General features: G+C 44.9%; 6 protein-coding genes across 12 annotated transcripts; 2 read left to right on the plus strand and 4 right to left on the minus strand.

The window, feature by feature from the left end:
* Positions 1-16057: 16057 nt before the first annotated feature.
* On the minus strand, positions 16058-18413 carry LOC131260743 (ras-related protein Rab-4B). Its single transcript, XM_058262549.1, has 3 exons — positions 18164-18413; positions 17916-17996; positions 16058-17710 (listed from the first exon to the last, which is right to left on the minus strand). The coding sequence occupies exons 1-3, from the start codon at positions 18177-18179 to the stop codon at positions 17133-17135; spliced, it is 675 nt and encodes a 224-aa protein (XP_058118532.1). The 5' UTR covers positions 18180-18413; the 3' UTR covers positions 16058-17132.
* Positions 18414-18901: 488 nt separating this feature from the next.
* On the plus strand, positions 18902-20629 carry LOC131272525 (N-sulphoglucosamine sulphohydrolase). Its single transcript, XM_058274282.1, has 2 exons — positions 18902-19051; positions 19115-20629. Exons 1-2 carry the CDS (start codon positions 18970-18972, stop codon positions 20542-20544), a joined length of 1512 nt encoding a protein of 503 aa, XP_058130265.1. The 5' UTR covers positions 18902-18969; the 3' UTR covers positions 20545-20629.
* A 4211-nt stretch (positions 20630-24840) lies between these two features.
* Positions 24841-27795, plus strand: LOC131271404 (WASH complex subunit 2). The gene is made up of 2 exons (XM_058272820.1): positions 24841-24976; positions 25050-27795. The coding sequence occupies exons 1-2, from the start codon at positions 24950-24952 to the stop codon at positions 27774-27776; spliced, it is 2754 nt and encodes a 917-aa protein (XP_058128803.1). The 5' UTR covers positions 24841-24949; the 3' UTR covers positions 27777-27795.
* Positions 27796-27804: 9 nt separating this feature from the next.
* LOC131271405 (exocyst complex component 8) lies at positions 27805-30774 on the minus strand. Its single transcript, XM_058272821.1, has 5 exons — positions 30653-30774; positions 30415-30570; positions 29994-30327; positions 28595-29906; positions 27805-28072 (listed from the first exon to the last, which is right to left on the minus strand). The coding sequence occupies exons 1-5, from the start codon at positions 30705-30707 to the stop codon at positions 27887-27889; spliced, it is 2043 nt and encodes a 680-aa protein (XP_058128804.1). The 5' UTR covers positions 30708-30774; the 3' UTR covers positions 27805-27886.
* A 485-nt stretch (positions 30775-31259) lies between these two features.
* LOC131272346 (Kruppel-like factor 1) lies at positions 31260-32114 on the minus strand. Its single transcript, XM_058274057.1, has one exon. It carries the CDS (start codon positions 32112-32114, stop codon positions 31260-31262), a length of 855 nt encoding a protein of 284 aa, XP_058130040.1.
* Positions 32115-33786: 1672 nt separating this feature from the next.
* Positions 33787-196537, minus strand: LOC131260480 (protein groucho). Of its 7 annotated transcripts, XM_058262215.1 has the most exons (16): positions 196369-196537; positions 138570-138605; positions 102921-103012; positions 95596-95659; positions 77505-77549; positions 52012-52149; positions 50820-50852; positions 39048-39245; positions 38875-38976; positions 38219-38275; positions 37112-37291; positions 36790-37034; positions 36453-36702; positions 35919-36342; positions 35645-35844; positions 33787-35569 (listed from the first exon to the last, which is right to left on the minus strand). In XM_058262215.1, the coding sequence occupies exons 1-16, from the start codon at positions 196402-196404 to the stop codon at positions 35462-35464; spliced, it is 2208 nt and encodes a 735-aa protein (XP_058118198.1). In that variant the 5' UTR covers positions 196405-196537; the 3' UTR covers positions 33787-35461. The 7 variants fall into 7 exon arrangements, with proteins under 7 accessions (XP_058118198.1, XP_058118197.1, XP_058118196.1 ...); XM_058262214.1 differs by lacking the exon at positions 50820-50852; XM_058262213.1 differs by lacking the exon at positions 50820-50852 and having other exon boundaries at positions 35919-36339; positions 39048-39251.
* Between the last annotated feature and the right edge of the window lie 12699 nt (positions 196538-209236).

A 209236-nucleotide genomic window follows, 5' to 3' on the forward strand; every position in this document is an offset into this window, starting at 1 on the left:
TGACATCGGCGATCCCGAAACATCTGACCGGCCCTGTACGTCATCTGGATCCCGGGAACAACGGCACCTGAGCATCTGATCTGCACCGTGGCGCGATAAAGCTCTAAAATATACCAGAGCGTGTGCGTTTCTTTTTTTTTCTCGAGTGCTGGTAACAACCGACTCGCCGATGACTCCGGAGGGGAACAGTAGTGAACGCCAACCGCTTCAGGTCCCATTCGAGAGATAAACGGACGATGACGTGCCGGTTTTTTACGATGCTTGCTTTACGGTAAACTCAGCCAACCGCACGACGCGACGATGCGGCCACCCAAACGACAATGTCACCTGGGGTGGGCTCTGGCTCTGCTGGCGCCTGGTAGATTAGAATTTCGAAGCGAAAACCCAACGTACCACCCAAAACCATCATTACCCGCCCGGCGTGAGTAATCCCAGCCCTAATCTTCACTGCAGCATCCACGTACCACCGGCACCGACTTTTCCACCGACGTAGTACCACGAAGGTGGTCGGTTATCAGAACGAAGCGCTTACGCTGATGCTCCAACACTTGTGGGTCCGAGTGGCGCATGATGTCATCCTGCCGATCCATAAATCAGGTAGTTTTGTGTTTGTCGAAGTGCAATGCGATATCGCTCAACTGGGCGACCTGTTGCCCCCAGGAGGAACCCACTCGCCGTTTAGGGGACTCTCTTTCTGGACATTGTTAAAATGGATCGAACGTGCGGTGTCAGTGGAATATAGCGCAATTAAGCTATCGTCCGTACGCTTCGCGCCATCAGGTAGGGGATCAGCTAATGGATCCGAAGGCCGAGTCGCACGGGACGATGCGGACAACGTGGGCGATATAGCGTCTTCTCCAAGAGTTCCAAGAGCGCGTTCGTATGCTCCAAAGATTCATCTTTGCAGACCTTTTTTCTTTGGCGCTAAAGAGATTTTAATACATCCCAGTGTCATTCTACCTGTTCAGGGCTGTATAGGATGGAAGAAGAGAACGCGAGAGAGGGGAAGAACGGGACTGACTGCAGGCCAGTATTGACAGGTCTGTAAGCCGACGAACAAGTCTATGCACTCACGGCCTATCAGTCAACCTTCGGCAGTGTCAGAGCACTCGTCTCGGGTTTCACCGGTGTCACCGGGCTCGGTAATGGCGGCACCAAACGGCATCCAACCCAGCATGGTTGACAGCATCATTCTTTCCCCCCCCCCTTCCCCCTCACCCAGAAGCGTTTGTTCCGCGCTCCGGTCAATCGTCCGCCATTTATGCTCGAGAAAGCGCCGTTCGTCTGGCGCTCGTCTCGCCAACTGTCGTGTCGTACGGATATCTTCCAGGGCACGTTACGTTGTTATCGCCCCTGAAGCTTGGGGAGGACAGTTTGGAACGTTGTTCTTTAACTCCTCCTAGATCCAGCACCCCACTTCCAAGAACCTGACCCCTGGTAGAGTCCGAGAGGCCCGGAAACCTAGTCGCCAGCTTGGTGTCCGGTAACACTTGCACTCGGTATTGGAAGGACCCACCGTCTTCCGTGAAATCGGATACTTTTCCCTCTCTCTCTCTCTCGCGAGAAGGAGGGGTCACACGCATCCTCGAGCCACCTCAAGATCGACCGGTTTTGCTAAAAAGTCGCACTTTTTTTCCTACCGCCACCATTTTTTCCACCTCCTAGAGCTCTCCGGGGGTTACCCTCCCGCCACACCTCTGCAGCTCGATCTACCCGACACTTCTATCCCGAAGCGCACCCGTGCTATCTCTGCTACTTCTTGATCTGACTAATTGATTTATGACCGGGCCGCTATCGCCGGGGCCGCGAGAGGTTCAACGATGGCGTGCGGAGCAAAATTTTAGACCCGCAAGGAAAAGAAAACCAACAACACGAGAAGTTCACCGCAGCGAGCGAACCACACCGAAAAGAAAACATAAAGTTGAAGGTCATCTTTCTTTTGCCTAACGTACATATAACAGGGCAATTCAAGCACACACACACGCGGGATCGCACTCCGGGAGCACACTTCCGATGAAATGGTGCACCAACCCTGGGGTTTTCATTTTAGTTTTCGTTTTTGCACCTCCTAGAGATGAGTTCCGGGCATCCAAAACAGCTATCAGCCGCGCCGCGTGGACTTTATCGTCGGCATCGTGGAGATGGAAGAACCCGTTCTCGCGTTGTTGGCCACCCGGGACAGGGTTCGGAGAGCTGGAGTCCGCGTGCCGCGAAGGAGTTCCGTGGAAAAATGCGGGCAAATATTTTCTTTAATGTTCCCCCGAACGCCGCTCAATGGGGCTCCATTAACAAAATTAGTTTCGCAACGAGACCGGCACGCTTTGAGCATTGACCGCCCCGCGGTACCGGTGTACATTCCCGCACCGTGCGATCGATGTCGCGTGAATCGGAGCGTTACCTCCGGCCGGTCACTCGCGTTCCGGTGGGGCGATTTAGGTGACACGTACACACGAGGTTGTTTGGGGGTTTTGTTTTTATCTCCGGGTCGAAGTTTTCTTCCCGGAGGGAAATTTGGCAGCATTTTGCTCCTCTGCCCGGGGAGGGTGGGTGATTTATGGAGGGAAAACTATCTCCGCGAGGGGTAAAAGATAAATCACCGGAGGCTGGGATTAGCCGCACCCGAAACTAATGTGTCCGAATGATTTACTAACACGGACCCGAGGGAAATGCTGTCACTAGTGTGTCGCGCAAGCTTTTTGGCACAACTCAGCGGTCAGCAAAATCGACGCCGAGTCACATGAAGCGGAAACGAATGATAAAAAAAAGGAGTTGGAAAATGAAAACGATGCCGTTCAGGAAAGGAAAACGTTAGGCCCATTAGAAAATTGATTTATGATTTATGCCGGACGAAAATTTGTCCCCTGACGCAACACGTGCGGAATGTGTTATGATTTTTGTAGTCGATGGGTAATGAATTTGCTGGGAAAAAGTTGGGCCCATAAAACGGATCCATAAGTATTATAATTTATGCAATGTTTGTATAGAATTTTTTGGAAATTTCTCGATCTCGGATCAAAATTGAAGCTAAGTTATAAAACCTTCTTTTAAAGGTAAAAGTTAATGATGGTTAACCCTTTCAGGACCATAAGCTATTCAAGACTCAAATTGGCAATACAACACAATATGTTGGCTATTTGAGGTGTAAAATAAGAGAATATAACCAGAAAAACCTAGCAGTCTGTGTAGCTTTTTTATAATTTCATATCAAATATTGTTCCCTATGAACAACAAAAGTAAATAAATGACGAGTATAGTTATGACATCGGAAGTTCTTTCATTTGCTTTCCTATACAAATTACATATTAAAAATTCTTTTAAAAAACCTTAGCCATTTCTATAAAAAAATAATACATTCATCAAGTCTTATAAACTTTCCAAATACAAACTTCTTATTGTTGGTTGAACGCAGGAATGGTTTGGTTTTGGAGCAATTAATTTTGATAGTTCGTTTTTGTTCATTCGTTCAGAAAGACATTTGCCGCCTTTGACATAATGTTTTTTTATGTTTCGTTTCAAAAGTGTCATTTTGATAAAAGTTGAACAAAAAGTAACAAGTTTTGTAGATGGGAAAAATATTTCCCTTGGTCGTGAAAGGGTTAAATAAAACAAAAAGTTCTGTTTATTCATTCCAGATTACCTTTGACGAATTAGAAAAGTTGTTCAGTTTACGGAAAACAATTTCATTGATTGAGATGGTCTGAAAAAGTCTTATCTCGCTCTAACTAGGAAAAACAACAAAATTGAACATTGAAAAAACAATTTATCTTTCAAACTAATGCCCAACGGACGCAAATCGGCGGGAAAGCATGCAAAACGAGAATATTAACCGCGATCGGTCCGGGGATGGAAGACGAAAATAAATCCCATCCACGCTGTTCGAGCAGAATACTGTTAGATCGATCGATCGACGAAGATATTAATAGCGGCCAAACAAAACCAAAATTAAAAAAAAAAAAAGGAAAACCATCCCGAGCCGAAAGCGATCCATCGATCCTCCTCCCCCGCGGTGTCTAATTGCGTTCACTCGCGTTCAATTTTCGTTTCGTGCAGATGATAGACGGCAATGACCTACAGAGGGAAAGGCGAGCAAAAAAAAATCCACCACCGGGCGGCGTCGTTACCGTCTTCCGGAACCGGACCATGCCTTCGTCGTTCGACTCGTCTTATCACAAGGCAGCATCGGGCATTTTTCACCACCACAGCGACACAGGTTGCTTTTTGCCTTCGTATCTTCCAGTCATTTTTTGGCTCGGTTTTTTCTTGGTTTTCCGTGTGTGGGTGTTTTTTATATCTATTTTTCTTTCCCACCCCTTGAGGTCATAAGATAACGTGTCGCATAGTTTGAAGTCATGCCGAATTGCCGGAAAAAAAGGGGGGAGGTGTGGAGGGGGGAGGGGGACATGCCTGCACATAACCGGGCGTGTATCGGTAAACGGATGGTATTCCAAAAATTTACCGCACCGATAACGGAAGGCAACGGTTCGATCTTCGCAAAAGATATCCCCCCCAAAACACGTGTGAGGAGAAATATTTCTTTGAGCCAAAGAAGAACAAAACAAGGTACACTGTTGTTGAGAACCGCGAAAAAGGCTAGGCAGACGACTCGGATACGACGCTATCTTCTCGCGGTTAAGGTTGCTTCACACGTGCACTATCTTTTCTACCTCGCGCTCCCGAATGCTCTCAGCATCCCCAAGCGCGTCAGCAGACACAGTTGAATAAATAGAATAGGACGTGCATGTAAGTGCGGGCGGACATAGCGCCATCGTACCCGCACATACAACCCGGCTCAGATGGGTTTAATAATTTGCATACCGCAAACGCACGACATAGAACGTGGCGTGAGCAAATAGTGTATCATCCCAGAATGGCGGGTTTTGTCTTCCACCAGGAGGGAAAGACATAAACTGATTGTCGATTTAATGTAACATAACGATCTTAACTTTCTACCACTCTTTTATCGTTCTAATCGTTTCAAAAAGGTGCCCCTTACTGTTCAACGACAGGTTCAGTTTCTATGCAGCGGTCATCCGGAAAACCAACCGGGTTCCTGCATTCGCCTCGAAGGAGAAACCCAGCGCACGAACCGGGATCGGGTTGGATCCCGCGGGCCTGCGAAGAGAAACCCGTTAGCAGCGACGAAAGCAAACAGGCAAACCTAGCGGGCGGCCTTTCGCTCCGCTACAACAACGGTGGTGTGGTGTTGTAAAGTTTAGCCAAAAAACACAAACCCCTACGAAGACGACGACGGCGACGACGGCGAGCATGCCGCAAGGTATAATATTGCACACTTTCGTCCCCAGGTTTAGGCCCGGTTTTAGTTGCTTTGGCTTTTGTTTGTTGCATCTGTTTTTCCTCTTTTCTCTTTCCAAGTGAGCATGTTATCATGTTTCTTTTACAGTATCGCTTTTTTTTTGTTGTGCTTTTTACAGTTCCTCAGCTGCGGCGGCCATAACATCATAGGCTTAAAGGGGGGGGGCTAGGAGATTCTCCAGTTGAGTTGACTGACCAACGCCAACTGGACAAGTTAATAAAGTATAATTTCACAAAAAGGAACGCCACGCGGGCAGGCTTAATTGATGCCACCGAAAGTAGGTCTGGGGCTGGGCAGCGGTTTTTTGAGGAAAAACAGTTTGAACTAGTTTACAATCCCTCCCCTCCAATCCCTCATCCCCTGTATCAGCCAGTCACGGAACCACGACCAATAAATGGTACGCTCGAAATGGCAATAAAAACAAACAGAGAACCACCGCGTGTTCCTCATCGGTGTCGTTCCGGAAGCGAGCGCTTGTACAACGGATACAGAACCGGAGGCGGAGTAGAGGTTGTGGTTCGATTGCGATCGCGTTCGATTACATCCGATCCGTTTTTTTTCTAATGGCCGCCGGTGCTGATCACGAAACACTGTTGCAGTTTAATGTTTGAATGCAAAATGAGAAAAAAAAATACGCAGAGTGACGCAAAAAGAACTTAAAAAAACACACGCACACACAGCACGACATCAGTTACAATAACAACGATAAACAACAGCGTGACCATTCGCGATCGAAGGCTCTAGAAGAAGAAACAAAATCCCAAAAAGAAACTAGAAAGAACATTGGAGCCAGCATAAACATTCGCCGTTCGTCGTTTATCGCATCAAATTCGATCTGGTTAGATGGACGGAGTATCGAAATGGCATTAAATAAGAAAACAACAAGCTAGCGTTGTAATTTTATGGAAATGTATCAAAACAATATTTAAAAATAAATGATAAAAATCTAAAAATTATTTAAAAAAAAACTGGACCTGATACATTAAGAATTGTGCATTACACGTTTCAAGTGAATTGAAACGAACAGTTCTAACCCGCTGTGCTCCAAATTCTGCTAGTGCCGATTCGATAAATGTTCCCAATTTTCAACTTAACTTACTCACTCCGGATGGGAGCGATTCGTCATCGGACGGTACAAGAGTTGAAGAAGATCGAGCGGAGTCGGTACGGTACAAGCGGGTTTAATTAATTTATGATCTTCCTCATTGCAACCCGTTCTCATCCTCATAAGCTCCTTTCGCCAAGGGAAGGAAGTTAAATTGGACAGCTACGGGACGGAGCGAGACGAGGCACCTACCACCGATAGACATCTTCATCGATCGATCGGGACAGTCGGGATCGCCTGGGAACGGAAGTGTCAACGAACTGGCGAGCTGGGAATGTGGCGAGCAATCAAATCTCATTCGGCGAAATAAAAATGTCTCCTGCCCAGGGAGAAATAATTTAATTGATGTGGTTCCCAGCGACGACCAGAAACCGTTTTGACGGAACATTTTATCACTCCCGGGTTCTATGTTTCTCACGCATGATCAGAAATGATGCTTTGGGAAATAAGGCATACGAGGGTAAAAATAATGGCATGTTTCAAAATACGTCCAATTGAGAAAAACAAGGTCAAGATTAAGAACGCTGCAACAATCCCGATATTCGACATCTGTCTTCAAATTAAATAAAAAAATATTTTCCTTGTTACATCTTTCTGAGCTACTTTTTATACATGTCTGCAATATTCCCATTCACAACGGCAATGCCGTCCGATCACTTTTCACTTTGAAACCCGGCCCGACCACAAGACGTCCTGGCGTCATAAATCCATCACGAGCCTGTCATCAACCGAAGGTCGCGTGGTGCTAAGCAAAACACACAAAGAAAAGTGAGTGCACTAAATTAATTGTCTGCTCTCGAAAAGGAACTGGCGCACTATTTCTCCGCCTCGGCCGCCCCCCCGAAAGTGGAGCACTGGATTAAGAGAAAGGAAAAACAATGCCCACGTACTTAACGAACGCATCGGTGACGAATTGAAATCAAATAAAGTGCATCCCACGGAAAGGAGAAGAGAAAAAAAAAGAGAAGAAGCAAGCGAAAACATCGCGCTCCGACTATGACCTCCCCCCCCTCGACCTGGCATGGCGGGGTGGAAATTGAAAAACGTTCGAAAGTGGATTTTAAATTGATATTAATGGCTGTCCCACACACTGCTTTCACGGAGATCGGATCCTGCCGAACGGCTCAAGGAGCACGAGTGCGCATCCCATCGCGTTGGTGAGCAAACCCCCAGGGTGGGAAGACCACTCAGCTTCACTGAAGGCAGACAGATTGGAGTCACAGCCCGGCCAGTTGGGGCGAAAATGGCGAACAACAAAAAAAAGGTAATAATATTGTGAACCGATCCATCGAAGGCGCATCAAAATTAACCGCGGAAGACGATAGAACTAACCAAACGACGGTGCGATGCGGTGGATCTTCTTTGGCTCAAGAGCACGACCACCACGACGTGATCACCGTAAGTGCAAGTGCATACGCCGGCTGCATCTCTTCTAATGGACCACACCAAACCAAACACCAAGGCTGAAAGATGAGCATGCTGTTTAATTACAATTATCACTTCATTCGAGACGGAGCAAGGGTGCTTTGTATTTTAATTGCACTTCCCTTGTTCCCTGCGCCCTTGGTGCAACATTTTATGTGAGGAACAACACCACACTAACAAACAAACAAACGGTATCCAGACGGCGGTGCAGACAATTGAGATAAATGATTATAAAACAAACGAAAGTCGGTGGAAATGTTCTTTTCCACCCGGCTAGCACCGAAAGGATTTACCCAATATGCACGAAGGATGCACTCGAAGTGCAACATGTGTATGCGTTTTTGTTGCCCGTCCTACGGAATCGAGCGCACGCTAAACGAATGTGACATATCGAGCGTGTAATTGCAATTTATAAAACTGCAGCCAGTGTTGATTTCTTATGATTTATGGAGGAAGGGGCCTATAAAAGTATGACTGCCAGACCGCCGAGGACACTGGCCCGATCGACCGAGACTGTTGAACTTGGAGCGAAGAGCATTTATAACGTTGCGACACGTGCATTTTGCAGACATTGAAAAAATATACATTTATAAGATATGTTTTTTTCGGTTCATTCAAAGTGAACAAATTTGAAATGAAAAAAGGTTAATGTTTAAACTAAATGATTATCACTAAGAACATGCTTGATTACTATCAGGAACATATAAGGCAACATGCAAAGGGCGAATAAATCAATCAAAATCCCCAAAAAGTTACCCGAAGGAAGCAGGAACAATCCCCGTCCCCGGAAGGACGTCTTCCGCCAATCGCTGAGTCACGGACCATTTTCCGCCCGAGGGACGCCAAATTGGGAGTGAAGATTCTTGCGGCTTCCTCTTCGCTGAACAACTCACTCGGGTCTACTAGGTTTGCGCCTATCGGCGAAAGTGATTTGGTGACGATTGACATGGCGCCACGGGGCTGACCGGACACCACATTTATAGAATTCCCCCGCCGGTGCGTGACGTGCGTGGCGCACGACGATATCTTCACCCGACGAATGGTGAGATGACTACTACAAAAGAAAGGAAAAAAGTTGCCACAAAGTGCCGAAACGTTTTACTTCGGCAAATCGAAAGGTAAAGGGAATAAACGGCCGAGACGAGACCATTTCAGATTACAAGCACGCGTAACGAGCTGAAAGGAATGTCGTAAAACAAAAAACCTCCGTGTGGATGTTCTGGGATGCAGAAGGAGCAGGGGTCGAAAGAGATGGGGTGAAAGTTTTGGAAGAAAGCAAGAGTGAAAAGGGCAGATAAAATAATCAGATCAGAATGAAAAACAAAAACTAACAACGATACACACACGTGCGCACTCACACAAAATCATCGAAAAACGACCGGGAACAAATACACCGCTCGCAAGAATGAAGACGTTAAATAGAAGCCAAAAATGATTCCGCGATCGCGGGACGCGGGAGCACCGACCTCCAGGCATTTGCATCGAATCGGCCGTCCCTTTGTGCCCAATTCCCAGTTTCCAAAAAAGACCGAACCGAAAAAATAACAAGGAACACGTTTTCCAAGATAATATTCGTGCGCGATGCTGATTTGTTTATGTTGCTGTCGCGTTAATTTACGTGCGATGGCACAATGGTACGCTCGGTATGTGTGGCTGCGCCGTCTGTTGCGGAAGTGACGAAAGCCGATGATAATAAAAGTAAAGTAAAAGAAGCGAAACATTGGTAACGTAATTATTACGCTAGGAGCGCGCACCAGACGAGCAAACTAAAATTAAGTAACACCACAGGCCACCAGAGGGACAGCGCGAACCAACCCACGGGCGAAGGATGAGCGGGGGGCGGGGTATGTGCAGATTTTTGAATCTGGCAAAATTTAAATCCCCAACGGAGCTCGCGCACTAATCCCGAGCCAGGCCGCCGAAATCCTCGTTGCAATATTAATTACCCCTGTCGCCGTTGGTTTTTTTTAAACGTTTTGTTTTAAATCTTCGGCGCCACAGATGCTGTGCATCTTGGGTTTCGCTCAGCATGCGCCAGTAATAAAACGAAAGAAGAAGAAAAGACGACGACGTCTTAAACCGTACGATCTTAATTTCGCCAAGGAACCCTTTCACACTCAAGAACGATCCAGACGTACGACAGATATTTTTCAAATTAAATGCTAGAATATAAAATTAAAAGAAAAACGTAATCCTTTCCCATTTGTCAACGATATGTCCATTCAATGTTGCTGAAGTGAATTAATTATTAAATAAGCGATATAATAATGAAATTATAAAAAAATGACTACGCTTCAAAGGAAGTCTATAGAAATATTAACAAAAATTCCTGCGTACAAACAGAGCTCATTGGAAACATTAGCTTCAAAGATTTCTAGTTTATAATAAATTTTCAGTCTGCTCTATAATATTTCTAACAGTTTGACAATTTTACTGAATTAAATAAAACAACCAATAAAACAAAAACTGTTACTTATAACGAGAACTCATTTTAACTCTACAGATTTTTTTTAGGATGTATCACATTCACAACTCTTTTTCCATACTAATCAAATAATCAACTAAAATTTTATTCATTTCTATCTGTTTTACATGAAGAAATAAATTACAAAAATTGTCGTAGAATTACACTACGTAAAAAACGGATCTTCCCGTTTGCGTACTTTTGCTAGGAACTTACCGCTAGGGAGATCAGCTGTTCTCTTCCCGGCGATCGTCCGCTATCGTTTTGTCGTTCGTGCAAATTTTCGGCAACACGTTAGCAACATACAAAGAAACAATTCCGGCACAAGTTTCGGTACTACTACTGGCATCGTTTGTTTGCTTTTTTTATTTGCGCTTGCGTTTGCGTTTACATCTACGCCAACGTGGTCCGCTCCCCCCGGAAACTCCCCGCCCCGCGGCTGGATCGAGGGGGAGGTGAAAATTTGCACTCGTGGGAGAGAGATTTGATCGCTGCTCGCCAGCTTGGTGCTTCCTGCGAATGAGCGATTTCAGCCCGATCTGGTAGGCCGGCCAACCAAAACGATGCCCCAATTTCACAACTACCGCGCGAGATAGCGCGCAGCATTGCTTGGGAAATCGGCCGGGAAACCCAATATACACACCCGATCATCCAGGCCCCGAAAATCATTTGATTGACCAACCGGTGCTCAATCATCGAGAGTTGAAAGGGCCGACCTGAGAACCCACTTCAGGGCCCGGGCCTCGTTAGCCGTCACAGACGGACGCTAAACAAATCGCATCTGTTGGAGAGCATTTTCCAGCCCGATGGAGCCGCCTGGTGCGCGAGGGCCGTGGAAATGTTTTCCGCCCGATCAAACGAACGTTTCGATCCCGCTTCCGCCGGCCTGGGAGGTATCAACCAGCAGCTGACCGCAGGCGGGCCCTCGGTTTCGACCACCCAGAACCCGCGGGCCCGCTGGACACCAGGGAGGATGGGGAACGGATCGTGTGACGCAACGTGCGCATGGGAGGAGTTTTTTTCCCTCCCCGAGCCGGGGCGCGAATTGAGCCACTTTCGCGCGATCATATTTTTCTATTTTGATTCGGGAGAATTTACTGACCACCGAAACGGGAGTGGGGTTGTAGACAGAGGGGGGGATGCTACCCTCCGGTCTTCCATGAGATAAACAGTAACAGACCATTTCCCGTGACGCGAGAGTTCGCATCTGCCGCGGAAATGGACGTGCGGGAAAATTTCCCGTGAAATCGCTCCGAAGCTAAACACCAGAAGAAGTTTGAGAACGCATAACGAAAAGTCAAGGCAACGGCAAAAAAAATAATAGCCAAGAACAACAGAAAAAAAAGTATATATAACTCAAAAACTCATCCCAACATGCCACACTGGCAGACAGACAGGCGCAAAGCGTTGAAAGACGGATAAAAATACGACCCGCGGCGTGTTTTTAAATCGTAAATTTTACCAAAAAATCCTTCCCTTCGGAGACGGATAAAACAACAGCATGAAAACGCCAAAAAAAAACAGCAACTCGATGTGTAGAACAGCGAAAGCCAAGCCGAAACGAGACAAAAAAGAAACACATGAACGCGGCAAGGCACGCGATGCACGCCGATGTATTGCCCCGAATTGGCCCCCGCAAGCACTCCGAAACAGCTGGGAGAACAAAACCTCGGTTCGAGGTTAGGATAAAACCGCGAACAAATTAAAATTTCGCCTTGGGAAGGGATTGTGGAGCATGAATTGGTGGGTCCTTTCGGCAACGAAATGAAAAAAAAGAAAACAGAACAACATAAAAAAAACGAAAGGGACAATGAACCGTACCGGGCACGGTGGGTTTTTGATGGAGGAAACTAAATCTCGACAAACCGTTTGACCGTTAAATCCCGACAAACGGGTGGAGAAGAAAACAACAACAGGAAAAAAAACAAGATGGTTGGGCGAAGGACGCTATCGCCATTTGGCTGACATCTTTATAGTTTAGAGACTTACGACGAAGACGCCAGAGAGATTACCTAAGGATAAACGTTAGGCCCCACCCAAACTGATCGTAATTGTTTGAGCATGGGAACGTAATAAAAATTTAAAAGTTCACAATCCGCACTATTAACGGAAGCTACCAACGAAAGTAATTATTTCAAAAAGAGTTCCAACGATTATGATAATATTAGTTCTTCAATTTCCATCAAACCATAAAGTCGGTCGGGGACAATGCCATCCGTCGACGCTCGTCGACGAAAGTGACGCGGGTCAATTGAAAGTAATGACACAAACTACTTCTCACGCCCAACGTCCGCCAAACCAACGTCTTTGAGGCGTGAAGTCACGTGCACCTGTTCGAATTTCAAGGCAGCTGACGGCGCAAGGTATTGCGAGCCAATGTCATAACAAATTAGAGGAAGACATTTTCGCACCCGGTGCTGCACCGATGATTTTCGGGTGGTAGGAATTTCTGTTTTATTTCTCCACCGTTGTATACAAGGGTGGCATCGTCGGTGGAACACGTCGATAAAGTGAAGTACCTTCAGAAACAACAAACCACGATTATGGACAAACAAAAATCATGCGTGCGAAAGTAAGCAAAAAGTAAAGGGAAAAGGGGGTCGTCAATGAGGTACTGAGGGGTTAAACATTTAAAGAATCGTTGCCCCCTTTCGGCCGTCCGGCCACTCCCTCCGATATCGATGAGGGCTTCATTGATTAATCCAGCGGTGGGAGTTTATGCCCGCGTAAGCCTTTCTAAAATAGGGTCAGCTAAACGGTCAGGACATCGCTGGATGGACAAACGAAGGGGGGGTGGGCTCCGAAGGGAATACGGTTTCACTCGCGGAAATCCACATCGCACACACAATCTCCACAGGAGCCCAACGTGGGTCCCTCCACGGTGCGAATAGGGGAGGGACAACGGGGGGGAAAATCCGATGGCATCAGCAGTGCTGTCGCCAGCACCCTTCCCTGGCCGCGGGATATCAGTTTCTTTTTACACAAACGTCCGCCAACCAGGCAGCAAAGGTGGGAAAGTGCTGTTCTGGCATGTGTCGCGGCGCAAGGAAAGCGGTGGAACGGGCGCAAAAACCCACGATCGGAGCGGAGGATCGCGCCACGCCAAGGGTCTGGCTGGGCCGAGCTACTGAGGCCCCCCCAGCACCCCTCTGGAACGCGGCTGAAACCAAGTGCCGGAGTGTCCGAAAACAACAAACTGCCGACCTCAGCAGCAGTTGAGCAGCTCTTCAGGCGTATGTACGAATCACCAGGGTGGCGTGAACCATTTCCAAAAGGCAAGGTGGCTCCGGCAAACCGGTGGATCCTTTTACCTTGAAGTCTGCAGCCCTAGCATTCCTGACGCGCTTGCTAGTGCGGTCTTCGCCGAGGGTGCGATTAACGAGATTTTATTCGGATCAGCCCGCAGACGCTTATGCTAAACGAGTCGGATTCACCTGCTCGCTAGGAACATGAATAAAATATCTATCAAACGAGAACGTCGGTTCAAGAGGGATCGATAAACAATTCTAGCCGTGCGATCCATCCAGCTGATACGGGGAAACGGCAGAAAAACTGTCCACCAACCGACCGAGGGCCAACCCAGGCGAAGTGTTAACGATCGTCAGCTCCAAGCGAATGCCGCAGAATGAACCGGTTGGCCAAGCGCGCCCTGCAGTGCCTTACGGTCGCAGCCCGGTTGTGTTCGGAAAACTTAAAAGACAACCAACGCATGAGCGATGATACGCACCTCATCTACTCGTTGACGATGCTGGGACTGGTGTCCTGGCCGGGACAAAAACCAGTTTCGGACAAAGCGGAAGGTGAAATCGCAGCGAAAACGAAACCGGTGACATCGTTCTACATCTGACGCGTAATTCTTCTTCGGCCACCGATACGCCTGACGATCGACAAATCGCCATGCAGGATGAACTGATGGGGCCAGCAGCTACGACAAGCCTACTTGCGATCGCAAAACGATCCCGCCCCGGATTACAAAACCCACGTACGATCGAATGCTCCAAATTCTCATACGCAACCAGCCTCACACTTCATGCTTCAAGGGGGAAGTTAGCACTTACCTATCGGCTGTCGAGTGTTTCCTGCTCTGCTACTACGGCTCAGCTACACGTCTCGGCATCCACCGGTCGGCACACACTGTCAAAATAATTCACGCATTCGATAACGCCACCACTATATAGCACATACACCTGTTCGGTAGAGATGAACAACGGCAGCCACAACTGTTGGCGAAGAGTACACTACTATTTTTTTCCCGCACGCACTATGGCACGATCAGGTCAGGATCAATTTTTAATCAAACAAGATTCAACATATTTTTCTATCAAATTTGAACCGAATTCGGTTGAAGCACACGATCTTCAAATCGCCAATCGGACACCTTTCTATTGATTTTTCATTTTTTTTTTCGCCGATGGAACCGATGTAAACGAAGCAGACGTGGGGAACAGAAGACCGCACCGAGGACCCGAAATGCGATTTTTTCAGCGCGCACAATGATCTCTTCTCGTGCGAGCGCGAAACCTGACGCAAACGCGTCCAACCTTGGCAAGGCCGAGAGCACCGCCTTCGCACAAGGTGCACAGTCTTAAAGGGTTGGTGAAGGGAAGCGAGCTGGTGGACAACGGGGGAGCCCACAGCTCCAGACGGAAGCTCGCGCAACTCAATCACTCACGAGCAAGACGTTGCTAGGCAACCACTGTGGTTCGCTACCGAACCGAAGCATCAAGCGGCGGCAGACAGGATCGCGCGCGGAACGGAACGGAACCCGACTCCAGGCAGGACAGTTTCGCGGTGCCAAAAACCACCGGTGATCGATCCTCGCGACGGACACGTTGATGTACGCCAACGCACAACTGCACCGAGCGCAACCCGGGATCGCGTCGTTTTGGGGCGGTTTCTTCGGCGGACAGTCGATTCGATTCGATCAGCGAGCAAAAGCGCGCCAACATTCAAAAATTTCCCTACCAGGGGATATGCTGACGGGCGCCTAGCGTATTCGCCGAGCGGTGCCGAAGCGCGAGAATCTCAGTCCGGTCCGGTACGCGGCTGAAAATCAACTGAACAGGGAGCGCGAGCGTCGATGCCGGCTTGGTCTCCGCGGGCTGTAAATTTCGGGCCGTCAGTTCTCGCGACCGGTTTATACTTATACTTGTACTTGTGACCGTGCTCGATTCGAGGTGGCCACAGATGCTGTTGCCGGCGGAAAGCTTTTGCGAGCAGCTTTCTTTATCAATTCTATGTTTCGCACTCCTGTTCGATGTGGTTTCGAAAAATATGTAACTGTAAAATATCAAACATATAAATTAGTATCGAAAGGGGGTTGAAAAAGTTAACTTAATCGTCAATCATGTTGTTAGCATATTTCAAATCATTTTTAGGCACGTGGCGTACGAACCGTTGAAAACAAAATCACGCTCAATGCATACGTAAAATGTTTCGAGGGGGTCAATTTTTGAGATCATTAATGTCGGCAATGCGTTTGATAGATTATTGATCGTTGATTAAGAAAAATCATTGTCAAAACTGAGTTAAATCCAAAACAAAATTTAATTTAGAAACAACCATGGTGGCTTTAAGGGTTACATACAAATTTACTGCAGTTCACCGCGAGTTCCTATAAAAGTTTACTTTATGGCAGCATTGCTATAAGTTGGTCCAAGCATTGGTTTGTGTCGAGATACTGCTTAAGTGTTATTTAAAAAACTACGTTTCTCAACATTTTCATGCCACTTACGAGTAGGGATAGAATATTTTAGATATTTATTCGATTCAATTAAACACCGTCCACTTCTATCAAATATAAAGTTTCTAATGCACAGTAAAGTTTCGTTTTGTATTCTGGTTCTTATGGGTTTTTTTACAATTACGCCTAAGGGTATTAAGGTTGATTTTAGTTAAATCTGTACTCTTTTTCCACATCACATCCAACCACAGTCACATCACATTCCCTAAATGTTTCCTCTAATGGTGCCCATACACGACGGCACCGCTCGTAGTTCTTATGTCTAGAATAGTTCAATCTTTATAGCTTAACATTGAACAGTTAGAATGGTGTACAGAATGGAAAATAAAACGAAACAATGCACAAATCGAAAAACAAACAGTGTAGGTTTGATCATTGTATCTGGACAACATATCTGCAATGTGAAGAAAATCATCCCAATAGAAAAGAAGTAAATAATATCAAAGAGGGGAGAAATTTGAACAAAAATGCTTCCAGGTAAAAGTAATATCAAAAAGATTGTTTTTTAGATTAAAACTATTCAGAAACAGACTGTTGTTAAAGAAAAATGCAGGTACAAAATAACAAACTAAATGTGAAATGTGAAAAAAACATCATTGAAGGACACTAGGATGTTTGCATACAAGTGAAACCAAGAGCGCTTTTCGAGAGGGTTGCGAACTTAATTAAAAGGGTAAATGTAACACAGATTAACTCCCGCACAATCTAAAAGTGCACTTTCCTCCTATTTGATGTTTGTGCCAACAGCACCGAAAGTTTAGCTCTAATTTATTCACAATCCAATACTGAGTAACCTTTCAAGCCTCTGAACGAACAACGGTTTTCGTTTGTGTGGTTCGAAAAGTCATTTAGATTTAGCACAATTTTGAGATTCGATCCATGATGGGTTACTATCGTCCTGAGAGCACTTTTTATTGGTTTGCCTGATGCTGCTGCACGAATTATCCAAATGCGGATAGTGTGTAATGTTTTACTTGTTGTATTCAGCTTACCGCCACCATCACCTTTCCGCCAAAAGGGCAAGCATAATAAGAACAATGTAGTCCATAGCGTACACTTACGGTCTGCGTCCGAGCACCATCTACGAGCGACAGCTGCCACCACCACCGGCACAGTCCGGCCGCAGTCGGCTCCGCTGCGTTTGCCCACCGCCCAGCGTTCCCGATGCATTGCGCGCTGATGTGTCGCCGTACTGAATTCCGCTGCCGATACGCTCCGGGTCGAGCTCGCCCGTCTCGATCTTGGCGAGGATCGTTTTCGAGCACTTCAGGAATGCTTCCTCCACATTTTCGCCCGTCTTCGCACTCGTCTCCAGAAAGATAAGCTCGTTCTCTTGCGCAAAGTTGCTCGCCTCGAGGAACGTAACCTCACGCTCCTCCTCCAGGTCCTTCTTGTTGCCGACGAGTAGAATGCAGATGTTCTGGCTGGCCAAGGTTCGGGCATCGTTCAACCAGTTCCACAGCACGTTGAAGCTGTCTCGCGATGTTGTGTCGTACACCAGCAGGGCTCCGGCTGCACCGCGATAGTAGGAGCGCGTCACCGACCGGAAGCGTTCCTGCCCGGCCGTATCCCAGATCTGTAGCTTGATCGACTTTCCACCGACGTTAACGATCCGCGAGCCAAACTCTACACCGATTGTGTGCGAACTGTCCTCTTTGACTGCAACAGAAATTCAAGGCCATCGAAAATGAAAAAAAGTTAAAAACAAAACAAACATAGCGGGGTATGAACTTTCACATTTGACACACCATGTTTAATGATTTTGCAAGAACAACAACCTCCACCGCTTATGACTACGCAGTAGCGATTAAAACGTCTCGGTTCGCTGCCTGTTAGGGCCGACCTCGACGCGGTCTATACTTACATTTGTTTTCGATAAAATGATGCAGCAGGCAGGATTTGCCACTACCAGCACGGCCGATGATGAGAAACTTGAACAGATAATCTAGTATGCGGGTCCCGGATGCGAACGACATCGACACCAGCATCGAGGCAAACAAAGAGATTGCACGCGACGAATTCGGTAAAGAGGAAAATGGAAATTGAATATTAAACACCCACCATCTGATTCACCCACTGCCAATGCTGTACAATAAGGCACACGAAATTTACCGTACGACTCCGACATGTTTGGGATCCGACGTCGTCACTTTTTCGCGAACCTTCAGCAGCTTCTCCGAACCAACAAATAAACTCCGTACAGTGCGAAACCTAGAGATTACAACGCAATTAGAACGCGCCCCTATTCGAAAAGGTTATCAACGAAGGGAATTTCCGCCCGAGTCTTGAGCCACGAATAGACAGCAAAGTTTTCTCTATGTTTTCTGTGCTTCTGTGTCGGATCAGAAAATTCATGTTTTGACCAAAGTGGGTAAAAGACGAGGCGGGTTTATCCCACCTTGGTTTTGACGTTTGACACAAGCGCTGCTGCGTTACGGTACGTAACGCATACCATGCACCAAGAAACAGTGGGCTATGGATTCAATTGCTTGGAGCCATAGGTATTTTTTCCCAATAAAACCGCTTCTTTCCTTGCAAAACAAGTTTAAAAGGTAGATTTAAAGCAAGTAATTTACGCCACCAACTAATCTATTAAAAAATAACACGCAATTGAAATATTTTAATTTTTTTTAAAAGGATTTCTTGAAAGATCGTTGCACGTGTTGTGGATGGATTTGGCAGCATTTAAAACCAACTTACAAGTTCAATTTAATTCGAATTGGATAAGTAAAACTACCCGTTAAATGAAACACAAAACCTGATCGTTCTTTTTCATTGCATCCATATTTGCGCATTATCGCCATTGCGTACCGGACGAAGAACGGACAAAAACAAAGGAGAAAAGTGAAAGGTGAAACGCCGCGACCCGTTTAATGGAGTTTTAGTCATCGCGCCCGCAGTACGGTACAAAGTGTGAGATGGCGTGGCAAACGCTTGTGCTTCTGTGCCTGGCTATATTCCCCCTTAATTTGGATGCGAAAAATGTGTTATTTTTGCTTGGTAAACTGTACAAACAATCCGTAAAACTCGGAAAACTAATGTGAGTATTTTTGTGTTCCACAGCCGATGACGGAGGCTTCGAAATGGGGGCCTACAGGAACCGGATCGTACAGACTCCGTTTCTCGATGCGCTAGCAAAGGAAAGTCTTATTTTCAACAATGCCTACACATCGGTTAGCAGCTGTTCACCTTCCCGGGCATCTATACTGACCGGAATGCCCGAGCATCAGAATGGCCAGTACGGTCTGCACAATGGTGTGCATAATTTTAACTCATTCCCCAATGTAAAGAGCATTTCCTCGATCCTCGGAAAGGCTGGCGTTCGAACGGGGTTGATCGGGAAAAAGCATGTCGGTCCCATGGAAGCGTACCGATTCGATTACGAGCGAACCGAAGAGCAGTATCCGATCAATCAGGTTGGCCGAAACATCACGCAGATTAAACTGTTCGTGAGAGAATTTCTGCAGCAGAGCAAGCAAACGACGGCCAATGAATCGTTCTTCCTGATGGTTTCCTTTCACGACCCGCACCGGTGTGGCCACATAACGCCGCAGTTTGGAAGCTTTTGCGAACGCTGGGGATCGGGTGAAGAAGGAATGGGTTTGATTCCGGACTGGCATCCGATCTACTACGTATGGGATGAGATCGATCTTCCGTTTAACGTGCCAGATACACAGCCGGCCCGTTACGATTTGGCCGCACAGTACACGACCATTTCACGGCTGGACCAAGGTGTTGGGCTTGTGTTGAAGGAGCTACATGATGCGGGTCTGGACGAAGAAACGCTCGTCGTGTACACCTCCGACAATGGTCCGCCATTCCCAGCGGCTCGTACGAATCTGTACGATCCCGGTATGGCAGAACCAATGTTCATACGATCGCCAGAGACAGGCGCTCGCCGGAATGAGGTCACCTACTCGATGACAAGCCATCTCGATCTAGTGCCCACGATTCTCGAGTGGTTCAATCTATCCTACCCGCTACCGAACTCGCTGACGGGGCGCAGTTTACTACCCCTGCTGTTCAAGGAACCTTCGGGCCAATCGGACGATGCCGTGTTTGCCAGCCAGAGTTTTCACGAGATCACTATGACGTATCCGATGCGGGCGATCCGCACAAAGCGCTACAAACTGATACATAACATCAACTACCAGCTTCCGTTCCCGATCGATCAGGACTTTTATATGTCACCGACGTTCCAGGACATTCTCAACCGCACGCTCGCGAAACAGCCGATCCCGTGGTACAAGACACTTCGTTCGTATTACCAGCGGCCAGAGTGGGAGTTGTACGATCTGAAGATGGATCCTACCGAATCGAGAAATCTATTCGGTAAAAGCAGCACGAAGGAAACTTTTGGGCAGCTAAGGGACCGTCTGCAACGCTGGCTCGAAGCGACGAACGATCCATTCCGCTGTGCCCCAGATGGTGTCCTGCAGGATACCGGTGAATACCGGGATAATCCCACTTGCCTGCCTTTGGGCCATACATAATCACAACACGTGTGCGCAAGTAATAGTTATCGTAGCTTAGTCCAGAAAACGAATAAATAAAGTATATGTTCACAAGTTAGGAACACACAACAATTATGAGTATTCCACATGCAAGAATATTTCTTTAAATTCGATAGGGTAAAAGTACCCATTTTGGCCCACTTAGGGAAGGGTCACCACAAAATAAATTGTTGCATTAATTGTACCGATCATATCACGACAAACTGGGTATGATAATGTAGAGTAGCTATCTAAGCATGCATTAAAATTCATATTTTTTAGATTATTTCATGTTTTCGCTGAAAAATGATCAATTTCCGAACACACTTTTTGTCGCTATTTTGGCCCGCTTTGCTTCTATTTTGGCCCACCTGTGTACCAGTTTTGGCCCACCTGAAAAATGCTTATTTCATGCATTTTACGATTTGAATATTCTTTAAAATATTTTAGATACTGTTTTCTGCTTTTTTTTCGTAACATTAGAGAGTTTTAATGCTTAAATTTAGTTTTTAATGTTTCCCCAGTTTTGCATGAGTAATGGCGTCAGTGACGTATATGCTGTCAGCTACTGTCATAGATGCCATACTTACAGCATGATAGATTGTTCATGGATTTGCTCGGGTTTTGGCCACTGATTGACGAAAATTAGAATAAGTTTTTCGAAGTAAATACATTACGTATGTAGTAAATACAATACGCTCCATACTTTCTTTCCTTTCTATACACACATATTTTTCATCCCTTTAAATGTTACCGTTGCCCATTCCCAAAATAAAAAATGTTGTTGTAGTCTACTATAATTAAATTAAATTGTATTTCTTTGAAATTTCACTAGAATGTTTCATTTGGTTTGTTTTTAACTTATTGGCTTTTGCTTGCATCCTTTCTTCTCTTTTAGCAAGTTTTTCCGCTTCCCGGAGCACTTTTGCTTTTTGGCGTTGTTCCGCTTTGATTTGACGCTCCTGCGCCAGTCGTAGTTTTTCATTTTCTTTTTGTTTTATCTCTTCCAGCCTTTCGCTAGCCGATAAAACTGGAAAATTTCGCATTTTAAAATTTTTATGCTTATTGCTTCTGCTAGGTGCGGGAGGCAATGTAAAAACATCGTTCAATGACATATTTTCCTTGTTTTGCTCCGTTAAAAAATCCTCGTCGATCTGTTCAACCCGTAGCTGGTGATCTTCATAAGCTGGGGTCTGTTGATTGTATTCCTCCATTAAAAAATCCTCGTCCATCCGTTCAATCCGTAGCTGGTCCTCTTCGTAAGCTGGGGTCTGATCATTGTATTCCTCCGTTAAAAAATCCTCGTCGATCAGTTCAATCCGTTCAATCCGTAGCTGGTCCTCTTCGTAAGCTGGGGTCTGATCATTGTATTCCTCCGTTAAAAAATCCTCGTCGATCCGTTCAATCCGTTCAATCCGTAGCTGGTCCTCTTCGTAAGCTGGGGTCTGATCATTGTATTCCTCCGTTAAAAAATCCTCGTCGATCCGTTCAATCCGTTCAATCCGTAGCTGGTCCTCTTCGTAAGCTGGGGTCTGATCATTGTATTCCTCCGTTAAAAAATCCTCGTCGATCCGTTCAATCCGTTCAATCCGTAGCTGGTCCTCTTCGTAAGCTGGGGTCTGATCATTGTATTCCTCCGTTAAAAAATCCTCGTCGATCCGTTCAATCCGTAGCTGGTCCTCTTCGTAAGCTGGGCTCTGGTCACTGCATTGTTCAATCACCTCTTTGATTCGACCAATTACATAAAAGTCCTCTTCTGGCTCTTCTGTCCCAGGATTCCTCGATTTTTCATTAAATCTGGTTGTATTCCTGGCATTAATTGAAACATTTACATACGGTTCAATCAATTCCTTGTAGAAAAACTTGATGCACCTTTCATTACGCGATAACGTGGTAACATCTCCTTTGATTTTCCGCAGAGTTTCCTCACCAATCATGTCCAACGCGTGTACCAGTTTTGAAAATGGGATGGAAATGGTATCAACAGGTATATTATTTGAAGAATCCGATATCAAATTATGAGAAGGTGAAGATGGAAGAGTTTCTGTTGTGTTTCTTTTCGGATCCATTTGTTCATCGTCGATGGATAGCAATGGACTTTTGTTCAAACACTTCGAAAAATCGACATTATCGGGGCCAAAGGGATGAAGCCCACACGCACGAAATCCGTTTGTAACGCTAGTTGATCGTATGCCGTTTTTAATAGCTTCATTTAAAATTGCACCAAAATATTTGAGGGTAAAATTTTCACTAGGGTGGTTGTAACGCCAGTTTTCTAGAGCAGTTCGCCAAGCATCTTTCAAAGGTTTGAAAACGGCTACGTCAGCAGGTTGTGTGATGTGGGTAGTATTTGGATACAAGGATATTAATATGATGCCCAACGATTGGCAAAGATCAGCAACTTCTACAGACTTGTGGGAGACATGACCATCAACAAACAAAATTATCGGAAATTGCACACTTCGCTTTACTAAAGAAGGGTAGAACACTTTTTTAATGTATTCCCGAAAATTATGCGAGTCCATCCAGCCACGTTCACTTTGGCCAATACACCATGAGGACGGAAATCCTTGAATAACGTCTTTCCGGATGCGCTGCCCTGGCAGAATTACATGGGGATCTACAACAAACCCACTAGCAGCAAAAGAAAACATGACCGTTATATTTTGTTTTCCCGGGGCACTTTCTACCTCATACACGTTGCGTGATCCTTTCTGAGCAAGCACTTCTTTCGTTTTCGGATGTAGGAAAAAGGATGTTTCGTCACCGTTGAAAACTCTTGTTGGGTCATTCAAAATATCTAATAAATTATTATCGGTCAACCATTTCTCCACTGATATAAACCATCCTCTTATATCTGCTTCGCTTACACGGGCACTTGCAGATGAAACCGCCTCTGGTTTTCGAAATGAAATCTTGGGGTTCCTTCTCAAAAATGCTGTCAGCCATGCTCGTCCTAAAAAATAAATAATAGTTGCTGTTGCAATATGAACATTGCATACGAAATATGCATGTACCCACCTGGACGATCATTTTTAAACGGAGTCACCCTCGTATTTGCGCCTAAATATTCGGCAATCTTATTTAAAAGATGGCTCCGTGTGACCGGAAACCCTCGCTGCTGCATCTGGACTATCCAGTTAGCTATGTTGTCCTCTTCTTCTTGGGTCAGTATAGATTTTGGTCCCCGAATACTTCCTAACTGCCACTGAGAACTCAAACGATAGCGACAAGTAGACCGCGGTATTTTGAAACGCTGGCAGGCGTCGCGCAAACTCATTTCTTTGCTTTCTATGGCCTTAATACAGGCCATTAAGGCTTTCTCGTTGTAGCTTTTTCTTTTGGAATAGTTCATTGTAATTTTTTTCAAAATAACGTTCAGGCGTTTCAACAACGTTCTGTTTCGCTTCTCGATTTGCTACTGCCTGCACTTGGCAATTTGACCATAGTCACTTTATGTTTGGAGGTTTGTTACAATGACACTTTCTGTCCGCCATTTTAATCACCTATCCCTTTAACTATAAGACAAAAAATAAAAGCATTGAAACATGTTTCATAACTTTTCCTACAGACAGGCGTTAAAAGATAAAATATCCTTAATTTTGTGAGTGAAAAAATTGTCCTTCAAGTCTAAATCACCTGCTTGTACAGTTTTTTAAAGTGAGATATTCGTCAAGGGACAGTCAAAGATAAACAAAATGGCGGCTAGCGATAGCCCTTTACCGAACCAAACTAAACTATTCTTGGTCTACATGATGTCTGACAATCATCTGTCAGAATAATAAGTCACAGCAATTTCCTGTCAGTTCCAAACCAGATTTCCTTGCATCTATTTTGGCCCACTTTTGCATCGAAATTAAAATTATTTCTCGTGCTCTAAAAATTCAAGTAACGATTTGATAATTCCTAAAAACATTCAAAGCTTTAGAAAAACATTACTTCAGAATTTTTTACGCAGTGGTTGCTTATATCTCAAGGTGGGCGAACTATCTGCTGACAGCATGATTTTTTGAAAAAGCAACAGCTTCGTAGTTTTAAGCGATTTTCTCGAAAAATATTGATGCAATCACCCCCAAATTTGGTATTTAACAAGAATAAATTGACCTCAACACTAAAAAAAATGTTAGGGCGCATTTTTATTTGAAATCATTGAAATAATTGATCTCCTTTGTGAGTGGGCCAAAATTACATACATGGGCCAAAATACCCTCACTGGCCCTACATTTGCCTTTTCCAATGAAGTTAATAACGCGTTACATACGACCGTCAAAGCGTTACGCACGGGGGTAACGGCTGTCAGAAACACATGTGCATCTAGAAATGTAAACAAAACGAGTCGCAACGTGTTTTGCGGTGATTTTATGTGAGAAATCAGTAAATTTGTTCGATTTAGAGAAGCGAAAGCATGGATAAAAGAAAATTACGGCAGGAGGTATTAATTGTGTCATTTTCACGCTTGTTTCGGTTTGTTCGCTCGGTATTGTTACGAATTTCCCGTCTTTCAGGTACAAACACTCCGTTCGCTGGTGAAGAAGACGCGCATCAGTATCGTACGAAAACTGCTAAGAGATCGCAAACAGTGGTCCAGCCGGCTGACCGGGGGAAGCTTAAACGCACGTGCGAAAAAGAAACTTGAATCAGTGGTTGCTATTGCGGACCACATTCGGTCAGTGAAAACGAGCCAGCTGGTGAAAGATATTCTACGATACACTCCGTCCGCCAAAGGAGCACCAGTTGACCCGGGATCCATCGCTGACCGTGCCGTTTTGCGATTTCGGGCGGACAAAAAACTAGGTTGCCACTTGGCAACGCTCGAACGGCAATATGGCTTGGGGGACAAATCGGTCATTCTGCTGAACATCTCTAAAAAACGAAAAGCCGAGAAGAAGGCAAAGATAAGTAAGGGTAAAAAGACCAAGGACGAAAAAGAGCCCAAAAAGGCGAAGAAAAGTGAACCTAAAAAAGGAAAAGAAAAGAAAAAGAAACCCCCGAGTCGTGTAAACGAAAATGAGTCTGACGAAGATCAGCAGGATGATGAAAATGATTTTGATGTGTCTGTTAGTGAAGCAGAATCCAGCTCTAGTTCTGACTATGCCTATGGTGATGATGATGATGATGATGATGGGAGTGATATGTCTGAAAGCAATTCCTTAGATCCTCCAGTAAAGAGCATCCCAAAGCCAGCGAAACCAGCAGCGTTAAAGAAAGCTGATCTTCCGGAGCAACAGAACATAAAACAAAAGTCAAAGAAAATTTCAAATGATTACAAACTCCCCGAGGACGAAGATGATGAACTTGGTACGGAGTTTATTTCGGACAGTTTCTTTATCACAGAAACTGGCAGTAGCTATGTTGCTGTGGCACCGAAGTTAGCGAAAAAGGATGAAGACGAGGATGGCGGAGAGCAAGAAAACGAAGAAGATGAACAGCCATGGAAGTTCCCCTACAAGAGGAAAGTAAAAGAGGATCAATGGAAAGAGTATGAAGAAGAGGAACCGAGTTCGGGCAAACGATATCGCCAGGATCATATGCCCGCGGAGCCGGACGAAGATTTACATCCATCGTGGGCAGCAAAACAAAAGCAGAAGGGTATAAAACCGTTCGCGGGGAAAAAGGTTGTTTTCGGAGAGGAAGACAACCATTCTACGTCGAACGGAAACGCGTCCGAGGATCTCCACCCGTCGTGGGCTGCAAAACAGGCACAGAAAGGTATTAAACCGTTCGCTGGCAGAAAGATGGTCTTCGATGACGATGATGCACCAATCGCTCAACCAACAGCATCATCGAATGGCGATCTGCATCCCTCGTGGGCGGCGAAGCAAGCACAGAAGGGAATTAAACCATTCGCCGGAAAGAAGGTGTTGTTTGATGCCGATGATGAAAGTACCGACGTTCGATCATATTCCTACGCCAAACCGGAGAGCGATCTTCACCCGTCGTGGGCGGCGAAGCAGGCGCAGAAAGGAATCAAACCATTCGCGGGGAAAAAGGTGGTGTTTGGTGACAATGACGACGGGAGTACAGTGAGACCATCTTCTTCTATGCCTGAAAGTGATCTTCATCCTTCGTGGGCCGCCAAGCAGGCTCAGAAGGGAATCAAACCGTTTGCAGGGAAGAAGGTAGTGTTTGATGCCGATGATGAAAGTACCGACGTTCGATCTTATTCCAACGCCAAACGAGACAGCGACCTTCACCCGTCGTGGAGCACAGTGAGACCATCTTCTTCTATGCCGGAAAGTGATCTTCATCCCTCGTGGGCCGCCAAGCAGGCACAGAAGGGAATCAAACCGTTTGCAGGGAAGAAGGTGGTGTTTGATGCCGATGATGAAAGTACCGACGTTCGATCTTATTCCAACGCCAAACCAAACAGCGACCTTCACCCGTCGTGGAGTACAGTGAGACCATCTTCTTCTATGCCGGAAAGTGATCTTCATCCATCGTGGGCCGCCAAGCAGGCACAGAAGGGAATCAAACCGTTTGCAGGGAAGAAGGTAGTGTTTGATGCCGATGATGAAAGTACCGACGTTCGATCTTATTCCAACGCCAAACCAGAGAGCGATCTTCATCCGTCGTGGGCGGCGAAGCAGGCACAGAAAGGAATCAAACCATTCGCGGGGAAAAAGATGGTTTTTGGTGACAATGACGACGGGAGTACAGTGAGACCATCTTCTTCTATGCCTAAAAGTGATCTTCATCCATCGTGGGCCGCCAAGCAGGCACAGAAGGGAATCAAACCATTCGCGGGAAAGAAGGTGGTGTTCGATGCCGATAATGAAAGTAGCGACGTTCGATCCAATTCCTATGACAAACCAGAAAACGATCTTCATCCATCGTGGGCGGCGAAGCAGGCACAGAAAGGAATCAAACCATTCGCTGGAAAGAAGATCAGCTTTGGTGATGAACATGTCGAAAGAAGCAATTCCTACGGCGAAGCAAAACAAACGCCCGATCTTCATCCATCGTGGGCAGCAAAACAGGCACAAAAAGGTATCAAACAGTTCGCGGGGACAAAAATAAACTTTGATGAGGAAACCGGAGGCGACGGCACGAATGTTTCAGCGAAACCGAATTCGTTTGCAGACAAAAAACGTTTCTTCCAGCAGAATACGGATGGCGGTGCCAGTCGGTCAAAACCTACCACTTCCGATGTGCATCCATCGTGGGCAGCGAAACTGGCCCAGAAAGGAATCAAACCATTCGCCGGGAAAAAGATCAGTTTCGATGATGAATAAAAATCTAGCTGCAATTTTAGATCCATTTGTTAGTTGTGTGGTATGTTTCATTTATTTAACGTATTTAATGTATTATTCTTTACCGTCGATCAATGTGAAGGCGCCCATGTTTAGAGGACATCGGTTTGGTAGACGCTGCGGGGTTTGGGTTTGGGAGGAGCCGCCGCTGTCCTCAGCTGAGCGTGCAGCTCGGCTAAAAGTTCTGGCTTTTTGTCCGCAATCCTTTCGAATCGTCCCATCGCCGTCGGAAGCAGCACTTCGGCCATGTATGATTTATTTTTAGCCACAAAGTTCATCTGTGAGATTAGGGGATAAGCAATTTTTAACATGAGACAAGAACTTTACATTGAAATTGCATTACTTTTTAGAAAAATAGCTATTGATACGACTTCTTTCTAGAAGAGCTATGAAGTTTGGATCGATACTAAGATCTATATGAGAGTTTAAGTTAGTTAACTTGAGTTGATTTCAGCACATCACGAAAGCCATCAGATATTCGGACCCTCCTTCTTCCCCTGGCGGGTGAAGGAGGACGAGCGGGATTTAATCAAAGAGAAGACACGAGGTCTTCTCTAATCACCCATAGCTCATCACTTGACTTTTAGTAGAACCGTCAGTTGAACGGCCTACTGATGTGCAACTTTTCCCCTCCGAGCCCGGGGGCTTATATCTGCCGTACCAACGTGCTGCGCTAGCGATGTCTAAGCAACAGGCGTTACTCTTCATAACAAGAACCACATAAACAAACACAACCACAGCTGTCAAGTCCAACCACATGCGGTGCACCACGTTTGGTTTGTTTTTTTTGTTATACTTACATCGGCATTTAGAGAATTTGGTGGCTTGATGGAATGCTGGGACAGGAACAACTCCCGGATGAGCATCTCCGCGTCCCGTTGGAGGGAATCGTACTTCGCCAGGAAGGCGCAGCTTTCCGTCGTTTGAAGTAAATGACGGCAGAAGTTGACTGTCGCCTGGGTAAGATTGATCCACGTGTCTCCGGTGACGTACGCCCGGAAGTCGATCCCGAGGGTATCGAACTCCTTCAGCAGCGTACGGAGGCCCGTTTTCGTCTGCAGGTTGTACGGTTGCCAGGGGTCTTCGGTTCGCCCGATTGAATCCACCAAACGGTACCGTGCCTCGTCGAGCAGCTGCCCGAGAGTGCTTCGCAGCAGGCCCTCCATGTGGTAGGACAGATCGAGACCGATCTCGCGCAGTTTCAGACACGGTTCCCGCACACCCTCCACCACCTTCGCCACCATCTCCAGCTGGGTGTCCTTCGTGAGGTAGTGCTTGATGAGCTGCGAGGCAAAGTACTGCAGCTCCATGTTGCACCACACGATCAGGGCGCTCGTACACGCTGCCTTGGCGTTGAACGCACGCAGGAACTCGCTCGCGACCAGCGCGACATCGCAGAAGAACAGCTCCGAGACGGCCAAATTGTTGCGCCTAGCCTGTCGCTGGGACGTTCGGATCGCACTGGTGCAAACGCGCAGCAGAATACCGCAAGCTTCGCGCGATTTTTCCATCTCCACCAGAAGCTTCAGCGGTCTCCGGCTTGACCGAAGGGCCGCCTGTAGGCTGCGGCTCTGCGAGTTCGACAGCTCGTGCATCAGTACCGACGCTAGGGAAGCCTTCAGAGATTTCACCTTTTCCTTTACATCTGCTGCACCGTGGAAGGAACTATCTTGGGCGAGATGTTCGTCACACTTTTGCAACAGCGCCAGACTGTCCTCGAAGTGCCGTTGCGCTATTTCGGCCTGAATTTCTTCCGGTGCCGTCACGAGCCAATCCGGTGGCAAATTCTCCACGATGACGCGGCCCATTTCCGAGGCAGTTGGGCTGAGCGCGAGCAGTTCGCTGTCGGTAGATTTCTGCGGTGCGTCAAACTTAAGGCTCGTCGGAGGCTGCGGGGCGGGTGCCTTTTTCGGTTTCTTAACCTGGTGGAATTTAATCGCTAGTTCACACTTTTCCAGCCACTCCTGCTTGGCGGTCGGATTCATACACTGGAACATCCGGGCAGCGTCGCTCGTAATCATGTTGATTGCGTTCTTGTTCACTCCGTCCAGATCCTTGATGTTGATCACAGCGATGTTTTTCGTTTCGTACTCGGTTTGAAACTCCAGTTTTCTACAATGAAACAAGAATATGATGAAAAACAAAATCTTAGCATTGCTCAAAAGAGCAAGTAATCCGGCCAGAATCCGATTTACTTACTTTTCATTTTTCACTTTCGCCAGAACCAGTACTTCGTTGAACAGAAACAAGTGAATCCGACAGATCGGTCGGTAATCGTTTGAATCCAGCTCGATAAGGCCACCTTCGTGGATGAAAACCTTGTCATCCAAATTGCCCTTGTAGCCGATCAGGGATTCTTTTATCAGCTGGATCGCTTTCCGGTTCTGCTGCTCCTCGTTTACGTTCGGATCCAGGCTTTGTTCCTCGATGATGTTCTTCTGCTCGTCGAGCAACGATTCGTCCCGCAGTGTCGTTAGAAGATTACGTTGGTCGATCAGAATGTGCGAAAGTTGATACATTTCCGATTCCAGATCTTAAATTAAACGGTTGACTTGGTGTTATGGAAATCAAAATTAAGCGATGACAAGCGTACACGCCCACTTAAAAAAACGGTACATACGAGAGATCTCTTTGGCCGTTTCAATGAACTGCATATAATTTTCGTAGACATGTTTCTTCAACGTAGAAGATACGGTCTCGCTGAGCGATTGTATTTTCTGCTTGGTTTGCAATAGCTCTGGACCACCAACGCAGTCCTGGACGAGATTTTTCACATCTGAAACGGAAAAGTAGGGCACAGTGAAGGAAGTTTTTGTTTTCTGCAATTACAACCTGGCGAACTGCATTAAGCAACTCACATTTTTCTGCATTGAAATTATCCTTTTCAAACGTTGCCGTACTCGCCTCAGGCATTTTGATAGAGTTTAACAATTGATGCAGGAATCGAACAAATAATCGGAGCAAAGAAAGTGGAAATGAATAATTTTCTTGCGAATTGTTTTCGTAAACAAATAGGAGTTTTGTTATGACAGCAGAAGCGTTACGTAGCTGCAGGGCTGCAACATTACACTTTGTGAAAGAAACGTGACAGCTTACCTTTCTTCAAATTTTTTGAATCGGTTGTTTATGCTTGAGGACCATTTTTCCAAAATTACGCAAACATAACTATTTAAAAAAATCTCAATTATTCATAAAATTTGGGAAGGGTTCGTACAATGGAATAAATACCTGCTATAGCCAAGAAAGAAGACAATTGTTGGAACGAAAAGGGAAGGAAATTGTGAATTATGTAGATGGGATTGCATGGAAAACACTGATATGTTTGCAATATCATGATGATGAGTTCGGATAGTTCTTGCAATGCAACCATTAAATTCTAAGCACAATAGTTTAAATAATGAAACTTTGTGACAGACGGTGGGTTATTTATTCCAATTAAGGCTTTTCCACTTAAAATTAACACTATCATGTTGCTTTCACCGCATGCTTTGGTTTGCGGCCCGGTCGTCCTCTCGGTGGTTTCGTTCCATTCCATGCAATAGAACCTTTCGGGCTGCCAGCCGCGAGTGCCATTTTGCGCTCGTGCACCTTCCGATGCTTGGCCAAGTGGTCCGAGCGGGAAAAGCTCTTCGGACAGTAATCACAACGGTACGGTTTTACACCCGAGTGGGACCGGAAGTGGCGCGACAGTTCGTCCGACCGCGAGAACCGCCATTGGCAGTTGGGCCACTTGCAGTGATACGGCTTATCGCCCACGTGTCGTCGAAGATGCGCTTTCAGGTGCACCGGTTTGGCGTACACCTTGCGGCAGGTTTCGAACGGGCACACGTACGTCCCGGTCGAGTCGGGTTCTGTTTCACTCGCCTGCTGTGCAGTTCTGTGCTGCGTTCTTCGTGATATTCCTTCCGGGATGTTCGGGACCGATATGTTTTCGTGATCCACGTTCTGGCGAAGGAAAGCGTCACACGAATCATTGCACAAGTATGTTTTCTCTGGTAGCTGCAACTCGTTTTCCCATAGTTGACTGAAATCCACGCAGTTGTACTCGAGAATGAAATTTTCCACGTTCAGCTCAAGCTGAAGATCGTCCTCGTCTTCGAGCGTTTGAATGAGATTTTCTGAATCGGAAGGACTTTGGTCTTCTTCAGGAAAAAATGAATCAGGATGATTCGCTGATGGCACAACCGGTTCAATCGCAGGCAACGCCAAGTCGGACAACTCGTACACCAAACTCTCATCGTCCTGCAGCTCGGTGTAAAGGTGATAGAACCCGTTCGCGAGGAAATCTTCCGTCGAGTGATCGAATCCCTCAAATTCCATATCGACTACGATCCGTTCAGTACCGATCTTTACACTTAACTGAACGTAGCTCGAAAAACATGGAGAGGATCATCCACGGCACAAGCGAAAGTCCAGCGCGAAAGTTGATATGGCGTCAAACGTGGTCACCAGCTATCAATGGTGGCTCCGTTGCTTGCCTTCAATAGTCCCGGATGATGGTCCCCTTGTCCTCACGCGTTCCAGACAAGATAAACTGATAAAAAGCTGATCGGTAATGTCGCCTGGCGGTTGGTGAATGGAGGGAATGAGTTCTGGCCCTTCGCCGAACACGTCTGGCAGCGATACCGGGAATGAAGCCGGCACGAGCGGCTTCTGGCAAACGCATTAGTATCAAGTGTCATCGAAACCGTAATTTCCACTGCAAGGATGCAATCTTTCCCTCGAACCGGGTCATCCATCGAACAGAGGAAAGAGATCGACGATCAATGATGATCGTCGGTGGCAATACAGTGACAGAAAAACCCATGTCCATATCAGTTATTGGCCAACCGAGTAAGCTGTTTACGATAGAACAACGTCTCATCAATCAGACTGCCGGCTTCGATGAGACTTCGATGAGAGCGGCCGTTGTTACCAACCTATGGTGTGTCCATTTGACGTCCGCGAACCTATGCCGCAGCAGTCATCCACCAAAACCAGATGTCCCTAGCCATTTTTATCTGTGCCTTTTGCGTGGCCGTCGTTAACGATTAGTCTCTGGGGAGTCGGGTCGCCGTTCGTCATTTGTTGTTATGCTAACTCGGATCTGCTTGATTTGTTTTCAAGACTTTTTGACTTTTTTTTCTCGGTCCTTCCCAACATAAGCAGTATGAGAATTTCCAACACGGGGTTCTGCAAAATATCACTGATTAGAAAGGTTGTTAGGGAAGGAAAGGGGTTTGAAAATAGGGAAATTAACGGAGCAATTATGTCTCATGGTATAAGCGCAAAATTGGCCGTTGATCTGTTTCAATTTGTCTCATTTATAATTCTTATCATATCATCAAAATTTCACTAAAATCTTACCTTCCCATGCACATTTTTCACCGGAGAAATTGCCCGTTCCAGCCGATCCTTGCGTTCTTTCAAACCAATATCCAACAGGACCAACACGCTTGTTTGGTTTCATTTTCGATTTCTAAAAATATTCATTACGCTTTCCACTTTGAACTTCACTATCTGCCTTCACAATGCGCTTCTTACTACACCTTGTAGCTATCCTTAAACGCTATCTCATGCACATATTAACATTTGCGCTCTGCTTCGAAGCGAGTTTAAAGTAGAGTCTGTTTTAGTGTAACCGCAGCGATACGATGGTTTCGAATCGGTTGCTTTCGGACCCGACAGTATGTACTACGGCGAGTCCTGTTTTTCCCCACTCTTGACGTCAATCAAGTGCAATCAACTCTATGAATACTGTAGCCAACGCGCTTTTCACTTCGCCTAGCTTACTATCTCTTCGTTTCGGTTGAAATACGGTTTCGGGGCTTCTTGGTTTACGAGCTTATCACTTGCCTCCTGCCACATGGCATGTGTGTTTTAATCGGTAATTGATTGATGGTGTTTGAGACTTTGTGTTAAGAAAAAGTAACGATTAGCACATTCGCTTCTTTCGGTTGCCTTCGTAGACCAAATGCGTTTTTCGTACGGTAAGGAAAGAAAACGATAGTACAACATTTACAAAAAAGCCTTTGTTTTGCTTTATTTTTCTGCTTTTGGTTTAATTAGCACTAATGTATCAGTGTGGTTGCCTTTAAGCCACAGCCATCACTGATTTTTTTAAATTTCCATCTTCCTTTCAGTACTTCACACTTCGTCCAGCGTCCATCCAATGGTGTGGGGATTTGTCCCTCCGGACATGGAGGCTAATGAAATGCTTTCGAACGTCGAACGTTTGAAATTGATTTATCTGCATCCGACCCGACCCGAATCGGCTTCCATTTCTACAGCTATACACACACATAAACGAACTATGTGCAGGGTTCTACCGAAATCCGGTCTCGACCGGCCTTCCCCATATTCACTTGCTCCTTACTCATGTGCAATTCTTCAAATTCCGTTCCGTGTTGGCTGACGTTGTTGTACGTGTCCGGTAGATGCCTTTTGATCGTTTATCTTGTTGAAACCGCTGAGAATGCACTCCAAAGGGGCTCCCGAAATACTGTACACAGCTAGTTGGAGTAATATATATTCAAGTTATGCTTCCTCTCTACTAAGCAACTGATTTGTTTCGCTATGTGCAACATCACTTCATGTACAGCTCATTTTTACACGTTTTTTTATGTTTGTATTCATCGCCTCGATTTTATTTTTCACTCGCTTTTGACACTGTTGGGATGATGCTGGTTCTCTGTTCGGTAGCTTGCGCTTACAAATGCGGCCGGGAATCGGATAATCGAGGGTAGTTGTATGTTTTGCCATTTTAATTCATCATCAATTATATTAATATTAAAATTCAAATCCATCGCTCTCAACTGCTTGCAAAGTTTGGAAACGAGATTTTTGCCTAATGTTTGAATTATTTGATTTTTCCCCTTCTTTGCTTGCACTGCTGCAATGATGACGAAATCCATTTGGTTGCTCTGGTATGATCAACTTCACACCACATCTTTTAGTTTGTTCCATCCGTTCGCTTCATGTGTAAGTTTGCATTTGCATGCACTTTCTTTCTGTGTCAGCGTTGTCTATTGGTTGCTTACGATTCTAAACTTTGTATAGTATTTTACGTTAATTCATACTCGATTTTTTCTTTAGCTTACCGCGTTCTTAGTTACTCTTAAGTTACTTAATATTTACTTTGTGATTTTTCTCCCATTCATTTCACTGTTTACACACCCACATTTCTACGATCGATGTAACAATCATACGGGATTAGCAACGTCTTCCTCTATCGGTACAATTTTAGAAATCTAAAAAACAAATATTTAACTGAGATGGGCGACCCGGCGTGGGGGGCACCGTCCCGCTTCTCGTAGTGCCTGTTTTTCTCCTCTTCTACTCGCTTCTCAGATGCGTGTTTTATACATGCAGGATGTGAATGTTTCGCTCAATTTAACCTTCTTCACTCTAGTGCTTTTAAGTGGCTTTCGGGAGCTTGGTTTGCCCTCGCAGTAAAGCGATATTCAACACTTCGCCACTACGACACCTTTAAGTCACATCATGTGTTTCTGTTTGTTTGATTTTAAATAGCTGTCTGTCTGTTGTTTAACGACTTAGCACAATTACTCCAATGTTGCAAGCCACAGCGTAAAGTGAATCGAATTGAATCGTCCATTCCATACGTACGTGGGGTTGGATTTTATTGTGTGTGTTGGTGAAGCGTAAAGCGAAACGTATTTCCTTCACGCTTAATAAATAACCTCGTACACTGTTGCTTTCTTGTCACCCGAGCCGGTAACAATGTACTTATCATCCGTAGAAATATCACAACTAAGTACTGACGAGGTTTCCTTGGACTGCGGAAGGATAGGATAGAAGGATGAATTATTTAAACGAAAGGCCTTCGAATGCCGGAAATGAATCAATCTCACCTGAAATATGCTGGCCCCGTACGGCGTGCGCCACGCGTTCAGCAGGTTATCCTTGCCGGTAGAGACGAACCACTTGCCGCAGGCGGCAAATCGCAACGACAGGACGCAGCTTTCGTGCAGGTGCAGCTGATATTTGTCCTGTTTCGTCGCGTGCAACACTTCGACGTGAGAGTTCTCCATTCCGACTGCTAGCCAGTCACCTGTGGAGGAAGTTAGTCGTGCATTTAGTCTGGTACCAACATAGGGAATTAGTTTCTTTGTCGCCGAATCGTACCCGTTGGACAGTAACCGAGGGAAAAGATCTGTGAGCTGAAATCGTGCTGCTGTAGCTGGCGGCCTTCCCGAAGGTCCCACGATCGGACAGTGTTGTCCAGTCCGCCGGTCCACAAGCGTACCCCATCGGGGCTGATGTCGATGCAGGAGGCACCGTCCGTGTGACCCTGGAACTGCCGCACGAGCGTCTGATTGTGCAGGTCCCAGACGGCAATGTTGCCATCGCTACAGCACGAAAAGCACACCTTCGAGTCGGGGCTGATGGCGAGCGCGTAACAGGCCGGTGCGGCCGACGTTAGCTCCGCCTTTATCCGCGGCGTTGGACTCGCCAGATCCCAGATCGACAGGTTGGACGCTTCACCGCCGACGATGAGCGTACGGCCGTCCGGGAGCAGCTTCACCGACCGGATATAGTTGTCTCGCTGCTGCGAATTATAACCAACAAGCCATTAAAGGGACGTCCTGTTGTACTGCACTCCTGAGTTGGGGTGTGGGCTTTTGTCCCCCCCAGCAGCAGGGCCACCGATGCACTTACCAGACAGTCCAGCTGGCTGACGTGGTTCTTGTTGCCGGGTTGCGAAATGTCCCACACCTTCACGCAGCCCTTGCCGCCAGTGTAGACGTATTTGGTCGGGTTGGAGATGGTGACCGCGCACACCACCTCACCGTGCGAGAGTGTGTTGATTTGGCGGGCAAGCCTGGGAATTCCGGGACCAGTCAGGGCGTCCGCCGGAAACGGAACCGGCTGCGGGGCACCTTCGCCGTTCATATGGTACGAGTAGGCACTGTGGAGAAAGGGGACAATTGATCATACCGTTTCGTTTCCCATCCCAAGGGTACGTGTCGGTCGGTCGGTGCGACGGAATACTCACGGTTTACCGCTCGAAACGGGTAGCGCGATGCCGTTGGTCCGAACGTGGCCATGCGGATCGAAAGGCATCGGCGGGCGACCGTACGGATCGGGCGGTGGTCGTGCGTACGGATCCGATGGACGCTGATATGGCGAGGGAGGATAGCCGGCGGCTGGCGAAGGTACTACGGCTTTCGGTACACCGGGGGTGGACGAGTTGGGCGTGGGGACACGTGCCTTCGCTCCCGGGGTTCCCGGTTTATCGAGCTAAAATAGAATGCAAGCAATAAGGAAAGCGTTAATTACCGGGACTTCGGTCACCACCGATCGATCGATCCACTTACATCTTTCGTCTTGAGGCTGGGTGTTGACCGAGAAGAGCTGGACCCGGAACGGGACGGTGGCCGGTCGTTGGCACCTTTCAAACTGCTCGATCCTGCCTTGTCGCTTCCATTCAGCCCGATACTGTCTCGATCGCCACGATCCGACTGATGATCACCGTTCGCGCGGGGTGAGGGTGAGCCCTGTGAAGGAGAAACATTTGGTGAAACAAATTATAATCGAACGGTATTCAAAGGAAGAAAGATATTCAACCACAAGACACAACAAGCTATCAAGTGGCCAAGGAAAACGGAAAACAGAAATAAAAACCCACAACTCCAATTTACAACCATATCGAACAGAAACAATCAAACGTCTACGGGCGGAAACAATTAATGGTAACGGGTGGGATAGTATGTGTGTGTACGAGGCGTTAGACGGCAAACAATTGTTACAATATGCATTGTATGCAACTACACAGAAACTAACGATGAAGAGGTAGGACGCGCATGAAACAGAGTGGTCAATTTGCAATACTTGACAAACAATTTGTTGTATTGAAATCATGATTAATTAAATACAGAAAAACGAGGAAACTAACATAACAAAAAAAATAATTTGAACAAAAGTCCTAGTGATATGATACTAATGAACATGGTGGTACATATGATAAGTAGTAAAAAGGTGAAATTAAAAGTAAAACTAAAAACAACGTCAATGTAATGAAAGTGAAATTTAAACCTAGCATAAACAATACTCAATATGATATTGCTAAATGGTAAAAACTAATTTTAGGATATAAAAACCAACGTGATTGATAGGTAAGTGGAAGGACCACTGGTAACGGGTGGAGGGGGGTAGTGATGGTGACAGATAGAAAGTTGAGCAACCAGGACCAGTCTCTTGCTTTCTTTATTTCTCTCGTTCGATTTTCTGCTCTGTTCAACCAATCGCTCTACTTTTTTTTTTACGGTGTGAGTGAGTTACAGATTGTACAAATCTTTCGCAAACGCAAACTATATGTGTGATCGGATAATTTGGAAAGTTTAGAATTTGATACTTTGTACTTTAACGATCTTTAGTGCTTAAATACACGCGCACGCACACACACACACGCACTCGACCCTTACCGTTTCGTTCGCGACGTCCACCACTAAATCCTGATCACTTTTCTCACCATCACTTTCCTGCAAAACAATAGGGCAACTTTCAATTTGGAACTCAGATTTGGGTAACGATCTAAGGCCGGCTGGAAACACATAAGGGGCGGCACGAGGAGTAAATGGGGGGAGGGATGGGGAACAAGAAACGATAACACATAAGGGAACTAAGATTACGATATATTTTTTTGTCTGTTATGGATGTGTATTAATATTAGGAAGGGATTTAAAAAAAGACACATAAATTTAAAAAAAAAAACACAGACCCTAAATGATAACCTTCGGGACCTAACTAGAGTAAATAAAAAAATATCATTTTGTTTATGCCTCTAGCAAGTTCTAGCTTTGAATAGTACGAATGAGAACTGCCATTGACGTGCTTATATCCGGTTGATCCTGCCCGTAAACGTGAAGCGTCTATGTTCGAGGATTTGCTTGTGGAGTTTAAGTCACAAGAGCACCGCTTATGTAAAGATTTCAAGGGACTCAGGAAAGAAATGAAAATAAAACACACACAAAAAAACACACCCACAGACGGAAGTGCCCCGATTCGGGGGACCGATGGCAAACCCACCCCCATTCCAACTACAACGGTACTGGCACGCTTGAACCGGGCTGGGACTTACGTGGTTAAGTTTTTCCTCTTTCCGCCGCTTGGCCTCGCCGTCCAGCTCCAGCGGTGATCGTGGTCGGTACTTTTCCCGCTCGGCAGGTGACACGGAGTTGCGCTGCGAAGGGCACAGGGAAGGGGTGCTCGTGAGATATGGGGCGCGCTTTAGGCGTTCAAACGACGACTTACCATTCGCTCCTCGGCGGACGGGCCACCGAGCGGAACCTTCAGGTCCTCCCGGTGCAGATCGGGCGGAGCTTTCAGCAAGCTTTGGGGCGCTCCGTGCGGCAGTCCCATTGGGCCCCCGAACGCCGTCAGCGGGCCGGCGAGGGCCCCGAGGGCCGGCATGGGTTGCGGTGGTCCACCCGGGATCTGCTGGGCGTGAATCTGTTGCTGCAATCGGATTGCACGGACGGACCGGAACACGCGTGCCAGGAGCGGATGTTTATGGTGGGTGGACGAAAGAAGCAGAGAAAGAAGAGAGAGAGAGAGAAAGCGAGAAACCAATTAGTCCAACTCCAAATGGATAGTACGTGGATGTGTACGATTATGAAAAAGAGAGAGGGAGAGAGAGAGAGTGAGCTAGAATAAAAACAGGTTAAACCAACATGAACCAAAGGACAAGCCAAACATTGATGATGAACAGCGCATAGCAAACAACAGCATGGCGATGGCATGGAATGGCAGGGGAAAACACAAACGAGCTGCTAGGGGTAAGGGTTGTGTGGGGCAATGACTTCCGGAAGCCCTGTCGAGTGTCAATTAGGAGGAAGCATGCAAACTGTTGTAGCACAAGCACAGACACACGGAAGCGCACACCGAAACATACCGAGTGATCAGAGGAACAACAATCAACCACACATGCAAACACACATACAAAAACGGAAGTGGGTGGCGGGCGGAGTTCCTTTCCCCAGGCTCCGCGGTCGGTTCGAAGTAATTATAATATTTGAATGATTTAATTAAACTGTTATCATCATTATGCGCGCATTAACGTCGATCGCGGTCGTCGCCGGTATTTCCCCCGGTTGGTGTCATGTTTTGGGGTGGTTTGGGGGTGGTGGGTGGCGGGGGAGTTTAAATCAATATCGCATAAGTGCATCCGAGGGGAGGGACAGCTAAGTGGGTGATTGTGGCGGTGTTGTTTGGATAGAGGTGCCAGGTAACATATTCATTTGTTTAACACCCTCTCGGGGGGTGGTGAAAGAGGATCGGATCAACAGGACCAAAGAAAAAACCATGGGGAAAAAAAAGTTGAAAAGATGAAATGTAAACATGTTATGTAAAAATTGAGAAAAAAAAAGAATGTGAATTGACAAGTGTGACAAATATTTAATTTCCACAGACAAGCAAACGCACCGGCCGGCAGTAATTTTCACCCCTGCATGCAGTAAACATCATTGAACGATTTCCCACCAGCCGGTGGCGGCATGTAAATAATTTTCCCTTTGTGTGACAAATGTTCCGATTGCGACGCCGATGATGGTGATGGACATACCGGGCGAATTACATCGATCGAATGCATTTGCGGTGCATACAAATACACACCCAAGGAAAAATACGGGCAATTGCATTCCACGGTGGCAAATTTTCCCGACTCAGAACCCACCACCGTCCGCCCCCCACCCACCGAACCGGTCGATTTCGACAGTTGATTACGTTCGCGCGGTTTCGATAGTTCCAGCGGCAGTGCCGTGGTTTTCCCAGGTTGCTGCTCGTCCGGTGGGAAATCATGCGGTTGGGTCTCGGGTTTCGGCGGTTTCTCGGCTTTGGTGGTGCGTGGTTTGCATCGAACTAGTTTGTGACGAAGGGCACCGCGCACCCAAAAAAAAGGCAGAGCACCCGCAAAGGGGTGTTGTTTCGAATTTCGAACCGATCAAACTATACCTAATATCGATGATCGAACATCGCACGTGTGTGTGTGGGAGAGGAGGTGCCGAAGGGATGGAACAGTGTGTGGTTTCCGATCCTACTGGATTACCCCTCCGGCGAGTGTCCGTATTTCCCGGCGGTCAGGACGTTTCACGCTCGCACTGATTTAACCACATGATTTCAACGCCGTCGGTACATTGTTTTGAGGCTATGTGATATGTGTATGTATTGATTCGATTGCGGTTTTCCCCTCCCCGAAAGGGCGGCAGGTGAAACATTGATGCATGCAAATCCGATTTAAGTGGCGTCCTTTTTTCTTGCCCCAACTCAAACTACACGCGTCAATTGGTGTGTTGGTTGTTTTCATAGTATTTACGTCCATTTGTATCAGGCCCGAGAAAGTTTAATAGTTATAATAAGCTTTTCATACAGGATTGCAGACTTGATACAATTGTCAGAAAACAGTTCTGATAACTTGAAACAAAACAAAAATTAATAAAAGTGTTTATGGTACATTATTTTGGGCATAAAGTGGAAACAGATTTTTTTTCCCAAACGGGAAAATTACTAGTAAACATACTCTGAATAAGCGTGAAAAACCTGTTCTGATATTTAAAACAGTTAATAAAAGTGATTATGCTGGCGTAAAGGAAGTCGCAAGTCGCATTATTTTGCGCATAAAACGACTGAAAATGGCTTTTTCACCTAATATTAATAATTCTTTTCGAATAACACTGTAAAGTTTTAGGTAGTTTTTAACATTCTTAACTATTTACTGTGTTGTGTTGTATTGTCGACTTTGCATCTTCCTGTACCATCCTGAAAAGAATAACTTCTTCCATTATGAAGCTGCACTGCCGGCGAGTAACGTAATCCGCCTTCCATTTTAACTACCCCAAGCAGCGAGACATAATGCTGTAAGCATCGCGTTGCAGGAAGCGAACATTTCAAAGAAAGAAAAACTTCTAGAAAAACCCCTTTCCGTTGCACTGTAGGGTGAAATCACGCAATTAGGTGTTCGTACTGTTTTCGCTTTGTACTCGTTCCCCGCGTCGCACGTTCCGCCGTTCCCACCGAACCAACCGTTACATTCACAAAGTGTGTCGCACAAAAAGAGCAAACCGGTAATAAAGTTACTCGGTGTAAAGCGTCACCCGGTATGCGTGCACGGTGCATGTCCTTTTGCTTTGTGTTTTGGAGGAGAGTTTTGGTTCGCAACATCCTTCAACGCCTACTATGAAAACATTCAACGGAAGGAATGGGGGGGGGGGGGGGGGGGGGGGCCTCGGGGGTTTTCGCGTGAAAATTATCGTTCACCCAGGTTGTTCCAAGTGTTCCACCGACTGGCCGGTTCGGGAAGGGAGGGGACAGGGACGGGGTGGTATTTTCCGACATTCCACCACCGCCGAGCACGCTCGGGAACGTGAAGGAGTGAACCATTTCCGTCGTCGTCGGTGGTCGGCGTTTTTCAATGGTTAGCTAGTTGAAACGAGTTTTCACGCGAAGCGAAACAAAAGGACATGGATCGCACTTGGCATGAAAAGGACGATGGCAGCTGGGGAGGGGTTGGGTGGAGTGGGGGTCTACACCAGGAGTACCTGTCGTCGTTCCACTGCCACTCGACTATTCAAAACCCCGGCAAAGGCATGGCACGGGGCCCGGGTGATGAAAGACAAAAAGCCCCTCGACAGGGCTGGGAAATGCGGCGCAAGCTGGAAGGGCCCTTCTCGGGAAAGCATAATGAAATATGAACTCCGTATTGGACCGGAAGCGTGTTGCTGCCTACTGGTGCTGGTACTAGTACTACGCTGGTGCCGATGACGCGCCCGGTTGGTGCTTTGGACTGATTTTTACCCCGGAGGGGATTTTACCCACTGAGAGGCGAGAAGAGGAGGAGGGAGGGAGGAGTTGGGAATGGGTACGGGGCATAGGGCTGTGTGGAGTGAGTTTTAATTGGAAGGAGACCTTTCACGGAGAACCCACTTCTGGTGCGCGTCCTCGTTAAACCGGGAAGCGGGTAGCGGGGATGAGGAAGCGGTACCGTTTCCGTGGTGCCCGGGAGAGAAGGCAAACTTTTGCAGTCATTTACAAACGATTGCCCCCACCCCCCCGCTGCTTCCCGTTCCTTCCCTGTTCTGCGGAACCGAAATGCTTCAGCAGAGGTCAACCGAAGCTTTGTGGGTTGTTGTTTCCCCTCAGTTGTGTTCGAAAATACCACGCAAGAGAAATGGTGAACCAAAACCATAGAAGGGGGTGGAGAGTGAGAGAAAAGGAGCGGTGGGGAGGGTAATACGGCACTGCGGACCCGTGGGCAAAGAACCGAAGGGCGACGCTTCCGCCGAGGCGTTGGCGTTTATTTGCGTTTATGTAGCAGGAAATGGTTCAAATTAAAATGAATTACTGCCAGCGAAGCGGGTCGTCCTTCCTACATCCATCGTCGGGTATCGGACAGGGGGCCGGATAGCTGGTCCCGGAATGGTGGGGATGGTGCGAAGGAACCGTTCATGGCGACGGAGACGAAGGTTAGTGTACCGTGGACGAGTTCTTGCGAAGAGGAAAATAAATACGTCCATGGTGGGCGGTGAGCGATTGGTGTATATTTTTACATTTTATTTTCCCTCCTCTTCCCTCCCTTTCTCCCTTTGCCATGAACAAACGGGAAAAGTCAAACAAACAAAGTTTTTTCCTCAGTATCGTGTTTAAAATTAACGTTTTCTAAGAATTGCGTAGCGAACTTGATTTTCAAGGATAACGATAAAAAAGGGGAAAATATTGGAATCTGAACTTGAAAAACAATTACATAAATGGAAAAATAATTTACATCTTGGTCATATCTTTTCAAATCGCAACCGAGACAAGAGGACTGCCTTTCCACGTACACAAAGGGAAAAAGTCTAGTGAGCCCTTAACTCAACCCAAGACAGTCGTTACGCCTAGGAGAGGAAGTGCATTGCATTGAATGCTGCAAACAAATTGCTGGATTTTTTATTTTATCATACATTTCCATTTTGTGCATCTACAACTTTATTGTGTAAAACAATTTGTTTGTTTATCATATTTTTTTTACAACGTACGACTATTTTCCTAGCTTGAAAACCGGTATAGGTAACGGAAAATGGAGTTAACCATGACCCTTAAAATAAGACGATGAATTATGATTATATATAGAGCCTTCGAAAGAAACTCATAACGAAGAGGAAATGGTAACAATTAACTGAAGATAAACTGTGTCCATCCACTAAGCATCCTTATGGAATTTGTTTCTAAACGTATGCTCTGTTTTCACCTCAATTTAAAAACGAGAAACGAATTTTATCAAGAAGGCTTTGCCAAAAAAATAATTGAGACGTGCTACGACGGAGCTTTCCAGCAACGAATACTGATTGCTGTAGCGCTAGAAAGTGGCCGATCGTTACAAAGAAGGTAAGGAAAAGTGAAAAACCCCTGTAGCGCAGCGCGGCAAACGGTCCGGAATTTCCCACCATTACGTTTGTGTGCCGACACGTGAAAAACAGCAACACCACCAACCCGTGGGTGTTCCTGCGATAAATAATACCAGCTAGTGCAACAGCACCTTCACACAAAAGGCGCACACACACACACCACACGCGAACCGGAACACACGGTTGTGGATCAACTCCGGGAGCTCCAACCAAGGAGCAGGGGTGGTCGGCGGAAAGGGCACCGAAGCGAACCTGAAACCACACGGTGTGGAAAACATATTAGCAGTCGTTTACGCTTTTCTTTGCCCCATCCACCGGCCGCTCCTTATTGCTCTCCCCCCCCTCCGGTGGGATGGAAAAGCGCTTTACGTGCACCCATTCTGTTCGGTCGCTTTAGTTTGGCAAACAGTGCACAATTGGTCTTTTCCCAACAGTCCCGGCGTCCGGCGTTTTCCGCTCGTTCCACCGTCGACAGGAATTTTCCCGATTGCCGTGAACGAAACCGTTTCGAATGAAGTTGCCAAACCAGTGACCGGTTGGGCGAGCGGTTGGGTGGTGCCGTGGTACCGTTTTATAATGCCCTCGATTTGTGGCAAGCAAGCGGGGAGGAACTGGGGAGGGAGATATTTCACCTCCCACTACTGCACGTCTGCCAGGGGATTCCCTTTGGCCCGAGCCGGGTTTTTGAGTTCACTCGAACCGGGCACTAAATAGAATTGCCCCGAAGTGTATGTGTTTGTTTATGGATGCACTTCGCCTGAGGAGGGGGGGAGGAAGAAAATAAGGAGTAAGTGTTGAGGGAAAACCCACAAATCGTGTGACCTCCACCCACCCACCAAGCCTGCGTTCCAATGGCATCTCGAGTGAGACCCGCGTTTAGTCACTCCCGAACGGCAACGATAAACAACGATATTTTACAACAAACCGCCCCCCCGATTCGGGGGTGAACTGAACCCAAAAAGCCTCCGATATTCGTCCCCCGAATCGCTCTTTCAGCTGTCGAGGGTGTACCACCGGTTTTAGTGTCGGTAGAACGGTATCACACCGAAACGGAAACGGCCAGTGGAAAAAGTGGTTTTAATATTGGTTCAGCTTATCATCCTTTTGCGTGCTTGGGCCACCCGAATCGGTTCCGGGACGACCACGATCCATTGTCCAACGAGTGCTGTCCACCCATTTCCGGTAGCGTGTGTGTGTGTCTGTCACCCTGCAGTACACACTCGATGGGAGGATAAGCTCGGGTCGAATGTGTACTAACCCCCCGGACGCAACACTGTTTGTCGACTCCGAGTGGAAGAATGTGGACATTTTCTCTACCCCATTGTCCACCATTTAGCCCACCGCCCAAACACACACACACACATACACACGCGGTAAGGTTTTGTAACTAAAACCGTCCACTTCCCTCTTCCCTCTCGGTCACACCACTGCATCCGATTAACATCTAACTGCCATCTACCGCAACCTTTTCCCCGGTACATTTTTCGAGCACTACTTATCCGGTTCATTTGTAGACATGGCCCCGCTACAAACTACTCGCACCACCACCACCTTCCCCGGTGTTTGTTCGTATGTTTGTGTATGCGTGTGTGCAATGATGTGGGCAAAGTGAAACAAACTTTTCCTCTCGCCACCCCCGGGGCCCGTTGTTTCGTGCAACAACATAAACAGGAGAAAGTGGAAGTCTAGCAGGATATAGTCACGACCCGCACGATTACGAACACGTGGTGGGGGAGAGGGGGGAGGCTCTAGGGTGTATAGTTTAGCAGCGTTTTGAAGCAAGTCAACAGTTTTCCTCCTGCTATCGTTGTTACCTCTATTGGGTGCCTGTTTTTGTGGCGGTTAGTTGTGGTGTTTGTGGTGTTTCGAAATTATTTTGCTAGGAAGGATATACAAGAGCGCTTTCCCTGGTTGGGGTGGCCCCTTTTCTTTCTCACATATTGCAGGGAAATGGGGTCTGTTTCTCGCAGAAAACACGCAATGCATACACACACACACATACAAACCCACACGGCCAACAGACCAACCCAGGTTGAGTGAAATTAAATAGGATGATTATGTTAAAATGTGGTTATACGATTATAATTATGCTAGCAATTTAGTTTACGATCGGGCCACCCCAACAGGGGAAGATGGGAGGTCGACGCGACACTACCATAAACACATATACATACACACACATGCAACGCGAGGAAAAGGATGTTTTATGTTTCGGTATGGTTTGAGTTTCCCGTTTTTTGGAAGCTACCATCGAAGGAAAACTTGCACGTTTTCAACATGTAGGTTCCTGGGTGGGAAAAAGGGAACGTGGCACGTGAGTTTATACCAAAACCCAACCGCTTTTCACCACGTTTATCCCGGCAAAATACCCACCATACCTCAAGCAGCTAACTTTCCCAAAGAGCCGGGGAAAACGATTCAGCCGGAGGTAATAATTGAATGGTTTGGATTGGTGGGGAAAAACGTAAAGAAACACAGCAACGCCGCTAGCGTGGAACCTTTCATAAAAGCAAACGGGAACCGGGCGGCACAACGTTTCTTCACGAAAGGAGCTGGTGAAAAGTGGGGACTAGGTTAAAGTTTCACATAAATCCGCCCAGCCCTTTAACACGCTCGTAGGGTTTATTAATCTCCTTCCGGGTTGGTGTTATATATTGTTTGCCCACCCTAATCGATCCGATTTTCCTGTCGTTGGATTATTGTATGAAAAATTAAGAAGTATCACAAATCTAATTTCAACACAAATCAGACAGTATTGCTTTATCAGCGGTTGCATACAAACAGTTATAAACTTGATGCAAGATTACAGATGTGAAAACCAATGTTGTTCATAGAATGATACTATACTAAAAGGTAGGAATACAGAGTAACTATATTTTTCTCTTTGTAAGGTACAAGAGGTATGGAAAATACGAACCAACAAGAAACGATAAGCAATCGGCTGACCCAAATTGAGCGTTAAACACTATCTTCCGAAATATGGAGAAGAAAAAGCACTTCTAGCCCTTTTGCCCCTGGGCAAGAGAGAGAGAAAAAAGAGACACTCGGGCCCCTGAAGAAAACCGGTGCTAATACAACTAAACATATACACACACACACAAACCCACCCAGTGTGGGTGGCGGTTTCGGTTGCGAGAACAGATTAATCTATTTATTCATCGTGCGTGTTTCGGTGTCGTGATGGAAGTGGTGCGGAAGTCGTCCTTTTGTGAAGGGTGACTACTGCTAGCAACTCTCGGAGGGCTTCCCTTTTGTTGATGGCTAATGGTATGAGGAGCGAGGGGGGGGGGGGGGGAGTGTAAGTATGGGGTTCGTGGAAAAACGAAACGCTACATATTAACCCAATGAAATTAGTGTCATAAAATCGACCGGCAAGTGAAGGGCAGCTCCGGCGAAGCTCCATCACAAGAGGCGAATACGGCGGGGGGCCGGCGGACGGCCAGCAGAGGGACGAAAAATAGAGAAATAAATAGGAATGAATTCATTGCTCCATTTTCTTTCGTACCCGCATATCGTTATCAACCTTCGTCAACCGATCGTCGCCGCTTCGAGAGGGACCAACCGTTTTATTGTCACGTTCTGCGACGCAAACATAATCATACGGTCACCCCATGGCCACCTCCATCCCCTGTCCCGCGTTTCCACTACGACGTGGTGGTATGACAATGGTTTTATGTTTTCCCTTCGCTTCGCTACACATATCACCACAAGCTCGGAGCTCCATGCCATTATTTTATTTCCATTCCCGAAAAGAGAGAGAGGGGGCGCGGGCGTTCGAAGTGATTTCTTGAAAGGACGCCATTAGCCGCACCAGGCTTAGAGGAGTGTCCTTTTTCGGTGTGCCTTCGTTAGCCCATTTTTCGGGGGGGTTCGGGACTGCCCACACACGTTGGTTACGATGGAGATATTTGCACCGAAGAGGTCCTGATAAATAGGGCCCGAGCTCGGGAGCAATTTTGGGAACGATGCACACAAGAAACCCGTTCCACCGAACGCCCCGGCCGCCCTCCTCCAATCCGGTGGTTTGGGTATCAATGAAGCGTACAAATAGAAACACCCTTGACACAACCGCTCAAACACAAACGTGAGATGTCACGCGTCGGTCGGAGGCAGGCGGTTTGGGTGAAACATTCGCTCGGAAAACATAATCGTTCGGAATTGTGTGCTGACAGTATAAAGGATCGCTGCCAAGACTCTTTCCCCCCCGGGCGAAGAGAAACACAACCGACCGAGGGACCGTTCGCTGCGACCAGAGAAAATGGAACGACCGACTCGACGCAATCAGTCGAGAAAGAGAGACCGACACGACAGAAAGGACACTCGCCGGTCGACGGACGGGCAAATTGTTTTACCCCAAAGGCAGAAGCTGAAACCGTCGTCGGCAAAGAAACCGAGCGCTGGATGCAAGGATAATAGAGAAACTTATGGAACGTGATGATGTTGTTAATTAAATGTTGAATACGGAATGAATCTTTCGGGAGATAAGAAGATCGCTTAATGACTGACACGGCCCCGGGGAAGGGTGCTGACAGGGTATAGGAACCGGGAACGGGGACCGGTATGGAATGGTTAGGAAATTCCAATCCCCCTCCCCCACCCTCCCTCTCTGCCCGACCGCCAGGCGGGAAGAAACGCTGTGAGAACGGAAACGGGTGAGAAACCGGACACCGGAAAGTCCGGTCGGTCAAACGATGACCCATGGAGCGGACGGAGGCGTAGACAGTTTCCTGCTCAGTTTAGTCCTTGATCGATATAAATCACTTTCACTCTTCGCATCACCCGCACACAAACACACAGCCACCGTCGAACGGGCGTCAGAAGGACACGTCCCAGCCGAGCGCTTTCTCCGCAAGAATGTTAATGTCGGTTCCGGACTCTGGGGCGTGATTTTATCGATATATGTAGGCCAGGTGGGAGGAAACGAGGTTGAGGCAGCAGAGTTTCGTTCCCTTCAAGGGAAAGTAAATGCCCGAGGTTGCTATGTGGAACGAGTGGGTGTTGGGCATTGGAGTGGGGCGAAGATCTAATCAACTCGACAAATTCTATTCCAATAAATACTCAGGAAAGGGGGCCTCGGTAAGAAATGGACACTGCTTGCCGGGAAAAAGAAGAAGAAGGGAGGGTTTGTTGAGCGCGTGTTAGATGGACCAGTGAAACGTAAGGGATGGGCTCGAAAGGAATCTTAAAGAGAAAGTTAGCAAGTACGATGTCTTAAAGGTTCCATGTGTTTCGAATTACTTGTGAAAAGAATGGATATTAATGATTAAAGTTTTCTTAAACAAAGGAGAAATACTTTCTTATACGACCCCCATTTTTATCTTTTTATTATGGTTTAGTTATGTTTTACTCGTCACAAAATCTTGCGAAAAACATGCGCAAAAAAATAAAAACAACTTCATCACACTTAATTAGTTCCGCTGAAACCAAATTCATTCGCCGAACACGAATAATAATCGATAAGCTTGAGGCTGTGTTAAGCGGTTTTTCGAGCCGATCATCGGAACTACTCGGTCCGCTAATGACTTTATCGGAAAACGGTGGAAAACTGTACCCCCTGTGGCATCGGCTAGCTCATCGACCGGCCAAACCCACAAACCACCGGCTCAGGTGTGCGATGGTAAGCGTTCGCCCGAAAATTGCTTGCGCTCGGTTGTCCGTGCGAAATGTTTGCGCGGCTCAACGAAAGGCGATTAAGTTGATGAAGCATCCAGCGATCGGATGGTTTCCAAGCGTTGGGGACGGTAAAAACGGTAATCAAGGAGTTAATGCCACGTGTTGAACGTTTTTCGCCGGTTGGAAAACGTTCTGCGAAGGTGCATTTTACCTGTACAATTATATTATGTTTTCATACAGCAAAATTTTGTTCTAATTAAATTTTTGTTCGCAATTTTTGTTAATACTTCTTTAAAATGTTGGCACACATTATTATCATTTGAAAGACAATTTACTTTTGGTTTACTTTTTGGAAAAAGAGCTACATATTCATGCACTTATTGTACAATTTATCTAATACTATCAGATTCTGATATTGAGTAAATTGAAAAGCAGAACCAAATCATCGGTTGCACATCCTTCAGCATATTTAGATGACAAATATCAGGTAGATTATCAACTCTGAAAATCTGCTGCTAATAACATAGAGTTTACAAACATACAGGATGCTAAAAAGGGGTTCTAGTTTAAGGAACTTACGGAACAAAAGTAAAAATGAAATTAAGTTTTAACCAAATCAAATGAGATAAGATGAAAGCAGTTGGTTCAAAAACAATATTGTAAAACACGAATAAAAACGACATCAACAACAACAGCAAGTATAAAAAAAACTGGTGCATGGGAGGAAGGTCTTTTTTCCGCATTCAAAGCTGAGAAAGTACTCTGTGATTTCATGTGATTGGGTGATGAATGTGTTCACGCTGCTTTTAATATGAATGTGTTAAGTTTAGACTTAAACATATAAAACTGATATATGAACATGGTGTATTAAAAACATAAGTGATGGCAAAAAGTAATGGAATTATAAACGGTCGTGCGTTTCGAGCACCCGGACACAGAGCGTGTTTGGTAGTGCGTTGGCGGATTTAAGAATGTTTGATGTTTTTTCGGGTTGTTGTTTTGGAGGTGCGTTTAAAAGTAACACGAAACTTACTAAAAGTTGCTGAATTCCCTGTTGCTGATGTTGCTGCAGATTGGTAGGGCATCGAAGAGGAATTAGGATGGTCATATCGCACATTGCATTCGGTCGGGTTGGTTGGGGCAAAGTAATTTTGTTGTGAATGGTTTTTTTTTTGTATTTTCGTTTTATGCGGCCGGTTCGGTTCCGTGATGCGAATTTGCGACGGGTTTCATTTCGTAACCCACCGGGGACCGGATAGTTTTAATTTAGAGTTTTGTGAACATTTAGCAGCATTTGTTGCAGCGTTTGCAAGTAAAACGAGACAAAGAGAATGGGAAATAAAATTACTCTTTTTGGCACGGGCAGTGATGTCGGTAGCAAACTTATATGATTTGGTATTTGGCTTTGTTTGCAGGTTTATTATCGAAAAAAAAAACGGACAAAACGTAAACGTATAAATGTACATGGAATTTATTGTTGTTTTTCGGTGTTGATAACTAACTGATTAGAAACGATAAACAAGATAAACAAATGCAGAAGAAGCAGAACCTAATATTCAATCAATTAAGAAACTCGGCAACAAATCACGCTTCTACTAGTTCGAACTACTCTTCTGACGATCCAATTGTGACTGGAACTTAAAGAGAAAGTAAACGTTAAACGGAGGATAAAAAAAAGAAAACTATATAATTACCAAATCGACAGAAGGCAAAACAAAGGGATGTTCCAATGCATTCCATAATTTTGAGAAGGAGTAGTTGTATTTATTTCCCGATCGTACAATTTAATGCGCATAGAAGAATAGAATGAAAAACCAAATTCAACGCAAGTAATTGGCAAAGCTAAACTAATGCCACTTTCAACCTCCACACACGCTGGTGGTAATGATTCTAAAGAAAACGGAAAAGCCGCACAAACCAGAAAAGCCTTTTCGATTATGAATGATCAAAATCAAAAGGAAGAGAAATCAATGCACTATATAACTGGAGCACTCGGACACGGGGCCCTTTGGAAAATCTCAGCTAAACATGGGTAGGAAATCAAAACAAGCTTTCCAAACGCGCTCTGAACTTGGTTTCTCTCTTGAGACTCATCATCATATTTCGTCCCGTCCCCCCTCCTTCCCTGGCCGGAAATTGAGGGGACGCCCGTGTACATTGTTGGATGCGGTCGGGAGACAATTTGGTTCGTTCCATTCTATTAGCACCAATTATGAGCTACTTACACCAATGATTGCGTTCAGTTCTGGCATCGTGACCTGTTTCGCCCGTTCCACCGCCGAGGCGACCTGTTGCTGGTGCTCCGTCGCTAGAAATGGCAGCAACTGTCCGATGAGAGCGTTTAGTCGTTTCGCAATTTCGGTCTGGAAAAAAGTGGAAAAAGTAGATGGTATTAAAATTCACTCGTATCGTTATTGATAATGGAAAGAACTCTTTTTGGAAGTAATAATCATCGCGCGGGTAAATTAAGTAATTTATATGTTAGGTAAAAAAGTTCCTAAAATTATTAAAATACATTTTATTCTTTTAATTTTTGTCATTTTTATCTAAAAAAATTGGTAATCTTTTACAAATCTGTCAGGCTATCAGGATTATTTATTCGTCTTAACCCTGAAAAGAAGAAGCCCCAAAACAAAACAGACTCAACCAAAGGACATAATTGAAAACGAAAAAAAAAAAATCACTTTATAAATAGATCCCAAACACAGCGTTAAAAGAGGTAAGCAGTGCCGGACCGATCCTCTGCTACCAAATCTAAAATGTCCTTTATGCTAAAGCAAACCCTCCACCTCCCTTTTAAGGGGCCTTCGAAAGCGAAAGGTACGAATAATCTTTTGAATAAATTACTGCATCGTTTCACCTGACCGTGACAGGAGGATTTGTGCGGTAGAGCAGAGAGGAAAGCGGGGGGGGGGGGGGGGGGGGGGGGGAACGAAAAACAAACTTGCCAACCCACGCCCCCAACCGTATTCACAAGGATAAAGGAGTTTTCTTTGTCCTACTCCAATCCGTCCGCTCTCTTACCAATTGCCTTGTATGATAGATCTTTTTCTTTTCTTGCGGAATCCCCTCACGATCGCTTTCGGAGAAGTTTTGGGGATTTCTTTGCAGGGGTGAAAAAAAACTGATACCAACCCCAGTTCGTGCACCGGTAATATTAAACATCAGCAACCCACAGCCTCCCACACCCGCACTCCACGACTTCGCCCATCGGAAGGAAATAGCCGTACACGAGGGCGCAGGTTCGAGGGTGGATGGATTTTGGTCGCAAATTTACAAACAACCGTCGACCCGTAAACGAAACCGACCGGGAGGTACATAAACTATTTTTTGTGTGTGTGTGGCTGCCTTCATCTACACTCCCTCCTTCACACCAGGTGATTCTCCTGCTGCTCCCGGCAAGTGCTGAGTTCGATGGAGGCGCCCAGTAAGCCGTATAATGCAAAAGTTGCTGCCGTGGTATGCATTGCCCTCATCGGGAGTCGGGATTCTGGCTCGTAAAGAAGACTTATCCTCCAGTGCACCGCACGTACCCTCGACCAGTTCGTCCCAAAAAAAAAAGCAAATGGAAAGCAAAACCCCGAAAAAATGGGTTTCATAAGAAAAAGAGCTGTGAATAAAAGCAAATCCACCCCCTCCCTTGTTCGCGCTACCCGACGGAGCGGGTCGGAAATCGCACATATTTCCTACTAAAAAAAAAAAGAACTCCTTCCGGTGGACACCCTGCGGGAAGGAAAATGATAAATTTTTCCCCACCGCCTGTTTTTTTTTTGTGGACAAGCAATTTGGGTTGAACCGAAACGAACTGCAAAGGGAAGGAAGGCTGGGACGCGGAAAGCGGACGAACTCAAACCAACCGTCGGATGGAATGATGAAGGAGAGTTTCTCGCTCTCTCACTCTCTTTCTCTCTCGCTCTCTCTTATCTCTTTCAGTAGCCTCCGCCCGGTGGGTTGTGGTTCCAGGAAAACAGGCTACTTACGCCGGGGATGGGTGTTTCGGTAAAACCTATCGAATGTGTCTCAAATTCGGCCGGATTTGTGTGGGGTTTTGGGTTAAGCTGCTCGTAATGGTTGACAAGCGAATAGAGTTTGCTACTTCTTGTTGTTGTTGTTGGTGTTGGTAATGTCTCCTACGTTTCGATATTTTCCATGTTTGCCAAGATTCTTGTAGCATTAAAGTCCGCCACCTTATCATGAGATGCCCACTAGACACCCTGAAGGGAAAATAGTTTCAGAAAACGAACGGATCCCATTCTCCATCATCATCTTTTTCGGTCTCTTTCCACACGTAGCCCCCGTCCTCTCGTACCATTTCCATGCCAGAGAGCAGGAGGGGCGGCTTCGGGTAGCATGGTGAAACTTGTAGCAACAGCAAACAACTTTATAGCCCTCCGTAAAATCGATTTGCCTCTTATGTGCTGCTTCCTTCCACGGTTCTACTGTTCGGAGAGCTTGTTTTTTCTCTTCTTTTTGCCTACCGTAAAGAGGAAAGAAATCCCTTCTCCTTTGCAGGGGACAGAAAATTTGATCCAAGAGTTCAAAAAGAATCTATAACACGTTGCCACAAAGGATTTCTTCCCCCCCGTTTTTTTTCCTAGGAAATGGCTCAACCCAGCGGAACGGCGTGGGGAAAGAAGGAAGTGGAGACCTTATTGAAAAATAATAAAACGAACCAACGGAATTGTACACACACACACACACACACAGACAAGTACAACCAATCCAACAACCCCTCTTAGGGGGTGTATTTTGTTCGATTTTATTTTTTTCAATATCAAACGAATCAAGGGATCATCATTGGTCCTGGGGATTATTTGATTCCCGCCGTTCGGTCCCTTCGGATAGGTAGCAAAAAATAACTCTGCTCGATAGGTTTTCCTATTCTTTTACACTTCAATCTTGTTTTCGTTTCCGCTGTTTTTTTTTGGGATATGTCTTCGGGGGTGGCTTGAGTTATTCGAGCGCATCGATTTTTCTTTCAAGGTTTGTCACCAACCGAACCGTTGACAGCTGCTTTTGAGCGACCCGATTTGAGCAAACACTTACCCCGGGGGGGAGTTGAAACGAAGGTACAGTCGGAAAAATGGAACAACATAAAAAGTTGATCTATTCAGATAAAGACAGCTCGATGCTACCAACCAATCGAGGCAGAAGAGGTATTTAAAATATACGATTAAATCTCCCTTTACATATCCGGAGGGATGATTTGTATATAAGCTATTTAATCAAAAACGAAATTCGGTATGAAGTATGAAAGACCGTGTGGGTATATTTAGCTGAATATACAGAAACTGTAACGAAATCGGGCCCTACTATGCCACTAGTTAGTTATTAAAAAGTTTTTTCCCAAGGCAAACTTTGTTCTGCACAAGATTTAAAAATATCAAAGAAAAGAAAAATGATTGGCTGTTAGACTGAAATTTTAAAGGCATTCAAATGGTGTTGTTTTCACCACCTTTCGTATCATCACCCACGAACTACTACAGCATCAACTGACAGAATTGAGCCAACAAAGGTTTCCCTATTCTTCGGCGGATTGGTACATCTTTTGTCCCACCCATCATCACACGCAAGGCTCCTTTGTTGGAATTTTGATTTACCCGGGGTACGGCGACATCGTTTTATCCGTCATCCTCTTAATCAGCATCATTTTGCGCCAAAATGGGAGGAAGCGAAATGGGGACAGAGTTTTGGAGACCGAATGAACCTCCTCATCCCACCGCAAGGGAAAACCGGTGAGATGACTGTTCAAATGTGCGCTCCACACGATACTCCCTCTTCGCTGTATGTGTGCAGCACTCACGAACGGTGGATGAAACGTCTAAAACCTATTTCCCCAGTTCAGGCGGAAGGCAAAAAAAAAAAAGGAACAAGTAAGTGGATCTGTACCGGTGCCGATGGAAAAGAAAAACGGAACGAAACCTACCACCACCGAGTGGGAGGAAGTTGTTTATTGGGGCGAGCATTTTTCCCACAAGGATTTTCTTTGATTGAATTAGGCTTTATGACTTCCGTAGGGTGTGGGTGTGGGGGTTTGTGTGGGGAGAGAAGAAATGAATCAACGCTGAACGAAAAATCAACGATATCCATAACAGAGGAAAAAAGAAACAGGCAAAGAAAAACCCGTAAAAAAGGATCTCGCGACGTCATCGGACGACGACGGTGGGGGAAAAAAGTAGAAAACGTGCCGGGACGGAATGAAAATCAACCTACCCAAATCCTCCTCTACCTCATCAAACATTTTCGTGTTATGATGACTGATGAGTTTGGCAGGCGAAATGGGTGCCCTTTTTTTTCCAACCCGTATAACTTTCTTTCTTCTTTCCTACACCAAACGCGGGGGGAGAAAAAAAAAACAATCCAATGAAAGGATAGGTTTTCCCCCGAGGGTGGGGGTCCCTCCTTTTGCCACCGTAAATCCTGGCTCATCATCATTTCCAATAACGTACCAAACCGGGGCCATTATTGAAGCTACGCAAACAACAAGGACGAGGAAGAGTGAGCGACAAATGATTGAAGTTGATGAGTGTACGATACTTTATCGCATTCAAGCGCAAACACACGCACACGCACATACACAGAAGCGTTCAGTGGTGGTGTTGATGAATGGCTAAAGCCGTGAGGACGTGATAGGAAGGGAGCGCAAACGTGATGTATGATTTTTTCCCCGACCGTTTCCTTTTTGCAAACGATGGAGGCAACGAAGGATGTTCTCTCATCCCGCGAGACGGTTGCCCCCGTACGATATTTCTAAGCCGCGAGGCATTCGGAATCCGTAATTCATGATGAAGATGATTTAGTTCCCCCTTCATGGCACCTTTTTTTTTCGTCCATACCGGCAGGAGGTTGTTTGTTGGCTTGGGGAAAAGGAAATTCGCAAAACATCCTCTACCAGAGGGAAACCTTTGCCACTTGCCCGCGGCATTGTTGTTTTGTTGCTGGCAGATAGGCGAAAGGGAGATAATCTGTCGCCATTTTCATTTGCCCACACCAAAAACCCACCACGCGCCTTTTTTTCCGCGCGCACGTCCGGAGCAGTCATGATTATGATGGAATCATCTGCGAGGGTATTTTTTTCCTTTCCATGAACTGGCTGTTTTTTTCTTCTGCCAGTAATTTCGGTACTCTCGATTCGGCGTAACGCAAGGGAGAGGTTTTTGCTCCCACTCCCCAACCACCCACAAAAAGCTACCAGAAGAAGCGAAAGGAGCGGCGGAAGGGCAGCAGTAATAAACCGGAGTGAAACAAAGGCAAACATTAAATGTGTAACGGGGTGACCCGCGTGGAAGAAAATGAAAGCGCATCAAAACTCGCAAAGCCGCGGATGTGCAAATGACTGCTGGGGTGATGGGTTAGGGTCGGGGAGCTGGGTGGGGGGGGGGAGGGAGGCTGCCGTGATGAAAGACAATCATGGCGGGATTAAGTGATACGACGCTTGGGGGAGAGATGGGAGGGTGGACCTTTTATTTCCATCATCATATCAAGCGCATTTGATGAGTGTTTTCTGCGTTCGAGGGAAAACAGTTTGTTTGGGTTTTGAAGTGTTTTTTTTGTGATTAAAAAGGAGGTTAGAATGAAACAGTGGATAGTTTTTGGTTTAGAAGAATAATTTTTTTTGAAGAGAGATAATTGTTGACAATCAAATTTGAATAATAACTATGATATGAGCTTCCCTATGATTTCCCCCCCTAATTTTACTACACCAACTTTTATTCATTTGTTCAGAGCGAGGATCACACGTTAATCATTTCCCAGAGAGCTTTCCCGTAAACCCAGAAATCTTGATAGATTTGTCAATTTCAATTAAATTGAGCTACATATCAAACCTTCGTTCTTAAATCAACCAATTAGTTTCAAAAGGGCAAATGCATCTTGCATCGAATGGACTCAACAGAATTCAACGGACAGAAAATGTCATTCACCTCATGCAAGTATGTACTCTGAACCATATATTCGGAGCGTTTTTTCCCTTTTCCTATGTATGAGATTGCTTTTTGCTATAATTTCTTCCTTCTACCACGCTCTATGACCCTATCCAAAGTTTCACTACGGGACCTACCGTTATCGAACGACATCCGAACGACACCCAAAAGTAACGGACGGATCAAACCAAATGTCAGCAGCCTACTCGTGAAAGTACTATGGTCGGAAATTCCGCCAGACACCGAATATCTGCATCCTTTTCCAAATCGTGTGAGAATGTACCTTCCCGCGGACGGTGGACGAAATGAACAATGAACTAACCAACACGGTGGGCAAAAGCAAACCGGTAGCGTAAAAAGATTAGAGCCCTACCGGTCACCGAGGGCTGGACCGATTTGTTTTTATTCGTCGTCACCGTGAAAGGCCACCCTTTCTGTCTCTCTTTCTCTCTACGGTGGCACGGACGGAAGCCATCGGATCGCTATGGTCCTAGAACCCTTCAAACAAATGGCCATATGCACCGAGTATGGACAAGCGCCTGGACACATCCTGTCACACCACATCAGTTTCCATGGTGCACACCGAAAACCTGCATTTCGGCGTAGCAAAACGGGCTCGGTTATTTCCTTCCCGTTGTGATACCGAAGCTAAGCTGAAGCGATGGCCATCGTTTTCCTCCGTCACTCCCGTGCAGAGGTTGGTTTGGAAAGATGGTGCTGTCGAAATCGAAGAAGGAGGACAAAAAAGTGGAGTGCCCCCAACTTGTTCGTTGGCGAAGTGGCCAGAAATGGATGGAAAAGATCATGAAGTCCGAACGAACCCAGTCAGATCGTAGCAAAAGAAACACGGCAGCAAAAAAAAAAAAAGAGAGGAGCACAAGAATCTGAACGAACGTATGATGCCGCTTTGGTGAGCTTGATGCCAAGCGCAACAAACATTCCCGTGCATCCACACAAAACCCTGCTGGGGTAGAGTAAGTGGAAAGAGACGCCGACCGGTCAAGTCAAATGGTAGCACGTGTTCCCGGGCCGGTTCGGTGTGGTCGAATCGAGGCTTTGTGCCACGGCAACGGGGCTATAACATATCATAACACTTCCCATGAGCAAGTCGGCAACGTCCAAAGCCACGGAACACTCTCGTCGTACGTACCACCGTTTGATGTAGTGTGCACTTCTGGTGCTCCAAAAGCTTGCCGGGATCGAATCGATTGTCAAAAGGGAAGAAAGAGAAAAGAGCAAGCAGCGCATTCCCTGTGCCGGTGGTGGTTCACATGTTCTCTGTGTCCCGATGTCCATGTCGGCCGTGGTTTTGGCCCGTACGGCCAGGAGGAGAATGGATAACCATTTTCGATAACTTTTCCTTCTCTTTCCCGAGAGCAGCAGTTTTTCAGCATCCTCATCGGCATTATCACCGGCCCCGGTGCGGTATGTTGGCATATCACTTCCGACATAGGTTCGGTGTTAGGGTCTCCGGAATAAGCGGCCCCCGGACGCCGTTGGTCCAACCAGTTGGTGGGATGGAATATTTCATCTCTACCCGCGCGTACGACAACCCGTTCCGTAACCGAGGCAGTCCGGCTGAGGGAAGCAAAAGTTAGTCCTTTTTCGTGTTCGCTGACTGACAAGAAAGGAGGGTTTAGGCTGGGACCTTCCGGGCCAGAGAGGTTGCGGTTTTGTGGGACTTTTGGATTTAAATTTGGTTCGGCTTCAAATATTCACGCGACTAAATGTGGCGTTCCCGTTGGTCAGGGGAAGGGGGGTCTGAGCTGGCGGTGATTGAGTATTTGCTACGATTAGTTGCACTTAGTTCATTTGGGGATTTATTTCAACAGAACTGAGAAAGGCCGGAATATGTGTCAGTGATTAATGGTTAAATGGTGAATGTTTACGAGCTAATGAAGTAAAGGAAAAAAACTATTTTTTGTTTGTTTGTTGAAACTATCCACGATCTTTTTTACAAAAATAAAATACAATACAATTGACGTTCAACAAATCCACATTCCATATCTAACTTCTCCAAGTTTCAAACCGATATTCACCGTCACGGTATCAAACGACTCGTTTTCAATTTAGCTGCACGCGCTTGTTTATCGGAAATGGAATGAAAACTAAACACACACAAACAAAGACTTTAAAACTTTCGTTTACATTCGCGCGATAGTTTATCGCATTTGTTCAGTGTCAAATATTGAACAGCAGCCATACAAAAAAAATACAATTCCTTGGCGGAAATGTAGCGTTTCGAAACCAGAATAAAAACGAACAAAAACGTTAAGCTTCAAAAAGTTATGAATGCGTATGGATAACTTTTTCCGCCGCTGTTTTTGTTTTCGTATCATCCATGCCCGGCTTGTGTCGGTGTGGCTTATTTTTCCAAACATCTATTTGTTGTTGCCTGAACTACGGCCATGCCACACGGTGGTGAAGGGCCCGGCCACTCTCACTACCAGACACGGATTTGAAAACGGGATTTGGCTACTGTGCAAAATTGAATTCATACTCGGAGGCATGAGTACCACTCTTCTGCGTGCAGTTGATAAGCAGCAGCGAACTGAATCAATTAAGGTGCACTTGCGAACATCGAACCCAACCCGTGCCACCCTTTTTATTTTATCGGTATTGTTGCACTTTTTCGCAAAGCACAACCCTACGCTTTTCGTCGCAAATGGATGATTTTTGTTTCGATTTACAGATGAACACAGGTATGACGTACTATCGACCACTGATCGGGGAAAAAAGGCATACCATTATCTGCGCTGAAGAGTGGGTGAAAAATGAATTTTGACGTTCTGTTTGTTTATTTGTGCCGTCATGTTGAATTCATATGTTTTTTTTATGTTGCTTTTATCAGCACGTTACGATCAGCAACATAATTGTTTTTTATTCGCCGGACTAGCGCGGTTGATGATGATTATATTTATCTCCATTGGCTCCCAAACATTTCTACCTGCCTGGACTCCCAATGCATAGTTAATGTCTACCCGACAAAAAAGAAAATATAGAAAAAAAACAAAATAACACCTACGCACAGTTGAAATCCAATTGAATGTTTCGAAAGCGAAAATAATGGATGCCATTTGGAAAAAAACAATCGAGTTCGAAATGATAGCAAATTATTGCAGTAAAACATTCACTGCCAGCCTGGATGGGCTTTTGGGTCCGAGTAAGTGACGGAAAGAGTGAGTTAAAAGGGTGGAAAGACACAGCATAACAAAAAAAACGACACATAAACGAATATATTTTTGGTGGATACGGAAAACCCTTCCCACTTGGACGTCGTTGGTGATTATTCGAATGTGCAACGTTCAGCGTTGAGCAGATGAAACAAAAACAAATCGAGAAACACTGAACACGGACACGAAACAGGATGTGATGGACCAAATGGAGCGAATGGGGTGAATCATGGAAATGGTGGCATGTTTGAAAAAAATAAAAACACTCAACAAAAAAGCTCTCCACTTATTGGTACGCAAAATAAAACTGTAATGGCTGGGCGATCAGGAACAGGCACACCAAACTGACCGTAGGAGCGTAAATGGCACAAAAATAGCAAAAATGCGTGGTGCCAACAATAAATACTTCATCACATTCGTTCGCTTTGGTCCCGAACGGGATGGCGCTAAAAAGGGAAGCAAAAGTTGAAATAAATTCATACTATTCAAAAAACAAAAACCGTACGAAGCACAACAGAGCATATCAACGCATTTCATTATTATTATTCACACAGATTTATTGTGCATAATGTTTAATTGAAATATTTCTCTGCGGATTGCGAATACGAGCAAGTAGATAGAGATTAAGAAAGGGAATGGAAAACATTTTCGAGATTACTCGACAGCTTCGAAACCAAAAAGGAATATGATTGAGTAAAAAATGCAGTGTTTGTTTGTGTGGGAAAAACGCTGTTATACATAGGGTGGCTGAAATATTGCTTCAGTGGGAAAAAAGATGATATTAAATGGCTTATCGTTTCCGTACCTTACGTTTTAACATATAAAGAGTAAGAATTTCATCAAATGCTAGCAATTATTAAAATGTAAATTAACATCAAAATTTGTATAGATCATAAGCAAGGCATAGCAGAAAAGGTCATCCGACTGAGCCAAGTATTTAAACACTTGTTCAACGCCGCATCGAGTGATAGAAAGGGTGAGTGATCAAAACATAATTAAAATCATCATGTGAGAAATCAAACACAATCATGTCAACATGAGAGAGGAGGAAGAGTTAACCGGCATGAACGAAACACACCACGCACTTGCCCCCAACTGCACCACCACAAAGCACTAGTGAATAATTATAAATCAAATTGTTTTAATTGATACAACTATTTATGATAGGACCCAATTATCGGGTGGGAGGATAATTCGTATTTATCATTATACCTAGGCCAAGCGGAAACACTCCCGTCCATTCGTTCCCCAAACCCACAGCGACACTCACACAAACACAAACACATGCTGCACACGCTGCCGTATCATGGCGGGCATAATAATTATCTTTCGATCGCTGGGGTATCGCTTTCATATCCATCCAAAGTGGGAGTAATATAAACTGGGGGAAGCTTTTGAAATTAATTCAATTCAACGACCCAACAACTCTTGGGCGTCGGTGTGGATGGAGGCGCCTGGTGGCGCGTAGCAGATTGGCACAAAGGCACGAATGATGGCGTCAAAAATGCATCGGATCGGAGAGCTTAACGCGGGCAACGGAAGGCAGATACAGGTGGAAGTGTGGTAGGATATGGAATATAAATTGATCAATATTGTGTATCGCCATTTTCGATTGTCGATGTTTGGAGTGTTGGGTATTTGTTTCGTACATGTAAATGAATTTCCGAAACGTTTCGTGTATGCCCGATTACCTTTTGCTGGTTTGCTCTCCAAATGATTAAAACTTTATGTTAACCGATGGTTTGGTAAGCAATTATTTAATTAAAAATAATTCATCGTCAAATCCAAAATATTTTTTTTTAAGATATTGAACATCTTGTTTTCTGTAACAATCATTACGTCACGTCATTTTCATACCTTAACGGAAATATACTTTTTGATTTATCATCTTCAATTTGGCTAGGTATGAAAAGGTAAATGTATCAAACAAAAACAAAAACCACACACACACAGACACATCTCAAATCCACACAGTGAACATTGATCAATTTACGATGAAAGCCCATCGTGGTTGGCTTCCGGTAGCCTCACGCCGATGTACACTTTTAACATCCAGGCTACCACGGTTGCCTTCTCTGTCTCCCGCTCTGTCTCTCTCTCTCTGTATTATCACTCGGTTTGTTTTAATTAATTGGTAATTACACGTTATATTTAATGTTCAACATCATTCGAATGTGCGGCAGGGCGGATTGGGTGCGGCGGCGACGGCTACTTAACCCAAACACAAACAACAGCGAGATGAATGGGGCGGAAGATGAATCGGTAAACATAATATGCCAGCGAGGAGCACCTCCAACATGATGTTGGAGCGGAAAGGGGTGCGCGCGTGGAAACGCTGAAAATGAATTTCGCCCCCCGGGCGTTTCCGTTTCGTTCGACGGTGGGATGGGGAGTGAGATGATAGGGAAACAAATGGATAAAGAGAGAAAGAGACAAAGAGAGTGTGCAGTAGGTAAGGGCGAGCAAAAGAGCTACACTAGTGGCAACATAAGCCGCAAAGTTGTGGCAATCGGTTCGGTTTTGGCGGGCGCCACCAAACATTGGCTTATTGACTCGCATAATGAGCCCCATATTTACCTCTTAGCCCTCCTACCCACCCACGAGGGGCGTTTGTCGCGCGATCTGGCCCATTTCAATAATATCCGGCGAGCCGTTGCGTTCATTTCCGTTTGTCGAACAATTTGCAACACATGAGCTGGTTTATTGATGAAGATAATGATGCTCTTGTGGACGTATGGTGTGAGTGTGTGGTGGATGGAGGGGTGATTTTCATGACCCAACCAGCATCCCGTTACCCCACCGTTGCCATTCGCTTTTCCGCTGTGGCGTCGAGGACGTGTGGCAAACATGGGAGTATTAAATTGTACGCCACATTCCATCGGCGCTTCGGTTGGCAGCATCCTTTCCACCCACTGTCAACAATTTATACCCCCTTCCCACCCATACCACCACCGTGCGTGGGTCGCCCGGGGAATGGTGTTGTTGTTGTTATTTCATAAATAAATACATCATTATAAATGAAGTGTACTTCCACCACTTACCGGTGCGGCGGCATGTGCGTGTGCTATATTGAATAAATAAAGTGAATAACAAATAGCGGTGTGCACAACATTCACAAATTCATTCGTTTTCATCCGCGCTCTCCCTCACCCGTTCCATCACCCCTCTTGGTGGAGTATAAACGATACGAAATTGCATTCCGGCAGCGACAGGATTTTTCCCCTTTCCACTCGATCGCAAACCACAACAGTTCGGGTGGGGGGGGTGGGATGAAAAGCACTTTAACCATCACCACCACAGCAATCGGTTAATCGCCAAACTATTTATGGCGGCGGTGGTGTCGACGAGTGTTTGTGGGACGTGCGGTAATTTCATAAGGGCGTATAGGAGCTGCTTTACGGATCATTGAAGATCAAGAATGGATTGCTCATGCGATTTGCGTGTGTGTGTGTGTGTGTGTCGTACATAGAACGCTGGCGTTAATTTTTGTTTTCATTGAACAATTCGGCCCACACCATACCGGATTTCCATACAAATTAAAACCAACAAAGATGGTGGCCTCCCTCCTGACCAACCGACCCTCCCGTTCGTTCGAGTGATGGATTCAACAGGTTTAAGCTGGTGATTAGCTGCCACTTTCCAGCGCTAAATCCGCGCCCAAAACGAGCCGCAGGATTAGTAGGGTCGAGAATTAATAGGAGATTAAATTACACCACCACCTCTCGGGGTTGTTTGGGGAGGGTTTGTTTCCAAATCAATCGCTTCCATCGATTTTACTAACGCCTCATTAGGTAAATAATTAAATCCTGCGTTGGGATCGACATTGAGAAAAAAAATCATAGCGCCTTTCGTATTGTTCATCGACCGATATATTTTTTTCATATTGTTTGAATAGTATGAACATATTTGTAACATAAGAAATGACTATTCTTATCATAGCGCCTTTCGTATTGTTCATCGACCGATATATTTTTTTCATATTTGTTGTATAGAATGAACACATTTGTAACGTAAGCAATGATTATTTACGTGAGATAAAATAAAAATAAAAATTAAGATATGTAAAAGTGTTCTCCTCCTTGACGTAATCATCGTTTTTGGCAGTCCTTTTGTACAGGACAGGGTCCGGTCTCGGTTGGGATTCGAACCCATGCCGTTGACGGATATAAACATATATAATAGTAATTTTTACAGAAGCACCTTTATTTACCACGAGAGTTTCAAGAGATTGCAGTCTCATGAATTATGACTCATGAAAGCATTTTTGGGGGGTTTTACTTTTTGTTACGATAAAAATCCATTTCACCATATTATTCCTCCTTCGGCAAGCACCCGTTCCCGCTCGATTGAGGAGAAAAGGCCACCGCTACCAAGTCCCAAAAGGGCGTGAACATTATTAATTATAGATATCTAATTATCTTCTCCCGCCCCGTCCAATCTTTTCTATTTACCAAAGTTTACGCGGACTTGTTTTTCTACCTCCCACCCCCCTTTCGGACGGATTTACGGTGACTTTTTCCCGCTCATCAACAACAACCGACAACGGAGCCATCGGAATGGGGCAGGGAGGTAAGGCTGAAAACACTCCAAAGAATTCTCCAACCCTCAAACCATTGTACCACCCGCCTCCCACTATCACCAGTTGGTTCCAGTGGGATGCCGGCACCATGCCTTGTTTACAGGAGGCGACGCGAAGCCGGCGGGATGAGGGAAAACAAATTAAACTTTTCCTCGTTTTTCGCTCGCTCATTTAAGCAAAAGTGACAACGATCTCTCGGGGGAAAATTCCTCCCTCCACACGCCTCCTAACCGGAATACCAGCGTAGTCAGGGGGCAGGAGGGGCGTCGTTACAGCTGACTTATCCTACACGCCCGGGCGTGCTGCGTGTACGATGAGGGGAACAGTGAAGACAAGTGAAAGAATAAGCTGAACACCAAATAAACTCCATCCCCGAAGGATACCGGGGCATAGTCGGGAGGATGAAAAGGAAGGGAGAACGAGGGGGAGGGAACGGAAAAAGAAGGAAAGTCGGATTGCTTTGATCCTGCCCACGGATACCGCGTTCTGATGCTGGCCATATCCATTCCCCTCATGGGAAGGCACGGTCACAGGGTGTTTGTGAGCAAAACAGCAACAATGGCAACCGTTTGGGGAAATGAAATTAGATCCTGCTCCTGCTTCGCTTGTCTGATTCCCGCACGCCGTTATTTTTGCCCCTCCGCCGGCACCGAGGCACTCTTTTATGGATAAAGGAAACAGAAATTCTTTTCCTCCCCAAGGGAAAACTTTTAGCCAACATCAGACCGATTTCTGACTGAAGGACTGGTAAGGGCTTCTGATACGATGCGGAGTGCAGATGCATAAGTTCTACCTAATTTTATTAGAACACCCGGCGGAGTGGTATGGAGAGCAGTTTTGTGTTTTGTTGGTGAATTAATTATGGATCTGTTAATTTTCATTTTACTTACTTGGGGAATATGGGATAGTTTGAGTTGAAAATAAAAGTATAAAACGAAAAAAAGTTTATTTACCGGGGAAGTTAATCCATTAAAACCCAGTTATATAAAGTTAAATTCATCAAACTGAAAGTAAGTGTTTGAGTTAGTTATAGGAAAGATAAGGAGAAATTACATTTACTTATGATTCATTCTAACAATAGTTTTTTTTCAAAAACACATATGATCCTGATTTATGATGCAAAAAACAAATTAACCAACCGAGAAGAAAATTTTAACAAATTAAAAAAAGAAGGTATCCATTTCACAATTCAGTTTCCAACCACCATAATTCAAGTCGAGTGAACCTTCGCTAGCGACACTCAGTTCATCGTCATCCTTCTCACTAGTAGCTCACCTTCTCAACGTCATTGTGATAGCTTGCCCTACCGAATACCGGTGTAAGGACACGAGCACGAGAGAAGCGACCGACCACCAGTCCAACGGTTGAACAAACTCCACCAACCGTGTAGCTGGTTACGCAGTAGAACGGGGCCTCAATTTTTCCAACCATTTGCACGCTCCAATATGGAACCGCACCACCCCCAACCTCTCCATCTTTCGCCCATACAGTTTCTTTTTTTTTCTCCCCCGAAAACGCTACCGTTCCCTCGTGTACACTAGCCATGGCCATCGCTTTTGCTGGATTTCGACTCCCGATCCGGTGCATGGAGGACTACAACGTGTTTTCTTTTTCCTTTTTCTACATCACCCCCAAACCGCTCCCTTCCCCCTCCCCCCCCACGGGTTGGCTGGCAGGATAGTCACACTTCATGTTACCGTTGATGAAGGTGAGAAAAAGTGTACGAAAAGTTTTCCTGATGAAGTTTCCATCACTTTGCTCCGGGCCCCATTTCCGACCGAAAGCGCCCACCACCACCCGCCGCTTGGTGTGATCGTTGTCGTTCTAGATTGGGAGGGGGGGGGGGGGGGTTCAACGGTTCATATTTACAATCTGAGCGCAGGGGAAAAGGGGTGGGACGGAAACGGTAAGGGGTAGGGGCCGCACGAATACATCGAAATCGATGGTGGCGCGAAAAGGACGGCACAAAAACAACTCGGCTGAACAAGACCATTACGCCGTAGCGGGAAAAATCTCACCCAACACGATGCTCAATCGAGTGACAAAGACATGTTGAGGTGGAAAGCGGGCGCGGGCGGTAGGAGTGCTGTCCCTGCTCCCCCTTCCCCTTCACGCCAGCTTGGTTTAGCAGAGCCATTTCTCCTGCGGTGGTGGAGTTTTCCCCGACGGTTAGGAAATGGATCAAGAAAAAAAGGGCAGCAAAAATAAAACACAACGGTGGAGAAAAAATCCACCAGCAAGCGGGAGGAAAAGTGCGGTGGGTTTTGGTGAGTGTTTCCGTGCTGCTGCTGGAAACCAATTCGCACTCTCCCTACCCTCGCTTTCTCCATTTTCCGTCTCTGTGGCCAAGAAAAGTTAGCAAACAAGGCAACAGATGAAGACTTACGGAGTGTGTGTGTGTGTGTGTACGAAGGACCGTGGGTGAGTGGTGCGCTGGGCGGGTAGATTATTTTCCTTCCCTTCTCCCTCACCCCCACCCCGTCCACGTCACCTCACACCACACCCGTGTCGCTTGGTTGTGTGCACCTCAATTATCCGAACCACCCCCGGAGAAAAGCGGAAGCTACACAGTCCGTGTTTATTCCTGCGACCCGGGCCCGAAAGGTGATGGTTGGATAAACGTGATGGTTATTTGTACGACAGAACCAACGCCACCTTCACCACCATCACCAATCGTGCTTCCCTCCGTGCTAGTGCTAGTGAAATGAGAGGGAATGAGAGATTGAATCTCATGCTGGCGCAATATCAACGGAAGCGGTAAAATAAAAGCACACGCCTTGGTGCAAGCGGAGAAGGGGGCGGGAAAGCCACCCAGAAAGGACACAGAACGGGAAGGCAACGCGAATACCGTCACGTTAACGATTGCGCTGTTGGAAACGGACTCTGTGTGCAGAGCGGCGCAGTAGAAGGCGCAGATTGATCGTCAGGTTTTCCCGCACAATTTCAGTGCGCATTCAAACATAAGCCTGTTTAATTATTTTTAACAAAAAAAAAAAAATAGCATTCAACAACACAAAACGGATCGCGGGCAGGCGAAATTAACCGCTTTTATTGTAGTTAACATATTTATCAGTTTTGGTATCAACTCGTAATATTAAAAGTGATCTTGAAAATGTGTTAATGGGAGCTTCACAAGCGTACGCAAATGTGAAATTATATGTTGAATTTTTTTTATAAGATATAAGATAACGTGTAGATTTTTTCAAAACAGAAAAACACACCAATTCAAAACTTTCAAAGAATTTTATTAAAAACATATGACCTCGAAAACTCAAGGTTCGAACCACTGTGCGTTGGTTTTAAAAGGAAGCAAAGCATCGGCACAGAGTAGAATTCATTATGAAAAGCCACCCGAACCACTATCAAACCGCTTGGTGCTGCTTTCTCCTGCCATTCCCTTCGCGTCGTTCCCTTTTCACGGTCGTTACAACAACCACACCAACCCCCCCTCTCCTCCTGGTGGTAGTGTACAGGGAGGAAAATGAAATAAAACCAGCAACAAACAGACGAGCGCGTAGGGTACAAATCCAGGGGGAAAGGGGACCAGTGGGATGGTGGTATGGAAAACCCCGAAAATGGTAAAAGTGGAAACACGAAAACAAGGTGAGTACTTGGAGTGGGTTTTTCTTTGCGCCGCTTTTTTCACCTTCAAAAAGATTGTGCTTTTCACTCGCACCCACCTTTCCCGTTTCATTTGTCCTTTATTCTCCTTTATTTATTTTTTACGTCAGTATCCCTTGCTTCGGGCGTGTTTGTGTATGTGTGTGTGCATTGAAAGCGATGACGATCGTTGGGTGGAAAGGACGTCAACAAAAAAAAAACGCCCTGCTCACCCAATAGCGAACGATAAGCCGTCACAAACTCTTCTAACCTCGGTTTGGGGCGAGGACTTTTGTTTACGCTTTCCTCTGGTGCTGTTTCCTTTGCCATGCCGCACACTTTCCATTGATGGATGAGGGTGTGCGAGCAAATGTCGGTGGGATGATCGTCCCTAAAAGAGAAGGTAAATAACCGAGAGGAGCTAGTAGCACGAGGGAAGTGAAACAAATAACGCAAAGGGCACTCCTTTCGCTGCTCCCGAAGGCGGAAAAGTGTGGGCGCTGGTGGTTTGTTTTCTTTTATTCATCTCTAGATTTATTATCTCACCTAAATGGGGTGGCGTCCCCGGATTCAGCCGGTCCCACGTTGGTTGGGGAGTTGGGAAGGTTGTTTGGTGCTCCGTATCTTTTTTGGCCAGTGTATTTTGCAGCCCATTTTATTCCGAGAACACGTTTCCTCTGTGCTGGTGGTAATTTACTCCGGCTTCTTTTTCATTGCATTTCTATCACCTTTCGGCAGCTGAACAGCGTCACTCTGTGGCAGAAAACCGTGGCGACCGAAAGGATTAACCTCGCTGTGCCGTAGGGTTTGCTGCTGTCTGTTGGACATCGACAAAAATATGAAGAAGGACGTGAACAAATCATACCCGCGGCGGCAGCATACTTTTGCCCCCCGAAATGACGGATTGAAAGTGAATAGGCTGACGAAGAATTTTCAGCATAATACAACGTAGAAAACGATCACGACGACGAACGACAGTTTGAGGACGAACGCTTTTTCACGGACCTATGAACCTCGGCAATTTCGGAGGCAAATTGGTTGGCGCGTGGAGTGAGTTGTCTTGATGATAAATTTATTTACCGACTGGTCGTTTTTCTTCCTGCGCATTCTCTCCCCATTAGCAGTGTTTGACCTTCTTCGCAAGCCTTGCCTCAACGGACGCTCGCTCTGCAAACAAACCGACGCTATACACGGCCATTTTCGATACCCACAAAAAGGAGAGAAAGCAACCAACGGTCGCGTTGTACCCAATGGTAGATGGGAAAACATGCAGACCAAAACCCAACACACACACACACACCAGAAGCAAATACAAAGAACATCCACTTGGCAATGGCTTGATGGACGACGACGCTCCATAGGTTCCAGTGGCGAAGTCAGCTTCGAGAGCAACGGAAAGTGGGGGGATCTTGATGAGAAAATGAGGGGGGGAAACCAACAGAAAAAAAAAGCGTCGTCGTTTTTTCTCTTCCGTTGGACTGCTGGTGGCATAAATGGGATTTTCACCCAGCCCGACCCCGAACGCGGCAAAGGACCTTGGATGTGCGTGCGGAGGAAAATAAACAACAGCTCGATGGGACGAGGACGCAAGGACGAAAAAGTACCACTAGGACGAAAGCGAAAAAGTTGATTGAGATTAATTTATCTAACGAGCGAAAACACCATGAACACGAAACGACAGCGAGAGGCGGCCGGGCGCAGTGCGTTAGCGCTTCCCGGAATGATTGGGCGAGTGAATCGGGATTCACCGCCGGCGCTAAGTGGCGAGCTAGGCGATGGGCCAGGGGTAAGTTAATAGCATGGAAAAAAGAAACAAAACAGAAAAAAAATAAACAAGAGAATTCAAGTGATACGAAACGAGCCAGGGCAGCTAAATGGGCTCTGGTCACAGAAGAAAGAAACACAAGTCTGTTGATGTTTGCTAGCTTTCTTCCGTATAGAACTAATTTGTTGTGTTATTTTTATTTAAGGATTATTTGTCATAGTTGTGAGGAAGATTGAATATATATTTATAGTTCTCCATAATGATAATGCTAGTTAAAACTATACCTTATTTTAAAATTATAAATTAATACAAAAGTAAAGCTTATTATAAATTGGACTCGTTCTATGAGATTATGAAATTAGATTGTGTTTGGGGTTCTGGAAACAATGCAATAAACAAAATCAAAATCCTTTCATCTATTAATAAAAGTAAAATACAAATCACAACACATAAAAAAACGTTCAAGTAAACATGACAAGCTTTTACATTTGAAAAAGAAACTCTACAAAATGGCGAGAAAAGGAACACGCAAAAAGTGGCACAACCTGTTTACCGATAACAGAGTAAATGATTAGCAGCTTTACCAACATATTCAACAAGGCTTCCCAGTAGTTAAATTCGGTCCGGTTCTATTGGCTGCAAAAACGCAAACCATGTCAGGCAACACAGCTTCACATGGATTCCTATCCGAGACTGCAACCGAATGTTTCGGAATAAAAAAAGATTTCCACACTTTTATCTGTTGAGAGAGAAAAAAAAATAGAACGCTTCAGCTCTCCCGAGGCAAGGAAAAATAAATCGAAACACCCACACCCGACGGCAATAAGCGCGACGACAATGTTTTCCGACGTTTGTTGAATTTTCTCACTTCCTCACGGCATGCAGAAAGCGTCCTTCTTTCCTGCAGCATGCCACACTACACCATCGCTTAGCACACGTACACGTACCATCGCTATGTGTGTGTAAGCGTGGTGTAAGTGTGCCGCTTTCTTATCCGATCTAGGATACACTGGTTTCGCTTCGCTTTTATTTGAGGTTTTTTTTGCCTCCCCCCGTTTGGCTTACTTTTACTCCATGTCTATCTCTTCGGGGGGTTTACGCCAAAACAGAAGCAGCTCAGCATTCGGTGTGTGTGTGTGTGCGTGGCTTTTGGGGTGCAACGTCGCCCGGATGCCACCGGCGAACGGAACTGAGCATCGTTTCAAGAGTTTATTTTCCTCCCGTCTCGGATCGCCAACCCCTCTCCCCTCCGGGGAGGCAAAAAACTGTAAAAATCCTCGCCAAGGATATGATGAATGCGAAAGAATGATGCTGGGGAAACCCCCTACTCTACGGGATGGGTAAGAAAACGGGGGAAAGGGGGGAATTTGGAAGATTGGTGAACGGGAGTAAGGAAGCGAGAGCTTGCTTGGTTCAAAGAACCCTTGGGTGATTCCGTTACGTGTTTGTGCGCGTGTATGTGTAGCTCTGGTTGAAAAGTGGAAAATGGAAACCTTACGCCATCATAACCACCGCGCAGAGGGAGGAAGGGTGGGTCCAAGGGGACAGGAAGCGAAGTAAAATTTTCTTTCTTCTTTGCGATGGTTTTCCACGAACAACTTCCCTCGAGCGCTTTTCTCCCGCTCGAGATTTCCTTTCTGTCGTTTAGCTCACTCCATCATTCTTCGTTTCTTTTTTTTTTTCATTCCTCCTCTCCCAACACGCCCATGAGCAGTGTCTTCTTGTGTCATTTATTCAACAATTTTGCAGGCCCGCTCGGCCCGACCCCACAAGCCGGCGTCCTCCCCCTGGCTAGATGCGCGGGAAATTCCATCCCTGCCGGGAGAAGCTGTGTCCCCCGAGAGCACTTTCCACTTTTAACACTGGTAAGAGATCAGATTGCTTCGCAAAGTGCAGCTGAACGCGGGACGGGGTAGGGAAAACCGGGTTTGTAGCGGAAAACAGGGCGTGTTACAAAAGAAAAGCTGCTTTCCTTTCTCATCGCACACCTTTCGTTGGCGCGGTTGTAGGGGGTGGTGGTATTCTATTATAATATTGTCATCTTTTCTTTCTTCTCGTCGGGCGCGTTTTATTTTTCACTTCCCTTTTCCCTTTTCTCTCTGTCTCTCTCCCTCTCTTTCTCTTTGTCCTTGGGCCCTCGCCCTGCTTTTATCATTTTCACGCGACTTGTGACTTCTTTCATCTGCGAAAACACCACCCTCCGGTGGGGGTTGGGGGCGGGGGGGAGCTCAGCATAAAAATGCTCGCGCCGGAAAAATGACACCGACAAAAATGAGAATACCGTCCGGGATGATGGGTGGTGGGCGCACGGGGAGGATGGGATTTGGCTTGACTTCATGAGGGGATGAGCACACTTTCCGTGGCCCCTTTGGGATGCAAATTTGTTCGCTCGCACAACCACCACCCGTGTGCTCCGATCCTGTTTCTCTCTTTATTAATAAGTCCTCTTTTGCATGCTTCTCCTTCGGGCAAGATATCCTGCTGCTCTTTGCCGCACTGTCGCTTAATGCAACCACAACGAGGCGCGGGTGGAAAGCCGTTTCTTTTGTGGGTGGGTGGGGGGGTGGGGGGGGGGGTCGAGGGAAGAGGGCGACGAAATTGGTGGCTTCCATCGAGCGGAAAAGTTTTCCCGCCACCGTGGCCTCGGCACGGGCTGGAGGTTTTGGTAATCAGATTTATTTGAATAATTTCCTAGTGATTATACCTTTTAATTATGCCGCCAGTGAGGACGCACGCTGGATGTGGAGAAGGGGCTAGAACGGCAGGGGATATGCTGTCGTTTTTCTCATTTAAGGCTTCCTCCGGCCTTTGGAGGCAAGAATTATGTTTGTTTTTTTTCCCTCTCTTTACTTTTGTTTGTCTCGCAACGTTTTGGATCACCCTTTTAGTCGAGCCGGGTACGCTTTTCGCGCGGCTTCGGAGTGGGAAAGGATTTTCACTGAGTAATGAGTTTTTGTGCGCCATATCTTTGCTTTAACTTTTGCGCCTTAGTTTTTCAATTTGGCTCACCACTTTTTATGGGTGTGACTTTACGGGTGTGTGTGTGTATTTTTTTCTTCTTCGATCCTTTCCTTTCGTGTATCCTTTAACTGTTTTCTTTGTTCAACTTAGCAGGGCGACATGACCGTTTAGTGGCAGCAGGACAAGGGGAGTTTTGCCGTAATTGATTTTAATTGATTTATTGTGCGGGGATTGAATTCCAAATCTGTCCGCAGCAAGAAAAGTTTTTGATTGTACAAACGAATTTTTTGACACACATTTTTTGTGTAAGTATAGTAAATTCAACTAAAATAATTTCGTCAAAACACACTGAAGTTGTATGAAAAATAATTGAATGCATCTGATGTTAACATATTTTAAATGATTGCATAAAAGACGAAATAAAATCAAAAACATATTTTTGAATAGTTCAACTGAAATGACATTTCATTGAAAGTTTCTCATATCGATAAATGACATAAATGTAATGAAAGTTTTTGCAAAATTCTTCATCCTTGTGTGACACGCTTTCACTCGCTACCACTGTGTGGGTGTGTTTACTTTTGTAATATGAATGAATCAGCACAGAAGGGACATATTAACGTCGGAAGCGAGCAGGACGTGGACAAAGGAACGATGGTAGCCATTCCACCGCAACGAACACATTTGACACGAGCTAACTAGTAAATGAACAAACTAATCGAATTACCATTTAGTCTTGTTTCGGCAATGATTCCATCCGTCCGCTCGATCGTGTGCCGGTGGGGCGAGTTTTTCCCCCATCCCAGTAAACCACCCACCGTCCGGGCGGCGGCTTCTGTGACATCGTCTAATCTGATTCCATGTATAATATGATTATTATTGCTGTCTACAACAAACTGCCGCCATCCGACCCTCCGGCACTCTCCGCCAGCGTTTCTGTGCACAACCGAGTTGGAAAATGGTTTCAGCAAAACCCCGGGCGAAGTCGAAAGTCTCCCCTCAGTTAGTTGTTGTCAGCCAGCTTCGTCCACCTCCTCCGTTTCATCTGCTTTTCAATATTCACCCCGCAAGGCAAATTTTGAGTGGAGAAGCTGCGTGACTCACCCAGCAGGACGGCAGGAAGGAAAACCACTGGGAAAATACGCCACGCGGGTCGGCGAAGGGTAGTGGAAATGGAAATGGAAAAAAGCACACCAGAACGAATCACAGGCAAGAAGCTGCCGCAGCCACTGAAACACTCTTTCCACACATTTTGCCGGCTCGTCGCCTGCATAAAGGCATAAAACTTTGTCCAATTGCCGTCGGAATATTTGCCGTATAATGTTCGGCATTTAGGCAAGGGGGGGGGGGGGGGAGGGTGTTCTCGCCCTTCGTCACACAATGTTCATTCCATTTACCTTCCCCTTCTCTCCCACGCACGCACCGCATTCCGCACCCGGCTCAGATTTGTTGAAGTATCTGAAGTTTCTCCAGCCCGAAAACTGCTCCGAAAGACTTTGGTGGCCCGGGGAAGCTAGCCGGGAAATACTTTGCCCACGCAAGGGGGGGGTGGAAGCGTGACCGCCCGTTGGGCTGCGTCCTCTTCCGCACACCACCCGTTTCCGACCGGGAAAGGAAAGATGTAACAAGGGCGCCAAAACCGGAGCTGACATCTTTGGACCGGTACGGCGGGAAGGAATGACGGGGCGCGCCCCGTGTGTGTGGGGGAAACGGACGGTGTGTGGAGGGTTTTTGCGTTGAGCGGTTGACGACTTCCTTGAGTTGATTATTATTCCAGTTTACAACTTCGCTCGAACACGCCGCCTCGGCACGGGAACAATTCCCACCACGAACAAACGAACGAACGAGCGAGCGAACGAACGAAGGATGGCCTGAAATGGGTCGCCCTTCCGTGTGTTCCGAGGTTTTCTACGGAGGTGAAGAAGGTCCCCCCCCCCTCTCTTTTCTCTTCCCTCCATGACGTGTCCTTTTTCTCCCCGGGAACTTTCGAGCAACATTATTTTCTTTGTGCACATTACCGAACCCCTCTCGGATTCAGTCGGGCAGAATAGCAACATAAACATCCCTCTCTCTCTCTCTCTCTCTCTCTTCGCGCAGAGGAAGAAAGTAAGGCAATGAAATCAAGCACTTCCGCTTCCGTTCCGTTCCGTTTCGTTTGAAGGAAGGGAGTGGGTAGGAAAAGCGCCCTCAGCACTCACCCAAGAAGGTGGCTGTGTTTCTTCTGCGGGACGCAATTTTCGCAACAAACACTACCGACATTCCGTGTTTCCAAGGTGCTCGGCGGCTGAAGCCAACGGCTGGATGTCGAGGACTTTTTCCCTCCCGCGCAGGGAGTTGGAAGAGATGTGTGAGGCTCGGTGAAAACGAGACTGCTAAGAGAATTATAATCGAGTTAGTCGAGGCGAGGACCGTGGACTGCAAGGGCTGGGTGTGTATTGCCTCGTCTGGCCTCTTTCCTCTCGCCCCCTCCCGAAGACGGTTGCGTTTGCCGGAGAACCGTCCTTAACGAGCCCGTGTGCTGGTTGATATTGTTTGTTCGTTTGTTTATATTTGCATCCTCTCCCATTCTTTTGTTTTCACAGACTTTTGATGAAGAAATAGCAACCGACCGCGATGCAGATGTCTCTGTCTGTGTGGCTTGAGAGTGAGTTGATGTTATCCACCGTCGTGTGTTCCTTTTCCTTTTGACCCCATCACTCACCCGCGATGAGATGAGAATACCGTTTGAAAAGTGTCAACAATCAGAAATGGAATATTTTCGTAGGCAAAAGTGGATTGTTTCCAGCCGGGAAAAACCAGTTTCAACCCGAAATATTTTGAAGCGATTTAACAACGAACATGTGAATGGAAACGTTCCGCCATCCCCGAGCGAAAGCAACACGAGTACAATAAAATAAACATGATGGGGTCCCCTCACGTCGACCACACGACGGTTCCCGGAGGCACGGAAGGCACGAGGTGGTTGGGGTGCGATCCCACGAGATCGTAAATGTCATCAATGACGGCCCAAAGGTGCCTCCTACCCGCACGCTCGGTGGTGGCTCAATGTGATAATTTCATGCCCTTTCCTTCGTTCATGCTAGCACGTAACTACACTCCAATGGTGCCGTGAACGCCATCGTTCTCCTGCTAGCATATTCATCCGAAGGGCAGGATGGAAAATGATGCAACCGAACCCACCGAACAGGACCTAAGCCAATTTGTGCCGACCGGCGCGGGGGGTGAAATAATGAAAGCGAGTGAATATCTTTCGGTTCCTTGCTCCTTCGGGACGAGTTTACGATGTTTCGTCCTTCCACCTGCTAGCTCACCTTGCTGAATCGTGTCTCAGCGTCGGTGGAGGCAGCTGTTATTACTGTTATTTTAATTTAATAACCTAAGCTTGACTCATCGTCTATTCAACGCACTGGTCGTGGTGGTGACGGTGGTGGTGACGGTGGTGGTGAGCCGCTTAGCTTCTTGACTTTGTTTCTCATTTTCACTGTTTTGCCATATTTCTAAAAAACTGGTCTCATGAACTGGCCATAACGTTGCAATGCTTCTTTTTTGGGAAACATTTTCCTAAACTTCAGCTCAAAAGAGAGAGAGATTGACGCTTAAACTTTTGAGAAACGTCGATTTAAAATAAAATTCAATTTTTGTAAAAACTGAATGATTTGTCCAAAAATCATAGATTTAATAATAATAATAATATTAATAATAATAATTTCCGACTTACCTGTTTGTGCATTTCCACGTTTAATCCATAAGACATTTCATAATACTGCAAAGAAAAAGAATATACAAACAATTAAACGTTGAAAATATTTGTATTGTGTTGTGGTTTATTATTGGTTAAATAAGTTTATTAAAGGTTAAATTAAATCTAAAGGATCTTTTCTTGAAATAAGAAGCTCCAAATTGGGTACAACTAACGAGAATGATGGTTTTTGTTTGCCAACCAATCATTTTGATAACATTTTGTTTTTATATTTATTGCAACTTTTATTTATTATGGCATTTATACAATTGCTAAAAATTGCAAAAAGAAGTAGAAATGTGAAAAAATGTATCTTATAAAAAATAATTTGACTTACAAATGTTGTGATAATTTTATTCAATTGCTGGGTATGAAAACAAAACTGCAATATTCATTTACGTTCGATGGAGACGCCTGGTGCTTGGTAAAAAAGATACGAACTTGCAGTAAGAAACATCAATATTCAACGAGTATTTAACACGTTAAATTACCAACCCTACTGTAGGATTGGAAGAACTGGACGGCATTTGTGGTCAATAATTTTCCATGGCGGTATAAAATAAATCGATCAATTATTCATCGATTCGTGTGTCGGATAGATTGTTCGTCCATTTGACCACATGTCGCCACTCGTGGCTAAGGATGTGCAACGAAATGCCAACACGGGCTGTGTGAGTGTGTGTGCAATCCGTTTTGCCTCTGAGCGATCCTTGCATAAAAGCTGATAATGACTGTTATTTTTATCGAAATAGCATAAATTCGATCGCATTGGAAAGCGAACACGCAGACCGTGCTCTACCATTGAGCGGCTAATTGCATCTTTTCTACACCTGCCACTCCAGCTCCACTCCGCTCGTCATGGCCTCGTCCACTCTTCTTCTGTCTCAAGCAGACACCCTCGCCTGCAACGGGAACTAAATACGATGGGTCATTGGAAGCTGCATTTCTAACGTCCACTACCGCATAAAACATGGCGTCCCACGCCACGCAGATCCGCAGCAGCACCCAGTGCACTTGCATCGAAAACCGTCCGCAATGGGCCTGGACGAAAGGATGCACATTGCAAACCGGGTGCCTGCTCCTGGCGACACGAACCACCCACTCCCAGGCGGGCAGTCAGAGAAAATTGCATTTAATTTTCCAAATATTTTATTTATAGCCACCCCGTACCGCCTACCCTCTAGTGCGTGCGTGTGCGGTGCGGCAACAAACGGCAAGGTTATCCTGCGCCAACAGCAACAACTTCCGGTTTCCGGTCGAACGGCAGCGCGCCTCCACCGAACATACACACACACGGGCAATGCAAATGGAGGATAAACACCGGCGCACATCGAAGCTGAATTGAAAGCTGATAGTTCGGCCGTGTGCAGTCCCGATGGAGCTCCACTCCCGGGGAGGTTGGTGCGTGGAGGTTCCTGTGCTGCCGGGGGGCGATAGGTGAATGATGATAATAATTTCACAATCACTTCGCTACGATTTCCACTTCCGATGGTGGCAATCGAAGACCGTTCGGAACGGTTCCCGGGTAGAAAACGTTGCGGGTTCCGGTGGTGGTGTGTTTCTCGAATATTTCTCGAGTTAAATTTATTCCAATGGATTTATTTGCACCGGTTTGGGTAGGGTGCCGGTAGAGGATTGGTTTTCGGGAAGGTTCTGTGTCACGTTTGGGCGGACGAAATATGAAACATGAATGTTTCCGAATTTCGCCATCGACAGGCACGCGGATGCAGTCAAGTGTACGCTTGGAACGGTGTTGTGTGTGGGTTTTCATCAAACGAGCACGAGATCCGTCAGCAGTGTGGGAAGCGATCTTCGTACGTACACACACACACACACACACGCGCACTGGGTAAAATATCCCATTTCGAATGCAAAGTGCAAGGAAAACGTACATTCATCCCACCGATCGGAACGCCACCGGAAAAGATATCGATAAATTCGACATGTGAGGTCACACAACACAGCCGATTCCGGAGGAAAATGGGACGTTGTGGTGCAGGACACACGACTGCAGCATCAGCGAATGAAAGTACGAATTTTGATTCTCCGTTGAAGTGTATCCCCAGGATACTTTTCTCATCATCCTCAGCCGAAATATTGTGGTTTAACGTTTCGTTTTATTTTTTTTTTTCGTTTTGCTTCCTCATCTGCAGGATAAAGCATCGTTATTCGCTTTGCCCGAAATGGGAAAGGAGGAACTGTCCCAGGATCATATCCGTTTTATACCGGGCCGCGCACACACACTCGTGCACACGTACTTCTTCCGCATATCGTCCGAAATGTGGGCTTCAATAAATAATATTCAAAATTATTCATATTGCTCTGAATGCGAATTTGATTGGATTTGATTGTGCGGAGCTGAGGGATGCGCCACCCGTATACCGTGTGCTTGTACCGCTTTCACCATTTGCCTGTTACCACCTTTACCTCCAAACACCGCACTCGGAGTGCGGGGGGAGCGTTCTACAAGTATTGGTTATTATTTTACCGTAGCAAAATGCCAGAGAAAAAGGTGCACCGAGGTGCCGTTGCTGCGTACGGGCCCGGTTTGCTTTCTCCTCCACCTTTGAACGGCAACGACGAAAGCGAGTATTTACGCAGCTGCTGTTGCACCAAAAGCGTTGCAGTGAAACGAAGTTTCGTTGATTTTATTTATCACCAGCGAGGTATCCGTTTTACCTAGGTGCTTCAGATGCGTTGGCACCAAACAGGATATAAATAAAGCCTGTTTGACGTCACTGACGTTTTGGCGTTCCTTTTGGGTAGGTTTGTATCGAAGGCATTTTATTTTTTTGTCATCAGCTACGGATGGCATCAATTCGTCAGCGAACTGTGGAACTATCGCGTTACGAACACTCACAATGCACGATTTACAACTGAATGAAATCTGTGACTGGATTTTTTTTCCAAAAGACAAGCAACAAAGATACCTATAAAAAGAAAACAGTTTATCCAAGTATTTGCTCAACCTAAATTTCATCCTAGCTATCATCATGCTGTGTACAGAATAGAAAATATAACCAAAAATTATTTTTGAAACAAAGAAAAATTTTAAAACTGTGCACAGTTAGGCTTTGTAAATGATTATTAACATGAAAATTAAAATATTTTTGACGAATAGCATTTATTTATCACAAAGTAAAGAATTAAATAATCAAAAGTCTGGCGAACCTTTTAACAGCCGAAACAGAAAAGGGCATGGGACAACACAATGATAAATTTGTAGTCAGACCGTCATCATATTTCCCGTTTTTGTACGAGCGGTGCTGTCCAAGGAGATCGAAACATGCTGATAAATTTATAATTAATATTGTATAAATACGCACCGTTGACGATGCGGCTCGCTTCCGATCTGAGAATATAACCTAGTACGATGAGCCATCCCAATCCAACGGCAAAAACGAGCCCGCACACAACCGGCCGCGGGAAATCCTCCATGGAAAGCACTAGACAGCAGGCTCCGCTCCGTTTGAGGGTACTTCCGCTCCGGGATATTCGAGACGACCTCGACCCAAACCCAGCGCGAAGGAGCGTTGTACATAGTGTAATACGCGAGGACGCGCTTCTAGGTGGATTGCAGCCTCGAACTACATTTTCCATCGGAAAATCTCTCGCTCCACTTTTGCCCATCCGCCAACATCATCCCCAACCGGAATTTGTGCAATCCGTAATCTGGTGACCCGACCGTTTTCCCGTACCCTCGATGTTCAGCGCGCAAAAGTTTCGCGTACGGTGTGTGTACACGGTGCGGATCGTTTGCGTACACCCAATTCGACAAACATGGTACAAAAAAATACACACACACACGCATATAACAGAGCACCGAAAGAGGTTAGAGGTGGATGAAAATGTTTTCCCAGCGCCCCGAAACCCACAAAATCCTGGGTTTCCCACCCAGGCAGGGCGGGCGGGATGATATCATGATGGAGAAATATCTGTTTCGCCCTTGTGTGTCCTAACGAACCCAATCGTAACGCAACCGTGAATGGTGAGTGTATGGGTTATGGAGCCTTTCGTATGGAGCGACCCTTTTCAAATCGGCCGTTCCATCGGTGCCCGGGACACCGTTGACGTTGCGTACGATCGAAATGGAGTCGATGTCGGTGCCGGCGCTACAAAGGATACCCAACGAGCATCACGGTAGCAGCCCACAAACGACGCCCGGAATGAACTGGTTGACTGGTGGGGGAGAAGGGAGAGGACTCCGATGCAATAGACGCGCTATCCTTTCGATCTTCCCAACGCACTCACCGTGTCGTGTCGGGAAGCTCTTGTCCTTATCGTTGCATCCTCTTGTGCGTCAGTCCAAACATGCCTTCGAATAACGCTGCAGGAGAAAGGGGAGCCATGGGGGGGACAACGACGAGGGGGCCAAAAACATCAGCAGAAACATCAACAAACAAACAAATGGCGCTTGCTCCGTGGGCCTGTTTGATGCCTCCCCCCCTTCCAGCGGTTGGGAAATCGGGTTCGTTGGCGTTTTGGTTACGTACGCTGGAAAACTCATATTTTCAATGCGTTTGGTGGCTAGAACTGTCCATAAAAAACCCGGCCACCACTTGGAAGCAACTCACGGGAACCGAATTTTCATTTCATTTACCATTTCAATCTCTAACAAAAAAAAACCGGCCCTCGGATGGTGTGAACCGAAAGGTTTTGATATTTTCCGTACTGAAGGGTCGAAGGGTCTGACGCATCAGCCATAAGGATATTCTAGCTCTCCTTTTTTCCGGATTATTTTCTACACCATGCCCGGGGAGAGTGGTCTGAATGTTTGATTCCGCTGGTGGGCTTAGGGTGTTGGTGAGGTTCGATGCTGACGCTTGGAAGTGGATTGAACTGCACCGACAATGGTCCCACAACCCCGCATGCCCTACACGTGCGGCCGTAAGGCGGGGAGAAATTCGAGCAACTGGATACCATGGCATCGATCCGACAATTTCGAATCTCGTACTCGTGATAGCGCGCGAGTGCACAACCGTACGGAGGAGGGTTCACTTTTTGCGCTACTCTAATCTCTAACCCACCCGGAATGCCGCAGCGGGCCCGCCCGGGAGAAGAGGCTCATGGGAGCGGTTGGAAATTCCATCACGCCACGATAGCGCCACCATCGAGTGCAGGGATCTACCTCCGAAGGGTAGCAGATGTCGAAGTCGACGCAGCGCAACCATTCCCACGCAGGAACGACCACATCCAAGAAGTAGATCGTGTGATCCGTACACCGTGTGAAGCCGTGGCGGTTACGATGTTGCTGCGCACATTGGATACGCGGATGGAATTTTACCCTGCCACGGAACAGATAGCTCCCTCGTACGCCGAAAAGGAATGGGAAATGTAAAAAAACCATGCTTTATTCAAAGAATCATGGAAACCAAAAAGAGAAATAAACAGCGTTGGTACTGTTTGCATGAGAAAAAAAAACATCGAGTAGACGAGAACTGCAATCAGACTCCGGAATGTTGGCAATATGCACTTTAGTTTATGTATCGACCGCTGGTGCAACGCCTGCAATAACTCACTTCTAGATAAACTACGAAACCATAGAGCATGGTATACTCTCGGATGCAATCGGATTTTTCATTTTTGTATCCAAAACAATAAACAACTAAGCAAGAGAAACTATAAATCCCACGAGAGGATGTATCAATCAGTAAGACAAAGAAACATTTTGATACAATTTCGGTTGAAATGGGAGATATGAAAAATGGGAAATACAACAGTTTTTTTTTTTAAATATTTTCACACGGTATCCTGGATTTAAGATATATTTCAAGTTCCTCAACAATAGTTTCTAGGCGTGCAAAAATTTTATTGTGTTTCGAGTACTTGGTTGCCCACTAGTTTTTAGTGTTTCTAGTTTGAAAAAAGAACATTGTGAAAATCAGTGCTTTGAAATGATGTATAACAACATGTGTAAATTTAATAACAACATTCAAACGGAACCGGTTTGAAACAATATTAAAAGTAGACAACAGCTAACAAAATGTAAGAGCAGAGCTTCTTTATCCTCAGTTAAGACAACAACGAACAAGCGTAAAAAGGAAACTGTGCCACTAACAACATTGTTTAAGATGTACGAATAAACGAGTGTGCCACTGTCATAGAAATAAGTTCCTTCAGTCACTAAAGTTTTGCAGGAGCATAAAAAGCGAGTAAATTTTCTTGTTGATCTAAAACGAAAGAAATCAATTAAAATGTTTTGCTTGTTGAACTCCTTCCTGTCGAACACACCTACCGCCATAAAAAGGTTCATATTAATCAGGCCAAAGCCAGCGCACGTCAGTTGCGTCGGTTTTTGGGCACTTTGTAAGATAAACTTGAATAGGGCCTGTTCTTCGCGGCCCATCTCGGACCAAGCGATGTCGTACAGCTTGACGATGAACTGATCGCTCCGCAGCTCGATGAGCGTCCCGAGAAAGCATAGGATCAACATCTGTATGAAGGCAACGGGCAGGATGAACAACCCAGGTAGCCACAAGGACTGATGAGTTTTCAAAAAAAAAAAAAGAGGAATTATGGGACCGCATACTTATTCTTTGCATCGTGGAAACTTACACGACTGAGCTCCGTCAACGTGACGACCACCTGGAGGAAGTTGCATAAGAATTCGACAAACGATTGCTGGCGGTAGCACTTCTCGATGTGTACGATGTAACTGTGAAGTAGATCACAAACCATAACCCGTTTGGTGCCGAAAGTTGTGCCCTAAGTAACTCACGTTGTACAGCTTTGCTGGAACTGAATTATCTTCACCAGCTTTGCGTGCATTTCGGCCCTATCGCCTTCGGCCCCGGACCGACGAGCGTTCCGGATCGTGGCGTTCAAATCGTCCAGCCGTACGATCAGCAGTTCGTACTGTATGCAAATGTTGAAGATGAACGCAAAGAAGATGTTCTGGGACGGGATGAGCGGAACGGGGGCGATGAAGATGTACACCAGCTGGACGACGAGCGTACTCCAGTAGCCCGTGGGCGTCCCAGGGTCGACGAACGGTAGCTGCACACCGAGCGGCAGAAACCGTTGCCCAACGAACAGATAGAACCCGAAGGGCATCAGTGCGATCATGACGATGCCCAGCGCGAAGCTGCTCGTGTAAACCGTCACGCTGTGGCGGAACAGGCGCGTGTACTTCGCGAGCACGCTCTGCTGGGCCGGATCGTCCCGGGCGGCACCGAGGTACACCCGCTCCGCTAACCGCACCGACCGGTAGCATCCGGCCGGGTTGCCGAGCGCCACCGCCAACCGAGCCACTCCGATGATGGCGTAGAAGGTGGCCACGATGCTGAGCACCAGCTCGCTCATGTTGCCCCACGTGCGCACGACACTGTACAGCGACAGCACGATGAAGGAGAAGGCGGCGAAGCAGATGAGCGCGGTACGGTAGGAGAACCGATGGGCGCCCGCGTACATGTGGCACCCAAACATGCCCAGGATGCGGTTTTGCCAGACCAGCGTCGCACGGAACTGTTCTAGCGAATCGGTAACCATTTTCCGTCGCGCGAAGTCTTGAGCGGGACACTCAATTACGACACGTTATCGCTTTCGATACCTCGCCGTTACTGGCTGCGAACACGTATAGTCGAATGCCATTTGAACGACCTTTCCCTGGAATGTGCTGTGAGTAGGGTTTGCAAGGGAAGTAATTAAAACGATGGCTTGAAATTTCCCTCCTCTAGCAATCGAACCCTTCGAAACAGTAAACACTTCAAAGAGAATTGTATATGAAAGATTTAATTTGATACAGTAAAACGATTCTCGATTCATATATCGTTTTAAGTACATCGTCCAATGAATATCATACATTCATTATTACTATATTGGAACGCAATTATTTTTACCAAGTTCTATTCCCATTCTTCTTATCAAATGAATAATACACTAAGCGAAAATGATCGACGGTAAAAAGATCATTTTGGTGTATAATTGTTGCAAGCAAATGTGTTTTCAATCCCTTGCCAACCCCAACACCTTATGTGCTATTCATCATGTTCTTCGGTTGAAGACAATTACTCCTATATTTAACAATCCCCCACCGATTCTTTCTACCATGACCTTCTAGAGGATTTCAATTGGTTTCACAAGTTTACCAATAAAAATATAATTACTCACTCAAGCTAGAGATGTAGTGTGAGGCGAAAAAAGGGGGAAGCCGAGTGCATGAAAAAGCACGAGCAAGTCGTAAAGCTCGCCATCGAAGGAGAACCATCAAGGGTACTTTATGAGAAGTTCACGTCCTTCTCTGCGCCCTGCGTGACGATGTGTCTGCAACTGCTCGAAGCAAAGCGGCACACCACCATGTCGTAAACCGTGTACCCGTATAATAGATAATATCATCTACCGTACCAACGGGCGGTGGCCAAGGGGTGTCACGCTTGGAAAACGCCAGAGCAACCCTTAATAGACCAATTTGTAGCAGTGGCAACCTTCGCCGGCTTCAACAAGCGGCGACTACGAACACGACTGCTTAGCAGCACCTACCGGCGAAAGGCAGTGTGAGTTTGCACAACTTTCTGACGGAAAACCAAAAAGAAAAAAAACACAACATTCCCGGAACACGACAGACTTCGCCCGGGAAGGAAACGGAACGAAATCTTCAATCCGATGAAAGGATCCGCACGGCGAGCGATAATATTAACATCTTTATAGCGGTTGTTAATTTTCAGGGTGAAAAAAACTACCACAAATAGAAGAAAGCAACACGACAGCGTGCACAATGGAAGTCGAGGGTTTTATGGCATTATCCACACTGCCGCCCCGACACGCCTCGGGCCTCCGCCGACCTAACCCATAATCGGGTGGTTTTTGGCGAAAAACCGGGCAACACCAACTGGCGGCAGTGAAAACGTGAAGCTTATTACGATGGCACCATCGAACGACGGCGTCGATGAGGGTATTTTTACACTGCCTTTCAGTTGAAGGAAGGACTCGGAAACAATGTCGAAAAGCATAAAGTTTTCTTTTCGCATGAACAAAAAACAATAGAAACCCTTTTTGTTCGAAGTACTAGGGTGCCCGCAAACTGCATCTGGTTGAAACAATATATAAAATTTTTATGGAATACTACTATAAAGCATTGGCTTTGTAGGACAAAAACGAAGGTTTGGTAAGTGGCAGCAAGCCATTTGTGAACTACTTAGTTTTCTTTACATGTCCGGGTGAGTGAACGACCAGGCGCCTCCATCAGCGCATATTTTGCAGAACGATATAAACATATTATCATTTATTTTGGATGTTCGTTCGATTTATAAGAAATGAAACATTTAAAATTTTATTAAAATAAGTTATTTGTTACATTGGGAAAACAATGTACTTATTTGTGTTTAATTTAGTGAATGTAAAACATGAACTCTCCATTGCAACGAAATATAAATAAAAACGATGTGTTTTATGTTTGAGGACAAAAAACCATAGCAAGTGAAACCACTGGATGTAAAAAATCATTTAAATATTCACATCATGTTTCCCTTCTATTGCCACACGACGGATAATGGGGGTGCGAAAAGCTCGTAAAATAATAATAGCTCCCAGTGCTGCGCTCTCTCCCTCCTTTCCTTGAGGAAAAGTTCAAAAATGTCTCCATCCATTCGCGAACCGATTTTCCAAACTTCCTTACCGACGGACTCTTCCGCGTGTGCAGCGTGTCGCGTACCGAGCGAACGAACGAACGAACGTAGGAGCACACGGGAGGTCAAAATATTCACCGTCATTTTCACCACTTACAACCACTTCCGACTACCAAAAGCGACGAGACCCGACCGACCAACCGGGAAGTGAAGGATTGTGAAGCCGAAACCGGGTGGGACAGCAGGGTGCGATTTCTAGCGTGGAATAGAATATTAAAGAGCCGGCGAAAGCAAAGCCATGCCCTTCCTTCCGGTGTCAGTTAAACAGTCGGAGGTCATGGTTTTGGAGCCGTTGATGATGACGACGACGACGGAGATGATGACGATGATAACCGTCGGAAGAGCGAGTGTATGAGAGAAAGGCATTATGCTTAAATTTGCATAAAGAATAAAATTATTACCCCGCCATGGTGCATGGACGCGAGAGATGGGAATGCTTTGAGAGCGGAGGGACGGTGGTCTTGGCCATTTTCCGTTGCTGAAGTTTAGTATTTTTCTTTCGGTACTCCAACGGCGGAACGGAGGCAACGAGATCGTGTTTTTTTTTTAAAACATCGGTGTGCATCAGGCAGTTATGCGAAAGCTCTTTTCTGCGTCAACGTCAAGTAAGGCCACTTGTAGAAATACTCCGGCAAGAGGGGAGGAGGGGGGGGGGGGGGGATGAAATAAATAGCTAAAGAACGCCACACAAAAAAAACAATAAGAAAACGTTCGAAGAGCTTTCCCGGCGGTCATAATGTAGTTATTATGAATTATTATCGCAGAAAGTAAGGAATGAAAATAAATGAGCGAATATTAACAGCGAGACGAACGTGTGGTGCGAGGATGGATGGCAAGTTTGCAGAAACAAGCGCAAACTCGGACCAACGTTGGGGAAAGCGGGTGACTTTCCAGCTGCGGATAACTATAACGACTTTAAAAGTTTGCGTCCTACATTTTCTACGGAGCAATTTTTAATTAGTTTAAAGCGGGTCCTCAAGCCTGTCGACCAAGAGGACAGCATCAATTTAATATACAGCTATTAAATACAACCTGTCTTTCTTTGCAGCTAATCGGTTCTATTCGATCTTGTTGGATTAAGATACTCAATTAATTTGATGTAAGAATAGGAATAGGACCAAGTATAATTTATCTTCATTTGTACGAACCATAGGGCTCACATAGAGTTTGCAAATATGTTTCTTTTTTTGTCTCATTTACTGTTCCAATTTATCTCTTCTATAGCGTCCTCTTACAGATATCAAGAACCGGTTTGTAGTTGGTCTTACTTCTTACTTCAATCAAGCTTTTTTTTATCTCATTTCTTCGTTTTCAGATTTCAAGCTAAACACTATAAACAATTGCAAAAATTAGTTTTCGAATGTTTAGTTCCTCAGCATTAATAAATTTGAAATAAAATGGTTGATGAAATAACACATACACAAATCATGTAAGCATCACATCGCGCTGTCCGTAAAGCAAAAGCCACCGAGATAAATAACTGAAGTCTATCGCCTTTCAAAGCAATAAAACAGCGGGAAAATATGTTTATTGCCCATGGAGGGGGATTTTGCCTCATTCTCGGCAACCACCTCCACTGCCACACTCCCACAGAACCACAACAATTAGAAAGCATATTTTGCGGTTCAAGCTGCACATTGTTTCACCCATCAAGCACTTTGTGCATCCTTTCAATTTTCAATGAACATAAAACCCCAACACACACAACACACGCTGCAGAACAAAAGAAACCCTTCCCGAATGGTCGAGCGTTGGACTCCACCGAACCACCACCGTTACATTGCTGCAAACTCTGCTGATTAGAAGCCAATAGATAAGAGGTGGGTGGGGTGGCTGTGGAGTGTGTGTGTTTTTACCGACGCTTGACCAGGTGCCTCGCTCTGCGCTCGGGAACGGAACGGAGGAGTGGATGGAAGCGATGCCTTACGATACCTTACAAAAGTAGCACGATGATGCCTAACCCACTTAACACGAGCAACAGCAGCCGCCGGCGGGGACTAAAGAGGTGTGGAAGTAGCCAGTCTCTCTATGAAGTGGTTTCTAACCGACGCTATCAGCATCAGCTGCTGCACTTGTCCGTGTCCGGAAGTGGCCGTCGTACGAGCGAATCGTATCTTTTTGGAAGTCCAGGTCGAGTTCATCCACCTAGGCAACGGCAAGCATCGGACGGTGGCGGGTGGTGGACGGGGTTACAGTGGCATAACCTTGGCTAGCCACAAATTGTAAAGTCCAATCTAGAGCTAGAACTTACACTAGCCAGGGAAACACACACACACACAGGCGTGCGCGCGGACGACGGAACCCTCAGCCCCTTTTGTAAATCTCCCTAGAGTCCAGCATTCGTTCCCAGAAAACTAATTTCTTGTGAAGGTGGGCCTGCACCCTGGTACTACGGCTGACTTCTCCTGGCTCGAGCTCGTTGTCCAACATGGGTACATGCTCGACCTACAGCGACTGCCACCAGTACACATCAGTAAAAGGCCGACCCACAGCGCGTCCGACTGTGGAATGAAGACCCGTTTGCCTTTGCCTCGCGCACTCTTCCTCGCCCCTCGGGTGCACTTTGGAAACATCGGATGTGGTTTGGCGTACCCCGGGTAGGATGGCTGGCTGTACAAGAATGTCTGTCTATCTGCCCTTCCCCTTCGCGGCCCCCTTTTCCCATGCTCGCCGGAATGTTTCACATGTTTCACAACGAGGAGATGCGATCCCGAAATGCATTAATATACCGGAACACGTTCCACGCCGTTGTCTTTCTCTGCCCCCAGCACACCCCCGGCTCCCTTCAGCTCAGTTTTGTATTGTTGCATGGTGGTTAGTAGAAGAAAAAACACGAACACACACACACATCAACTGGAGAGAAACAGGCTAAGCGGTGTTAAGTACGGTAAAAAGTGGCGCCCGGAAACGACGATACGAATGCGCGACGGAAAGGGTGCGCGTGTGGTTGTTGTTGCGGCTAAAGGCAACTACTACTGCCACACAGGATCTCCCCTACCGCTACCGGTTCTCCACCCTCCCCGGGCGGCAGTATACATGCGCCAGAAAGCACATACATCCCGATTCGGTGTCAGCATCTGGTACGTTTGCAGCTGGTATATACTGGCGATGCACCCGGCCGGCCGGTGCTGGTGGAAGGTTCCTGGCGGGATATGTGAGTTCAATTTTACTTGCACACTTTTTATACCCCCACCTTCTCCTCCACCTCTTTCCCTCCCGCAAGCTAGACGAGCTACACCATGCCACGGTCCACACTCTCGCAGCCAACCCGATGCCAATTGGTGAAAAGTATCTTCAGGAGGCGCCGGCCGGGAGAGAAGGAATAAAAAATGCCCATTCGGAACCTGATGGAATGGAACATCCGGTATGGATGGCACCGGCAGAGATATTGGGCCAGGGAGGTGGCCCGCCGGTGGTTGATATATCGAATAAAGTGCAGCCGTACAGTCGTCAGCCATCGATGTCGAGCGGGCGAACCCGGGACGCGCACACACGAGTACTCCTGGTGTTCCATATGCTTGCCCACCTTCAGTCTCCGACTCCCTTGCGTTGGATGCTTTCCGCACAAGAACAGAACTCGTTTGCCAACTCGTTCGATGTTGCCTTCCGCAAAATGGAAACGAAGTGGCTCGCCTCTCTGTGTGCCTCGGAGTTACGATGTGTGAAAATGTTGCGACCGTCAGAAGTGGGTCCTACATCCCAACCTACTCGTTACGGCCAAGGGTTAAAAGAGATTTCTCTAGCTTTTGGGCGTGGGGAGGTGAAAGAGGAAAAAGCAACAATAACGAAAAAAAAAAAGGCAGATGACAACGAAACATGCATTCGCTTTGGGACGTTTTGTGGGAACGGTGTGTGTTTTGAACGATGGGAGGGACGAGGTTTTAACTCAGCTCGACAACAAAAAATCATTATCCACCTCGACAGATGCTGATGCGTTAGGTGCATCTGCGATGCGACGGTGCAACTGCTAAAGGGATCCGTTTCAGATTTTTTTTTTCTTTATCCCGGATATTCGTACCTTCACATCCTTTGTTGCTAGAATTCGGACGCTGACGCCGGTCGGATGTTGACTAGAGGGAGCTGGTGGCAAGTGGAACGCACGATGTGGAGTATCAGTTCGCTGGTATAATCATCATCCACCAGCGTCATCAAGAGCCTTCGCAGTAGATCAACGCATGCCGTTACCTGACAGTCATCTGTGTGACTGCTTTCACATCAAGGTATAAAGTCCCCGCTTCCAGAGGTACCACCGACCTCCAACAAACATACACGCACATGCAGACTAAACCACAGCAAGTACATGGTGGCACACTAGAAAAGTGCAATTTCCCTGCCGAAGAGATGCACCGCATTCGCACATCCCGGGGAAACGAGATGTGCAACAAAATGTTCTCCGGATATCGTGAACCCCTCGTGATCGCGGAGGGTTTGTGAGTGGTGATGGTGGCTAGCAACCATCATTGTTGTGCGAGGTTATTGAGGTGAAGTACGCCCCTCATAGCTTGTACCGTGAGAGCGGCAAAGAGTCGTTTGGTCTAAGTCACCGTTGCGAGGACAACGTTAGGATTGGAAGGGGGTTTTTTTTTGGTAAAGTTATGTATACTTTCCCGCGGATACCAAAGCGAATGGGATGTTTTTCCGCCTTGGAGAGCAGTTGGAGAACTGGTAAATGATGGTGGCGATAGGTAAAATAGTCTACCCGTCCATGGAGTCATGGTGGAGGGAAGAAGAACCCGAAATAGAATATACCAAAACATTACCTATAGGCAGAAGGTTTATATAATAGTAAGTTTTTTCTTTCAGATTTTACTAATCTTTCTATATGTTCTTATACTCTCTTATAGTTTTCGTTTTCCTTTTGCTTTTGGTTAATGATGGAAAGGGTTTTCAGTCGGTTACTCTTAACTTTTTATGACTTAATTGATCAATCTAGAATGAATCTTACTAAAAATACACATTCTCGCAAAAACTGTTTGGAAAACTTCATTTAAGAGATCCACATTTTGACATCACCTGAAGAAATGTTAAGTCAATTCAACAAAAACTATGCGCAAGAAATTCAAACATGTCAACAGACGTTGCAACTGACGTACGGATTTTCACCACTAAAAATATCTCCATTTTTCCGTAAAATGCACTTCGATGCAGGAACAAAACCTACCATCCCCTAACCATGGTCGATTATGAAAACTATAAATTTATGCCCAGCGATATGCTCCCTCCGCAAGCGTTTCGTTTTCTCGGTTTGCGGTGGTCCATTCCGCTCGAAAAACCATCAATTTTCCCGACCCAACCAACCGAATAACCCTCGGACCGCCAGCGCTCGTTCCGCGGACCCCACGACCGGTTGTCAAACTTTCGCACATGAATGCATGTTCTCCTAGAACGGGGTCATAAAGTGTGGCGCAACGGATCGGCGAAAGCGGGGCGCAAGCGTGTGTGCGGGTTTGATATGTAGCTAACCGCGCTTACGGCTCAACTTTTCACCGAAAATCTACCTCCCGGGTGACTAGAGTCCCACATTTGGGAGTTTCTCCAGGTTCTGTACTCCCTTTTCGCGAACGAGGAAGGATTATTCGCAAAACAGTGTGTTTGGATTCGGGACTTGGGTGCCTTTGATACCTCCTGTTCCTTCCCTCTAACTCTAGTCTCACGCCCCGAAAGCTGGCAATGTATTAAGTGCAACAAATTTATGATTATGATTATGTCGAAAGTTCATGACCCTTCTCCCCCTTTCTCCCTGCAATACGTTATGGGAAGGATGCAGCTGTGTTAGGATTGCGCATTCGATAATGCAGGCTCTTGTAGTGAATTTAATGCTTTACACCATCGTCGATTCCGCTTCGGACCAAATCTTGACCTGGTTCGGGGTCGACTCTGAAAGTTCTTCGCTGGGTATCGGCTCTCTCGGCTTGTAACATATTATACTTGATGTATTAAATTGTATTATTGCCGTAATTTATTGTTCAACCAGCGATTTCTCTTGCTTGATCGATTCCAGCTCGTTTCCAGAGCTGTTCTAACATATGTCCAAGTCGAATCGAAACCAAAAGAAATCTTCTCGTTTATCGCAATACTGAGCTACGCAACACGACATAAGCAGAAATTTATATTGGTTGGTAAGTAAACACAGATGAAGCCCATCATTCAAAACCGAGAGATATTATGAACCGTGTCTTCAAATATGGTTTATAGATATATTTTTCGATTTGGTATTTTATCTCTTGTCTCAATCTTGTGTGAATGCGTCAAATATGTAGCAATTACAAAGCATCGTACAATACAAATATTAATTTTCATCAGCAGCAAATTTATTAAATAAATTATTATAAATGTATTGATACGACAGGAACTAGAAATACACGATGATCTGTATTACGATAGCAAAACACATTCAACAGCGACAAAATCCTCTCTGCAACGATAAACGGGCAAATATTGTGGAGTGAACGAAGAAAAACTTTTTGCGAAAGCCATAAAACTAAATCCCTCCTGCAATCCCGCCAGGATCCCACCGTACAATGGTATGTGCCTGTGTGTGTGAATGTATGTTTGCTGCTGGGGTTTGTTTGCGGTGGCAAGTTGGCAAGTTCTCCATCGTTTTCCCTGGCAGGGGCAAACCGACTAGGAATGGAATGCGATTTCAATCCACCGCTAACCAGATTCCCTGTCTCGAATCCCTGGCCCCGTAGCACGAGCATGGCATCGTTATGGAAATGCTTCTTAATTGATAATACATATAAAATAATAAAACGAAATTGCTCGTAGGAGATAGGAATACCAATTACGAAATGAAAGCTAGCGCAAAAAGGCTAGTGCGGAGAAAAGGAACTTTGCGACCGGAAAGGATCATTACGCTCCATGAGTGGGGAATGGCATTAAATGACTCAAAGCGAACCGGTCCCAACAGGACTCTGTCTCTCTCTAGTGTTTGTTTGTTTCGCAATCCAATATCGTAGTTTCCCTCGTGTTCGCCGGAACCATGCGGAAGAAACGAGATTGGCGCTTTGCGGAACGGAACGATTGGCATTCTGCAAGATGTGCAATAACTCTCAATCTTGCCCGTCGATTATCGTTGCATTGCGAACGGGGATTAACTGCCGAAGTGGAGCATCATTTCGAAATCTGATTGAATTTATTTCGATACGGAACGGCACGAGCCAGTATGCAATTGAAATACAACTACCAACGGAACCCACGTTGAGCGATCATGACGTCCAAGGCTTCGGGTTCGTAGCGTAACGAAGCTTCATCCACATCTGATGGTTTTTTTTGCCATCTCGAGTCTGGTAAGAAACATACAAGCAAGCAACGTGGAACAGAAAGAAAACACCCCCCGAAGAAACGGATCGGAAAAGGGTATCCTCTTACCAGCGTGAAGTTGTCAGCAGTGAAAACGAACCGTTTGCTATTCGCCAGACTACCCCCTCCGGGGTCGTTCATTCGGGAGATTCGAAAGAGATTGCGGGAAAATGTGACAAAAGAGGCTAGAACGGCAGTCTATCGGTGGTAGGAAATCGCATTGGAGCCACGGGACGGGAGCGATATTCCCAAGCATCGGGCGAAGAGCGGTTTCTGGCGGATATGTGGGTCGGGGGTTGATAGAGACAGAAGAAACAACTTTTCCTTAGCTGCCGTACTATGCGGGTAAGAAAAAGTGTAAACCAACACGACGAACGTTGTGATTGTTTTGAGATAGAAATCTTGTCTCTTGCCCATACTGATACCAGGGAGAAGGAATGGTGAATTGGAATGATAATATGTGGACAACTGTTTGTTTCGACTTCATCATCACACAAGCCCGCGCTGGAACTGTGATTACAAGGCCTATCTCAAGGCAGCTTACTTTCTATTCCCTCTGAGATACCTTCAACACCTTACACCAAGTGTTGGACCGTCGTATACGAAGACGAGTGCGACACAGTTTCGTCCCCACCTTACGTATTTTTGTCGAGAAGATGGTCAACATGTCTCGTCTCGGCCAATCTGCGTCTGCTTAGTACGATCAAGGCGCTCAAGATCTAAGGGCAGCCAACCCACCCTGACTCCGTCGGTCATCGCAGGGGCACTAATAAAATAAAGCAATTTACTTGAACGATTGCTGAATGGGGCATGATTCCGATGAGGAACCGGTGGAAACCAGAAACGGACAGATCGAGACTGGCGAGAAGTGTAATGGGAATGATACGATTTTACCACTTTCTCCAATCGAACTGCTAGAGATGGGCCCGGTGCGGGTTTGTTTGTCGACCAACCCCACAACTCGGACCAGTGCCAGGAGGATGACGTGAAAACCAATCAACGAACGGGGGACAAAGTTTATTTCGCAAGAAATGAAGCACTCGGCAAATCGATGACAAACAGAACTAATGGTACGACCAAGTTTACCCGACCAGACGATGGATGATTAAAAGGCGTTAAAGTGAGCATTATTTATTTTTACTTACCATAACGTAGTGTCTTTGCATTTCTGTTTTCTCGTTTGCCAGTTTGTCACACTCGAGCTTCAATCTGGAAATAGATTGGAAATAATATATCGATGAATAAAACGTCAATCTATGCATATGAGGGTGGAATAAAACAAATCGAAAAAAAACTTTAAATTCACGACGGAAATATACCGGAAATGAAATTAGCATAAAACAACATATAAAATTATTATCTTTAAAAATAACCCGAAGAACTATTTACAAACAATAACAAACACTCGTTGGACTTCAAACAAAGTATAAAGAATAATTAAGAAGACAAGTGTGTCTAAGCGAAACAAAGTTACAGTAAACTAAACTAATGACGCATATAAGAAAAATAAACAAGGAACAACATCGACAATCTTCCGGGAACCAGGAAACGCATGGCGAGCAAGCACTTCCCTATAAAGAAAATGAAATCTCGTGAATGCCAGCAAAGAGCACAATGTTTCCCAACAAGAACAAGAACCAGACGGAGCGTTACATCCCGAAAGGAAACGTTTTCCGGCAGAATAACAGCCAGACAAAAAACCACAGGCACGGACACACTCACATCGCTTGTCATGATTTGGTTCAAAGGACAGCGAAATCGCCGGAGCCACCGAACGCGCATATCATGCAGTATCCGCCGAGTCCTTTCACTTAACAAAAACAGTACACAATGTTTCCTCTAAACTCTACCACTCCCCCCGCTGGCGGTAGCGGCAAGCAAACAACGTGAACATGAACTCTATTTAGCACCCGACTCGTTTTTTAATACTTGTTTAGTTTTTGTTCAAACTTTTGTTTCCTTTTGTCGGTGTATTCCGTCCAACCACATCAGGGATGAATTTTTATCCTTTTTTGCTGGTTTTTATTTACCTATTCCATCCACTTGCCTTCCAGCTTTAGTTCGGAATGATGGTTGAACAAGAACTTTTTTTTCGCACTTTTTTTCTTGTTCATGTTTCATTCTGTGTTCTCACCGGAGCCGGGCGAGCTGAAAATCCCCGAATGGCGAGGAAAAACTAAATCCTTTGTGTGTGTGTTGAGTTTTACCTCCTCGTGCAGATTCACTCTACGACTCTATATTGTAAATGCTTCCGACGATCTCGCTCGTTGTGGGTGCGCGGTTGAATTTCCTTTTTCTGTTTTATCTATTTATGTGCGCTCTACCATTCATTTTTCCGCTTCCTTTACTCTCTCGTCTCCCGCGGAAAGCCTCAACGAGCCAGAGTTTAGGAACCATCCAGGGCGAAGGTACGCTTATGAACCGTGCGCTACACGCTACGCCATAAAACGGTCGAAGAAGGGGAACGTATAAAATCTGTTGAATATTTAATTTGGCACAATTTCGCAAATATTTGCCCAAGATGGTTTCCCTCCCGTGCGATGGTAAGATGCATCGGTGGATGTTTTTTTTTCTTCTGTTGCTACATGTTTTGAATTTGTCTTAAAAAACTTTTCCATTGCTAATGTATACGAAGAGTTTTTCACGACCTAACAGCGGCTGCCGACCTACCCAGCTTATCTTGGGGCATTTGTAGAAAAAGGAAATATAATGCGCTTTCACCGAAACCCTCGTGGATGGTTTGCTTTGTTTCATATCTTGCTGGGCAGAAAATTTTGAACATTTTCTAGATGGTTGTTTTCTTAGTGTTCTATTTTTCAAGCAAACAAAACACTGTGTTGAAGGGAAAATGTCATATCATCGTTTTAAAATCCTCTCTTTAGCACTCTTTAAATAAAAATAAAACAAAAAAAAACTATAAAAACAAATTCGAAGCAAAACTAAAACAGAATTAAAAACGGAATTAAATAATCACAATGTTCATACAACCTTCATTGCAGTAATTTGTAAATAAAATCCTTCCATTACATCCATCCCTATTCGTTTATCTTTTTATGTCAAAACATATCGCCGCTTCCATTGGGTAGAATGCATAACAGAGCAAATCCCTGTTCCCGCCAGTATTTCCTTCGGCGTTAAGTTTAAACATCTCGTTGAGATATAAAAACACAAACGCGGACTACCAAGAAAGGGAAAATCACGATGAAAAAAGGATCATCCATCGAAAAAGGGGTGCTCCGATTCACTCACTTTTAAGGGACCGTGGAACGGATCACGAACGCGAATGAATATTAATCGACCGTACTCAGCATGGATGGTGGCAACCCTCAGGCGGACCAGTGTGGAGACTCGGGATATGCGGCAAGTGATTTAATTTGTATCCATTAGCGAGTGAACGAACGAAAGGAAATGATTCTTCTCCTTTTTTTCGGAATCAAATCCTTCCCAACCGTCCATTGCCTATCCCGAAAGCACGCTGCCACGGGGTTCGGCGCAATCCTTTCACCGACATTTTCGGATTTTTAATCACACTGATTTGTGTGTTTTTATTTTGTGTGTGTGTATGTGTTGTGCTCAGCTGCTGGGGCTGTTAACGTTGCTGTCGGAGGTTTCAGTTTTTTGTCTGCTTCAGTTGAACATCATCCCCTTTGCTTTTCGATTTACATCCGCTAGGGTGATTCTGGGGTTTCTAGCTTAACCCTACGATTTGGGTGGAATGACGAACAAACACACTGGCGGCTGCCTTCATGGTTACCATTCAGCCTCGTGAATATTCAACTCAATGTGATTTTTTATGCCACTTTAAATATTACACCCCAAGGAACGGTTTATGCAGGAAAATCAGTGCAACATTATTGATGCGAGAGAAAGAAAAAAAGCTGTGAATACATCCTTTCCCATTAAAAGGGACGCTACTATGTTAGGTCTGCCATGATTTATGCATATTTGATGATGATACTGATTGCATTGGAAGCATCTTGAACGGGAGAAAAGGCGATGCTATCGTTAGTATTTGTTTTGCATAAACATATAACTCAAACGCATCCGAACAAACTCTCAACGTTTCGATCTATACTTGAGAAACCAAACACAATTATGACATGGTTTGCTTTCACTAGAAGTTAAGGGGAAAACGTTCGCTCTAGGTTTAGTGATTTGTACCCCATTTTCGTGTTTTTTTGCCCACTTTCTTTTTTTAAAAACAATATGCTGTCTTTACACTTGGCGTTTTTTTATTTCCCACACTTATTTCATTGATTGGAAAGAGATAGCTATTTTTTGCTCAAAAACATACTATCAGTATCTCATGAAACTGTCACAAAAACAAAGCAAAACGAAAGAAATTTTGAAAAAATTATTTTCTGCAAAAAGTAGTAGCATACTCGACCGTCTTTCGCCAAATTGAAGCTTATCGAACGCGATCGACCGTCATTATCGACCGAAGGATGCTTTTCTCGTGAATCAAGATATTATTGACGAACCAAATACTGAAAGCGAATGAAGCACACGCCGAGCATCAAACGGTGAGGAAACATAAGCGAAAAAAAAACAACAGGGAACTAAACCCATCCATGCAGAACGGAGAAGGGACCGTGCCGGAGAAGGTAGACCGGGCGGTGGCAAATTGATGAGCCAAGCAGGACAATAATAACAATAATATTTGATTCCTGCTAAAGCGGGGCCCAGCACGAAGGGTCGCCGACCATCTCTCTCCCTGCCCTACGGAACGAATTCGTTCGAAAACCCCAAAAGCAAACCATAACGCGTGCGTGTCCTTGTCGGCACGGTGGACGAGGGCGCACGGCCAACCGAAGGCAGGAAACTGTGAACAAAGCACATCGACACTTTTCCACAACAGAGGGAATGGGAAACGGGGCGAAAGGGACGCTGGTATCGGAGGAACAAGCGAATAGCAAAAGAAAAAAAGGACCGGCGCAAAAACCCTCGTAAATGGAGTAAAGCATTCCGTGTGGCTCGGTCACGATATCGATATATAGCAGGGGGATGGAAACCGAGGCTTCCCCGAGGGTGAAATCACATACGCGAATTAATAGGGGTCGATTGGTCGGTCGGTGAGCGAAATCGGTAGAAATGCCAAAATCAAACAACAACCCAACAAAAAAAAAAGAAAGAAATATAAAAGACCCAACCCCTCCTGTCGAACAAACTGCCAGCTGGCTCAAGGATATAGCTGTTGACATACATACACACACGGAACACACAAATCAAAGTGGTCATAATGACGCACAGGAAACGGTAACGGTAACAAAAAGGAAGCAATAATGGCGACCAGGGTAAAAGAGGGATCGACGAACAAAAAAAAAACAACACCTTCTAGCCAAGGAAAGGAAAACGCTACCCGAAACGTTTTGGGACAAATAAGCTGCGAATGGAGGACGTGGGGTAGTGACGGAGGCAGCAGGGAAAGAAGTTAACAATTTTAGCGCCGTTGTCACGAAAACGTAACCCCCGACACTAACCCCCCGCTAGGGGTTAGGGGCGACACGGAAAAGGAGAAAAAAAACGAAACAAGCAATCCGAAAAATCGAACGGGAAATGTAGGGAAGGGAAAAACTGAACAAGGAGGGATATGGAAAATGCCAAGAACATGGAGAAAAGCGGCCGTCAATGGAGGGTGAACCGAGGCAGAATGAAGGGTGTAATTGAAATATAAATAGAAAATCGGCCCGCGTGTGCAAATAAGGGCGAAACTGTTTAAGTAGCCTGGGGTAGATGAGAGTGTATAGGAGCGGTGGAAGTGGCAGTAGAGCGGGGTGGAAATAAGGACCAAAAATCCAAATGGTTGTGTCGGTTGTAGAGCGCGAAAGAAAGGAGAGTGAGAGAGCAAAAACAGGAATGTTTAAGCCGTATTGTGTTGATCGTAGCAGCGCAATGATGAGTTGTGATGGAGGAATGCGGTGGAAAACCATCAGGATTGACGCACGAGTGGAAAGCTGCTGGCATTTGCCGACCCTGTCAGCGAGACAGGGACGATGGTGTTTCCATGCTCTTCTACGCCTGGAATGACGATGAAGCCAAGGGGGTAGTGTTTTTTTTCGATCAAAGTCGTTGGCAGAATGAAATTATAGGTCATACACACCAGGTACAGTGTTCATGATCACGCTCCGAGTCGCTTTATCATGCCAATGGCTATGCAATTAGGAGATTAGGGGTGTTATTTAATTCGTCCTTGTTACCACTCGTCATCCGGTGGTTTCGATTCCGGCCGCCTTTATGGATGTGTACTATTTTTTATGAGGTTTGGTTTCCGCAAATACAGCAGTATGGGATTTGAAACAAATCTCTTATAAATATTTAGATTTATTCCTTTACTTATGCTGTTCACGATTTTTCCTTTAAGAGTTTTTATTCGACTAAGATCGAATCGTTCTGAAAAAGTTTAAAAGTAACAGTGCTTCACATGGATGAAACGATGCTTTGATGTTACTTTTTGATCAAATAAAATCGACGAAACAAAACATCAAAATAAACATGCAACCTGAATTAAAATTAAACGATGGCATTATCCTTTAAAAGGCTTCAAAAAATTCTACCACGAAATGAACAAACCATCACGCAACCGTTGGCATATTTGTTTTGCCGCACCATACAATTCCAATCTCAGGTATAGAAGAGAGATTATGTTTGCAACCTCAAAAGAGAAAGAAATGAAAAATAGCCCTCTTCCACGAATTATGAAAACACTCTGCAAGAAACTGTAAAAGGGCCGGTGCGAACAGCGCCAACAAACGGCACACACATCGGACCAAACAAAGGGCAGTAGCAAGCATAACAACATGAAAGCGTAGCAGCTGTTTTTCGGTAGCACAATCGTATCGGGAAAATCTTTTCTCAAGGGTTTCTCGCCTTTTTATTTACTCCTGCCTTTGCAGGAACACTTCCTTCTAGCGTATGCAGTTTTTTTTGCTTTTCCCCCGGTTTTAACCTTTTCCACTTTCCTTTCGTTTGTCACCTCATTATAAACATTACAATTCCGTTTCACTTCCTTCCACCGGACCAGGTAGGTCAATTAGGTAACCGAAGCCGATGCCCACCGCACCTTTCGTTTGCTACGCTTTGCGATGGGAAGGATCGCCAGGAGTGTTTGGAGTAAGAGGAAAAGATTGTTTGGTTCCCTCTCTCTATCGTCGATTTGGAACAGTAATTTCCCAGGACTGTGATTTCACTAAAAGAAACATTGAAAATTTGGATCGACAAACTACAAACTATGCGGTTCGTTTATGTTTTACTTGCGAGAGTTCACTCTATATTTTAACTAGGAGTGAAAGATATTCGACAAGTATTGACAAACAAAAAATGTAGATTCATGGTTCGCTAAAGACGCTTTATGCAAATTTATCATATCGATTTTCCCGAGAAAATGACAATCGTATTTCCTGTGCTTCGTAACTTTCCATGCCTTCATAATTAACAAGCTAATCAATGCGATTAAGGATGTTTATTCACTATCACTCAATTCAATCCTGCTCCAGACCCGGGACGTTTCAGTGTCGTACACAAACAGTCGGCTCCCGGTTGTAATAATCCCGCACTTGGCATCAGAGCCATCCAAATGAACTCGGGGAAGCTAAATCCATTAAAGTTATTTGATATCTCACACGGCCGAACCGGGCTGGGTGAATCTTGGGACGAACCGGGCGAGGTGTTTCTGTCATCCCGGAATGCGTCCACCACAATCCGGCGATGCTATCAATTTCAATTTCGATCCTTCCCCCGGATCACTCTTTCCTTGTGTAATCCCTCCTGTTGCCCTAGGTTGGGAATTGGATCCTCACTAAAATCTTTGCCCACGCTCCAAACATCCGAAACACGACCGTGCTGCTGGCGGTGGCGGTTCGGTAAATGGTAGGAGTAAATATGCACCACACGTGAGCATAATAACAATTAAATTAATGATTACGCGTTCGATTCCGGCATTGGATGCGGGAGAGGCCTATCCAACGCGAACGTAATCCGACGCCGCAAGCTAGCGGTCGTATTGGTCTTTATGTATTTGCGTATGTGTGTTTGTTTGTGTGTTTGTGTGCTAAGAAGGACTGATAGTTGGCTTACCGGATGTTCTCCGAACCGGCCTATCCAAAACACAGACGGCTTTACCGCAGGCAGCACCGACGCGGAAGACACCCAAGCGTTTCGAGCAGAATTTATTCCTCACCCTACTTTTGCTTCGCTCGTTTGCGATGCTTCTGCATTTAACATCATAATCAGCTGCTAATCATTTGATCCTGTCCTGCGGCCGGCTACCGCTTTCCTGCTTTTGATTGATTTTCGAACCACGCAACTAACCGTGGTTGTTGGGCTGAAAATTAGGCCCAACGTGAGGAACAACTGAAGCATATTATTTCCCCGAACATAAATTAAATAAGGTATCATTTCACAAAACTAAATTAAATACTTTACTGATAAACGCAAACGTGTAGTTTTAAAATATCTTAAAATAAACACTTACGTGTGATACTGCGCCTGGAGGAAATTGAATTCCTCTTTGATCCTTTCCAGCGTTTCAGCTATTGTGAACTGTCGCCCCTGAGGAGGCGGTCCCTGTAGAGAGGAAAACAAAAGTTAGTAATACAATCGGCTGTAGAAGTAACATATTTTTGTACCATTAAATATCGACAGGCATTTACATTTGAAAAGAATGTATCCAATATAGAATAAAGTCAACCAAGAAACTTCCATTACGATTATATATCTGTTTTGAAATGGCACCAATCGTGATTGAAAAGTAATACCATTTAATTTTGATTCGTGACTTGGTTGTTTATCGACTAAAGGATTTAGTATGGTTTTTATGAAATGGAATATTTATTGCGACTGACATAAATGAAATGGAACATGACGGATTACAGGGTAACACAAACAATATAATCTCCAGTTTGGGGATAATGTTCCGAGCGAAAGTGAATTAACAGTGGAGCGCGACCATGGCAACCATCCAAGCATGCATATGCGACCACCATCATCCTACACTAGACCCAATCACGTTGGAACACGTGCACGTGGGTGTGCGTTGAATCGAGAAATTGGCCAGTGAGCCACCCACAAGCGCCCACCGCGCGCCCAGATGCCACAATTAACTATTTATGCGAACAAATTAAATATAATTACAGTTAAATGCACCTTCAAATTGGCAGTCATATTATCAAATTGCTGCTGCTGTTGCTGCTGCTGTTGCTGCTGCTGCACTTGCTGGAGCCGGCCAAGAACGAGGGAAAGCCGATGGAAACCGGCCGGAGCCAATTTGTTATCCTTTGCCGTACGCGTTCAGGCGCACTTCCGAACGGTTCGAGCAGCCCACACAAATCAATACAATTGTTTGTTTTGTCACCAACGCGGGAGCACTTTACTCATTCGAGTTTACTTTTCGACCTAACTACGTTGTTTTTTTTTTAAATTTAGTTTAACTTTTTGACATTCACAAACTCTTGGAACTGTAAATGTGAAACCACAATAGGAACTTTTAATAAATTATTTTCTAATTTCATAACTTCACGTTGCACACCTCTTTGTGTTAAGTTGTTGTTTCGTGTTTAGTTATGATGTCAATATTTGATTTCTAAGGATAACTCGTTTCCTTAAACTTCGCAAAAGGAAAAATGTGTATAAAATAAATATTTAACTATAATCTCACTCAAAGTTGACTTTTATTGATCGAAAAGAATGCCGACACAACAATTTGTAATTTTTCCAACCCAAATGGAATGGAATCGAATGGCAAAACACTGAAAATGATACCAATGCTTCTCCGTTGTCACTTGCACTATGGTACTGAACATGAAACCAACCGTTTATTACATCGGAATGCTTCACAGAAATCCCTTTGTGGCCGATCAAATGTTAACCTGCCCGCAAAATACCACCGCTCACACCTCATTGTTTCTCATTTCCGGTGAGGTGTGAAAATAATTAAACTGATTAATTCATTCGTCGGGGATTGTGCTTTATTTTATAATCGTAATATTTATGTTTTATTCATACACTACCACCGATACCACTCCCTCCGGTTGGTCGGTGGACGGGACGCAACGAGAAGCACCGCACGGAAGCATTTAAAAAATTTAAATTCCATTCCTCCCATCAAACGAGCGAGAAGGAGATGGAAGGTGAAAGCGAGTGAGAGAATGAACGGAAGTGTGTTCCGTGGATGTCAGTTAAAATTCACCGCACAAACATGCAACTCCGTGCACTGATTAAATACTGTCAAATGAGCATCATCATTCACGAACGGGCCACATACACACAAACACACGCGGATCCATTTACGACGCTCCATTAAGTGATCATTTGATGGCCACACGGTGGAGCAGTAGACGAGACAGACATCAGTGATGCACACTTACACGCACACACACCAGGGCATGCTCACAAATTGTACGTCAGACAATTGATTACTTTTCCACGTTCCCAAACCCGACAGGGAGAGCGCCACGAAATCACTCGGATCCTTGCGCTCCGAAGGATTCGTTTCACTATAATGGCAACCGTATGGTTGTATAGGTGTGTAGATGGTGCGGTGTCGAGTGTATGTGTTCAACGGTGAGTTCCGGTGAAAAAAGGATACCGATACCGGTGTTTCCTCGCAACATCCCGAAATTTGCTTAGTATTGGTGACATCAATCGAGCCGATGGAGATGGGACGGAGCAAGCGCATCGGGCAGCGAGCTCCGAGGAACGCGGTATCGGAAAACTCTGACGTTTGTTCGACTCAACGCACGGTCAGTGCAGAGGGAGGGGGGGCAGTGTGAGGACGGAAGGACGCTGCGCGCTTGCTCACTCGCCTCCCGATTGTTTGCCATCGGCTATTGTAACTTCATTTTCACTCATCAAAGCACTCTCACTCTCACCGGCGGTCTTTTCTATGTGGGCACAGTGTTGGGCGTTGAAGGCAAATGAATCGCACACACACATCGACACACAAACCGCCTGACCGCCACACACCACAGTAGCAAAAGGACAACAAAAACAGCATCGGTAGCGCGGCCGATGATGTTGATGATGATGGGTTGTTTTTAAAGCCATTATTTAATATGTTTAATAAATGATTAAATTATCTACCACCGGCCTCCTGCTGGTGTTTGTTGGAAATTAAACGGCAAACGCACAGTCACAGTGTTAGCTTCGAGTTTCACCCGCATCTGAAACGATGAGCACTGCCCGTGCCCCATTTTCATCCATTCATTGGCGAGTTTCTATCTCGGCGTTTACCCGCTCCTCAACGGGACCAGGGAAATTGACGTTTAAGGCGATTTATGGTTCGCACACATCCACACACCACAACAGCACACTTATCCTCTGGCCTTTTTCCACAACTTTGGGCCACGTTCGGAATGACATCGGAATAAACGTTAACGTTTACGATTTTTCTTCCAGACGAAGGACTGAAGGGCCAGCATGACTCTTTAAGCCGTGAAGAAATGTGTTTATGATGTCTGATTTTTTTCTTTAGAACTTATCTATTTATTTTATTGTAACACTTTTATTATCTTTTGGTTTATTAATTTGAGCATATTTTAAAGTTTGCATGTTTAACATTCAAGACAACTGCTGTGGATTCTTTTTCAAAGCACACTTTAGATTTCTTATATTTTGATTTACATAAATCGCACACTTATGAATATTATATCCACATCAATGTACCCATTCTAGTGCGATTACAGTTTCCACACCATTGGGGAAATGTATCTGCATGCCACTTCTGCAAACGGTTTCACTTCCATGCCCAATGAAGCAAAGCGTTTCGATAAACATGACACTTCGAATAACAAACCATCTTCGAACAGGACGCGCTATTCAAAGCGACGGATCTATTCCTGGTACCGCCTCGACACAGAATACATCACAACACACCCCTATTGCGGCCACAGGCACGAGCCCTCACAACCACACACACACACACGCACTCTCACGTCGTCCTTCCGTAGTCGGTTGACAGAACGTGCACGCAAATGTTAAAAGGACGAAACTGCAGCTGTAGCAGTAGGACTGCTCCTTCCTTACACGACGGCGTTCAAAACACGAATGAATGCCACACCGCGAACGGATGTGCGCTTCTCGTCCTTTCGGAGATCCTTTCACAACAAGGAACTCACGCTACCTTCAGCAGCGAAAAGGTCGCGAGACCGGTAACTCATCATGCTCGGTCGGTTCACCCACCCGATGAGAAATGGTTATCTCATCCGAATCGTACACAGCATCGCGGTTCCGTGCGGTTGGGCCTAGCAACGCGGGATGTTATTTATGGGAAAAGGACATTCGTGAGAAAAGCCGCCGGGCGCGGCTGGAGTCACCCGGGGTGGGGGGAAAAAACGAGGAAAACCACACGACAGACGGTGGTGGCACTTTCTAATTTGTGAGTGAACGCGCGACACCCGCGAGGTCGGGCTGTGTGGGAGATGCTATTGCGAAGCGAAACAATGCCATCGGATCTTTTTCCGCTTTCTCTCTCTCCTCCTACCTTGTTTTCCTTTTCCCGTTGCGTCCCTTTCTATCATTCGGCCGTTTTTATAGCTTCGCTTGAAGAACGCTTCGCTTCGGGTGCACTAAATCTGCCCTCTTCATTGCTCTTTCTACGTGGAACCACCATATACACACACACACACACACACGTACACACTCATCCGTACCGACCCTACCGTTTCTTATCCTTCCACGAAAATGATCCTTCTGTGGTGGCGCGACCCCGGTGGAACGAGTTTTCCTTCCCAGTACCGACCGTCTGTCGAAGTTTAGCGCACGGATCTCGCACGGAAGCGAGACCTAACCGCTTTGGCATTGAATAAACACAGCACAATCCATCCCGGAGGCTGCAAAGACCAGTGGACGGGGATCCTGTTTTCGTGTGATTTCGTACAGAGTAACTAATGCAAAAGGAATGTGGCAAACATGGTACATGAAGAAGGATCAGCACAGTAGAAATTGCAACGCAGCAGAGCGGTTTTTAAATATAAACTTTCAAAAATAAATAATTTTTATATAAAAAACTCAAAGTTGCACAAAGGTTTCATAAAAATCTAATAGCAAAACATGTAAATATGAGCGCAAATTAATTAAAACAGACCTAGCGAATTGGGAAAAAACACAAACATGTCACTCAAAATCTACGCATCCTTAAAAAAGGTAAAAAACAATGGAGGAATGTTTAATCCTTCAAAACCAAAAACACGAAAATCACCAAAAGATGAGCAAACGAAATAAAAGGATTAACACCTCACTCCATCAATGGCATCCGAGTTTACGTTCAATTGGGATAGATGACAAACCCCTCGGAGGAAAACACTAAACAAAAGAGGCAAAAAGGATTAACACGATTCAGTTAATTTCACCGATACTAACAAGCCCATTTTCAGTATTTCAACATGTCATTTGGTTTTCTTTCTTTTACATTTTTGCATGTTTTGCAGCTTCCGTTTTGCTTTCACCGTTTTTTTTTTCGAAATGAACTATTTACTTCACGCAGCGGCAGGCTTTCCCTGATGTATAGTGGAATGTGTCCGGGGGTCCTAGAAAAACGGACGAGCGAATCATCATCCGTCAAAAAACAGGCCACATGCTTTCTTTGCATATTTGTAGCAGGAGGGAAAAAAATTGCCCAAAGAAAGAATAAAAACAAACCGCTCACACATACAGGAAAAAAACCCACATTGCCACCACCCGCTATATAAAGGATGTCCTTTTCAGTTTGACGCAAAGAGGAATGACAAAAACTGTCCCTTCAAATGTGTGCGGCGCGCTGGTCCAGCGGTTCTTTTGTATGTGCTCCGTATGCCCACGGCCCGGGCCAGACCGGGCGGCCACCGTGTGTAATCCGCTTCGGATCTTGCACTCCTTGTGTCCTTTTAATACCGCTTCCGCACACATAAGCGATGGCACGCACCACACTCAACAAAAAAATAGACAACCAGCGGCACAAAAGAAAAACGCATAAAAAGGAAAATCACCCAGAAGCAGTGAACCGAAATTTTGTAAATCAATCCCCCTTGAAATGTGTCCTCGTCGTCATCGCCTTTCGTCCTTGTCGACGTTTTATTTTCATGGTCTTGTTTTTTTTTTTTCTTCTCTCTGGTCGTCCTTTTATTAGCCTATCCTCTTCCAACGCTCCCATCTCTTTTACGCACATTTTTCATCGTGCACCGTGACTTATGGGTCGCTTTTACGATATCGCTTTCCTTTTCCCACCCTTCCATCCTTCCTCGCCGGTACCTTCACTTCACCACAACGCCCCTGAACGGTACCGTTAGCTCCTCTACTGTGGCTTTCAATTTTCCACCATCTGTTCGAACGAAACAGTACCGACAGCTTGGTCGTCCTTTCTCGCTCACATCGTCACAGAGCCAAGGCAAAGGTTTCACACCCTCCGCTCCCAACCGTTCTTCTCCACGGGGGGTGTTTTATCCCTCGCGCACAACTCATCCCTTCAGCCCTCGCCTAGGGGGTGGAGAGTGCCGAGTGAATCGCTTTTGCGGAATCTCATACCAATTCTATTACCGCACGATGTCACAGAGGTTTTTCGCTCGGTCTCTGCCACCACTTTCCAAGCAGCCACCCACCATCCAGTGTGCTGGCACAAAGGAAAAGTCAAAAAAACGTTTGGCAGCAAAGTGGGAAAATAGATGAACCATCCGATGGAAGCTAGAATGTTTGGCGACCAAAACACGTTCGCCCCCTGACCCGAGTATCACTCGTGGTCGTTCCCACTGTGCCCGAGAGTGGACGTGAGAATTTAAACTCACCGACAGTGAGCTAGTGAGCAGTCAGCTGAGAAACGGAGTTACAAAACATTATGTGAAACACATGCGAGGGAGATGTTGGTATCCGCGGCGATGGAGTGGGGGAAAGGACGCGCAATCAAATTAAAATAAATAAACAAAAACGAATGCAACGGGTGCGAAACAAATGAAACGCCCTCCCCGTTGCCAAATTTAACTGTGTTAGTACATGAACATTCCTTTCTGTTTGCTACGCAAGCGTTTGCTTGTGCCATTTTTTCTCGCCCGTTTCTTAATCTGTGCTTTTTGCTGTCGGGCTCTCTACAAATGATCCTTACGTCCCACAACCCCTACTCCATCCTTGTTGTACAGTGACTCCATGACAGCGAGAGCACCTCGTTCAAGTTTGGGTTTTGTTCGGTCGGGCGCCTTTGTGATGAAACCATTGGAAAGTGATATTATTTCCATCAATTTTCCACAAACCTTGCGATGGTGTAAATTGTTTGTCTCTTCATTGCTCTTGCTCTTATAAGTTTTTCCAAGCTATCTTCTTGAAAGTACTTTCCATTTTAAGTTATTAAAGTTAATGTTCAAATACTTTTAATTTTAAGTATTTAAAGTCCATGTTTGTGGCATTGGAAATAAAACTCAACTGAAAAAGCAAATCAGCTGCCCATTCGACGGAAATCTGTCAAAGCCGCTGTAGTAAACTTACTAAAGAAAATTAAAGTATTTAACTCGTTCGCTCGTATCTTATTCAAGTTTGTTTGCTCGGTTTAATTACAAAACGGAGACTGTATTTTGCATTTCATTTGCTTACTACATCCATTTGCATGGTTATTCTGTATAACAACATTAAAATTCCATACGACCACTTTTCTTTTCTAAGGTTGAAAGTGAAAAGGAAAAATCACGACAGCCATTTCTGCAGATGTGTGCTACGATGTAGGCAGCGGTGAAACACAAATATAAACGCGAAGAGCAGCAAAAGACATCATTTTTATTTCCAACCCTTTGTTTAACTTCATGGTTTGGAAAGAGAAAAAGAAAAGAAAACCTTTCACACCCGCACAAAAAGTGCGCTCGCTCATTCAACCATCCATTCCCGTAACACGTCGATGGTAGGAAGTGCATTAAGTCGAGCTGCATCCACCCGTCTACACATCCATCACATTTATCACTCTCATACGGTACGATGTGTGAAAATGGTCTCCGAGTGGTGAAAGAAAAAACCCAAACACAAAAGTACGATCTTTTGGTTTTCATTTTTTTATTACTCACAAAAAGAATAACCTCACGCGAATTCGCCATGTCAACGGCGGTACGATGATGATCACAACATCATCACCATCACCATATTCCGGCAAGATTTCACGGCTGCCATATTTTTCCACCAAGTGTCCCGCTGAAAGGCGAGTGCGTAGACATTCATCTTCATCAACATATCGTTCCGGGGAATAAAAAAAACAACTGGTAGAACACCACATCAGCGCCGCAGTTATTACGCGTCGTTCTAGAAAATATCCAATGGGGACACTGCGGACAGGGAAAATTCTACGTGAGACCATTTTCAGTGCTTTGTCTTGCTTTGATTACCGCACCAAGCAGAAATGAAAATGAACTCGAATCACAAAAGCGGGTTATGTCAAATGAATAACAGCTCTTGTCTACGAAAGTTGAAAAGTTGTACAGTGTGCATCACTTGATTTGCTGTTTTCTCATTCTAATGACGACACAACATCACATTCACAACATACCTTGAGTCTTAAGCAAACTGTAAAAAGTTTTAATTAACTCACTCTGTTACATAAATAAATGAATCATTTGTTCATTCATTTCACGTAAAAAAGAACTCAATCATAAAAGAGTATGTTTTCCTTTCAATTCGTCTCGTTTGATTTGTTGTATGACGCTAGTCATTATAAGCACCAGAACATTGTTGATAGCCTATTCTATCCGACAAGCATCTTGCCTACACCATACCAGACATCTTCAGAAACACTCGACAACTGTACGAACAGGACAAGTGGTCGATTGTTGATGCTCGGTTGGCAGATGATGAAATTAAATTAGCCCCAAGTTGATATTCATTCCCTTTCGAGAGAAGCGTTAAGGGCTTACAGCTCAGTTTTCCAGCACTTTACACAACAGGGGTGGGATTATATTTATCTTTTCTTTATCCCCACCTCACCGAGGTGATTGTTTTCATGGCACTTAGTTTTTTCTTCGTCGCCAATGTTTTGTTAATTACCGAATCATTAAGGAGCAGTCTCAAATGCCCTTTTTGAAATAAAACAAAAATAAAAATGCGATGAAAATGTAGAGGATGAACCTCTCCTTAAAACGTTGATTCGATATTATAATAAAACCAACTGATTGTGTTTTTCATTACCGTTAAGAAAAATTACTGCGAATACAGATAAAGGCTAAATACCATGATCCTGTTGTATTATAAAAATACGATGTAACAAAAAAACAGTGAAAAGACTTTATGCTAGTTTGCTGAGTTTTGGTTTACTTCATTGTCGTGAGTCACAACTTGTTCAAGTGTTTTTCAAAACATTTGGCGCAGTGGGTGCATTTTGAACAATTTCTTAATTTATAACGCTGCCATGATGCATATATTCTTATTTTCGTTCATTTTTTTCCAGATCCACAGAACAAGATTGTTAAAAGCGACGCGAAACAGAAATTGTGCTGAGAAGTGTCGTTGTGGTTTCATATGGTCTTCTATATTTTATTTAGTGACATAAGGAAATGATAAGGATTTCAAATAATGTTGAAGATTTGATGTTGTTCTATTCATAATTTATTTTTGTTACTGTTATAATCGTTTTCTAACTCCCACTTCGTAGTAAACTTGCATAATTTGTTGTAACTTTCTTTCCATAACTAAACAAATAATTAATAACAATTAAAAAACCACAAAAAACACATGAAATTATCAAATAAATAATATAAACAACCAAAAGAACCGCACAGAAAACTAATCAGCTCAAAAACCAGGCAATTATTGTGTTTGCAATCTTTTGAGCTCTACTCTAGTTCTCTTCCTCCTTTCAGAGTGCGTTACAAATTTACATTGGATTGATTTAATCCTCATTAGACCTTGAAACTCTTCCCTAGGGGCTGCTGGACAGGGGACGATTTCTGACGACGAGCTGGATACGTTCTACGAAAGGATTAATGGCACGATATTCCGACCCGTACCTTTCGGTGATTGCAAAGAACATTTAAGCTATCAGAAGTAGCTTGCCACCGAAAAAGATACGACGAAAACGGACTAACTCACTGTACATTACCCCGTGGAGACACACAGGAAACCCTCGCCACGGCAAGTGGAGCCAAAGTAGCCCTTAGCGGGAGGGTGAGGGAACAGTTTTTGGAAAATTTCATCCGGTACAACGCCACTTGCCTGTAAGTGTCCACATGACAGCGTTGTTACGAGATCAGGATATAAATTACTCCCATCTTTGCAAATGATGAGTTCTTCATGACGCTGGGCGAACATTTCCTGCCTGCTAACCACAAGACTTGGGTCTATCGGAAAAAGGGGTTTAGGCGACCGCCGCTAGAGCCACACACTTGCCACCGTTGCAAACCTTGCGGTTACGTCCACGGATCCTCGCCCAGCGAAGGAGGGAGTTGCAAAGCGCCCCTTTTATTTTGGACATCGTACCCTTTTGGTATGATCCTGTTATTTTACGGTTCACTTATTCCTTAGGGGAGTGAAAAAGCGACATCAACCAAGCCAGCCCGCTGGAAAGGGGAGCATCAACGCTATTGCCATGGTACGATGGAATTAGAATTTATTATAGCTAAACGTGCTCTTCCTGCCCTTTCCCCCTTCGCCACATCCAGCCTATCTTCGACACCATCATAAACCATGCGGCAAAGATGGGCGTACATGACAGGACATGAGGACTTACGTCGTTCGGTTCGGTCCGTGCGGTGCCGAGAGCGTACACCACAGCACAACTCACGTTTCGTTTCGAGAAAGTTCAGTTTCATTTACCACTCATTTGCCCAGCACGGCGGCAACACCCTTCACACCCCGCCGGTCGGTTTTTAGTATGTCAGGAACGATAATCATTATCATATTTTCCTACATCACCGGCATCATACGTTGGTGTTCTTCGTCGTAACAGAATCATCGAAACCCCTACTCGGGGCGGTTTCGGTGGAGTGGTTGATTTTATTGCTGGTATTTAAAGCTGTCTGCTACGAAACCTTTGGGTTCTTGTGGGAGTAATGTTTTAGTTGTGTGAAATATAAGGCGACAATGATTGAGAAATTATTTTCATGAGTTTCATTTTTAATAATTTGTATTTTCTATTAATAAAAAAATGGTAACAAAGAGACAAAATATTACAGACGACATTTTTTAAATACAGTTTAAAAGCATGCCATGTGAAAAAAAAACAGATATAACCTTGGAACTACTTTCGGCGCGCGTTAAAATAACAAATAACAACGATTTGTGGCACTTTCTTCGTTCCACATCGGTTTCCCAAATCGGATGTGACGTGTTATGCTTGCGCCACCCCAAAATTGCCAACGGCAGTCCCAGCAGTGCCCGACTCGGCTCACCGAACTTTGCTTTCATCGTCAGCAATAAAGTTTGCTCGATTGTTATCGAATGCCATTTTTTTCTGGCAGTGTGCCGGGGCGTGGTTATGTGTGTTCAAAATGTCGAAAGAAGGCCCCGGGAACGACTTAGACAAGGGTCGTTCTGATTGTGTCGGCAGGAGGAAAATCGAAAAGCTTGCCTCGAAAATTGGGTGCGCAGAAAAACAACCCACCCGGACCACTGTTTTCGTATTCATTCGTCTTCCGCTTCCGGCAAGCGCGCATCCAGGAACGAGCAGGTCGAGTGGGTGAGAAAAAAGCGAGAGCGCATTATTGTCGAGAAACGCTGTGTTCCGGCAAACCCCAGCCACCACAACCCACACAACCAGGAGAACCAGAACCATTCGAGCCAATAAACCGGTAATAAAATAATAGAGTCTATGTCGCTTCTGCCACCCTGCGTCGGTGGCCTCGTTTAGGGGTTGGTTTTTTTTTTGTGTGCAATTTTCTTTCAAACATATTTCCTCAAGGATTGCGATCGCGCGCATCGCTGGCAATGCTGCCAATTATGAGCATCAGTGCGAGGGTGTCGGTGTGAAAATACGGTTTGGCAATATCTCGTGCTTTTTGTTGGGATGTGGGAAATTCATCTCGCTTTTTATTGCACTTTGAATTACCTGGGCGGGGTTGACTCTCGTGTTAAATGGATTGAATTTGCTCTTTGGCCCAATAGAACAGTGAAGAAGAAATCGAGATTGAATCGACGAGTTTAATAGCATAACAAAAACACTTAAATTTTTCAAAACAATTTTGGAGAATGAAGAATGTATGACGATTTATTTGAAGCATTTTTCTTTGTTTTATACTTACTGTCAAAGCAACAGTAAAACATAACTACTTCTTGATACATTTATTTCCGTTTTGTCCTTTTATACAATGCATAAATTGTGTGGAATGTTGATTTATAAATTTTTAACACGCGAATGTCAGAATGAATATAATAAAGTTTCGTTTTTGCTGGTATCGATTTTATTAATTATTTTCCCCGTTTGCTTTCGTTTCATAAACTCTGCCTGTCCAATGGTTTGGAGTTTTTTTCACATCCTTCGTTTTCAATGACCTTTTATTATCGATTGTTGCTATCTATTATCCATCTTTTATTCTATTTCTATCCCTCACCGACACCCGCACCCACTTTTGTGGTTAACTGTGATTATCTACCCGGGTTCCTTTCCTCACACCATGGCAATGGAATGGGTCATAAAAATGCAAAAAATGTTGGCGAGAAAGTTTTTGTTTGGTCAAACAAGGGAAAACAATTCCCTATCTAGCCTTGAGGGAAGGGGAAGGATTTTTAATTGCGATGATAAATCAGAGCGGTCCCGGAAACTTTCGATCCCAAACCGAAGAGCGTAGTACGCGACTCCATGTACAAATTTGTCTGAAGCTGCCGTATGAATAAAAAACAATTCAGGGTAGGAGAAAAGTGAAATGAAACTGGTGTGTGCTTACCAGCAACATCCAAAACACAACTTAATTGGTGTGTTGGCCTCGGTCCGAACGGGATCGGGCAAACCAGCCATCGAGCAAAGTGTCTCCACTACCACAATCATCACCCTCGCCGTACCATTCGACTACCACCACCAACGCGACCGTAAACGATGGCTGAACATCGAAAGGACGGTTGGGGGCGAACATTCCGATCCCCCGTCCCAAAAGTGCAAAGGGTGGACGGAAAAACTTTGGCACCGCAGGCGCCTCGACTCCAAACGAGGAGAGCCCCGGCGCCCGTTTGAATGGGGTGGAAAATTTGCCGAGGGAAAACGCACGCCAATCGAGAGGAGGGGCGAACAGGTTGCCGGCGTGCGCAGGGGGGAACGGTTATTAAATATTGTTATGCCACGCTTCACGCTTGTTACTTTCCGGTCCCCCGCATCGTGCCGTAATTTAATGAGTTTTGATAATTTGGCATTTTGATCAACTGTGTCTTTTGATTTATGCTAATTTGATTGAAATTATTTCAACACCGTTGTGTTAACCAATCGGCCAGGGGGATGATAATGGACGTCGTGGATGTTACAGTCGGGAAGGAAGTTTTTCTGAAAGAAGTTTTGATGAAAACATCACGTACTATTTGGCATTACGATATCATTTCTTCGATACAAAAAAGTTGTATTAAAATCAAACCACTGTCTTTAAATAGAGTTAGCTGTAAAACGATACTTGAAAACAAATTTCATGCATGCATTTTCCATTTTTAACTTTTTAGTCTTATGCTTCTCTCTAGCAAAACTTATGGTTGCCGAAAAGTGGGTAGTTGTGGAAAAACCAAACTCCAACCAACAAAGAAAAATTGAAACACGAAGAATGGGAAAAAAACAACACCAACAATCCCCAGCCCAAAGTTCGCTACGAGCAGCATTTTCCCGGAGCAAAAACGCGGTTACACCGTGGCTCCGGTTGTTTGGGGTGAAAAATGTTGGCTGGCAGCAACCGAGTACGGTAGGGCTGGATCGGGGGAAAGATGTTCCATAATCTAGCGAGCGCGGAAAACGGAAACTCCCGTCCTTCCGGAAGCCGGAGGTGGGCAATTTCCGCACGGACCATTCACCACCGGTTCGCGGAGGAGGAGTTTTTCCGACGACAACTTTGCCCAAACAATCCTAAGCTCTTTATGTCTCACTCTCCACGTTTCCGCGGTGTTATACGAACACGAACACCACAGCACTGCCCCCCCAAACCCTTACCCCTCCCCCCGTACGCCGCTCGTTTTCCCGCACCCCGGAGCGACTCTCCGACAACGACGATAAGGGGGATGATACTTTCTTCCATTCCATTTCCGACTTGACATCGCTTTCCAGTCCTTGGTGACCCTGGTGCTACTGCTGGTGCACGGTGCACACTACCAAACCCCACCCCACGTTTTGGGGCAATGTTTTCCCTCGCGCACAAACAGAAAACAGCCAGCGAAACGGAACGGTTCTTGATTATGTGTACAATTTATATTTCATTTCTTTATTCGAAATATATTGTTGTTTATTTCTGCCTGTCGTTTCCGATTTCGTGCCGCACCCTCCGGCAGCGTCCCCACCACCCCTTTCCGGGGGCCCGTCGCGTGCATTTTCTCCCGCCCAACGAGGTAGCAGAGCTCCCTTTCTCAAACCGACCGTATCCCTCTGCACAGCGAGCTGGGGGAAGGAAACCGACGGGTTTTTCGTTTTGTATTTAAGTGGAAAGGGAAAGAAACAACTTCACTTCAGCGTGGAACACGGAGCACACAAGCGCCATGACCTCGGTGAGTGGGGAGGCTTTGCACGCGGGAGGAGTTGTAAGATGACGCTGCGGAGCGGCGCTGCTCTGGAAATGGATTATAAAAGCAGTCGACAAAATCGAGCGCTGGGTGTGCATAAGGTGGAGCAGCCGTGGTGTAGGTGGCGCGGGAACGTAACATTGCTAGGAAAATTTCAATACATACAACCCACCAAAACCAGGCAGGGATTGGTGGTGTCGTACGAAGATGTTTTCACCGGGATGCGGGATTAGGAAACAGGCGGGCGGCCGGGATCGGGAGACGGGTGGGAAAACGTGAAGCTAAATATATTGAAATCCTCCGACAACTGGCAAAACGTGCCACCGAACCGTAACAACCGACGGCAACCGTGCCCGCAAGCGATATCATCAATATAAATAAATACATTCGAAGTAAAAACACACAACCTGTGGACGGGGTCGGGGAAGGCGTTGGTGAAGGGGAGTGAAAATGCCATTGAGTATGCCATCCAAACACAACCCTGGGTTTTCGTAAGCAGCCGGTGAAACCCGGAGCCCCGGTAGGGTCGGCACTAAGGGAAGCAAATACTCTTACACTTTTGCCTGCGGAAGGGTGGAAGAAGAAGAAAATGGCAAAGAACAATCAAGTGAGGGTGAGAAAAAAAAGGTAAGTAAATACACTGCGTCCCAAAATGATAGCCTCACCGAGTTTTTTCTGTGCAGGGTGAATACCGAGCATATAAATTTTTCCAAAAAATTCACAAATATTTGTAAGTATAAAACGACTACTTTGCATAAATATTGTTGAAGAAAACGAGAGAACAATCCCTTTACTACCAAGAAACTAAAATCAGTGGTGTCCCAAAATGATAGCCTCACTTAGGATTTTTATTAAATTATCAACAAAAATAGCATAAACTTATTAAAAAGTCATGATTTACTAATCAGTGGGGCCTCCATTACGATTTATTGCTTGGAAAAATCTTGATGTCATGCTCTCCGACAATTTTTCTAACGAATTTACTGACAAGGAACGCCAAGCATTTCTAAAAGCAAGTTTCAGCTCTAATATGGTCTCGTAATGTCTCCCATCTTCATAAATCTCTTGAACTAGCCTTCCACAAACATTTTCTATTGGATTAAGATCTTTGGAAACGGCTGGCTAAGACATTGTTTCGATACTCGATCGTGCATAGTGAGTTCTTGTCGTCTTACTTGCGTGCACGGCAGCATTTTCTTGCTTGAAAATGAGCTGTTGAGTGTTGTGATTTTCCAGATAAGGCTTTAAATGATTGTCCAGGATGTCGATAAACATATCGCTGTTCACATGTGTTGGTATAATGGCCAATTCACTTCTACTAAGATCACTGAACACAGCCCAAATCATGACCGATTCACCTTCAAAATTTGCGACTAGAGAAAAAAAACGTGGGTAACGTCTTAAATCTCTCCGGTAATGGATGTTTCCATCTGGTCCATCAAGATTGAACAGTATTTCATCATTATAATCCACCTAACATGAATTATTAATTTAAAATTTGAACAAGACTACAAAGTGACAACTTACGTTTCTCCACTCATTCTTCCTATCATATGTTCTGTAGCAAACTCCAATCTAGCGACTTTTTGGTGAAGTTTGAGGGCAGAAACTTTCTTCATGGACTCTCTTACAATATCAGAACATGAATTCAAAGCTCGCAACACAGCATTTTTGTGCACATTCAACCAGAAATCGTTTTTTGTCCTACGGCAACCTTTGGTTGAATTGAAAGCAACTTAAAAAATCCTCCGATTATCACACGAGGAAAGATTTTGAAGACGACCAGGAGACTTCTGAAGCCCATATTAACTGTGATCTTTTACATAATCGTTAATGAGGTTTGTGGATCTATTTATTAGCACACCAATCCCATGATTTGACCTGCCCTTAAAGCGATAAGCATCAATTTGACTTTTTTCTCGTTCCTAGAGTTGTTTTCCGCTTCCAATGTTCAAAATAAATTACAAATTAAAGAGAGAGAACTTAAAAATTACTTTTGGCAACTGATGACGTGGCTAGGAACTGGGTTGCTTTGTTAATTTGAATGATTTTTGAAGTGAGGCTATCTTTATGGGACACTCCATTTTTTAAATTTTTGATCAAAATGTTATAATTAATTTTTTTTTCTGATAAATTAGAAGTGAAACAAATTTATTTTAGATCAGGAAATATGTTTCGGTCGTTTATTTTACCTTGCGATCATTTAAAATAGCATATGAGTGAAAAAACTGGGTGAGGCTATCATTTTGGGACGCAGTGTATAAGAAATTTCACCCACCCCACTTGGGCGCACTTTTAGCCACAGTCGTACAACAATGTTGTGGAGGCTTTAGTGCAGCGAAAGCGAAGGAAATGTGTGTGTTTGGGAAGGAAGAGAGAAGCGGAATCTGTGTGAGGCGTTGAAACAACGAGGGAGTATACGAATACGATACGATCGAACCGCCGTGGCATTGATAACATCGGAAGCATTTGCCGACCGATGATTGGCTTCCATTAGGGGAAAACGCGAACACGCGGAGACACGGTGAACGAAAGGGGGGCCCGGACAAGTTCGAACGATAGATGAGCGACCATGCGTCTCCATTTGCTGAAACGATCACAAACGCCCTCCCGAAAGTGCTTTTCCTCGTGCAAAAGGGAAAGGCGAAACGGGGCCGCCGATGACGTGGAAGGCGGACGAAGAGCCCTGTATTCTATTTATCGATTCCGAACGGACGGACGAAAAGTCGGTAAGTGAAGGAAATGGAAGGGAGAGAAAATAAACAGGACTTCGATTTCTTCACCGACGTGTTTCCACCCCGGGTGGTGAGGGGAGGTCCCACCCATAACCCAAAACCAATTTTTATTGAGACAGCAACGATACCACCGACTTCCGGGGGAGGGCAGAAACGGCAACAGCCGACGGAAGCAACACAATTCCCTTCACAATCATCCACCCCCCCCGTGTGATCGTCATCGCCATCATCATCATCACCATCAACGGCTTGGAAACCATCAGCGTCGCTGGGAAGTGATTCTTTTTCTTATCCATTCTTCTGATTGCATGAGCTTCAAGCTAAATTTGCTCCATTTCAGGATGACCACTCGAAACCGTTCGGTGCTATCGTACGCCACCATTTGCCAGCACCATCGTCAGCACCATCATCGTCATCAATATGAATGGTTTCTTTTTTACGCCATGTGTCCGCAAAGAAACCCAAAAGGGCAGAGAAGAAAAATAAAATCTACACAGCATCTGGATTCTGTTGCAGGATACTTCCCCCGAAGCAATTCCCACTAGCAAACACACACCCTCATACGGACACATTGCTTCGGGAGGAAGGGCGGCGTTCGGGGGGAGGGAGACACCCAAAGTAGCATTTGTAGAAATTGGAGAGGAAAGTTTACTTTGCTCTTGTTCGTAATCTTGTTTTGCGTGTAGTTAAATGGTGAAAGGATAAAAAGGCATTCAAGCGTCGCACGGTGGGTTCGAGCAAAGGGCGTGAATAGGCACACACATACACCCACATACAGAAAAAAACACCCAACCACGTTACAAAACTGGTTTAGTGTAGTTTAATGGTGCAACTCTGATGTTGCCTTACGGTATGGTTTGTGGTTTTGTTGAAGTTTGGAGAATTGGGAGCGTTTGAATTAATTTTGTAGGTGATTAAGTTAATTGAAATTTAAAGTTGGTTCACACAAGTCCGTTAAGTAACCCATGGGGTAACACATATTTAAAGTAATATTATTTTTTGGCAAATTTTTTGGACAACATTCGTCCGAAAAAATAATACAAAACATTTAAAAAACACAGCACTTAAGAGACTATTTGTTGAGAAGTGGAAATTTCGCCACTCAATCTTCTTCCATCCGACCATTGTTCAAGACGCAGAACACGATTCGTTGTATCAATATTTCTCAAGTGTGAGCATTTCCAAACATTACAGTAACGATTTTTCCCGTACACACTTACTTCAATTGAAACGAATTTCTCGAGTCCTTTGCGCACATTTTCATCCATTGCTTTTCCTGTTGGCAATGCTGTAGACGACCACCAGCAGCTGATAGAGGTGATGCTGTTGATTGCCGGTGCCCTGCTCAATTGCAAAGAAAAATGGCAAACAAAGTCTCTCCCTCGCCAGGGGGAAAGTCTGTGCAAACAGCGACTTTTCCGAAGCCGGGCGAACTTCTCCGTTGAAAAAAAAAAAAATGCTCCCAGCCTCGTTCCAGCAACGGAAACAAAATCAATGGCAAGCTGAAGTGGTTGCCTGGAGCCGCCGCCTTTTCTCTCCTCCTTCCCGTTGGTTCCGGTTTTTCACTCCATGTTTTATATTTCCATTTCCAACACTCCCCCGCCCACAGGAAATTGAGCCAAGGATCATTGAAAATGGCTCCTGTTCATTCGAGAGCACGATTGGTGGAGGGAGGGGAAAATGTGAACCGAAGCAGATGATGCTCGGGAATGATAAAATCATGACGCTCGAAAAGCCAACAGACTGACCGCCATCACCTTCCTTCTCGCCGCTTTACCGCGGCACGGTTTGGAGCATAAATGTTTTATCATGTGGGAAGACATCGTCGTGAACACCCTTCGCGTGTTTTCTTTTCCGGAACTTTTTCTTCACTGTCCCTTTCTCGTTTCTCACTTCACCGACCGAAGCAAAACCGAACACCGAATGGGTTGGAAAGTTAAAGGGAAGAAAATCAGCTTGAACAGACCGTTCGAAGACCGAGCACGGGGAAGAAAATAGCCCTCAGGGAGGAAGCAACGATGTTGAAACTCCATCAATACGTAATAGTTTGTCCAGCATGATTGCCATTTCCGGGATCAATGCGCTTCATTGCTTTGACTTTTTGCGAAAATTTGAAGAAAATGAATCATTATACTCACCTCATGCTTTATCATGAAAAATTATGGTAAATTTGATGGAGTATTGAAGAATTTTTAAATTGACATAGCTGTCCTAAAAAAACTAGGAAATCTTACAACTGATTAAAGTATCACAAAGGGATTATTATTTGTTGCACGAAGCATCAAATCGACTGGCAAAGCCCACACACTTGCAATCGATCGCAACAATATCTTCACAATCGATTGACTCACATGTAGATAGGGTAAACCAAAAGAACTCCCTCCTGACAGACAACACAAAAATCCTCATCCGAAATGGTGTTCACGTTTCGCCGAGGGATTTCTTCTCAGTCTGAGCACAATCCTTTCCTGACAACTACCTCACACCCTGGCGCCCTCAAGGGATTTGAAGATAGAAAATAGAAACAAAAAACGACTTTCAACGTACCATTGAATGAATGGAAAATCGAAGCAGAAACAAAATGATCGATCCTTTCCATCAAACACCACACACGCACGTCTGCCTTTTTACAGCCTCCTTTTTCTTATATCGGATCATCCCGCTTCACCGAGGATTTGAGATGAAAAATCGTCAACAATGACTCGTGCGATGTTTCTCCTTATCGGTCCTTGTCTTCCTCTCACGATGGCTGGCGGCTGCGGAATCAACTTTCCACTTGAATGATCTCGAGTGGGACAGGGAAATAAAACATCAATTTCCTTGCTTATGCTTCCCTCTTTCCAGCCCCTTCATCGGTGTCCTTATTGTGTATCATACTTTTTGTAGCGTTGACGAAGAAAAAGGTTTACAAGGGAGAATTCCGGGGAAAGGAATAAATCAATAAAACAAATTTGACTTGCACAACTCAACTGTATCGTTTTTTTCCATCTGTGCTGTCTGTTTTTTTCCAACTGTAGAAGACAAGTTTACATATAAATATGGAACACAAAACAGTGATGTTTGCGTTTCGTTAGGCAAAAGAAACTAACTAGGGAAAGTGTAGAGAAACATAAGGTTATCGAAGGACAATCAGACAGTGTTTGGAAGAAATTGATCCAAAAAAGACGATCGTTTTAGGGCAATTATTTTTTTAGGTTCAATGCAATGCGACTCTCAAAACAAAAATGTTTCTTAAGAAATAACAATTTTCAAATTTTCTTGTATCAATAGACTGTATTTTTCTGTTTCATCACAAGATCTTAAAAAGCTTTACTTGAATAAAGTTATTTCGTAACTGTAATTTAATTTAAAAAAAAAATGTTTCAGCTATGAAAATCAATCACATCTGTCGACTCATTTAACAATCGTAAATAAAGCCAACATAAGCTAAACACATCGGTAGCAAACTCATTCTTAAATAAAGCTCATCCACTTTAACCACCCCCGCTGGGTAGCATCCCACTACAGAATGTTAAACGCCCCAGCAGGGAGGTGAAAGACATGACGGGCGAACCATCGCACCCGGATCGATATCCATAAAACATTTATTTCAATTTCAAATTAATATTAAACAGATTTGTTGCTGGCCGCAAACAGCGCAAAACAAAACGCACAATGCAATGCACACACACACACCCGCCGGCCTAACCGACCGCAAAGAAGATTAGAGAGCAGGTAAATCGGTAACAGATGTGGCTACACAGAGTGGGTAGGAAAGTGGGGGGCGGGCGGAGAGTGATATAATGGCAAACCGGATATGAACTTAACCGGAATCAAAACAACCCTCGACACAGGGCGGGGAAAACTGGAAAGCCCCGGGAGGGAGGCGCTGATCCCGTGGGGGACTATCGACAGCTCGGGCGCACCAAAGCACTTCACTCATTCACGAACCCCTCCGCAAGCGGGCCGGGTTGCGGTCAGTGGGAAAAACCCGATCCCAACCCCATCCCTGGGTAGCTTCCGAACCGGGATGCAGGAGCTCGTAAACCAGGCCAACTAAGCCCCACACACCGGAACCGAGCGGGAGCCGGTGTGTAGGCCTCTTGGGAGCAGATGAAACTCCATAAACCATGCTCCGACCAGCCCATTCCAGGAAGCTAAACAGTGTAAGAGTGCGGGAAAAGAATGGAGCCAGGAGTTGAAGTGGCGATAACGTATCGTTGCTTGCATCGTTGGGTGGTTGGAATACTTCAAACCAAAACCAAAGGGATCATGTTTTTGCTTGTTTGTTAGTGCTCCATGTTTGGCTTCCCTTCAGTAACCACAAACACAGGATAGACATACGGTTGTTTAGCAGGGCCGGAATGCTGCAGTCCCGACGTTCCACCTGTCACTGCCCACTCCGATTCTGCTGCTAATCAATAAATGTTTTAATCACCACCGAGTGAATCTTTGAGCGCAATTTGCACAGATTCTTCCAACGATTGCTTTGCCTTTTCCTTAAGTGCCTTAGGTTCGCTTTCGCTTGACCGAAATGGAAAGCTATCCTCGCTTTCCTCCGTTTCCACCGTCGGAGTTCATTATGGCAAAGGCATCGTACTACCGGCGTCGGGGATTCCTGCTTGCCTAGCTCGCACAAGGACAAAGTATCACACTTTGCAAACCCTTCCGGTTGATCCGACGTCGAAAGTCTTTCATGTTCGATCGTGAGGCGGGCTCACACGGCCGGCTCGAGTTGTAGAGTGTGTGCTGGCTGAACGAACCCGCAGGAGACTCATCTTGCCATCCGCATAACCGCAGAGATAGAAATGATGATCGAAAGGCAGATATGTGTGTGGTGCGGTTAGATTCTGCACTCGGGGAGAAAGAGAGATAGACGACGGAAAGGAACCCCACTTCCGGATGGGCAGGTGGCACGGGTGGCGCTGGGAGACGCTCCACCGTACATTCCTTTCGGGCCGACACGAACTGAAGAGTACTGCGAAAGGCCAGCAGCTGTGCGATGCTGTCAGGTTCATCAATTCGCCCTGTAGAACGCAGAATGGACGGTCCAGATCCCAACTTTCCACACCCAGCAAAGTTAGCACTCGGTACGGTAAGATCAGTTGGGTTCGGTTGCGGTTGCCCTACATTTTCCCTCCTCCTTCCCCTCCCCTCACTCCACCGTTGCAACTAGAAGCCAACCATCGAGGGAAGGATTAGAAAGCAACAGTCGAGGAGAATTCGATGATGTACTATCTCCTCCGTTTGCTATCCTTTCGCTGGACCACAAACGCCCTGCTCGCTAAACACAAAGGCACACACACACGCACACACAGGCATCGAGATAGCTACATACCCCCACCTACTCACCCACCCTCCCCCCGAGAGCTCATCTCTTATTCATACATGTTTAACTAACTTTTCATTCGATCTGGTAATCGTTTTCTTCCCCCTCCGCAAGATAGCAAAACTAACGTTAACCCTTGGCCGTCGTCGTCCTTACTCTTCCCCCGCCGTGTGTTCCCAACGTAGGTGGAAACGGTCGAAGTGGGATCAGGAAATAGCTCAGCAAATTTCTGCTCACTTCTGAGAAAACCGGGCTGCGGTTAGGCCAACAGATTAGAACAACTTGCGAGCGAAGGGCGGACGTGTGGTGTGTGCTTGGACGCGCGGAGTAGGATCGTTCCGTTCCGTTTGCGGAAGTAGTTTACACTCATCTATACAGCGGAGGGCTGGCTGTGTCCACTAAACCTTCCCAAGCGGAACCGGCAGCGGGGCAACAGTTTCAGTAAGAGGAAGGAAAAACCCACCGGGGGTCGGTGGAAGTTTAGTAGCAAGCTGGTACGAAGTAACTGACATCCAATGGTTGACGACGACGTATCGTTTCCATGGTGTAGTATTGAACTCCCGTAACCTATTTGGGTATTCTATTGCAGTTGTGAATGGGTTCAATTGTTTCAAAATGATTGTTCCTTCTAAGGTTACACATTTCTATTGAAATTCAAACTCATATTTTTATCTGTTTTAGAAATAACATATTCTGTTTATCTACACTGTTTATGTGTTTTTTTACTTATAATGATGGCTAAAAGTAGATGACAAACGGACGTTTTTATTTATTTTTTATTGAAATAAAACAAATACTGATAAAAACTCAACACCCTTAGAACTTTACTCTTAACACGTTGACTCCCATGTCACCCAAAAGTGGGTGACAGTAAAATTCAGTTCTAAAAAGTTTTTGACCCATAAATAAATGAAAATGCAACATAACAATTATAGTAATATGTTATATCAATTCTTTGAAAAGCTAAGTTTTTGCTTAGCATTCAAAAATCGTTGGTTTAATAAATGTTATAAACAAATTATGTTAGAAAAGATTGTACTAAAAAAGTGTGCTAAAAACGCTTGTCAGCCAACGTGTTAATAATTCTTACCACTAAATCACCCGGAATGCGACCATTGTGTTAAACGTCCGAACGAAACACCAGTGTAGCATTAACTATAAGTAGAGTAAGTTAGCCTCATATCTTTCCACCTCACTATTAGTGACCTATCGCCTCTTCTCGCCCCTCTCCAAAGGCATCAGTAGAAGCCACCCCACCCCAAAAGGCGACCGTTCCGACTGCTTACTCTATGCTCCTTGCATACTGGACAAGCTAGCGTGGTCGGTTGGAGTGGCCAAACGGTGGTACACCGCGAGCATTCTGCAACTTCTTCGCAACGTCGTCGGGGGGTGGAGGCATCATCACCATCATCGGCGTTCGGAACTGCTCGATGTGGGGGCCAGACGATGACGGTGGTGTTCATTGGTTCTCTCAGGGTACAAATTACGTTAAAGCGTTATTTGAGCTAGCCTCATCGCCGTCGATGTGTGTTTTCCATCGCCATGACGCCGGGAAAGGATAACCCATCCACCGATCACACACACGGCCACCACCCCCAACTAGCCCCGAACTCGAGCACCGGCTCCGCTGGTGGCTTTGTTTGCACTGCCCAGCTTCCGAGCCATTCATACCAACCCCACAAATCTCACGCTGAAGGTAAATCAGCCACATTAAACGTGCCCGAGAGAAAGGTCCTTCGACGGGGAGGACGGACACGCCGTAGAGTGCTGTTTGTAAATCTTTAGCACCTCAACCTCAACCTCCTCCGACACAAAGTCGCCCAGAAGGCAGGCGAACTGACCGATTCAACGGTCCGTAACGAGTGTGTTGTCGAAACGTGGGCTGCTTGCGGGTGGTTCGCTTTTTCACTGGACCAAGATTTTCCCTCAAGCTTCACCCAAACACGCTCGTATCGAGATAAAGATGTTAATATAATAAGTGACTTTGAAATTGGTTAGAAGATTAAGTTACTTTGTTTCCCAGCCCCGCACCGGTGCCATTCGTCGTAGGTTGTTTGGTGCGGTTTGAGCTCGGAATGGGCTGACGTTGGGCACAACTTCGACCTGGACACTCGTCGCCATACCACCGGAAAGCGTGAGCGTCCGAATGATCTTCCGTTTGATGCCTGCAAAGCCGACGGTATCGTGATGCATGCCATATTTATCCAATGCTAAGGGAATTAGGGGCTACGAAAGGCCGAAGAAAACCCGTTCCAATTTCCGGGAAGGTTGGTTTTGTTCCGGTGCTTGCGTTCGCAAGTACCGACTTCCTTTCGTCCTGCGGTGGAGAACTTCCTTATTTGCCCTCCGGCCAGAAGGAGGCGCATCCGGCCGGCCACAACTACCGGCATAAGTTTCATCAACCGACCGTCGTCAACTTCTTCAACCGGCTCCGGTGCTGTTGTGACGATATTCTGACTTCTTAAGCCGCAGAGCGAGGCACTCTCGAGCGGCACAAGATACCGATGTTTTCCTTTTTGCCTCTGGCAACATAAAGCCCTTAACGTTGCTGCACTCGAAGCGGAAGATGGTAGTGATGTTTGCCAGAAGCATGGCTTATTTTTGACCGGAAGTAAACTACTTGAAGCGGGGCTCTTTTGATGCACGAGCTCACCCATTCGGCTGCTGAATAGAGTTATGTGTAATTTAATTTAATTAAACTTCTCAACGGCACTTCACTTCGTTGGTTGACAACAAGACGAAGCAACTTTGCAAGCTCCATTGGAGCATTTTATTCACAACCCTTGGACCGAGAAGATTTGTGAGAAATCTGTTTGGAAAACGAACGGTTTAAACGATTATGCATTCGTAAAAAAGGAATGCTGGCTAAACTACGACGCTAAGTATGGAATGTTAAAGTAAGTTTCCCAACTGTTAAAATTTAAATTACACTCAACGCATATCACATGAGACACTTGTAACATTTTACAGTTATCGGAAAAACGTATCACTTTTATGTCAAAAATAAGAAAGTTCCAACATCATGCTCATGTTTCGGGAAAGATATTATATTTTTCTTTTCATAAACTGTTGTTTTGCATCCTTGTCACATCTATGATTGATGGATGTTCGAGTAAGAGAGGCACGACGGAGATGCTGTAAAAAAGATCAAAAACTGTGCTTGTATTACTACCGTTGTTGAGCATGACAATAAATTGATCAAGTCCACACTAGCCACTAAGGTTAACCTGGCAGTACAAAGTACCAGGCGCCTCCATTACAGTATTTTATCCCCAAAAAAAGCTCAAATTCAGTTGTTTAAATTTTTCTACGCATTTTTGACCATATACATACATTCCCTGCCATTGAAGTTTTTTTACGATCCATCCAGTTTTTGTTTTGCTGCTCTGCAATGGCCAAATAAAGGAAGCGATTCGTCATTTTACTGACAGTGAAAAATTTCGAAAGCTCCCGGTGTGCCGAAGGGTGGGGGTTGCTAGTCGTGCACCGCGTCTACCGTACCACGATCAACACACTCACACACAAACACACCAACGGGAGTAATGGTCCTTCGAATGACCGGCTGAAATGTGCTCCGGTCGGATGTTTCCAAACGGAGTTGGTAAAGACAAAAACACACCAGGGCGCGCTTCTGCACGACGCCATCGGTTGTGCTTGTCGGTGCAGTGATGTGGAAGAAATGCAATGCTTGCCGAGGGCTCCGATGGAAAACAACAGCATCCGTGTGACCTGCATGTTCAACAAAGTGCTATATTGTACCCCCCGTGCGACCAGGGGTTTTGAAGTTTTTTCAGTGTTGTATTGCATTATTCGCATGTTTTGGTGGTGTGGAGTGGTGTTTTGTATCAAAAACTGTCAGGGAAAGACTCTCTATGTATGGTACGAGCCACTATGCCAAAAATATGAACATTTTGCTTTTCAAATGGTTGTGATTGTCTCAAAACAAACAATGACATGGTTTGCTCGAACTCAAGAAAAACAGCAAAAACATATATTTGAAAAACAAAATAATAACAATGTCGCTTTTAGGTTCACTAATGTCAGCAAGTTCAAGAAGGTTTATTTAGTTTAGTAAACTATTTCGTTCCACCCCACGAAAAACCACGAAACATCTTCTTAATTTCGGTTTTGTTTGCCGAGAAATCATTGGAGATCGCCGCCATCATCATGAGCGAAGCGAAATGTCTTGTCCCTCCTCGGAGTCCACAATTCCCCCGCATGTTATTGTAGCCTTTCCTAAGCTCGGGCTCTTGGCAATTGGTTTCGAAAATCAGACTCCATCGTCGCCGGCAAGTGGCAAGGATATGTGCAAATAATTGACCTAAAGTGGGTCCAGATAGTATCGCACCGAAAATGGCAATCGAACTTTGCGACAACAGTAGGCGAAACTTCCCAAAAGGAATCCCAGCAGCATCATCTTCATCGTCGGCGTCGTCGTCGTGCACTGGGTCAATCTATCTGGGCCAAGGAGCGGTCGTTATCGTAAGCGGTACCCAACAATACAAGAGGCACCCCGGGGGGCAGGTTGAGGAAACGGCTAATAGAAACAGCTTGCTTCATGAGAAATACGTTTATCCCAGTTATCTTCCCCTTGCCATCATTCGTATCGAGGGCTTTGGAGGAAGAGCCGCCACTCCACTTGGACACGCGAGAAGGGCCCAAGATAATGGTGATCGAACGAGAAGAAACCCAATTTCGTGCCGAAGCAAAGAGGATTAAATCCTAAACTTGCTTGTAGTGTAGTTCGGCTGTTGACGTCTTCGTTCGGTCCGGGGAGGAGGCAAAACAAACCGGCTCCCAACCCAATCACACGTTCCAATCGAATGGAGCCGGCACGGTTCGCACATCTCGGTCGGTCGCACTTTAGATAATTGAATCAGACGTTCAGCTACGATCGACGGAAACGTGGAGGGAAGGGAAGTAAACGATTCGGTTGGTTTGCTAGCGATTGTTCGATAATTTTTCTACACCCATGCTTGATAATAAGCTTGATGAGCAACGAGAAAGACGATAATATCGAGTGTAGCGAACAGTGCAATGGCAAAGTATAATGGTGTATCACAGTGTGGGCTTTTATTCAAAACTAGAGTTGTGTAAATCTGATTCAGATTCATGAATCTGAATGAATCTCTGCCTTATAAGAGATTCATGAATCTTTCGCCGAGAGATTCATGAATCCTGAAGACACTCCAACTGATGAAAAGTCACCAGCCAAAAATGGGTTGAGGGACCCCTTGTTTTTTGGTCGCATTACCCATGCCTATGAAAGAATCGTGGAGATTCGTGACAGATCCATGATAGATTCATGAAGATTCATTAAGGTTGCGAAAGATTCATTAAGCTTTGAAGATTCGAATCCGCAAAGATTCATGAATCCATCGGAATGAATCTTAGGTGAATGAATCTCGCGAAAAGATTCATTAAGCACAACACTATTCAAAACATAACAAGCACGGAAAAGGAAGGCAACATTAGTTCGAAAACCTACCCTTTTATAAGTCGTACATTTTTGACGAAGCTTGAATTTAGTAGATTTAATTCCAGATCTACTACACATTTTAACTTTTTTTTTATGTATACTACTATATGTATTTTAGGTATATTAAAAACTCGAACAATACTGAACCGTCGATTCTGAAACTTTGCATACACTAATACGTTGACTGCCAAGCGTTTTTAGCACACTTTTTTAGTACAATCTTTTTTAATATAATTTATTTATTACATTCATTAATCCAACAATTTTTTGTACGCTAAACAAAAACATAGCTCCCCAAAGAAATGATATAAAATATTACTGTAATTTTTATGTTCCATTTTCATTAACTTATGGGTCAACAACTTTTTAGAACTGATTATTGCTCTCACAGGGTTTATACAACACGGTCATACCACAGGGTTTATACAACATGGCGAAATTGATAAAATACTAACCATATGCCGTTATTGCAACTATTCAAATGAAACATAACTCTCAAGTTAAGAGTTAAACTCCCTTCTTGCCTTATAAAAGGAACCCTAAAAGCCATATATAATCAATAGATAGGGAAATAAAATAAAACCACCACAAAAACAGCTCATCGTGGCCGATCTCCCATACGATTGCTGGTGATAATAGGTTTGTTAATGAAATAAAAACAATCTAGGCAGCCTATATACTTATCGCCGCACAACTCGCAGACCAACGAAGAGAAACGTGAGCCAGAGTGTGTACGATGCAATCTCATCTTCCCGTATCCAGGCAGCACCGAAGCACCAGCAGGAATGCGTCGGTGGATCCTATTCTAAATTGACCACACGAATTAACCGCCGGTGCCATCGTTCGATGCGTCGATCCTGGCAAGCACATTTTGCACCATCCGAAACAAAGACCTGCCCGCCGGTGGGTGATGTGGTTCCCCTGTTCCACGGCTACCTGCGCACATCTGCGAATCTCTTTCACACTAGAAAGGCGTATGAGAAGGACGAATGCAGCAGCAGCTTCATCGGATTCCAGGACGCCGGACGAAGCGATGCGTGATGGGGGGGAATGTTGCGGTTCTCAAATGGAAGCCTTTTTCCGAGCGAGAATGTTTTTCCATTTAAATCCCACCCCCGCCGTGGGTTGTGCCGGCTACCCCAGCCCGAGAAAAAAGAAAACGAAAAGTACGGACCGACGCATCGCATCGGAGTAGAAAGTCAAGTGGCAGAATCGATTTCGCATGCTGAAGCCCTGGTAAATGCTACGATGCATCATTGATTGCATTTGCTCGGCGCGGTGTCACTCGTCGTTCGCCATCTCCTGTCTCGCTTCCGGGTGTGTGCTTCAACGTCCTCCGGGTCGGCACCGTTTCGAGCGACGAGCTGCGTTAAAATGCGATCACCTCTCGGTGGTGCGAAACGAGCGATGTTTCTGCAGCATCATCATCGATTGTGCGTCGTACGAATCCGTGGCACCCCATGCGCGTTTTGCAAACCCGGACGATACCGAGTGTACTGCATTTCCGCCGTGGCCACAGCTGACTTACACATAAGGACGGCGTGTAGAACAGCGGGGCAAATTGAAGAGCACGTCGGATCTACGGTTGTTGGAATGCCTCTCCGTTTCGAGCCACTCGAGCTTTCGGTTCGTTCGGCAAACATGCTGTTTTTTTTTTTTAAGTGCGTGCTCTTCCCAGCCTGGTGCATCAAGCGCAGGAAGTGCATCCGATCGTCGGTTGGTAGGAGTGAATTTTCCATCCCAAGCACGCCCCACATCCCAAACCCCCCGATTGGGTCCAGTTTATTTCAATGATAAATATTTGAACGTTCGAAATGCGCTTCCGGACAAACATCCGGGATTTTGGATCCTTTTACATACGCATTATCACCAACGGCTTCGAACTGGCGCGAAACGGATGGATGGCAGAACCAGTGGTATATCCTTACGCTTTCTCTCCTTTTCCTTCACTACGCGTGAAACCACATGATACATATTCGTCCATATAAACGGATGGCTTATGCTGCGACGAAGGTTCGAGCTTGCGTCCGTTCGGTAAATGTTACGCATCGCAGCACTTGGATCGGGCCAACGTAACCCGAATTGGGGAGGGATGGAAAACACGAGAAGCTGCTTCGAACGATCGACCGTCCTGCAAATCCACGCTAAGCCACAGCACCTGATGAAACTATAAAAGGTTACTTTGGGGATTGATCTCACGATTGACACGCTCTGCGAGATGCTGAAAAACGCTCAACCCTAGGTTTTATGGGAGAATTGGTTTAAATTATTTTAGTTCAACGATTTCTTTTTAGTAACGTTAAGTGAAGTTTTGATCAAATTTAATTTATTCAAAAACATTTCTTTATTTCATGGAGAACATGTTTGCCAAAAAGGGAAGAATTTTCGTAGTTCCAGTTACGGGTTCATTTTCATGAAGTGAATCGAACAATCGCCTTCAAAACAAATGGACGCTCGGATATGAAAACATCGAGATGCGACCAAGAAGAACGTGCGCATCCAACAGTTTGACACCGAGTGTACATAAGGTCAAACGAATGATTGATAGACTCTCCCACCGGGAAGGGAATCGCTACAACCCTTTTCTGAATGCACGCACGTGTTCGCCCTGATTGCCCTCCACCCACAGGGCTAGGGGTTTTCACTTGGCATTTCCATTACACGAGTCGATCCCGTGGCAAATAGTTTTTCGAGTGTCCGAACTTCAATCAAACTGCTACGCAGAGAAAGGGATCCGGCATGCGGATACGGTTGGCCGCCGCAGCATCGTCCGAAGCCCCGGGAAGGCGATGGTTCACCGCGAAAAGTATGCCACCGGTCGGTTGGGGCATCCCAAATCCTACACGTGGCTGCAATCGATTGCTGCTGGAGCTCAGAGAGACAAAGCGGTTCGGTTCGCCCAGGAGACTTCCAGTTTTCGGACACGACAGGCTGACGAAAGTACTGGGAATGGAGCTGCCAAAACGCGTGGGCACTGTGTTTCATCCGCGCCGGTTTGCAGACGATGCCACTGATGCAATTTCTATTCCGATGGACGTTCGACGCGATGGACGTTCGAATGAAGGTAACCAACCAAACATTCCCCGCGCCAAGCTGACGGGCCGGGTCCATCGGACGAACTGTCGAGCGCATCAATGAAATTTTCTTGCACAGGAAATGTCATTTCGGGCCAAATATGACAACCAGCGCTAGGTAGTATGTGGCTGTGAACCATGTAGTCAATCGGAACTACCAACGCGAACGGAAGGCCCAGGATTACATTGTTTTAATTGCTATTGGTGGGTTAAATATCACTGACACGCCGATAGACAGGTGGGCTGCAAAAGTGCATTCACTTCTATCATATTCAGGCTGCAGAAACGAAGGCATTGAAATTTGATTTTAATAATCGACAACTGAGTTTGGAATCTTTTTAACATAGAGTTTGACGTCATAACAATTGAACAAGTTGTGGTCATTCCCCAGATAATATTGTTTTTCTTTTGTAAAGTTTGTAAGATTGTCTCAACATGTATTGACCACGACAAAAAAAAAAAAAAAAAAAATTACGTTTATCAACACTTTGACTGGCATGTCACCCAAAAGTGGGTGACAGCAAAAATCAGTTCTAAAAAGTTTTTGACCCATAAATAAATGAAAATGCAACATAAAAATTTTAGAAATATGTAATATCAACTCTTTGGGAAGCTAAGTTTATGCTAAGCCTTCAAAAATCGTTGGTTTAAAAAATGCTATAAACAAAATAATTTAAAAAAGATTGTACTAAAAAATTGTAATAAAAATGCTTGGTACGCAACGTGTTAAGCAAATCATATAATGCAGCTTAGATGAATTTAAAACAGCAATTAACTACTAAACACGTTGTATCTCAGACCGAATGGTGTCAATATCGGACGGTTTTCAATAAATCCACCGTACGGTCTCAATTTTGTTGATCAGTTTTTCACATTTTCTTTCACCATGAAGTGAACCATGCGGGAAACCAAAAAGCAACGACAGTCAGCAAATCTCTTGCCCTGCGTTCCAGCAACTCTTTGCCCTTACTCCATATCCATGGCGAACAATTTCGAACCTCCAACCTTCCCGGCACAGACCAAAGCAAACCGAGTGAAAAGAGAGGAAAAGTGTCACCGCTCCATGGAGTGGGGGGAAGGGGAAAATCTTAGAAACATTCCACCGAACGAAGAAAAGAAAAAACCGGCCCGTTAAAGGATCAGTGAATACGGTTCAGTGGATGGGGAAAGGGAAGAAAGGGTAACGGTAAGAAGGAAGCAAATTGAAAACGATGAAAATATGCTGACTTCGAGACTTCGAGCCCTACCTTCCCGGCGCGTCCGCTTCGGTCCCCCCCTTGTGTCTGTGAAGAGATTGCGTGCTGAGTGTGTTCGTCGCACAAACACGTGCACGGTGCGAAGAAAGAAAGGTTAAAAAAACCCTCGACGAGGCGTAATTGGGAAGACGAAAGGGTATTCGCCCGAACGAAAGGGAGTTCTAAAAGATAACGTTCTCCGGAGAGGTTCTTTCTCCTCCACCTGTGGACCCTGGAACCGGTGAGGTAACGGAGTGCAGGGCTTTGAGTGTATGTTTTTCCCCGGGAGCTGTTTTTCCAACCAGTTTGAGGGGGGATATTTTGTTTCGCTGGAGGAAGGCCGAACATTTTTTTGTAATCTTTTCACCCTAGTTTATTTTCTTTTCAAGCTCCCCCTGCGCCGAGGGCGTATAAAATAGATTCCTTAAGCGGAGCAAGACTTCCTTCCTTAGATCCTTAGATATCCACACTGCCCGGAAGGGGGGCGGGCAGGCGAGGGTCGAAAAGATTTCCATCGGTTTTGGTGTGAATGTAGAAAATTGGAAACCGGAATTAGGATCCGAATCACAGAAACACCAAATTTCTGCAGGGATAAAAGAAACCCCAGTGGAATGGGACGACGGTCGCGGAAACTGCGAACAGATAAGCCGGGGCGGAATATTACCACCAGAGTTTGGGTCGAAGAGAGAAAGCAACCCCCAGGTTGGGTGAACTTGGGAGACCAACACGACCGAAGACGCAACCGAATGGGAGTTTCCTTGCCATGGAAACGATTATGGGTTTTATGATGTTGTAGCAGCCCTTCCCAAATCCATACCATCAGAGGTGAACGCAGAGAAGCAGGCAGGGATCTCTGGAGCGTCCGTCCATTTCCCCTCCCGTCCTTTCGACCATGGGAAGGATTTTATTTTCTTTCCTCTCGACTTTTTTTCCCCCTTCTACTCCCTTTTCCCAGCAACTACAGGGCGGGAGTCGGTATGGTGGACGATTCGTTTTCGAGCTGTTTCCGTTTCTTACTCGCCTTCCTACCCAGCGCCGTCCGTCAGTTTTGCCACCAACTTAGCGGGGGAAAAAAATGGTCCGAAAGAAAGATACCGCTTGAAAACATATCCCCGGCGGAAGGGGCAATCCCTTTTTCGCGTGGTTTTGCTGCGGTACGATCAAAATGGGGAGCTCAAGCTTGCCGCAGCGGAACCATTGCGGAGCGGAAATCAACGGAGTGTGGCTGGAAAAATCCTTTCACTTGAGCGCGTCGGAACGAAGGAGGGGGCACGGGTCGAAGGTCGACAAAGGACGCACTTGCCGCTGGATAAAAGTGTAAAGGAAGCGGAAAATTATGTGCTGAAAACATTTCACGTAGCCCGTTTGCCACTTCCTTCTGGGGAAAAGGGCCGGAGACTACGGGGAAGGATGGCAACGCGTGGTAGTTGATGATGATGATGATCATCATCATCGAAGTCGAAGCCAGAGTTCCACCTTAGTGCGTTTTGTTTTTGTTTCTGGAGTATATACGATTTGAAGATAGCAATCAGTGTTTTTGGGTGAAGGTGGTTGCTAGTTGCTTCTGAAAGACTGTATAACAGAACACCAACGACAAGTTCTTCTTGAAGAGCTGCAGAGCGGAACGGAAAGTTGAAATAGCGAAGTGAATGACTGAGAAACATGGTTGAGGAAAACATAAGCAGTGTATTTAGATCCTATCACATTGTACCAAAAACGTGGCAGGAGGTACACAATAGAATGTTCATCACTTTTTGTAGAAGATACAAGATAACTTTCGTTAGGCTCACGATGAAACACTCATGATTAATCTTCTGGATGTTTAACACGTTGACTGTCAAGTGTTTTTAGTACACAGTTTTAGTGCAATCTTTTTTAGTAAAATATGCTTATACAATTTGTATGACTGACGGTTTTCGAAGACTAAGCAAAGACTTAGCTTCCCAAAGAATTAGTTTTTAATATTGCGCTTTCATTTTAATGTTGTATTTTCATTTATTTATGAGACAGAAACTTTTTAGAAATAATGGCGCTATCAAAAAAGATAGCCATGTCAGACAACGTGTTAAAGACAGTATTGGAAGATTTATTGGTTCAATAATAAGTATGTCTATTGAATATAGTTTTTAGGGAACTGGTTAACTACAACGGAAATTTTTTGAAAAGACAGCTTCTATTAGCTTCTTCTTATACTGTTTTTCAAACTTAACACGTTGACTGCCATGTCACCCAAAAGTGGGTGACAGCAAAATTCAGTTCTAAACAGTTTTTTACCTATAAATAAATGAAAATGTAACATAAAAACTATAGTAATATTTTATATCACTTCTTTGAGAAGGTAAGTTTTTGCTTAGCCTTCAAAAACCGTTGGTTTAATAAATATTATGAACAAATTATATTAAAAAAGATTGTACTAAAAAGGTGTGCTAAAAACGCTTGGCAGTCAACGTGTTAAAGCGTCAAATTAAAAATACTTTCTATATTCTCACCATAATGTTCGTATGAAAATTAGTGACCCAAGCAAAGAGTGGCACAACATTTTCATGATTCTACGATTTCTTAATTGAGACCGTTAAACCATCACAGGCATCGGGAAACTGAAACGGTTAATCGACTGTTCTTACCGCTTCCCGGGAACATTCGCAAAGGGAAATACTTCCCAAGAAACTTCTCACCGTCTCAGCCAAAGCTAAATGGAACCACGTCGGCATGTCAAGACCGCACAAGGGGCGGCAGATCAGGAAGCAGACGGCTATAATCTGCGAGTGTTAAATGATCAAAGCGAATGAAGATTCATTTACCCGGCGTCTAACAATTTTGTTTGGCTTCTTCAGGGCACCCGCACCAGCTTCCCCTACCATCTTTTCACCTCAACCGGTCCCCCAAGGGGCATCGTTGCCAGTTCCCAGCTGGTACTAATTTTCCACCAAAATACTCCGACTCGACCTCTCTTATACACCGAACCATAACCATCATCAGCACCGCAAAGCAAGTGTATCGAAGGAGGCGACAAATGGCGGTGGTTGGCGTATGGTTCTATACGTTTCTTTTCTTTCATCATCCTCACCCATCCTCGATCCACCCCAGCGAAAACCGACTCAACGTTTACCGTGCGCCTGTCTTTCAGACAGTTTTCCCTGGCGATGGATTCATCCCTCTCTTCCATACCGCTTCTTGCAGCCCTCGGGCGCCACGGGGAGGGGGAGGGGGGAATACTTAATGAATATAAATTCGTTTGAAATGTAATCAGAAAAGTAATTATCACGAAAACAGCGCGAGCTGCTCGTAAAGCAGCGACGACAAAGCGGTTGACGGGGCGCGGACGGGAGTGGAGTCGAATGAAATCTTGGAGCGAAATTTGCCAAATAGGCACAAATGGCCATGCCACGTGGGGTTTGGCATTGTTTTTGATCCCCTTTTCACCAAGCGCTCGGTACTTTTGTGGTGAAGCGTGAGAGTTCTGGGTAGAAGTAAATGTCTCAGCGAAGGTGATGAGCAAAAACCCGGATAAAGTCTGATTAATGGACGGTGAACATGAACCGGTTTGGTTTTTGATTAATACCAGCTACAAATTGGGTGAAATCTGCAATAACATGTCGACTTTAAACAACACAAATTCAACTGGGGATGAAATATATGGGAACAATATAATAACCACAAACAACTAAAATTAATATACTTACTCCTAAGTACGGATGGACGTATTTTGAAGAACTCACCTGAGAAAAGAGAAAAAAATTGATAAGACATCAGCACATGTAACATATTTTATTTAATTATTTGTTTAAATAACATGGTACGAGTACATTTCTTTTTTGAAAAGCTACCTTATATGATTCAATTCAAACAATTCGAACATTAACAAGAAGCATAACCATACGTAAAAAAGTACTGTTGGCAGCCTTATCTTTTTCCACAAAAAGCATTACTTAAGTTTCCTATACTTAACGATATAACTAAAAGAAACAAGTGCTGAAACATGTCGAAAACTGACAAATAAAAAGAAAACAGGCAGACGCATCGTACGAAGGTTGACAAGCTTCCGACAAATCTGTTTTGCCTTTCGGTCACCTCTGTTTTCGATTTTCATGTATTTTTCACGCTGCTATGAAGCTGGACGACAACACGCCCGATTGCAAAAAGGAAACCATTAAGTCCTTCTCGACCGAACGGTCATCGAAGCGTCGAAAACCCCGGCACGAAACAGCAAACGAACCGCTTACGCGACGAAACACCACGCTGATGACGCTCCAAAAAAGAGCTACCGATGACGATGATTATCATCGAGCGCCTCGGTCGGTCTTTTCCAAGAGTGGGAAAGCGAACACAACACAAACCAACAGCAAACGATGCTCAAATGGAAGGATTATTTTCTGTGTTTAAGCGAACTAAAGGTTATCCAATTTTCTCCCCATTTCGTGCTGCCGGACGAGTAGCGAGTAGAAAGCGGTTGCAGAAGAACTCGAGAAGATGTACAAACTCACCAGATCATCCCCGTTCCATCCACCGACCCCGAAGATAGTGGAAAAATAATACCGAGTGAAGCAAAATGAAAACTTTTCTCCAACTCTTGAAGCGAAAAACACAAATAACCAACATCGGCGAGGGAGACGCAAGACGTCTTTGGGGGAAACCGAGGGGAGGAAATTGGCAACTCCTGTAAAGAAATCTGACTCCTGTTATTCTTTTTCCACTTCCCTTCGGCAAAGAACGAGAGGATTCGAATTGGGAACATCTGCAGGGGGTTGGTGGAGCGAAAAGATGCTGGAAATTTAATTTGTCTAGCAGTTTGCTAAAGTGCCTTTCGGTCGAATAATGCACAGAAGAAGTATCAGAAGAGCGAAATCCTGCAGCCAGAGTCATCTTCGGTCCCCCCACCAGGACACAAGCAGCACCCTTTACGAAAGAGGACAATGGCTGAAGCAAAAAGTGAAGAAAGAGTGAGGGGCCAAAGCAGCAAAATCACGAGAAAATCTCCTACAGCGCTGGAAAACGCAATACCCCGGGATGGGAGTTGATAAATTATTCTCGACTAGAAAAACGAAACGTGCCAAGTGGTGATGACCTTTTTGCTGCCTGTTTGGTTCCGCTCGAACACCACTACTTATTTATTTAAGGCAAGAAGCAATTGGAAACGGAAAACGGAATTTAAATAAAGCATGCAAATTTGACTGGAATGCACGCAAGATAAGCAGAAGGAAACGGTTACAAAAAAATAGGGTTGATGTACTGAAGGGCTAAAAAGAAGGTTTTTGTTGCTTTTGATTCAATTCTATCTTTTGTTATACGAATTTTGGTACTTCTCTTGAGTATTGTTAAAACCTCCTATGCGATTTTTAAAAGAAAAAACGAATACTACAAATTTTCCGGTTCAATACTTAATTGCGACGAACAATTCAATAAATCCATTCCAAATAGGCACTTACATTTAAGATGGACAGTCTAACTTACGTTTTTCCATAATTAACTCTTGAAAATTTCATCATTCCAACCAACCTTTTAGATTAATTACAGGCAACCGTTTTTCCCCAAACAATAAACGACCGCTTGGCCATCCAAACCCGAGTTCATTGGAATTGGGAAAAAATCTCTCTCATCCCGGGTTGAGGAGGGTAATAAAAATTGTCTTCACGGACAATTCTATGCAAGCAAAATCTACACAAACCAAAGGCTGGCAACCGACGGACGGTCGATTTCTCAATGAAATATGTCCACCCCTTAATGGCAGGATGCAACATCCGGACGATCGGTACGGTTTTGCAAAGGAGCCACTTGTCGAGAATATTTCTTTCCATTTGGTTTTAATTAAGCGCGAATTTCACGTTTCCACTTGCACGCTAGCTACTGGGAAGAGAAAAAGACGGGACACACAAACACACACAACCCCTAATATTCACCCACCGTGCTTCGGAAGAGGGTGGAAAATCGCAAACCCTCACCGCTCACTGATGGGAAAAGCATATTCGGTCCCGCTTTTTTTTCCCCCGAGCGTTTTTCCTTTCTCAATCGTTTACCTCCAACCGCTCGCCACGCGGTGGAAAGGAGAGTAAATAAAACCGGGCGAAGGAAACGAGGGTCATTCAAATAAATTACCGGTGTCTTTTTCCGAGTCCGTATTGAAACCGTCCGAGACGCCTTTCCACCGTGTCGACGGAGTGGTTGGCTGAACTATGGCAAATGGTTCAACCATAAATTAGGCAGGGAATGTGGCAGTGGTTTGTTTTGTGTTGTAACACATTTTTATAAATCTACTTCATTCGATTTGGCTAAAATTCTGAAAAACAATAAAATTCATTCGAGTTTAAATTTGAGTTCCATTAATTCATTTCCCAAAATACGTATCCTTAATATTCCACAATTCATTCATTCCAAACCGAGGCCAACCAGATCCCATAGTGCACAAACATAACATCACCCGATTAATGGCGCGAACCGCGACCAAGAAGACCGGAAGCGGAAAACGAGAATCTGTACGCTTTCCATGGAGTGAAAAACAATTTTAATCACGTTTGCTTAACTTCATCCCTGCTCTATTTGGATCAAGCTAGATTCGGCCTCTCGTCGTCGCCATTCGGACCATTCTCGCCTTCCCACCAGACCCACCGCCCACCATTTCGCCCTTCGAAACACATCGAATTATCCGGCACCAAACATGCCGGCCCAGTCCATGGCAACGATAGGAAACCAAACTGGAAAAACCCGCCCCCCGATTGACCGAATATTCGCCATTTGAAGTGATTTCATTTTGTGGATTTGCAAACGGATCCCTTCGAGTTTCGGCACTACTCCAGCCTTCCTCCCGTTGCACAAGCATGCACAAACGCCAAGTTACGGGTGATGGGACAAGTGCCCGATGGAGAAGGGTGTATTTTGGCAGCAAACTTTGGCAAATTCCGCAAACGTGCGGGAAAGCGAGGCCATCGTGAAGCAAAGGGTGCGCACAAAGCGAGATCATCAACAGTTCAGGCCAAACTCAGTTCACTCACCCGAAACCACCCCATCACCTGGGCTGGGGGTGTTCGGGGAAACATTCCGGAGCCGGGTGGAAAAACGGTGGAAGGTGGGGGACATGGCCAGGCGTATCCGGACAAACGGGTAGCGTCGAACGAGAGCCATGCTGCTGCCGTACCGTTTTGCGTTAATTAGCTCTTCAGCACTTTTCCGTATCCGGTTACGGCGAAAGAAGGGAGGACAAACCCGAGGCGGATGCAAATGATGAAAATGTTCAGCAAGTGATGATCGAACAAGGGGCTGCTAACGGGCGGGTGGTGGTTTTTGAGGGGGAGGGGCGAAAACGGGAGACGAGAATGGATTTCAACCGGAATTCAAACCGAGCGCGGGGTTGGACAAGAAACCGTAAAGAATCGAAATAACGAGACCCTCCAAAGGCGATCAAACGGTTCGTATACACACACACACACACACACACACATACTGGTGAACCTGTTTTACGGAGTCATAAATGATACAAATTGTTCATAGGGAGAAAACTATTGAAAAACCTAACAGAAACAAATTCACCAACAATAAAATACTGAAACTTTGCTTCGCATGTTGTGCTGAAGAAATACTTATAAACTGTGTTTGTGCAGATTAAATTCAAAATAATTTGAGAAATAATACAAACGCAAATATTATTGCATGAAATATTCTAAAACTTTCGATTTTATCATCAAATTTTACATTCAGTGCTGAAAGAATATATTCCACTTTTCAATGAATATGTTAGATCTTCAGTTGCAATATTTGTAAGTACGTTACAATAAATAATTTTGTTTACCAATGAACGAATCGTTTATAACATGTTCATCTCTTCGGAATCTTGAATACTAACATGTAAAATCGGATATAAATTACCTCAGATATAATTGAATATCATTAGCCTCTTTCGCGTTATCAAAACAGGCACACAATGACAACATCTTTAAGCTTCCAACCAATTTCTATGAATAAAAATATATGCTAAAATAGCCTCCTCCACTTTTGGAAAGTGTTCCGAAAATCGAAAACAGTCCATCTACATAATTGCATCGCAATCAAATATTAAACAAACAAAATCTCAACCCACCACATCACCCACCCCAACAGGCATTTCAAAAATGATTTCCCTCTCTTCGTAGCGCAAAACGGGGGAAATTCGATACGGCAATCAAATTGTTACATGCATGCCCATCCCGTCCCCCTGAACACCAAACATCGCGCCACCGTCGTCGGTACACGGGTTTATGGTTTCAATATTGATAAGAGGTAGCCTTGTGCATCCCCTCGAGTATCGCCCCTATTTGAGCCACATCAAGCAAGCGGTGCGTGCTTGCAACCACCCTTAAATCCCACCCCGAACGGTTCGGAGAGACCAACAGGGCGGGAGGCGGTTGGCAAAGTAAAACATAATGCGTTTCAAGCCGATTGATGCCGGGATTTGCTATGACACGGGGAATTATGCTGTCAAGCCAATGGCGGCGTGTGTCTCCAGGGAAAATTCGACTCCCTCGGTGAACGTTCGACCGTTGCATGATGATGCCGGTGACGATGATGGTGTTGCCCCCCGATGACGACAATCTACTGCCAAAAACGGGGGGAGGACATCCGTGTGTCATATATTCTGGGGGCGTGAAAGGTTACTTCAAATGCATTGAATGTTTCCATAGAAGATATTAACATGGCGTTGTTCAGGAACCGATGGGTTCATTTGAGTGGTGAAACGAGCATGGAATGAATAAATTATCCAATAATTTCTTTCCATCCAAAACTAGTAATAAGATACAACTTTGATGATTGTCCTGTCGGTAGTTAAAACAATCCATGTCAATACACTATGACAATAACAACATATGAATATTAACACGTTGAATGCCATGTCACCCAAAAGTGAGTGACAGGAAAACTCAGTTCTAAAAAGTTTTCGACCCATGAATAAATGAAAATGCAACATAAAAATTATAGTAATATTTTATATCAATTCTTTGGGAAGCTAAGTTTTAGCTTAGCCTTCAAAAATTGTTGGGTTAATAAATGTTTTAAAAAAATTAAATTTAAAAAGATTGTTCTAAAAAAGTGTGCTAAAAACGCTTGCCAGTCAACGTGTTAATGAACATTATTAACTATAGGTTTTAGCCAATACAAAATCAATAAAATTTATAATTTGGGAAGAGATTGATATAACAAAAATGTGTCCCAGATGTGTAAGAATCAACTAAAACTCATTTGAAAACAACCTTCCTCCACTACAAACCCTTGCGCACGTGCCATTCTCGACAAACACCGCACGCTTTCACTTCAAAGTCCGACGGTGTCGACTGCTAATTGCTTCATTGGACTCCTCTAGACAGTTAGTCAAGCTCCACCGGTTTGGAAAAGGTGCAGACGGACCACGAAAGAAACCCTGTGTACACTACGTTCCGTGTCTTCACCGTTATGGTCCCTTTCCCTCTCTCCCTCTCTCTCTCCCTCACTCTGGAGACTAATGTTCGTAGCCGACGGCAGAGAAGCTGGCAACGTTTCAACAATTTAACAACGCAACCGTAAAACCAACTCCTAAAAACCACACCTCATCCATCCTTGATTTTCTTCCTGCTTCCGCCGCCACCATCATCGCCACGAATGCCACGCGTTAACCGTCCTCCAACCGTCCGTTTAGAACAGTAACAATTTTACGCTTCTGGCCATTTTGGGCTCTTCCGCTCGTTGCCTCGAGCCTGGAGAAAGATGGGTAAGCTTCAACGAAGAGGAAGAAGATATTCCAGCAACAAATACGTGCCAACTTTCGCAAACCAAGGCTCTCTCTCTCGTCCCATTTTTCCGGAACAGTCTTCCTTCGTCCGGTAGCGTTGCCGAACGGAAGCAACCCCAAGACAATTCCTCCGTGCGGCCCGAGGATCGTTTTAACCGTATTTAAAGACTCTTTTCTCTGCCCGAAGCTGCCCATGGAAATGAGATACCATAACACACAGACACCCACCCACACACACACACACATAAATACATGCAATATAACCTGGAAAATGCCCCCTGGGGAGCGGATGAAACGAGCAGTGCCACCGACGCCGTCGACGACGACGACAATCGCATCGACACGAAACACACACACACACACACACAAAATCCTCCACCACCACCTGCGGCCACACCGATACCCCTGGACAGATTAGATAATAAACGAAGTGAAATTAATTAGCTTATCAACGTGCCCGGAATGGTTGAGCGGCTCACAAAACAACTGGCAAATTAAAACGTGCGGCGTCCGCCCAGCAAGAAAAAGAAAAACAAAGAAAAAAGGACGAGAAAATACATCGGCAAATCGGCAAACGAGCCAACTTTGCCGTCACCGTGCGAAATGATACGTCCCCTCGTATAACTGCGAACCGGTGGAAAGTGTGTGGACTCTGCGAGCGCCCACTTGCTTCAAGAAAAATCGCAAAATTACTGCAGCGGGAAAACAACATTTAATGATAATGATTTAAGCAGGCAAAGTTAATTTGATACGACACGCCACACGTACCCAGGCCTGGCATCCTGCGAGGGCGTTTAGAACTTCCGAGAAGTAAACGTTTACGTTTAGCTTCAAGTAAGTTGCGAGTTGCGAATGTTAAATAACTTTTTGTCTTCGGGCATTATTTTTGTCTAATGGAGACGCCCAGTTATTCACGTTGGTTAGTCGACATACAACCTTGTTAATATATGTGCTTGTAGTTTTGATGGTCCTATAGTTGTATAGATTACAACACATTATCAGAGAGTAGCTTACACCTGTATAAGTGAAAGTTCACTTAAAATTGTACAAAAAATCTTAATATAACACCCAACATGTAAGATCGTAAGAAAATCTGAAGAGAACTCTGTGAATGATCGAATTGAATCGATGATGACTGTAATTGATGGGTATAAAAATATAAACAGTTAAAACGCAAACAAATTATAATTTACATATAATTTAGATTCCTTTCCCTTAACGTTTTCGCAATGCATGTGGAACAAATAATCCCAAGTAACATTGCCAAGACCTATTAGACTTCAACAAGTTTTATCAATGTTTTAACATGGGTGTACCAAGTCCAATTGGTTTTATAGAGGTTTCTCAGCAGGCAAAATAGTTTTAATAATTTTGACATCCTTAAAACCTTTTGAGGATAGCTATAAAACCGCTCATTAAGTCTAAAATCTTAGTAGACTTGAAGAGTCTGTAAATACGCTGTTAAGTCCTTCTTAAAACCTTCTCTTAAAACCAATCAGTGATTTTTGGTCTAGAAAAGGTTTTAAGGGATGGTTTTGACAACGTTCTGTAGAGTGGGCCCTCTTACACTTAAAACGGGTTTATGAAGGTTTTATCACAGCCTTTAAGATATTTTACTCTTAAGATGAGACTTAATTATGAGCATGAACAACATCGTTAGAACCATGATAAAACTTAAAATGTTACTTGGGAATGTTTCGCTAAAAATATGTAAATTATTGTTCCAAGAAGTTCTTCTTTTAAAAACTCTCTTTCGGGTTTCCCCGGTAAGCCAACACACTGGCCTGGAAAACCATCGGTGATGGCAATGATATCCTGTTTCCTACTTTCGATCTCATTTCTTCATCATGTTCCTCGCACAAAGAAGGTGCTCGGTTCTGCCGTTACGAAATCATACGAACGATTGCGGTTTTCCGTGCGGTACCATTGACGAGTCAGTGACGAAAACGATGTAGGAATTTCTTCAACCATCACTCGAAGTCACTGGTAGCACCATCATCATCATCATCGTTCGCTCTCGCGTCTGAAGAAAATCCTGGCAAATATACAAGCCATTTCAAGCGAGCCTCAAACCTCGCCCGTCGCAAGCTTGTGATCTGCCATGTCACTCCCTCCGTCGGGTGGTTTTCTCCACTCGAAGGTAGATAAACTCTTGACGTGAAACAACTTCCTTTCTGCCGGTTTCCACTTTGTGGCATTACATTCCACTTATCCCTTCCCTTTTTTCCGCCGGGTGAACGGTGGGGGAAGGAGAAAATCTTTCGTCAGCTTTTTGGCTCCTTGCAGCATCACACCCTGGAGCCAATCTTGCTTCCCCGTACCAAGTCGTTTTCTCAAGACGAGACACGACACGACCGCCCCGTTCTCTCTCTCTCTTTCACACTGCCCACTTACGCTCACTCTGTCTCTGCGCAATTCGTTCCACACAAAAGTTTGGCTTTCGACAGTTGTGGTTTTCTATCCGTTCCCTTCCGGTCCGCCCATTGTTGCCACTATCCCCCTCCTTGGCCAAGACCAATTTGAGCCAAACATCCAACAACTTGACGATAAACCAAAACTCTCGCCCCCTTTTCTCCCTTGTCTTTCCGTGTTGCCCCGAATCGTCGGTGCAGCTCGTCACCATGTTTGTGCTCTCTTACAAGAATGTTTCTGCGGTTTGCCAGCATTCCCGGGAGCGCCGCCCCACACACCTTCCGCTTGCTCGTGTACGCTCAAAAATCATCACCCACGGCAATCACCGATCCTACCCCACCCGACTAAACCTCCCTCCGCCATTGGCAGCGGTTTGGGCTCCCGTTTACCCTTCAGCTTGTGGTTTCATGGAGCGAAGCTCTACGATGTGCGGTTTTGCTGTGAGCATCAAGTGCGAAACTTTATTTAAGCTTCACCAAATCAAGCACACATACACGCCCACACGCCCACACGCCCACATGCAACCTTATGTACTCTCAACCGTACAACGAAACACAGCTCCACTGGGTTAACTTTCTTGAACATTCCTTCCGGATGCGGTGGAAAATGGGTGGAATACGGACTTTGAGAATGATAGCCAGAGTGCCAGATAAACCAGATGGGAAAGACTCGTTTGTCTTCGGTTGTGTTTGAAAAATAATCGTATTCCTCTTTCAGAATTTTAAATTGCATAGTTCATAAAAAATATACCATTTGTTTTTGGGAAGCAAGGATACACTTTAATAAAAATATTAGGATCACTTCAGTGATTATTTAGAAATTAAAATCATTTAACTACAACATCACTGTAATGTACATCATAATTTGAAACACAGTTACATAGTGAAATACGATTATTTAAATTATAAATTGAAAATCAAGGTACAAAATATCTTGACTTGAACTTGAATCGTATTCGTTTGCCGTCAGGTATAATTGGTTTGTTATATAAAGTCAATGGAAATAACAAAAGTTTTGTGGTTCAAAATGATGTTTATTGAGTTGTCTTACAAATTTTTTACAAAGTGTATCCCTTTTTTAATGCTGACATATTGCCCACAATTGAAAACTCCTGCCAAATTACCCTGAATATGTTAAAAATCAATCCGGCTAAAACTGTCCACTTTCCACCGCGACAAAAGCAGTTGAAAAGTTTATCCCCGTTTTCTTTGCTGCTCCATCAAAGTTCAGCTTCATCGCCACCCGAGATTCGGTAAGTCGTTCTCGTGGTTGGTTGCCACGAGCAAGTGGTTTATATCTCCATTTCCACCCATTTCACGCCGACGGCACTCGATCCTCGAACCCGACGCAAAAACTAACTCCCAGCCGGAACCGAAGTTTTGTGGAAAATCTTAAAATTCGTCCGCGAACCTACAAACTACTGCCACCGCTTCTGCTCTCGCTCCTCCATGCGGCTGGGTGATTAGGTTTAGGGGAACGAATGGGAAGCGAAAAGATTGCCCTAACGTTGACGACCCTTCGGTGTTCGGGGGAGGGATCTCGACTGGAATTTTGGGGATAGACGAGGAGCACAACCTAAAACACTGGGAAGGGAAGAACCCAAGAGGCGGGAAGTTCGGTTTGAAACGCGGCAAAAGGCAAAACCTCATCATTCCTCAAGAAAGCCAGCAAGTGAGAATCGCGACTGGAATCGGAGCGCTCGGGACAAGCTTTGAATATTTAATCACTTTGGACGAAGCGCTTCAGAAGTTCGAGAGTTGGAGAGGGGGAGTAGAGTGTTGAAAGTGGGAATGAAAATTTGTTTGAAATGAGACACCCCAAGCGCGAAGGGACGCAAAGGGCGTACCGAATTCCTGCCTGCTCCTTCTGCCTTCCTCCAAGTCTTCTCCCGTTGACTATCAATGATGGCGATATGCAAATTGTGTCGGAGGTGAAATTAACCATACAAATTAGAATAATACACCGGGCGTCGGGATGCGAACATAAAAGATGGCGCTCGGGAACGAGGCGGCGAAGCGAGGGCGACGCCGTCGGAAAGCAGCTTCTGGAAAAAGTGCACAAACACCGCGCCGGAACTCGGCGCCCTGTAGCGTTTAGTGTTCCGGCAACGAGATGTTGGGTGGGGTGGAGGGAGAGGGGGGGGCAGCCGGGTCGGGATACGGACGGAGTGAAAATACAACATCATCACCCAACAAGTCACACCAACACCAAACTTGCCCGTTCCGTTTTCTTCACTTCGCCCTCTTTGCTGCTTTTGCTCGATTTTCAAACGAAAATGATTTTCCTCGCGCCGGATGGTGGGAGGGTTTTGAGGAGAACTTTATCCGATCCTTTGTGGAGCGGTCGGGCAGGGTGGGAGGAGTTCGTTTGCGGTGTGAAGGTTAGCAGAAGATACGCTTCAGCGGCTTTGGTCTTTTCTCACCACGCTTTGTTTGCTCACCAAATTGTGCCTCGGGGGATTTTCCGGGTCGATGGAGCAGGGGAAGGGAGTGAAGGGGGGTGGGGTCATGCTACCGGGTTTTCGGAAGGAAAATTATGTCTTTTTTATGGACCACGGAGGGCTTATCCAACCAAGGAAATGGAATAATGTTTGCGCGAGGTGTGAAAGTGGTTCGGCAAGAAAATAGAAATAAAGCACTATTTGTTGTGTTAAACAACAATAATTAAAAATTAATTCCACTTTCAACGAACTTCTCTGAAGGCACCATTCTCACAAACAAACATAGTATTAAGAAAACAGTTTCTATGTACACCTACACACTTAAGTACACTACCCACTAAACCGAAAAGTTTCTAAAATTTGCCTTCAATCCTTCAAAGGTTTTAAATAAATATTCATCGTATTCAACAGCTTCAAATGACTAAATAATCTAAGCGAAAACATTTACACAGTTTTAAAAACTATCGAATGCTAAAAATATTATTTATAGTTAAATTTAAACACATATCATACAATCCAAATCAATGTACTAAAACAATCCAACCAATGGTTGATAAACTGGCAGCTATATGTACTTGTTCGTGAAAAAATTATCCACCGAAAACAACCGTTAACCACACGATTCAATAACTTCACACCGCCATTGTATGCATTTGTCCACAGCAATGCGAAATAATATGTTGTTGGGAACGATTCCAAACCACCTTCATTATTTGTCAACTATTGGGATCGCACAAGCATGTTGCGCGTTTGCTTCCTGCAGAAAATTCCTCCCTTCAACAACCCAATGGTTCCCTTCGTACCCGCAATCGTTTTCGAGGTTGACAATGATGGATGTCACCAAATTAACCGCACCAACCAATAAATAATCAACGCCGGGTTTGGCAGCAGCACCGGGCGGAAAGCGGTACGAGCACATACTTGGAAAATGTAATAATTTAATTACCATTTTCAGCCGAAGTAGTAAACAATCGACTCCACCGGGTGGGGTAGAGAGGACTGAATATTGCACGACAGTATGAAGGGGGAGACAGACTCTCTGAGCCCCCGCAAATGGTTCGCGCCCGCAAGGCAGTAATTATCAATCATTCATTAAAATGTTACCACATTATTCCATCCAACCGACGCCCGGTGACGACTGGCTGTTCATCGTGGCGTACACGGCGGCAGAACAGAAACGACACGCATCAACCGTCATCATCAAACCAGTAGCGCAGCAAATCGTGCCCCGCAAATACCGAGTTGAGTGGATGGGGTTATCCCCCCGCGCCATACGGAGGATGCTGGAAAATTGAAACTGGAAGCGCTCGGGGAAAGCGTCAACCACCTGCCAGCGAGGGGGAACTTTGATCAACAGCACGTGGAACATATTTTGATTCGGCGAACCGGATGGATGGTTCGGTGCCCGGAGGTTTGTTTGAACCGCAGGATGGAGCAGCACATCATCGGCAGCGGTGAAAAATCACACGATTTTCGGATTACCAACCACGGGGAAAGGTGGGGGAGGGTGGATGAGAGCGTCAGGATTATTTTCCAAATGAGCGAATATGACAAGTGATACCTTACACGATATATTCGTAGATTCGTTTTGTATCAAAATGAAATGATTTTAATTATATCCTCCAATTTCAATGAAGCTACCAAAATGGACAAATCCGAACTTATTGGAGTTGCATAACAAGTAGTTACCTACTAATTTTTTTTTTTTTAAAGGAAATTGAAGCTTTATTATGTTTAAAAATATTTACATGTGTAGAAATTTTCCTTTACAGGATGGCAGCTACTAAGAATTTACTTACATCTCTTGAAGAGATGGTTAAAGATTGTTTAATGGACTGGTTCTTGCTTTAAAGCTTGACACACTTTACATACTAATTTATTGCTACTCGTATTAATCTTAAACTAGTTTATTTACTTATAAATCTAAGTTACGAATCAATCCATGAATTGGTAGGAGATATTAAGTTCTTGTTGGTATACTTGTATTGGTCAACTGAATGTTGATCCGTTCCACTCCAGCAAGCTCCAGAACCTCCAGTGAAGGCTTAACATCATTTTTAGTATCTTATTTGCTCTGATTTGCAACTTCTTTTTGTGTGTACTAGCACACTGCGACCATACTGAAGATGCATAAAGTATCATTGGAATTATTATTGTTTTATATATCAGTAATTTATTTTTAGAATTGAGCTTCGATTTACACAAGAAATAACAAAAATCTTGTTAAGAACATATACAACCGAGCTTCATAAAAATACTGTGACAATTCATGTTGTCAACAGTTGTCTCATGTTTAAAACATATGTAGGACAATTTTGAACGATAATTTTTCGATTTTGAAAAGTTATTTCAATTCTATCAAATGTTTCGGAGCTTTTTGGCGAAGCTTTCGATCTCTCAAGCTCAATCTCTTTTCGTCCTAAAACTCACGTAAAGCAATTACCTATGTTTCTTCTTAAGAATTAATTAGCCATTCTTGCAATCTACACCATTGCAAATTCTTCTCAACTCTTTCGTGTTTCGTTTCGCGCTTTGTTCAACCGGTTTTGAGAGTCTTTGCATAAAGTCGTTTTTATCCATTGTTCTGTTTCTTTGGCACAAATGCACCGGAATCGCATCACATTCCACGACAGACACTGGTCGTTGTTTGTAACGACCGAGAAAGGCAATCATCAGAAAACACAAAAATTGCCATTGCATGAGCGAACCGAAAACGAGCACTCGCTCACCCCTCCATCCTCCCAGTGACCCCGCATCTCCTTCCGACGTTGGTGCTTTTTGTTTCTCCTGCTGCTAACGGCAGGCCTTTTCATAAATATTTGCCATCGAAATTATGACAGTCCTCGACGCGCGCTGTGTGCGACTTTGTTGCATTTGACTTAATTGGCCAGTTTGGTCGGGCGTCATCCTGCTCGATGCCTCCCTTAAGCCCACCTCCCTCCCTTTGCCATTCCCGTTAGTGTGAGTAATGATGTTGTGAAACCGAGCGATCCAACGGGGGGCGGCAGGTTTGGGGCGCAGCCCGAGCGCAATTTTAATTGCCAACTGCTTTTATTGGTTTTTGAGTAATTTATTCATTCATCCACGGTCTCGGTGTGCCTGTTTTTCTACGTTTTGTTCAAACAGCCAGCCGTGGAGGCAGGAAGCGGCCGGGTGGTGATGGGACACGATCGACCGCAGCCGGTTCCCATCCGGTGCAGCTGCGTCTTGCCGGCACCACCTCCATATTCCCCGCCCTACCGGAAAACGGCGTCCGGTAATTGGGTGTATTAAATTAAAGTGGTGTGAAACGATTAATGGCACAGGTTCCGTCGAGAAGCGATGTTCGAATGTTCAATTGTTAATGCACGGTGGTGATCGCGCGTATCTTGTTCGTGGATCCGGTTTGGTGCGCCCGTGTGTGTGGGTGCGGGACCGCGTAAATCGTTTTTCACATTGTTTTGCTCGAGATCATGCACATTTACAGGCAGTGATTAGCACAACGGCAAAATGGTTTCGCAGCGAGCGCTGTATAATCACTCTATTATTTTACGCTAATCGTCGAACATGCATTTACCGCACGCCTGAGGTCGTAGGGTGTCAAGTTTGAGTCTCCGGAGTAACTCAAGACCGTAAACGTTGGGCATGTTGCTAGACAACTATTTTTGCACTGATTGATCAATATTCTAAATCAAGGAACAATAATGATTTTCTAAGCAAATTTTTACGGAAAAATATGTTCCACGCCAAAAACAACTTATTGCACCCCATTTTGATTGACACGTAACGATAAACAAAAATAATGACACGGGAGTGAAAAACGATCGTTTATGCACCGAAAGCCTTAACAAAAATCAAAGCACGACCCCTCGTTTTATGATTGCTTTTCGAAAAACCCATGGCCAGATTGCGTGCCTCGTGTTTATTAGCAGAAACACCCAGAAAGGGAAACCCTTCAATTTTATTACTATTTTCCGGTTGACACCGGGGATGATTACGGACGGCCTATGAATAATGCCAAAATGACACCGTTCCAAAGCGGAGCGTACGGAAAGCGTTTTAAGCGCCAAGTTTCCCAATCGATACCGAACGACCACTCCCTCCTCCCCACCGGGGCAAAACCAGGGCCGGAGGGCAGGACAAGGTGGGGCCTGAAATTGAGTTCAGCGAATACCGTGTGGCTTTCCACCCCGCACGCGGTAATCGGTTTAGTTTAGTCTTTACGCTGACTTAAAATGATTACATTTGTTAGCCCCGAAGGTCGACCGCCGACAAGAAGCGGGAATCCATAGAAATGGGGGTTCGTTTTGTTTACTTTGCCTGCTGGGAAGAAGTGAAGCTGCCTCGAGGGTGGAATAGTTTTTGTTGTCTTGTTTTTCTTCTTGTGTAGCGTACATAAATAACGTTGGCGTTTGCAAACGGAAGAATTATGGCAATTCGTGAACGTGGAACGTGTACGAGCGTCAAATTATAACTGTATAAATACGGATACATAAAACTAGACATAGTATGTTCACTGAAATATATTTAAGAGATTTTTGTAAAGTACGGAACATTTTTATCCGTTGCCTGATAGGATCAACTATGTTTTTCCTTTAAAAAACTAACATACCATCAAGTCAATTTGTACCTCCACCTAAAGGCACTCCATTAGATGACCCAATTTTCCCTTTGGCTCAATAGTTACGCCACCCTTTTTTTCCCCGACGTACGATGGGAGCGCACACTGCATAACAGCTGCATCACGGTACTCCATTCACCGTGGAATGCATTGCACGCCTGATTGTGGCAAACGCTGGTCACCTAATTATCGCCATTCAAACAATTCCGGAGAAAAGCTCGCGAACCCGCAAACAACACGCCCAGGTGGCGCTCGGAAAAGGGAGGGTGCGGCGCCGGGCACGGTCAATCGTTTGGTCAATGTGCACAGCTGTTACATCAAACCCGGTCAGAGAGCCACCCCCCACCGGGTCCCAACACATCCGCCCGCGTCCGGCGGAGTCATTTAATTGGCGAGAAGCATTACGAAATAACACACCGCACACATTGTACACGGTGCAGCGGTGAGAGAAGGGGGAGAGGAGGGAGATACAACCCGCCCGGACGGAGAAGGTGGGGTGAATCATCTAAGCATCATTAGCATACCGCATGTACGCGATTAAAGTGTAATTGCGCGAATCGACAGCTTTCGAGTTCGAGAGCGTCACACTAGCGGAGCGCTTAAAGCGTCAAGCGTCAATTGGCGAATGCACTTTACGGCACTTTACATTACGACGACGACGTGAGTGCAAATGCATCCAATCAGCTGGAGCGGGGAGGGTGAGGGGAGGGGAGGGGGGTAGGAGACAAAAAAAATAGCTTCTATCGATGGTGCGGGCGATAACAATCACACGGGCAATTAATTATCTTAATGCATCGATTTCCGCGCATTTCCCACCATTGTGGTTGCGGGATGCGAGTTACAACCCGAAATGGACGCAGGGACGACGGATCGGCAAGAAAAACAATAAAACAAGAGAATGAACCTGTAATGAAGCCGACACGGCACGAACTTCCACTTTTTGTGTGCTCGCCAACTTGCAACAATTTGCCATTTTCCATTCCCTTCTCGACGACACTCGGGTCGGTGGACAAGCGGCAGTTTTTGTTCGCATACAAAAGCGAGCTTCATGTTACATGAATACACCGAGAGGCAGTCGGTGATTGCATCCGCGGAATTTGCTTGCGGATGGATACATTAGTGCAATCTAGATGCAGTCAATAAGAGATACCCATCGGAATAAAGGGCAGGCCGCAGCCGCAGAAGAGGAGTAATTAAGTCCGGCACAAAAGCGCACGGTGTCGTGAAAGACACGGTTTGTCCACATCTTCCAACGGTGTCGTGTCCCAGATGTGGCGAAAGTTAGAAAAGGTTATCTGAGTGATGTTTAACTGGAAATGAGTATTTTAAAATGAATGGAAACCCGGGATATAATTTATGATATAACGTTAGTTTTATACATGTATGAAACCAACCTTCAGCTATAGCCATAAGGAACTCATTTGTAATACTATGTATATACTCAGTACATCCAGTATTGCTAACATGAGGAGTTCGAAAAGCACAAAAGTGATATTGAGCAATATAGTTAATTATCTTGAAAAGGAAATTTCACAACATACAAGAGTTAGAGTTAGATAGTAAGAGACTCACGAAAAACAGCTCGAACTCTAAAAACTGTCCTCTTTTTATCTTAAGTTGTAAACAAATAAGAATTTATGTGAATCTACTTGAATGCAGAGTCTTACACTTTTGTTTTACACTTGAACTACTTTTGGTTCATGTTTTAATTTGTTTGAACTAAAACTTTAGCTTTTAAGCTGTTAATTTGGAGGCAAGATGCTGCAAGAATATAAAACAGTTTTTCAACTTGCAAAAAGTAATCTTTAATTTAAAGCAAATGATACCGGGTACTTATATTTAAAGATTTTTCAATGGATTGTGGTTCAATATTTTTGGGAACGGAAATGATGTTATGATACAGAAGAGACAAATTTAAACAAACTGAAAAACATCTAATGCTTATCTTTTCTCGTTAGCTCCACTTGAAACTATGCACATCAATCCCAACAACTGTCGAATACGACTTTAGTCAGGAAAATTGACTACTTTGTTCAATTCTCTGTATTTTGGAGGACTTTAAATGCGGGTCAACAATACCAAAGACCAGACCAATGGAATCTTCTTGTTCACATTGTCCACTCAATGTGACGTTTCCAATTAGCTCGATTTCTCTCAAGCGGTCCCTTACCTTTTCTCATATTTCATTGGGTTTGTAACCCATCAAAACCCCGACCACGGTTGGATAATTACATCAATTATTTTCGTCACTTTCACAACCTCGCGACCTTCTCCTTTCGACAAGAACGGAACCGAGCGAAACATAAACCTGACTTCTCGGGGTAACAGAAAACCCAGATCTGTACATGAAAGTGACCGAGGCGTAAGGTGAAAGTTTCATTCAAGAAATTAAGCGGATTACAGCGATGCCGACGACCAAACATTAAGCTGCCCCTCGGTGGCTTGTTAACCCCGGCGGGAAGCCACACACCACGGAGCTGGAGGATAAATCCTGTTTATCGATTTTCTGTTAGGTTTTCATTCTTTATGTACAGCACACGCTCATTCCCAGCCGTCTTCCGGTTTCGCTCCACCCGCTAGCAAAGAGACGCTGGTTTTGGGAATGTTTCATTTATCCGAAGGTTACATTATCGCTCCGGAGCTTATGCCATCGATCGATTGCCTTTCAACGGTTCGACGAGGGTCTAGTCACAAATGTTTGCTCCTTTTAAGCAACGGACAGTATCCAGAAACTTTTATCATTATTCGGATGATATGTTTTCCAATTAATTTCACAACGAATGAGCCGCTATTAATCCGCCTTAAACGGACCATGACGGATTGACTTAATTGGTATTCTGTCCTTGATTCCATCTCATCATAATTTTATATATAACGACTCTGATTGGAAAACAATATACTGCTGCATACCAATACAAATATGTTATCGAAGTTGAAATAAAATAAACCTTATTGCTTAAACCCTTCTGACACTGCGCAACCATTTGGTTAAACTCATAAATTTTGCTGCTCTTCCAACGAAAGCATACAACAAACACGCCAATGCTGGCAGTGAAAATTGATTCCAATAAGTGTCCCGCTTGGGGCCACCTTCAAACCTTCCCCCATTCCCTCCACCGATTCGAGGACTGATTCAACCCAGAACTGAACATGCACGAACGCTTTTAACGTCAAAACTGACAATGCATTTCAATGTCGCAACCGGGAACCGCATGTGCACGCGATGCAAGTGCATGGAAAATCGACCGTGCACGTGCCTTTGCAAACACAGTTGTCGGCGAGCGGCGGACCAGCAAGTCCGTTTCTTGTTGCCGAAGACCCGGGCGTGGGGTGGCGTTGGTCGCGGTGGCGATTAAACAAATATTTCTTCCCCTCAATTAACTTGCGGATTATACGACGGACATCAATTAGCATGCAATTTGCATAGATAATCGTGGTCGGCGGTGAAGCCGATGCAATCCGGCTCTTCACAAGGCAAGCGGCGTCAATAAATGGAACACACGTCTTTCGAAAACGATCGTATGGATTGCGATCGAGGATGGCTTCAGAAGGCGCTCCATTTCTTAACTGGAAAACAAAAGCCGCCGTCAAACGACGCTGAACGGAGAAGCTGAAAACACACGCCAGGCGTGTATGGCTAATCGCTTTATTAGGAACCGTTGGGAAAAAGATGGCTAACGAGATGCGATTTAATTTTTCTTCATTCCATTTTTCCTCGTTGCTTCCGTCGCGTTCGGTCAAGTAGCGAGCAAAAGCGTTATTTTTCACGCTTCGCAGACTCACAATGGGAAAATATGCTACCGCCATAAGCAAGACGTTGAACTTACGCGGCCCAATGCTTCGGGCATCTTTTTGGTTCCTCCGTCGTTGCATCATTATTTATGGATGCAAATGAACCAACGAATGATTCATTAACGTCCACAATGAGTGCAATATTTGTCTTCCATCTGAACACTCGCCATGCGTCTTTGGTATTTTCTCAGCAGTTTAAAGTAGTTGATTACATACCTGAAAAGAAATAAAAATACAAACATGATTAAAAACTGGAACATTATGCCACGAACTATTCTTATTATCGTACGTTAAATTGTTGAGTGGGTTTTAGAAGATTTAGATTAAGAAAGAAGGTACTATGTATTTTAAAAAAACGTACACATATTTCTGAACTATTAAAATATTACTTTATTTTATTTGCAAACACAATTAATAAGTAACGAAACAGAAAAGACCATATAAAGTTGCATGTTCTACATGCTTCACGGAAGGATGCCCATATCTTAAAGTTGGACTCTAAAATGTTTTATTATTCTCATCAACTACCTTTTTACGATCCATACCATCTTTACGACGAACTTCTTTGGCTTCACGGGAAAAGATCACGAGCCGAGATCGCACTGCTTGTAAGGAGCTTCATTGGGATGCTAATTTCTTCAAGCCGCAAATAAAAGCTCAAAGGGCATCGAGTATTTTCGTAATAAAACAACTGCATAATCATTTAACAAACATGCAAAACAGGGTAAAGCATTCGTGATGTTCTCCAGGAACCCAACCCTCGTCGCTTCTTTGTCCCATGCCTGATGATATCCATATGGAAAAAAATAATTAGCAGACTGATTAACGAAATAAATGGTTAGATTATAAAATGCTCCGAACGCTGCGTATGCGAAAGGTGAACATTGGCAAGACATTTTGGAAAATGTAGAAAACAGGAAAGTCGAAATCATTTACATTTCGAAACGCGATACACGTTCTCACACTCAAACCACCTAATGTAATTAAATAATTTCATTACAGTTGAAGTTCCCCAAACCGAGCGAAACTTTGCCTACGCCAAACCATATGGCAAGCGCAATGGAAATTGTTTCGTCTCAACCACGCACCCCGTAGGAATGTCAATGTGAAGGATGATTGAAAAAATTACACAAACAAAATTATTCAAAAAACAATAATTGAATGCAGTAGCAACAGCGGCAGCATCACAAATTACCCCCAAACGCTTTCACGCACTCTCGCACCGGGGTCTCGATGAAGTCGGCGGTGAAGCGATAGAAGCGATGCAAGAAGTGGAACAAAAATTAATTTTTCCATTATGTAATCAAAGCAAGAGCGGGAAACTGAAGAGGAACGCCGAACGAGTATATTTGAAACGAAAAACAAACGCGATCCAGCTTCCACAGCCAGGGTTTCGCTGCATATGCTTATGCGCTCCTTCGTTTGAAAAAGTGTGGTATCAGTAGTAAAGAACAAAAGCAACAAACTGGCGGATTGAAAACATAACGACGGGCAGAAAAACATCCGCTACCCAATCGAGGGTATGTATCGATTCGAAATCATCGTATCAATTTATCAATAAAAGCTTGTTACGGTGTTCACTGGGAATGGTGTGGTTGAAACATCGGGCGAACCAATTCCGAGCTGATTGTAATCACAACTCTAGAGAGTGGAAAAATAAATAAAGCAACAGAACTACAATGAGTTTCAAACGGGCTTACCAACAACAACCACCGACTCTTTCAGCGTCGATCAGAACCCGTTTTTCCCGCCGGAACTTAATGAGCATTAATAGGGGCATCGGGTTTCGGACCCCTCGACCGAACTGGTTGAGCTGTGGTTTTTTACGATTTACATTTCTTTTTTATTATATTTTGCTACATATTCACCATCACCACTCCCCACTCGCCACGGGAACTCCCGGGTGGGTGAAGAGTTCGGCTCGAAATTCGAAATTAATGGCACAAACGAAACCAAAAATAAAAATAATAAAACATGAAACCAAAAAACCGCTTCACAACCCCGAAAAGGCCATTGAATTCGACCCGGCCCGCCCCGGGTTCGTCGTAAAACAGTTCCGTTCCGTAAACAGCCCGCGGCTCAAATCGGTCGGAATTCATCGGAACGATGATGAAATGATAGCTTCGATTAATATGTGGCTCGGTGCCTTCGAATCCCCCTGCGCTCCTGCGGCCGAACCTGTCAGCGTATAATTCATCGGAACATGATGATATAAGGTGGTGGTGAACATGATGAAATACATGGGGTATCAGTGTGAGGGGAAGGGGGAATGAAACAGAACCTACAACGCATGTGAAATTCATCTCACTTAAGTGTGTGTTGTCATTTTCGTGTCCGCTATCTTTTTAGCAATTACCATCTGTTTAAAAATATTCAAGTCTAGAAATTTGTACGCTTTATTTCATTAAATTAAAGGTCAAATGTTTCATGCATATATTTATACAATTTTTAAATCTACATTTATTATAACCGGCTGTGGGTACCATGTTCAAATGGTTGAGAACATTTCTATACTCATTTACACAAAGAATAAAACAATTTCAAACAAAAATCCATTCATTCTTCTCCTCCGAAAACAACCTTGACCACATCGGGACTATAATTTTATTTTGCCCCTTTTATTTCTCGGATGAGCAAATTTTTTACAGCTCGTTGGTCCCATTTCATCGACATCGAATTGCCAAACGGCTTCAATCCCACCACTACCCTCTTTCTCTCGCCTTCTTTGCACCGGCAGGATGTCAATAATCATCGATGGTCAGTTAAAAGCCGACCCCGGCCGGAGAGCAGCAACGTAGCGAAGTGATGTTTAAAAAAAAAGGAGAAAAGATAGACAAAAACGTGCCAGTAAATATATAAAAATTGGAAAAATATTCAACTGAACGGAGTGTTCGCTCGGAAACACCCCTTCGTGGTCCCCGCGTACGTGTTCGGTTTCACCTCCTTTTTTGTAGCTTTTAGATTTTTTGTTTTGTTAATCTGTGACCATATATTTTTTCACCTTTTCGAACAGCGGTTTTTTTTTATCCTGCTGCTGCTGCCTCGTTTCTTGTGTCCTGTTTATGCTTCACTGAACTTTCCTTTCTTTTTCTTTCACCACCAACACGGAGGAAAAGCGTGTCGTAGGCGCAGTATTACCAACGTGCTAGCGTCTCGCTCTCTCTCTCCTGGTACCAGGAAGGTGCGTCATCGACATGGTTGCGTATAATATGGACCCGTCTCCTTGTGGGAAGCGGGGGTTATCATTCCTCAACGATCGCCCGGAACATCCCCCGACCCATCAGAGCGCCCGTAACGTGACAGCATGATTCAATGGAATAAAAGCACGCAAACAACCCCGCACAACAAACGCAGCGGAAGATGGACACCAGAAGCGGGGGAAGGCCAGGGGGAAGGGGGAGCGCACCACCCTCAGGAAGGTGGAAGTAGCACCGCGGCACGATGGAGCAGTCAGAAGCGATGAAAACAAAATTGAAAAACATAATAATTCATTTAATTTATCGCAGGCGAGAAACTCACCGCATGGTTTCGATTCCATGATCCAACAACCGCCGGTCGCGCACACACACACGCACACACGCTCCCTTCACCCCTTCTGCAACACCCACCAACCCGCCCGCTACTTGGGAGGGGCTTCGTAACGGGGTGGGCCCCAGCACCCAGCAGTTGCGTGTGGAACACGAAAATGAAACACATAAAAATCCCAAATCGAAATGAATTCGTTCCGTACACGTTGGGTGGAGGCGACGGTGCCGGGTGGGGACGCCTGGTGGTTGGGGTGGTTGTTATTTTTTTTTTGTTTCTTTTCGTTTTGTTTGGTTCCACTCGCTTTGCGGCTTGAGTTTGTTTCGTTTTTTGTGAGGTTTACGTTTTCCTTTTCGCGAGCCTCTCGCACCCCCCCCCTTTTCCACAAACAACCGTCATGGCGACGCGGCCCGTCCATTCGACGATTTGTTCGACGACCATTATCGTGCCGAATGGATGAACGCACGTGAGCCATCCGCTCCTTCCCCCACCACAACGTCACCGAGGACACGGTGTGGAGGGAATGAATGAGCCATGTTTCAAATAGGGCTCATTTTTTTAACCATTTTGCTCCACCGCGGCTCTTCCGTTTCCACACCCTGCTACTCACCCACCCACCCGCCTCCGGGCGGACTTTCGTATAAGCTATCCGTTAAGCAAATGTATGAAGGCGTAAAATTGAAACATAAATGAGCCCGTTGCTTTTTTTTTCTCGTCCCTCGTTGTGATTTTCAACGTTCGCTCGATCTCGCTTGCTTCCTCCGCGCTCCGTGTGAGCTTTCACTCGGGTTTGCTTCTCTTTTATGTTTCTCTCCCTCCCCCTTTTTATTCGGTTTTTATTCTGTTCCTTGGGCGTTTTATTTTTTTTTTCTGTGTGTGTAGAGTTCTTGAACATAAATTGTCCCTTTCTTTCGAGTGCGTTTGGTTCTTTGTTTTTTTTGCTTAACTTTCATTCGACCGCCCTTAGCTGTTGCGACCAATTTTCGCTTCTACTTTGTGCGTCCCGTCAACGCCGGAGCAGTATAATTTAAAATACAGCAAACCAGCGAACAACACATGTCGTTCATTAGCTCGGAAGATGATTTACCGAGTGGCGGAAAACGTCATGAAACCCTTCAGCGTGGAAGGGTGGAGGAGGGAGCAGCTTACTCTTCTTGCAAACATCCACCCTCCATACATGCGCACACGAACGAGTACATACATATAATCACGTGGGTTCGACGATAAACGACTGATCAAATGCGTTCTGTTTCACTTTATTGTCGTCTGGAGGACAAAAACTCCACTTTGGATGGAACAGACCCCGAAGGGGGAACGTTTTTCATTCATCCCGACCGCAATTGGGCGTGAAATTCATTTGCGGATTGTCGGTTTTATGTGCGGCATTAATTTGTTGCTCAATGTGCTGTGTCTTTTAAGACTTTCTACAGAGCAATGAAGTAAGCAAAACGTTACAAACATAACCCAAACAACTTTTCCGACAATGGTAAGCAAGTATTTAAGTCAACATAAATAAACAATCAACCTTCTTTCGCCCCGATCGGGGGGCTGCAATTTTCTCCAATTGCAACATCAAAGCCCAATTGTACCGCCCCAACAGACTAGATAGTGCGCCGACCCACGGGGCTTTATATGATGTATGTTGAGGTAAATAATCATTTTCCCAATTTCCTATCCCACCCATCCAGGGGGGAAAAGCTTCTGGCGCTCATTTGTTTTGCTGAAATTACCAACGACATTAAAAATGGGTGAAACAACAAGAAAAAGACCAAGATTGACATGAAATGGAGACATTCCACCCAACGCGGCGTACCCGATCCTTTGCGTGCGCGAATCTGTTAAGGAGAGCGATCCTCAGCTAACCAACGGAGTGCATAAATTGATTCCTTGCGGCTATAACCCCCAGCACGGCCAATCATCTCCTCCTATTGCCTCAACCCACGGGTTTGGGAGGGCTGTAAAAGAAGGATGGAAACAAACAACACGAAACGAATGTTACCACCGGCCGATCATAAATCCATTAAAAAATCCCTACCCCACTCCAAAACCCCCCGATCCCGAGGACAATTTTCCACCACTCACGCAAAAAAGCGAGCGGGGCGAACGAAATGTGACAGCAAAACACGTCGCACGGTAATTTCCGATCGCGGCCGGTCATTTTCAATGTTTTTCAAGGCCCGTGAACTGGAAGGGCGACGGAATGGGAATGCGACATCGGTGCGTCTGGCCGGGCGCAGCCAAGGCCGCAGCATCATCTCATGCTTGCTGTTTCTTGTTGTTTGCTGGTCAGTTTCTTTTTTTCTGATCTCCTCTTTGCCAGCTTGCGACGGAGATCGGGAAACGTCCCCGGTTGGGCGACCTAGCGCAGCAGAAGGGAGGGAAATAAAATAACACTACACGAATAATAATGATAATAACTGTAATCAGCAACACGCCTCTGCTCGAAACCCATCAGCAGAGCCCCGTAGCTCCACCGGACACCCTGTTTCCCCGCCGACAATTTATTCGCATAAAACGTAATGGACCATTCGAGGGAAGAGGAAAAAACACGCTTGCCAACAACGAAATAAATTGCCAAGAGAGCGGAAAAAAGAACTGTGCCTACACTGACCGCCGAAGATCAGATCATCAGCGACGGCAAAAGACACATGAGGCGACTTTTTTGTCTTCTCCTTTCGTTGCACGGTCCTTTCGTTGACGAATTTTAAAACAACGTTGCGAAGAGCACACTACAGTACGAATCATAAGAAGCTTCGAAAAAAAAAGATGTTACAAGCCGTAGAGGTTTTTTATGTTATATAATTAGTTTGTACACGTTGTAAATATACTTTTGATAAACAAAATCATATTTTAACTCATTTAACTAATATTAATTCTATATTGTTTTCAGTAATCAATCATCTACATGTGTTAAAAGTATTGTAGAAAAGAAATGGTGTTGTGTGCTTCAGCCTACGTTAACACGTTGAGTACCACGTTACCTAAAAGTGGGTGACAGGAGCAACTAGTTCTAAAAAGTTTGTGACCCATAAATAAATGAAAAAGTAACATAAACATTATTGTAATATTAAAAATAATTTATTTGGGAGGATAAGACTTTGCTTGGTCTTTGAAAACCATCGGTTGAACAAATGTGACAAACAACATTTTTAAAACAAGATTGTACTAAACAAGTGTGCTAAAAACGCTTGGTACTCAACGAGTTAAACTTGATAATCAAGTATGAACATAAAAATTGTAACAACAAGTGAACCGATTTTTTTCATGCAATCCAATCAATGGCTAATCTAAACCTGAATGAATGTAACTTCTGTTAACACATCTATTAAAAGAGTCAACAAGACCGGTGCAGTACGTTCACCTCGAGCAACCGGTAAAACTTTGACCATATTAGTAGTAGGTTTTTACTCCTCTACCCTCAGCTATTTGGTGAGAAATAGAAGAAAAAAAATTGAAAATCCATCCCAAAGCATTGTCTCCGTTTTCACTCACTAATGCAGAAACTTGCCACCATACGGGAAGGGTGTGGCGTGGGGGGTGGGCATGGGGGGGGGGGGGGGCGATGGTATCCCCAAAAGCACAAACCTCAAACCGCAAACCAATACCGACGAGCATTTTTCGATGTATAGTGCCAGCGGTTGTGTGGAGCGTGGTTCTCCCCGGGGACGGAACAAAATGTCGGAAATTGGGAGATTATACGGCAAACGAGGGGTGGCGAAACTCCCTCCACCCTCTTAGCTCGATCAACACCGAGAAGGCATCGCACTGTACCTTCCTTCTCATCCAAAACAAAGGCTAGTTTCGAGAAACCCGGTACCAGGAAGCGACATGTGCACATGAGTGTGTAAGTGTGTGTGTTTGCGGGTGATTGTGCTCATATTTGTGTGTACTCTAGTAAATTATAAAATTTTACACTCCACGTGGAGTGCGCCTTGTCTGGCGGTTTTGCGGAATCGTCGTCTCCGCTTCTCGAGGCCGCTCGGAAACATTGGGAAGAATTAGGTCGACCGGTGGAGGCATGAGGGTGAGGAGGGGAGGGGAAGGGACCTACGGCTACGGCTACGGAAGAATTAGTTTCGCAAAACGACCGACCGGGAACATTCGCCGCTCGCAGGCACATCACCATCATCATCATCATCATCATCATCGCCACGCGAAAAAAAAGGGGTGGCGACCGAAGGAAACGCCGAGAACCGGAGAGCACACGGAGAACTGCCTGCGCCCTGATTGCACTTTTGCCCATTTTGCTCGCGTTTCTTTGTGCCGATGAAACGGCAGAGATACCGCCAATTTCCGCCAACCATCCCACCCGGTCCCCCCTGCACAGCACACACATTATACCCTCGCCTCGTTTAAAGCGGACGGATACCGCTCGAGCGGAACGGGAACGCGATCCAGAAGACGTCACACTTTGCTTCCCCAAGCCAACGTCGTCTGTTCCATCCTGCTGCGATTGTGGTGAAGAAGAACGCCGTTCTTTTTTTTTTCATGCCGCATCATCGGACCTTTCCGTGTGAGAGTAATTTCGCGTCGTGCGATCACATTTTACCCTTTTTATGTTCCTTCCCCGAGTCAGCTAGGGGCCTGTGGGGCGAGTTGGACAAGTCCTTGGGGATCTTTCGCCGCCGGGTTGTCCACATGGTTACAACGATGAACAAAATGGATAGTGAAATTACCGCTGGCAAAAAGTGCTTTAATCATGTACCTTCAAAAAACCTTACCGCAAATATAAAAATCAACACAAACTTTACGAACGTAGATGTACACAAACTTTATGACACGAAAACAAAACACAACTATTTGATTGAACAAGTCAAGCAAAACTTCCTTCCTATGACAATTACATCAACGTTTTGCACAATTACATAAACATTTGTTCTTAGATAATTCGTCATTTTCATCTTGTTACTTGCATTTTAGCATCGAATTTTGATATCTCCAAAGACTCACCGTTCCCATTTCTACCAATTGCTCCACTGTGTGATCGAGTGGTCAAAGTATCATTATTATCGAAAATTGCTCCACATGCTGTTGTGGCTGGAACCATTACCAACTTCAGATCGTTGTTGCGGGGCTTCGGGCGATGATTGTTGGTTGGTTCAGCCCTTTCTAGTTTACCTAATTTTGATTTTGTTCCGTATGAACTGAACGGGATTTCACTTTTCTTTGCCGCATTGTCAATGTAAAAGAGCAGCTTCTTGTGGCTTGAACTCTTTTAACGTTTTTTTTTATCTTGTGTTATACTCTGATGTTATGTTATAACCGATTGATTTTTTGTTCATGTGCCAATCAAAGTGAAATATGTTGAATAGACGATTGTCTGTTTGGAAACATTGGATGGATACCTTTTTCCTCAACTTCTATCTTTTATTGCTTTTTCTTGAAAATACGCCAAGCACGAAACCTAGCAAGGCATACACACTTTTCTAAACGTGTTACTATAAGAATATCCCACTTCTTCAATAAATTTTAGAGAAAATTGTGACAGAGAAAAACAATTTATGGTATAAATCTTGAAGTGTACTATGGTTAATAGACTTCTTACAGTTAATAAATCTGACGATAACTATAACATTTGACCCTTTTTAACGACTCGTTTAATCAATTCATAAGTACTCTCACAAACCCAACAGCATCGGAATATAGTGTCCACTGTTAGATCTTATGGTATAAGCACTATTGGTTTCAAAATTCCAACCAGCTCGAAAGAAATTCACTTACATCCCAATTATACGCCACTTCTTTCTGGGACTGCTCAGATCAAGTTGCTTTGAAAAAAAGCACCCCTCCTCACTTTTCCAGATGAACCAGCACAACGAAAACCAAAAGTAAAACATCCGAGAAGGTCATCAGAACCGTGAAAAAATAACGAGCTGAGCGTGAAGTGTAAGAAATGGGAAAAATATACAAACCTCTTATAGCACCCTTGCGCGCGGGTTCATGATTCGCCTACGATGCTTCCATAACGACCACCACTAACGCCGGAAAGGTGTTCGGCGTATCTTTTTCCACAAAGAAGTCGGCGAGTGGAGAAAAAAAAAGGAACATGGCTCTCCACCCCTCTGCCTTCGCCCATCTGGAAGAGGCTGGCAAAAGTTCATACAAAAGTCAAGTGGTAAAATGAGACACGGCCGCCTCGGATGAAAAGCGAGGGAAAGTTTGTCGACACTTGTGTGCCTTTGTGGGTGTGTTTGTGCTACAGTTGGCCAGTTGAGAACCCGGGAGTACATCCTTTTGGCAGACGCTTCGCAACGCTTACGGGTTTAGCGGAAGCGCTAAGTGCGGTGCAAAGTGCTGAAAAGGAAGCCCAGGCGGATCGTTGAGCGTTGCAAAATACGCCGAACCGGGTCAACAGGGCACGGAGGCACAAAGAAAAACCACTCGAGAGTGAGGATACGGCGGTGTTTCGGTTTGGCAAAGATGGTTGGGCAAGGGGAGCAAACGGGGTGGGTGTTTTGCTACCCCAACCGTGCCTGCGCCGTTGCGCTCGGGGTAAGGGTCCTCTTAAGTTGCTGGTTGAAGTAGTTGTACCACCCGAGCTTACACACCGGTATATTAAGAACTTATGGTGGTACTTGGCGCGATGGACGTTTTGAGTGGGTTTCTCTTTTTTCTACCGTTTTCCCGCACAAGTGTTGCATCAGTTACAGTACTTGAAGGAAACAACAACCTTGGAGACCTCGGCGTGACGTTACATTTTGTACGAGGCTCATCTAGTTTAAAAAAGGTTTTAAAATCAGCAGACGGTAGAAATCAAATAATATATGTCGCGAAAAATAAATTGAATCTAAATTTCTACATGAAATTTGATTTTAAAACTACAATGTTTATTAAAATAACCAGAAAAAATGTCAATGGAGGCGCCCAGTAGATCCTATAAAAATTTACCATCTGTTAAAAACGTTCATAGTCGTTCATATTGACTTCTTTAAGAGTTTATACGTATAAAAGACGCTCATAACGCTCTCGTTCCGCTGTCATGACACTGCCACTTTACCGTCTGGACAGCGACTGAGCACAAAAGGCAAACATAACCGCCGCATCTCGAGCCCGCGAGCCGGCCATAGGCAAACAAACGGAAAGCGCGAAGCCTTGCGTGCCAATCCATAATTGCCGGTCGTGTCACCAATCGTCATCGTGCCGTCGTCTTCCATCTTTGAAAACCATCCGGCTCGTTTGTGCGCATGTCGCGGCACTTCCATTCCCGTGTGTGTTTTCCCCTCTCCGTTACTTTCCGCGTTGAATTGCGCGGATTGCACAGATGATCAACGGAAGTTACCATATCGAATGGCCGCCGCAACGACGATGGTCGACAATCCTTAAATAAAGTCCTCTCCAGTCACCCCCTTCGCGAGACTGCGTGTGTTTGTGTGTGTGCAGTGTGTTTATACGTATACATCTGCATGTTCTTCCCCTATGCTCGGGAAAGGGAATTGATAAACAAAACAAAAATGCCACCCTCCCTCCTTCCGGGTGCAAATGATGGCGGTGGTTGTTTGTGTATCAAGAAGCAATCAGTGTTCTACACGCCACCCGGCCTTTCCAACGCTCTCCCAATCGGCCGCCCTTCTTCCGTCCACTTTCAAAGCGCTACTGTCTTTTTCGTTCCGATAAATTGGCTTATGTCCTGTTCATCGTCGTAACAAACCGAGCTCTCTGAATTTACATGGCGCTTCCCCGAAAGGTTCCCTCTCTCTCTTTCACTCTGCTACCGACACACTGCAAGCCACTCCTTTCTCCAACGATCAAAGGGGCGAGAAGAATACACACAACACCAAATGAACCATGACTCAAGCATGCCGAACTCAATTACTTCACGTTCGGTCACATTTGGCACCGCGCTAGGAAAGCGTGAAAACCCCTCACATCGGGCTAGAACGGGGAGCAGAAGGGAGTGAGAGACCAACTGCCTGTATCGGGAGTTTTCCCCTCCATTATACCGAGACAAGCGGCCATTACTTACTCCCGGAAAAGCCCCCCCGGCCAACGTTGTGACGGCGACGAAGGAGTGAGCAACCGATACAGCAAGAATTTTCCAACGATTTATGTCTACACCATCCTCAAACACACACACACACATACAAGTGTTTGTGCACGTTCGAATTTTGTATATATGTATATATGAAATGAAAGTCAAGCCACCATTCGGGTACTCACCCACGTGTTTGAGAAGGCCTTCTCAGCCGACTCCGTTGTGCTCGGTGTTAGTGAGCAACCATGCGCCTCCATTAGACCGGGTGGAGAAAATTGTCCCACTCGCGCGTAGTCGACATGCGCGTAAAGAAACTTGCACCTTATTTTTTTTTTGTTCGTAAATGAACCTAACACACTCCAAATTGCTTTACGGGTGAGCGACCGAACACTTCTCTTGTGGTGATGGTCGGGTGGGAAGGAGGGAGGTGTTCTGGTGTTTTATCACTCAATTTCATTTTCGAATTCTTTCCGTGCCATACCACCGTCCCCATGAGAGAGTTGTTCCATCTCGCTTACCCTGCTTCCGTGAAACACATTGGCTTAGGGGGGGAAAACAGTATGTAGGTATGTTGTACAAATATGTCTGTATCATGGCGCCTCGCTTCGCGTTCGAGCGGTTCCAACTCATGGGCAACGCGCGACAATGGCAGCGGAGGTCGCCCAACTGTAAGTGAATAAACGCCATAATAACCGAAGCGAAAAATCTGTGTCGAGCTTCGGAATGGCCGAGACGGAGCAACATAAGATAGGGGACTCGGATGTGTGAGCACTCCTCGAAAGGGGAGCTGTGTGCGTCTATCCAATAAAAAATAATAACGCCACACCATTTGGCAACGCTATCCCATCGTGGTTTCGGTTCACGAAAGACTTTCTGGGGGAAAAGCGCAAATGTGGCCATAATGTCCTGTGGGAACAGTGTACACCATAGGGGCTGCGGAAACACCGGACCAATATGATGTCTTTCCATGGATGTATTTTTTTTTTTACGACCGCTGAGAAACGTTGAAACAAGCGAGCATCCACCCCGACGATGATTGTCAGACGAAACTAGGACATGAAAATATACGGAATATAAAATCACTCCATAAACAGATATTCGTCTCTCCTGGGAAAAAGGGAAAACGAAATTCCCTTGACAACTGTACCTTCCTACCAACCGGACGGAAATGTATGCTTGGGTAATATAAACATTCTAGGCACGAAGACGCGTTATGTTTATGAAGCATTCTTTGAGAGAAAAAATTGGAAAAGGACAATAACTCTCATTGCCCTACAATTTGTAGAGCGTAAATGATTGATTACATAAAAAAAAAAATACAACAAGTATAAGAAGCTTAAAAATGCAAAATATGTTTCAACACAACACAATTTACGAATAATAGCAAAATGTTGTTTAAATACTGCGGAATTTATTAAATATAAACCTAATTTATAGCAGCAAAAGCTCCAATTGGTAACAAATTACCGTTTCTGCTTTAAATATTTAATGCAAAATTGTCTTCAAGTTTTGTGTAATTTGTGGGTTGATTGTTAGATAGAAAAACAATAATTTTACAAATGACTTTCACAACTGAATAGTTTGATTAAGTTTATTAAAATCTAAAAAGTTGCTATAAAAGTAAACAAGATAAAACTCTTCATAAACAAACAACGATTAATGTATTTCCTTTTCGGGACTCATATTGCTCGGCAATAAAAACGCGCAATAAAACGAGCCAGATAGATACAGAAAACCGAAACATAATCAAATCACTCATTATCCTCATTTTCCACCGCACAAATATCTCCTCTTTCCCTCCCCCGAATTGCCCGGTGCTCAAACCGGACGATCAAATAAACTCATCTCAATCACCCCACGCCGATAACTTTTTACGGTGGAGACAAGTATGTGCGTTTGTGCGAGAAAAAATATCTCTCCACTCCACTTAAGAGCAGCATACCGACGCCAATTCCACGCCGTTAGCAGTAATCGACGCTCGTCGGGCAGGGATACGAATAATAGACTTCTTCCTGACACCGGCGACCAGTCTCCGACGAGGATTCCTTCTCCTTCTCCTCACGCCGGGACGGCGGCAATGGGCATTATATGTTGCTCAATTTTCCCCTGTGCTGACAGCTTTCCACAGATTCTCCCACAGTCGGAGAGGGATGGTTGGGGTGGAACGAGAGGAAACAAACTGAAGCAGACCAGAAACCTCCATTAACCACTTGTTAGTCACACTTCTGTCCAAATGGTTCATATCGCCCGTTCGGTTGCCACTCTCGTGTCCTGAGGCACCACCACCACACACAGTCAGCCATTTTGATTTTTTCCCCGTTCTCCCTCACTCTCGCTTGGTCGTTTTCACTCTCTCTCTCTCTCTCTCTCGCTCTACCTTTCCTTCTCGCTCGTTTTTCGCTCGGCTCTCGTCTCGATGGTAAACCTCATTTCACCGACCGTGGCTTATTTGCTGTAAGTGAAAATTAGTGATCAAATAGAAATGCTGCCCGCTTTAAGTGCTGATTGCCGCCCTAGGAGCCGCCCCACACCCGCCCACGTCTCACCTTCTAGAAACCGTGAGCAATCAGATTTTATTTTATTTACCCTGACGCTTCCACCCGGCCCAACTCGCGGTATCATCTTCCCGCGGACGCGAACGCTAGAGAGTGTGAAGGGATGGAAAACGTTCGTCGGTGTGTTCACGGCACGAGATGCCTCAACTTCCCCTCCAGGGAAGCCAGGAAGCTGGGAAGGTGTGCGAAACAACCTACACCAATTCCATCGTCTTATGATCGTCGCGTCAAGGAAAGGCTGATGGCTGCGCGGCGCAGCTTTTCATCCACAGTTCGGGGGGAACGGAAAACGCAACCGAGAGATGAATGTGTTTCCTTTTCGTACATTTCAACCGCCCATCTCGTTTCATCTTGCAACATCTTCCTGCCCTTAGAACTTCTTACACCCACACAGATGCAAAAACTGACTTTACTCTCCAACATCCGAATCTCGGAAAGCGGTGGAAAACAGCGGTGTTGTGATAGAAATTTCCAGTACGCCAACGACACGCTCCAACAGCTGACGCAGTTTCTGTGGAGACGTGTCCCGAGATAGCAGTTCCCGATTACGTGCGTAGTGCAAAGATGATTGCCGCCAGCGTGATGATGAGCCGCATTCTGATGGAGGAGCTCGAACCGGAACGGTACGAGGATCGCAGGAAGGACGACAAAAAGAAGGACCGTTCGGCGAAGTCGGCGGGCGAAAAGAAAAAGCCGCCCAAACAAGCAAAGGAACGTAAACAACCGAAGGATGCCGGACAAATCACCAAGCCAAAAGCCAAGTAACCGTTCCGCTAAATGACCGCCGTCGTTTGTGTGCTTCTGTCTGTGTCGATCAACCGAAAGTGCTATTAAAAGAATGTATCTGAATTAAACCAGCCGTGCCAATCTTGCCAAAACCACCGTGTGTGTGTTGTGTGTTGACACTTGCGGGCGATGAAAGAAATTTATGTTTATCTGTTGCACCCACCCTATATATCACCTCCAAAAACAGTGAAAGAACACATCCACCATACGGAAGGAGTGCATTCACCTTCGCCGGGTGGAAAACCACCATCCCGCCAACGTATTTCCTCTCTCTCTCAACGCAGGAAGATGTTGACGATGTTTTCTTCGTCACTTTTAGCGCCGTGAAAATTGCGCTTTCCCAGTGCCAGTGCGCATGTGCTCCCCTCGAATCGGTTTGCACGTTTTTCTACGGTTTTCGAATTGAACGGCTGCCTTTCTAGAATGAATGGAACCCGTTTACGTCTTCAACCTTGACCAACCGCAATGGGGGTGTTGTTAATATCGATTTCAACATTCGAAAGCGATGCCATCAATCGAGCACATGAAACATCAAAAAAGCATACTTAACTTGAAAAGAAAATTGTCCGCGTGATTATTCCTCCGTTTAAATATCCTAGATGTATCATAAAAAAAATCAAATAAATTTCACATGAAAATTATTTAAAAAATAAAATATTGATTATGATCATCAAACGAATCGTAAGCACCATCTTTTAACGTCTCAAAAACTATTCGTTGATTGATTACTTCCATCCCACTCGTCATTTCTTGGATGTGAATCAAAAATTCAATATACTTCCATCATCAACTGAAATCTTTGAATGAAACAACCAAAAAGATACACAGCACTGGAGGAGCTTAAAAAGGGTAAATAAAACCAACCCATCCGAAACGCAAGCGAGCGAAAGAAGCTTCATCAATTACGATTAACCCAACCGCAACAACGCCCGGTCTGGTTTCCGTCCGTCGTTTTGTATGAAGTGTGGGGTGGCGGGTGGATGAACCAGTTGACCCCGATGAGGGGCGTGAAAAACGAAAACACACATGGGTGGGTAGACCGTCGAATGGCCACTTGACAATTAGGATGGGTTTGAGTTCGGACCACCAAGTCGTTGCCGATCGTTGACAGAAGCACTCCCAGTGTTCGTTTGGAAAATGCTAATTTCGGGGCCATACTTAATAAATGAAAACGGTGGGAAAAAGTGGGCCACGGAGCACACCAGTATTTTCCTGGTAAATGTGTGCAATCGGATGAGTTAAATTAAATACAAGCATACGAATAAGTAATTAGGAAAAATTCACAACAGTTCTTGAAACATTTAGCGGTCAGTGGTTTTCGATTCGGATCGCTTTCACTCGAGATAATCTCACCACATATTTTTCATCCCGCCAACACCAAAAACACAGATGATGGGAGCAGAGTGGAAAAACGCAATGCGCGATGAGACGAACGGACGGCCGGAACTGGACCCGGAGGTACCGACAACAACAAAATCGAATCACCGGAAAACCGAAAGTCATGTATGCAAATGACTTAATTGTCATTTATAATGCGATTAAATGGTACCGTTTACAAATTTATGAGCTCCGGTCAGAGTGTTGGGTGGCACAATGCGGGTTTGTCGTTTGTTTTATTGCTTTCACAACAGGATAGGGGACCGTTGTGGGTGGGGGAGAAGAGGAGTTGGACAGCGGGTGTCTCGTGTCAAAGCGAAATGCTACCGATTTTTTTTCTTTCATTTTGTCCCAACGCTGTGTGTGTTGACAGGGAATTGTGTTTCATTAATGGATACAGCCTTCGTTGATCACTTTAATTTAATATGCCTTTTATCTGCTTATATCATTTTTATCAACTTAACAGCAATCAAACTAATTTATTTTTGTACCTTTTCTAACATTTTTACAACCAAAATTTTCTGGCCCGAACCCATTACCGGTGTAGAGCATCTTAAAAAGAAACATCATGTGCGTGTATTTTATGACGCTTTTCTTCTTTCAAGTGGAAAATTGAACGGTTGCACCCGTTAGGATAAGTAATGGCTCTCGAACATGTTGGCATGTGCACAAGTGAGCACGTGCCAAACGAATACCGGCCATGAATCGGCAAAACCGTGCCAAACTTTACTCCTTTTTATGCGTTTCAAAAATTACAAAATTGTTGCAAGTGTAACGTTTAGTTACAGAAGAGACAAATTGTAATGATTGAAATTCATCAGGAATTTTGTTCACGATATAAATTTAGTAAAACGAGCATATAGAAATTTAACCAACAGAACCGAAATATTCTACAGATTCAGATACATTCTAGCAAGATCTATCTGCTTTGTTTTAGCAAAATAAATAACTGTTAATTAAAATAAACAGTGGAGACTTTTTTTTTCTCGTGCGCCGAAAGGGTAAAGCCTCATCGTCGATCATTGCCAACAGAAAACTGCCCTGACCGAAACCGAGTATAAACAGCTTGCGGCGGTGCGCCGTTTGATTGTCCGTGCACCTCCCCCGCATCCGATTCGATTTGAAAACACTTTTCCAGACGAGTTTGGACTGTTTACACAGCTACAACGTAAACGTTTCGCCCGGCCGGATGCTGTTGGCTTTTAGTAGCTCGTATTTCAAACGGAACGAAACATTTTGCTTCCGCTTCCGTAGGTGGAAAGAGGGGTGGGGGCGGAGGGGGGTAGGGGGGGGGGGGGGGCAAGAAAGATTATGGTAGAACTGGACTCCACTCTACACCTTCCCGGACGCTCTTCGTATGCTACGCTTTGGCGCAACACACACAATGCAGCCGTTACAAACATGTGTGCAGATTGTTTTGAAGTCGAGCACCAAACTTCAAAGGTAACGTAATTGTTTTTGCTTTCGTTGAGCACGGGGGACATTCCACCGGGCCATTACCAGCATATGCACGATGTGGAAAACCTTGTAGCAACGGTTTATTTTTTATCGTGAATCCATACTTGGTCAAAAGCCATGTTCATGTTTATGTTCATTTCTCTGTTATCGCATCCTCAAGCAACACGACACGTTTCAAGCTGCAGATGAACCAATGAAAAATAAAACATTGCAAAGAAAATATTAACGACTTCAAAAAACGCAGCCAAAATCGACCCCCTCCATGGTTCGTCATGGTAAAAATATGTTTTGCCATCGGTCGCCGGCATCAAAGTTCACGATCAGAACCCCCCGACGATGGCGATGATCATCGTGGCGATTCCGGCGAACCCGGGGTGGGGGGTCGGCACATTTCAAAGGCAAAGGAAAAATGCTCAGAATTTGTGGAATTAAAGCTAACGTAAATAAAACAAAAACCCCAGCGCCGTAATGCGATCCGTCGACGATCTGCGCGCATCACACCGCCATTAAGCGGGCAAACGACGCGTAAAATCCATCGCTCATCAAATCCGATCCGAAAGTAAACGTCAATCCGCGCGACGTTTCCACAAAATTCGGCCAGTGGAAAGGGAGCACCATGCGCGTCGTTCCGCCATCGTGAAGTTTCATCGCAGTTTTACCACTCGAATGGGTGAGTTTCGTTTTTGGTTTTATATTTACTTTTTGTCATCGCTCACGAGATCGTGAGATTGCGCGATACCTCGGCAAAGGGATGCGCCAGTAAAACCGACAAATTAGTGACAGACCAATAAAACCCACGCTTCCGACGTACCGACGTCTTCTTTTTTTCGAGTCGGGAAATAAATTGGTTCCTTGCTTCGAAGACCTGAAACCGACGATCACTTAATGACGGCATAACCTCACCGTTTGTCGTAACAAGTGGCTGCCACCAACATAAACAATATGGTTTATGGTTTTGTTGGTGGTTTCGAATTAGCAGCTGCCTTATCTTCATCTGTTGTCCTGGAAACATTTCCAATTTGCTACCCATCCTCACTCGCTCATTTACAAACATTTGGCTGTCACACACAGTTTTGTCCAACATTCTCACCAAAATGTCATCGGGGAGCAATATTTAAAAAAACAAAACCACCACCATCGCTTAGTGAAATCGCTTCTGTCACTCAAGTCGACATTTTTTCGTTCCACTTATACTTATCAACTTCTTCTCACCCTTGCTCAACCAGTTGAGCATGGGGGTTCATGTTTTACAAACAAACTTCACTCATCTCACCCTTTTTTTTACTGTCGCTGACGTCAAGCTGACGAAAACGCCAAGATTTGGGGTTTGGGAGCGCGCAAACCAACCACCAACCACCCCTCCTTCACCCTAGTTCCGTTCGGCCTGTCAAAGGTTGTCAACGCTACGACCGCCAACCGATTGAGTCGACCGGATCGCATGATCGGTTCGAAAGCGAAACCACCCTCCCTCTCCCCCCCAGTGGGATGACGATTAAATCCACTGTAAATATTTATACATTATGATGATATTTATGGATGTTTTGAGTACTTTTTTATTCCTTGCGCAGCTCCCGCTCGACGACCATTTGATTCGTTCCCGGCGATTCGGCGGAACGGAACATCTTGATGGGCGAGGGAAGAAAATGCGCTTAATTTTGCTCGCAAAATGTTTTCCGCTTTTTTTTTTATTTTTTAGCTGTTCCCCGAAACGACATTGTGACCAGTTTGTTCGTCGTCGTAATCTATCTGCAATCGCCAGCAGTTTTTGTTTCTCAACTCCCAAGCCAGCCACGCATCCCTCTCTTTTTTGCCGTCGCCTGATAATCGAGATCTCACGGTTGTCCGCCTTGGTTAAACACTAGGCTCCCCCCCCCCCCCCCCCCTTCTTTCCCACCCTACTTCACCATCTTGCGCGAAGCTAGAGGCGTCGACCGTCGTTTCGGTGTTTGCATTTGGCAGCTGAACAATCTTGAACATTTTGTAGTATTTTTTCCCCTTTTTTTCCTTTTTTTCAGTACTTCTTGTTGCACCGTCCCACCCTTCCACCCGGCTCTCGTTGCGCCGACGGGGTAGCGGCGGCGTCAAATCGCCGATGACGAACACGATGAATGGGATCGCAAACGCTTCATTTGCAAAACGGTACGCATCGCACATCCAGGTTTAACAGTCATCTTCTTGGTATTTGGGGTTAAGTTTTCTTTTTGCTACCGAGAAAAACCACGGAAGATTTTCAGCGCAAATTACATCCGTAATCATCCGCTCAGCTTGAACGCGAGACAGCGGGGGGAATGAAGTGTAGCAACTCACAACAAAGGCAAACGGCAACTAAAATTCCTCGTCGCTTTGCGAAACAGTTTTTATCCGTTGCCACTTTTTTTGTGTTCGTCTAATTTGCGTGAAAAGATGCCAAAAATAATCCCACCACGGAGGCGTCGCACACAAACGCACGCCGGCGCATCTTTGCCAATTACCGTGTGGTTGGCGCATGATCGGGGGTGATCTTTTTAACGACCAACACATTTGCTGCTAATTTTTCCCACCCGCACCAAGAAAGCCGCAAAGCCGGGATTAATATTATGGACAGTTAATTTACATTTTACGGTGACGGTAAATTTTAATGGAAGAGATTTGCAGCAATCCATGTCATTCAGTGTGACACCTCGGAGGGATCGATGTAAAACAGATCGTTTAATACATTTTAATCTGTTAAACTAAACCATACTTTCAAAAGCAGCTTTTATCGTTTTCATAAACGTTAAATATGTCACACTGGAATTCATTAAGAATGAAAGCAAAAGCATTTGAAACCCGCTTACGAATCAAAACACGACCGAACACATTCGCGCGCATGTTCGGGAAGAATGCGAGTTTCGTGGCAGCTAGAAATCTCAAGCATGTCGAGCGACGTCCGACGGTGGGTTGATGGATGGGAAAAACCACGAAAAACATTCCTCTACAACTAGCAACTGAAGGCAACCGAAGAAGCAAACATAGGAACGAAAGCAAATGTCGGAAACTTCAACACCGACTCGGTTTAACGAGTCGAGTTGAGTCGCTCGCGCGCGTTCAATCAGTTGGAAAAGAAAAAGTTCTTCCCCCGGAAAGATTCCTGTGTGGTTTCTTCTACCTCCTCCGCTTCGTAACACACCCACTGATGCAAGTGAATGCCACGGATGATTGCACAGCGCACCGCTCGGATGAGATGATTAGAATTCCGGCGATGAGATAGGAATAAAACGTGCTCCAACGTGCCAACGTCGGCAGTTAAGGTCCGTCCACATCGTGCGGGTGTGTTGGGGGTGGTGGGAACATTAACAAAACAATTAATAATTTCTTTCATTCAAGATGGATGACACCTTCAGCCGAAAATGCGCAACAAGATGGGGGAGCCAGAAACCGAAACGAAAAATGTCCAAATTTTCAACAAGCCCCCAAAAACAATAAACTCTAAGGTGTGAGCACTACTACGAGATGGAGAAAAAAATAGCACGGGGTGCAGCAAATTCACGGAAAATCCCTACCTTGTGTCTGGCGGCACCGGCTAGTTGTTGTTGTGGCGAAGCAAACAAACTCCCCGGGCAGCAAAGGGAACCAGGCCCGCGAGGCATAAAACCGGGCGTATCATAAATCAAACCGAACTCGGTCGTGCCCGACAACTTGACCAAGACGCGGCCGGCCGGAGGAGGGTAGGGCAGGATGCCGCCGCCAAAGATGCCGGGCGGAGGAGGAGGCGTGAATATGATGATTTAAGCATTGCTGTTCCGCCGCCGGCTTTTCCCCTTCGGCCAACGCCGTCGGGGCGTGTTCCGCTGAGCTTCTGTGTGGCGTTTCGGTGTCGGTGTTCATTAATTTTCCTCCCGGCTCCCGTCGGACGACGGGGGGTGGGGGACAGGAATTTGTACGGCCATAATATAGTTTTTGTATGTATTTTTCTTCCACACAAACCACTGCTAAGGCAAGGGGCTTGTAGAGTGGGGAGGAGGGGGGAAATTTGTCAGCGCAGGCTTGAGTGATTTTCGTCGCTTGACGCAACACCAGCAGCAAAAATAAAAGGCGTGAAACGGTGTGGCCCGTTACACGGTTGCTTTGTTTGTTTATTTGTCGTATTTGTCACTTTTCCGCGCCACACGAAAATACACCGGCCCCAATCACTCAAAACTGGCAAACGATTTGCAACCCCCATTTGTTAGCCTTTCCTTCCAAAGAAATGCCACCCGAGACGGAGATAAGATCTTTGTCAGCCCGGAAACACACGAGCTAGCTGCGAGCGTTGCGGAAAAGAAAAGTGGTAAGCTCCAAACGAGAAACCGTTCAATCAGCGCACAGATCATTGACAGCACCGTCGAGTGGAGAGGCGGACTATCAGGTAACAAAAAATACACCCCATAAACCACTCTTGAACGTGCGCTCCCCTCCTTTGGAGCATCTTTATCTGCTGGAAGGAGTGGGAAAACAAATATCGACGAAGTTGAAGCCCGATCGACGCGGAGAGGTAGCAGACAATAACCTATTTTCTTACATCCAATCGAAGGGAGCACACTTCAGCGATGCTTCACTGAACAACTGAGCAGAGAGGTGTATACAACCTTTTGACTTATTTCAATATTTTCCTACAATTCATTCCATCGTTCCATCGGCCCTTGAGACGCATGGCGCAAAACACAAGTATTTGAAGTACAGTAACTTGAACCGATAGAACTCATAAATGCGCCTATGTAATTTTGAAGCGTTTCACAAAAGATAAGTGGATGCTTAGCAAATTGATATTCGTCTTTCGGGAAATAATTTAATAATCGTATTTTCAATCGTTAGATCAAATTTCTGGCTGTTCTTACTTTTCTTGATTTGAAAGGAATCTTTTGATTGTAAGGAATTTGTATTATCCTGCTTGTTGCAAAAAAAAATGCTCTCAAAACGGCTTATATCTATTACCCAAAATATAATCCAAAATAATACTAAACCTTTTTGAATCAACTTTCTAAATAGTAAAATTACATAAAAATGATTTTTTTTGTAAATTTATAATTTCATCGATGTTTTAAATAATTTTCATGCTTATTTTAGCAGAATTTTGATCAACATATAAATTTTTGGTTTATTGTACGTAGCTTTTCAAGTTGCACTTGAAATTATTCCTGTGCTTAAATTATTTTAAAATATCTTAGTTTTTCTGACGTACCACTCTCTGAGTATCTAAAATAACTCAGCTTTGGTAAGTTTTTAAAATTGCGAGCCTTTAGCTCGTAATGAATATGAAAATTGTATTCCTTGAATGTAGCTATTTTGGATGCAAAGTAAACGAGTTATTGTCGTCGGATTTTGAACGAGAATCACGACACTAGGAAATTTGATAAATATCAACTATACAAAAACGATAGAAAAAGACTAACAAAAAGTATAAGAGAAAGTGACCTGGTATTGAGCAACTCATTCAACCATTTTAATCTTCAATTTGGGGAAAAAAACTTGAGATGGATTTTTATTATGTAGCACAAAAATGTTACTACGGGCCGGATAAAATTGGTTGCCGACCCCTGTTATAGAGTAAGGGTTATGTTCAGTAAATTTCGAATATACAATCGTTTTGGTAGTTTTCTAGATTTAAGGTCTGAGTAAAAGTTAAAGTGGTGTTATACACGCGGAAAACACGACATTTTTCTTCTATTAGTTTTCTCTACAAAAAAAAAAGTTAGAATGAAATCAAACTTTAAACAAACTAAACTTGAGAAAACTCTTAACTACGAAACATATGCCGTAACGTCGCAGATATCCCAATGTCACGAATTCTTCGACATCCTCAGGTCGACGTCTCTTCTGCGAGACGAGGGACGTCTACAAAGACTTCTTTGAAAAAAGGGGGGGTGAAAAACTTGACATGCAAACAACGAAAAAAAAAATGTGGCCTGAAAAAGAACGTCCGTCCGTGTCCGTAGTGTACTCCACTCCTCCGCAGTTTGTTTGAGCAACTAACCAAACACTCGTTTTCCGGCCAACAGGTCTGTTGAGTAGAAGACAACGAAAGAGGGAGGTGTGTTGATGCGAGCCGATGAGAAACATGAATTGGCAACAAATAAAAATAAAACACACACAGTTGTGGGATATTCTGGATGCGGGGGGTAGTTTAGTTTAATTTATCCTTTTCCGTTCAAAACATGGTTATCTGAGTGGAAACTCTTTTGAATCGGAAACACATTTTAATGCATTGTTGGAAAGGGCTGTGAAGATACTATTCCTATTCTTAGCACGCATTTCACAGCCCCCTTCCATTCTACGGTGGAGTGATAAAGTCCCATACCGGGTCAATATAATAAACTGTTATCATACACACACACCTCCACCGTCGGTAAGTTATGGCACATTCCGAGTGCACACCCTCAATTCGAAAGGGATGCTAACGTTGAGCCTTCCCAAGCGCAGTGCAAACAGAAGTGGGCCCGAGTGGCATGTGCGTCAACAACAACGTGTCGAGGGTACGCAGGGAAGGGGGAAAATATATATATGGTGTTGTACACAGACCCAAGAACTGCGAGACCGGGGCCGAGGATTAGAGCACGAGGTTAAGTAATGTATCATCACCGCGGATGACCTCGTGTCTCGTCAACCGAGCTGGACACATTTTCAAACAGTCACCCCTCGAAAGCCACCCTCTCTTCTCCTGCTACGTAAGAAGGGAGAGAGGGAGTTTTGCTAGCTGAGTTTTATCGTTCCTATCTCTCGCTGTCCCCAGGATGAAGAGGGCACGGGCTCTTGTTGGCCGTGAGCAAACAACCCTGGCGGCAGCGCAGGATGAGGAAGTCTTGAACACCGCAAGCATCAGCACACCGGTCTCCGCCAGCATCGCTTTGCTTCTGTTTGTCCAAGAATAATCCAGTGACGCATTGGAGCTCTGGGCTGTTCCGGGGGGTGAGGGAGGGGGCCACCAAACGGGGTTGGAAAAGGTGACGAGCAGAGCAGAAGAAGGTGCACGCCAAATGGCCTGACTCGATAAAGTCACATTCGCGCGCCGGTTTGCTTTTCGAAACCTAAGGCCACCGGCCCCTCCCACCACCCGCTGGGAGGGGGTTCAAATTTGGTCGGTCAAAAGTTGCATTTTTTGAGACGGTCAACTTCAAAAGCGTTCGAGGGAGAGAGAGTTGTAACCTTTTTTTACTTCGGTTCGGAAATTAAATGTTCCGCAAGCCTGAGTATTTGTTTCCATTAATTTGATCCATGAATGTGTGTGTGTGTGTCCGGCGGCCACTTAGTCGCGCCCCAAAACGCATTAAATTACCTCCTCCCCCTCTTTCTCCACACCGCTATATACTCGACGAACTGTCGTCGTATTTCTGCCAATTAAACAATTTAACCCTTATGCCCGGCGAGGGGGGAAGGCTGCGGCCGCCCGTGTGGGTACGATGAATAATTTAAAGCCAGCGGGCGGCGATAATTGCGCACCGAAGAGAGAGAGAGTCAGAGAGCAATAGGCACGCGGATGGTAGGGGTTCCAAAAATAGTGCCCTAGTTTGTGGCGGCTTCCTCCAACTCCGGCGCGGGTTTTTGAAAATCTCACCCACCCGACGCTCACTAAGAGGAAGAGAAGAAACTTAAGGGGAGATGGGAGGGTCGTTAGAGAGGGGTGGCATCTCGTTGAATAAACCACCGTCCGTCGTTGAGCGCAGATGGCCGTTCGTCATCGTCGTCATCATCAGGTTCCCAGGTCGCGCCATCGCGATTCGCCCAAAGTCCGGTACGAACCTCAGTCCAGAGAACCGGATGGGGACGCGCTCGGGAGAGAAAAAAGGGGCGAACAAACAACAACCACACATCGGGTAAATATTGACGCGTCTTTATTATTGTTGGTTTTATTGTGTTAAAGCCCCGCGGACGGTAAATAACGGAAACGGGATCCTATCCTAGCGCGACACTCCGAAGTGCCTTTGTCCGCCGAAGTTGGCCGAGGGACACGATTTCTTTTCGAGCGTTCCAAGCAGAACGCCGCGCCGATGCTGTCGGGAGGACAAGACAAGACAAGAAACGACCAACGGAGCGCACCAGCGTCTTGGTTGTGTGCGCGCGTGTAGGCGATTTCGGAATGATGATGCCGCGCCGAGACACTGTGTTTACACAATATACCGAATCCTCCCGCGTCCACCGATGGGCAGATTATCGTTCGCGGGTTTTTTGTGACAATTTGGCAGCATCCATATTCAGCCTCACGCGGGGCTACCGGCAGAAAAGCATTACGTTTCGATGCGACGAGCGTTGTGTATCGATCATTTGACTGACAGAAAACGGCGGGGCAAAGTGATGGAGTTTGACATTCGATGGATTGGGTGGAAAAAATGGATTTCAAAGGGATCGGCAACGCGAAATCGTTATATTTATTTTATATTTTAGCTTTACAACCCATACAAGAAGGGTTTAGCTTTTTTCATTGTGTAAAACACGACGCGTCCGTCACATCTGATACTTTTCTTGCATAAAGTTTAAGTACCACAGATGTTGTTGAAGACTTGTTTGAGTCCCTTTTTTTCAATCAAATCATCTAAGTTTTACATTTGAAAGTCGATTTTAATAACACAAATAACACAAACATGAAAAACCTCTACACTTATTAACAAAAAACCAGCACATTACACACAAATTCACTATGAGTTTCACAAACCAAAGGCAACATTATCGTTGACTGGTAATCGAAATAGTTCATTGGATATTCATCGAAAGCTAAAAGTTAAGTTAGTTAAAGGTTTACAAAACACGAGGAAATCTATAGAATTTCAGTCATTTTAAATATGCCATAATTATAACTATTAAATTAGACTTCTTAAAACAACTAAATATTATAAAATAGGAATTGATGTCCAGAACTGGATTTCGACCGGTGAGGTCCTGAAAGTGTTTCAAACAAAGTTTTGTCGGAAAGGGTCAAAGAATAACTTTATACAATAATTGATGAATTATTAATCATTTCAAATATGCCATAATTGTAACTAGTAAATTAGACCTTTCAAAACAACTAAATATTATAAAATAGGAATTGAATTCCAGAACTGGATTCAGACCGGCCCTGGAAGTGTTTCAAACAAAGTTTTGTCGGAAAGGGTCAAAGAATAACTTTAGAGCAAGCGTCAAAACATAACTCGTCACATGTGGAGCTGGTTTAAGAATATGGCATAACGAACTCCATCTTTAAATGTCTCTATAATAGGTCGATTTCTGAAGACAGTTACTAGCTACAATTATAAATTATAACGGTAGTTGCGACTGTTGCTTTACGTTTTGTTAAAAATAACCAAGCCAACAGAATCCCTACAGTTTTACTTGAAAACATTCCAACATAATGCCACGAAGCCTGATTCAAGATACTCAGGAAAGTCCTAAAGTGAAGTTCTGAATTTCGAATTGAAGGATGGGTTAAATTTCTCCAGCATTAAAAAACTCAAGACTATAAACTCCTGTGCAGTTCATTTTGCTTCACTTCGCTCAATCCAACCGACCTCCGCGAGGAGGATGGTAGCCGTAAATTTATTTTTAATTGCAAACCATGGCAATTAGCCGCGGCGGGAGGGGCGCAAAAAAAACACGACCTTCACCAACAGAAATCCCCATTCAACGGCGAATGGCCCCCAGCAGCCATCTTCCACCGGCAGGGAAGCAGCACAACAACACCAACGCAGAGAAGGAAGAGAGTCCAACTCCGAAGTGGTCGCCGTCGACAGCGTTCCGAAAGCGAGTGTGTGATGTCGTGTGGAAAAGCAGTGTGTGTCGGTTAAATTAACATACCCGCTAGGCAATTTCGAGCAAATCGTCCTCAAAAACGTCCTCCATGACACAAACATCGAGCAGTTTTGTATGGTGAGGAGGACAAGGAGGACGATTGCTCGAAAAACGTCCTCCTTTTGTTTCATCCCCATACAAAAATGGAGGACGTTTGTTCGCGCGGAGGACGTTTTGAGGACGATATTTCGAGCTGCCTAGCGGGTAATCACTAAAGTGAACACCCGACCCGCGCAAAGGCAGTGTAAAAACACTATCCGCAAACCGAGCGTTTTTGGGGGCAGAATAGCGGTCGTGCACTACTGCTCGAAGAAGGTATTCTTGCAGACGAAAAATACCGTCTTCGGGCGCGGCACATTCTGTCGCGAGAACGTTTTGAGCTCGTTTGGAGCAGCGGTTTGATGAGCGAAAAAAAAAGCGCGTTTCTTACTCACGCTCTTTTGCACCACACCACGCTTTGGAGAGAGACTCAGAGGAGGAAGCTATGTAGGGTTCTGTTTTTCTACGGGTTCTAGATGTAGAGTTCTGTGATTCTATATTTAGACATGGTACTTCAGGTTTGTGAAAAGTTTCTAGCGGTAGCCGTTCTACCAGTAAGGCTACGGAACAGTTGCATGCGGCGCGCTCTAAGTTGTTTATAAAAGCAGTGGATCGTGCAATCACACTTTTTTCCTCAGCTTGTTTACATTTCTCTCACATTTCTATATTGCTCCATTTTTCCTCTCATAGCGTTTGGCGTAGCTTTCGGCAATTGTTTAAATCTTGAAAGCATGCATTTCGGCTCTAAGCGTGCGCGTGGATTCAAATATTTAATTACTCAGGGAATGTAAATTCATACAAAATTATAATATCGTAAAATGTTCAGTAATTTAGAATACTGTTTCAAAAATATTTGTTACCGGTTAAAATTTTTTTTATAATTTACCGTATGCGTGAAAATGTTTGCACGATCTTACTTATATAGTTCCTGTTTTCTCTGGGCATACACATCATTGGCTTTCTTAGCATCAACTTAATCCTTAACTCGTACCTAAATAGGTTGTGAACGAAAAACCACGTTTTACTTAGTTAAGGACTTGCATCATGACCAAGTAGCAGTGTATTCGCGATTTGTCTCATGCGCAACTATCTCAAAAACATATTGCCATAGGAATATCCCGGTGGATCGTGGAAAAGGTCTTGGACAGGGATAAGGTTAGATAACTTTCCACGAGGCTCCGCCCTATCCCTCGAAACGCACCCAAAACTAGAGGCCGGTACAGCTAATGTTCTGGTCGAAACATATATGGCCCCCATGCTGGATTCCGGGTTAGTCACAATGGCGTTTTATGAAGGTCAAGGCTTACTCTAAACGCCGCCCAAGTATGACTAGCCTCCGGTAAACCATAGCCTGCATTTTAAGGAACTGCAGTGTATTCCGCAAGCGCATGGAGAATGGTTTTTTCTAAATGGTGCAAACATTATCACGCATGCGGTATTTGTTTGATTATATCCAACTAATTTTGTTTGATTAAATCCCCAAATGCAGTTTAAGTTTTTGTTCCAAATGGTTTAAGCCCAGGGGCAGAATGCACCACGTTAATTATTGTTCAATTTGCTGTTCATTGTTCCAGGAATATGCAATTGATGAAAGTTATTTTATTTTCAATAGTTTTTAAGAATCTAATATGATGATACACAGTTGGCTTTTTACTTCCGCTCACGCCTTCGCGCCTCCTCTCCTTTCATTTTCGGGTAGGAGATGTTTCGGGCTACAATATTAATCAAAGTATTGAAAGCACATATAACAAGTAACTGATTTTAAGTTGGGGTTTGCAAAGAGCATTGATAAATATTCTTCTCAAAACAACGTAGAATCACGCTCGTGCAAGAAGTTCAATGCATCGAGTGATAGTTCTACAAAAGGACCACCAGATGACGCTACTGTTATGGCAAAATCAGGCAAATTCCAACAACAACGCTTCGTGTCCCATACAAAACTTCGGGAAACGTTCTCAAACGGTTCGGTTTGCGGATAGTGTTTTGCTTCCCGCTGCTTCGCCGCCGCTCTTCCTCCCCAGTCGGAGGGTAAATGTGTGCATTTCTGTGCTAAACTACTCCGGTAGCGCGAACCATCACGTCGTCAAGACGGGAGTGACGGCGGCGGTGGGGGGTGATGACACAAATCGGTGACTATTTTCCCTCCCACCGCGCGACGGGGGTTTGAGATCAGATTAAGAGCCCGTTGATTTGTTGTAATTATACGCCAAACCGTGTTGCACCGACGACGGCGATCCGGGAGGGTGCCGAAGAAGATGCACAAGGTATAATTTCTGCGCGATTCCCTCCAACGGCGAAAGAGAAGCGGGCGTTTCGCAGCGGGAGGAAAACATCCTAGGTGGGGGGGCGGTGGATCGGGACGTCAAAGTCATAACATAAAAACAAACTCTCCCAGTAAAGGCGAAAATAATCATAAGTTTTATCCCGTGGCCATCTTGACGACTCCATCATATCGGGCCGGGGCAAGGATCATTCATTAAAAACCGTACGGAACGGTGAAAAAAAGGGAGAAGAAAAACAAGTAGCGGCTTGGCTTCGCGCATCATGTACGCAGCGGCATTATCCGCATCCGCTCACTAAGGGGGACGCAAACGCATGTCGCCAACCAGAATGTTCGCTGATCACAGTGATTGGAAGGTAAATTAAATCTCATTAAGCGGGCACCAACTCATCGGCGAGGCGAGCGTCAAACAGACGAACGGCTCACTCGTCGGGTTGAGTGCTACCTGAACCCTTGGAGAGGCATGAGATTTACACTGCGTCCCAAAATGATAGGCTAACTTAGTATTTTATGTGCTAGACTTATAAAAAGCATAGGATATTTTTTAATGTAACTATTTGTGAGCATAGAATGAATACTTTTCTTTAATATTTTTCGAGAAAACGAAAAAACAATCCTTTTTGCTCCAAGAAAGTGAAAACAGTGGTGTTCCAAAATGATTGCCTCACTTAAGGTTTCGATTAAATAATCAACAGAAATAGCATAAATGGAGTAACAAGTGACGATTTAATAATCAGTGGAGCCTCCGTTACCAATTATTATTTGGAAAATTCATGATGGCAGTTGCCTGGGGCAACGTTTCGTTTTTTTTAAAGGAAATTGCTTTATTATTAAATATTTACATCTGTACAGGTTTTCCTTGAAAGGATGGCAGCTACTAAGAATTTACTTACATCTCTTGAAGAGATGTTTAAAGATTGTTTAATGAACTGGTGGTTGCTTTAGAGCTTGAAACACATTACATACTAATTATTGCTACTTATATTAATCTTAAACTAGTTTATTTTCTTATCAAACTAAGTTACGAATCAATTCATGTATCGATAGGAGTCATTTAGTTCTTGTTGATATATTTGTATTGATCAACTTAATGTTGATTCGTTCCACTCCAATAAGCTCCAGAACACGATTTGTAGGGGTGTTCCAGTGAAGGTTGGCAACGTTTGGTTGAATTGGAAGCAACTCTAAAAATTCTCCGTTTATCACGCGAAGTTTTTGAGGACGACCGGGAGACTCCTGAAGCCCATATGAACTGGGCTCTTTCACATAAGTTTTAATGATATTCAAGATCTATTTACTAGCGTACCAATCTCATGATTTGACTTTAGGCGATAGGCATCAATTTTACATTTTTTTCGTCCCGTGAATTATTTTATACGGCCCATGTTTGAATTAAATTACAAATTAAAGGAAGAGAACTTATAAACGCGCACCTTTGCAAAACTGGAGACGTAGCTAGGAACTGGGATTTTTTGTTAATTTGAATGGTTTTTGAAGTGAGTCTTTCATTATGGAACACTGAAGTTATTTGAGTTTTTACCTTAAAAATATTCTAAATTATTTTTCTGGAAAAAAAAGAAATGAAACACATTTTTATTCTATTAACACATTGACTGCCATGGCTATCGTTTTTGATAGCCAGCTGTCATTAGTTCTAAAAAAAATTTGTCCCCTAAATAAATGAAAATGCAACATACAAATTGTAGTACTAATTAATATCAATTCTTTGGGAAGCTAAGTCTTTGCTTAGCCTTCATAAACCGTCGGTTTAATAAATGTTATAATCAAATTTTATTAAAAACGAGTGTACTAAAAAAGTGTGCTAAAAACGCTTGGCAGTCAACGTGCTAAGAAACGCGTGAGTGAGGCTATAATTGTGGTCAGCAAAAATCGGTTATTTTGAAAATTTTATATCGAAGAGAAAATTACTTTGACACATGTTGATACTTAGCTAAATGAAACCAAGCACAACTTCAAACGAAATGGAATCGAAAATGTATTCATTTCCCTGAAAACGACCATCTTCCCTGACTGAGCATGCAACGGTTAATGACTTCGACGGCGACATTAGAGGACTCAACCTCAACCTCAACCCATGAAGCACGCGACCCTGCGCACCGTCTATATCTATACGTATTTGTGTATGTGTTTGGGTTTGACGTTTTTCAGGCCTCCACGGGACAAGGTAATTATCCGGACCGCTCTGCTCCTCTGGGGGGGACGGTATATTTTACTCTCATCATCACCCATTACGGGTATGTGGGGGGGGGGATGAGACGCGGAGCCGCATTCCACCCGGTCCAGGAATCAACGAAAATTGCCGCCATATTATTGATGGCACTACTGACGCCAGCGCGTAGCGTGGCCACGGGAATTAGAGCGACCCGGGTGAGTAGCGTCCTGGGAGATCTGCTGCTGCTGCTGCAAGGCCGTCGGAAAGGGGACCGAAGCGAGGCTCGGAGTTGAGCATACGGCGGGGCTGTGGAAGCTAAAATTAGCGCAACCATTTTCCATCGTCAATTCTGCGTGCCGCTGCGGACGGCGGCGATATTACTACCGAGCAATTACGCTTTTACTGCTTCTGCTGGTGGTGGTGGTGGTGGTGAAGAATCCCGAAACCCGTCGACTCCTTTCGGTCGGGAACACAGTCCGGGTATCCGGTTGCAGGTGGACGTTCGGGCGTTCGGATTGAGAAACGCGCAACGTAACGCGTGACAGAGCAACCGGCCATCACTAATGAGTGCACGGAAGCCGACCGCCGCATTTCGGTACATTACGAGATGTGATCCCCCTGAACCAGGCGTCATCGGGGTTGGACCACCGACGACGGCATCGGTGAGTGCATCCCGTTGCGCAAATTGCGAAAGAACTGCCAACGGTGGCGACCACCACACCACACCACACCACGCAGAGGACAGTCCGGGAAAGCCGGGGATGTATTGCAATTCGTGCAGGAATTTGCTCATTGCAGGTTCCGCGCGCGCTTATCGGAGCTGAAGCCATTAATGAGACCCTACGATCCGAATAAAGGAAACCGATGGGCTTTGGGGAACGCCGTCGACGTTCGGAGGAGACCATTTCGAGCGGGCGGGGGAAATAAATATAAACCCATTCGTTTGTATTGCATAAATAAATAATAGAAAATAATTGGAACCCGATGGACCAACATGGTTGGCAACATTACGAAAAAAACACATGAGATTAAATTTTTCTTGCTTTTATTGTGGAGGGGGGTGTATTGGGTAATATTTTTATTTCCATATGCATCAGATTCATATGCGAATGATACAATGTGCACCGCAAAAATTAAGTTTCAAAAGTTTCATTCTACATTCAAATAAGGGTTGGAATTAGTGTTGTGCTCAATGAATCTTTTGACGAAATTCATTCGTATGAATCTTTCACCAAAGATTCATTCAGATGGATTCATGAATCTTTGCGGATTCGAATTTTCAAAGCTTCGAAAGAACGAAAGATTCATGAATCCTGGATACGCAAAGAATCATTCAACTCACACAACTCTAGTTGAAATAACTTTAATGCATCTTGAGTTTGAAACGTTGACTAAAATATTTGCAATAAAATTAACCTTTTTTTCTTTATTTTTAGCTTTTTCTTCTTCTTCTTGGCATGACTTTTTCCTTTTGTGTACGTGGATATTCAATCCTCTCGTACAGGAGAAGGTCCGGTCTCGGTTTGGATTCCAACCCACGCCGTCGAGGTGGATATAACAAATATTTAGAAGTTCACCACATTATTCTCACCAAATGCAAAACAAAATACAAAGATTGAAAAATCGCACATAAATGAAATGTAGATGAAGCAATTGTAAAAACGAACAGTAACTTCAATAATATAATTGAGCATTTCTTCATCTTTCTCAAATACATAAGGTCGGCTTATCAGGTCGATAAGAACTTTGTAAATTATTTCTATGAAACGATGAAAAAATTAAAAATGAACTCAATATTATAGAAACACAAAACTGGGTATTTGGGAGCCATTCAAAAAAAATAAAAGGATCGAATGATTAAAACGATGAATACGAATTGAAACACGATTTCCCAATATATAAAATTAAAAGTGCCTGATTTGGTCCGAGCTATGCTTATCTGCTCAGCATCTGACCTTGTGGCACACAAATGGGTCCGCGTAAAGACTACCTTGTTCGGAAATTTAAATACACTTTGAGTCAAAAACACACCTCTCGCTACTGCGTTGCTCCATTTTTTTTTCTCTAACCCTCCTCCATCACGGAGCTGAGGGCAACCCTTTCCGGCGCCACGCATTCCATTTCCATTAATTATTCATATCTCAATCTCGCGCGCAACCCTTCGTGTTCGAATGTTATCTCACGCCGGGCACGTCTCGTTTTTCCCGTGAAACACATCGATCCGGCGGGGGGGTGCGGTTGCTTTGATTGTTGTGAAACGTAACCCTGCTGAGTAACGCTCTCTCCCCCCTTCCGCCTGCACATTCGCTCGGCGGCGTAGAGGCTCTGTCCAATTGGCCAACTTATCTGCTTCGCCCGATCTGGCAACACACATCGAGATCGTGTTCCGATGCTGTTCCGACCGGTGTCCCAAAGTGATTTAATTACAACAAAACTGCTAGCCCCCCACAATGGGACGTGGACGCAGTTCTCCTTTACACCCACTCTACACCCAGTATCCACCATCGCCCCTCGAACGCCACCAAAGTACGAAAAAAGGGGTGGCATTTTATCAGTGTTCATTATGTTCGCGCGCAACGCGCGTTCGCGAAAGTGAGCGAGACCGGAAGCTCGGCAGATCGTTCCATTTCGGTCGAAGTACAGCGGTAGAAAGAAAATTGTGTCTGCTCATCGCTTTTGCCTTGTGTTTTTCACACACACACACGAGAGAGTAAGAACCGGCGACGATGAGATGTCGTATTATTATTACCAGATGTTTCCACGATGTTTCTCACCGATCCGCAGTTGAAGCGCACTGCAAGGGCGCGGGGTGTGTGTTGGTGTGCGGTAGATGGCGCAGTAGGGGAGGTGATTGATGACATTCCAAATTCGAAACCCTCACCTCCATCGACGGCAGCGGCGTCCCTTCGCGAAACCAATCAAACCCATTTATCGCTCACTCAACTCGATACGAGCACGCCAATCATTCCGATCGTGCCGCTCTCTCGGCCCGTTGATTTTTCCCCCACCGCCCTCACCCGGGCCCCTACCAAGCAATCAGCGGCACCCATGGCAGCCCGAGGCGCCCCATTACCTCCGGTGAAGCAAAGAAGAATAAAAAGCAAGCACAACAACGGAAAAGACAGTCGAGAGCCGGGCGGCAAATTAATTAAACATTGTTCTCGCGACCGTCGCGCATACAAATATGGCAGCATCAAGGTATGTGGATGGGAAGGGAGAAGGGGGAGGAGAGAGGGGTTGGCAATGGAGCGAGCGACGACGCGGTGAAATCATTGTCCATTTTCGCTATCTATCATAAGCAATTAAGATGTTACGTCCCTGATAAGGTAAATTAAATCCCGCTGTAAATAACGCCAACGCCATCATCGCCGATTGAGACGGTGAGTGGGAGGTGGGGGTTGAGGTGCGTACCTTGCACCTCGCCCGGTACGGTGCACTTCACACTGAACAGGGCTTGGGCAAAGAAGAAGGGAGAAGAGAGACAGAGTGCATGTGACTACTACCTTTTCCACCGTGTATGACACGCTTGTCAACACAAACGACGTGTGGTACCGTACGAGGTGGGGAAATATCGTGAGAAGGATGGGAGGGATCCCTTCCACCCCTTTTTCCACCTAAGGCCCTGAGCTGGCCACAATCTGATGACAGCAATCGAATCGATCATACACAAAAGAAATAAATAAAATACACCCTTAAATACGATGCCATAAGCCGGTGGGGAAAGGGGATGTCGGGGTGGTTGAGTAGCAGCAACCACCCGGTGGCACCCTGTTCGTTCGTCATCAGACTGCGAACACCTCCGTCACACACAATCACACACACACACGTGGAGGTATGGTATAGTACACACTGTCGCAACTTGATATCGATTCACCGAGAAAAACGTGTTCCACCGGTATCGCCGAGATGTTGGCCGATAAAATGGGCTTCGATGTGACACAAAATGTCTTGACTTGACGCTTTCATTTGTTCCTTTCGCTTTTTTTCTTTCAGCTTACGCCCTACTCTTAAGGGTTCCGAACAGGGCGGTTTTGGATGTTACTGGGACTGGATTTCTCTTTTTCGGTAGTTGGTATTGATTTTTGGACCGGATTCGTGCCAATGAAAAATTACACGGGGAAAGTTCAAACCACAACCGCTAGTGGTAGGGCAGATATTAGGAAACAAGGGTAACGATCAATTGTTTTGTAAAATAAACAAAACAAAACATTCAGGACATCAGGGTGAGCGTTGAATTCAAACGTGACAAACGTTCTATGAAATGGTTCATTCTTGACCTCAATGTGGGGATTGAAGGCTAGTTGTCTCTTGTGAGAATAAGATATCTAAACACCAGCGAATATTTAACGTATCTTTAACTTAACCTCAAATTATTGACAGTAAACGTGAAGATAGATGACAGCAGCTTTCATTCGTCGAAAACTTTCATTCGTCTTCATTTCATTTCATTTCATGAAAAAACTCATCACGCGTTTACATGACTCACAACAAATTAACGCTAACTGTCAACTGGCAATGAAGAGTCGATAAATAAACTATGAAGAATTGTAAATGAGCTATATTATTTCATCTCTAAAATTCATAATAATACTCATTTAGCGTTCTCTAAATCAGGCGAGTGAACTGAAATCTCATAACACGACGGAGTTTATTTCATTTAACGATCATTTTAAATTGTTTTACACTATTGACTCCTTCTAAAGCTGCCAGTTGAACAAGCTGTCAAACAAATTTCATTCCTATGAGATAAATTTCTAACCTGGCTACGTTAAGTGAAATGCGCAACCAAAAATGCTTGTTTATTTCGCGTTTAGACAAGTTAAGTTGGGTTTCACATGAGTGAAATGAGTGTATGACAGTTGCTGTTAAGTGAAAGTTACAATCGTTTATAACCTCATTAAGCAGCTTAACAACATCGAATTAACCTTGTTGCTAGTGAATGATACAATAGCTTTTTCCAAGTTCAATTTGTTCCATTCGCTAACGATTGCTCGTTCATTTTTTTCTAAAACTAAATAATTTTTAAAATTTGTCGTAGAATTTTGATTCAAAAGGTACAAAAACAGCAGTATAACGATTTTTCTTGTTCATTGATATGTTTCTACTAATACTTTTTTCTGTTGTTTTTATGTAAAATGTTACTAAACAACTAAACCAGAGCTATAATATGGTTCACTAAGTTACTAGAACTGTCTTTTCGTAGATTTTTGGAATCTTTGTTTTCCAAAAGCTAGATTGTTGCTAGTATATAAAACCAGTATGTTACCATTTTCCTTTGTTGAAGGTCCGGTTTAATTGAATGGTTGTGGTGTGAACATTTATTGAATGAAAACAGTGGATTGCTGCTGGTAGCCGTACGCTCGAAAGCATTCGCATGACTCACCGACGTTCCCGGGACAGTAATAATACCCACCTTCCTGATGGCTTTCATCATTTCACCGCCAATGATTTCCCACCCGCCCAAAACAGCACAAACCCCACCCACCCTTTGGTCAATTGATTTTTTTCTTATAAGGAAGCGCACACTTACAAATCGTTTCAGGTGTTGGGTGCGCGCACGCCCGCCGCTTCAGTTACAATATGTATTTCCGACCGACCCCGGGGAGTGTGCAGCAATGGCGGTTTGCTCGTAGCGTTTTTCGCTCCGTTAAGCGCATTTTCCGGCTCACCGTTTTCCCACATCGCTTCGCCGGATCGCTTCTGGCGCTAGGAATTTCGCCAGCGGCAGCAGTGTGCTGGCGATAATCGGACACTAATGTTCGAGCAGTTACGGTTGAGAGGTTGGGTGGAATGTTGCCGTCCCCCGCCCAGCCCGAGTGGGGAGGACAGAGATGGTCGGTGAACCGTGGCGAGTTCACGAACTTTTCCGCCACGTGGTAATGGATAAAGGTAGTTTATTATTTCATAACTACCTGCGCGTGGCTGTGGGTTTGTGTGTGTTTATATTGCTCGGGGTTTCTCTTACATTAAACTCATCGACTTTCCATTGGCTCCACCGCCCAACCTCGGACGCGGTGGTACGGAACTATCGCAAGGAAAATGATGTGTGTGTTCGACAAAGATAAGGATGAGTTAGAGCCCGCTTTCTGCCTGGCTGAAAATCTACCCAGCGTAACCGATTCGCCGAAACGATCGCTATCATTTTATTGGATCGTAATGTGGCCCGCCCCAAGTTTTTAATTACTTGAAAAAACCATTCCGCTGCTAATCGGTTAAAACCCTCCCCTACACAAAGTGATTTTTTACATTCGTTCTTTGGTGTGTACCGACAAATGGCATTAAAATAATTCAAACGTGAATGATTCTTCGTCGTAACCGCTTATCAATTGCAACGAAAAGTTGCTTAGGCCTTCGGTTTGCTCGTTTGAAATATTATGTAATTTTTTTAGAATCATTACGAGAAAAAAATAATAAAAAAGTCCATTGGAAATAAACGATTAATTTTATGACTCATTTTGGTTGTCGTTATAACTTTGAAATAAAAATGTGATTCGTATTTTACATTCTATCGACATTGGCGATTAAAAAATGGATGTAACATTGAAAAATTTTAAAAATATTAATTAAAAATGGTAGAGTTGTTTACCGATGCCGATGGATGCCGCGGAGGTGCTGGATACATGATTGTTGATTTTGTTAGCTGCTTTCCTCACAACAACACCGAAGAAAAACTATGTGATTGTGCTTCCCTCCAGGAACAAGTTTCGTAGCCACTGCCTTACCGTAGTGATACGGAAAACACTCAAACTTTTTCAACACTCCTACACAATGATGCACTTTTGCTGTACTTTTCGAACCGTATTTTTCCAACTGTAATTATCTGCAATTGTAAACCGCGGTACTTCACGTGTGTGATTGAATTTCACTTCATACGTTTGAATGCTCTCGCTCTGCTCTACCACTTGGGAAATTGACTGGGAGAGGAAAAAAAACGAAAATAAATTTAATTTGGTTAGCCCGCTTTGATATCTCACTTACGATAATTTTCAGCAACAATCTACCCCACGCACCGGAAATCACTGGAATTTTCCACCCATCTTCAAACCATTGCCCACAGACGCTCTCTCACTCACCACCCACCGGCGATACGTTTTGGGTAAGATTAATTACAATTAATTGGATTTCATTATCGATTCAAACAAAATGCCAGCCGTCAATCTTAATTTTCCTCACGGTGCACTCGCGCAACGGCTTTCCGCCACCATTAATGCTCACTTCGACGCTACAACCATCATCATCATCATCATCATCATCATCATCACCATCAGCAGCAGCATTACCGCCAGCATAATCAGCATCTGCTAGAGTAGACAACCAAGCCCACACCACACACACACATTATCATCAGTGATGAGATCACTTGCACCCTCTTCTTGCTTCTTGCAACGCTTATTATTATCTTCTTCAAATACTTCTTCCTCTTCTTCAGCAAACCAACCGATCGACACTTCAACAACTCCACCCTTTCTCTCCCTCACACACACACACACCCTCCACTTTTCTCCTACGGCCGGAAGATCTTCGCCTTTCACGCTCCTTTTTTTTCTCGCGCGCGCACACTTAAAACACTAACGATCAATCAATTTATCAATCAACGAACGTAAAATTTGCTCCGATTTTTTGATTAATTTTGTTTTGCTCTTTTCTTTGTGTTTTGCTTCGCTTCAACTCATTTCACATCACTTAAAATCTTCTCGCACGGAAAAGGCGGGTTGCGAGATTCACCATTTCAGGGGGAAGGAAAAAAATTGAACTTTTCCGAATCGGAACCGTTACAATTCGGAGGATGCCGCTGCGTACACATTACACATTTACCAACTGACGGGGCGAGAGAAAAGGGAGGTTTTTCACGTTTCTTCAAGGTTTTATGAGAGATCGTTTGTTATTCCGAAAGGCGTCAAGATTTGTACGGATTAACAATTTTCGCAACACTTGCCAGCGTTTTATAAACGCCAGACTTCTGTTTATGTGATTCGTTGCACAACAAATGCACTGCGATTATTTACCTCAATCGTTTGCCTTTCAAACTATGCCAACCTTTACCTAGTGCAGTTTTTTTTTATTATTTGTTTAATTTCACATCTTTTCCACTCGAAGTATTATGGGCGACATCAGCGTGTTAGTTTTTACCTGTAAAAAGAAAAAAAGTACAAAAAGGTATGAGAAATTTAGAACAAGTCATTCGTTTTCTGAATAATAAAACTACAAAATGGCTCTTGTTGGAATCAAATGTTCTCACAGTCGATAAAGCACGCTTCTTGGGGGCAGAGAAATCGATTGGCGGCGCAAAAATATGACACTCGAAATATGAACCAAAAAAACACATAAATATATAAACCGGAGAAACAAGCTGTGGGAAAATAAAATTTGGAAATTTCGGGAAAAAGGGCCCAAAAAATTATTGGCTGGATCGGCAAAAGGCGGCGAATGAAGGTGTACAATTTGCAGCATACCTGAATACATATTTGACAAAAAAAAAAACAAGCACAATAAATACTCGCATTACGATGCGCCCAAAATTCGCATTCCGACACTGCAGCCCTGCCTCATAAAAACTCCTCCATGCAATTGTATGCTAATTGAAGACGGGGTGGAAAAAGGGCAAAAAAAAGACCCCCGCGACGAGAAAACCTACGCAAATTATGCGTATGTTGTTCGGGGCGGAAGGGAGTGACATATAAAAAAAAAAAAAAACAGAAAAGAAAATGGTCGTCGGCGACGATTGCACACCTTCATTTCATGATCACGTGAGCAGAAATTTGAGGTCCATCCCGGTTCGACGGCTATTTTGTTTTTGTTTGCATGCGTGTCTCCCGTCTGCACAAACACTGCTCCGGCTCATTCCAGCCAATCGCAAACCGCGCTAATGAAGACCCGAAAAGGGGCCCCAGGCCGACGGAAAGGGATCAAGATCATCATTTTTTTTGCGATTCGAAACCTTTTTTGCTCGCCGCAAGTACGTACGCGATGATGACCACTTCGTCGGTTGTTTGTTTTTCCGTTTCGAGCTCGAGGGTCAAATATCGTTGAGTCAAGTCAAGCCTTTCGAGGGGGGGAGGAGCTGAGAAGGGGTACGATACGACGGTTATTGATTTTTGAGCACTTGAGCACACCGACACGAGAACTCATGGGCGATGGCCGCCGGATCGGCAAAAAAAAACAAACCAAAACCTGGCGCCACCTTTTGTCGGCGCGCACGGAATTAATTAGCGGACCACCGTCGAAAACAATTCGGCACAATTTTCTGTCATTGCTTGCCCTGCGGGAATGAATACATCAAGAAGAAACATTAAAAGTGTTAACATTAACCGGTTCGGGGGTTGTTTTTTTTTTTTGTTTTATTCACTCAACCCATACAGCATTGGGTCGCCGCCGGACGTCCTCCGGAACGTGCTATAATTCCACGTATTTTATCAAAGCACGTAAACGGCTTCGGGGTCCGGGTTTGTTGTTTGTCCCCGGCCCCGCACAAACTTGCTCCTTTTTACAGCATTCCACGTTCGGTGAATACACAATTTCGTGAACCGGTTCCAAGGGTAAATTTATGTCGTTTGATAGCCGGGGCGAGATAAAGTGGCAAAAGGCAAAAAGGAGGAAAAGAGATTAATTAATCCTAATCGTCCGCTTATGACACATTGGCCAGTCGGAGGACGCGCTGTTTCGTCGGTATAAAACCTACCCAACCCATGCACTCCAACCGCACCAGGTTTAGGAAACGTCGAGGCGATCAAACAGAAACGTTATGTCAAAATTACAGCTCGATTTGATTAATCCTGTCCGTTTCTCGTTCGTTCCTAATGGCGTTGGGCACGCGGGTCCGAGAAAAGCAAAAACCGGTTTCGAACGACAAAATAAAAAACTTCAAACCGTGTCGCTTGTCGGTAGGCTTATCGCTTCGGTCGAGACGGAATTGATTTATCTTCTCAGCACCACCAAAACAAGATGAAAAACGGATCGGACGGAAGGTGCGAAGCCGCCGCTGAAGCAGAGATTTAAATAATCGAAAAAGGTCTTCCGATCATGGGCGATTTACGATCCGTCCAGCAAACGATGGGAAACATCGGAAGAGCAGGGTGCGTTTGATTTCTTTCCAACGCTTATCTCTTACTACGGGTTAAAACATGTTCTTGATGGAGTACTAAATCTTGTGTTTCGATTAGTGAACCTATTTAGTAAAGTTAAGTAAAGTCAACGTTTCGGCACGATTTATTTAATCCTCCAATAAAAATCACAATAAGCGCAATTAGTTGTTGTGGTGATTTTTATTAAACTGCTAAACTTAAAATCTCCTTCATTATTTCTCAAACTGTATGAATTAAAAACCTAACCACAGGATTTGAAGTAACTAACCTCTCGGTGTTCGTTTCCCGTTTCGCATCGGACGTCAGCAACGACCGGAACCGGACGCGGTCGGTCGGTTGTGAAATATAAAGTAAAAAAAAAGAACCATACGGCGGCTAATCAATCGCTAATTAGTGTCACTACTGATAAAGCAGTTTGTTGACGAGCGCTCGCGCGCGCTCATGTATTTTTGTGTGTGTGTGTGCGGACATCGGCTTGCCAAGCTCCGTCGACGGTGCACGGAACCAGAACCGAGGACCGGTTTTTAGAGCACTCGAAGCGGGAAGCAGATGTGGTTGTGAATTGGATTTCAAGTAGCTTCCGAAGCAAAAGGCAAAAGACAAACAAAACGCTGCCAAACGCAGGCACTATGGGAATAATTAATCCATCCAGAAAGTTTCATTTTATTTGATGAAGGTTCAACAAATTTGGTGCTTAAAATAAACACTCATCAGAAGGAAAATAAAGCTTGTCAGCCTTAGGGAACGAATAAACAACATTTTTTATAACATAATGGATTTTTCATTTTTGTCATTCGGGTATAAAAATGCACCCTCCTTACATAAATAAAACATTTATTATGCAGATTTAACCGACTCATATTTTTTTTCCTCTAAATCAAGCGAACACATGTGTTAGATTTTCAACAGCTTCCATTTAAATCGCATCCGACACAATTATATATGGCCAGCTATTTTTCTAAACACCGTCCCTCCCCCCGAACCTCCCAGCCCCGGGACCAAGGTGCCGTTATTTATTTTAGCTTCCCACATGTACCCACGGTTGGTTACGTGTTGTGGCGGCGCTTCCTTCCGCGCCAATGGGTGGCGAAAATCCCCTCCCAACAAGAGATACAACGCCGTCCTGGGGGATGCACCACACACGTGGGGGGAGCCGACATCTCCTTCGTTTTGCTCCGTGGCGCATCACGAGGGCAACCGTTACGATTCTCGAACGCGAGAAACTGAGTGTGGCCGCACACTGAGGGAAAATGGATGGGCAGCTGGGCAAAGTGGCGGCCAACGCGGGCATTTCGGTAAACATCGGTGTGAAAATAATAATTAACGAACTAATGAGCACAGGATGGGCGGAAACGGGCTTCCGAAGCGCGGTTTGGCCCATCCCGGCCCGGTGGCAAGATTAACGAGAGCATCATCTTTTATGGCCGATGCTTCATCCCGTTGCCGATGATTGTGTGGTAAACAAACGAGAGCAAATGATGCACCCGAAACGCCCGGCTGGGACTTCGGAGGGGAAGGTGATTCCGTGATCGCTTGACCACCGCCGCCATAAGACCCGGAACCTCGAGTGCCGCGCGATAACGTGCGCGATTTAAGCTTTCTCTGCCCCGTGGTCGCTAAACCTGTTCGGGAAATGCCGGTGGCCGGTGGCTTCACGCGCTCAAGTGTTTGCCCGCCGCCGGAGGGCATCGATCGGCTCGCGATGCCCTTTTTCACACGCATGTCAATCAATCGCCGGTGCGGGTTGCTGGTCGATGTAATGGAGGCTAATAAAAGGCTCACTCTCTTGGGTGCCCGCATAATGGGGGGCTCCACAATTATCGCCCATCGAGGGGCACCGTAATCTGTGGCCGCCGCCGGAGCTCGAGCGAAGGAATAAAAGTACGGAAGCCCCAGGCATCGATGATGGATTTCATCGGGAAGGCATCAATTATGCACATGGGAACTGGATGTGGTGGTAATTTATTTTTACTGAAAATCAACTCAGAAGCGACATAGTAAAGCTTTAGATTTATTTTAAATACTTAAAAAGTTTTTTACATTATAAAGATGCCAGGAATATAAGATTTTCTATTCAATTTCAGGTGACCGAACATCGGAGAGTCGATGTTTTTTTCCGGTAATATCATATTAAAAATGACATGACATCAATCATTGAGAAGCAGTGCAACGTTTTGCATTTTCAACTAATTTTATTTAGTGGTTGTTCTTTGATTATCAAACCCTTTGATAAATTGTTTGCAACGTAGAAGATTGTCTCAAAGTTTAGCGGCTTTATTCACTTAATCTTATCAACAGAACAATAACGAACCAAACAATATGAGAAGCAATTTATGCAAATTTAATGAAGGCTTTCCTGGGCAAAAGAATCTGTCTAATGAGCAAATCCAGCAAAACTAAATGTTGAATATGTGAAACATTTTCATAAACCCAACATTTGTACCAAAATTGAGTGTATTGTTAGTGCTGCGTAACTAACTTAAACAAATAATTGAACACTATTCCCCCTTGTACAAATAGTTGTAATGCGAGATAAGTATTGAACAACAGAACATCAATAATATGAAGTAAAACGTTTCGTCTGAGTTACGAATGATTGAAACCTTCATAAATAAAATAAAATAAAAGCAACATATGTCTTCATCTTAATAATTCCTGCATATGAGAATATTTCTTTACATCAGTTCAGTTCAGCCCTAACCTCAACTTATCAAGTTTTTCGACCATCGGCACATTTGACGGTTTCATCTCACGTCCACGCACGTGGTTTATTAGTTGTGAGCAGAAGCATATTTACACATATGTAGTCCAAAAAAAGCGCACAAAAAAACCCGCACCGTCATCGCGGGCCGGAGGTCACCCGGGGTGTCAAGTGAAGCAAAGTGAATCGATAACGACAAAACTAAATGGCAATCAGCCCGCGACGTGGCAAAGCGTGGAGCCCTTGCCCTCCACAAAGAGAGAAAGAGAGGGAGATAGAGAGAACACTTTCCACGGCATATAGGATGATGTCCCGGATTGGCCACAACACCACACACACTCACACACGCCGGGTGGTGAGTGTGGCGAATCGTTTGATTAAACAATAACAAATGGCCCCACAAACGACACCGAAACACACGCTTACACCGAGATGATGGGGAAAATATCGGTATCGATTGGAACCGAGGGTTTTTCCGCCTTCCCTCCCTTTCCCCTGCTCGCCAGGTACCATTCAGCCGTGATAGATATTTATACCCGCCTTCGACCCCGCTTCCCAGCTGACCCAGAACTCGATCTTGTGTTTCCCACAGAAATGAATAATAGAGAAAAAAAAAAACTACAGAACACCAACTAGCGGGCCACCCTGGCAGAGCGATAGGGGAACTCCTGGCGCTCCAAATTACACCATCCCTCACCTCACCTTCCACGATTTCTCGTCCCCGCAACAATCTTGCAGCGCGTGAGAAAATGTGTTTCACTCTTTCCGACGGAGTGGTCTACTTTGATCTACAAATTGAAATGGAAGCAACATTTTCTATTAGCACAAGGGAGAAAATTATTAAATCTAATCGACCTGGACGTAGTAGCATCGACCTGCAACCGGTCGGCTTTTCCGTTGGTTTGCTTTTTTTCCTATTCCGCTCTGTTTTTTCTTCCAATTTTCCCTCCTTTTGTTTTCCATTCTCCTTTTTGCGGTGCCACACTCCACACCGGCAGCGGTGGATACGATCGTGAATCAAAGTCGTGAATCATGCGCGCACCTACAACCCTGCACACACACACACATAACACACGAGATGATTGGATTGGGCAGAGTTTACGGTGGGTAATTTTTATTTTTACCTTTCTTTAGTCTTTCAATTATTTTCTACCCCGGTTTTTCCCACCCCACACAACCGGCGGCTTGGAAAACGCGCCGCATTCGGCGGGTGGGTGGGTGGGTGGGTTCGCTCGTGGACCCTTTCTTCTTCTTCCTGTGAGCTGTCTATCAAAAGCGCACGATTCCTTTCTTCGTACCGTTCAACCATCGACGGTTGGACGCGTAAAAGCGAGTTGGGTTGGCGCACGGAGAAAAGATCGAGGGAAAGAGATTGAGTTTCCTTTTGTTTTCCTGTGACCGAGCGCTCCGTTGCTATAGATCATCGTTTTTTATTCCCCGCGTGGAGTTTTATCCATTTCCTACTACCGGTTCGACCCCCGCTGGAAGCTTCCGACTTTGGCCCCTTTGGTCGTGCCATGCGAGAGTGTTGAAAGCAACCCTATAGTTTTTAAGTCTTCCGTTGATACAAAGTGAGTCGCTGCGGGGGGAAATTATTGCTGTAGAAAATGGTCCTTCCTCTTTGGCCATTGTGCGTGCTTTAAAAGCTCATAAGACCAGTAGACCAGTGGAAACTGAAAAATAAACAATGATTCAAATATGGTTAATCACATCTATGTTCATGACTATAGGACCTATCACCATCAGCCACAACGTTGTCCATATCTCGTATTGAAAACAAAAAACAAACAGCTCCCATTACACGCAAATCCAGGCATGATAATCTATTTCCCAGCAGAACAGCAGCGTTTTGACCCATCATCGGAACAAACGTGCACAGAAGATTCCACGTTTGGCTATTGAATCAATCGAAAAAGGAAAATGCCAGAGGGGGCCCCATGGGTGATGGGGGAGAAAAACACGAGTAGCACGAATAAGTGACGGTAGATTTGTTTATCGCTCCACTACTGCTGTCAATTTGACAGTCGGTTGCCGATCCAATTAAATTCAACAACCATTTGCTCCGGCGCGTTCCACCGCTCGCGGTTTCCTCCGCTTTCGACCCCACACAACACCCAACCACGTCGTCCCACCCGCCCGCGTCGGGGTAGGGAGGTTAACCTTTTGGCTTTTTCCTTGGCCACGGGCGATCGAACAACTGTCCGGACCAGCGCACAGCTCGGGTGCGGGGCGCGCTTGTGTGCCTTTCGCTTGACCAACCCCCATTTGGACCGCCGTTTGCGCGTGTATGTGATTTTTTCTTCTTCCAGCTCGCGTCGATTCGTTTCGAATGCGGCGTGGTTGCGTCCGCCGCCATGCTCCTCTTCACGCTGCTTGTTAGCTTAAGTCGTGTACGTTTGTTCCTTCGTGTGATTTTTTTTCTTGTAGAGCACCCTTTATCGCATCCCGGCAGCGCGGATTCGCTACGAGTAAAATGAATCTAAAAAAAAGTGGAAAAAATATACAACAATCCTGTAGACGAGGAGCCTTAGCATGGCAAGGGAATGCAAAGCATGGAGCAACAAAAACGGTCTAGGCGAAGGGTCTTGCTGAGGTTTCGTTGTTTTGCCTCGCTTTCGATCGATCGGTCATCGATCGAATGGTTGTATTTCAACTCGACTGTGGGAAGCCTTGGGTTCCGGGTTTTTGATGGTCAGGCGGGGAGGCATTTGATTTAATTTCCGAAGCGCCCGAATTTAATACGCCGTCATAGGTATTTTATTTTTGTAAAAGAGTTTTATTGTAACTAATTTTAACTAACTAATGGAAAATTTCATAATAAATTTTTAAAAGACAAATTGAAGTAAATTTTAGCTGCCTTTTACTAGACCAGCAATTACTCTAATTTTATAATTTTGCATTTATCTGAAGTTTTTGGTTAGGTTCACAAGGAGGATAACAAGTATAAACAGATTTAACAAAATAGCCATTATGTTTATTCGACCAACAGCCGTTTATCTTCCATAATCTGGACTGTCAGCAACATAAAACATATCAACACAAACAAATCTGATCTCCGCATAAAACTAATGCCAGCTGGTGCCGTTGGAAAAGGGCAAGCAACAAAGGCAAGGGTTTCGAAACATTGGAGCCACAAAGCTCGGCATCGTTTCGACAAACTTGATCGATTTTATTCCTCCAACGAACTAATGGCGTTTATTGAGCGGTTTCTAGCAAACAAGCCCCATTTCCGACATTTTCCCACCATCTAAACATTCGAACGAAGCAAATGGCGTGAATGGTTACGATTCGATCTTCCATTTCAGATGAGCGTTAAATAGTGGTATTTCTTAAGGCCCACGAATCCTAAGGCTAGATTCATTCATACGATTTTGTTACCTAAGATTCATTCAGATTAATCAAGTGACTCTTGTTGTTTTAACATTAATGAATCTTTGAATTCATGAATCTCTCATGAATCGTTTATGAATCTCGAAAACAAAGCAAAGAGTCACTCCGATTCATGTATTTGAATCGGAATTGGACAACTCAAATAAAAAGTATTTTGCTTGCTTAAGTAAAAAAAATGAATGGAACGGTAGCAGCTCCAATTCCGATAATCTTCGTAAGAAGCGATTTCTAAGGAACGGGAATAGTAAAAGTTTCAGTGAATCTACTTCTTCACAAGAAACGCAATCAACTTGACAAGGCTTCCAGTAAATCCAAGCGTTTTTAATGTACCAATTTGTCAACAGCCATTTTTTCATTGCGAGCCGCTGATCAGCAATAAAAAAAAAGTTATCGGCATTTTAATTCAATTCAAGCTCACCGTGGCGCCAACCACGTTAATACGCTATTACATAAACGGACAGTCGCACCCAAAAGGTCGCCACGGTTTGTCGGTGCAATCGGGCCGGTAGTAAATATAAAAGGCGGTAGAAAATCGATTGTAGCCGTGCCACAAATCCAACCCCCCCCGTGGGGATTTGACGGCGAGGCGAAGTACAAAATCGGAAATGTCAATTCGTAGCGCACAGGGGACGGGTATGGGAACGAAGGAGGAGTGCTCTTTTTCCTATTGCGAGCCCCCTCTCCCACCTTCTCCCAGGGGGGGGCCCGTTTTGCAAAGCCGGCAGGCAAAAACGGCAACGATTGTGACCGGTATGGCAGGCGGCATGCATATATAACACACTAATCAACTAATTAGACGATGTTGACCCAATCCCGACGCCAAGCGACCCATTATTCTGGTCCCGGTAGGCTACGGCGAAAGGTGAGCAGCAGTTGTCGGATTACTCGCGTACGTCGTTTGATTCGAAGGCGTGTAAGAGAGACGAGAGATGTAGAGAAAGAAAAGGACGTAAACCGCAGAACAGTACATTGCAGCGAATAGCGTAAACCACTTGAAGGTAGCTGACAACTTTGATAAGACAGTTTAACACCAATTTAAAACAGTTGAACACCTTTAAATAAATGTTTCCACGTTCAGCAAACCCGTCACCGGATTTGATAACACGTAGCACTTTTAGTGGAAACTTGAGAAGTTTTCATAATGCAAATTAGTTTGTAGAACTGTAATCAAAGTGAGAAGAAAAGTTAAAATGGTTCGACATCACGTTATGAACTGAACATTACTGTGTTGGCCGTAATGCCGGCTGCTGCTGCTGAAACGCGATTCCAAAACAATTAGCACCACAATTTGTGCTCCCCGACGGTGGTTGCGTCGTTCTGTCATCGGCTGATGATGGCTTTGGGGCTTCCATTGGAGCAGCTTGGTGCGAGTGAAAAGAAGAAAAACGACACAAGCGAGCGAAAGAGATCGAGCTCGCACATGGAAGCGTGAAGACGCGAGATGCCACATCGATACGTATCCACTCGCTTGCTCGATGGCGCTTCAGCGGGTTTATGGGAGACGGAGGGGGGGAGCTGCGCAGGGGATGTGTGAGGTATCTTTCGCGCCGCGTCGAGAATTAAGTCCGTGTGCTACCCGCGCGAACCACATTAGCGAACAACTCGCCGTACGACGATGCCAAAAAAGGGGATACCACATCGCAGACGACGCAGGAGGATGGATGCGGCCAGTGCGCAACGAAGCACAGAATGTAACACACACACGCACGCACTTACACATGCTCCATTACACCTTCCCCCTCGGGGAAAAAATATTCCATCCTCGCTGGTGGACGGATCGCGGTTTCTCGCGCAGCCTGCTTGGGTTTCGATTTCATCGTTTCGTTATTTTTTTTTTCAAACCCACCGCACCTAACCTCGTCTCACGCCACCTACCAGCGACAACTATTCCGGCTAGGTTTGTGTTTTTTTTCCTCGCTTTGACATTTTCTTGTTCCATTGTCATATCGTGTCGCCATGTAAAACTGATTGTATCGATGTGTTACCCCCGGCCCGGATGATACACCGGGCCCCCGCGCAGGAAAGGAAACACGGTAAACGGTGGAACAACACAACACACCGGTCACAAAGCCCATCCATTATATGTTACACGCTTTCGGCGGTCGTCCGGTTCGCGGACAAACACGCAGCACCACGCCACGGGCAAACACACCGTCACTGCCACAAATTTGTAATGCCCCGCGGGGTCGTGATGGTCGTCCGTTCGATGCCATCCCCCCCAACCCCGGACCAACCAACCTGACATGACCGATTATTATTACCACGCTTCTCACACCCTACCCCGTAACGAAACCAGAATTTGGCGGTGAAGTGTTTCGCTGTTTTTGCACATGTGTTTTTTTTTACACTCGCGCCACTTTGACACTTAACGCGATCCAATGAGTGAAGGGGTTTCGATTTGAACGGCGAGGGCTCCCTCCCTGGCTGCTCTATAGTGTCCCGTCCCCGGCCATCTGGACTATCTTGATTACTGGTACAAAGTTTATTACGCTCTCAATGGACGGGTGCCTTTGCCTACCCGGTTGTACTACGACGCCACGATTGCTTTGTCATGGTCTTTCCGTTCGAGGAATGCGACGGTGATTGGTCCAACGATTGCCGGCGCCTCGTGGTCCAATATTCGAGGAATTCCACACATTTTACGCACGAAGTAAATGCCTAATTGTACCGAGAACCATTCTTTACCAGTAAAGCCATTCATCGTTGTCATCGGGTGCCATTATTTTTCCACCAAACATGCCACAGCTGTGCGGCGCAAAAGAATAAAAGAATTTAAAATAACAAGCACACTCAATACACACCTTCAAATCGCTAAGAAGCAGATCACAAAAGAAACCGCACCACAAAATGCTTCTCACTGTATGCCCGCAGGCTTGCCATCACGAGACAAACGATCCGGTACCGGGACCATGCACTTGGCACTGGTGGTCCGTCTCAAATTTGCCAATTCTTGGCGGTGACAGACACCACGGCAGATGCCGACTGCCTTTTGCTTTATTTAGCGATCTTTTAGGCGTCCCACTGTTGTTGTTGTTTTCAAAGCACCGAATTGCTCGGGGGTAATTGACCCATCACGCCGTAGCGCACGATCGGGAGAAGAACGAGCGTTCACAAATCGCTGCGCCGGAGCTGACGCCGACGATCGTAGGCTACCGTCAACGTTAGAAGCGCAAACGAGTTGAATAAACGGACACGCACGTACACCGCACCAGACGAAAGCACTTGTTCGACTGAATCAGTGAAGTTTGTTCGCCAAGTCGCAAGGTTTGTTTACGTTTGAT

Source organism: Anopheles coustani, chromosome 3 (genome assembly GCF_943734705.1).
Source record: "Anopheles coustani chromosome 3, idAnoCousDA_361_x.2, whole genome shotgun sequence".
In the NCBI taxonomy this organism is placed as follows: domain Eukaryota; kingdom Metazoa; phylum Arthropoda; class Insecta; order Diptera; family Culicidae; genus Anopheles; species Anopheles coustani.

What these genes read in the sequence shown, in the direction of transcription:
- LOC131260743 (XM_058262549.1), bottom strand. An exon ending in TCATTTTATCGAAAACAAAT is followed by an intron (nt 17,711 to 17,915) that starts GTAAGTATAGAC and finishes TTTCTGTTGCAG; the next exon opens with TCAAAGAGGACAGTTCGCAC.
- LOC131272525 (XM_058274282.1), top strand. Translation starts at nt 18,970, where the DNA reads ATGGCGTGGCAAACGCTTGTGCTTCTGTGCCTGGCTATATTCCCCCTT. An exon ending in AAATGTGTTATTTTTGCTTG is followed by an intron (nt 19,052 to 19,114) that starts GTAAACTGTACA and finishes TGTGTTCCACAG; the next exon opens with CCGATGACGGAGGCTTCGAA.
- LOC131271404 (XM_058272820.1), top strand. Translation starts at nt 24,950, where the DNA reads ATGGATAAAAGAAAATTACGGCAGGAG. An exon ending in AAAGAAAATTACGGCAGGAG is followed by an intron (nt 24,977 to 25,049) that starts GTATTAATTGTG and finishes CCCGTCTTTCAG; the next exon opens with GTACAAACACTCCGTTCGCT.
- LOC131271405 (XM_058272821.1), bottom strand. Translation starts at nt 30,707, where the DNA reads ATGCCTGAGGCGAGTACGGCAACGTTTGAAAAGGATAATTTCAATGCA. An exon ending in AACGGCCAAAGAGATCTCTC is followed by an intron (nt 30,328 to 30,414) that starts GTATGTACCGTT and finishes GTTTAATTTAAG; the next exon opens with ATCTGGAATCGGAAATGTAT. An exon ending in GCGAAAGTGAAAAATGAAAA is followed by an intron (nt 29,907 to 29,993) that starts GTAAGTAAATCG and finishes GTTTCATTGTAG; the next exon opens with AAAACTGGAGTTTCAAACCG.
- LOC131272346 (XM_058274057.1), bottom strand. Translation starts at nt 32,114, where the DNA reads ATGGAATTTGAGGGATTCGATCACTCGACGGAAGATTTCCTCGCGAAC.
- LOC131260480 (XM_058262215.1), bottom strand. Translation starts at nt 196,404, where the DNA reads ATGTATCCAGCACCTCCGCGGCATCCATCGGCATCG. An exon ending in ACGTCCATCCGTACTTAGGA is followed by an intron (nt 103,013 to 138,569) that starts GTAAGTATATTA and finishes TCCTCTCTACAG; the next exon opens with GGACCGCCTCCTCAGGGGCG. An exon ending in ACGGGGCCAGCATATTTCAG is followed by an intron (nt 35,570 to 35,644) that starts GTGAGATTGATT and finishes ATCCTTCCGCAG; the next exon opens with TCCAAGGAAACCTCGTCAGT.